Source organism: Euprymna scolopes, chromosome 20, assembly GCF_053919585.1.
Source record: "Euprymna scolopes isolate OS-2025 chromosome 20, ASM5391958v1, whole genome shotgun sequence".
Classification (NCBI taxonomy): Eukaryota; Metazoa; Mollusca; class Cephalopoda; order Sepiida; family Sepiolidae; genus Euprymna; species Euprymna scolopes.
Window position 1 is genome coordinate 91,629,611 of NC_136501.1, and position 266,840 is coordinate 91,896,450.

Genomic DNA, 266,840 nt, shown 5'->3' on the forward strand with positions numbered 1-266,840 from the left:
TTTAAATATAAATAAATCGGGTTTATATTACTGTACACATAGATTCGAAAAAGTTGTCAAAAAACAAATATATAACAAATAAATGTTATCAAAGGCAAGATAAGTTACTTTTCTACCAAACTGGATATATTTTTAGTGTTTTTATTCAATTTAACATGTTTATTCAGCTCGAAAAGCATACAGTGTTTAGCGATGTATTGGAAAATTCAAGATTGGCGGCCGATTCTCTCTTTAACACGGTAAGTTTGGAAAAAGGTGTAATAAATAATAAACTAGACAAAATACTGTTAGAAATTCGCTCAATATATGTTACCGTGACATAACTTGACATATATTCGGTGGTTTTTAATAGTATTTTGTCTAGTTTATTATTTATAACACCTTTTCCCGAACTTACCATGTTAAAGAGAGAATCGGCCGCCATCTTGAATTTTCCAATACATCGGTAAACACTGTATGCTTTTCGAGCTGAATAAACATGTTAAATTGAATAAAAACACGAAAATTATATCTAGTTTGGTAGAAAAGTAACTTATCTTGCCTTTGATAACATTTATTTGTCATATATTTGTTTTTTGACAACTTTTTCGAATCTATGTGTACAGTAATACAAACTCGTTTTTCGAGCTGAATAAATATGTTACATTGAATAAAAACACTAAAAATATATCCAGTTTGGTAGAAAAGTAACTTATCTTGCCTTTGATAACATTTATTTGTTATATATTTGTTTTTTGACAACTTTTTCGAATCTATGTGTACAGTAATACAAACCCAATAAATCATATCTTTTTAAATATCTAAAATGAGAGAGATAGATTCTGACCTAGAGAACAGTAATACTCCCTCCTTTATAAGAAATATCGGTCAATAAAATGTAATATAAGGACTACAGGACCAAATAATGGAAGCGAGAATCCAAGGTCATTTTCTACAGAGTATCGATAAAGTCCAGGTTGAGATAGTTAAAAACATCTTAATAGAAAACACTTTTATTCAAATCCTAAGTATATATATTATTCCTTAATTAGAATTCATTTTTTTTTTTTTTTTTTTTTGAGATGAGCATTATATGTTAATTTATTTTTATTTCGGACTATTAGTCTCATCTTTATTAGTTGTTTTTTTTTAAATCTTTTTATTGGTTTGTTTATTCACAACGTTTCGGCCAACTATTCCTCTGCCCTTCATCAGAAAAAAAAAACAACTAATAAAGATGAGACTAATAGTCCGAAATTCAAATCCTATATCGATAAATTATATTTTCAACATGAGTTTTTTGCATAATTCAGACAGTGTCATCATTCAATCAGCTGAAAATGAATATTAAATACTAAAAACAAAAAACGTTATGCTGGTATGGTCATGTTGGAACGTCTACGTTCCTGGATAAATTGTTTCAGAAGCATGGATGTTTTGAATCGCAGAAAGGTTGGTCAGCCAAGGAAAAACTTAAAAGCAAGGTTATTAGACAAAACCGTCCAACAGTGGTTTCAAACTACTGTGTTGCGGAATGATTACTGGTGTGCTGTGAAGAGATAATAGCTTGAAGCCATTCGATTTCATTTTGTTTAATAGATATTTAATTTCTTAATCATGATGACACCACTTAATATAAAATTGCTGAATTTCTGGAATCTAAACGCTTCACACATACTAATTGGTAAGTTTTTTTCATGGTTTATATTAGTGACAGAACGATTAATCGAAATATCACTAGTTTTTCAAAGCATTGAGAATTGGCATCGGAGCTGAATAATTCAGACCAAATTTCGATACCAAGATGATAACAGATATTTACTATAGGATAATTTTGGTTGATGTGAATAAAAATTATACTTATATATTTTTTTTAATTATTTTGCTGCAAATAGCTTGCACAATATTTATTTTTTTGTGATATGTGTCACGAAAATCAAAAATAAACTCAATAGTGAGCCACCATATAAAAAAGGTTGGGAACCCTGCTGTAAAGAGTGGATGTGGAGGGAGTTAACTTGTTAAACTGAAAGGACTTAAGATTGAGCTTGCAAAATATTAAAAAAAAAAAATGTCTGATCCTTGAATAAAGAAAAGTGAGATTAAATAGACAATAAATTTGAATCATATGACATAGAAAAGATTTGAAGTTGAACGATCAGTTGCTGCATCATTTTTAGTGAAGATAACAATATAAACTTCTGATAGATAGGGCTTTAGCCACTTATGAGGAATATGAAGTAAATAGTAAGTCCTAGTTAGGGAAATACAGATATGCATTTGGTTTAGATAAATAAGGTCTGTTTTTTTTTGTTAAATCTCTCTAGACAAGGCATGAAGCTACTTGATGTAAGAAGATAAAAAAGGTCAAGAACTATCTAATGTAAGTGTTAGATGGATAGATTTCAATCCCAGACAACAGCAATTCTTCTCTCTTTGTCAGAAAAATTGCTCATGGAATGTGAGGACAAAAGGACAAAATAAGGGAAAAGAGAGCCACGAGGCTGCCAAAACAAAACCCAAGGTCCACTATCTACTTTCCTTGTAGATACACATAGCAATATAAACTTCTGATAGATAGCTACTTTAGAACCTTATGGGGATAATCCAGTTAATAGCAACTCCCAGTTAAGGAAAGATATCCATTTAGTCAAGACTAGCAGGGAGACCCGATGTTGCCCGGTAATGAATGAGGATCAAGAAATGTTTCACCCTCCCATATTTTACTGTCATCAAAATCGTTAAAAAATCAACCATTTTTCAATCCTCCCCGCAGTCACTTAGTCCACAATAAATTGTAGTCTACATTGCACTGTAGAGAACCTACTGTTGATTTTTATAAAATTATTTTTATATAATGACTTGAATTAAAGTTTAAAATGCAAATATCTAGTATCATGGTTTTATTGTGTTCTAAACAGAAACATTCATTTTGAACATACCTTGTTGATTTTATATACTGGGCCTTTCTACTTGTGTAGTGATAATGGTTTGAATTTAAGTTTAAAATGCAAAACTCAAGTATCATGGTTCAATTGTGCTCTAAACAGAAACATTAATAATAAAACTCCTCAAATACACTTGTGATGTTAGGCTGTATAATGGGTTAACTTTAGTCAAAATCGCCTGTTTTTCTTTCATCGGATTTTTTTTTGATTATTGATACTTATCGAAAACATTCCAATACAAAACGTATCTAAAAACACTGCCAGGCACATAACGTACATTTGTGTGAAATTTCAAAGAAATTGGTCAAGCCGTTTCGGAGTCAATAGGAAACGAACACACACACAATCACAGACAAAGTTTTTTTTTTTTGTCTAATAAGACAATGGTATTCTGCATCTAGTCTGGTGCACTGCAGCATCTGCTATGGTTTTACAGTTTGAAGCTGAAATTGGTTCTCTGGATGCAGGTCTGGGTGAGTGATAAGGAGACCTAGGTTTAGCCCAGTTACCAGCGTCCCCTGCTCAGCGTTGCAGGCAAAGTCTGATGGAAAGGAAAGCCAGCGCAGCTCCAGGAACTGTCAAAAAGGTGTTAGAGTACTTCACCATTCACCTATAGAGACTAGATCGGATTTTTTTTTTATTGGGGTTTACCTAAGTGACCATATGTATTTGGCAAACCACATCTACACTTGACCTGAAAAATATAATACTGCTAAGTAAGATATAAGACAAGAGTGTTCCACGGATTGCATATTTTTCCTACAACATTTATGCTTACATTGAAATAGATAGCTCCAAGATTGCTATAAAATTTTATTGCCTAGTTTAACAGATTCTCTAAGCGATAAACTGGATAGATTTATCCATTGTATTAATTTGTTGTACAATTTTTGCAGATTTTTAATTTTTAATTTTTATCTTATAGATATTAATCTGTTTTCTAATTTTTGTTACTTTCCTTTCTTTTAATTTGAAAACATTAATCAACAAATTATAAAATCGAATGTTTATTAAAAATAAAATTAAAATTTATTATGAATTAAACATCATATTAATAGCATATCTAATCTAGAATACTGCCAAAGAAAGGAAAAGTGTTCTGCCATCCATACTTAGGATTAATTGTATGGTTAAGGAAAGGTAAGTTTTCTTTTGAAGAAACCAATAATAAAATCAAAATGGAAAAATTAATGCAAATATCAGACAACAAATAAATATGGTGTATTAATTTGACCTGCCACTGCTTGGAAAATAAGACAAATTTAGTCGCTAATACTTGGCAGCCATTTTGAAAGCTGAACGATTCATTATAACCACCTTTATATTAAAAATTAAAATGATTTTAGTAAATATTCCACCTATTCTAATCTGTTCATTTGTAGATGAATAAAATAGATAAGAATTAGGAAAAAGGTGTTTTTTTTCTGTTTCTTTATTTCCAGTTAATATTCCTGCCGCAGCGACTGGGGAATGGGCCAGTTGCTGAGGTAGAGTTTTTGCAAAATATAATCCATCACAGCTTCTGGTAGAAAACTTGTTGCATGCACAAGAATCTGAAAGAAAAGAAAGAAAAATAAGATGCAAAAAACAAAAATAACAGTTATTATTCTACCCCCACCCACTCAAAAAGAAAAGGAAGAGGTAGTGCCTGGGAGGATGGTCTTGACAGCAGAATGTTATTCTCTGGATGGATCAATGAACAATAGATTCATTTGACTTCTTCTATAAATATAAAAGCGAAAATGTATGTATGTATGTATGTGTGTGTGTTCGCTTTTTCTGTATGTCTACAAAAGGCTTCTTTCAGAGAAGCGGTCGGTCGCTTCACAACTTTTTAAAACTTTTTATATCACATATAAATCGTAATATCTCACAGTTAACAACGAAGCTTGCCTGTCTATTTAATTTGCTCGATTTCGGGAAGATAAATATTCAACATTTGTCGCTCGCCGCACGTGGGTTAGTCTTTTTCCTCTAACATCTTGGGAAAATAAAAATCCTGCAGTCAAACTTGACCTCATTAACTCATTAAAACGGGCACCTGCCAAATCCAAGTAATTAAATAAATTCAAACGTGTTTCCGTTAGCATCTCGCAGTGGGGCAATGGTTAACGTCGCACGTTTTTTTTTTTCACACTTTAATTTACAACTTTGCCTCAACGGTTTGGGTTCGATCCTCATACTTACTTTTTTTTTACCCCCCCCCCCACACACACACACCTCCAAACACCCGGACAACGCCGGGTACCCCTCACTAGTTGTATATAAGAGTAATAATATAATTTCGCTTCCAGGTATAAGATTAATAAGATAACATCAGCTTTGGATATAGGAGTAATAAAATAATTTCAGCTCCAATTATGGGAATATATAGGAGTAATAGTTTCAGCTTCAGTTATAGGAGTAATAATATAATTTTATCTTTCGATATAGGAGTGATAATATCATTTTGGCTTCAGTTATAGAAGTAATAATATAGTTTCAGCTTTGGATATAAGAGTAATAATATAGTTTTAGCTCCAGTTACGAGAGTAATAATAAAGATTCAGTTAAAAAAATTATTTATAAAAATGGCATAGTCATTAGAATTTAAAAGATGCTGCGTCTAATATATATATATATATTGGGTAAAAAGATTAATAATTGTAACTTATGAATCAGTTTCAAAAGGAAAAACAAACAAAATCAACTTGAGTGTATGATCATTTCAGAAACGACATTCATTTTAGTAAAATTGACAATAAGGTTTTGTCTTGGAATATAATCTCCTCATTAGCAAAAATTAGCGGGGAGGGGGGGGGGTGTTAAGACACCAAAATAAAACTAGCATTTTTGTAGTAAGTAAGGCGGATATTCCTGCAAATATTTAAAAACATAAGAACAAAGTTATTAATTTTATGTTGATAAAAAAGATAGAAAATTAGGAATAATAATAAAAAAAAAATACTTTATTGAGGTCCATTAAAAAATTTGTTTTAAGGTCAGTCAGTATATCTTTGGGCATGCTGCTGTATCTTGTCACTGAATTGATTTTGTTTGTTTTCCTTTTGAAACTGATTTATAATTTACAATTATTAATCTTTTTATACTCAATATAAATGTAGCTCTAGGATACATATACCTATTGAGCTTATTATATATCTACAGTACTGTTCTTTTAAAAGTATTAATACATTTATTAATACATTAAAATAAACTTGCTCTTTAGACTCCAGGTCTAATTCCTCTATAAAATATAAAACACACACACACACATTATATATATATATATATATATATATATATATATATATATATATATATATTTCATTACATTTTACCCCAAACAAGGCACATTGCCACTTTGGTGTAGGGGGCTACTATCAGGGGCAGCAACTACTGGGGTACTATGTTGGGATTTGGCCAGCAAGATGTCGGTTCACATTACACTTGAACTTCTGCATGTTAGTACTGTTGGGGAAGCAGGGACCTGGAATGGAATTCCAGAGTCTAGCGGTTCTGGGGAAGAAACTACTGGAGTAGAAAGATCTTTTATATCTAGGAATCTCTACTGTGTGGGGGTGTAATTTTTCTGCTTGTCGGGTTTGTAGAGGGTGTCTATGTTGTGGGGGCACAAGTGTCTGCAGTTCGTCGGAGCAGTCATCATTAAAATACTTGTAGAACAGGCAGAGGGATGCAACGTTTCGTCGATGGGACAGAGGCTGAAGCTTAGATGCCAGTTCAGGGCTTATCAGAATGGCGACTCTCTTTTGAACCTTGTCTAGGAGCAAGAGACTAGTAGCAGATGCACCAGTCCAAATGTGACAGCAATACTCCATACATGGCCAAATGGTGGCCTTATAGAGGTACAGGATACTTTCAGGTGTTAGTAGTTTTCTAGCACGGTAGAGAGAGCCTACCTTCTTCGCAGCGGCCCTGGCAATGTTTTCAATGTAATTGTTCCAACTCATGTTTTCTGTGAACGTTAGGCTAAGCAGTTTGAAAGATGTACTCTAAGATAGGGAGTCACTGGCCATTGATATTGGTGGCAGAGAAGGTTTCTTGTAATTATTGAAGGAAACCAGTTTAGTCTTGGCAGCATTGAATATGACCATCCATTTATGTCCCCATTCCACTACAGATTGGAGGTCATCCTCTAATGTTTTTGCCATTTCTTTAGATATGTGTTCATTTGTTTTCCTGTCATGCCTGTTATAGAGTGTGGTGTCATCAGTATATATACCCATCTCAGAGGCAGTTTTGTTGAGGAGGTTATTAATAAATATTAGGAACAATAGAGGTCCAAGGATAGATCCCTGAGGTACTCCCGCATTTATATCATATTGTTTCGATGTACGACAGTCGAGGACAACCTGGATTTTTCTCTTATCTAAGAAGGATTTAATTATGTTAATTATTCTACCAATGATACCGTATGATTTAGTTTTCCTGAGGAGACCCTCATGCCATACCCTGTCAAAAGCCTTAGATATATCTAGAGCTACCGCTCTGCCCTCCCCCGCTTTGTCCAGTGAATGGTATATACGTTCAGAGATTACAGTGAGGATGTCTGCAGTGGAACGGGCTTGTCTAAATCCATATTGTTTGTCAGTCAGAAGTTTAGCATTTGCAAGGTGACAGACTAGAGCATGGTTAATTATGGTCTCAAATATTTTGGCGAAAAGTGGGAGGAAGCTAATGGGGCGATAATTTGATGGGTCAGTTCTTTCGCCAGAATTCTTGAATACTGGTACCACAGAAGCAGTTTTCCAACAGCCCGGAAAGCATGATTCATTAAGGCATTTGTTGTAGAGTTTGGAGAGAACTGGAGCTACTTCGGCTGAGCACTTTTTTAATAGCACAGCTGGGATGAGATCAGGTCCACATGCTTTTGAAGTGTCAAGGTTTTTTATGATAGCATGCACCTGAGCAGGGGTGATTTTTAGATCGTCTAGCATGGCATCTGTCCGCAAAGGAAATTCAGGCAGGGGTTGGTTGGAAGGGTCCAGTGTGGAGTTTGAGGCAAACCGGCTGGCAAGCATATTAGCCTTGTCGGTTGCTGAGAAAACAACCTCGTGATTGTTGGTTAGTGGGGGAATTGTTGATTGCCCATTATTTACTACACTGTTGTAGATTTTCCAGAAGTCACGAGTTCCTAATTTTTGTGCTTCGATGTGTTTTTTAGTGGTTTCAGTAAATTCTCTCTTAGCTGTCACTATTACTTTCTTACTTCTAGCTTCTACATACTTCTGTCTGTTTGAACTGGACTTATGTCGGTTAAATCTGTGGTATGCATGCTGCCTTTGAGCAATGGCAGTTGTGCAAGTAGAAGTAAACCATTTCCGCATGGGAACATGTGCTTCAATTGCTGTTTTGAACCATTCAGTGGTCTCATTTGCACACTGTTCAGCAGGAAGAGAAAAATATTTCCCCATGGGGAATCTCTGATAAGATCTATGATGGCTTCCCAGTCAGCCTTTTTATAATCTTGTTGATTTGAGCAGTGGCTCTTCAGTTTTGGGTCTACAGTTTAGGACAATTTCAACCATTATCACTGCATGATCAGCGTTCCTGAGTAGGCTGTCAGCATTTGTTAGAAGTGATGCGTGTTGTTCTTGCTGGTCAGGGAAATGGGTTGGAAACGTAACCATTTGTGATAGGGAGTGAGATATAGCGAAGCTATGTGTTGTGCTGCCCGCTGCATCTGTGTGAGTAGAGAATCCAAGCCAGTTTTTGTGGTGAACATTAAAGTCACCAAAGGCATGTTAAAGTAGTTAGAGGAGATGGAGGAGTGTAGATTAGTCTCGCTTAGTGCTAAGATATCTGGGGTATTTGTTAGGAGAAATGCTTAAACATCAGCTAAATTAGTTCTAAGCCCACGGATGTTAGTGAATGCAAGCCTCAGGAGAGGAGGCAAGTTCGATTTGTTTGTCCCTAGGCCTGGTTTAAGCTTATTTTTTTTATTGTACAGTCATCATGTTTTTAAAGAGTTTCAGTTAGGTAAGGGGAGCTGAACAAGAGGTTATGCAGGGCATCAGACATGCAGCACAATAGAGCATATATATATATATATATATAGTAAGTTATAAAATATATATGGCGATTAAGCTACACTGAATATTCCGCAGTTGTCTGTCATTTTTATATACGCACCTTCTATTGAGATTTTAGTTAGCCAATCAGCTTTTGATTTGATCCCAAAACATTAAAAAATTTTACCTCTGCGATCTCTACCAACTTTTCTCTATGGTAGTTAAGGAAGCCTATTATATAGAAAGGCATTACCGTACATATGCATGCTTTTTAATACATACATATCCACATAAAGTTATTAACAGTACACAAGGCCCAAGCGAAGCCGGGCTGAACTGCTAGTAGTGACATATTTTGTTAAGTGTTTTTAGGAATGTAATGATAAAAATGTCAATGTTAGGAAACAGTCATTTTGCGTCAGTTTTCTTTTTTACCCTTCTGGTGCTTAAAAACATTGTACCACTCTTTGTCATTAAATTTGGACAGTAATCAGAACAAACATCAATCTCCCTAATTGTCAGGATATGAAATAAACTGATCCATCCATTTTTTTGTTGTCTTTAAAATAAGTTTTCGCATGATCTGTATCAATTTTTTTCTAAATATTTTTTTTATCCTAAGTTATAAATAAATTATTTTTATTATTATTTTATGTATTAAAATGATAATTCTGTGTTGATTTCTCTTTTGGTACCAGTGGTTCTTAATTAGCATCTCCCCCATAATTTCAAACACTAGCGCTACTCTTCAAATGGTTTACATTTGCTGAATGTAAACAATTTGAATAGTAGCACTAATAATTATAAGCTAATCAACAGCTGAAGCAGTTTGAAATCAGCAAGTTTTGTAAATTTTAAAAGAAAAAAATCTTTTGTTTAAAATTAATGTGATTTGTGATTCTCTTTTATAATAGTGGCTCCTTCAAAAAATATTGGTTTTCAAATACACTTAACTTTCAAACTTTAATTGTACTAATAAGTGACTTTCTAGCTGCCAATTAAAAAAAAAAATAAAATTCTACTTTTGTTAGACGATTATATGTGAATACCCTAAAAACTTAGTGAAAAAAAAATGACAACAAAAATAAATTAGTATTTAGAGTAGGAGGGGATCAGTTTTGCATATAAATTTAATGTATAATGATCCCCTATTTTCTGACCATTATTGCCTATTCCAAATTATTTTGATGTTTTTTCGATTGGAAAAGTTAGTAAGTATATATTAAAAACTTACACTACCACTAAATCTAGGTTTGAGTAACAATGTATGGTTAACCTTAAATCTGAGTGACAAGCCTCACCCCGAAAAATCTTCTTTAATCCTTCCACTAACCCTAAGTCCTAATGATACTCACTTCTAAAATAAAAAACGTTCCATAACCCTAAGGCCAAGTGGCAAACTTCCCATCATACAAACAGTTTTAAAATCAAACACAATCGCCCCCCCCCAAAAAAAAAACAAACAAACAAAATCTGCATTGGATTTGTCACTCATAGAAAAATGAATTAACTTCCCTGAAACTCTAGAATGACCTGGAAATTATAAATTATTTTAGATTAAATTTGTTGTGAAGGAACATAACTGGCTATACACCGGTTACAAACTGTATATATATATTGGACTGTTTGGCAGACAGCGGCAGACAAGCAGTCGCAGTAAGACGGATAGTCTTACATGTTGATTATCAGACTTTCTTCCCCATACTTGTTACTATGTACTTCTATTTACCTTAGGCGAGCAGCCTTACGTTTCTGTATTATAAATAAACCCCATTACACATACCACTCGGTGTAACTCACGTTTGTCTTTATTTCCTAAGTATTTAGGAATATAACAATGGCGACGAAAGGATGTTCTTTCTCTTAACAGAGATAAATTACCGTACCAAGGACTGTGTACAATGCAAGGATTTTTTGTTTTACGAAAAAAACAAACTACACAAGGATTTTTGACCACGTGCGTCAATGAATTTAAAAATTTTTCCTACCTAAAGTAGCGAAAAGTACGGATTTTTCTTCGTAAAGAACTCACAAGAAATTATAGAAACATGTTCAAGGTAAAGTGGAATTTATATTTATTTTGACAAGTAAAAAAAAAAAAAAAAAAAAATGGTCGCAAGTTGAATTCAAAACTACACTAAAGGATTACGAGTTTCGAAAGAAAAAATATAAATACAACGACTATTGTACCATTTTATGCCACGTGGGAACGGCAGCCATATATATTTTTTTTTTTGGAAAATTAATTGTTTGTTATTGCCTTTATATAAATAATTGGAACTATTTGTCGTGGGAAGTAAGAAATATTTTGTGTATGAACTTTCGTTGTTGAAAAAAAAAAAAAAAAAAAAAAAAAAAAGAATTATTTTACAAAGCCTGTTGAATTACTATGGATGAACTTTGTTGAAACGTGTTGTGTCTGCATATTGCTACTAATTTACGATATACGTAAATTTACGATTTTTCTTTGGAATTATTGTGTAGAATTCGAAAAGACATTTTTGTACTAGAAGCTAACATGGAACAATTAGCAGAGTTAACTAAGGCTCTAGCCCTTAGCATCCAGGAACAGACAAAAATGACTCAACAATTTTTAGCGCAACAACAACAACAACAACAAATTCAACAACAACAGCTACAGCAACAGCTGCAACAACAACAAGAAAGAACACAAAAAACTTTAGAGGCACAACAAGAACAAACAAACATACTACAACGACAAATGTCGACACAGCAAAAGAATTTAGAAAAGCTAATTCTAACGTCGACCGGGAAGAAGACTAATTTTTCTGCCGAGGGTATTTCAAATTCACTAACGGAATTTCGTTACTCCCCGGATACTGGTGTTACTTTCCCTGCATACTACAGAAGATACGAAACAATTTTTACGAAAAGATGTTTAGACTGGACCGATGAGGAAAAAGTTACCCTGCTACTACAAAAACTGGGTACTGATGAAAACACCAAGTATGCAAATCTAATTCTACCAAAAAAACCGGAGGAGGTTTCGTTCGAGGAAACAATTAGTACCTTGTCGAAAATATTTGATAAAAGGGATAGCCTATTTCACTCTAGATACAAATGTTTGAACATTCAGAAGGCAGAAGCTGAAGACTATCTAGAATATGCTTGCACTGTGAACTGTTTATGCGAATCATTTAAATTGAATGAAATTTCCGCAGACCAATTTAAATGTTTAATCTTTGTACAAGGTCTCACAGCACCAAGGGACAAAGATATACGTTCACGGATCCTAACAATTATGGAGGCGGATCCTAACATAACATTGCAAAAAGTCACTGAAGAGTGTCAACGTCTGATTAACATAAAGAAAGACAACACTCGCATTGAAGAGAAAAATATTTTTAAGGTGCAGCAAGTAAAAAGGCAAGGGACCACAAGAAAGTCCAGGTTCCAAGAACACAGGATCCTTAAAGGATACAAAGACCCAAAGCTAAAGTGTAAATGTTGTGGTAGTTTAAGACACAACAATAAGACCTGCTGGTTTAGGAACAAAATATGTTATGAATGTGGTCTCAGAGGTCACAAGGGAACATACTGTGCCCAGAAGAAAAGACAAGGGACCGATAATGTAAATACGCTTCGCATGAATAAAGAAAAAAGCTGCGAAAGACGGAAATATGTTGATGTTCGGATAAATGGACATCTGGTTACATTGCTTCTGGATAGCGGTGCAGATATTAGTATTATAAATGAAGATATATGGAAAAGGATAGGTCGACCTGAATTAACGAAAACCAGAAAGACGGCGAGAAGTGTGTGCGGCAAAAGATTAGAGTTCAAGGGAGAATTAAAATGCAAAGTGACACTCGCTAACCAGACTCATAAATCCAAAGTGTACGTCGTACCAGGAAAGAATACATGCCTGTTTGGGGTAGATTGGATTGTCCTGTTTAATTTATGGGAGAAACCCATAAATTCGTTTTGTAACGTTTTAACTGCAGAAAAAGCAAACCAAAGGGAAGACTTCCTGAAGGATTTGAAAACTGAATTTCCCAATGTTTTTGCCGAAGGACTAGGACTCTGTATTAAGACAGAGGCAAAATTTGAATTAAAGAAAAATGCCACTCCAGTATTCAAACCTAAAAGGAATGTGCCTTTTTCAGCGATGGACGCAATCGAAAAAGAGTTGGATAGACTTCAACAACTGGAAGTCATTGAAAAAGTTAACCACACAGATTGGGCAAGTCCAACCGTGTATGTAAAGAAAAAAAATAACAGAATAAGGGTCTGTGGAGATTTTTCAACGGGTTTAAATGACTGTCTATTGGACCATAATTATCCCCTTCCGTCCGCAGAAGATCTGTTCTCTAAGCTTAACGGAGGAAAAATTTTTTCTAAGATAGACCTCTCAGATGCTTACTTGCAAATTAAGATCAGCGATGAATGCTCCAAATACTTAGGCATAAATACTCATAAGGGCATTTTTAAGCTAAAGAGGCTTCCTTTTGGATTAAAGGTTGCTCCTGCTATTTTCCAGCAAATTATGGACACGATGCTGGCAGGGTTGGAATTTTCAATGGCCTACCTTGACGATATCCTAATTAAAAGTGAAAATTTGCAAGATCATAAGAAGCATGTAAAAGAAGTATTCAAAAGAATACAGGAATTTGGTTTTAAATTGAGCCCAGAAAAATGCGATTTTTTTATGAAAAAAATTAAATATCTAGGTCAAATAATCGACAAAAAGGGTCGAAGACCGGATCCACAAAGGACTGAAGCAATTGAAAAGATGCCTGCTCCAGATTCAGTGACAAAATTAAAATCGTTTTTGGGATTAGTTCAATACTATGCAATTTACATCCCTAACATACATAATTTAAGAGCTCCTCTTAACGAGTTACTGAAAAAGGGTGTTAAATGGAACTGGAATAAGGAATGTGAATCTGCTTTCCAAAATATCAAAAGATGTCTACTGTCAGACTTAGCATTGGCACATTTCAATCCAGAAAAGGAACTAATACTAGCAACGGACGCCAGTGATTACGGTGTTGGCGCTGTATTACTTCACAAGTATGAGGATGGTAGGACAAAAGCTATCGCCCATGCTTCAAGAACGTTGGTTGCAGCGGAGAAAAATTACAGCCAAATTGAAAAAGAGGCGCTGTCGATAATATTTGGAATTACAAAGTACAATCGATTTCTCCATGGACGATCTTTTATTTTGCAAACCGACCATAAACCCCTACTTACCATATTTGGATCAAAGAAAGGCATTCCCACACATACTGCGAATCGATTACAGCGATGGGCTGTAACCCTCTTAAACTATCAGTTTAAGATGGAACATGTATCCTCAAAAAAGTTAGGACACGCAGATGCATTATCACGGTTGATCCCTAAAAGAAGCGAAAGTTTCGAAGAAACGGTAATTGCTGCGCTTAAAGACGAAAGTGAATGTACAAGTTCAATGTGTAATATGATACGTGAACTTCCGGTAACTTTCGAAAAAATAAAAAAAGAGGCAGTAAATGACATTTTCATTAAGAAAATGAAAAATCAATTGGGATGGATAAAAAAAAATAAAAAGGTAGATCAAACAACGCCTTTTTCCATCTGTGAAGATGTGCTCATGTATGGTGAGAGGATCGTAATTCCACTAACGTTACAGAGGAAAATTCTGAAGGAATTTCATACAGGTCATCCGGGCATTTCGAGAATGAAATCCCTTATGAGAGGATATGTGTACTGGCCTGGTATGGACAAGGAAGTTGAAAAATGTGTCAAGACATGCAGAGGATGTCAATTAGCAGCTCGAGATCCTCCAGTAAAAACGACGCCATGGCCAATGACGGACCTACCCTGGTCACGTCTGCATATTGATTATGCGGGACCTATAAATGGTTATTTTTACTTGATTATTGTAGATTCTTTTTCAAAATGGCCAGAAATATTTAAGTTTAGACATCCAACAGCAAAAAACACTGTGAGTGCGCTTAATGAAATTTTTAGCCGTTTTGGAGTGCCAAAAACCTTAGTGAGCGATAATGGAACAGCATTTACTGCTCATGAATTCAAAGAATTCTGTGACTCACTAAATATTCTACATATGACAACACCTGTGTACCATCCACTATCGAATGGGTTGGCCGAAAAATTTGTAGATACGTTTAAAAGGGCACTTAAGAAAAATCTTACTACGGACACAGACGAACAATGTATTCAAACATTTTTAGCAATTTACAGGGTGACACCAAATCCTAATAATAATGTCAATTCTTCCCCGGCTGAGCTAATGTTTGCAAGAAAGATAAGATCTGTCTTCGATAGGCTGCTACCAGAGAAAAAGAAAGTTTTCAAAAAAGAAAACCTTAATACCAAGTGCTTCTCCCCAGGTGAAAATGTATATTTCAAAAATTTTCAAAATGGACGAAATCAGTGGGTTGAAGGTATTATCAAAAAAAGGATTGGGAGCATGGTCTATACCATCCAAGGATTAAGTTTTGTCTGCAAAAGACACAGAAATCAAATACGTCCCAGACTGTCTCCAAATGTGGAAGAGACACCAATGGAAACATTGTGCGATATTTTTGATATACCAAAACCAGCGTGTGTACCGCAAACAATGAATATTTCGCCTGAACCGACCATACGGGCTGGACAGAAACCTTTACCCCGGGTAACGCTGACCAGAAGGAAAAGCGCAAGAAAGAGAAAAGTTACCAGGAGATTAAGCCCTGACCCTAAAAGGAAGAGGTATTTAAGCTAAAATCAGGAAGATTTCAGCTTCAGGGGGAGGTGTTGTGAAGGAACATAACTGGCTATACACCGGTTACAAACTGTATATATATATTGGACTGTTTGGCAGACAGCGGCAGACAGCGGCAGACAAGCAGTCGCAGTAAGACGGATAGTCTTACGTGTTGATTATCAGACTTTCTTCCCCATACTTGTTACTATGTACTTCTATTTACCTTAGGCGAGCAGCCTTACGTTTCTGTATTATAAATAAACCCCATTACACATACCACTCGGTGTAACTCACGTTTGTCTTTATTTCCTAAGTATTTAGGAATATAACAAAATTTTTATCTGAAAATAATCTGCCGTTATAAAATAATTGTTTTTGTTTTTTTTCTTTTTCCCAAATTTTCAAGATGTTCAAATGTAATTGCCTCTAGCCCTACCACTAACCCGAAGTCAGAGTGGCAAGCCTTCTCCTCCTACAAAAACCCTCTAAAAAGCAAACATAATTGTCTTTAAAAAGAAGAAAAATTAAAAAGCATACAGGATTTATTTCCATAGAAAAAAACTGATTAACTGCCCTAAAACGCTAGAATAGCTCTAAAATCCAAGATTATTTTACATTAAATTTTTATATATATTTTTTAATTGAAATTTATAATTGAGATAAGCATTATTTATTAATTTATTTATTGCAGACAATTATCCTCATCTCTTTTAGTTGTTGTTTCATGACGTTTCGGCCAACTATTCCTCTGGCCTTCGTCAGGTGGTAACTCCAAATCGCCTAACTACATCCTCAGCAATTACTGCCTTCCATAGTTGTTGTCGTCTCAATACGCTTTGGTCAAGTAAGCCTCTGGCCGGCTTTGGGTAGGATTGAAACCACTATCTTCAGAGAATGTTTATCTGAAACCGTAGAGATTCAACGTCTCTATCCACTGTGCCACAGGGCCCATGGCGCAGGATAAAGATGTTGAATCTATACGGTTCTAGGTAAGCATCTTATGAAAATTTGCTTCAATTTTGTACCTTGTCTTATCTGACGGTTGCCTTATACCCCAAAATATACGGTATTCATTCTTAAACAGTCATAGTATTAGGTTTCCATTTTTTGTACATAAAATGCATTACAATTCAACTTTTAACTTTTTTTTTTTTTTTTTTTAATGGATACATGGAATTTTTATGGTATTTCAACATATTTATGTGCATTTACAGCAGATTATTTGGAAATCATATACTACTGGAGATTTTCAGTGACATTTTCAAATTCCTTGCACAAAAGTACATTTAAGTGGCAAATTTCATTGTTTTATCTTATGTTTTTAATAAAGATAAAGTATTTTTATCGAAAAAATAGTGTAAGAAAATGTGACAAAACTCATATGGTCTTAAAGAGGGTACATATCCAGACGTGCGAGGCCCAAATATGGTCATAACTTGCATTTTTGGTCAGATTTTAAAAAAAGGGCACTTGTGCAGTTTAATCAAGACATTAAAAAATGAAAATATTGAAAAAAAGGTTATATTGTACGTATCCATTTTGAACTAAAGATCTCCGAAAAAAAAAATTCACTTAATTTGATCGAGTAATTTTTTTTACAGCGGAAAAACATGTTTTTATGACAGCACGTTGAAGGTAGATATCTTTGAATTTTTGTTTGGATTTTTAGAACATGCCACGGGGAGTTAACTCAATTTAAAGCGCCGACACCCCCTCCCCATCTTTAATACTAGCTTTTCTTCCTAAAAATTGAACCTTTTGCTCGGTATCATAACAAATTGTTTTTACGCTGATAAAAAAAACAAAAAAAAAAACTACTTTATGAAATTACGTGAAATTTTTTTCAGAGAACTTTATTCCACAACAGATACATACAATTTAAACTATTTTCAATATTTCCATTTTTTAATGTCTTGATTAAACTGTACAAGTACCCCCAAAAGTTGCAATGTAATTTATTTTTGTTATATACGCATACAAAAATGACCACAAGGCATAACAATAAATTACATTGCTTAATATCCAGAAAACTACTTTTTTTGCTGCAAATTTAAATGCAATATTCGTTTTCAGCATACTCGACAACCTGTAAGAGTTAAGATAATCTTAAAGGTGATTGTTAAAGTGAAAAGCAAGTAAAAATTTACCAAAATTTAAAAATTCTTTCTAAAATTATCGAGCTCTTTCTATGCATGCCACTCTTGAAATATTTTAAATATTTTCAACTTTTTCATGTGTATTGCTAAATGATAAACATAAAATAATAATAATATCAATAAAAATAAAATAAATAATATTAATAATAAATAACTTGCGGGACCTGTGGAAATTCCACAGCAAACTCATTCATGTGTGATATATTGATGCTTGCATTCTGTAGATGTTCAGCGTAAATAGAGATGCTCTGCTATTATTGTAGCTCTTTTGTTAAAACTGCAAAAGTATTTATCTAAGCTAGCAGGGACACCCGGCATAGCCCGGTCGTAAAGTACGCTTAAATATGATATTTTAATTCTTGCAGATTTTGCATATATTATTATAGAGTTAATGTCCTATCGATTTTTATATATTATAAAGTTGCAATCACAAAAAATATACATCCATATGACTTGGGTGCATCAGCTTTAATTGAAAGCGAAACAAAAACTTCTGAAAATATATATATATATATATATATATAACTTGAGTGCCATCAGCTATAATCAAAGCCGAAACAAAAACTTATAAAGAATTGTTGATAAAATTATTTTTAAAATGTATAAATTACTGGAGTGCCATCAGCTATAATCAAAACCGAAACTTATGAAGAATTTTTGATAAAATTATTTGTTACAAGAGATGGAAGTCCATTACAATTAAAGGACTCAGATGCAAGCATGATACAGAAAATAACACACACTATCGTATTAATATATAGATAAAAATAATGAAAAATAAATGAATAAAATAAATAATTAAGAATAAATAATAAAAATAATCATAATAAATAATAATAATTAAAATTCCTTACAGTGTTGATATCAAAAAAATGGTATCCTCCTCCAATAAGGTAGCGATATTTTGGTGTTGAGCTCTGAATGGCATGATACATGGCTTCCACAACTGGACGGATGTTTGTGGAGCTGGTTTGTACTCCCTCCTTGACGAAATTACGCAGGTGATTTAGGTATTCCCTTCCATATGTCATACGGACGTCTTCAGATGCGGATTCCCACATTAGCTCTAAAGAATTTTGCAGAAAATTATTCTGAAAGGAAATAAAAAAAACAATCAAATGCACCAGAATTTATTAAATCTGCACGGATAGTCATGAAAATTCGATTTCAAATTAAAACATAACAAACCAACGAACAAGCATGTTGTAAAGTTTGAAGTTGACGAGGGCTGCACTGCTTACACTTTGACTTCAACGAGATCCCAGAGAGGAGACTCATGTAAAATAAAAAGAGTTTTAATACTAAATAAAGTTTGATGGAGAAATCTCAACATAATAGAATAAGTTTCAACTTCGTTAGCAGAAAATAGTGTTAGGCCAAAACAGCATCCGGATATAAAAATACTCCTTGCTACTTTCGGTTTTGGTTAAAAACAAGTGAAGCATGCATGGTCCCCGTGAGTGCACAGTGAACAAGGCATAAAAAAATGACTAAGTTCAGCATTTGCCCCCTTCCCCATTTAACCCCAAAAGTCCTCAGGGGACATCAAATCCTGGTGAAAATGAACAAACAGTGCAGTTTTAGGCTTTAACATTTGTAAATTTGAGTTCTGCACCATGAAAAAAAAACAAAGTCCATCATTTGACTCAAGCAACCACCCACCCATTTAGCCTCAAAAGTCCCCACAGCCTTAACATATTTAAATTTGAGTTCAGTACCATGCAAAACTGCTAATAAATAGACATACACAGAAAATTTTGGACAAATATAGTAAAATAGTTCCAAAAACGGAGTGTTTTTATTAGCCCTAAAAATGCCCCTGGGGCAACACCGATAACGAAAAAAAAAAAAAGAACATGGATTTTACTTGCAACACTTCAACAGTAATACACGAAGAATAATTTGAAAATTGAAAATATTAAGCAGAAAATAATTAAAACCAAAAACCCAGCATGCTTTTTATTAACATTTGCTTAAATGAATATACAGTATATGCCAATATATGTTTAATTTCATTATATATAACTGTCATGTAAACATCCCAAAGTTCTTTATTTACTGTACCAATTTGTTTACATAATATGTTTACTTGCTTTGATAAAATCAGTATCAAATAAAATCAGTATCAAATAAAATCAGTATACAAATGTTTCTATGTAAAGTATATCTATCTCTCTTCACCCTACAAATTTCATGATTTGCTGTATAAACATTTGTTGTCTTAACTTTCGCTTTGGTCATATGTTTAAATTTTATAGTGACTGAGTAATCTGTGTGGGAGAAGAGGTTTTATTTCAATATCAAATTGTATTGTCTCAGAAAATATTGTACATAGATTTATTGATAATTTAGTTATTCTTTGCTCAGGCATAAAACCAAACTGAATTTCTATGCTTATTCAACTTCTGATTTATGGCTCAATCATTTTCAGGATTTGATTCATCAATTAAAAGCCTCGGTAATTACCACTATCAAGTGCATTTGCTTAACCCTTGTAACAATTAAAAATTGTATGAGGAGTGTATGAAAATTTTCAAACATCAGAAAACTTAAAAGGGATAAGGGATTTTCGATAATTTATTTTTCAACATAGTCCTGCTCAAGGGCTGAACAACTTTGTTTTCCAGTTGATAGTGATGAACCAAGACAGCATCAAACAGTTCAAAATTGCTGAACACTGTTCCAATGATGCCGAAGCAATTTTAGGTACTAGTGCATTTTGTGAACTGGATGTATGTAAGCGTCTGCTTGGGTCTGCCCGGAACGTAATGAAAACAGCTGAAATATGGCGAGCGCTGGCCAAGTGCTGGTCAAATTGATAAACCAATTACAAAGAGACAATGAGAAGCCAAATAATTAGCAGACAACTTTTAATAAATTTTGGAAGAAAAAAACAAATAAAATTAGTTGTTAAATGTAAATCATGGAATATCACTCACACTGCAACAAATTTAATAATGCTGGACAAGCTGCAAAAAATTACTGATTGAAGGAACCCTAACTCTAAACCCTAAATCCTAACCCTATCCACCACAAGAAAAATTAATTTTTAATTATGCGATAAAAAAAAAAAATTTAATTTACGGTAGGTTGTAGTTATATTTTATTTTTTTATTTTTTTTATTGTAATTTGTATACAAAGAATGTTACTAATTTCTGTTTCATAGCATTCATAAGATTTTCTCGTTGATGCTCGCCATAATCCGGCAGTTTACATAAAGTTTTGGGCAAACCCAAGCGGATGCTTCCATACGTCTGATTCACAAAATGCACTAGAACCGCACTTTTGTTCCGGTGCAGGAGAACTCTTGTTTGGGACTCAAGAGACCCCTAAACTGCAGCTATGACATCATTATCACTGGCAAAATGGCAACTAGCCAAGCCTATTTTCATTTGGGAGAGAAGATGTAAGTTGGAGGGGGCCAAGTCTGGTAAATAAGGTGAATGGGGAACAAGTTTGAATGTACAATCATGAAATGTGAGCTGGTGCATTGTGTTGGTGAAAGAAGATTTCTTTTGTAAGCCTTTGGTCAAAGAAAAGCACATTTCACAATAAGGCCTAGTTTTCTAAGGAAAAGACCATTTCCAAATAATGCTTTTGTGTCCTAGTTCATCAAAATACAGCCCAATTCCCAATTAGACTTCACATTACATCTCAGTTTGTTTGAGAAAGTTCACTCTACCGAAAATGAGAGTTTATAGTTTGAGCAAATCAAATAATTACTTACTTGTGAATCAAGAATTTTGGTGGCACCCCCAAAGTGTCCAGGTTCAATGATGCATACTTTGACGCCAAAAGGTTGCAATTCTAGTCGCAGGATGTCTGAAAACGACTCAATGGCAAATTTTGAAGGGCAATAAGCAGTCCGATAGGGTATACTAACCCTCCCTTGCATACTAGTCACATTCACGATACGTCCTAGAAAAAAGATGCATTTGTAAAAAAAATGTAAAAAATACAAGTATTTTTTAAGTGCATTTGCCCAATCTGTGTAATTAGTAATAAAAATGTGTTTTAAATAAATTCAATAAATTTGACAATAAAAATTAAACAATAAAATAAATAAATTTTAATAATGACTGGAGTTCCTATTAGGTTGACAAGAGGGTTCTTGCGTAATTTTTAATTTGGATTTCAAATGAAGTAAATACATTATACCTTTAGTTTATATATCATTTTAAAAGAGCATTTTTTGCTCTATCTACTCAATTAAATTACAATCGTTTTAAAACAATTATGTCTTCTTTTCAGAATGTTGACTACAAGATGGAAAAAAACGCAAATTCACACAACTTTCTTATTTCACTTCAAGCTAGGCTGAAAAGCAGTTGAAACTGCTTGCGATATCAACGAAACATTTGGCCCAGGAACCACTACTGAACACACAGCACAATGGTGGTTTAAGAAATTTTGTGGCGGCAATGAAAGCCTTGAAGATGATAAGCATAGTAGTGAGCCTTAGTGGAAGCCAATTCACGCACAACTATTTGAGAACTTGCTTCGGAATTAGACGTATATAAGGCGATTTCTAACCACTTGAGAGAGATTGGAAAGACAAAAATCTTGATAAATGGGTGCCTCACGAACTGAACAACAACCAAAAGAATTGCCGCTATGAAGTGTCATCTTCTTTTGCACAAGAACAACCCGTTTCTGGACCAGATTGTGACTTGCTCAGCTCAGTGGTTAGATGCTGATGAAACTCCCAACACTTCCTGAAGTCAGAGTTGAAGCAAAAGAAGGTGATGCTGATTTTTTGGTGGTCTGCAACTGGTCTCATGCATTACAGCTTTTTGAAGAGAAAGTACTGTCAACAATTGGGTGAAATGCATCAGAAACTTCCACAACAATACCCAGAAAAGGCCGAATTCTCTGTCATGACAATGCCCGACTGCATGTTGTTAAGTTGCATCAGTTTGAGTCTATCTGTTACACCTTTTCATTGTTTTTGCCTTTCATAAACTTAAATTTCTTTTTATATACACACTGAACAATGCTTCAAAAGCAAACTACTTTAACCTATTATATGATTTTCTCATTTTAAAATAAAACTGATTAATCAATTTACATGATTTTTGGTGTGCAATATTTTCTTTCCCTAATGGATAAATATATGATACAGATTTTTCTTTACTTTTGTTTTTTCATGTGTGGTAGACAAATACCAAAAATTAATATTCATCCTACAAAATACTGTGACTTTTTGGGATAACGTATAATTTGGATTATCTAGATCACTGATCTCACCATGGATAATAGTCTGACAAAATTTCGGCCGATGTAACCTCCAATCTTTTTCTAGTGTGCCTTATTGAATTTCAAACCTTTTATTTAATTAACAGAGTTAAATTGCTCTCCTTCTGTTGACTATGACCAAGTAAAAGTCTTAATTTTTATTATTTTCTTGAACCAGTTGTGCTAAGTATAAATGCTCAAAATAACATTCTTTGAGAATTTGAAGATTCGATCACTGTAGGTGATACTAATGTAATGTTGTTGTTCTCACAAATGAACCCAAACGTAGTCTGTAGAGACAGTCACAAAGGAAATGAGAACTTTAACACAAACTTGCAAGAAAAAATTATTCTTGTTTACCACATCAGTCGCCGACATGTATTTAACACTAATATGCTCTCTTTTCGGCAGGTCAGCCGGTCAGCCGGCTCTCAATACATGACACTCAACACAGCTGACTATCAATAAACGACACCAAACATAGCTGGCTCCCAATACACAACACCAGACACAGAATTTATCGAGTTTTATCATATTTTTGATATGGAAGAGTAGTGCAACTAATTCAGTATGACAAACTGGTTCATCTCCCTTGATTTAAATTAAGAGCCTGCCATTTTTAAACACAAAATGTCAGAATATAATTGTGGATGATTTCTTTGTTAAAAATAAAGCTAGTACATCTTCTACTGGACTATTTTTTTTTTTTTTGCAATATTTGGAAATTATACTAATTTTGACATGACACATAAGTAAATAATGTTTTCACCTGAAATGTGTTAATTCAAATTATCAATTATCTACAAAGCTGAAAAGGGCAATTAGGAGGGGCGATCTGGAATTTTTGCCAGGCAACCATGCAAATTAGATCTGTGAAACGTGTGGCCGTGTTCTCCTTTCGAAGGCAGGGTATGTGAGTCACCTGAAGTCTCACAATAGCAGATCATCGTCATTCGATGTTCCACAGCGACCTCATAGCTCTACATCTGGACTGAGAAGGCACATGGTTGTGCTCAAAGACAGTATTCCTCATCCGGATCCAATCAACCCCGTTAAGACATTGACCTTGGTGTGTCATGTCTATCCTCATCCCTGTAAATCAGCTGCAGGCCTTCAAAGTCACCTGAGGACACATGAGAGGATACTTAATGCAGAATGAATCTTGAGACGGCAATCATCATATAAACGGATCTATTCAAGAGTCTATTTACTGTGTAAAACATGTTTGTTATATTATTGTGTGGATATATAACAAGGATAAAGGTTAATGAATGTTAGGTGGCAGTTTTATAATCATTAATGGTATAGATTGGGTAGAATTTAATTATAGGGACGGCTCAACAAGAACTTGGTTACACTGTACTTGAAGGCTACCACGTTGTATTAAACCGGGAAGCAGGCCAATGGAGCAGTGTTCCACATGCGGACAGTTCTAGGAAAGAAGTTTTGTTCATGGAATTTGTGTTTAGAATTAAGCACAGAGAGTGTGGGGAAAATTGTTGATAGTGGTTGTAGCTAGTCGAGTATTTTTTTGGGGGGGAAAGTTTGGTATGGGGATAACCACAGATTGGAGTTCAGATGAGCACTTGCCTTGAAAATAACAGTAGAACAGAGAAAGGCTTGCAATATCTCTTCTGTGGGAAACAGATTGCAAAGAAGAGAAAAGGGCATCACTTAGTAGGTTTTGAAGTTGGTTTTGAACTCTATCAAGGCAGCTTCCAAAGAATTTTGGTCACATTTTAGGTTATGTAGTTTAAATGTTAGAAGCTTGCATGGAAGGTCTGGAGAGATTGCTGAGTTTCTTAGGAGAAGATGTATTGACCTGCGTTGTGTTCAAGAAACTTGTTGGTGATATGAATCTGCTAAATTTGATTTGATTGTTTATCTTACCAGCATATCAACCCTTTTGGGTTATTTAATACTGAAGAGATTGTTTGGTTTAGTTTGTTTATTGCTTGGTAATGTTTTTTTAAAATGTTGGGGGGGGGACTTAGTGTGATTATTGCAATTTGATAGGTGTTAGTTGTATGCTATGTGTTTTGAGGGTGTTTTTTTTCCCCAATTATATTTTATTGTCGAGCTTTGTTATTTTCAAGAACTCTAAGAGGTGAATCTGCTAATAATTTTGGGAAAGAATGCAATGTACAAGTAATATTAGCTTGGAAATGCAAAAGGAACAGGTGGTGTTGGTATTTTTATTGCAGAGAGACTGGAATCTTAGGAAAGATTATTGGTCACATTTCAAGCTATGTAGTTTTTAAATGTTGGAAGCTTGGGAGGAAGGTTTGGTGAGATTGTTGAGTTTCTTAAGAGGAGATGTATTGGCCTGTGTTCTGTCCAAGAAATTCGGAGAGGTGAATCTGTTAGAATAATTTGGGGTGGTGTTGGTATTTTTACTGCAGAGATATGGTGAAAGTGATTGATCTTAACAATGGCCTTGGCTCTGTTGGTTTTGGTGCCAAGGGAATCCCCTGTTGTAGATGAAACATTCTCAAAATGAAAGAATGAGAGAAAAAAAATCTTACCTTTAGCCATTCTGATTAACGGTAGCAATTCTTTTGTTGTACGGACAATACCAAAATAATTAACGTCCATTACTTTTTCAAACATTTCCATCGTGGCAAATTCCACGCCTCCAAATCTGTCAATCCCAGCATTATTAACCAATGCCCAAAGACCTGATTAAATAATAAAAATAGAAATCCTAGTTTTTCTTTTAACTAATTACAAACAATAATATATATAAAATAATAAGGCACTTCTGCAATATACGGATGGGGGTAATGTTGGGGAGGGGGCGATAAATACAATTTCTTCTTGGTCAAATACTATGACAAATAAGTAATAAACAAGATTTTTTTTCTGAGTACAAAAATATTTGAAAACCAAAACATTTATTGTAAAAGAATGTATCAATATATAATTGTAAAAACATTTATTTAAAAGTCTGTGTAAGAAAATATAATTTTAATAAAACAATTTTGTAATTAAAGAAACATTGAATTTTTATAAAATAAAATTTTTTTTTTTCAAATAAATTAATAATTTAAATTAATCATGTTTTGAATTAAAACAATATTGGATTTTTTAAGATAAAATTCCCAGAAGAATTTTCCAAAAAGTAGGAGTTATCGTTCCCTGTTCTTTGACTAAGAAGCACCACCTGGCGACAGTTTAGTAAAATGCACCAAAAAATGTCCGTCATCCGTATATTGCAGAAGTTGTAAGACTAGGGTATAGGGAGCTCTGGTAGAGGTAGCAACTTTCGATTCCTAGCTGCTGCATCCAACAGGGCGGACAGGGGTCACTGGTCCTCACATATCTCCTAAATCTCTCACATGCTAGTTCCAAGAGCGATACCCTGGGTACTGGCCTCAGCAGGCTTGTCAAACCTTGTGAGGGGACGGTGCTGGTGCAGCACCATTGGGCGGAGTGTTTACCAGACTGGACTAACAGCCAGGACTGAACTCTGTTTAGAGTAACTTCTATGCATCCATGACCAGGTCGAACCACTAAGGAGGAGGACTTCAGCTGTGGACCTTGGAGTGGAGCCCCATAGGCGGTTGGCTGGCATACTCGTCTCCTTCCAGCAGCTCCTGCATCCCTACCTGGCCCCCAACTGTTTCGATCCTGTCTTGCCACTAGACCAGGCTGGTTTGGGACGAGAAAATAAGGCTGGCTCTGCGCAAATCAGCTTCATAGTAATTGTCTGTATTTTTGAGATGAGGTGTTTTCATTGATTGAGATTGTCAGACTGACTTCCTCATCTTCGTTGTTATCGTCACAGTGACATATCGCTGAGTGGTCCTAGACGTTGTATCAAAGTTTACAGTTACCCAAAGGTGTTGAGTTCAATCCTCAACGAAGGCAGTGAAAAGTAACATTCAAAACAGAGAATCAGCAACTATGTCCCAGAACCTAGCTGGAGTCCGAACACGGTATCCCCGTAATAATAATAAAGGGTTGGGTTTCGAGACTCCTAACAAATGGTTCCCCAGTTCGATACAAAACACCTGATGAAGGCCGGAGGGCAAAACGTTGTGACGATAACCACCAAGATGAGGAAGGCAGTCCGACAATCTCAAACCAGCTTCACTTTAAAAAACTCCCAGCACATGTCACCCCCTCCCCCACTTCCTTCAAGTCCTATGGCTTTTGGCGAGCCACAAAGTGAATAGTGTGGGCACACTGGAAGTCATAGCCGCAAACCTGAACACAGGCGGCTCAGGCTATAGGGTCGCTCTCCACTGAAGGGAGCAGAAATGGAGTTCGGCAGTTGTCTGAGTGTCTGAGTAGCCTTTTTTAGGACAGCACTGCTCACCGCCATGGCATGGGGAATGGGCTAGAAAAGGTGCCTCAAACATTGCCCACTCCACTATATCCTGGCTGGCTTACTGCGGTCAGTGGGAACCATAATAATGAGGTTGGAGTAAAGAAAAAAAATACCTATCAAGATTGCAACATGGAATATTCGTAGACTCTTGGACAAAAATAAACCAACAGACCACAAAGATGCACTGCACTCATTGCAGGTGAACACGCCAGGTACAATATTGACATTGCTGCTCTAAGTGAAACAAGACTGGCAGGTGAAGGTGAAATTAATGAAAGAGGTCAGGGCTACACCTTCTTTTGAAGTGGCAGAGGACCTGAGGAGAGGCATGAGGCAGGAGTTGGCTTTGCAGTGAAAAATGCACTTGTGAGTAAACTGGCTGGACCTCCAACAGGAGTTAATGACACTGAGACTCCCTCTCTCAAATGGAAAGAAATTTGCTCCTCTTGTCAGTGCATACGCTCAAACTATGATGACATCAAGGGCAAGTTTTAAGAAGACCTGAATAACATCATAGGTGCAATACCAAATCCAGACAAACTCATTACTTGGTGATTTTAATGCACGAATAGGATGTGACAGTGCTGCCTGGGAAGGTGTTATAGGAAAACATGGTACTGGAAAATGTAATTGCAATGGTCTTCTTCTCCTTCAAAGCTGCTCTGGACATGACCTGCTGATAACAAACACTGTGTTTCACCTCCCTATTCACAAAAGGACATTGTGGATGAACCCTTGCTCAAAGCACTGGCATCTAATTGATTATATCATTATCAGGAAACGGGACAGGCGGGATATACGTATCACTAGGGCCATGTGTGGAGCCGAGTGCTGGACAGACCACCGTCTCATAGTGGCTAAGCTCAATCTGTATATCCAACCAAAGAGAAGACGTCAAGGAAAGAGAGCTCCAGAACGATTTAATATCGACAAGTTGAAAATAAAAACTGTCCAGAAATCTTTCTCTGAAACTTTGTCAGAGTGTCTTGAACCTGCTAGAATAGACAACCGAGATGTGGAAACAACATGGAAGACAATCCGTGAGACGGTGTACAACACAGACATGGAGTGTCTAGGGCCAGTCTCCAGGAAACACAAGGACTGGTTTGATGATAACTGCCTGGAGATTACCCAGTTGCTAGAGGAGAAGCATTCTGCATACAAAACCCATATTGAAGATCCATCTTCCAAACTAAAGAAGGACATATGGAAGAGTTTGCGTAGCAATGTTCAATTGAAGCTCGGACACCTCCATGATTCTTGGCTAAGCAAGAAAGCAGATGAAATTAAAATTTATACAGATAGGAACGACATGAAGAATTTCTATGATGGTTTCAAGGAAATTTATGGTCTTACTCCAGCCAAATCATCACCTCTCCCCGGTACAGACGGATCCACTCTCCTCACTGACAAAGACGTGATCCTGAGAAGATGGGCGGAGCATTTTAAAAGTGTATTAAACTGTCCCTCTACCATCAGTGATGAGGCTATTGACCGCCTCCCCTAAATTACCGTAAATGAGGAATTGGATGAACTCCCAACCGCCTGCTGTCCACTGGGAAAGTGCCTGGTTCAGATTCTACCCCAATTGAGATATATAAAGAGGGTGGCAAGACCCTGACTGAAAAACTTCATCAGCTTTTCTACATAATCTTGCAGAAGGAGGTACTTCCCCAAGACTTCAAAGATGCCTCCATCATACATCTATACAAGCATAAAGGTAACCACCAGGCCTGCGACAACCACCGGGGAATATCCCTGCTATGCATTGCAGGCAAGGTACTGGCCAGAGTAATGCTGAGCAGGCTCATAGTTCATCTGGAAAAAGACCTCTTGCCGGAGAGCTAATGTGGATTCTGTAAGGATCGTGGTACTACTGATATGGTGTTTGCTACCAGGCAACTCCAAGAAAAGTGCCAAGAACAAAAGCCTTTGACAATGTAAGCAGAGAAGGTCTCTGGAGAATAATGGCAAAGTATGGGTGTCCTAGAAAATTCATTGCCATTATATGTCAGTTTCATGATGGCATGATGGCCAGAGTGCAAGATTGTGGGGAGACCTCTGACCCTTTTTAAGTTACACATAGAGTGTAACAGCCTCCTGTTTTCTGTGATGCTGACAGATGCCTTCAGAGACACTAATGCGGACATTGGAATCAGGTATAGATTTGACGGATCAATCTTCAACCTCAGGAGGCTACAAGCTAAATCTAGGGTTGCATCTGTTTGCTGATGACTGTGCCCTTAACGTTACCTCTGAGGCAGGCATGCAACACAGTGCTAACATATTCTCAGAGGCTTGTGAAAATTTTGGTCTCACAATCAGTACAAAGAAGACTGTGGTGATGCATCAGCCTGCTCCGGGAAAACCATATGCAGAACCCAACATTTCAGTCGGGGGACAAAGCACCAGTGCAGTTGACAAGTTGACCTACTTTGGCAGTACGCTCTCCCGCAATGTAGTCATTGATGATGAAATCAACACCAGACTCACTAAAGCAAGCGCTGCATTTGGCAGACTCCACAAGAATGTATGGGACAGAAGAGGCATCACCTCCATGACAAAGATCAAAGTCTATAAAGCTGTCATACTCACCACCTTACTCTATGGATATGAGTTGTGGACTGTCTACCAATGGCTCACTAGAAAATTAAATCACTTCCACATCACCAGACTGAGGAAACTGCTTGACATAGGCTGGTAGGAAAGGATACCAGACACAGAAGTCCTCACTCATACTGGACTCCCAAGCATCCTCACTATCCTGATGAAGGTTCAGCTTCGCTGGGTTGGTTATATAGCCTGCATGCCAGACTACAGACTACCCAAGAATCTTCTGTTTGCTGAGCTCCACCATGACAAGCGCTCCCATGGCAGCCAAAGAAAATGATTTAAAGACACTCTGAAGGCATCACTGAAGGCCTTCAACGTAGATCCGTCATCATGGGAGCAGACAGCTTTAGATAGAGCCAAGTGGCGGGCTGCTGTTCATGACGGCGCCTGCAAACATGAAAGCTACCGAAAGGTTACTACAGAGAAGCGCAAAAAGAACAATGTTTTGAATCCCTCAACATCTGCTATGATTCCCTGTTTCCACTGCAATAGAACTTTTCAAGCAAAGATTGGGCTTATCAGCCATAGCCGTACTCACTGATGATGACTCCCCCCACCCTACCCTATAGGATGATCAGATGGTCCTCGTTGTTTTTACGGACGAACACACACACAAGTTGTAAGACTACACACCACTGCCTAACAATATAAGGATGGGCCAAAATCTTATCTGGGCGTTACTTCTCTATATTGTATGCCGTATTCCCAGAGTTATGCCTTGGAAATGTTTATAACTCAAAAACTATTTATCTGATGAGACTGAAAATTTGCATGATGGTTATTGTTGTAACACAATAGGAAAAGAAGAAAATCAAGTTGAGGTTGGTTTAACAAACGAAGTATATTAACATCACAGGTACAACGGTAGGAATACGGGTATAACTGACTAGCGCTCAGCTAGGCAGTGGAGTACTGTCGCTCCTTCTCACCAGTATAGACATTACTGACACTATATATATAGTGGGAACCGGTGTAATTTCTTTTTTGCCGGTATAAAAGTTTTCAAAGACCATCAGATCTATATATCAAAATTTGAAAAATTTTAATTCAGTCCAAATTCAGTAAAAATTTTGATACTTGTACAGTTTAATTAAGACATTAAAAAATGAAAATATCGAAAAAAGATTATATTGTACATATCCGTTTTGGACTGAAGATCTCTGAAAATTTTTTTTATTTAATTTAATCAAATAGTTTTTATTTTACAGCAGAAAAACAGGTTTTTATGAGAGTGTGTTGAAGTCAGCCATTATGAAATTTGTTGAACACGCCACGGGGAGATAACTCCAGTTAAAGCGCCGAAACTCCCCCCCCTCCATCTTTATTACTAGCTTTTCTTCCTAAAAATCGAACCTTTTGCTCGATATCACAACAAATTGTTTTTTTCGCTGTAAAATAAAAACTACTTGATGAAATTAAGTGAAATTTTTTTCCGGAGAACTTTGTTCCATAACGAATATGTACAATATAACCTTTTTTCGATATTTTCATTTTTTAATGTGTTGATTAAACTATACAAGTACCAAAATTTTTACTGAATTTGGACTGAATTTAAATTTTTCAAATTTTGATATATAGATCTGATGGTCTTTGAAAACAGTACTAAAATTTTTTTAAATTTTAAATTCAATCCAAATTTGAAAAATTTTAAATTTAGTCAAAATTTGTCGATGATCCAACTTTTCAACAGATCCCACACTATCAACCAAGCTCCAGCCCCTGTCCTATCACTGCAATGTTGCATCCCTGTGCTCTTTTTACATTACAATATGGGCCAACTAGAAGCTCTCCATAATTAACAGAAATGAAGTTATCACCAAAAAGTGTGAGATTCACCTTACCCATGACTTCTGAGTTGTATAATGGAATGTGCTCTGATAACCTGATTACTTTTGTTTCCTCTTGAAGTACATAATTCAAACAAACCCATTTAGCAGCAAACTCCCACCCCTTCACTGTAGAAGTCCATAGATGCTGGAAAGCCTTTTACTCTTATAGGTTCTTCCTTCAGACAGCAAGATTGGAATTCCAGACAAGTACAGTTCTGAATTGTTATAAAGACAAAGGGGAATGTTTTAGATGAAGGCAATTACAAAAGCTTAAAATTGACGGATCATGTCATGAAAGTGATTGAGAAAATAGTTGACCAGTAAATAAGTCAGATAACATAGATGAAAACACTGGGATCATAGTTCAATCTATATATTAATACGATAGCGTGCGTGCTATTTTGTGTGTCATGTTTACATTTTTTTCTTCCAAGTGATTGCCGTTTAATTGTTATGACCTTCCATTTCTTGTAATAAATAATTTGACCAAGAATTCTTCATAAATTTTGGTTATCGCTGATGGCACTCAAGTCATCTATTTTTTTATAAATAATTTTACCAAGAATTCATAACTGAGAGTATCCTGTACCTCTACAAGGCCACCATTTGCCCATGCATGGAGTATTGTTGCCACATCTGGGCTGGTGCATCTCCCACTAGCCTCTCCTTCTTAGATAGAGTCCAAAAAAAGAGTTTTCAATCTAACAGGTCCAACTTTGTTAACTAAGCTCCAACCCCTGTCCCATCACCGCAATGTTGCATCTCTGTGTCTGTTTTACAAATATTTTAACGAAATGTGCTCTGATGAGCTTGTTGCACTCGGACTCCCTCAACGTACATATCCCCGACAAACCAGCTTAGCAACAAAATCTCACCTCTTCACAGTTGAGGTCACTAAATGGCAGAAAGCTTTCTACTCTAATAGTTTCTTTCCTCGAACAGCTAGACTTTAGAATTCCCTTCCTGCTACATGCTTACCTGACTGTACTGATATGCAGAAGTTTAAATGTAATGTAAACTAAAATTTTGTTAATCTTTCCTAGGCATGGTCCCAAATAGTTGCCCCTTACGTCCAAGTGGCGATATGTCTTGCCAGGGGTGGAAAAAAAAAATTAAACAAAAAATAAGAAGTGGATGGAATAAATTCAGGGAAGTTTTATGATTACTAACAAACAGAACATTTTTAATCTAATAAGAAGCAAAAAAAAAAAAAATGAATTCTTATATTTCGACATTCTCTTCAGTAACAAACACTTGATCCTCTACCCTCTCTAATTCACTCTTTTTATAATGTCTTTTTAATGCAGCTAATTCATTCATATGTAAATTAATGCATATCAAACCATACCCTCCCCCTCGTTCCTTAAAGATCATTTTATATACGAACACGTGCCCAGATCAGCACTTATATCTTTACACCACTAGACACAGCCAGCTATCACTCTAAACTGTTAGAAATAGCTGGTTATAACTCTACACCGCCAGACACAGCCGGCTGTAACTCTACACCGCCAGACACAGCCGGCTGTAACTCTACACCACCAGACACAGCCGGCTGTAACTCTACACCAATGATTATCACTCTACACTGCTAGACACAGCCGGCTATAACTCTACACCGCCGATTATCACTCTACACCGCCAGACACAGCAGGCTATAACTCTACACCGCCAATTATCACTCTACACCGCCAGACACAGCCGGCTATAACTCTACACCACCGATTATCACTCTACACTGCCAGACACAGCCGGCTATAACTCTACACCGCCGATTATCACTCTACACCGCCAGACACAGCAGGCTATAACTCTACACCGCCGATTATCACTCTACACCGCCAGACACAGCCGGCTATAACTCTACACCACCGATTATCACTCTACACTGCCAGACACAGCCGGCTATAACTCTACACCGTCGATTATCACTCTACACCGCCAGACACAGCAGGCTATAACTCTACACCGCCAATTATCACTCTACACCGCCAGACACAGCCGGCTATAACTCTACACCACCGATTATCACTCTACACTGCCAGACACAGCCGGCTATAACTCTACACCGCCGATTATCACTCTACACTGCCAGACACAGCCGGCTATAACTCTACACCGCCGATTATCACTCTACACCGCCAGACACAGCTGGCTATAACTCTACACCGCCGATTATCACTCTACACCGCCAGACACAGCCGGCTATAACTCTACACCACCGATTATCACTCTACACTGCCAGACACAGCCGGCTATAACTCTACACCGCCGATTATCACTCTACACCGCCAGACACAGCCGGCTATAACTCTACACCACCGATTATCACTCTACACTGCCAGACACAGCCGGCTATAACTCTACACCACCGATTATCACTCTACACTGCCAGACACAGCCGGCTATAACTCTACACCGCCGATTATCACTCTACACTGCCAGACACAGCAGGTTATAACTCTACACCACCGATTATCACTCTACACTGCCAGACACAGCTGGCTATAGCTCTACACCGCCGATTATCACTCTACACTGCCAGACACAGCTGGCTATAACTCTACACCGCCGATTTATCACTCTACGCCGCCAGACACAGCCGGCTATCACTCTACACAGCTGGTTATCACTCTACACCGCCAGACACAGCCAGTCAATTATAACTCTACACCATCAGACACAGCTAGCTATCACTATAAACTTATAACACAGTTAATTCATTCATATGTAAATTAATGCATATCAAACTACAGCACTAAGAAATGATATGAGAATGATGTATTTTTTCTTTTGTTGACCTCAGATAAAGTATAATGGCATTGTCACATAAGGAGCTACTGTGATTCAGGGGCCAGAATTTTAGGAGCACTCTTAGTGGGTAGTTGTGCAACAAGATGTTTGTTATGATAGATGTGTTCTGCAAGTTTTAAAGACAGGTTAGATCTGTTGAACTCAAAGAAATATTAACTTTTGACAGTATAGGAAGATGTGTGTTGAAAAGGAGACTGTGATGGTGTGGTCACATTGAAAGAATGGATGAGAGTCTTGGGTTCATAGATATAGAGGAAGCAGTGTCAGTTTACAAAGATAGACCGAGGAAAACTTAGGTGGAAGTGATAAGTTTGGACTTGAAAGAAAGAGTGATAAATAATAACCTGGTCAGAGATAGATTAGTCTGAAAATCAATTTCTACAGACCCTTCAGTCCATGCTAAGATGTAAAACGAATGTTAAACCAGATGATGATGTTTGATTTTTTAAATGTGATAAAAACAATTCTTTACCTTTTTCACAGCAAAATTCTCGTATAATACCAGCACATTGTCTGACAGATTCTTTGTCGCAGACATCAAGTTTGAGGACATGCAATTGTGAATGACGCGCGCAGTATTCAGGCAATTCCAGTGCTTTACTAGAATAAGGATCTAAGCACCCTGCAAATACTTGGTAGTTTTGCTCAAGGAGATACTTGGCAAGTTCAAAACCAAATCCTAAAACAATAAATGACAAAGTAATTTATTTTTATAACAATAAAATAGAAAATAAACAACATACAAAGTAATGTCATGAATAACCTCCCTTCACTGAAAACTCTCCAGTCTTTAGAAAAGCAACTTTCATAAGCACTTCAGAATTAAAAGCAGTAAATTTTACAATAACAAAATTTTGGGGGTTATACACAGAGATCCAAAAAAGTTGTCAAAAAACAAATATATAACAAACTAGCAGGGCTACCCGGCGTTGCTCGGGACCGTATAAACAATGAAAAAACAAAAGCAGATATTGAACATATGTTTTATTCTTAGGGGAGAGGAATCTTTCATCTCAAGTTTTAGCGTTACAAACAAACATTTGTCTTTTATATATATAGATAATGACAGGTTTTTTGGGGGCCCCCCTCGAAGATAACTGATCAGTTGACCAACTTCTAGTGGTCCGTTTGACGTGAAATTTCGATATTTGTCATCCGGGTGATGGGGCTTCGATATGATACCAAATTTGTCAAGTTTGGTTCCGTCTGTCAAAAGTTTTAGCGTTACAAACAAACATACATACATACACACAGACGTTTAGCTTTTATATATATAGAAGATGTTATCAAAAACAACAGAAGTTACTTTCCTACATAACGGGATAAGTTTTTAGTGTTTTTATTAAATTTAAGATGTTTATTTGGCTCGAAAAACATACAGTGTTTATCGATGTATTTGAAAAATACAAATAGCAGCGAACTCTCTGTTGAACACGGTAAGTTTGGGAAAAGGAGTTAAAACTAAACAACTATACAAAATGCTGTTAGAAACCCACCGAATATATGTCAGCCTATGTCACAATATCATATATTCAGTGAGTTACTGTGACATAGGCTGACATATATTCGGTGGGTTTCTAACAGCATTTTGTATAATTTTTTAGTTTGGACTCATTTTCTCAAACTTATTCACCAGCGAGCTCGCCGCCATTTGTCTTTTTCAAATACACCGATAAACACTGCATGCTTTTTTCGGACTGATTAAACATTTTACATTAAATAAAAATACTAAAAACTTATCCAGTTAGGTAGAAAAGTAACTTATCTTGCTTTGATAACATTTATTTGTTATATATTTGTTTTTAGACAACTTTTTTGAATTAATATGTAAAGTAAAACAAAACCATAATTTCAAAGTAGTGTCAAGCAGCATTTTTTCTTTTAGAATTTCTTTAAAAATAATTAACAAAAGATTAAAAATTATTTAATAAAAATAAAATAATTAAAAATGATTTAATGAAAATGAAAAGATTAAAAATCATTTAATTTTAATAAATATAAAGCAGCAGGACCTGTGAAAATTCCACAGCGGACTCTTTCATATGTAATATATTGATGTTGGCATTCTTTGGATGTTCAGTGTAAATAGAGACGTCCTGATATTATTGTAGCTCTTTTGTTAAAACTGCAAAAGTATTTATCTAAGCTAGCAGGGACGCCCGGCATAGCCCGGTCATAAAATATGCTTAAATATGATATTTTAATTTATGCAGATTTCCTATATATTATTATAGAGTCAATTTTCTATAGATTCTTATATATTATAAAGTTGGGATTTCAAAAATAAAAAAATATATCCATATGACTTGGGTTCATCAGCTTGAATCAAAACTGAAATCAAAACATATGAAGAAAAAAATATATATATATATATAACTTGAGTTCCTTACGCTATAATCAAAACTGAAACCAAAACTTATGAAGAATTTTTTGGTAATTACAAGAAATGGAAGGTCATAACAATTAAACGACAGTCACTTGGAAGCAAAAAGATGTAAGCATGACACACAAAATAACATGGTATCGCATTAATATATAGATAAAATATTATATATATCATATTAATTAATATGAATATATATCATATTAATATATAGATAAAATATTATTATATATATCATATATATATCATATTAATTAATATGAATATATATATTAATATATAGATAAAATATTATTATATATATCATATTAATTAATATGAATATATATCATATTAATATATAGATAAAATATAGCTAAAAAAGTAGATGAAAAAGATTAAGAATTATTAAATAATAAACAAATAAATAAAAGACAATGAAAATTAAAAAATTACAAGTTATGACGCTTACTTAGAATTACATTGGATTAAAAAAACAAAAATACAGAAAAAATATCTTTATGATATACATACTCAAAACTGCATAAATTGCTAAAGTATTTTGCATTTAATTAAGAGAATCAAATTTTATGATTTCTAATGATTAAAATTTTTTCATTATTTTGAATACAAACACAATCTCTGTAGTCAACTTGAATTGTAACCCTTGACTTTTGCCAAAATTCAAAACAATATGGCTGCTCCCTGCGTCGTCCTTGTTTCCTCATAAAGTTTGAGTTTTTAAATTAAAGAAAACAAAAAACTTCTCTCGATCAATTTATATGATTTTTTGGAGTATGACATCTTCATTCCATGATGAGTATGTACATCATAAAGATTTTTTTGTATTTCTATATTTTTAACTAAGCGTAATTTGAAATAAGCTAAAAAAATCTATATATCTATAAAAGTGAAAGTGTCTGTCTGTGTGTGTATGTGTTTGTGTATGTACATTTTCCTACCAAACTACTCTGTCAACTTTCGACCTACTGACTCAAGATTTGACATAAGGGGTATTGAGATTTGGGAAAATCTTTAATCGGTTTTTGGCCAGACATTTGGCTGTCAAGAGGTTAAAGTTCAACGATTTGACCATTGAAAACTCTACCAAACTCATCCACCAATTTTGGGTCGAAACACTTGAAATTTCAAATGTAGGTTACTTGGATATGGGTTAAACGTTTTAATTTGATTTGAGCCCAAAACAATAAATTTTAAGGGGTCAAAATTGCGATCAAATTTGAAAAACGTTTGACCTCTGCAGTCTCTACCAAATTACTTAGCCAATTTCTGGTCTAAACATTTGAAATTTTACATAAATGTATTCAGAGATAATGCAAGCTTTTGAATCGGTTTTTGGTTGAAAATTTGAGCTGCTAAAGAGTCAAAGTTCAAATTATTTGACCTTTGCGGTGTCTAGCAACCTACTCAGTCAATTTTTGGTCTAAACATTTGAAATTTTATATAACGGGTATTCAAAGATGCCGAAAGCATTTTAATCAGTTTTGGGGCGAAAATTTTGCTGCCAAAAGGTCAAAGTTGAAAGAGTTGACCTTTGCAGATTCTACCAAACTCTTCCGCCAATTTGGGGTCTGAACACTTTAAATTTGAGATATAGATAACTTGGACATGGGTCAAACTTTTTATTTTGATTTGAGACCAAAACAATAAATTTTAAGGGGTCAAAATTTGGGTCAAAGTAAAAAAAAAAAATTACCTCTGTGGTCGCTACCAAATTACTCAGACAATTTCTGATCAAAACATTTGACATTTTACATAAAGGGTAATCACACATAGGGCAAGTTATGAAAAGTAGATAGGGCCCGAGCAAAGCCAGGCTGAACTGCTAGTTATTTTATAAAAAAAAATAAATGAGCTAATGAAAATAAAAAAATTATTTAATAAAATATTTAAAAAAAATATTTAATGAAAATGAAAACATTAAAAAATTATTTAATAAAAAATATTTGGTTATAGTCAGCTAACGTACTTCGTAACTTCCAGTGTAGTGCAACTGGAAACGGACACAAAGCAAATCAATTCCTTCACTTTTATTGTACTTCAGTATTTCTATTGTAGAATGATTTATTGAATATAAATAAAATAGAATAAAAAGACGTTATTGAAAAGTGTACAATAAGAATTAACAAAATTATAAAAAGATAAAAATAACACAATTAGTCTTTTTTGATAGTCAGCTACAAGAATTCCTGTAGTGCAGAGAATCAAAGCCAACTATTTTGGGAATATTATGTATTGGATACGTTTTTTTATGATGCTTGAAATTTTGTTATCCTGAGTTCAATAATTTCATTTGTTATTTTGATTTCAATAATTTCATTTGTTATTTTAATTTCAATAACTTCATTTGTTATTTTAATTTCAATAACTTCATTTGTTATTTTGATTTCAATAATTTCATTTGTTATTTTGATTTTAATAATTTCATTTGTTATTTTGATTTTAATAATTTTATTTGTTATTTTGATTTTAATAATTTCATTTGTTATTTTGATTTTAATAATTTTATTTGTTATTTTGATTTCAATAATTTCATTTGTTATTTTGATTTCAATAATTTCATTTGTTATTTTGATTTCAATAATTTCATTTGTTATTTTGATTTCAATAATTTCATTTGTTATTTTGATTTCAATAATTTCATTTGCTATTTTGATTTCAATAATTTCATTTGCTATCTTGATTTCAATAATTTCATTTGTTATTTTGATTTCAATAATTTAATTTGTTATTTTGCTTTCAATAATTTCATTTGTTATTTTGCTTTCAATAATTTTATTTGTTATTTTGATTTCAATAATTTCATTTGCTATTTTGATTTCAATAATTTCATTTGATATTTTAATTTCAATAATTTTATTTGTTATTTTGATTTTAATAATTTCATTTGTTATCTTGATTTCAATAATTTCATTGGTTATTTTGATTTCAATAATTTCATTTGTTATTTTGATTTCAATAATTTCATTGGTTATTTTGATTTCAATAATTTCATTTGTTATTTTGATTTCAATAATTTCATTTGTTATTTTGATTTCAATAATTTCATTTGTTATTTTGATTTCAATAATTTCATTTGTTATTTTGATTTCAATAATTTCATTTGTTATTTTGATTTCAATAATTTCATTTGTTATTTTAATTTCAATAATTTCATTTGTTATTTTGATTTCAATAATTTCATTTATTATTTTGATTTCAATAATTTCATTTATTATCTTGATTTCAATAATTTTATTTGTTATTTTGATTTCAATAATTTCATTTGTTATTTTAATTTCAATAATTTCATTTGTTATTTTGATTTCAATAATTTCATTTGTTATTTTGATTTCAATAATTTTATTTGTTATTTTGATTTCAATAATTTCATTTGTTATTTTAATTTCAATAATTTCATTTATTATCTTGATTTCAATAATTTCATTTGTTATTTTGATTTCAATAATTTATTTTTATAATTTCATAATTGTATACTTTTCAATAATTTTATCTTATATTTTATTTCAATAAATCGCTTCACAATAGAAATACTGAAGAACAATAAAAGTGAAGAAACTGATTTGCTTTGTTATCGCTTCTATTTAGCTGACCATAACATACATATATATATATATATATATATATATATATATATATATATATATATATATATATATATATTAGTGATGGGACGCTTTCAATATTTTTCTTGATTCCAATATAATTACTACTTCCATATTAAATTCCATATTCTGATACAATTACTGATTCTGATTCTTTATAAATCTCTAAATATGTAACTATAAATTTGTTATTTTTCACGATTACCATAAAAATGTTAAATTTGCAAATATTTTCTCAAATGTAAAATACATGCGTAAGGAATCTATCGATTTTAGATTTTCATTATTTTATCATTACTATAAACAGTAGAAGATTTTGCTTTAAACAAAATCAAATAAAAAAACTAATTAACAGAATCGTTTTTAGCATCGGAAAATAGGCACAAAGTTTTCTGATTTTGATACGGATTCTGATACTCTCAGTAGTTCTGATTTTTACGATTACCGATTCCAATTAATCGTCCCAATACTAATATACACACACACACACATATATATATATATATATATATATATATATACACACATACAAAAAGCTGTTTGATGGTACAAAACTTATAGATTCTTTTTGAAGAAAATTGGCGGCAAAACCCAAGGGCCTTTTTCATCAGGAGTTAATCGTTGATCTATAGAAAAAAATAAATAAAATACCTTGCAAGAGCAGACTTAATTGAGTGTGCATGTAAATTTTTACAGAGGGTGAGAAAAAACAAAAAGGAAGGATGGGTGGGAATACAAATAAAATAAAATATTTACAATTATATAAAACATTGGGGACAAAGGGGAGAGTTAAAATATATTCCCAAATAAGTCTAATGACCTAACGAATTCTTAACAACTAGAGGAAATGCAGACTTTACACCAAAGACCAAACGTAGAACAACGGGCGGGAAGCAATTTGACACAGATTTAATGATTCATTTACCCAAACACTGACCGGTCTCCCCAATCCGAGGGACCTTTAAGTAGACAGGATACCTGGAGGAACCAAAGACCACAAGAGAATTGTATTTTTTAACTTTATTTTAAATAATAAATCTGTTTGGTCTTTGGTGTAAAGTCTGCATTTCCCCTAGTTGTTAAGAATGGTTTATCTTACATCACAAAAAGTAATGTAATTTACAAATTTAATTTTCAGTGCACTGTTGACTATGTGGGTCAAACCTTCTTAAATTTGCAGACTCGAATCAACCAACATGTTCCAGCAAACATAAGATTGGGCAAGCCTTGTTGCTCTTACTCCCTTGGAATTTGCCATTGGCCAACACCTCCATGAAAATCCAGCATGTGCCAATGTGTATAAAATTGAGTGTTTTAGAATTTTGCACCAGGCTGACTCTCAAAATCACTTGATTTTGGAGTCGGTCTCCATTGTCCTATGCAGACCTTCTCTCTGTCGACAGAAAGAATTCGTTAGGTCATTAAACTTATTTGAGGATATATTTTAACTCTCCCCTTTACCCCACTTGTAAATATATTTTATATAATTGTAAATATTTTATTTCATTCGTATTCCCACCCGTCCTTCCTTCTTTTTTTTTCTCTTCCTCGGTACAACTTTGCACGCACACCCCATTAAGTCTGCTCTTGCGAGATATTTTATTTATTTATTTTCTATGGATCAACGATTAACTCCTGATGAATCTGTTGATGAAGGGGGCCCCTCAGGTTTTGCCGGCTATTTTCTTCAAAACACACACACACACATATATATATATGAGCAAACAGTTAATAAAATATGTTAAAAAACACTTTGAAATGAGTTAAAAACATATTTAATCTGAAAAGGAAACACTAGATAAATGGATAGTCCTTAATCCGCGGAGTTTCAAAGAAATACTCTCCTTCTCATCAGAGGGTAGGAATTAGCAAAATGCGGGATCGGATTTTGCATGCAGAAGTATTTGATCAAACAACAAGTAAGTCAAAGATCTTACTTGAAAATAAAATAAGTTAAGCAGAGGGAATATGGTAAAGAAAAAGGTGATTACACATGAATGGATAGTCTGGAAGATAAAAAATCCAGTGACGGTAAAATCCAAATGTAAAACTTCAAGAAAGTTAAAAGAATTTCCATTTGTACAAGTAAAATCCAAGGAAATCCCGTAATTGGAAGAAGATGGTCCATAATAATCCAAAGGCAGAAATCCATGGAATAATTCACAAAAATGTGTACAAGGAAAAAAATAATATTAATAAAAGAAAAATAAGATATGCTTTTCACTCTACTTCCGAGACATAACTATAAATAAAAAAGATCTGGGAAGAGAAAGGAGAGAGAAAAAAAAAATGATAAAGTTAAATATAAAATAAAGGGAATATATATATATATGAATGGAAATGTATAAAAAAGAATACGAAAAGTATAAAAGCTTATAACTTTTCTTTATTTGTTTTCAATTGGTGACGTGCAGGAATACAAAATAATATTATGAAAAAAAATTAAAAAACTTTTTTTTACAGGTACATAATTTTCGACTGATCCTTCAGTCTTCATCGGTGTAGTGAAAATATGAGCATACACGGGGAAAAGGGGAATGGAAAAGGAAGGAGGAAGAACCAAATAAATAAATAAAAAACAACTTTACCCGAGTCACAGCCAGTTACGAACACAGCTTTTTCATTGACAGGAAGGATTTTTGAATTGAGCGAGACAATATTTCGATAGGCAATGTAGATTGTTACGAAACAAACGATTTGCAGAATAATGCCATTTTGATACAGGGTATAAATGAAACAGAAGGCAGCAGCGATAAAGAGAATTTCATACATCAGCACTGGAGTCTTGCGTTCCTCAGGCCTCGCCATCGTCAACGTCGTGGCTTTTGTTATTTATATGAACTGTAGAAAATAAAAAGTATATATAGAGGGTGATTTTTTTTCAGAGGCAGCGAACTTTAAATTGACAATTCTATTTTCTTTAATTGCAGATTTGGAAACCATCAGTTATTTTGAGTTAAGCTTAGTTTGGCAATTCATTATGAAGAGACTGACAGCTGAGCAGCATTTGCAAATTGTGCTAATTTATTTGGAAAATCATTTTGAAACATTTGATGAATGAATAATTTCACGAAATGTACCAGTCAACTGGACACCTGATTCATGCAATTTAACCGCATTTCTTTCGTTCATTTTCTTTGGGAATATGTGAAGTCCTATGTCTATACTGATAAACCAGACATAATAGACCACTTTCCACAGAACATTTGATGCATTACTGCCGAAACACAGCCTAATTTAATGCATGAAGTTGTGAAACTTAGGTCTCTAGATCACACCATATTTGCAACTACACTGGTCATATGCCCAGAATTGTATTTAAATCATTAAATGGCAAAAATTAATCTTTGGAATACAGATGCATATAATAAAAATATTTTTCTTTTAATTTAATTTTTATTTAAAGTTTGCTGCCTCAAAAAAAAAAAAATAAATAAATAAATAAATAAAAATACATGATATATATATATATATATATATATATATATATATATATATATATATATATATATATATATATTAATTTTATTTTTATTGAGGACTATTATTCTCATCTTTTCTTAGTTGAGGATAACAGTCCGCAATAAAAATAAAATTAATAAATAATACTCATCTCAATAAATTCCAATTAAATAATATACAGGGTGACCCCCCAAAAAACAAAAGCTAAATGGAGGCCATCTAGGACATATGCTGTAGAACGGAGAAAAAAAGGCCAACGACCCTTGTGTTTTGATGTGATGTTTTGAATATAATAAACTAGTTATAACCAAAGTTTCATTTCATTCGGACAAAACACTAAGAAACGGGGCCTAATTAGAGTTGGGGCCCGTTTTTTGGGGTCACCCTGTATATATATATATATATATATATATATATATATATATATATATATATATATATATATATATATTATTTGGATTAAAAAATAAATTAGTGAAATTTTTACTTTTTGTTGCTCTACTCTTCTGACTATAAATACATCTAAAACCAAGTATATAGTTAAATGCGACATTTAAGTGCAAGTCCAGAATTCCACCTACCGTATATTTCGGCATATAAGACAACTCTTAAAGTTAAAAATCACATTTAAAACCAATATTTCATAAGATACTGGGTGTTTCTATCTCTAACCTAGGCTAAACAAACATGGTTTCATGATCTAGCAGTCGTCTTATACAATCGATATATGATAAAGTTATTAAAATTTGCTTCAATTTTGTATCTTGTCTTATCTGATGGTCGCCTTATACACTGAAATATACGGTAATTAATAAAACAAAAATACAAAACATTCTTTAAGATGTATATACCCATCACAGAATGAAAATATCATATTCCAAAAATCACACAAATTGATCAAGTATTTTTTTATATAGAAAAACATGTTTTATGATTTTTAGCAATTTTAATACTAAATTGTAACCATTACAAGACTGATATTGATCTTGGTAGTTCAAATTGAATTGTCTTCCTTTATTTATTAAATATGACAAATCAAGACACAACGTTCTTGGTTCCTTATAAAATTTAATTTTCTTGGTTAAAAATAAAATTTATGTGATTTTTTGGAATCTGACATTTTCATTACATCATAAAGATTTTTCTTTATTTTTATTTTTTAATTATATTGAACAATTTTTTTTTTTGAAACACAATATTTAGTAATTCAAAAATTATATATGTTTTAAGCTTATGACATGCTGAATATTATTGGTATCAAAACATGTTAATAAAAAATAAAAAAACACTAATTATATGTAAGAAATTTTAGATAAGGATTAATTATTTGCATTATTTGGATTCTTCAGAAAAGTAGTTCTCACCTTGAGAGTTATTTTCACAATGTTTTGGTTGACGTAACCTTCAACCTTCTTCGGGTGTATCTTGTCGAATTCAGGAGTATTTCTGAAACAGCTCGGAGGTTAAATTGACTGAAACATCATGAAAATAACACTTAAGATGAGAACAGTAGTCCAAAGAATACAAATAATATGAATACTTGTAAATTAGTATATCAGCTAATTTCCAATATGGTGGTATGATCGATAAAAAAAAAGGAGAATGAAAACAAGGTGCAACAAAAAGAACAGCAAAAAGAAATAAAATCAGTGTTTGTCCATAAAAAAAAATGTATGGATGAAATATGACAATTCAAAATAAATTAACATAAAGTCTCTTTGATATACTTATTCATCAAGCAACAATAGGTATCTATACCAAAAATTAGAGAAAATTATCGAGTTATATCGAATTATTGAATTATCGATTTTAATCAAAAATATAAATCAGTTTTATTATATTTTTGATTGGGCATGTATTACAGGGTGACCCCCAAAAAACAGAGAACATTCAATTGTTTTTTGTTTTTTCGTTTTTTTTTACATAGGCATCACCACTTATCAAGGCAAAGAGGCCACTCAAGGATAAGGGTTAAAGAGTGTACAGTAGACAGTGGACAATATAGTAATCATTAGTAATGAAAATTTGGTAAATTTGATAACTCATATAGAGCGGCTCATCAAGAACTTATTTACGTTAGACTTGAACACAACCATATTGTAGTCAGCCGGAAAGCAGGAAAACGGAAGAAAATTCCACAGGCGTGCAGTTCTAAGAAAGAAGCTTTGTTCATGGAATCTACGTTTAGGTTTAGGCACAGATAAAGAGTGGGGGGAATTATTGATAGTGTTTACAGCTAGACGAGTGTTTCTTGTGAAAGTTTGGCGAGGGAGGACCATAGATTGAAGCTCAGTTGAACACCTTCCATGAAAACAACGATACATCAGAGACAAACTCGCAACATCTCTTCTGTGAGATAGAGGTTGCAAGGAAGAGAAAAGGACATCTCCTACGAGGCTACAAAGTCTATTTTGAACTCTATCAAGGCAGGACAAATCCTTTCTAGCAGCTCCTGCCCAGATGTGGCAACAATATTCCATCCTTGGACGTACCTAGCTCTTATATAGATAGAGAATAGCATCAGCAGTGAGATATTTACCGGATCGATAGAAAGATCCCACCATTTTTCCAGCAGCTGTGGCAACAGATTTGATGTACGTATTCCATTTAAGATCAGGAGTAAAGGTCAAGCCCAGAAGCCTGTCAAAACTTGAGGCCTCCCCAAGACGAGAGACATTCATTTTAATTGATGCCAGATGGGGATCAGAACGTTGATGATGTAAAGATAGAAGCTTGGTTTTAGATGCATTAAAAGTAATCAGCCACTCCTTTCCCCATTGTACAACATGATCAAGATCAGAGGAGAGAGAATCGGAGAGAACTTGGTCGTTTACTGTCTTAGATGTGCTACCATAGATGGTAGTGTCATCAGCAAAAATGTCTACGAATGATGTAAGGATGTGATTTGGAAGATCATTAATGTAGATCAGGAAAAGAGTTGGGCCCAGGATGGAATCCTGAGGGACTCCAGCATTTATACTGTGAGCTTCTGATTTTTGCCCATCAACTACTACTCTTATGAACCTATCAGAGAGAAATGATTTAATAATTGAGAAGATATTTCCAGCTATACCATAGCTGGAGATCTTGTGAAGTAAATCTTTATGCCATACCTTATCAAAGGCCTTTGATATGTCAAGAGCAATTGCCCTAGAAAGGTTGCCTCTGTCGAGAGATTCGCTAATCCTATGAGATATAACTGTAAGCACATCTGCTGTAGATCTAGCAGAACGGAAACCATATTGTGTGTCACTAAGAAGGTTATTTTTGCTGAGATGGTTGATTACTTCTCTATTTAACACAGATTCCAGCAACTTACTCATGACACACAGGAGACTTATTGGCCTGTACTGAGAGGGGGATGAACGATCACCTGAATTCTTAAATACAGGGCATACTGATGAGATTTTCCAGGGTGATGGGAAGCAATTCTCCTTAAGACAACGTTTAAACAGTTTTGTAAGTATGGGTGCTAGTTCTGGTTGAAGTTTTTTGAGTACTATAATTGGAATATCGTCATGGCCGGTTGCTTTACTGGAATCAAGGTTTTTGATTAGCTTGGCAACATCACATACAGATATTTGTATATCACATAGTGTGTTTTCTGATACAGGAGGAAATATTGGGGGTTGGCGGCCTTGGTCGCAAAGGGTAGAATTTGCTGCAAAGTTCTTGGCAAAGAGTTTGGCTTTGTCTGATGCTGACGAGATTAACTCAGGTCCATTGATGATAGTTGGGATGGAGCACACGCTTCTGTTCAAGATTCTGTTTGCAATTTGCCAAAACTGGTGGGAACCAAGCCGCTGCTCAGCTACTTTGGACTTGACGGACTGAGCATACAACTCTCTTGCGTTCTTTATTACTTTCTTACAATGGCTGCTGGCAGTCCTGAAAGCGGCTTTAGTTTCCATACATCTGGTAATGTTCTGGTAATATTTACCTTTCAATTTATTTTAATAAATATTACTCTAAATACTGCTTTTAATTTGTGGTCTTGTCTTTACGTTCTTACCTTTCGTTCAAGATTTCTTGGAATTTACCCCTTCCTCCCTCCAATAAACCTTTTTTTTTTTTTTTTTTTTTATTTTGCACCAACGCCGGTGGTGAGGAAGAGGGGATTCCAGTTACATGTGCCATATTTAGCCTTTTTTTGGCGTTTTTTCGTTATTGGAAAACAAGATGGGCGCCCGCCCGGCGCCACTAACAAATGATAGTGATTACGTTGGATACTGAATGTCTTCAAATACGGATGTGTGTTTGCGCAACAAATAAATGCGATATTCGTCCTCAGCGTACCCGAAAACCTTTATAAATCGACAAATTAAAGGTGAATGCCGAGGGGTCGGTAAAATAAAAATTTACCAAAAATATTTATGAACTGGCTTTGTAAACAAAGAAGTGCGACTCTTAACGAAAGCCTAATTGTCATGTCGCAGTTCCAAAAATTACGAAAAACGATACGGCTTGATGTGGTGGAGCAGCTCGACATCAAGAAAGCAACTGTTCGAACTATCAGACTTGCACGAACATAAGTAAAAAACAAAAAAAATCACACCATAAGAAGCAAGCACTAAGCAGTGCCTTCAGTAATATAGACAAAAAATAAATAAATAAGTCATATAATTACATAGTACTTACCGGGACAACACGAATCTTCCGAAATAAAACAAAGGGGGGTTGAAATGTCCGACGTGGAAGGTATCTAAATTTAAATAAATAAATAAAAACAGGTGGTTTTGACTTTCTTATTTTTATTCAGTCGGTGTTAATTCGCGTTAACAAATGGCTTCTAGGAAAAGAAAATGAAACTATCGACGACTTTTTTTAGTTTCGTTTCGGTTCATCCGGTATGATAAAAATAACGAAACTATACTTACGCCGACGAGAGGTAAAAATAATGTTAAAAATAAAACAAAAAAAAAAAACAAATAATAATTATGGGGTACTTATGCAGAGTACGACGGATCGTACTGAAATAAATAAAATAACAACAATGATAAATTGTTAGGTGGAAGCACAGAATACTTACAAAAAACACCCTTCCCTCCCCATGTTAAGAATGGCTTTCAAAATAATAACGTTATTATTTTAGCTCGGTGGCAAAAGTGCACAAGTACCTGAGTTTTAAAAACTAATCTGTACTTTCACCTAACAATTTAATAAATAAATGTTAACGTAAAAAATTAATTTAACTAAGCAATCCTTTTAAACAAGAAGAGAAAAAGAAAAATCGTGTCTACAGTTTATATTCTGCATAAGTATTGTAGATGCGGGATGTTATGGATTAAAAAGGGGATAAATTATCCACCCTGAAAAAAATCAGATTCTACTTTTGGGGGCGATTTTCGCGGAAAAAATTACTTTAAAACTTAGGGTGAAATGATCTCTACATTTAAAAGGATCCCTCATTTCTAGCGTATTTAAAGCAACTAACAGTTTTTACTTTCTTTTTTACTATGAGAGAAAAGTTTTTGGGAAAGGGCATGCTTTTAGGCAATTACATGTGGTTTTACGACCTCGCCAGTCAAACTCATGATTAGTGATAAAAAAATTGACTACATGAAATGATCCGACCAAGATCAAAGTGTAGAATCTGTTCTTCAGATGCTGCATTGTGCAATGCTGCACTTTCATTTCTTGTTCTCTTTCGGTGGAGGAGCATTGGAGCATCCTTCACGACTGAGACAATTTTTATTTTTGTACCTTTTCTCCACGTTAAAAAACGACCCTGGTGTCTGACTCTGTCCCTGTGGGGAGGCATTGTAAATAGGTACATGAAATGACCCGGAAATTGGGAGGGGAGGTCATTTATCTTAAATGTACATACGAAATTGGTCCCATCTCTAAATTATTAAATAATTGCTTTTATTTATTTACTTATTTATTTATTTATGTTTTCTTCTTTCTCCTTAATTTTTCTGTAAGTTCAGTGAACACTGTTCTTGCGTAATTGCTTGAAAAAGTAGAATCTAATTATTTGGAACTATGGGTGATTTCAGTGGAAGGTGTTATCTACAAAATTACGGAAACAGTATTTATGTTTATTATGTCAGAGTCATAAAGATCCAATAGTTACTAAATAAATGCAAAAAAAAAAAAAAAAAAGTGTGAAATGGCATTATATAACAACCGAAAACAAGACTGACCTGGAAAAAACAAACAAACATATAAACGTGACACGTGACAATTAACGACATCGTTAAATACTCACATGTTGGCTACGTACGAAAAGTACGGAAGGCCATCGACATCAACATCTGACGTTTTGTTTGTTGTATATTTCAATCAATAAACATGAAGTTTATCCAAGTTTATACGAAAAATCTGAGGATATTGCTAGCTTGTCGCCGTCCATACTCGATGTTATCAAAATGATGACGTCATCTGGTACTGGCTTACATCGGTGATCATTTAAACTGTACGAGCCTTTTTCAAGCCTCGCACAAAAACACACATTCACATTTCAAGCTATGTCATATACATACGCGCACACAAACATACGCGCCCACGTCCACACACACGTAAATTTATTCACATTCGCATACATACACTCACATTCACGTGTATATACACATGCGCTAACGCACACATATGTATTCACACACGCACACACGAGCGCACAAGGGACAACGTCACTTCCGCTTTCTAAGGAATTATACATATGCACAAATGACCACCGGAAACGAGTATAAAACAAAGAGACAAGCTGTTTCTAACCCTTTTAGGACCAACTCTCGACCAGAGAGGTTGGGCTAACCAGCCGCCTCCCTTTCGGGAGGCGCATGTTCGCGCGCATCAACACCCCTGCGACTATGTATGGGGCACGAGCTAACAGACCGTATGTACACATTCACACTCTTTCTCTCTCTATCTACTACTGGTCCCTGAGAGCACCTTCGTGTAGCTGACTACTAACTGACGTCAACTCTCATATCCTCTTTGTCTACACGCTGGACTATCATTCTCAATTTTCACTACAACACTTATTTCTCTTCCCACGCGCGAACAAACGATAGTAACCCGAACTTGAGATGAAAACACATTTCCTTTTCTTGCTACAACACCAGTCGTGCAACGAACATTGGTTACATACGCGCGGACATGAACACATGTTATAACTAAAACATTCATTCTTTCAACAGCAAATAAACGACGTTTATCTTATCCATCAATTGAGTCTTTGTTTCCTTCAGTTCCATTCGTTTCATTATTCTTTTGTAACGGGATTGGGGTATTTATATATCCTAGTCCCCTACAAAACCAATGCATTTCACGTGAAAACATACTTACGTACTTACGTGTCATGTCGTATTCTGTATAAATTCCAAAAATTACTAAAAATGATTCAGTAGAAAAATAATTACAAGTAAAAATAGGAGTTATCGAGTTTTATGATGTTTTAACGTGGAAGAATTTTGCGACCAATACAGCATGACAAACATGGGAGGTAACACTCGACTTAAATTCAATTAAGGTTCGCCAACTTACGACACGATCTGGGAACATAACTGTGGCAATTTTTTATTTAAAATACTTCTTACAAATTATCTACTGGATCATTTTTTGTAATTTTTGGAGTTTATACTAATTTCAGAAGTTGTAAATTAGTAATTTCTCCCTGACAAGTAAGTATGTAATAAAGTTTCCATTTAAAATGCGTTTGTTTAAAAAATCACTCACCAATATAAAACCAACATTCCTGACGAAGGTCGAAGGCTACACCAACCGAAATGTTGCACAGATAACACTCAAGATGAGAACTATATTCCGATGAAAACAAGTCATATAAACAATCAGCTTTAAATCTAAAAAATTCAGAACTGTAAAACTTATTAGCGTGTAATAATTCCAATTTTGGTATTTGGAATGAAAGCTATATATATATATATATATATATATATATATATATATATATATATATATATATATATATATATATATATATATACCACTAGTGGGAGTGCCTGGCATTGCTCGGGTGTTTAGGTGTTATAGTAAGGAACCCCGTGAGGGGGGAGATCAAAAGACCTGTAGCCATTGCCCAGGTGTGTATAGGTGGTGTAGTAAGGAACCTGGGGGGGATGGGATAAAAAAAGTGGTAGTAGGGGGAGGGGCGACGATCAAAACAACAGTAGGCAGAGGTGTTAACAAAAAATTGGTAGTAGGCAAGCAGGCTTGAACCTGTAACATGAAGGAGAGAAATGGTTAAAAAAAAAAACGTGATGTCTTAGTGGATGTCTCCATCCAGTGGCTTAGCAAGGGGGAGGTCAGGAGCTGGTCTGCCCCGGGTGGCAAGTGCCAGGGAGCAGCATATTAAGAGGGTAAAAAAAAATAAATAAAAATAAACGAAAACTAACAAAAAATCTGAAATTTTATGCTGAAAAGGTTGTAAAACATCAGGACTTTTAGAGGTATCGGAATCAGAAAAATGCATCCCTATTTTACGAGCAGCCCATGTCAGGGGGCGGCATTTTGAGAGGGTAAAAATAGAAAAAATAAATAAAATAAATAAAGCTAATTTTATACCGAAAAGTTTTTAAAAAATCAGAACTTTTGTGGGGTATTGGAATCGGAAAAGTGTGTCCCTATATTACGAGTGGCACATGTCAGGGGATGACATTTTGAGAGGGTAAAAATAAAAAATAGAAAAAATAAATAAAAATGAACAAAAAATCTGAATTTTTATACCGAAAAGATTGTAAAAAATCGGAACTTTTGGAGGTATCGGAATAGGAAAAATGTGTCCCTAATTTACAATTCCAAAAGTGATTGTTTAAAATTTTTAATTTAATTTTTCATTATTGGTACTTGGTATAAATATTTATTGCTTTTAAATTATCACTACAACTGAAATGATAATAACATCAAAATACGATGTAAATTTATTTTATTTGTAAAACAAAGTTTTAAAAAGAAGTTGCATAAATTCTCTAGGTAACCTTTCAAAGAAAGTAGTTGATTTACATGTTCCAAAAAATGTTGAAAAATTAAATAAAACATTTCTATCAAGAAAAATGCTTTCAAACATCACTGATAATTAAATGATACAACGGAAAATTAGAAACAGAAAATGACATAATTTTTGAATTGTAGAAACATTAAGTAAGTACGGAATAAAAATCGACTGTAAACAGATTTTATGATCGTTATACTTATATAGGGATATAATTTTTGATGTTATTTTTTTTCTTGCTAGACTGTACACTGAACAGTCGACTTTCTAATTTCGTTTTACTAAAATTTGCGTTTCATTCTATATTTTACATCTGTTCGTGGCCATCATCTTGCGTACATTGAGATTAATGATAGAATTTGCGCTATGCTTGTTCGGTAGGGATCTGCCGCTGTGCAGCACCTTGATCATGAATTCAAGGAAGTAGTCCAATCAGGAACAAAAACAAAAGGCGACATTAGAAAGCTAACTAAAAAATGGTTCTATCGGGAATTGTGCAATGGTGAGAAAACTTTGAAAACATGGATGGTGTATTCTCCTTCCAGAGAAGCCTTATTTATCTTCTGCTGCAGACTGTTTTCAACTGGAGTGTTGATTTTTCTTCTGATGTGGGTTTTACGAATTGGTGAAAATTAAACCCAAAAGTATATGAACATGAAGCTAGCACATCTCATGCTCAAGCGTTTCTCAACTGGAAGGATCTAGAGATCCGACTTGCTGAAGGAAAGGTAGTTGACAAAGTAAAAGTAGAGCAAGATCTTATTGAGAAGGAAACTAAGAAGTGGCGGGAAATTCTAACTAGATTGCTGGACATTATCAGGTTTCTTGCCAAGCAGGATCTGGCACTATGGTGTCACCAGGAAGACATCCATAATGATGAAAGAGATCAAGAAAACAAAAAGGGAATTTTATAGAATTGGTAAATTTATTGGCCAAGTATGACTCTGTGCTCTGTGAACATTTGGTAAAAGTTAACCTGGAAAAGAAAATCGCTATTTCTTATCTATAACCAGAAATTCAAAATGAATTTGTGAGCATTTTGGCAAAGCAGGTGAGAAAGAAAATCATCGATCAGATCAAAGAAAGCAAATATTTTTGTATAATTTTAGCACTCTGGATGTATCTCACAAGGACCAGATGAGTGAGGTGTTGCGCTACGTAAAAATTGATGAAAATAAAATGACAGTGGAGGAGTTGTTTCTCTGTTCCATCGAGACAAAAGTTTCTAAACTGATTTCGAGAGAACTGGAGAACAATAGGATTCAGATTGGTGACTATTGGCCAGACATTTGACAATGCTGCTTTTATGGCAGGCCACCGATCGAGTGTGCAGAAAAGAATCTCCGAAATCAACCCAAAAGCTCTATTTGTGCCATGCACTAACCATTCATTAAGTCTGGCTTGTGTACATGCCGCTTCTCTAGCAAGATGCATCTTTAATTCTCAACTCAGTATTGTCGTTTCTGTTTCTTTTATTTCTGAACCTTTGGAAAAAAAGATGCATCTGATCTTATGGTTGCATTTTCTCCTTCTTCTGTGAGCTGTTCCAGGGCAATGACGACTGCCAATAATTTTTTACCACTACTCGACTACTCCATCTAGTTTCCACAGTATGCTTGATACTTAGACCGGTTAACTGAATCAAGATATCCCAGCGATGTGTAGAAGCAGAAAACAACAGGAATAACAGGTTCAGTATGCTCAAAAATGTAACAGGGGTCCGCTTGAATTATAAAAAATGACAATAAAATATTAAATACAAAAAGTAACATCGTTTTTCATGCTTCGAAAACTCCTCATAACCTTTAAATCACTATATATATATATATATATATATATATATATATATATATATATATATATATTCACCATGGAGTTAGGTAAGATGTTTGTTCACATTACATTTACATTTCTGGATCATTCTTTTCTTTTAGTTAAAAAGAATCTGATTATATCAAATATTCGTTCAGTAATATAGCCAGAACACTTTGACATAAAAATAGGGGGTCAGTAAATTGCACTCATGAAAAGATTTCCGTGTCCCACATTAAAAAGGGTCTGAGTCGTGATTTGACCTTTATTGATTCGATCTGGAATGACCCACCTCGTTCCTTGAAAATTCAAGAATTATTTAGTTTCATTTTTTGCTGTTTAAACTTTGGATTCCACTTGTCTTCATCTCATGATAAGATAAAAGTAAATGCAAGTTCACTTTTGATAGCGAGAAAAAAAAAAAAAAAAGGTGCCTTTTGAAGAGAATGAACAGAAAAGATCGCAGTGCTTGTTTACATTGGTGATTTTTTTAAGTCAACACATTTCAGGTGAAAACATTATTACTTACTCACGTGTCATGGTGAAATTAGTATAAATTCAAAAAATTATGACAAATGGTCATGTAAAAAAATAATTGCAAATAAAAGCAGAATTTATTTTTTTATTTTTTTATTGCATTTTCACCCCAAACAAGGCACATTGCCACTTTGTTGTAGGGGGGCTACTATCAGATAGATAAGCATCAGGGCTACTTTGTAGGGAGTTGGGCAGCAAGATGTCGGTTCACGTTACACTTGAACTTCTGCATGTCAGTACAGTTGGGGAAGCAGGGACCTGGAATGGAATTCCAAAGTCTAGCGGTTCTGGGGAAGAAACTACTGGAGTAAAAGACTCTCTTACATCTAGGGATCTCTACCGTGAAGGGGTGTTGTGCAACCAATTCAGTATTATGACAAACAAGGGAAATAACCCTTGACTTAAGTTGACTTAGATCAAAGGTCAGCCATCTTTAAACACGATATCTGGGAATGTAATTGTGGATGATTTTTTTTATTTAAAATAGTACTATCACATCATTTAAGTATGTAATAATGTTTTCACCTGAAAGGCGTCACCAGTGTAAATAAGTGCTAAGATTGCTTTATTCATTTTTTTAATTGGCTTATAAAGTTGGAATTTTTTATATTTACTTCCTGGGAAGGTGCTGCTATGACAAAGTACAAGATGAATTGGAGTAAATGCATTGAGGACATTGCCAAGGCTGCTGCAAAGGAGATTAGCTCCCTTTACCATGCTAGAAAATTACTCCCACCAAAGAGTATCTTATTTCATTACAAAGCCACAATTCGCTCATGCATGGAGTATTGTTACATCTGGGTTGGTACATCAACATAAATAGTCTCAAATCTGATAGGTACCACACTATTTGCCAAGCTCCAACCTCTGTTCCATCATTGAAATGTTGCATACCTGTGTCTGTTTTACAAATACTTTAATGGAATGTGCTCTGATGTACATATTCTCGATGAATCCAAGAAGCAGCAAAATCCCACCCCTTCACTGTTGAAATACACAGATGATGAAAAGCCTTTTACTCTAATATTTTGTTCCTTCAGATTGTTAAACTATGGAATTCTCTCCTTGTTGCCTGCTTCTCTGACTGTGCTAGCATGCAGAAGGTTAAATGTAATTTGAACAAACATCTCGGTGCTCAACTCCCCACATTCCCCTGTCATACATAAAACAAATAAACCAAACACTTAAAACTTATGATTGAAAATATAAAAAGCTTGAAGAATAAAACCCTACAAAATAACTGGATGCAACATGAATACTATTTCCTGAATAATACCTGGATTCGGCATTAAATAACCCGAAAAGGGTTAATATGCCGTAAAACAAAACAACCAAACCATCTTTGCAGCAGTATAAACAATGTCCTCAATGTATCTATATATCTATACAAGTGAAATTGTCTGTCTGTATGTGTGTGTGTCTGTGTGTGTAAATTTCCCTACCAAACTACTCTGTCAATTTTCAGTCTACAGACTCGAGATTTGATTTAAGGGGTATTGAGAGTTGGAAAAATCTTTTTAATCGGTTTTCGGTCAGAAATTTGGCTGTTAAGGCGTCAAAGTTCAACGATTTGACCTTTGAAAACTCTACCAAACTTCCCCACCAATTTTGGGTCCAAACACTTGAAATTTTAGATGTAGGTTACTTGGACATGGATGAAACTTTTTAATTTGATTTCAGCCTGAAACAATAAATGTTAAGGGGTCAGAATTGGGATCAAAGTTAAGCAAAAATTGACCTCTGCAGTATTTACCAAGTTATTCAGCCAATTTTTTATTTAAACATTTGAAATTTTACATAAAGTGTATTCAGACATAGGGCAAACTTTTTAATCAGTTTTGGGGGTGAAAATTTGGCTGCCAAGAGGTTAAAGTTGAAAGAGTTGCCCTTGACTCTATCAAACTCCTCCGCCAATTTTGGATCTAAACACTTGAAATTTTAGATGTAGGTTACCTGGACATGAGTCAAACTTTTTAATATTTTAATTTTTTTCTTTTTATATATACATATGCACATAAAGTCATGTACAGTACATAGAGCCTGAGCAAAGCCTGGCTGAACTGCTAGTTTACTATAATTAGATATACACACGTCTATAATACATATGCAAATGAATGTATGAACATGGGGACAGTCATAATAAACATATGAACTCAATTTCTCCATATGCAGAGTGGAACGATAAAATTGTCGCCCTAGAAAAGACGACGTGATTCCATTTCTGTTTAATGAAACCTGGTTTCCTTTTTTGCTGCAGATCATCTACTAGTTGGCCAGTTGTGTACAAATTCCAAGAGTGATAAGAGCCTTCTATCATGTCTGACAGTGAAACGATGTTCACCGAGCAAGATCGGAGATGCGCCGCTGTACAACTCATGCTACGGGGCCTGGGCAACAAAGTTCAAGCAAAGACCATATGGGGGGCAACCCCACATATAAGACCATTGCTCTTGTAGAAATCAGTTATTGGTCACTGGAGGGGAAACCCTTCAAATCAATTGTCACTATCCAGCTCCCCTACACCCCAGGCAGCTGGTTCCCATTTCCCCGATCTCTCCACATCAAAAAATGGCCTTGTGCCTATTTTGCTCAGTGAGGAAGCAAATAAATACAAACTCGGCCAGGGAGTAGGAGGAGGCTCCCCATGCGACAACTGATGCTACCAGTCATGTTGACTAAATCCACCAGCTAAAGGATTCCAGCAGCAGGGACAGCAGCAATCAAACAGCCCTTATCAGGGCTAAACAATCAGCCCTTATCAGGGCTAATAAGTTTTTTCACAAATGCGACTCACTACTGCTTGCCTCCTGAGATCCACCAGCAGCGAACTTCACTTCTAGTCTCCAGTGAATTCCTGCTCACTCCTGCAGCCTTCCAGCCACTCCAGTGGCTTCCTGCTCCTTCCTGCAGCCTTTCCAGCCCTTGGTTCCTCCAGCTCACTCCCATGCCTTCCAGCTTTCCTGCAGCTTTCTGGCAACCTCGCCTACACCTCGCTCGTCCGACCTGCAACCTCACTCGCACCTTGCTCTTCCAGTCTGCAACCTTATTTGCACCTTGTTCCTCCAGTCTGCAACCTTGCTCGCACGTGGCTCTCTACTGACCACCCGCTCCTTAACACTAATCCTGCATTCTCAGTGTCGTCCGTTCCTTAGCACTGATCCTACGTTCTCAGTGTCATCTGTACCTTAACACTGATCCTCCGTTCTCAGTGTCGTCCGTTTCTTAACACTGACCCCCGCATTCTGAGTGTTATCTCTTCCTTAACACTGACCCCTATGTTCTCAGTGTCGTCCATTCTTTAACACTGACCCCTACATTCTCAGTGTCCTCCGTTCCTTAACACTGATTCTACACTCTCAGTGTCATCCATTTTTTAACACTGACGCTCGCGTTCTCAGCGTTCACCATCCGTTTTGGATCACCCTGACATCCAGCCGATCATTCCAGACCCAGCAAGCAACCCTGAACCACGCTACATCTAGAGTACCTGTTTCAGCCCTCTAGACCTTAGCCTCTGGTGACATGCGACCTTCTGGACAACCAGCATCCAGATAATATGATTTTTCCCTTCCTTTGCAAATAAAAGGCGAACACTCATCTTTCACCAAAAACCTGTGTCTGTCATTCTTCTTTGCCTTTTTGCTGTTTACTTTTTGCTGTTTACATTTTGCCTGTGTTTACCTTGTTAGTTGTTGGGTCGATTGTCCTCAAGATGACCGGCCCCGCAACAAGTGGTGACCCTGACGTGATTCTTGACCTAGGCAAACGGCTGGCAGAGAAGATGGCTGAAAATACAGATTAACCCGACATGATTCTAAGACACATGCAGAAAAGAGCAGTAGGCAAGGAAGATGACAATAAAGCCCACATCATCCTTCAATGCAAGTGGCAGCTGTTCGAAGATGACATTCCACCCAAACTTTACCAACCAACCACGATCAAACAGTTCAACCGACTCAGCACAAAACCAACACCGAGCTCTTGACTTCATAATGTAAAAAGTTAAGCTCTGCGAACATCAACAACACCCTTCAAGGCCTACCAACTCTCTCCGACCACTTAATTCATCAAACCCGAACCCTCATGGATTTTCACCACACGCACAAAGTCCGCAAACAGCAATGACAACTGACATTGAACTCACACCAGTTTGAGTTAGCTGCGACGCGCACATGGAAAAACTCAATGACTGGACATTAAGGAAGAAGTCACCAGTTTAAAACGAGTTAGTTGCTCCACGCACATTGAAGAACTCAACGACTGGTCTTCGTTGATTCAACCGACACATGGGTATCTGATCGATCAACACGAATGATGCACACCAACTTTGGTACAGACTCGCTTGTACTTGGCACTGCAGACTTGCTTGCAAGCCATCGTGCAACTGACTTTAACCATACTTCACTTAAACTCTGCAGACGCACTTGCATACTAAGAATGTGCAGACTCACTTGCACTCATACAGCACTTTCAACCACACCACAGACCCTGCAGATGCACTTGCAGACTGACGAACAATTCTGCAGACCCACTTACACTCACCAATCATTCTTAACCAATACTACTGAGGCACAAATCTATTATTAATTGATATTGATCAATTATCCAGGTAGAGGGCCTTGTTGCGATTTCAAAATCTATGCTTCCACTTTTCCTTCTTTCTCCATCCCTCGATGTGTCTTCGTCTGCCCTTCCCTTAAACAAAGGACACGCTAAACGTTGAACATATCCGGGTTCGCTGTCTACATTCACCTTCCCTTTCTTTTCATCATCGACTTCATTACGCACGTCGGAATTCAAATATATCAAACAAAACGCCAATATTTCAGGCAATTGACTTTTTATTTTTAGAAGAAATTAATTTAAATGGAATCAACAAACTCCCAAGCTACGTTTGATTGTATAAATTTCGTTCTGGAGTTAATTAGAGTCATTTGCTTGTCTTATTGGGAGTGACACCTTTAACATTGCGCTGGCCAAATAAATACAGCCAGCCTTTCCCAACCAAAGAGTTTTTGGCTGGGCGCCCAACTTGGCCGGGAAGTAGGAGGAGGCTCCTGAAGCGACGACTGATGCTACTAGTCACATCAACCGAATCCACCAGCCGAAGGATTCCAGTATCAGTGACAGCAACCATCTTAGCAGCAGTTCGAACAGCCCTTATCAGGGCTAATAAGTTTTTTCACTAATCCGATTCACTATTGCTTGCCACCTGAGACCCACTAGCCGCAAACTTCACTTTCAGTCACCAGCGACTTCCTGCTCACTCCTATAGCCTTCCAGCTCACTCCAGCAGCTTCCCGCTCCTTCCTGCAGCCTTTCCAGCCCTTGGTGCCTCCAGCTCACTCTTGCACCTTCCAGATCCTCTTGAAGCTTTCTGGTAACCTCGCCTGCACCTCGCTCGTCCGACCTGCAACCTCGCTCGCACCTTGCTCCTTACCAACCGTCCACTCCTTAACACTGACCCTACGTTCTCAGTGTCATCTGTTCCTTAATACTGACCCCTATGTTCTCAGTGTCCTCCGTTCCTTAACACTGACCCGATGTTCACAGTGTCATCCATTCCTTAACACTCACACCTGCTTTCTCAGCGTCCACTGTCCGTTCCGGGTCGCCCTGACATCCAGCCGATCGTTCCAGACCCAGCGAGCAACCCTGAACCACGCTACGTCTAGAGTACCTGTTCCAGCCCTCCAGACCTTTGCCTCCGGTGACGTGCGACCTTCCGGACAACCAGCATCCAGATCATACGATTTTTTGCTTCCTTTGCAAATAAAAGGCAAACCCTCATCTTTAATCAGACAACTTTGCCTTTTTGCTGTTTACTTTTTACCCGTGTCTACCTTGTTAGTTGTTGGGTCGATTGTCACCCGGATGATCAGCCCCACCACACTCTCACAATCTTCTAGAATAGTCTTCCAAACAGTCTCTTTCATTAGTTTTTTCTTGGAGAACATGTGCACTGATGTCTTCTTGTTGCAGAGGCTGACAAATTTAATTTCTGTTTCTTACGGAAAAATATCTCAAAAACCAAACGGTTCCTCCATTAATTCTTTGAGACTAATAATTTCCCAGTTGGTAAAACCTTGTTGCTTCTTAATTAACTGAAAATGAAATGGAAAACGTTTTCCCTTAAAGGAGAAAAATACAAAACATAATATTTAACGTCAAAAACTTTTTTCTTGATGGAGTTACGGCTCACTCATGTTGGCAAAACTTGAACTGAGGAAACAGGCAAAAGTCTTTGCTCCCTCACCCCCCCCCCAGCTCCTGACAGGGTAAGAGGAGGCGACTGCTGGGATAGCTGATGATGATGATGCCAGGTCAAGAATTGTAGGCATTCCACTTAACAAAGGCAAAAAAAGGGCCGAATCCCACCCTGCCCCCTGGCATCGCTTGATGGCTATTAGGATTAAAAAAATAAAATTCTGAAATTATATATTTTTTTTGTTATAGTCAGCGAACGTACTTCCTATGGAGTGGTGGCAAGACAAATCAGTTCCTTCACTGATGGAATGCCACACCATTTGAGAGACTTACTACCCATAGTGAGACCGGGCCCGCTAATGGCCTGCTCTAATATGACTTCGGAAAGTGGGAGAGATTTATAACCATCAATGAGACTCTGAGTGAGCGGACATTCAGTGTGGATGAAGATGATGGCTAATCTGATGACATTCCGGATGAAAACACAATAAGTGTGGGTACTATTCCTGATGAAAACATGATGATTGTGTTGCCACGAAGAAGCACATGGCGCAAAAGACCCCATCTCCACCTAAGTGTTCCATGTGCGATCATAGGATCAGGGGGGGAGTGTAGTAGTAATTTCTCTAACGCACTCACTTTGTAAAAGACAGAAGGTCTGCTCTGTCTGCTGTTGATATGTGAGGACTGGAAGAGAGAAGAAGCAGTAGTTGGCATAGTTGGTTTTATTGGGGAAAAAGAGGACTAACTGCAAGAAATCCTGAGACTTCAGAGGGATAAAAGACCAAACTCGGACGGATAGGCAGTTGTGCTTTTGCTCAAAACAGAAAACTGGTGATGGAAGAAAAATGTTTCTTCCAAAAGAGAGTTCTGGAGTGTGAGGCTGAAGGACCCAGCAGTTTTCACTAGCGAAAAGGAAAAACAATCTAGTATTTAATGATTTTTTGGTATTTCATGGGGAACGTGGACCCTGCGTAAACAATGCTTTTATTTAATGGCTGCCCCCTGAAAGCACATGCACAAAAGGTTTTCATTGGTCTATTTAATCATGAAAACTTTTTTTTTAAGGTACTATTTGAGGCCAAAAAGGGGAGGGGGTAAAAGCATTATTTGAATATGTATGAAAAATAATTTAACAAAAAAATAAAAATATTTAGTGGAGAAAATAATAAAAAATTTAAATAAAATAAAAACAAACACAAGATAAAAGCATGAATCAAATTTATTCAAAGAAATAAAAATCATTTTTTTAAATAAAATAAATACATGCTCGATTAAAAAAAATTGTATGCGATATATTGCGAGAACTTCTCTTACATTGGTTTTGCCTTTGGCAGAATGAAAGAAAACCAATAAGAAATTACAACAGGCTCACCTTTTAAACTTCAACGTAAATTCTATTAAAGCAAAAAGATCCAAGTTGCAAAAATGTGTCATCTTTAGCTATCTGCTGTTCTAGGCTGGTAACACCTAAAAGGGTAATAGTTCATCTTCGTGATATGCTGGATACAAAGCTCCGCTGACGAAGAACGCTGCAACAGGTTGAAGAGTTGAGCGATGCCTTCCAAGATGGATATTGCTAATCCGGTAACCTTGTGGAGTTCACTGTAGATAACTATTTAAATGGACTGTAGACCTTAATTTCGTCTCTGACATTATATTGTAATAGTAAAAGTCAGTTGATTCACAGAGCAAAACCGTGTGCAATAATATTATAATTCGCGCAACATAAGGGCATTGGTGTTTGCAAATGATAACATTTCGCCCCATTAAAACGTCTCAATGAGACAAAGTGATTTCGAGGCTACAAACTTCGAGTGAATTCTGAACGTTCATTTCAACCGGAGTCTGTGTCGAAACTGGTGATCTGAAAAGATAAATTTGACATCAGTACTGTCGGCAGTTAACAAGCAATCTGATAGGTTCAAACAAAATCGTGGGTGGACAAACCAACCAATGAGGAGTCTGCTTATTTCTGCAGAATTTCTTAAAATACATGAATAAAGTAAAAGAAAACCTTTTACACATTTCAGGGAGCAGCCATTAAATAAAAGTACCGTTTACGCAGGATCCACGTTCCCAATGAAGTATGGATTTTTTTTCCTAAAATTGCTAAATTTTAAATTGTTTTTCCTTAGAAAAAGTTATTAAATTTTGGATTGTCTTTCCTTTTCACTAGTATAATTCCCCCCCCCCCAAAAAAAAAACAAACTTCAGGCGATTAACAGCGCACAAATGCTGGAATTTCGAAATTAATATCACCAAATAAAAAAAAAAAAAAAAGGAAGGAAGAAAGAAAAGAAAAATGTAAAATTTATTAAAAAAAAACAAAAAACAATGCAATAATAGCAATCTAAATAAACTTTGGTACTTGGGTATCTATGTTACTGTGCTGAAATATGCGGAGGAGGGGAGGGCGTTTTGTAACTACTTTTACCTCACAATTTAAGAGACAAAAGTTATCGTAAAAATTCAATTTAACTTTAAAATGCTATTAAAAAAAATTAATAATAATAATAATAATAATAATAATAATAAAAAACAACGTGGAAACATAGATGCATAATAAAAAATCGGCCACTATTTTCCGAACATACTAATGGACTTTTAACCTGACCATTTTCAATATAAAAATAAAACTGTTTAAAGACTTATCTCCCTTTGATTTTAAATTCTCATGGATGACCCACCGGAGAAGCTCGTGAGGTAAAATTTTTTGTCACTCTTTTTTAAAAACAAAACATTCCAGGCATTTAATTACTATTATCGAGACTCCAAAGATGACAGTCTCATATCCACCATCGTATTGTCGTTTTAACTCAGCAACTTCCTATGCTTGAAATTGAAAAAAAAAAAAAAAAAAAAAACCCTTTAAAATAAATTAAAACATGTAAAACTTATTCCTGTAACTTACCTTGCCTTTGGTAACATTTATTATTTAAGTATTTGTTTCTTGGCTACTTTTTCGGTTTGTTGTCGGTTAAATGCCCATAATTCCGTTGCGATTAAAACAACTTTTATTGATTTCATTCAAAGTTTATACCGTTCTTTTGGGCGAACGAAAATCAGGTGCTTATTCGAATTGGCACTTATGGCGGCAATTTAGTTTTAAACAGTACAGAAATGTATGAAGTACGTACTCGTTACAGAACGAAAATGTCATATTCCAAAAATTACGTAAATCGATCAAGTATTTATTTTATTTTATTTTTTTTTTCAGTATAAAAACATTAAATCTAAAAAAAAGATTTAAGTAAAATGACAGTTCCTTTTTTTCTTAATAAATTATTTTTAACACATTGTTTTCAATAAAATATTAAAAAAAAATATATTTTATGCTTGTTTCTCAAAGTGTGTTAACATTTTGGTTTCAAACTTTCAATTTTGCCTCGTTGCATTTTTCGTTTCATATTGCGGCGATTCGCTTTTTAAATTATAGAATTGAGTTTTTTTTTTTATTATTATTTATTTTTATTTTTTTTTAGGGGCGTTTATGTCGACAGATCATTAAATCTAAGGGAGATAATCAGCAAAGACATTGCAAAAATTAAGCATATTTTACAAGATATAATTTGGGACGCCGAAATAATCAGTAGAACAATCAAAGAATGTTAAAAAAAAAAAAAAAAAAAAAAAAAAAAAGATTACACGAATACTATACCTGCAAGCGCCGGGTGAAGTTGAAGTTAGCCCCGGAAATTTCAAAATTTCAACAAAAAGAAAACAAGTTAATCAATGAACTTAAAATATAACAATGTAAGTAACAAAAGAAACATTAATTAACGTACACAAAACAAAAGTAAACTGTTACAATGTAACGATTTCAAGTCAATTAATCCACAACAAAAACTTAAATAAACTTGTTTGAAACGATAATAATTAATCAAAAGCAAAAATTAAATGGTAGGACCGTCTCACGGTCGTATATAACAAAATATTTTTTTTCTTTTTTTTTTTTTTTTGTAGATTTCGGTGTGCTAAAAACGAATCTGCAAACCGTTTCCGTCGCAAAAAAATAGTTTGTGATATGAAGAAATTACTTATTCGAACAGTGGGTGAATATAGCCATATGCGCGCGCTTGCGCGTACAAAATAGCCACCCGTGATAACATAGAATTACATGGTTTAATATTTAGAAAACTACTTGTTTTTCGTCTAATTTTAATTTTTTCCCAATGCTACACTGTGACAAGGCAGTTTGGTACGCGAGTGCACATTTAACAGCCTTCGTTTATGCTCGCGCGTAGCGTAAACGAAGGCTAGGCTGTGAAATGGAAAATAGCCCCAGAGTTCAGGTTAATACCATTGCGCGCGCTTGCGAGTACAAAAATGGCCAGCCATGATAACATAGAATTACATGGCTTCATATTTGGAAAATTACTCGTTTTTCGTCTAATTTTGTGACAAGGCAGTTTGGTACGCGAGTGCACATTTAACAGCCTTTTTTATGCTCGTGCGTAGCGTAAACGAAGGCTGGGCTGTGAAATGGAAAATAGTCCCAGAGTTAAGGGGTTAATACTACCGTCATTATACCGACGGAAACGGTTACCATATTCTTTTAAAGCACACCGAAAACTACAAAAAAACTTTTTTTCTATACGAATGTGAGACGGGTAATCTCCAAAAAATACCGTTAGGGCTTACAACATGGCCGCCAGAAGAGTCACGTGATCCGGTTGATCCAAAACATGAATCGCCGTATTACGAAACCGGAAAACGCAAATTTAAAGCAAACTTTGACAAACAAGCATAATAATTAAGTACAAAAACAGTTTTTCAATATCATAATAATAAATAATTTATTTAGAACGGTCATTTAATTTGTTTCTCAAAGTTTGCCTATTTTTATAACAACATTATATCAACAAAAAATTAAATACAAACAAATTGTGATTGTTTGTCAAAGTTTGCCTTCAAGGCTGCGTTTTCCATTTGCACGATTCATGTTTTGGATCAACCGGATCACGTGACTCTTCTGGCGGCCATGTTGTAAGCCCTAACGGTATTTTTGGAGATTACCGTGAGACGAGCCTTAGAGTAAAAATAATACCGATTTTTCTTTATTTTTTTAATTTCCTCGTTTCTTTATTGAAAGATGAAAACAGAAAAAGAAATCGAAAAAACCTTTTAGCCAATAAAAAACATGCCCCCTCTCTTTTTTTTTTTTTTTTTTTTTTTTTTTTTTTTTTTTTTTTTTGCGCCAACGCCGGTGATGGGGAAGAGGGGGATTCCAGTTACATGTAGCATATTTAGCCTTTTTTGGCGTTTTTTTGTTCTTGGAAAACAAGATGGCCGCCATTAAAAATGATAGAGATTACGTTGGATACTGAATGTCTTCAGATACGGATAACTGCGCGTTTGCGCAAAAAATAAATACTATATTCGTCCTCAGCCTACCCGAAAACCTATAAAAGTCGACAAATTAAAGGTGAATGCCGAGGGGTCGGTAAACTAAAAATTTACCGAAGTATTTAAACCGTCATTTTTAAAATTTCCTTTATTTTCGTTTAAAAAAAATTACATTGACAGTTTAAATACTTCAAAATATATTCAAAAATATTTTCTATTTTCGTTGTTTTGCGTACGTTAATTATTATACACCCCAAATTATACCTTGCAAACTGAAACTACAGAATAGTTAAAAAAAAAAAAGAAGTTAAATTAAACTTTAATCATAGCCAGAAATTGACGATTTAAATACTTCAAAATCTCCTTAAAAAAAGTTTTGTTATTTTCATTAATTAACAAGTTTATTGAATTTTTGTTGTGGATTAACAGCAGTTTACTTTTGTTTTGTGTACGACAGAACTCTTTTCCTGATCTACATTAATGATCTTCCAAATCACATCCTTACATCATTTGTAGACATTTTTGCTGATGACACTACCATCTATGGTAGCACATCTTAGACAGTAAACGACCAAGTTCTCTCCGATTCTCTCCTCTGATCTTAATCACATTGTACAATGGGAGTGGCTGGTTACTTTTAATGCATCTAAAACCAAGCTTCTATCTTTACATCATCAACGTTCTGATCCCCATCTGGCATCAAGTAAAATGAATGTCTCTTGTCTTGGGGAGGCCTCAAGTTTTGACAAACTTCTGGGCTTGACCTTTACTCCTAATCTTAAATGAACATTGTCTGAAGATAGCGGTTTCAATCCCACCCAAAGCGTGCCAGAGGTTTACTTGGCCAAAAATGTGGTGATACGACAACAACTACGGATGGCAGTGATGCCTGAGAATGCAGTTAGGAGATTCGAAGTTCCTATCCGTCGCAGTTACCACCTGACGAAGGCCAGAGGAATAGGTGGCCGAAACGTTGTGAATAAACAAACCAATAAAAAGATGAAAAACAACAACTAATAAAGATGAGAATAGTCCGAAATAAAAATAATGTACATCAAATCTGTTGCCAAGGCCGCTGGAAAAATGATTGGATCCTTCTATCGATCCAGTAGATATCTCACTGCTGATGCAATTCTCTATCTATATAAGAGCCAGGTACGTCCAAGGATGGAATACTGTTGCCACATCTGGGCAGGAGCTGCTAGAAAGAACTTATCTTGCCTTGATAGGGTTCAAAATAGACTTTGTGGCCTCGTGGGAGATGTCCTTTTCTCTTCGCTGCAACCTCTTTCTCACAGAGAATGCTTTATCGTTATTTTCATGGAAAGTGTTTGACTGAGCTTCAATCTATGATCCCTCCTCGCCAAACTTTCACAAGAAACCCTCATCTAGCTGAAAACACTATCAATAATTCCCCCCCACTCTATCTGTGCCTAAACTTAAATGAACAGCTTTCGAGGTTGGGGGGGGGGGGTTATTCCGAAAGCCGTTCTTAACATGGGGAGGTTGGGGTGTTTATAATACGATGGGGCACGTTTTAAAAAATTACCGGCGTTTTTGTAGTTTCTTTACTTTTAATTGTCACCAAAAGTGCTAATTTGAATAAGCACCAACATCACTTATACTTTTATTGAAAAAACAGATTGTTTTCAATCATAGTTGTTTAAAAAAAAACCCAGAAATCAAAAGAGAACATGATAAACTTTTTTCTTTTTTTTTTGTCGGTTATCTGTCAAGGATTTTTACACGATTAAAACTAATATTTTCTTTTCTTTTTTCACGTTAATGTCGTCGATTACAAAGTTAACTTTGAGGTTAAAAAAAAAAAAAGAAAAAAGTTGAAGACTGTTGCAATATTTTTATCTTTTAATGGGGTATATATTTATTTGCAATAAAAAATATACAAAATGTGCCACAAAGCTAAAAAGGGGGGTTGGGGGGGGTTAATGTTGACCTACTAACATCTTGTTAACTTGACTAGACTCTTTCACCAAAATAACAGACTCACTCTGGAAATCCTAACTAAAACCCGAAATAACTTATATATACATGATGTGAGGGTGTTGGGAATAAAAATCTTATTTACAGAAAACCAGAATGAATAATTATAATAAAAAATGGTTGTTAGTAAAAGAACCCCCTCACTAATAATTGTGGCAGATAGAAAGTTTTGTCAGTCGAAAAAATGTAGGTCCCCACAAAAACTTACTTTATTCAATAAACACCACAAAATGGGCCTACATTACTAACAAAACCGTCTATCTGTCACCTAAATGGGGTCGGGAGTGAGGATTATCGAACCAAAAGAGGGAGAGAAAAAAAACAAAAACAACGGGGATGGGACAAGGACAAACTAAAAAGGGGTTGGGATGATGGCAACGTACATACTCTAGCTAAGTTAAAAAAAATAAACAAATATGCCTACCTAGCCTATTCTAAATGGTCTGATGAAGTGTCTAATGTTTGTTCAGGATTGCCAAAATTCTTTATCCTAAGTCAATTCAAAAAGGTACTCAAGATTAGCTCCAATCACTCTACACAGTCGCGAAACTTTCACCCACCTGTCGTTGAAATTTGCCGGACTGAGTTTCACCTTCTCCAGCTTAATTCACATTCTCAATCGGTTTTTGAAAATGAGAACAAGCTGGGGAGCAGTGAAGGTCTCATCTCCGTAAACCTCTTTCTGTCACACCGACCAAATCATGCCTCTCATTCCTGCTAGCAAACACAGAAAAACATAGTGTTCTTTCTTCGTGGTTGGTGCCCAGTTGCAGCACTGGGAAACTGAATCCAGTACAAAAAAACGCCCGTTCAGCATGCGAACCGTGAAGCCTTCACCAACTCGCACAACGGTCTAATGATAATGCAACGGAAGAAAGCATGATCAAGGTCTTCCTCCCAATCTCCGCATCGGACACAACTAGATGTCTCAGTAAAACCCACTGCGTAAAGCCTTTTGCTAACCCAGAGGGCATTTCGAATTACCAGCCAGGTGAGTGATGCCTCGTAATTATTGAAGCGGCTTAACCCAGGCACCCAAGGTCATATCAAGCGGCGCTCCTCCTTCGTAAAACCAAACTCCTCAATCTTTTTGTTTCGAATAAATTACCTCACTAAAGCCCAATATAGTGCCTTGCGAGACAACAGCTGGGTGTCAGAGAGGCATTCTTTCACCCGTAGAAGAAACCTCAAGGCCTGTTGACACTCGCAATAGAAAGGGCACTCGTTTCAGAGCAACTTGTGTGCCTCCCTCTCGGGCAAATGCATACTCTCCAAAGCCTGAAAGGTTTTCTTAGTGTCTTTCATCCAGAAGACACCGTTTCCCTTACTAGGTGTACACATTCAGTCCAGATATATCAGCCTAAGAGTGTGTCTACGAATTTCCACACTAGGCATACCCAAACCACCTTCAGACGGATGCAGGTAACAGACCTCCCGGCTAACCATGGCTTGCTTTCCGTGCCATAAGAACGCGAAAAGAGCACGCACCAGATTGACTAGTAAGGTCTCCGGGAGTGGCAGTACTGATAGGCGGTATAGGATGAGGTGTGTAGATATGAGAATTACATACCTCCACCCGACCCTTCAATGACAGGTTTCTCAAGGACCACAAATGTGATGTGACCATGACTGCTTCCGATACTTCTGACTAATTTTTCTCCAGCTGGAGGTTGGGCCTAAACCAGACGTCGAGTAGCTTGCAGGGCCCATCAGTACAGCCAAAGGGGCATACCCCTCCAGCACCAATACGTAAGCCAATAGACTTAACAGTTAATTATGGCCTCTGTTACCTTTGTATACTGACTTGTTTCGATGTTGACGACTCTAATCTCGGCACTTCTCGTTACAAGCATGAGCACGTCGTCGGCATGGGCGGTATTCTTTCCCAGGGTAGAGCCACCTGGCAAAGTAATCCCACAAAGGACCGGATTCACCAGGAGCTTGCGCAAAAATGGCTTTAGCGCAAGCACATATAGCATGGGTGACAACGGACAACTTTGACGGATGGATCATGTTAGCTTCGATCGCACCCCATTCATTTCCACCGTAACACCAGGGTTAGCATGCAAGAGGCGAATCCAAGAGCAAAACTGGGGACCAAACCCAGCCGAGTGAAGAACAGCCTCTAGGTAACGGTGGGCTACTCTGTCGAATGCTTTGGACTGATCTAAATTGATTAGCGCAGCTTCTGTGTCGATTTTTTTTTTTTCTACGATCAAGCGTAACATGTGCAAATTAACTTGAATCGTCCGTCCCTTAACAGAACAGGTCTGTTCGAGACATTAGTTGGTGCAAGACAATCTGCAGACGATCTTGGCCAAAATCTTTACCTCTGTGTTTAACATCGTTAAGGGCCGGAAATTACCTATCCCATCCCCACCATTTTTATCCTTGTGTAGCAATTTGATAATCCCCCTGGTAAAATACTGAGTTATGCACCCGTTCCTAAACCAGGAGTTGAAAAGTATGGCCAGCAAAGGAATAAAAATGGGCGACAACCTCAAATACACCTCGTAGGGCAGACCATATATTTCAGGGGTCCTGTCTAGCCCGACCTGTTTCAGAGCCTCAAGGACTTCTTCCTCTTTTATGCCACCTTCACACCTAGCCACTTTGGTCATCTCGAGGTGAGAAAAGTCAACTAAATAAGCGTCAAACTGTTCAATAGTCAGACCGGGCTCCTTGGTGAAAAGCTCCTGAAAGTGAGCCCGAAAACCCTCCAGTATTCTGTCATTTGAAGTTACGGTTCGTCCGTCCAGCAAGGTGACACTGGCGATGTGTCGATCAGAACGTCGAAATTCCTCCACATGCAGTGATGCAACCATGTTTGTTGCCTTGTTCAGCACTCTCTTTAACCTAGCCCTAACTAGTAATCCCTGGTCCTCCCTGTTATCCAAGAAGTCCAGTTCAACCTTAACTATAGTATAGCTATCACTATCCCCCTCTTCCACTGCCCTTGCTAATCTATCTTCTAACGTCGCTTTCACTGCCCTAGAACTTAGGTTGAGCCAGTGACTAAAATCAGCAACGAAGGACCTAGTGACCTTTTTTAAGGTTTCCCCACCACTTATTCCCAATGGTCCCTGTCAATTCTCTCTTTATGATTAGTAAAAGCTGTTCCTGGAAGTTCTTCAGGTCGAACAATGACGTGTTGAACTTCCAGTAACTAGCCATCCTAGGTTTAATACTATCTAAGTTTACCCGAACACGGACAAGCCTATGATCCAAGTAAACTATATTATGAAAACTTGGACAGTTTAAAAGCCCTAGGTCGACTCTCCTAAGAACCAATCGATGTAACATGAAAGTTGCACTTGATCGGAGCCGCGTCTACCTGTCCAAGTCCATACTACATCCCCGGGCTTTTCGTTTCGAAATTTATCGAAGATCAAGCTTGTCAACAAAGTCTCAAAACACTTTAGCATCCCGGTTCTGGTTAGTAATGCTTAAGATATTAACGCAGCAATCTAACTCTGGATCCAAGACTGCTTTCCAGTCTCCTGCTGAAACTAAGCGCCGAGACAAATTCATGAAAGGCTCGATCCGCTGAAAAAAAGAAACTAGCTCAGTATGGTTATTGGGTGCATAAACCCCAATAAAACGAAATGCCACATCCTTTACAGTAACATCCAGCACGTGCAATCTTCCCTCTGGATCTGCATATACCGGATCACACGACACATCAAGAGTGCGCTTAACTAGCCAGGTAACCCCCCTTGCGTGGGCATCAAAATGTGCTGAATAGAGCTGAAAGTCTCTAAACAGCACACCCTGATAATCACTAGGAATAAAGTGAGTTCCCTGAATACAACAGATATCCCCACCGAGGCGTTAAAGGTTACGTGCAAGTTTACGAGAGGAGTCCCTCAATCCTCGGACATTCAAACTAGCTAATCTTAAGGCTACCTTGGTTCACTTAGAGCTGGGAATCTTGAACAAACATAGATGGTATCAAGACACCGACAGCAGTCCCCATAGAACCAGTGATCATCTCATTAGTGATAGACCCGTCTGGGGACAGGCCGCCGATGTCTAGAGGGAAAGTTAATTTTATGGCCCTATATAGAGATGGATGAAGTTTGATAGGGACCCGTCCAACACATTGATTTTTTATTTGAGTCAATGTCATTAAAGAAAGCTGGTGGAGGAAAAATGTTAAAAGCACTATTCGCCTCCTCCATACGCCATTTGCTTCCTCCCTATTCATTACTACAGTCAGAAGTCTTTTACTTTTGGGGAGTTCTCGGGATTGGTGATTTCTTTTTTTCCCTAAAGTTTTAAAGGAAAGGTGGGCCATGTATTCTTTCTTGGTGTGTGACTTCATTAACAGATTCTCTTTCGGGTGTAATCTTACACAAGTCTTTTTCGGTGTAAAAAAAGATTTCTTTTTATGTGTTTCCCTTTCAGTAGAGGGACTCCTTTGCCTTTTTTTTTTTTCTAAACTTAGGACAAGGGCAGGCGGTTGTAATGGTGGCGGCATGTTCGTTTTCATTGGGGAGGGAGGGGATGTATTTTGGAGCATATTACAGGGGGTAGTAAAAGGGGAGGGTTTAGGAGATATTTGCTTCTTTTTGGTTGGTGATCCTAATACTGTCATAGTTTTTCCTAAGTCTGGTGTTGGAGAATTGACAGGGGCTGGTGCTTTTACAGCTAAGGAGCGTTTCTTTTTAGGCGAGGAGGTAGGGAATAGCGAATCAGGAAACTGTGGCCTTTTCTCTTTTGTTCTTTCATTATCAAGTTTGTTTTTAAGGTTAATTAGTTCTTTAAATTTGCCCCCCCCCCCGGTCTTTACTTCAATTTTTTCTGCTTCAGTTAGGGATTTAGCGTTAGACTTTTTGGGAGTGTTCTTTTTGAGGGGATTTATTAGCTGTGTTAAAACTAGCTTCAAAATCGTCAGGAGTTAGCGTTTTTGCTGTTGTATCTTTTTTGGGGGGGTGGGTGAGGGGTCTGTGTCTTCTCTAATCACTTCTTTTATCTTGGAGTTTAAAGTGCTCCAGAATCCTATTTTGGGGGTTTTGGTTGAGCCGGCTTTCTAGTAGGGCAAGTAAATGTAAGGTGACCTACCCCCCACATATCGAACATGCCGGTCTTTGGCCTGCTACTACAGTGGGTAATTTCTCCAGACCTGCTTCCAGATAATGAGGTATTTTTAGAAAAGCGTCTTGTTTAGAAGTATATGAAAGGATCATACTCTGTTGAATTTATCTTCAGTCAAATTAGTGATGTCTCCATATTGTAAAAAAAAAAAAAAGAAAAAGGCACATACAAAACTCTACCGGTACAACACCGTGGACTTCAAATACTGAAACCGTGGTCCTCCTACAACCCATGTATTTCATTCTGAGAATAAAGTCTCTTGTAATAATTTCTTTCTTTGACAAAATGATGCAGTCTTCAGGTGTTTTGAAAAGGGCGCTTCAGGTGTTATACCTTTTGCATTTATTGATTCTCTCAGGTCTCTTCTTTACGGTTGCTATTAGATTTGTAACATGTTCCTTGGTAGATCTTATTAGTTTTTTTGTTTTTCAGTGGATGACAAACAGCAGGATTGTTTTTTCAGAGAATTTCTCAATTCTTGATTGATCGAGTATGATCCCCTTTTCCGTGGTAAATTTGGTGCATTCTTGAGCTTTCGCTATGAGTTCTTCTATGTTAATAGTGAAGGTGGGTGGCTTAGCCCATTCTGTCCTTTCCTTTGGTTGATCCATATTTTTCTTGGTGGTATCTTCCTCAGGTGTTGAACAACTGGCTGATGCCATTGTCGACGTGTGAAATATTCTGACTCCAATGGATGTAGAAATTTCAAGTCCAACAGCAATAACAACGGGGATTAACAAATATAATAAGTTTAACATAACAAAGCGCAAAGAACAAATCTACCTGACTAGAATGTCTTATAATGGGGTATGATTCCGCACAATCGGGAGATTCTATTTGTTACCAATGCTGCTAGGAACTGATGAATCAAATTAATTCACATTCTGCTACCAACCAATCAGAAACCACAATTGCTCCATATGTTACATGATAAGGGCTGTCCCCTTTTCATGTAAGTATAAAAATAGAGAGATTAGTTAAAATGAAAATGAAATAGCAATAGACGAAATTCGAACCTCGTAATTTATGTTTAGAAATAGATTACGTGTGAGAATCTAAAACAAACGATTGTTTAGAATAGAGATCAAATATTTCAAGAAAAGAATGTGCCCTGTCAAGTTTGTTATGAAATTTTAATTGAAAGAATGTAGCTATAAGATAATGTTTTTAACATATTGGAAAAATAGGTTACTGAGTATAGGTTAAAATTCCTTTTGTAGAAAAAGGAAAAGTTTTGGACACGCATGTCCAGAACATGTGAAAGAAGGCACATGTTTTAACATGTGTATGACGTCACGGAAAATAGAAAGTTCTAGTTATAGAGAAAAAACTTTAGAGTAAAAGAAGACGGTCAGTGAGAGCTAGTCAGTGAAAAACTCAGAGAGGGTCTGGGAATTCGAACGTCTAGGAAGCGAGACGATCACTTTGAAACTAAAATGTGAAGCTTTGAATTCTTGATGATGGAAACCACGGCCGGTCGTGACGAAATAAACCATCATGTGTTTTTTGTAAAACGTCGGCTTGTCTTATGATTCTTACAAAAAGGTCAAGTGAAATTGTATTATATATTTGTGTTATAAAATGTCATTACATACAGGTCTCGACATCTCATGTCTACACAATGTCTGAACAGTGAACACTATCTCATCATTCTAAGAGCTTTCTTCTTCTACACGTCTAAGGAATGAACATTTAAAATATAGGAATCTCTCATAACATGAACAATCTCTCAAAGTCTCTTACAACAACATCTCTTTATCTCTAAGACTCTCTTCTAATGAAACCACTATATATAACACATAAATATTAAACCATTCTGTCGCAACTTTGCATTTGTTTACTTCGTGTCAACACGGAAAGAATCTTTTGCTCTGTGGATTCCAACTCGAGAACTGTCTACTGAGAACCAGTCACCTCCAGGACTTGTGTAGAACAACTAACTATCGGAAACTGTTCTGAAACTAAACATGGCTTACACTTCTAGACTTACTAATATTTTTTATGACTTTTATCGCTGGGCATCAGTTTTCAATTATAATGTTCTACTAAATTTGAACACGTACTTCGTGACCATTCCAGAGAAAAATAATGTGACCGGTGTTAATTCCCGCCTAAAAATAAAAGGGGTTAGGAAGGGAACATTTTTGAACCCCCTCCTACCCTTCTCTCTCTCATCTATCTGATCTATTTCGGTATTTGTGGAGAAGCCGTGATGTTTTGGGGGGGTGTCATCAAAATGGAACGGAAATTGTAATTTCGTTCCGGTGCAGTAATTTTTTGTTCTACGCATGCGCGAAAGAAATCGATAAGCGAACAAAACCAACGAAAAACTTAATTTAATGAATGAAAATGTTTTTTAATTTTTTCTTTTCGTATAAGCAAGCATAGAAATCTCTCTCTGAATATTTATTTACTCGAATAAACCCTCCATCAGATCTAATATTAGGTGAGGGCGACAGGATGCTCCACCAGTGTTCATACTCGCTATTTATCTATTAATAAAACATTCAGTATATGGCTGCAAATTTTATTGACTGTTCTTATTTTGTACTCCTTAAGTAATCCAATTTACCAAATTTCCACTACTAACGATTACTACGATATTATCCCATTGACTACTGTACACCCATTAACACTTAACCTCGAATGTCCTCCGGGCCGTGATAAGTGGTGACTCGTATCTAAGAAAAAAAAAAAAAAAGTACTAATTTGTTTTCTGGGTTTTGCAAATTGTATTTTTGCTGATTATTTTGCTTTCAAAAAATGCCAGAGTAGCCCTGTTGACATTCTCTGATGGGAGCATCTCGGGCGATTAGCAATAAACTAATCCCATCTCAAAGCCTCTCTTGCTTTTTCTGGCAACTGAAAAAAAAAAAAAAAATCAAAATCGCTGACACATCGCTACACTAGCAGGGGGGCTCAACGTTGTCAGGGATTGAATGATGATCAATAAATGTTCCTCCCTCCCATACTTTTATTGTCATTGAAATCACTGAAATTCCCCATTTTTAATCAAATCGATTGATTGGCTGCTCTAGTTAGTGTACTGGGAGAAAGCTTCATATGTCTCCACACAGTGACTTAGTCTACAATACATTGTAGTCTACATTGCACTGTAGAGAATCTACAGTTGACTTTATAAAATTATCTGTAATAATAGCTTCACTTAAAGTTTTAAATGCAAAAAGTCAAGTATCATGGTTCAGTTGTGTTCTAAAAAGAAATTTTTATTTCGAACACACCTCTGTCTTATAAAAGAATCTACTGTTGATTTTAAAGGCAAGGCCTTTCTGCTTGTGCAGGGGTAAAACTTCTCAAACGCACTTGTGATGTTAGATTGTATAAAAGTGTTAACTTTGATCTAAATCGGACTTTCTTTAATCAGATTTTTTTTTAATAGATTTTCGATACTTATCAGATGCATTCCAATTTCAAACCTACATGAGAACATTCCCAGACACATCAAGTACCTTAGTGTGAAATTTCAAAGGAATTGGCCCAGTCGTTTCTGAGTCTCTACGGAATAAACTCGCACACACAAACACACAAAGTTCTTTTTTAATATAATAGAGATAATAATATGCTCAACCTGTACTCTTGTATGACTGCGAAACCTGATCCTTGAGAAAACGTCAAAATGGCACGATTCTTGCTGTAGTGAATTGGATGAGGAAAATTGCCACTGTATAGGCTTCGATGAGAAGGTATGTTACACAACGTCTTGTCTGGTATGACCATGTTGCCCACTGTCGGTCATCCAATACTCTAAGGTGTGTACAACATTGATGTTAATGGCCCAAAGTCACATAGACGTGGAAGGTTGATGGCAACCTGATGCTAGTGGGCAGCACAAACAAAATGGCAACAGACAGGAAAAGTTGCAAGGCATTCATAAAACGTCTAACCTCGGTATGAAATAAGATGAAAAATGAAAATTAAAAATATATAAATTGCCTTTTTCCATATTCAAAAACAACGCATAATTAAATTGTTTTCGCTTGTAGTCAGCTAACGTACTTCCTAACTTCAGGCGTAGCGCTACCAGGGCAAATCAGTTCCTTCACTTTTATTGTTCTTCAGTATTTCTATTGTGAAGCGATTTATTGAAATAAATAAGAAAAGGATGTTATTGAAAAGTATACAAAAAAAATAGCACAATTAATCTTTATTTGCACTTTTTAAATAGTTCATTACTTTAAAGTCTTTTCAATGAATCTTAAAAAAAAAAAAATGCAAAAAGTGTTTTCAATAATTCTTTAAAAAAAAAATTTTTTTTAAAAAGACTGAAAAAAAGCTTTTCAATAATTATTAAATAAAAAAGGTCAATGTGGCCTGGTTGTCCCACTGAAAACTTACCTGTAAAGACTTGCTTTTAAGGGGTATTGCATCCAACCTCCCCATGTTAAGAATGGTTTTCGGAATAAATGCCATTTGCAGGTAAGTCTTTAGTAGGACAACCAGGCTACATTGACTGAAAAAAATAAATATCAGAAAAACATAAAAACGAGTACATGCACAGGGGAGATATAGGCTTGCTAGAAAAAAAGTGAAAGAACTGATTTGCCTTGTCAACGCTTCCGGTAGCGCTATGCCGGAAGTTAGGAAGTACGCTAGCTGACCATAACCTCATTTTCTTTCTCAGCTTGCTGACCTTTTCATGTAATAAATGAATTGTACTTTATTATATTTATCTTCCTTTTAATTTTTCTCCAGATTGAGACATGAATTCCTGCATACCATTGTACGTTACAATGTAAGTATTTAGCCCTCTTCATCCTCCTCGTCTCTGGTGCTATCAGATTAGGCTGTTTGAAGATATTGGTTTCTTGACAACTGCACCAAATATTGAAGTTATTGTTTTCTGTTACAAAACAACCAAACTAAACATCATGAATAAATATATGAAGATACGAGCAGGCCGGCCAGTGTTGCCCACTCATTAGATAAGCTTAAATATGATTCATGCAAATTACGTATTCTTATATTATATTCTTTCAATTATTATATTGGACGTAATATATAGTAGCGAGTGTGTGTGTGTGTGTATATATATATATATATATATATATATATATATATATATATACACTAGTGGAGGTGCCCGATTGTTTAAAGGTGTGTGGGGGAAAAAAAAATAAATAAAAGTGGTAGTAGGCAAGCAGCTCAAATCCGTGACGGAAAAGCAGAAATGAACGTTTGCTGAAAGCCAGTTAAGCTTTCCGCTTTCTAACATTTTATTTACTTGTTTCCCAACAATGTTGGGGAAAACCAGCTCCCCACTAAAAGGGGAAGATTTGGCAGTGTCCAAATGAATAGCAATTGTCTGATATGAAGGGTTTCCCCCACATTGATCAAAGCTAATTGCCTTTCTGGATGTCCCAGCCAGAAGGCCGGTGAATCGACTTTGCTTCGATTAGTTTTGCTTTATTTATACGAAAAAGACAAATAACATGCAAAAGGATGGAATAGAGAGAATTTTTTAAAAGTCGATCAAAATAAATGTAGACACGACGTCCGTTTTCGAATCGTAGATATTATAATCTAGAAAGTATAAGGAAACTTCTAAATAAATGTAACCGATGTGGACATACAAAAATGCAAGCTGCCTTTTATATATATAGACTAGCTAGCCCAGGTGTTTGGGGGTGCATGTTGAACAAAAAAAAAAGTGGCTGTAGGGTGGCAGGCTCGAACCCGTACCACGAAGGAGGAAAAGAATGTGAAAAAAAAACGTGATGTTTTTGCTGTTGCGCCCATTGCCAAACCGAAAGTGACAAATATTTAAATTAAGTCTAGTCATTCAAAAAGAGGGGTGACTTTCGAAAATTTCAATTGAAAAAGCGACTCCTCCCTATAGAAAAGTGCCCAGTTGAGGGTGAAGGAATTAATGTTTTTAGCCAATTTTTCGATATTTGTTGTTCAAAACAATACCGATCTAGTGAAAAGCCATCACCTCTGTCGAAAGTTTTAGGCAGACATATATACATTTAAACAGATAGGTTAGATTTATATTATAGACTAGCGGGAGGGTACCCGGCGTTGCCCGGGTGTTTCGAGGTGTGAGTGCTCAGGCAGGGGGTGTTAATCAAAACATAAGAATAAGCGAAGTAAATATTAAAAAAAACTAACGTAAGACAAACGAACAATGTTAAATGTAAAAATGGGAAAAACAAAAAAAGAAAACGCAAAGCAGAGAAACGAACGTTAAAACTTTGAAAAATAACCCCCCCCAAAAAAAAAAATGTGAAAAATGGCTTAAATAACCCTGTTTCAATATTAAAATTTAAAAAAAAAAAAGATATCTCACACCACGATTTGAACCCAAAACCTTTAGATAATGAGCTAAAATGACGTTGATGAAATTGTGTCGGTTTTTCAAATATTTAAAGTAAATCATGTTCCGACGTCGTATGACGCATGTGTAGAAGCGAACTTGTCATGAGAGGATGGTTTTTGCTGACCCCTCCCTGTAGAAAACTGATGATTTTAGGGTGAAAAAAATAATATTTTTGGCCAATTTTTCGATATTTGTTGGGCAAAGGTTGGAACTTTAAAATGACCCATGTCAAAAGTTTTTGCGAGACATACATACATACATGCAAACACATTTTCGCTTTTATATATATAGATGACTTGGGTGCCATGAGCAAGAATAAAAACCAAAATATACAACTCTGCACTCTCTTTAGCCTCTGAGCCACACCCATATATATATATAATTTCACCTGTCATCACTTGTTTAAAAGATGGAATTGCCCAAACATCGAAGACAAGATTCAGGCAATGGTGGTTGCATGGTCCACAGAGTATTATAATTATATAAATAAACAACTTGAAGCATAAAATCTATTTTTAAAAATGACTTGATTAAGCATTAAATTAACGTGAGAAGGTTGATATGCCGTTTAGCAACCAAACCAAGGAAAATCATCATCATCATCATCATCCTCCTCCTCCTCCTCTTCCATTTTACATGTGTTGAATGACTTTTAGAAATTTTTTTTTTATTCCATTTTCACTCCCAAACAAGGCACATTGCCACTTTGATGTAGGTGGCTACTATCGGGGACATAAGTTGCAGGGATTCTATGTAGGGAGATGAACAGCAAGATGTCTGTTCACATTACATTTGAACTTCTGCATGTCAGTACAGTTGGGAAAGCAGAATCCCGGAAGGGAGTTCCAAAGTCTAGCAGTTCTGGGGAAGAAACTATTGAAGTAGGCCTTTTTACATCTAGGGATCTCTGTGTAGGGGTGGGATTTTACTGTTTGTTTGGTTTGTTGGGGGTATCTACGTCAAGGAGGGTACAAGTGCTTGTAGTTCGTCTGAGCATTCACCATTAAAATAATTGACTTCCAAACTAATCTATCTCTGATGCCCAGATCTTCAGCATTAATCCAAAGAGTTGATTTAATCTCGACAGCATAGGGAGATATGTGCAGAAGACTTTGATGGTAAAGTCTATTTCTGGGCAGGTCTTTATTTGTCCCTCTTTCTCTCAAGTCTATTATCACTTCCTTTCCCTGTGAACTGAATCTTTTACTTTAACTGTTCTACATCTTTTAACCCATTCTTCTAACGTGGCTCCTCCTCTTCTGCATAAATATTGTCCAGATCTAATTCTCCTCTGAGGTCATCAGATCTAAGCCAGTCATTAAACTCCGATTACAAATCCATTGTATCATCAACGTGATGAACATGTCCAAGAAAAGATTGGAAAGCATTGCTTTATGTCACTTACAGCAGGCACACCTCGTGTTGCCCAGGAGTGAATAAAGACACCTGTCTGCTTCCAACCCTGAAACCTATATAAACTCAAAAACTTTCATCCATTCTTTCATTGTGACTTTACCATCAAAGTCTTCTGTACATATATCCCTATGCTGTCCAGATTAAATCAACTCTTTGAATTAATGCTGAAGATCTGGGTGTCAACAATTAAGGATCACCAGATTGGTACTATCAGGTCCACAAGTAGTTGGGTGCTGGCATTGGAATCGAAAGTGGTTAGCCATTTTCTGTGACCTGGCATAGGATCATCGAAACTAGACTTAGATGGTTCAAGATGCAGTTCATGCTTAGGAGGAAGCTGACTCAATCTGACCAGGATAATAGCTACTATAAGAACAAGTACCCGTTAGTCCATCAAGTGTTAGAGAGTCTTTAAGACTCTCATTATACATCTGTTGTAGCATTTTTCCCCATGCAACACATGTCCTCAACTTTCACTGGCCAGATTTCACTTCCATATATCATTGCACTGCATGTAACATGGCCATTACACTTTTTTTTTTAATTTATTTTTTTTATTACCTTTTCCCCCCAAACAAGGCACAGTGCAACTTTGATGTAGGGGGCTACTATCAGAGACATAAGCATCAGGGGTACTGTGTAGGGAGTTGGGTAGCAAGATGTCGGTTCACGTTACACTTGAACTTCTGCATGTCAGTACAGTTGGGGAAGCAGGGACCCGGAAGGGAATTCCAAAGTCTAGCAGTTCTGGGGAAGAAACTACTGGAGTAGAAGACTCTTTTACATCTTGAGATCTTTACTGTGAAGGGGTGGGATTTAGCTGCTTGTCTGGTTGGTCGGGGGGTATTTATGTCGAGGGGGCACATGTGCTTGCAGTTCGTCAGAACATTCATCGTTAGAGCACTTGTAGAACAGGCAGAGGGATGCAACATTTCGTCGATGGGACAGAGGCTGAGGCTTAGATGATAGTTCAGGACCTATCAGATTGGCGACTCTCTTTTGAACCTTGTCTAAGAGCGAGAGACTAGTGGCAGATGCACCAGTCCAAATATGACAACAATACTCCATACATAGGCGAATGGTGGCCTTATAGATGTACGGGATACTTTCGGGCATTAATGCCGTAACTCTGCCGTTACATTTCAACCACTCGGACCCGCATATTGTCTGGTACTGTCGCAGGAACAAACAAACAAAAAGGAAAGAAATGAAAATTCGACACAGCATTTTTTTAAGTGCAAATAAAATGCATTTATTTGTGGTTCTTCCAAAATGACGCATATTATCTTTCAAAAGTCTTTTCACGCACACGTGTCTTTCAACACTCTGCCATATAACATGTGCTTTTTAAAAGTCTCTCTCCCTGCCACTTCACACGTTCATCTTCCCCGGTATGCAATTTGCTTCTTTTTTGCTCGACTATGAACTGTCCTTTCTTCTGCCTTTTTTTTTTCTCTTTCTTCCCATCGCATCTTATGCTTAATTTGCATATGTGCTAAGATGGCTACTGCTAATATTTTCACTAATCAGCTATCTTACAGCTCTGCTGATTTTCTCATACGCACCATGTGGACTGTTACATACGTACACATGTCTGATAAACTCTTCCCTTGAGTGACAGTGGTAATGCTATGCTGGTTAGTAATTACAGAAGTTCCCCTGGAATTACTTCATAATTCTTGCAATCACACGAGCACCTAAATAAAAAAAAAAATATCATTCTTATTATCACGCTCGGTTAATTATCTATTTTATGTGCTCTCATATGTTGGATGGCTTTTCTAGAAATTGACTTCCAAACTAGCCTATCACTTGTGGGGGACCCGTGTGCAGTTTAGTTACCGGTTGTACAGCTGGATCCTCCCTTTGTAGGCTGGGTGCATAAATCGGTACTGGAATATGCTGCGTATTCGATGTTGGATAGTTGGAGGTCATCGTTTGCAGATAATACAGCATAGAAAAAACCAACAATAAGGGCACCTGTTACGAGTACATTTAAGACATTGGAATGAAGCATGCTGGAACAGGATAATATATTTACATATGTACAAGGAATGTTTATTTATAAAGAAAGGTTACGAATGTTACAGAGTGTTTGTGTGTTTATAAACTAGCATGCATGTGGATAAATGTTCGTTGCGTGTATGCGAGCGTGAATGTATGCTAGAGTTCGTCAAAGCATACGTTGGAAGTTCATTGTGTGTGTAAGAGTTTGTTTATACAAGTTTCATTCTTATCTTGTCGAGCCGTGAACGTACTTTGCGTGGCACTCACACTTGAGGTTTGAATTGAAGGAAAACGCGTGTTGTCAACTCGATGGGAAGACAAAAAAGAGAGAGAAAACGGAAGAGGAAATGGAGAGCACCACCTGTTGGGCAAAGCGGAGGTTACCACAAGGGCGACAACCGATGCGTTGTTTCAAAGGTGCATGCATGGATGTGTGTGCGGTTTGTTTAAATGCATGTTAGATTAAAAGGCTGTTCCTATACTCTGGCCAGGTCAATATTTAAACTACATAAAGTGAAATGCAATCGATCTTCTTTTGAAGATATTTCCTTAGTTGAGGCAAGATTTGAGTAAAACTGACGCTCCATCCCATTCTTTTGCAAGATATTGGATATGTCCATTGATAGATAGTAATCCAAAGTATCTTTCCAAAAAGTAAAATAACAATAGATCTTTTGGTTGGTTCACTTATTTTATCCTTTAGTTCTCACATTCCAGGAGCGGTGTTTCTGAAAAAGAGGGAAGAATTGCTATTTTCTGGATCAGAATCTATTCCATCTAACACTTATCGTTGGCACGTTTTTGATCTTGAAGTAGTATTTTCTTTCTTTTTTTTATTTCTTTATTTTTTCTTTTTATTTCTTTCTTTATTTCTTTTTTTATTTATTTCTTTTTATTTTTTATTTCTTTTTTATTTCTTTTTTCTTTTTTTATTTATTTCTTTTTTGCTCCTTCTATCCAGTGTGTTCATAGCACTCCAAAATATCTTTCCAAAATATGAAACAGCAATAAATCTCTCTCTCTTTTTTTTTTTCTCTCCTTCAGTGAGAAGATATGTTTGGCTTTGATCATCCATTGGAAATTGTTTTTGCTAATACTTAACTCCATAACATGATTCGGTTCTTAATTTAACAACCTCTACTCAGTTAATGCATGCTCCTATACTCAAGTGTTGTATTGTGAAACAATTTATTGAAATAAAATATAAGAAAAGGACATTATTGGAAAATATACGGATAAAAATAAGTCTTTATTTGCACTTTTAATAACAAAAAAAAAAAAGTTTTATTTTATTCGAATTTATCTAGGAAATATATGTTTATGAAAGTATGAAAATAAAATTATTGAAATCAAAATAACAAATGAAATTATTGAAATCAAAATTATAAAATTTCATACATCATAAAAAAAAAAAACGTATCCAATACATAATATTCCCAAAATATTTGGCTTTCATTCAGACAGGAATTCTTGCAGATGACTATTTATTGTCTTGATTAAACTGTACAAGTACCCAGCTTTCTTTTGTGTACCTGTGTGAATAACTTCTTTTCCATTGTTCTGCTGATAAACTTATTTCTTTTTTTTTTTTTTTTTTTTTTTGTTATATTTGTTTTTATTTCCTAACATTTAGGCGAGGGGGAACGTTGATAGTATCATATCATCACCACAGTTATATAAGATTAAATGGAGAAAGGAATTAGCTTGAGGTGTTCAAATGTTTTTGAATGTTTGTACGCGCTTCAATTGATATGCTCACCTGGGTGAATATCAGTGTGGACACATTTCTGCAGAGCTTCGGCAGCAGCTGTACAATCATTGATGCCAGCTTTACTCTGTAAATCGCCTTCTATTAGAGCGCGGGTGTGTTTGATGTCTAAATCCAACTTGCTCTGTAATGCAAATAAATAACAGAAAAATAAATTGAAGAACGAGATATAGTTTGCTTGAAGCATTGCATGTAATGTGTATATAGAAAAGCCATAGAAAACTATCACAATGCAAAAAAATGTTGATGTTTAAAAGGGAGACAAAATAGTACAATTAGTCTTTATTGTCACTTCTGACAACAAAATTAAAAAGTTTTCTTTTATTTGAAATTTTATAAGAAATATGTTTATGAAATTATAAAAATAAAGAAAAATTTTTGTTTTAAAATTGTAATTTTTTGTTGAATATATATAATAAATGTTTTATAAAAGTATAAAAATAAAATTATTGAAATCAAAATAAGAAATAAAATTATTGCAATCAAAATAACAAAATTTCAAACACCATAAAAAAAATGTATCCAATACATAATATTCCCAAAATATTTGGCTTTGATTTTCTGCCGCCAAAGGAATTCTTGCAGATGACTATCAAAAAAACTAATTGTGTTATTTTTATCTTTTTATAATTTTATTAATTTTTATTGTATACTTTTCAATAATGTCTTTTTCTTCTATTTTATTTCAATAAATCGTTCCACAATAGAAATACTGAAGAACAATAAAAGTGAAAGAACTGATTTGCCTTGTCACTGCTTACGGTAACACTACGCCGGAAATTAGGAAGTACATTAGCTGACTATAACCTTGACTTGTCGTTCTGTCATTAGTTCTGTGGCTAAGTTGTCATGGAAAAATCCACTAACCTTTAGAATTGATATTATTGTTTATTGAGCGTCGTTTATGATGATGATTTTGTTGGCATTCGTTTCCCTGATGTCTTTCTATTTAGAATTCTTTCTAGAAGAATATTGGGTACTTAGAGGAGGGACGCTGTGAAGGTTGCCAACATCACTAAGTAAGTTTCTGTGAAATGAACTGGATTCAAACTTGATACACCCAGCTTGTCGGTCTGTGTCATTAACCACTGATCTACCATCACGTCCCCGGCCCTGTCGGAGGGGCATTAGAATACGCCGACTGCCCCCCCCTGCAGAGGGTAAAAGTCCCTCAATGGGGGTCCTGGATATGACCTTAAACTATATCCAGTGGTGAGGCCCCAGCTTGTTGGCTTTGGGGAGTGTGGAGCCACCCTTTAATTACCATTGCTCCCAGGTCCACTCTGACCCGGAATGGTAGTACCTGTTAGGGTCCCAACTATGGGTTAAATAGAAACCGACGTGAAAACAACAAATATTTTCTATTAAAAAAAAATTTTCTTCAAAATCTTTGGATTCGGCATTAAATAACCCGAAAAGGGTTGATATGCCGTAAAACAACCAACCAACCAACCATCACGTCCCTGGTGTTGTTGGTTGGTTGGCAACTTCTTTGTGGTTTGAGAGGATGTTGATCCTAGTGTCACGGCTAAATTTCGTTTGACTTATCTGATTCTATTAGTTTGTTTTGTTTGAATTGTAAAAGCCAAAATATCATTTTAATTCTTTATTAATTAATAATTTCTATTTGTTTTTCAGACTGTTAAACATTCAAAGCGTGCATCGTCTTTCGAATATTCTATCGCAAAAAAGAAGATAAAAACGCCGAAACCCAAAAAGACCAGGTGTAAAATGTTTTGTTCTGTATTCATCTTCATAATCAGCATACTTGTCTGCTTAATAATCCCATTGGCTTGGGAATCTTGCTACGACGTGCCCCAACTGAACCAAGAATCCATGACCACAGCACTTTCCTCAGTTGTCTTTGGACAAGAACTTGCCATACATATCGTCACGTTATCTCTGCAAACTCATCTGGAACGATTGAAAGCTAATATTCATCATCCGTTACTGTTATCCTTCCATGGCAGCAGTGGAGTCGGAAAAACGTTCATCTCCTCACAGATTTCACATTTGCTTCCTGCCAACACGAGAGTTGTCAAATATCATCCCTCGATACATTTGAAAGCGGGCAAAACTGCTAACGTCCATGAAATATCAGCCTGGATTAATGAGCAGACCTCTTTCTGTAGGTGGACGATAATTGTTGTCGATGACGCGCAGGATGTAAGCGACGAGATGCAAGCAGCGTTTAAGAAAGTGCTCAATAATATGCAAGCTTCGTGGTTGTATCGGAAGACGATTGTAATATTTGTCTCAAACATGTACAGTAATGAAATAAACGACGTCGTGTTCAACAAGGTGAAGCAAAAAGGTCCAAGTACTTTTTATGTATCCGATTTTGATCCCGTTTTTGAGCGTGGTCCATCTAGCTGGTTGATGGAACTGCATCGAGAAGGTTTACTGCACGCGTTTGTTCCATTTTTACCACTCGACAAAAATACCGTTCTTAAATGTATCGAGCAAGAGCTAAAGCAATATAACAAGATTCCTTTTCAGGAAATTGTTAATGAAATTTCTAACGAAATTGTATTTTATACACTTGAGGGTAAAGATTATCAATATTCGATTTCAGGGTGTAAAAAGGTTTCAGACAAAGTTGCCCTTTGGTTGAATTCTCTTTGATTTTACAACGAGCACACCTTCCTGTGTATTTAGAATTGCACTTATAACGAAAATTTTAAGTAAAGAAAATGCAGAAAAGACGTGATGATGTACATGCCCGTAACAGAACGAAAATTGCACATTCCAAAAATCATATCATTTGATCAAGTAGTTTTTATTTTTTTATTTTTGAATTTTATGAGTTGCTCAATGCAAGAGAAACTACTAGCGCCATATTTGATTGAATTCGAAATTCATCCCTGGTTACCTCCCCACCAAACATTTTCTGCATCAAAGGCTCATCAACGAAGATGACGTATTTCAAAAATCATGTAATTTGAAGTATTTTTGTATTATTATTTAAAAGATTAAATTTTATGAAGTATGTGATGAAAGAGAAACCGTCCACCATATTGGATTGAATTCAAGGATAGACATCTTATAAGGTGTGTGTCGAGGGGGGGGAGACAACTCAATTCGGCTATTTCTTTTAGTTTAGCCATAAAGTAAAAATACTTAATCAGTAAAAAACTGTAAAATTTCATTTTCTTAAATATAAAAAAAATACTTGATCAATTTTCATGATTTTTTTTCATGCTATCACAATTAAATACACCATCAAATTTTTTTCTTTATTTTTGTTTTCCTAAATAAGTACAAGTCTAAATAAGTAACCACCTTTTAAAATCAAGATTCTTCTCTTCTCGGATAACACAAAAGCCCACCCATTCTCCATGTTAAGAATGTCTTTCTAAATAATAACCTTCTTTGGAGGTTTCTTTACTTTGTTTTTTGTTTTTTTATTCTGAACTATTTTTTTAAAAGAAAATATATTTTTGTATGAAATATTATATTAAAAAATATCTGATTGGCAGAATAAAAAACAAATCTGGTTGATTATTTGTTAAGAAAATTTTTTATTTTCACAAGGGAGTCATCACATGTCTAGGCCTGGAGGTTATTCAAGTATAAGAATTAATAAGTGTACAGTGGCCACCAGGACAGCAGTGTAGTAATCATTTGTGGTTGAAATTGAGTATAGTTTGATTATTTAAAGGGTCTGTTCAACAAGGATTTGTTTACATTAGACTTGAAGATGACAATATGGTAGTCAGCTGGAAAGTCTATTATAACCTACTTTATTAAAAATAAATAAATTCTTATAAACAGATGAATTCGTTTAAGTATTTTATTTAAAAAAAATCATATTTTTCAATCATAAGAAAATTATTTATAAATTTTTTTATTATGCTAAAGATTTTGTACTAATCATTAATCAAAAGGCACCAGTAGGGCCAGGTGTATGTACTCTGCAGAAACTGGAAGTCAAAAAGAGTGATTTTTGTCTTCAGCGACCGCATGAACTAATGCCGAAATCTTGCCAATCATACGTAGATAAAATCATCTTGGGCTGTATATAAGTAAGCCATTTGAAGAACAGGAGTTCGTTTTTGAGGAAGGCGAGCTCTATACGCATACTACATTTATGCATTACATGTTGTTAGAAACTCAGAGAACACAGTGAAATTATAAGATGGTGCGAATTATGTTGTCAGCGAAAAAGGGGGAGGACAATCAATTTCTATTATTTTCACGCTCTTTCAGCGATGGAATACAAGACTTGATGTCCGACTAATTCCTGAGATTAACAGTGATGCGACTGATGTGCTGTAGTTGAGTGGATTGAAAATCATGAGCTTGTATGTCAGCTTTGCACTATGGATAATGTTGAGCGCATCACACGATTGCGAGGTTGAGCTCTGGCCATATACAGGCAACTAAGTAAGAAGCAGAAAGCAGACTCAGAACAGGTCAAGTAGGCTCTCATAACCGTTTATGCTATGTATGCATATGTGACCAATTCGTTGCTTGACAACTTTACCTAGATGAGACTGTGGACAAGTTTTTTGTCGTGTTGCAACACTTCGCCTGGTTGGTTAGGGGACCGTTGCCCAAATGTTGGCTAACATAACATGCATCTCTGGACATGTTAGATATCTACTATGTGCTTTTTCTGCGCTAGAAATAACGAGTGCAGAAAATCTGCTGATCTGAGTGTAAGCCATCATGACTGACAAGAAAGGTTCTGAACACCTCCAGAATCAAAGGGCATGATATGGTTAACAAATCTGCTGGCTGTAAGTATGGTAGTCTCAACTTACTGAACCATGTGGTGAAGGATTATTTACTGAGCCATCATGACTGACAAGAAAGGTTCTGAACACCTCCAGAATCAAAGGGGCATGATATGGTTAACAAATCTGCTGGCTGTAAGTATGGTAGTCTCAACTTACTGAACCATGTGGTGAAGGATTATTTACTGAGCCATCATGACTGACAAGAAAGGTTCTGAACACCTCCAGAATCAAAGGGGCATGATATGGTTAACAAATCTGCTGGCTGTAAGTATGGTAGTCTCAACTTACTGAACCATGTGGTGAAGGATTATTTACTGAGCCATCATGACTGACAAGAAAGGTTCTGAACACCTCCAGAATCAAAGGGGCATGATATGGTTAACAAATCTGCTGGCTGTAAGTATGGTGGTCTCAACTTACTGAACCATGTGGTGAAGGATTATTTACTGAGCCATCATGACTGACAAGAAAGGTTCTGAACACCTCCAGAATCAAAGGGGCATGATATGGTTAACAAATCTGCTGGCTGTAAGTATGGTGGTCTCAACTTACTGAACCATGTGGTGAAGGATTATTTACTGAGCCACCAGGAGAGGCCGGGTAATTGGTTGCATAAGATTCATCATAAGATCTGTTTCAAGTGCAATGATTTTGAACATGTAGCATGACAGTGCCTGGGAAACGCCAAAGAGGAGGTGATATCTGTGTCAGTCTCCTCCCCAAGCAACTGTAAAGGAAGAAACTCCTTTCCATAAAAGTACATGTAGATGAACAAAATTAGATAACTTTGATTAATTCTGCAGATTCCAGGTGCCCCAAGACTTTGACGAGTAAAGCAATGTATTGATTTTGGAAGCAGAAGGCAGTGGGAGTCCTAACAATTGATGGAAGAATGTTTAATTGTCAAGGATGCAGTAGAATAAAGTTGGAGGGTGGGCACATTCCGGCCGTTGATATTGAGGCCTTAATTCTGTTAAAACTTGTTATGTGTGTGTGTGTGTGTGTGTGTGTGTATAAAAATGCTCCAAGTTTATTATTTCTAGCAGGAATTTTATTTTTTATAACCTTAAGTTTTTCTTTTTTTCTTATCTTTTTTTTTTTTTTTTTTTTAATTCTTTAAATTTTGTCAAAACTTATTCATGTGTGTATAAAAATGTTCAAGTTTATTTGTCAAGAATTTTTTTTTTCTTTTTCAAACAAACTACAACATCCCTTTTTTTTTTTTTTTTTTTTTTTTAAATAATATTTTTAAGAAGTGTTCATCCTCATTCAAAAGTATTTAGTCAAACAAACATATTTACATAAAAAAAAACCCTGTAAACTAAAACTGTTTATTTACAAGTAGTTTTAAATATTTTGTATCAAGTTTTCAAAGTTCATTAGTTGGTAATTATGCAGAATACTGTTTCGAAATAATCTTATTATTTAGAAACTTATCAACTAAATTAATCCAACAGATTTTCGATAAGTTTGACTTGAAAAGAAATATTTCTGCATTAATAACTTTGTATTAAAACTGTTTCTCATTTTTAAAATTATTTATCATTCGATTTTAATTTGTTTAATTAATGTTAGTTTCCTAAATTCATAATTAAGTTTTTGATTTTCTCCTACTTCAAACATAATTTTATATACATAATTCTTGTTTTATTTTTTTTATTTGTATTGAATAAAGTTCAGTTTTAACATGAATAAAATCCTGTTTTCTTTTCTTTTTTAAATGCAATTTTTTAAGTAAATAATAAATTTTAGTCTTTTAAATCCATGAAACAACAAAATGTTTATCTACAGAACGTTTCGCAGACACAACACACAACTTTTCCCTTTTCACATTTTTTTTTTTTTTAATACATTTTTTAATAAATTCAGTTTCAATATAAATTGTGTTTCTTATTTCAGTGCAATTTTTAAAGTTTTCTAATCCTTTTGTAAAAAGCTCTCATTCATTATTGACAGTCTGACTTCATTAAATCTCGCATACTTTTACCTTAGGCCTCACATAATTTCAGTATGGTCTGTTTGTATTTACATTTTGAGTTGCCAATTTTTTAAAATATATTAAATATTAAAATATTAATGAAAACACGGGGAACCCATACATTGTATGCAGTCTACATTGCAAGGACAAGTAATAATTCACCTTTTTTTTTTTTTTTTTTTTGTAACAATGACATTTATTTCCTCATTCTTCGGCCACACATGACTACTTGATTAATTTATGGGATTTTTAGAATATGGCATTTTTTGTTCCTCCACAAAGATTTTTTTTTTTTTTTTTTTTTTTTTTTTTAGGTTGAACTCTGGACTTGCGTCGAGTTTATTGAAGAAAAAGTATGATTATAGAAAAGTAAATTCTAATTACTGTTTATATTTAAAAAAATTATTTTTTATTGTTATTTCACCCCAAACAAGGTACAGTGCCACTTTGATATAAGAGGCTTCTATTTAGGTTGACATTGACAAGGATGTTATGCAGGCAGGGAGTTGAGCAGTGAGATATCTGTTCACATTACACTTCAACTTCTGCATGTCAGTACAGTCAGGGAAGCAGGGACCCGGGAAGGAATTCCAAAGTCTAGCAGTTTGAGAGAAGAAACTATTTGAGTAGAAAGTTTTCTAGCATCTAGGTATCTCTACAGTATAGGGGTGGGATTTTGCTGCTTGTTGGGTCCATCAGGGGTATTATGTCAAAGGGATAGCAAGTGCTTTGAATTCAGATGAGCACTTACTATTAAAGTACTTGTAAAACAGGTGCAGGGATGCCACATTTCGGTGATGGGACAGAAGTTGGAGTTTGGTTGACAGTGCAGAACCTATTAGGCTGGCAAGTGTCTTTTGTACCCTGTCGAAGAGTAAGAAACTAGTGGCAGATGCACCAGCCCAGATGTGGTAAGAATACTCAATGCATGGGCGCATAGTTGCTTTGTAGCGGTACAGGATACTCGTAAGTGTGAGTAATCTTCTAGCACGGATAAGAGAGCCCACTTTCTTCAGGGCAGCCTTGTCAGTGTATTTGGTCCAATTCATGTTGCCTCTGATGGTTAAACAGAGGAATTTGAATGAAGTGTTCATGTTCATTTGTTTTCCTTTTGACTTTGTTACAGAGCATGGTGTCATCGGTGAATATACTAATCTCTGAGACAATTTTATCAGGGAGGTCATTTATGAATATCAGGAATAATAAAGGTCCAAGGATTGACCTCTGTAGCACACATGCATTTATATCATGTTGTTTTGACGTACGACCATCAAGGACATTCTGGATTTTTCTCTTATCTAAGAAGGATTTGATTATGTTAACTACTAGCAGTTCAGCCCAGCTTTGTTCGGGCCCTATGTACTGTTCATAACTTTATGTGCATATGTATATGTGTGTATGTGTGTGTGTATATATATATATATATATATATATAAAGTTTGACTCCTGTCCAGGTAACCTACATCTAAAATTTCAAGTGTTTAGACCCAAAATTGGCAGAGGAGTTTGGTTAGAGTCTGCAAAGGCCAACTCTTTCAACTTTGAGCTCTTGGTAACCAAATTTTCGCCTAAAAACTGATTAAAAAGCTTGCTGCATGTCTGAATACCCTTTATAAACAATTTCAAATGTTTAGATCCAAAATTTGCTGAATAGTTTTTGCTAGAGACCGCAAAGGGACAAATCTTTTTAACTTTGACTCCTTGGTAGCCAAAATTCCAGCCAAAAAACAATTCAAAAGCTTGCCCTATGTCTGAATACACTTTATGTAAAATTTCAAATGTTTAGACCAAAAATTGGCTGAGAAGTAAAATTGTTTTTAACTTTGACTCCAATTTTGCCCCTTTTAACATTTATTGTTTTGGGCTCAAATTAAATTTAAAAGTTTGCTCATGTCAAATGAAATTACATCTAAAATTTCAAGTGTTTAGACCCAAAATTGGTGGAGGACTTTGGTAGAGTTTTCAAAGGTCAAATCGTTGAACTTTGACCCTTTGACAACCAAATTTCTGGCCAAAACTGATTAAAAATTTTTTTCCCAAAACTCAACACCCCTTATGTCAAATCTTGAGTCAGTAGATTGAAAATGAACAGAGTAATTTGGTAGGGAAATGTACACACACAGACACACACATACAGAAAGACAATTTCACTTTTATAGATATACTAGCATGGGTGCCCAGCGTTGCCTGGGTGTTTGGAGGTGTGTGTTGAGCAAAAAAAAAAAAAAAGTGGTAGTAGGAAGGCAGGCTCAAACCCGTACTGTGAAGAAGGAAAAAATGTAAAAAAACATGACGCCTTTGCTGTTACGACCACCACCAAACCAGAAGTGACATAGATTTAAATTAAGGCTAGACAATAGAAAGAGGGGATGACTTTTGAAAATATTCACGAAAAAAGCAACTTCTCCCTGTAGAAAAGTGCCCAGTTGAGGGTGAAGAAATTAATGTTTTTAACCAATTTTTTGGTATTTGTTGTCTGAAGGGTCGAGCTTATAAACGATTCTGATCTTATGAAAATCTGTCGCCTCTGTCAAAAGTTTTAGGCAGACATGCAAACATACATACATACATACATTTATATATTTGTAGCTCAAATTTTTGACCCAAACCGATTAAAAAGCTTGCCCTATCTCTGAATACCCTTTATGTAAAATTTCAAATGTTTAGACCAGAAATTGTCTTTAGTAATTTGGTAGAGACCAAAGAGGTCAAATTCTTTTAAAATTTGACCCCATTTATGACCCCTGAACATTTATTGTTTTGGGCTCAAATCAAGTTATTAAGTTAGATCCATTTCCAAGGAACCTATATCTAAAATTTCAAGTGTTTATACCCAAAATTGTTGGAGGAGTTTGGTAGAGTTCTCAAAGGTCAAATCGGTAAACTTTAGCCCTTTAACAGCCAAATTTCTGGCCGAAAACGGATTACAAAGATTTTCCCAAATCTCAGTACCCTGTATATCAAATTTTTAGTTTTCAATCTCTATTAATTATAGGGTAAAAAGGTCAAAGAAATTATTTGTTTCAAGAAGACCAGCAGAAGAAACAGATTGATTTTCTTTTTTTTTTTTTTTTTTTGCATTTAGGATACAGAAGTTAAATTCGCTGACCAACCAGAGAAGATGAAGACAAGCAGGTTTTTGGCTGTCCTCATGTGACTCCAGTGACTGCAGGGAAAAGAAATTCCTTTTTTATTAAAGGAATTTCAAAGAGACAGATGGTTAAACTAACAATCTGCTGTCAAAACTTCCAACTCCAAAACTTGATACTCTGTTGTCAAAATTTTCAACTCTACCACCCGACACTTATTAAAACTTCAAACTCCAAAACTCAATACTTCTTCAAGTTGACTTGCACATAACTACATAGGTAGCACGCCTTCTTCCAACTCATCTCGCTGTTCACTTCACGTCCGTTTTTATTCATCTGCCTCATTTGCATAGAAATGATAAGTCTGCGTCACTCACGTTACTGTCAACCATAAAACGAACTGGGTGTTAACATTTTAGCTTTTCACACCCTGCTTTTTTTTTTGTTTTTAAATGATTGACCCTTTGAAGCACGCACACATGCTACCCAAGTAAGTTACGATTTTCCCTACAGTCTTAGAAGATAATTTAACCCTAAATAGTTTGAGAACGAATTCCCTTTGAAGTAAAAGGATTATTCATTTATTTATTTAGGTTTTATATTACTTTTGGGGCAAGAAGCCAATAATTTGTACCTTTAAAAATGCTATTTTTAAAAGAAAGAAGAGGATATTTTAAAGACATTTTGGTCCCCTGACAAAAGGAGAGGGGACTTATAAAGTCACCCTTGTCTGTTTGCACTTTTCTCAATAACTACACCTTGGAATTTTTTTTATATTTTGCACAAACATGATATGAGTAAAAAAAAATAACAGAATGGATTTTCTGGGAAGGCTCCGGTTGCCCCCTAGGGATGCCTTTTGGGTTAAAATAGCTAAAATTGACACTTTTGTGCTTATTAAAAAAATTGATGCCTTGGATTTTTATAAAACTTTCTGAAAAGCTGTAACTAACTGTTTTCTATATAATTTTGTCTATAAGTTTGTCTATACTTTGTGATAACTCTTGGATGTGTCCGAGGGACTCTTTTAGGACTAATAAAAACACTCCATTTTTGGGACTATTTTACCATATTTGTCGGAAATTTTCTGTGTATGTCTATTTAGCAGTTTTGCATGCTGCTGATCTCAAATTTAAATATGTTACGGCCTTGGAGACTTTTGGTGCTAAATAGGGGGGGGGGGCAAATGATGGACTTAGTCATTTCTTTTTTTGCATGGTGCAGAACTCAAATTTACATATGTTAAGGCCTAAAACTGCACCGTTTGTTCATTTTCACCAGGATTAGACGTCCCCTGGTGACTTTTGGGGCTAAATGAGGGAGGCAAATGCTGAACTTAGTCATTTTTCTTATACCTCGTTCAATGTGCACTCACGGGTGACCATGCCTGCTTTACTTGTTTATTTTGGGCAAGAAAGCCAATAATTTGTTCCTTTGAAAGTGCTATTTTTAAAAGAAAGAAGACGACATTTTAAAGACATTTTTCATTTTTTATATTTGCATGTTTCTTGCCTTTCAGGTTTTTATTTCAAGTAAGAATGTTCTTTTATTTTAAGTAGGAAAACGAGAACTGTTTTGTTTTTTTTTTTATATTTTTCTATATTTTGTTGCCATCGTTTGGATGATAAAATAAACTTTGTCACTCTAAATCAGTCATTCCCAACGTGGGCGCATGCCCCACCGGTGGGGCATGGCAATATTTTGGTAGGGCATGAGCAGGACGTGCACCCTTGGGCTTACTATACCAAAGACTATCGGGCAATTTGAGAATGAGTTATTTTTTCATTATTATTATTACTACTATTATTATTATTTTAATAACAAAAATTAAATATCACAAAGGGGAGGCATCAGGATTTTAGAAATGCCTAGGTGGAGCATGGTCCAAAATAGGTTGGGAACCACCGCTCTAAATGATAGAACTAATTTTTGAATTATCTCTCAATTAGAGATACTTTTCTTTGTGTATGTTTTTATTTTTATTTTTTCGTAATTCTTACTATAAGGTTAATTTTTTTTAACCATTACTTTGGGAATTGAAAGCAACTACATTTTTATTCCGTAAATAAAATTTGGACAAAATTAATATACTTTTCGAGTCTAGTTTTCATTTGCTCTTTTTTTTATTTGCTCCCCATTTTATTTCTACTGTAGTGATCAGCTAAATGAAGTCGCTTGTTACGTAAACAGAAAAATCTATATGACCGGAATTTATTCCTTTCAAGAACAATTTGATTTTCTCACCGGTCGCCTACACAAACTTGTATTATGTAAGAGACACGGCTGTAATACGTCATTTTGACACACAAATCCATAAGATTTTATTTTTATCTCTTTGCGTATAAAGACAGTAAACAGGTTGGAATGTTCTGAAAACTCGATATAAAAGTACAGTGCTTCTACATTATTGGGACAAGATTTTGTAGTCAATAAATGGAGTTTTTAGATAAAAAAAAAACAATGGTTTCAACAGAGTTTTTGTCAATTTTAATAAGTTACGATTGTAGCTTCCAAATTATGCAATCGGAATTATCTGAATATTACTGAATTATTTAAAAAAAAAAAAAACAATTTTAATTGTGGTAGCAGATGAAAGATTGCCGCCACCTTGTTTGAATCACAACGGAAAATTACCTCTCTTTTGAACCCTCCCGTGTCTTATGATCATTTTTATCAAATTCTATTTTTTATTTTCTTTAATAAATAATTTTGTACCCTTTCGATTTTCGTAATTTTTGGATATAATCATCTTAAAAATACCGGGAATACGTAGTATATACCATTGTTTTCATGTGAAATTCAGTATTACGATTTCCGAAATCTTGTCCCAATAGTATAGAAGCGCCAAAAGTACTAGCACGCCAAAATTAAAACAGTCCAGACAGCATTTCCACAAGTCATCATCACTGCTGCCAGTAGTTTTCACATATGCCATCTAATAAATGTAAAACAGCATCGACAAGAATACCAAAGTCTCAGCAACGATTCCATGATCTCAATTTCTCGCAGACTGAATAACTGCTGCTTGAAATTATTACCATGTGGACCTCAACTGCCTTCGTAAAGAAAAATGACACAAAAGTGTTACAAAAAAAACTGTAAACAGACGAAATACCCTATCTCTTACTAAAAAAGCTTAAGCAAGCAATAATGGATGAATATTCTATGCTCACAAGCTTTTTCTCCCTAGTATTTCGTATTCGTAAAATTTTCTTTGTAAAATTACGCTAACAGTAATAACTTCCTTAGTCTTGGAGGATTTCTTCAGTCTCTAAAAGCTTCCAACAATGCATTTACAAATATGCAATAATCTTTTTCCACTTCAATGATGTTTTTTTTGTTTTGTTTTTCTCTTGTAAAGGAAAAGAGTTTCGACCCATACTCTCGTCTTTGTCATGAATTCAGAGACCGGTCGATCCGTCTTCTGTCTAGACTACCTTGCCTTTTCCATTTTTTTTTTCTTACATTTATTGTTTCCCTGAAGAGGAAATTTGATGAACAAATCAAGTATTTTTGCAATATATATATATATATATATATATATATATATATATATATTTAAAGGAGATTAGAACAATAGTCTAAAGAGCTGAGTGTATTTTAATGTAACAGTGAAATTACTAGTTTAATTAAAATACAGGAAATAGAAAGTGCTCGTTGTAATTTAGATATATAATAAGCTCGATAGTTAAATGTCCTAGAGCTAATTCAATATTAAGTAATGTGATTGATAATTTAAAATTTAAAAATCAAATTTTAATTAAATTAAAAATCGGTTTCATAAGAAGGAACAACAAAATCAAAAAAATGATTTTGTTGTTGTTCCTTCTTATGAAACGGATTTTTAATTTAATTAAAATTTGATTTTTAAATTTTAAATTATCAATCACATTACTTTATATATATATATATATATATATATATATATTTCTGTAGAAATATATTTTCTTATAATATATATCAATCCTTATTTAAGAAGCTCAATGTAATTACAGAGCAATAGCAAGAATAAATGACAAAAAGTTACATTCCAAAATTCATGATGTTGACCATCTTATGGCGTAATAGAAAAATGAAAAGGTATTTGCAGCTTATCTTCCAATTTTCGGATTTTATTCATGTCAAATCACATTTCAATTCCTTTTGACGGATTGATTGTTGCTATTTCTTCTGATGAGTTAAGGGCGTAATAGATTCACTGATTGATATAAGAATTAAGTGATTGATTCTGCGCTACGAAACAGACACTGTCAAGAATTGTATAAGTCAACTGAATTAAAGGAATAAATTATAAGATGGTCAACATCATGAATTTTGGAATATAACTTTTTGTCATTTATTCTCTCTCTCTCTCTCTCTCTCTCTCTCTATATATATATATATATATATATATATATATATATACATACATTTTTTTGTTTTACAAAGGAGTCACCACTTATCAAGGCCCGGAGGTTACTTGAGGATAAAGGTTAACGAGTTTACAGTAGTCAATAGGACAAACTCATAACAATTATTAGTAGTGTAAATCTGGTAAATTGGATTACTTAAGGGGAACGGCTCATCAAGAACTTGTTTATGTTGGACTTGAAGACAACCATGTTGTAGTCAGTTGGAAAACAGAGAAACAGAAGAGAGTTTCACAGGTATGCAGTTCTAAAAAAGAAGCTTTATTCATGGAATCTATGCTTAGATTTAGGCACAGATAAAGAGTGGGGGAAATTATTGATAGTGTTTTCAGCTAGTTTTCAGATGACTGTTTTTTCGTGGAAGTTTGACAAGGGGGGGATCATAGATTGGAGCTCAGACGAGCACTTGCCATGAAAATAACGATAAAGCAGAGACAGGCTGGCAATGTCTCTTCTGAGGGAAGAGGTTCCAGGGAAGAGGAAAGGGCATCCTCCACTAGGTTACAAAGTCAAGGCAGGATAAGATCTTTCTAGCAGCTCCTGCCTAGATGTGGCAACAGTACTTCATCCTTGGACGTACTTGGCTCTTATACAAGTAGAGTATTGCATTAGCAGTGAGATATCTACTGGAGCAATAGAATGATCCCACCATTTTTCCAGTGACCTTGGCAACAGATTTGATGTATGTGTTCCATTTCAGATCAAAAGTAATGATCAAACCCAGAAGCTTGTCAAAACATCTCCCCAAGATAAGAGACATTCATTTCAGTTGATGCCAGATGAGGACCAGAGCCTTGATGATGTAAAGATAGAAGCTTGGTTTTAGATGCATTAAAATTAACCAGCCACCTCTTTCCCCATTGTACATATGCTCAAGATCAGAGGAGAGCAAATTCGAGAGAACTTGATCATTTAGGGCCTTTGAAGTGTTGCTATAGATGATAATATCGTCAACATAAATGTCTACAAATGATCTTAGGATACGATTTGGGAGATCATTGATGTAGATCAGGAAGAGAGTTGGGCCTAGGATGGACCCCTGAGGGAATCCAGCATTTATAGTGTGAACTTCTGATTTTTGCCCATCAACCACTACTCTCATGAACTTATCAGAGAGAAATGATTTAATAATTGAAAAGACATTTCCAGCTATACCAGAGCTGGTGATCTTGTGGAGTAGACCTTTATGCCTATCAACCCTATCAAAGGCCTTTGATATGTCAAGAGTAATTGCTCTGTCGAAAGATTCGCTAATCTTATGAGATATAACTGTTAGCACATCTGACGTAGATCTAGCACGCACACACACACACACACGCACACATATATTAGCTTTTTACATCAAGTGGTTACATGCCTTGTCTGGAGCGATTTTCATAAAAAGATCGTCATCATCATCGTCATCATCGTCACACAGTCCTTCATAGCTGAAAATAACTAATCAGGGTTTTGGGGCTTTATCCTACGGTGTTGTAGCATTCCAAGCTCAACGGGTAGTCACCAGGGTTTCATAATTTATTAATGTTAAGATTGAAGAAGAGACACAACTAATGCATAAATGAATTCTGCTAAATCGGTTAGTTTTCACTGACAGACAGCCTCGTTTTCAATTCCAAAATGGCTGAACCGGAATGGGTGTAGACTAAAAGGATCATTATATTTATCGTTTTCTTTTCGACGTACGTAAGTATATCAGTAAAACTATTTATATCTATCTTTATATACTTCATCTATGTGTGTATATTTTGTTTAGCTTATGAGAATACAGTGCTAATGTATAAATATCATTGATTCTTTTCTTTTTATATACATAAAAAAAAAAAAAGACTTAATTCCGAATCGGTTTTTTCCTTAATGTTTACAAAATAATGAAAATCCAGTTACAATTTTTACATGTTTTTTTTTTCTATCTTTGTTTCATAAAGTATTTATTCAATATTAATAATCTCGGCATTTATTATTATAGACAACACGCCGAAAAAGTGGTCACGAAACAAATATATAACAAATAAATTTTACCGAAGGTAAGATAATTCAGCTGGATAAGGTTATTTTTTGTGGGTTTAACTTATTTTAAAGCGCTTATTTATTTCGAAATGTAAGTAGTGCCGAGTGAGTCACAGTAGTGACATTTATTGGGTGGGTTTCTATGAATATTTGTTTAATTTTTTATTTTCAAGCGATTATCGAAACTAAAAATGATCATGTGTTCGCCATCTTTCTTGTTCTAACTTAGCAGTCGACACTTTTTACGTTTCAAAGTAAATAAACGCTTTAAAATAAGTTAAACAAGAACAACAAAACTTATCTATGTAGGTAAAAGGATAACGGGTTTGTATTACTGTACACATAGATTCGAAAAAGTTGTCAAAAAGCAAATATATAACAAATAAATGTTATCAAAGGCAAGATAAGTTACTTTTCTACCAAACTGGATATATTTTTCGTATTTTTATTCAATGTAACATGTTTATTCAGCTCGAAAAGCATACAGTGTTTACCGATGTATTGGAACATTAAAGATGGCGTCTGATTCTCTCTTTAACACGGTAAGTTTGGGAAAAGGTGTTATAAATAAAAAACCGGATAAAATACTGTTAAAAACTCCCTCAATATATGTTACCGAGACACAGGTTGACATATATTCGGCGGGTTTTTAATAGTATTTTGTATAGTTTTTTATTTATAACATCTTTTTCCAAACTTACCATGTTGAAGAGGGTGTGAGACGCCATCTTGAATTTTCGAATACATCGGTAAACACTGTATGTTTTTCGAGCTGAATAAATATGTTACATTAAATAAAAACACGAAAAATATATCCAGTTAGGTAGAAAAGTAACTTATCTTGCCTTTGATAACATATTTGTTTTTTGACAACTTTTTCGAATCTATGTGTACAGTAATACAAACCCAGGATAACTTATCCTGCCTTGGGTAACATTTATTTGCCATGTGTTTGTTTTTTGTTGTCTAGGCCCTCTTGCAATTTAGATAAACCAAAATATGAAGAAAATATTCCGTCATATTTGCGGATACACCGCCTGTAAGAATGTCATTTGATGTACTATTGAAATTGACGTAATTATTGTAACAGAATTAAAAAAAAAAATTATTGTTAAAGAATTTAATTTTGGTAAATTTTTACGACGTACCGGCCCAGCGTATTATAAACGCTCAACCTCCCCATGTTAAGAACAGCTTTCGAGGTTGGGGGAGTTTATTCCGGAAGCCATTCTTAACATGGGGGTGGTTACTGGTTGGGGGGTGTTTATACTATGTTGGGGCAGGTCGTAAAAAAATACCTTAATTTTTTTTTTTAATTATTAATTATTATTATAAAAAATATAATTATGTTTAGTCTCTACATTTGTTGAAATTTGTATGGCGAAGAAGGAAATGGAGTCGTGTATTTCCGCGTATCCGAGAACAACAATATCGTATTTATATTTATTTGTTTCTGTATTTAATAAAAAATAATGATGCTAATGCACTAGAGTGATCCGCGGTATTTTTTAAATCGTATTTCAAAGTTTTATGATATGTTTTTTCATTCAATTGTAAGGTTAAAGTACAGAAAACACCATCCCCTCCCCATGTTAAGAATGACTTTTTAAATAATAACGTTATTTCAGCACGGACCACTCTCTGCATAAGTACCAAAAAATTCTGACTCCAATGAAACTCATTTAATAAAAAATATTGTTTTCTAATTTTGTTTCATTTTAATTTTATTACGTCAATTTCAATATTGTTTCATTTTAATTTGAATATTCTGTTACTTGGCCTTTTGGTCAAGATCAAAGTGTAGTATCTGTTCCCTCAGTTACTAAACTTGACCCACCACCGGGCTTTCGGGCTAGGTTAAGGTGTTTTTTCTTACTAACTTTTGTTAGCAAGGACCGACCCCCTCCTTTGGGGAGTCAGGACCTAGAGGACCGACTCCACATTTGTGGGAGCTTGGACCCGGAAACCGATCCCCTCTTTTGGGAGACTGGAATCTCGGGACCAACACCACTATCGCTGGTAGTTGAGACCTTCTTTTTTCATTTGTTGTTTTTGCATGTGGTTTTTTCTTCGTTTCGGTCTCACTTCTCGAGACTGGGATGGTCTAATTTCTCAACACTTAATTGCCTGAGCAGCACTCTGACCTGCCAAGCCCAAACTTTGTCTATCTTCGCTGCTCTCCCAGTGGATCGAGCAGACAGGGTTCTCTTTCTCGCTTCCGTTGGGGTAAGTTAGTGGGTAGGGTGACGTGGGGTAGGGCGGGTGCTTCGTTTCTGCTCCCCTCTGTGGGCAGGGATGCCTATCCCCTCTCTCTCTTAATTGCGACGCGGCACTCTGACCCGCTAGCACCCACTGCGTCTTTCTTCTCTGCTCTCCCCCCTCGCGGGGGGATCTGAGCTGCTAACCCGACATCCCCGTGAGGGGAAGTCAAAAACTCTAATTTCTTCAAAGACCGCTCCTCCCCCTCCTCCCCCTCCATTCCCCTGGGTTTTCTTTTCCCCCACTACACTTTGGTCCGCGCCAGCGGCCAGTGCAACCGCCACGATGCCAGGCAGGAGGGGTACGTCACCCCAAATGCGCAGCATCTCAACTGCCAACGACTCCCTATGTGAGGGAGCTGATGCATCTCCCGGCGAGACGGCGCCAGAAAACAAGGTAGGGCCCCGGCGCGCTGCGACCTTGGAAGGAAGCGGGAGGGTAGGGCCGCAGCCCGCGGCGACCCCCCGAAAAGCACCTGCAACCGCTCCCCACGAGGGCAACCCAGCGGAAAAAGCTGCCGTTAAGTCACTAGCTGGGGAAAGTGCAGAACCCAGCCAACCAGCTGCACCCCAGGACGGCAGAACCAAGGGAGGAAGACCGGGGAACCCATCCCCTGCTCCCCCAAAGGGCGACTCCCCAACAGAAAAGGAGGAAAACAGCACCGCGGTCCAAACCGAGGCGCTGGACGAAGATATAATAGCCTCCATCTGCTCACTATTCGGCGGGGAAGACAGTGATTGGCCCCCCAACACTCCCCAAGAGGACCAAATACGGAAAAGGGGTGACTCTCCGGCCAGTGGTAACAAAAGCAAGCTGGAAGGAGAGACACCCTTGACAGTACCCACCAAGGCTCCAGCTGGGAACACGGCACCAGAAGGGGAGACACCTCCATCCCCCAAGGGGACAGCCACCCAGCAAAGGAAGAAAATAAGAAAAGGGAGCGGCCCGGAGAGCAAACCAAGCCAGGACGAAACAACGCCAAAGACACAATGGCCTACTTTGCCTGGTAACGGCCCAGTTCCGAAACCAAAAATGCCCATAACAAGAGAGAGCCCCACAACACCAGCTACGCCCCCCAACCCGAGTCCAGCTGACACCCACCAGGATGGAGGACCGGCATGGGGCCCCAAAGAGCAGCAAGGGAAGTTGACGCCCGAAGACTACAGAGCACTCTTCGACTCCACTTACAAGGAGTATACCCAGGGGAACAACATCCAACCCCTCCCGGGTCAAGTGGAAGTTCTGGAGAAAAGAGTGCTCTCGCTGATAACTTCAGACACCAAGACAAGGGGTCTGACGGGCGTCAACAAGGACACCATGATGAACGTGTTGCTGGAACAGAACATTCCCGCCAACTACATCTGTAGAAGGAGTTACGCACAGTGGGATGTTCTGCTCCCCACCTCCGAAGACGCAGTCAGGCTGTCCAGGACCTGCCATCAGAGCAGGAACATAAAGCTCCAACCCATCTATATGAACAAGAGGAGAGCAAATGTTTCTGCTCTAAACGTCCCCTTGACGGAGGCCAAACAACTGGGGGCTATCCTAAGCCAGTATGGAGACGTAGAGGAAGTCACCCCGGTCCGCGGATTAAGAAACATCATGACCGGGGACTACAAAGTACAGATGGTCCTGGACAAGGCTGGATTCTACGCCATCCCAGCCACACTCAAGTTCGGAGAGTGGACACTCTCCCTTATAGTGGAAGGGAGGAGGCCTCATTGCTGGCTGTGCACACAACAAGGGCATATGGCGAAGGACTGTCCAAGGAGGAATGGAGGGAAGAAGCCCACAAAAGCGGCGGGAACAAGCGTGACAACAAATCAAGCCGCTGCTCCCGCGCCGGCCGCAAATCCTCCAGAGGCACCGACAGGCTGGGTGACGGTCGTAAAGAAAGGCAAGATCAACAAACAGCCATCCTTGCAGACAGTCACCCAAGACCAAGAACAACCGAAGAGCGAGACGGAGAAAATGGACACACAGACACCCTCCTCCTCAAACAAGAGGAAACTATCAGAATCTGAGGAGGAGGCCGCGTCAGAGGCAGAGGAAGAGACAAAAACAGTCTCTATGGCCCTGAGCGCAACAGAGATCAGGAGGGCCAGGAGGAGGAAAAGCCGCAAGACACGCGCAAACCCTCCTACCCCCACTGAGACTGAGAAGGACTCCCTCGCAACAACAACACAGGATGAGCCCCCTGTGATCCCAACACCCCAGCAACCCGAACAACCTTCCCCCTCTCCTATAAAGGCCCCAAGAAACTCTTCCCGCCCCTCATCCCGTGACAGGAGCCAAAAAGAAGAAAACGAGCAGGCTACCCCCTCCCCAAGCGCTCAGCCTCCCCATCAACCAAAAGAGGTCCCCTCCCCCACTCCCAAAGTCCGCACTGAACGGACCAAAAAGCTCCCCTTCCTGCCAGGAAGCAGGATTTGTGAAACAGACCCTCTCCAACCGGCTCCGGACCTTAAAGGACAACAGAAGGTCCGGTACAATAAACTTAAAAACTTTGAAAAAGTCGGTGGAGACCTAGTAACAGACCCCACTAAATTCAAGGACGCTCCCTTGTTGACCACTTTCGTTAGGGTCGACAAGGACGCTAGGACTGGAGGAATGTGGGCAATGATTAAGGCAGCGAAGAATGCGATCCCAGGCCAGCAGCTGGTGGATAGGGACCATCCTTCACTGACCAACATTTTCTTTAAATGTGAGGGTAGAATCCCCATGTATGTACACCCATCGCTATACAGGGCACTCAAACTAACCTTCCCCCTGGATGTGGGGGGCGTGGCCAAGGATGGATCACCTTCATCGGATTTACTTACCGGCAGCCTTGGCCAGGCCTGCCATGTCCTCACTGCCCAGGATTTCAGACCCGTCTGTGACAGTGCTTGAGGTAAGTGATCATGTCTTTGAACTTGGCTACATTGAATGTGAGGGGCATCAGGTGTCGAAGCAAGGCCTCGCGCGTTGTGAGAGACTTGGTGTCCCTCAAGGTAGATATTGCCGCTATCCAGGAGACCCACTTTGTTTGTGACGGGGATTGTCAGGTGCTGGTAAACGATTACGATGTCTACTCAGCATATGGCAATACCTATAGTCGTGGAATCTCCTTGCTAGTGAGTCGCACCCTGTCAGCGTCGGTGAATGTTGTTCACGCAGGCGAGGACGGGCGGGCGCTTGTTGTTGATGTTGCTGTTAATTGTAGTGTTTTTCGGATTGTTGCTGTTTATGCTCCCAATGCTGCTGTAGAGAGGGCAACCTTTTTTCGACGGTTGGAGGGCTTCTTAGTGGATCCGGAACGGTTAGTTTTAATGGGGGATTGGAATGCAATCCTTGATCCCAAAATAGATAAGGTCGGGGGGACTAGCGGGTCGGCGTGGTGTGACAGCAGTCTGTCTGACCTGATGGCCTCGTGCGATCTCGTCGACAGATTTCGTCTGGATCATCCGGGGCGGGAGATGTGGACGTGGCATCCTGTAGTGCCTTCCCATCCAAGCACTTACTTGGATCGGATGTTAGTTAGAAGAGGCGATGTAGACTTCCTATCTTGCCCCACGTTCCACTTGCTAGGACACTCGGACCATAAACTTGTTATGGCCCGTTTGAGCTTAAGCGCTAGGCCTAAACTGGCCGGATACTGGAAGTTCAACAGCACCTTGTTGGAGCTGGAGGACTACCGGTTGAAGGTCACTGAGCTAATTCAGCGGGCTTTAGTGGGGGCGGTTACAGGGAGTAAGTGGTGGGTTAGTCTCAAGACCAAAATTAGGCGCTTCTCTGTCCAGTATAGCCAACGCCTCGCGATAGATAAGGCTAAGGCAAAGAAGCGTTTAGAGGATAAGCTGACCCGGGCGGTGGAGGGGGGGGGACCCCCTAGAGTTAGCACTAGCTAAACAAGATCTCAACCGCTTGGCTAGCGAGCGGTATGAAGGTCAAGTAGTTAGGGCTAGGTTAAACAAAGTTTCTAACGAGGCTGTGAATGTTGACGCTGTTGAGCGTAAGGCTGCTTTAAGGCGCGGTTCGGATGGGTACATTCGTAAAGTACATAACCTGGAAGGACAGCCCTTAGTATCGACTCGGGAGATCTGCGAGGGGTTTCGGGAGCATCTATCGGTGCGCTTCACCCAACTACCCGGACTCAGGGTTGATGAGTTTGGCAGCTATTTGGCTGACTCGCCCCGCCTCACGGCGGCTCGGACGGCTAGCTGTGATGGTCTTATTACTGAACATGAGGTCATTACTGCGTTGAAGCAGGTCGGCTATAACAAATCCCCGGGGCTTGATGGTTTACCCTACGAGTTTTACTTGAGGCTGTCGCCCATGTTGGTCCCTATTCTGAAGGATATGTTCAACCATTGGTTTGCCCAGGGTTCCATCCCTGGACAGGTGACCAAGGGTGTGATCACATTGCTGAGGAAAGGTCAACGGCATGGTGGGAGGGAAAACTTTGATGATTTTAGGCCCTTGACTCTGCTAAACACAGAGTTAAAGATTTTGGCAAAGATTCTTGCGAATCGCTTGCAGGTTGTCATCACTGACTTGATCGAACCGGACCAGACTTATGCTGTGAAGGGGAGATCGATTCAAGACAATTTGCACTTGATACGCTCGATCATAGAGGGGACAGAAGACGACGCCGAAGCCGCGCTGATCAGTCCAAGGCATTCGATAGGGTCGACCATCGGTTCCTAGGATCTGTGCTAGAGGCCGCCGGATTTAATCCGGACTTCCGCAAGTGGATCTTTGTTCTGTATGACAGGCCGACGGTAGCGGTGCAGATCAACGGTAAGCTGTCGGAGTCATTCGCTGTCTCTCGGTCGGTGCGACAGGGTTGTCCTCTGTCGCCTCTGTTGTACGTCCTGGCGTTGGAACCCCTCCTTCGCAAGTTAAGGGACGAGGCGGCTACACCAGCCCTGCGCGGAATAGCTCTCCCTGGAGGCACACGAGCCAGGGTTTCCGCGTTCGCCGATGACGTCACCGTGTTCGTGTCTTGCCTCACGGACGTTCAAGCGGTGGTTGAGGCGCTCGCTCGATACGAAGAAGTAACCGGCCATCTTCAACCGTAGCAAGTCTGTTGGCCTGTGGTTGGGGGCCTGGACCGGGGTAAACTCACTTCCAGGTATTTTCAGCTGGACCGATGGACCGGTCCGCATTCTCGGTGTCTGGTTTGGACCGGGACTTCAGCTGGAAAAGAATTGGTCGGAAGTACAGTCTAAGGTCAAATCGTCAGTAAAGACTTGGATTGGAAGGAAATTGTCCTTGAAGGGTCGGGCGGAGGCGTGTGCTACATACGTCTTTCCGCTCATCCTTTACCGTTTGTCTGTACTTCCTCTCCCTGCAGAACGACTAACCCGCTTACAAGGGCGCCTCGATTCACTTTTGTGGAACGAGGGTAAGCATTATGTCTGCAGAGAGGTCTGTGTTCAAAATCCGAGCGAGGGAGGCCTGGGTCAGCCCAGTCTCTTGTGTCATAGAAATGCCGAGAGATTGGCTTTCCTGGGTCGTTCGCTTGAAGGAGACGCTCCTTGGGTCCCTGTGGTTGAGAACTCGTTTCCCAATCTCAAACCCAACCCTTCGGTAGAAGGTCGTCGTAGACCGAAGGGGGAGTCCAAGTTCTTCTCCGAATGCCGAACCGCTCTTAGAGCTTTGCCGGGGACCAATGTCCTCGATCAGCCAAGGAAGAGACTGTATCGGGATTTAGTGGAGGGGACCGTGAAGGATCCACTTTGTAGGCGGATGGGATGGTCGATGGAGGTTGTCCGTTCTCAATGGCGTTGGGCGCCGGGACGGGAGATTCTGAATAACTCGGAATTCTCCCTGACTTGGCGACTGGTCCGAAATGCGCTGCCCCTCTTCGACGTACTTTTCCGGTATAAAGAACATACCAGTCGCTTCTGTCCGTGCTGTGACGAACGCGAGCCCGAAACAATCGAGCACGCGTTTTTTAGTTGCAGCCGGATACAGCCCCTATTAAAGTACGTCGAGGGGGTGACAGCTCGCATCGATGCCGAGTGTCTGCTCGATCTCGACGTAGGAACTTTTGTGTACAACATGGAGCCGCCGTTCCCCAGGGAGGAAAGTTTGGTTTTCCTGGCGATCCTAGCAGTAGCGCGCATGACCATTTGGATCGCGCGCCTCAAGTTGGTCCACGAAGGGACATCTGTTCCTGATCGGGATCTGATCGTTTACTTTAAACATTTGCTTAAAGTAAAGATCAGATGCGATTGGAAGAGGTTGCCTAGAGTGGAATTTGACAAGAGGTGGGTGCACAGCACTAGTTTGTGCATCCGTCGAGGAGCCAAGTTTCAATACGTGTTCCCTCCTTAGGCATGGCATGGGCGGTGCTGGGTCCTACGGAACCCATCCCGCCTAGGTTAGCATTATAAGTTCAGTAAAGTAACTCTTGACTGGTGGTACAAATGAGATCCTGTTCCTGATTTTATTTTTTGGTATTAGAGAACCTCTGAGTCTGCCCAACCCCCCTGCTCCTCATCTTTATTTTCTGATGCCCCCGGTCATCCCCCTACTCAGAGGTCACCTTCCTACCCCCTCCATCCGTTGCTTTATTTTCTCCCACCTCCATTAAGGCGACTTCCCCAAACCCCATTAGGGATGCTCTGCTTGTTTTCGGTTCCCCGGAAAACAGTGGGGGATCTAGCCACATAGAATAGTACAGGGGGGTCTTACTAACAACACATTAGTAGTTTTTTCCTTATTTTTGAAATGAACATTTTCATTAGTTTTTTCCCACTCCACGAACATTTTATGCCAATTAATTCAAGAACTCTTTCTAATGAAATCGAACTTTATTTTCTCACACATACACACACACACAAAAAAAAAAAAAAAAAAAATGCACACACAACATACAGAAATGAATATACAAATTGTACATAGTTAAATTTTACATTGAACGCTGGGGTTATTAGTTAGATTAGGATCCACAGAGTGATTGAGGTATTTTGGTAAATGTTGCCAGTCAAGAGTAAGACTTCAAAGTCTCATCTGTTACATAGTCAAAAAGACCCTGTACCCTCCCCCTCCCAATTTCTTGTAGGGCCTTGTGCCTAATTTTGTTGAATTGAATTTTTTGTACGTTTTTTATGTTCAATTTTTTCTTTCTCAATAAAATATATAAACAAGATCAAAGTGTAGTATCTGTTCTTCAGATGCTGCACTTCCATTTCTTGTTCTCTTTCGGTGGAGGATCAATCCTTCACGACTGAGACAATTTTTTATTTTTGTACTTCGTCTCCACGTTAAAAAACGACCCTGGTGTCTAACTCTGTCCCCTGGGGAGGCATAGTAAATAGGTACAATGAAATTATGTCGTCTTTTCAATAATCAATAAAATGACATTCTTCAGACTGTATACCCCCAAATATGTCCCAATATTTTCTTCATATTTTTGTTAATCTAAACTGCAAATTGTTAGGGTGTTTTTAAAAAAACACCCTAACAATCACTTTTTTTGTTTGTTGGAGAGGAGAGAATTAAATTTTGAACCTAAAATAACACGATAAATTGAATTTATTTTTGGTAAATATGGTCCAGTAGACCAACACACAACCTACCTTCAGAAACTTGTTTTCTTGGGTATTCGGGTGTGCTGAAAACGAATATCGCATTTGAAATTGAGGCCGGCAACTAGTTTTCACGATATTGCAAACATACTTTTCCGCATGTTATGTCGCCATGTGAAGTAGCGGCCATATTTGTTTATGCCGCATGCAGAAACTGGGGGGGGGGCGACGTAATGAAATAATAAGATGACGCGGAGCTAATCATTTTTTTTATTATTAAAAATAACTGACAAAAGACAATAATAAATAAATTAAATAAAACATTGATTTTTTTTTGTACGTGCAAGCGCGCATATTTTTTTTTAACCCTGTATAGGAGTGAGAGACTAGTAGCAGATGCACCAGCCTAGATGTGACAATAATACTTCATACATGGGCAAATGGTGGCTTTGTAGCGATACAGGATACTCTCAGGCATAAGTAGCTTTCTAGCATGGTAGAGAGAGCTTGATTTTCTTTGCAGCAGCCTTGGCAATGCTCTCAATGTATCTGTTCCATTCCTGTTCTCTATGAATGTTGTTGAGGAGTTTGAATGAAGTACTTTCAGGTAATGTATCTTTAGCCATATCTATTAGTGGTTGAGAAGGTTTCTTGTAATTATTAAAGGAAACGGGCGTAGTCTTGGAAGCATTGAACGTTACCATCCATTTTTGATCCAATTCCACTACAGACTGGAGATTATCCTCTAGGGTTTCTGCCATTGCTTTGGATATGTGTTCATTCGTTTCCCCCCCCCCCCCCCCCGTGTCTGTTATAGTGTGGTGTCATTAGCAGGTATACGCATATCAGACACTATTTTACCAGGGAGGTCATTTATGAACATCAAGAATAATAATAAAGGTCCAAGGATCGATCCCTGAAGTGCACCCACATTTATATCATATTGTTTAGATATACGACCATTGAGGATACTTTGGATTCTTCTCTTATTTAAGAAGGATTTAATTATGTTAAGTATTCATCCAGTAATACCATAGGATCTGATTTTCATGTGAAGACCATTGTGTCATACACCATCAAAAGCCCTAGATATATCTATGGCTACTGCCCTTTCCTCCCTTGCATTATTCAGAGATTACAGTTAGAATATCTGCAGTAGAACGGGCTTGCCTAAATCCATACTGTTGGTCAACTGTAAGGTGCTGGACTAGAGCTTGATTAATTATGGATTCAAATATTTTGGCGAAAAGAGGGACGGGGCTAATGGTAATTTAATGAGTCAGTTCTTTTCAGAATTCTTGTAAATTGGTACCACAAAAGCAGTTTTCTATTAGTCAAGAAAGCATGATTCATTAATGCATTTGTTGAAGAGTTTGGAGAGAAATGGAGCATATTTTAAATAGTACAGCCAGGATGAGATTGGAGTCCACATGCTTTTGAGATGTCTAGATATTTTATGATATCATGAACTTAAAAAGGGGTGATTTTCAGATAATCTCGTGGGGTTTCTATGTGGCAGGACTCCCGTGCTCAGGTCAAGCAACTGACCTCTGACTTCTTTCGGAAACTGTAGCTCGTGATGTTTAGTTGTCTGGGAGACCTCCACATTAATTCTTAACACCTCTGTGTAGAATTCTGCTGAAAAGCAAAAACAAGCTTGCACACACTGAAAAGAAAGACAGAAAATCAGTGTTTTCTATCTACTAAAAATTAATTTCACAAAAATTACGGATCTTTTTTACATATATACAACGTTCAGTTACACATTTTAAGTTCACAAATCTCTCTCTTCGTCACTGGATTACTCGTCAGGATGGCGGAGAGGCGGGGGAGGGGTCCAGGTGTCAGGAGCTGTTTCTTGTGAGATTTCGGCGCAAAATCTTCAATCTGGCCAAAATAAACTGGGCGCTTGTTTTTATATTCAGGGACGGGGTGGGTCGGACAATCCACCCAACCAATCAGCGATATGTTTCCCGGGGAATTCCTATATACATTTGCGTGTGTGCACTTCCCCAATAGTCTTGAGTTTTGCAATCTGAGACCAAAATGAAATCCTCCTCCCATGACCTGGGAGGTCAAAACCTATCATTCAGAAAGCCAGTCTGAACGAGTGTTTTTCCAGGTTAGCCAGTACAAATCTCGTTCAACAATAAAATATGCATCTGTTTTTAACAATAAAAGAAATATATATCTATATATTTTAAATTAAGTATTTTTGACATCTGCCGTTGTCCGGGATTCAATTAGACAATCTTAGCATATTTACCCGGTCTTTCTCAGGTCTCAGTGGGGTCTCAACCTCCCCAATGGGGAGTAAATTGCTCCCTCAAGTCGATCATGTTACATCTGTCCGCAAAGGAAAGTCAGGGAGGGAGTAGTTTTCTAGCTCCAAAGTAGAGTTTGAGGCAAACTGATGGGCGAGCATGTTAGCTTTCTCGGTTGCCATGTGTAGAGTTAAATGTAATGATCAAAGAAGCAAGCGCCCATGTGTGTGTGCAGCTACTATCCGGTTCGATGAACACATCAGGTTGGCAATGGAGATGAATGTGAAAGTAGTGAAAAAAATGATTGTTTTATGTTGTACATTTAAAAAACTTCAAGTCGTCATTCATGTATATCTATACAAACTGTGACCACCCGTTTATTGAAGAATCTATGAATCTACGGTGGAACCACAGAAACTTGTAGATGTGTTGAATTTGATAGATGATGAGATGTTATCTGTAATCACTCCGAAACTCCTTGGACAAAAATCGAACATGTACACAGTCACCAAACAATTAGCAGAATATTTGTTATGTAAGGAACGTTCCGATCTGCCGATAGCAATTGTCCATTGTTGGAGCAGCTTGGAAGGAACCTCTGTCCGGTTGGATTGATAATTTCAAGGGACCTGTGGATCCAACCTATTCCCCATGATAGTATAACTGCGGATCTTAACGCTGATGCCGATAGTTCCAGCGCTCTTTCTGAGAGCTCCAATGAAGATGAAGTAGTTGAGCCAATCTTCTTTTATAGGAGTGCCCGCAACAAACGACCACGTCCACAATGCCACATGTAATCTAGAGACCAGGGGGAAGTGTAGAGTTGAATGTAATAATAAAAGAAGCAAGCGCCCACGTGTGTGTGCATTGTGTGGCTATACAACTTAGCTTCAAGTGGGATGTGAGAGAGATTAAAAATGGCGGCTGTGACTTTATAAGCTGTGGTCTCGTGGAATTGCACGAGATCACATCACCCACCATAAATAATAAAATAAATAAAATAAAATGCCTGTAGGCAGAGGTGAGGGGGACAGACACATGCTGGAAGTTAAGAAAGTTCTGAGGAGGAAATACAGTGACGAATTCTATCCGTGAACTTTTGTGTTTTTTGCTGTTTCTTTTTTTTTTCTCCCAAAATATCAGCCCATTTAACTGCATCATGCAAGCAACCTCGTGATTGTTGGATAGTGGGGGGAATTGTCAATTGCCCATTATTTACTACACTGTCGTAGATTTTCCAGAAATCATGAGTTCCTAATTTCTGTGCTTCAACGCGTTTTCTGGTGGTTTCGCTGTATTCTCTATTAGCTATTGCTACATTTTTCTTACAATTCTAGTTCTATAAACTTTTGTCTGTTTGTATTGCACTTGTGTCGGATAAATCTGCGGTATGCATGTTGCCTTTGAGCAGTGGCAGCTATGCAAGTAGAAGTAAACCATTTGGGAGAGAGGGGTTTGCTATAGAACTTCCGTTTGAGAACGTGCTATAACTGCTGCCTTGAACCATTCAGCAGTCTTATTTGTGCACTATTCTGCAGAAAGAAAAGATATTTCCCCATGGGGCATTTCTGATGTAATCTCTAATGGCTTCTCAGTCAGCCTTATTGTCGTTTTAAGCAATAGCTCTTCAACTTGGGATCAAGAGTTTAGAGTGATATCTATCATTATCACAGCATGATCAGCATTCCCGAGTGGGCAATGGGCATTTGTTACACGATCCTCAGGAACTGTTGTCTGAAATAGATCCAGAAGTGAGGCTTGCTGGTCCTGATGATCTGGGAGACGAATCAGGAATATTACTCTCTGTGTCAAGGAATGGAATATAAAATAGTTATGGATGATGTTACCTGCTGTGTCTGTAGTTAGAGAATCCAAGCCAATTATTGTGGTGGTCGTTAAAGTCACCAAATACATGTATTTGGACGTTAGTGTCAAGGGAGAGTGCTACATCTATGCCGTCAGAGACATGATTGATTAGAATATAGTTCTAGGTTGAGGGAGAGCGATAAAGAAAAATGTGTTTGTCAGAATCCTTACGACAAAGTGGAAGATAACCAGACATGTTAAAGATGTTAGAGAAGATGGACGAGTGCAAGTTAGTTTCAATTAGTGCTAAGATATCCGGGGAGTTTGCTAGGAGAAATGATTCTACATCATCGAAGTTAGTGCTAAGTCCATGGATATTTGTAAATGCAAGCCTCAAAGGTGGAACTTGGCCTTCGGGACAAGATCAAAGTGTAGTATCTATTCTTCAGATGCTGCACTTCAATTTCTTGTTCTGTCAGTGGAGGAAAAATCCTTCACGACTGAGTCAATTTTTATTTTTGTTCCTTTTCTCCACATTAAAAAACGACCCTGGTGTCTAACTCTGTCCCGTGGGGAGACATTGTAAATAGGAAGCCTCAAAGGTGGCAGCAAATTGTTCAAGTGTGTGTTTGGTTTGATTATTATTTTGGATTGAGCTGTCATTTCATTTGATTTCGCAGTTTCAGTTTAGGGTGAGAAGTGCTAGACAAAGTGGATGTGCAAAGCCACCAGTATGCAACACAAGTAGACCATCAGCCAACTTCTCATCTGCAGGAATGTGGCCTCAGGAATGCTCATCAGAGATAAGTGCAGGGTCATCCTGATATTATACAATTGATGATAGAGCAGCTGCTATAAGCACTACCAAGAGTTAGGGCTACTGTACTGTCAGTCAGAAACAACTGTCAAACTGGTACCCTCAAACCTGTCAGACTAAAGTGTCCCAGTCCAATCATGTTAGCACACGTGGTAAACAAGCACCCCCAAAATGTCCAGGTTTGAGGGAAAGGAATGAGGCAGATGTTGGAGACGGCATTTATTGCCCTATTCAGGGAACAAGGCTAAGCACTGGACGTCTCTAATGAGTCCCTGTGATCGTACCTCTGCTCTTGGCTAATAAGCAAAGGAGGAGTATGCAAGCCAGGTGATAGGCAGAGCTATCTACTCCTTAAATAATTGAAGTTTGCAAACCAGTGATTTGATAGTCACCAGCTCTAGGGAGGTTGTCGACCAGGACTAAGGAAGCCTGCCTCCTCCATTTGGTGTCAAGATGTATTAGGTCAGTGCAACAAGTTTACATATCACAGTTTTCCTTCTCCTAGATGGATGACCTAACCAGATCTACTGGTTCATCAGCACCGAGAGGGTTATCAAAGCCAGGTATTTCTATGCCCCCCCCCCTGGGTAGTTAGGATTAATCAAGTTAGTATCAAAGATAATTAGTATCTGCTTTGAAGTTACACTTTTCAAAATAGGATTAATATTGGATTATTCACATGTTTTGAGTCAAGGTATGTATGAGTATAGATGTGTAGATTTAATGTTAATATATACTAAGGTTTCGCAAGGATTAAATATGGTTTGTGGGTTAATAAATACATTGGAAAAAACTATAATATAAAGAGTTAGGATACGATTTGAAATGTGCTTTAGGTGTTAGTTCACCAGCACTTTCATCCATCTAAGGGAAAGAAAGATAGTTGCTACTTAATATAGATCACTTGAAATCTAAGTACGAACTATAGCTAATAAGTATCTATTTTATAGATATGATATAGAATATAAATATAAGTTAAGCTAATGCATGCCTTAGTAATAGAAATCTGTAGATGCTTTTTTTTTTTTTTTTTTTGTTCTTATCCAGAGTGCCCCTTTTTTGGGAGTTGGATTCTCCCCACATTAAAAACTGACCTTGTGTATAACTCCCCCCTTCATGGGGAGGCAAGTAAATAGGAACACCAGGCATGAATTCAAGACTTTAGACCCATCAGGCACGGATGTAAGACTTTAGCAACATTGGATATAAATCACTTAAATCAGTCTTCCTTTATATCTGAGTGAGTCCATGGTAAGCTAGAAGAAAGTGCTGACAAAGACCAATGTTATTGTCGTAAAAAAGTTTAATTCATAGTTTTTTAAATTTTACAGGTCATCATGACAGCGATAAAGCACACACTTCAACGGGAAGTGTTCCTTCCAGCTGAAGAGAAATTAGTTGGCCTCGTCCATGTAACAAAAGCAGGAAAAAAGAAAAAAAGCAGTTTCCTCTGTGCGGCAGGTGAGTGTTTTTTCATCCTTCAAGGTTTGAACTTGATATGTACTTATGTACACCTGAATAGGAGTATATCGTCTATTTTTCTGCCCCGTTGTCCAACTTTAAAGCAGTTGTCCAGATATTTTTCTCATAGGTCGGCCGGTACATTCGTTAAGTCTATTGTGGTGATCACCATTTTGACTTGAAGCTGACCGCTGTGAAGAAGGGATGAGAGAGAATAACAATGCTCTCAAGCTGACCTAATAACTGGAGCAATCTGTCCTCATTGCAGAAGGATATGTGAGGATATCCTCTGCGACTACAAAGAACTGAAACATAACTGCCAATCCTACTGATGAAGGCCAGCCATCATCATCATCATCAGGATGAGCTCTTTGCTCGGACCAATGTGACTCTTCCTCTCCAGAGTTTCCTGTCTTCCATCAGCTGCCTCAGATCTTCAGGTTTACAGTTGGCATTGTGTGCTGTCTGCTTGATGTACGTGAATCTAGCTCATCCTTTGCTTGCGCATCCGTGTCGTGGAATCTATAGCAATACATGTTTGCTTCTCACACAGTGACCAGCAAATTGTAGGCATCTCTCCTTGATGGTATTAGATATGGCAGGTAAGTTGCTATAAAGTTACTGCTTCATGGGATGATTTTGCAAAGGTATATTTAATACAGTTCGTAGCATATGGGTGTATGTGCCGTCTAGTTTTCTTTCCAATCTTTTGGTGAGTATCCAGGCTGTAGCACCGTATACAAAGGCAAACTCTACAACTGCCCTGAAGAACTGCCTTTTCAGTTTGTCATTTAGCCTTTAAGTCCATACTGAATGTAGCCCATCCAATGCGGCCCATGCTTTTGAGATGCGAATTTCGATATCTCTCTCTGTGGAAACTATGTTGCTGTCAGATATGTAAACTCAGCGACTTCTTTCAGTGTTGTTTCAACCAGAGCCCTAATGAATGGAGAAAGTGTGACAAACAGATGGAGAACTATTTTTGTCTTTTATATATCTGATATATTAAGTTATCTTGTTAGATTTTAAAAGTTAAGCCTAAATAGCATCTAAGCTGACAGATATTTGTTTCTGCCAGGCCAATGTTTAATTTTTGTTGCTGTATCTTGTTTAACTTTAAAAATTCATTTAGGTTTCTTTAGAAAATTATTCCAACGAGTATATTCTTCACTAATGCTTTTGAAAGAAAATATTGTTTACATCATTAATAAAAACACATTTCACCATTTTCCTCTTTATTTTCTTAATCAGATAATTATATTTTTTTCTTACATAAATATTAGCACATTCATTTCTTAACATTTATGGTTTATTGCTTTTAAGCCTTCAAAATGCTCATTAGAACTCTGCATATCGTATATTTATTTAAATAAAAAAGCAAAAGCTGAGTAAATCAATGTTTGTTTCCTTAAAGTTTTTCTTTCCTATATACTTTAATATAAAAAAAAACATGTTAAAATATTCCTCAGTTTTTGTAATTTAAAAAAAAATCCTTTTTAATTGTTCTAATTAATTTTAATTTGCAAATTACTCAAGTCATGTACCTCTTACTAAGTTTCTGTCTATTACTCATCCTCTCTCGATAAATTTTGTTTGACCTCTCCCACTTTTATTTTATACAATGTTTATCACTTTCACTTCTGTAACTCTCTATTTATTAATAGTCAATAGTAATAAACCTAAGGTACTCGTGCAGAGAGTGATCCGTGCTGAAATAACAATGTTATTATTTAAAAAGCCATTCTTAACATGGGGAGGGTAGGGTGTTTTGTACTTATTCTGTACTTGAACCTTACAATTGAATAAAAAAACATCTCATAAAACTTTAATTAAACGTGGAAATATGATTTAAAAAATAGCACGGATCACTCTGCATTAGCACCAAACCTAATTGTAAAACAGAGGATGGGAATAGTCTATTACAAACATATTTTTTAGTCCATTAAAAACAGGCAAAAGTTATAGCCCATTGACTTAAAATTAATGCTTTGTGCCAAATTGCTTGTTAAATTTGGTTAAATTTGTGCTCATTTTTGCATTAAATATTAATCCCTAATGGATACCGTAATACGTAGTTTATTGAAACTTATAACAAAGGTTCATACACTATTTCAGCTGGATTGGCCCAGTACTTTCTGAGAGAAAACTTCTAGAGTAAATGTGGTATTGTGGTGATCAATAGCTATTAATCCCTAACTGTGTATCAAACAGATACCATAATACTTAGTTCGCTGCATCTTATCATAACAAAGGTTCGTAGAAAATTTCAGAATTTTTACTTTTGTCGTTTTATTACCTCGCCGGTTGTAAAATACGCTCAAATATATCCTAATTTATGAAAATTTTTACAGAGCCAATTTTCTGTTGAATATTATATTGTACTTAATAAATAGTACCGATTTCAAAAGATTAAAATAAAAATGACATGGGTGCCGTCAGCTAGAATCGAAATCAAAACATTTAGCACTCCAAATGCATTTCCTACCATTTGAGCTATCGACAGATAGGAAAGATTTAGAATTAAACCACTTCAAACTATGAATAAAATGCACATGTGCAAAAGTAATAGAAATATGTTGGCAAGTTGAAATGGACATTTTGCATTTCAACTTGCTGAAATATTTCTGTACGTGTTATTCATCCATTTAAACAAAGATTTTATTTAATTATTAGATTATAAACCATCCTTAGTCAATGATTACTATTTCCTGTTAATTTTAGTGTTATGTTACCAGATAGTTTAAGAGTTTATCGGTTAAATATTTACACACAGGTACACGCACATACATACATCTACTGTTTTATTTATATTGAAAAAGACTTAACTGGCATTATAAACTTATTCGTAGTTTAAACTAGTGAGGGGTACCTGGCGTTGCCTGGGTGTTTGGAGGTGTGTGTGTGGGGGGTGGGTAAAAAAAAGTATGTATGAGGATCGAACTCGAACCGTTGAGGCAAAGTTGTAAATTAAAGTGTGAAAAAAGAAAACGTGCAACGTTAACCATTGCCCCACCGCGAGATGCTAACAGAAACACGTTTGAATTTATTTAATTACTTGGATTTAGCAGGTGCCCATTTTAATGAGTTAATGAGGTCAAGTTTGACTGCGGGATAGTATTCATTTACTGCTGAACGTTTTTTTTTTTCCCCCCAAGATGTTATAGGAAAAAGACTAACCCACATGCGGCGAGCGACAAATATTGAATATTTATCTTCCCGAAATCAAGCAAATTAAATAGACAGGCGAGCTTCGTTGTTAACTGTGAGATATTACGATTTATATGTGATATAAAATGTTTTAAAATGTGAAGCGAGCAACCGCTTCTCTGAAAAAAGCCTTTTGTTGACATACAGAAAAAGCGAACACACATACATACATACATACATTTTCGCTTTTATATATATAGACAATCTAACCCAAGCTCAGTGGATGACGCAGCAAGTCACATTAGTATCTTAATAAATCTATAATTACAAAGTAAATGAGTCAACTAAAACCATCATTTCAGATAATCATCTTGTGTTCGCAGTAGTGATGGGATGATTCCGATATTTTTCCTGATTCTATTTCTAAATAGAATCCCAATTCCGATTTTTTTTTTAAATTTCTAAATACTAGTTTGTATTATTCCGTCGGTTATTGACACAACTGAGCTGGAGCTCCACTACACCCAGGCTGTCCACTTCATAGAGGTCCAGTCCACTAGACGATTGAGGTTGGGACTAGTGTAGCCTGGTGTTGGGGGCTGGTCAGGTATCTTTTCCAGCCAAATGTCAAGTTGTTTCTTGAAAGTGTTGGGGTACACTCTCCTTATATTTCTTAATACGGCTGGAATACAGTTGAATGTTTTTGTACCACTGTAGGTGAAGCTGCGGTGGATGAGGGACTGGATCCTCTGTGTAGTCCCAACTGTGTTTGTTTTAGCTAAACAGTTGCATTTTTTTTTTTTTTAAATTTAATAATTGATAAATTACTGTAAAAATCTGTATAATGTGTGTGCCTATATTTTTGCAAAAGTAAAAATGCATTTATATGGGGAGTGTATACGTTACACAAGTAGATCTTTTTATTTTTTTCTCAAATGTTAAGAAAACATTTGAGAAATGGTAATTAATTGAAAATACTGAGACAACTAAAGGTTTACTTCTCGATTAATTATTTTCATTTGTAGTTTTTCACTTGCATCTTTTTTTCTTATTTATCCACTTGTGTCATTTTTAATGGTGCTATTGTAATTTAAAATCAATAAATATTTATCATTTTCTCATTAGTGCAAACAATGAAAGTTTTAAGCAAAAAAAAAAAAAAAAATTGTTTCTGAATTTTTTTAGATGAGGATTGATAGTTTGAATTATTCGGACTACTGTTCTCATCTTGAGTGTGATTTTCAGAATGTTTCAACCAATGCAACCTCCAACCTTGTCAGACTCAAAAATCTTTCTTTCAAACTTATGAATCTATACAGAATTTGTCCACAAGGACTCGTTGCATAACGAATAAGGTACTAAATAAAATTCAGTCCCAAGTGACACTCTTCTGAAGGTTTAAGGTTCAATCCTCAGTGTAGTGAGCAGTACTAAAAATGCAATTATGAATTACTTGAGACTTCTACACGGTCATGGCTGATAGAATGAGAGCATGTTATTCCCGTGGGTTAAATGAAAGGTTCCATTTGAAATTCCATAGAGATTCCGGCGTTCAACAAGATACACCCAGTGCTTTACATTGCGAGTGAAACAGTTGCATTTGCGAGTGATCTTTTCAAGTGGCAACTAGAAATGATAAAACGTTTATCTTTTGGTGATTGTGTTTTTTTGTTTTTGACACCAACAATCTTCCAAAGTCAATTGCTGAGTGAAAAATGTTTTTTCAACCTTTTTTATTTTTTTTAAAACAAACAAATTATTTAAACAATAAAAGTTTATAATAGAACAAATACTCTTTTGTTTTTTTTAACGAAGGCTGTTTAAGAAAAACATCTGAAGAAATTTGAATGTAAATCTCAACATAAAATTTGGTGCGTATTTAGAATTACACATTTAAAAAAAAAAATACAGAAAAAATCTTTATGATGCACACACTAGTCATGGAACGAAGATGTCATATTCCAAAAATCATGTGGGTTTGGCTAGTAACTTTTCTATTTGGCTAATAAATGAAAATATTCAGTTGTCTGTAGAGCCTTGACACCTGAAAAGGTCAGAAGTTACATCGACCTAAACATTTAAGATAAGAACAATAGTTTAAAAAAAAAAAAAAAAATCATCTTTTGAATCTGAAATTTTTCATTATCCCCAAAATTTCTGACTACAATTTTGTTTTTAGTGACCATTGACAGTCCCGTCCAAGCTCACATCTATCAACTGAAGAAGACCGACAAAGGCGATTCCTACAAGAAAAAGCTTTCATGGCTTCTAAGAGAACTGAAACTGGTCGACGGCAAAGATATCAACAAGGTATGTTTAAAACATTTAAACTGGTTCATTTCTAATAAAATATTTCCATTTTAATATTGTTCACATAAATCATTTTTGCATTAATTTCTTGCTGACTACAGCATAATCAATATCAAGTCTAATGTTGACAAATACTTGTTTAACTATCCTCTTAACTAATGAAATCCTGCATCTTCCACTCATCATTTCCAATACTCTCGTAGTATTGTTCATCAATCCAATTGACGATCTTAACTTTTATCTCGACCTGGTGCTACCAGATTAGGCTGTCTGAAGATATTGGCTTCCTGACCTAAAATGCACTAAACATGGATATTTTTTTCCTTTCCCTATGCAAAACTCAAAATGCCCGGGTGTTTGTAGGTGTGTGTGTTTTTGGATAAATGAAAAGAAAGATCGTTGGTTGTTTTAGAAAAAAAAACGAAGCCTTAATGCGCAGTTGGAAAATAGTAAAGTGTGAAAAAAAAAAAAAAAACGTGCGACCTGGCAGGTGCTCATTTTTGACGAGTTATCGACTTGAACTTTGAGTGCGGGACAGTGTTTTATTTACCGCGAGTCTGTTGGCTTCTTTTTTTTATACGAAAAAGCTTAATGCACATGCAGCGATCGTAAGCAATAGCCATTCAGCAGTTAACATTTTCTGTGGGACAATTTTTGATGAGGTCAATAAACCGGTTTGTTTGTTTTTAACTAACTTTGGGGAAAACCAGCTCCCTGTTTATTAGGGGTAGTGTCTCGTCTTGAAATGAAAGCTACTGTTTAATATGACGAAGCCGACATTGACCAAATGTTACATAGCTTTCTAGAGGCCACTGGCCCTGGGCCAGTAATTCAAATCAAGTTTTGCTTTTTTTTATACCGAAAAACGAATGCAACACATGCCGATCTGAAAATGTCGAATAATTAACGTTTCAAAGGCAAATTAAATAGAGAGGCGACCACCATTGTTAAGTCATAGATATTATCATTTAAACGTGATATAAAAAGTTTTAAAAATGAGCGACGGCCTCGACAATCCACCGGAAAAAAAGCCTTTTGAAGACATACACAAAATGCAAACATACATACATACACACATTTTCGCTTTTATATATATAGATGAAGTGCTTTCAATAACTTTCTAGACTATTTTGTACAGGCATTTAAAATTGTCGTAGACTTTTGAAAATTCAGTATGTTATTGCTATGAGATGACTTTTTATGATTTCAGGTTCAAATGAACCGCTAAAGCAGGAATTGGAATACACCTTACTAAAGCTTGATTGTCACAGCGGGTGAATTTCAAAAATGCAATCTGGACGTGATGACACTTTAGAAGAACAATATTAAAATTTTATTTTAAACTTGGAAAAAAAAATGCCACAGAAATGTATGGAATGCTTCACACTGCTTCTGCACCATCTTGTATGAATTGAGCATCAGTTTTTAAATAGCATAAGAGATCCAAGGAAAGGTGTAGGATGTGTAGGGAAGTAAGAACACCAGAGTTGATTGGCTAAATAAAGAATTTTATGGATAAGGAACGTTGTGTGTCTATAGAGACAGTATGTACACAGTTTGATGTCAGTGTGGGAACTGTACACACAATTATTCGCGAAGAACTGAAAATGTGTAAGATTTTTGCAAAGTTTGTCTCAAGGGTGCTCAGAGAAGATCAGACTATTTGACTAAGATGAGCATTTCCTCACCCTCCCTATACTCCAGACCTTGCTCCCTGTGACTTGGTTTTTCCCAAAGCTCAAGGAAAACCTTGGAGGCTGTTGTTATGAGACAAATGAGATGAAAGAGGTTGTGACGAAGATCATTGACACGCTCACACAAGAGGACTTCCATGGGGCCTTCCAGAAGGTGTTGGAATGGTACAACAAGTGCATTGCAGCCGGAGAAGATTACTTCTAAGGGGAGTAGAGTTTCATGTATGTACTATCAAGAAAAGTGCTCATATGAAAAAAGTCTTGAAACTTATTGAAGGCACCTTGTATATTTTTTTATGACATTTTGATGTAAGGAGCTAGAAAAAAAAAATCCTTTCAAGGTCAAAAACTAGCGAAAGATAAGTTTTATATGGATAGATTTCGATCCAGGAAATAGCAAGTCTTCCCTCTTTGTCAGAAAATGATGGCATAATCTCACACAAACAAATGGTGATATGCCATATTTGCTTCTTTTTTATGGGAGTCGCTCCAGGCAAGGCATGAAGCCACTTAATGTGAGGAGCTAAAAATAGGATTTCACTTAAAGGTCAAAACCTTGGTGTTTAATGGAGAGATGCTGATCCAGAAAACAGCACTTCTTCCCTCTTTGCCAGAAACATCATTCATGGAATGAGAGTACTAAGGAACAAAATAAGGGAAGTGATAATTGTGAGGCGGACGAAAATAAACCTAAGGTCCTCTTTCTACTCTGCATCATGCCTGCTAAAATTGATTGGTAATGTGTGTTGCATGCTGGACTATAGATGATATCTCCGTCAAATCCTTTATGGTAAATTAACCATTTGAAGAAGATCTGTTAGAGGGAAGCATAAAAGATAGATCAGACCACATCAGTTCTAAACAAACTTTATGTTGTAAATGCTGGAAAACCTTACTGAAACGGGAAGACGAATTATGTGTATATGTTTGACATGTTAAATGTGCAAGGCAAATATCAGCAAAGCTACAATGAAATGATTTGTGGAGTTTGTGAACGATGGTGAGTATTGGTATCTTCAGACATTGGAGAACTCTTCAGTGAAGAGGAAATTTATTCCAGACATGGTCCCCTCCAACTAATTACAAGGAGTGATGTTATTGTCAAGTTTTGATGTACAACTATATTGATAATTTTTGTCAATTTCCTTTGTATAAGCGTGTGACTAACTTATATGAAGAGCTTCTCTACAATATTCTCATTGTTATTTTGAAAAACCGATATTGTATAGATTATTCGGTATTCTTCTTCTTTTTCTTTAGTTTAATGAAACTGGTGAGTTTGATCTTCATTTTGAGAAAGCTTACAAATGGGTCGCTAGCAGTATCACGGAGAAGTCCAGTTTTATATCCTGTCTTTGGAGGGTAAGTTTTTAGCAACTTTTGTTTTTTTTTGTAATGCTTTTTTTTATTTTCAGCAGGAATCTCATTTCAATTTTTCATAAAAAATAAACCAAATTCATATATATATATCTTTTATATTTTATAGAGGGCATTAGACCTGTAGTCTAAAGAGCAAAGTTTATTTTAATGTATTAATATTTAAAAAAACAAAAAAACAATGCTTATAGTAATGTAGATATATAATAAGCTCAATAGGTATATGTGTAATGCTATGACCCTTTAGGCTGTGATCATAGCATAGTATCTGTTAACTGTGGCAAGCGGGGTCAAGGGTCAAAACATTATTATTATTGTTATTGTATTCTTGTTAATTGATTTGAGCGACGGATGGTCGCTGGATCAATTATTATGATTAGAAGAATAAACAAATTGCGAAAGAAATGATTGACGTATGAATCGCAAAAAGAATGTGAAAAAAATATATGTAAACATTATTTTGGGGTTTTGAATAAACAAATAACTAGGTGGATTAGATTGGTATGAGACACGTAATTAGGTGACGTGGGAGAACACGTGATGTAGTTAGTTTTGGAGAGAGTCAGAGAGTTGAGGATTGACCACCAGAGCGGACAGACGTCTAGACAAGGGTGGACAAGCAGCTGGGAGCGAGCTGTATGAAGAGAAAATGTAGACTAACTGCAGATCCTGTGAAAACCATTTGAGGCAACTGTAATAAATTTATATTATAAAAATATAAAGAGTTGTTTTAATGGTTTCACAAATAAGAACAGTTGTCTCAATTATATGGTGCTGATCGCTTCATGGTTCGTCACGGAGCAGCAGGAAGTTAAAAGAACTCTTCAAGAAAAAGGTACGAAGCATATATTATTCTTCTTACATATGAACTGTAAAATTATCCCGTGCAATAAGTCTGATACAACATGACTCGGTTTACACGTCAATATCATGTCCCCTGGCTAAACAACATACATACGATTTATATGTTTATTATCTGTCTGTTAAAAGAACGATATCTTACATCGACTATATAACACATGACACATTTTAATATATCATCTCCTCCAATATAAACCAATATACAACATATGTATCCTAGAGCTATATTAATATTAAGTATAAAGATTGATAATTGTAAATTATGAATCCGTTTCAAAAGGATAAAACAAACAAAATCAAATAGAGTGTACGATCGTTTTGGAAATGATATTCATTTTATTAATTGACAATAAACATTGACAATAATTGACAAAGACTTTGTTTTCAAATATCATCTCCTCGTCAGCACAAAAGATGACACCAAAATAAACTAACATTTTTGTAGTAACAAATGCTATATGCGATGATGTTCAAAAACAGAGTCTTTGTCATTTATTGTCAATGTTTATCTTCAATTAATAAAATGAATATCGTTTTCGAAACGACCATACACTCGATTTGATTTTGTTTGTTTTTTCCTTTTGAAACTGATTCATAATTTAGAATTATTAATCTTTATACTTTATTTATAGGATGTCTCCATAAAAAAATGTACTGTAATGACATGGTTTATAATGTTATCAACGTTGTCTGGACAATAACAGTCATCAATTTGAACATTTGTGAAAATGATTCTTCAATTACATTTGTCTTCTGTATTCAAACTATTTTGTTTCAGTCCGTGTCTATAAGTAAAGGTTTTTATCATTCAAAGTGTGAGTACATGTTTTGAGATACCCTGGATGTGAGTGTGTATGTATGTGTATATATATATATATATATATTTCACTACACCAATGAAGACTGAAGAATCGGCCGAAAATTATGCACCTGTAAAAAAAGTTTTTTAATTTTTTTTCATAATATTGTATTCCTGCACGTCAATAATTAAAAATGAATAAAGAAAAGTGATAAACTTTTACACTTTTCGTATTCTTTTTTATACATTTCCATTCATATATATATATATATATATATATATACAGTGCCGGCAAAAAGAAAGTCTGCACTTGTAATTTTTTTCAAAAACTGCAAATTTGAACTAAATTTAATGTAAGTGTTTAAACAACCTATACCTCATTTGATTCACCTTTTATTCCTCTATAATTTTACATGTTCATATTTGATTTTTTAATTGAAATATTCTAGTGTTCACGTCAATTAAAAAAAATAACTTCTAATTGAGGAGGTAAAAAAAAAAAGTCAGCAATAACAAATTCGCTTAAAACAGCTTAAATTATCAGACTATATTTTCCCTCTTCAATTTGAAGTTATTTTTTTAAATTGACGTGAACACTAGAAGATTTCATTTAAAAGTCAAATATGAGCGGGTAAAATTATAGGAGAATAAAAGGCCAATCTAATGAGGTATAGTTTGTTTAAACAGTTAGGTTAAATTTAGCTTAAATTTGCAGTTTGGGAAAAAAATTACAAGTGCGGACTTTCTTTTGCCACCTGTGTAGATGATTTTTCAAGCAAGAACTATATATCTATATGATCTGAATATTCCAAGCCTGAGAATATACATAACTACAATTGGATGTTATGGATTTTACTCAAGTTTCAACTAAATTTGTTTGGATTTTATTACTGTCTAAATACATCTTCATACATGGACTTCAAGTTGAATATCCTTTGTTGTTCTGTATATATATATATATATATATATATATATATATATATATATATATATATATATACAGTATGTGGATGACTATAATGGTCCCTATCTTGGGTTGAGCATATTGGGAAGTGATATACAAATTGCCATTAGCGTATTAAGCAACACTCTTTGTGTAAGCAAATACAGCGGAGACATTTGGACGATGTTAAAACATTGTTAATTCATTACCCTCACAGCAGCAGCCGTATAGCGTAATGGTGAGAAGCCTTGACTCATTTGGGCAGTCAGAGTTCGATCCTGGCTTGAGGCAGTTGCTTGTCTAGCCGCACTGATGAACTGTGAAACAGCAAAACAGTACTGTATATGGATGACTATATAATCTTTAGAATATTACTTCTCTCATACTTTGAACTTTCAATTTTTGTGCTAACCAGGAAAATTATAGCGAGTCTATATAAAAGTTATTTTTCTAACTATTTTTCCTCCTGAGAAAACGCGCTATTCTTTGAAACCTCATAGAATAAAGAAAAAAAAAATCTTTATTTTGTATTCCTTGTTTGAATGATAAATGTTGTAAATTGCAAGATTTTAACTTTAATATATATATATATATACATATATATATATATATATATAAATTTAATAAATATTTCAAATTTATGTTTCTGAAATTTTTAAGATGAGGATTATTTGTATTCTTTGAACGACTGTTCTCATTTTGAGTGTTATTCCTCAAGTTTGACAAGCTATATCTGAAGAAGGTCAGAGGTTACATCGACCGAAACGTGATGAAAATAAAACTCTAGATGAAAACAATAGTCCGAAGAATTCAAATAATATGAATTTCAAAATTTACTAACTTGTATGAAATAATGATTTATTGATTTTCAGAGATGAACATGGTATAGACTAGTGAGATTCATTCCTAAACTAATTAACCAATCATTATGAATTTTGGAACACAGCTGCTAGGTGTAAGGGAAGGTGGTTATAGTCAGCTAATGTACTTCCTAACTTCTGGCATAGATCTCCAGGAAGCGGTGAGAAGGCAAATCAGTTCCTTCGCTTTTTTCTCTAATGCCTTTATCTCCCCTGTGCATGTATTTTTTTTTTTCTTATGTTTTTCCGATTGTTCTTTTTTATTTAATAATCATTGAAAAGTTTTTTCGGCCTTATTTTAATTAATAATTATTGAAATTATTTATTTATTTATTTTTTAAATTATTAAAAACACTTTTTAAAATCTTTTAAAACTATTTTGGAAATATTATGTATTGGATACATTTCTTTTTATAATGGTTGAAATTTTGTTATTTTGATTTCAATAATTTTATTTTATACTTTCATAAACATATTTATTATATAAATTCAAATAAAAAAACTTATTTTTTAAATTTAAAAAAACATTTTATCATCTATAATTATAAAATTTCAAATAAAATAAAACTTATTTTTTAAATTTTCTTATTAAAAGTGTAAATAAAGAATAATTGCGTTACTCTCATTTTTATAATTTTTAAAATTTTTTATTGTTTACTTTTAAATAATGTCTTTTTTATATTTAATTTCAATAAATCGGTTCACAATAGAAATACTGAAGAACAATAAAAGTGAAGGAACTGATTTGCCTTGTCACTGCTTTCGGTAGCACTACGCCGGAAGCTAGGAAGCTGACTATAACCAGTGCAGCATTATTTTTTGATTTTAATCTTTCAAATGAGACATAAGTGTTGCAAAACTTCTCTGTTTGGAGAATTTCATAAAAGAAAGAAGTCATCCACTAGGAATTAGAAACAATCTGCTTTGGATAATGTCGACAATGTTCAAGTATTTCGAATTATTTGGAAGTAAAAGCTGTTGATCACTTGTTAAGCTTAATGCAACAGATTTTTTTATAAGCTTCTTGTTTGATTAATTAAACATTTATTTTGTATTTGGAATATTTTTTTTCATTTTTATTAATTTTTCTTTTAGTTGAGCCAAAGATACAGAGTTCAGAAAGCTGAGTTTTCAAGCATTCCAAAATCTTTATTGGAAGGTAAAAAAGTAGATTTTTTTTTTTTTTAATATTTACTATTCATGTATTATTATGTCCTCATCTCCAACATTTGTTATGTATTTTACTTTTAAAATTTGGAAGAATCAAAAAAAACAATTCATTTAATCAACACGTTTAGCGATTATGATAAAATTAAAAATTTAAGCATGACAAATAAAAATGAAAATTCAAACTTAAGCGTGACAGATGAATAAAAATATTATTTCAAACTTAAGCATGAGAGATGAACGAAAATATTATTAGTCCCCCGACAAAGGAGGGATTGGACCTACTAATTCACTCTCGTTCATCCATTTGTTTGTTCGCATTTTTCTCAATAACCACGCCTTAGATTTAAAAAAAAATTTTGCTCAAACATTAGTCATGGTGAAAGTCAATTTTTGCCAGAGCGGATTTTCCATTATAACTCTAGGGAGCATTATAGGGGTAAAATTTCCCCCCAAATCGTTCATCCATTCATTTGTTTGTACTTTTCTCAATAACCATGCCTTGGAGTTTTGAAAAAATTTTGCACAAACATTAGGCATGGTGGAAGTAAATGTTTTACTCGTGGAGGGGGACCCTGCATGCTCAGCTTGTTTCAACTTTAAGCATGACAGATGAATTAAAATGTTATTTCAAACTTAAGTGCGATAGACAAATGAAAATCATATTTAAAATGTAAGCATGACAGACTACATGAAGGTTGCCAGCATCTATGAGTAAAAATTGTGCTCTGGAACAGAGTAGATTCAATCTTTATTCAGCTTAGTCATCAGTGTACGTTATCTCCTTCACCATGGCTGCCTCTCGACAGTAACAAAACAAAAAAATATTTGGTGCTTTTAAAAAATGTCGTTTTAAGCAATAAGAATATTATGTACTTAATTGTCATGTTGAAAATAGTAATATATCCAAAAATTATGAAAATTCATAAAGTAAAACAATTGCTATTGTGTTTTTAGTAACATAAAGTCTATCGCTATAGACAACAAATATTACAGCCATAAATAAGTAATCTAAAATATTTGTTTCAGAGTTATGTCCCCTGCATGTAGACTTACTGTCTACTTTATACGATCTAAGAAAAATGCGATTTTACCCAATTATTTTGTAAAAATTACTTTTAACTATGAATAACTTTCTAATCAGTGATTTTTTTTTTTTTTTTTTGTGTAATTTTTTAATATATTACTATTTTCAACATGACAGTTAAAAGTAATTTTTATGGAAAATTAGGCAAAATCGCATTTTTCTTGGACGTTATAACACACTGGGGACATATAATATGGTTTTTCATTAAAACAACATATTGAAAAAAATCGAAATATTGTTTCAAATTAAGGAACAATAACCGGTTGTGATGTTTCTAAATTTTTAAAATGAAAATTTATTATTCGAACTGTTGTTCTCATCTTGAGTGTTATTCGCACAACATTCCGGTCTTCAGACCTTCTTCAGGTGTGTCTTCCCCTGGAACTGACTGGTTGTTTCAAGGTTAAGCCGCATGGACCACGGCATCTGCATAGAAATACAGACAAACGATAAAAGTGAAAAGACTGATTTACCTTGTCATTGTTTTTGGTAGCATTATGCTGGAAATACGTTAGCTGAATATAACCAAATATTTAATATTCACCACCATTTCAGTTTTTTTTTTTAAATAAATCTTTCCCATGTTAAAAATTGATCTTGTGACAGAAAACTTTGGTTTTCTTATGATTGTTTACAGATGCCATGTCTGTGTGCAAAGCTCTACCAGTGCCAACTGGAAGCTGTTCCTTTTGTTTTGCTTATTTGGTGGGACCCTTAAAACCTAATTGATCCTCTCGATCTAGTTGTCAACATACACCAGTGCTTTTCAACCTTTTCGCTGGAGCGGAAACCCATGGAAACCTTCCACTGGCTAATGGAACCCCTATGCAATAATTTAGTTGTCTTATGCAAAAAAAAAAAAAACAGCGTTTAAATGATGAAATGAAATGAAAATATTCTCATAGTTTTTATTTCTTTTGGTGTTGACTATAATAAGAATATATAAAAACAAACCTAATAGTGGCAAGACAAATTAATTTTTCAAATGGAGCAAGGTTAATTATGTAAAATTTAGTGCATTTAAACAATAAATTTAAAAAATATAATAATGAAATAAATTTTTAAAATTGAATTTAACATTCTGTTTATGTGTTCTTTGTTCTAATTTAGAAATTGCTAAGTCCCTGGACTGTACTGGTAGAACCTTAAGGTTCCGCAGAACCCTGGTTGAAAAGCACTGATGTATATTGTAATTTCTCTACAAAAACATCGATATGGTTGACCTTAATCGCTCACACTCTCTTGACTGCCAAAATATTGGACATCTGAAACCCCTCTATCATTTTTCAGAAATATAAAATCAGCATGTGAATCAGTTCCAGGCATATTAACAAATGAAACGTATTCAATATAGCATTCTTGAAGTTGTTCCATTATAGGAATCTAAAAATTATGTGTTCATTTCATTTGCAGAAGTGTCACGGCCGACTGGACAAAGCCAGATTGTTCCTGGAATGGTTGATGAGGATTACCAAGCTCTATCGTCTAAAGAAGAGTCCGATCTTGACCTTCTCATGTCGGAATGCCAAATGGCTATCAGCAATGCAGAAGTTTTTGCTGAAAAATTATCAAAGCAATTGTCTGTTTTGGATGGAGTAAGTAATGGTGTTGGTTCTTTCTTTGAATGAATGTGAACTTTGTTTTTGTTTTTCTTTATCATCTGTATTACCATCAATATGTCTCAGTGTTCTTTAAATTGATAACATCTTTTTTTAAATATTGTATAAATAATAGATAGCAAAGACCGAAACATCTAATCTGTATTTGGTTCTTGTCCAGAATTTTTTTTTTTTTTTTTTTTTTTACATAGGCATCACCACATTATCAAGGCCCAGAGGCCACTCAAGGATAAGGGTTAAAGAGTGTACAGTAGAAATTGGACAATATAGTAATCATTAGTAATGAAAATTTGGTAAATTTGATAACTTATATGGAACGGCTCATCAAGAACTTATTTACCTTAGACTTGAAGACAACCATATTGTAGTTAGCCGGAAAGCAGGAAAATGGAAGACAATTCCACAGGCGTGCAGTTCTAAGAAAGAAGCTTTGTTCATGGAATCTACGTTTAGGTTTAGACACAGATAAAGAGTGGGGGGAATTATTGATAGTGTTTAGAATTCCCTCCATATTAAGAAACAAAAATAAAGAAAAATATGTATGACATATATACAGTGTAATTCACATTGACACACCGGTTCCCATCAGATCACCGAAATTAAACAATGTTGAGCCTAGTTAGTACTAAAATGGGTGACCATTTTGGAATCTCAGGTGCTGTATGTGCTCTCCGCTTATCCCGTCATTGTTTCCAGTTGTCTAGCACTTCTCCTTGCGACTGGACTCAAGCAGTGCCGATTTAGGAGAGGTGTGGTTGGGCCTTGCACAACCCTTGTCTCACAATTACACATGCAGCTACTCCCATAGGGGGGTATTCATTCTCTTGAGACATTGTATGTACCTGTAATGGAACAAAAATGTATTCCAAAATCACATAAATTGATCAAGTAAACTAAGGAAATCAAATTTTATGAGGAAATGATGTCTCGCTCCACCATCTTGAATAAACAAAGTTAGATTACTCAGTTTGAATTTTCAAGACTTTTTTGTTTGTTTTTAGACTTGTAATAGCTACGATTTACCATTAGTTACTTAAAATCATAAAAAAATGTAATTTTCCATCGAAATAAAAGAACGGACAACTTGATAAATTTATGTGATGTTTGGAGAATTATTTTTTTCGTTCTGTGATGCGTACATAAAGATTTTTTCAGTGCTTGTTAAGATACAGTCGATAGATTGATTTTTTAAAAAAAATATCTCGTTTTAAGCAAAGGCAATATTACTTACTTAATTGTCATGCTGAAAATAGTAATATATCCAAAAATTATGAAAATTTGCGTAGAAAGCTAGTTAAAAGTAATTTTTATGGAAAATTGGGCAAAATCGCATTTTTCTTGAACGTTATAACACACAGGGGACATAACTCCGAAACGAGACTTTTTTTTTTTTACTAAAAACACAATAGCAGTTGTTCTACTTGATAAATTTTCATAATTTTCAGATGTATTACTATTTTCAACATGACAATTAAGTATGTAATATTGTTATTGCTTAAAACGATATATTTAAAAAATTGATTTGTTGACTAGATCTTGACAAGCATCGATTTTTTTTAATTTTAATTTTTTTTTATTTATTTTATTTTTTTTGTAAATTTAAAAAAAAAAATTTTTTTTATAGGGGGAATTCTGGACAATCACCACATTTTTTAAAATAGTGTATATATAATAGAAAGCAAAGACTCAAATCTATAATTTGTATAACTATTTTTTAAACAATATATAATAAAGTAATGTTAGCTATTATTCATCTGTAATTGTCAAACATTTCTTTAAAGAGGTTTACTATCATTTGTGATTTCTGTTTAGGAAAATATTCATTCTATCATGGGGTCAGAGGATCAAGTTTTAAACTTGATGCGTTTGTTAGACAGAGGAATCCAACAAGCAACCGAAGTAGAGTCCAAGTTGAATGGCTATGATGCCATTCTTAAGGTAAAGTGCACATTATTTCTATTCATCATTTGCAGTTTAATTTGGTGTTCACACAGCTCTTGATTGTTATATAAAATAAAATTGGACATCAAACTAGATCTGGTGCTACTAGCTTTCTGACCTAAAATGCATCAAATATTAATGTTTTTTTTCCCCCTTTCTCTGTGCAAAACTCAATCATGACCTGCAAAGCCAAAACTAAAAACAATTTTTCTCTTCAAAACAACTAAACTTCATGGATAAATATGTATATATGCAAAGAACTTAAAACCTTAAAACCTTTTGCAAAATGACTGGATTCGGTATTAAATAAGCTAAAAAGGTAAAATATTAGATTAAAAATAATCTTTTTTTGTAATTTTTTTCTTTTCTTTTTTCTTTTTCTTTTTTTTTTTTTTTTTTTTTGCTGTATAGTTGTGACTAGTTGTTTTATTTTATTTGAAATAATACCACTAAAAAATTTTCCTTTATCAAAAAATTTAAAAAGAACCCTTTATACAACAGCTAGAGCAAGAGACAAAGGCTCCCTGAACCCATAGACACTCGGCATAAAATAACTCAAATGGTTGACATGCCGTAAAACCTAACAAAACAAATAAACACATATGTTTATTTTATTTCAAATAATACTACTGGAAATTGTTATAGTCAGCTAACATACTTCCTAACTTCTGGCGTGACTGCTACCGAAAGTGGTGACGAGGCAAATCAGTTCCTTCGCTTTTTTTCTCTCACACCTATATCTCCCCTGTGCATATACTTTTTTTTTTTTATTACGTTTTTCCAATTTTTCTTTTTTGATTTAATAATCATTGAAAAGTTTTTTTCAGTGTCATTTTAATCAAGAATTATTGAAATTAATTTTATATTTTGAAAACTTATTGAAAACACTTTTTTAAATCTTTTTAAGTAATGAACTATTTAACTAATTGTGTTAATTTTTATTTTTTTATAATTTTATTAATTTTTATTGTATACTTTTCAATGATGTCCTTTTCTTATATTTTAATTCAATAAATCCCTTCACAATAGAAATACTGAAGAACAATAAAAGTGAACGAACTGATTTGCCTTGTCACTGCTTCCGGTCACGCTATGCCAGGAATTAGGGAATACGTTAGCTGACTATACCCCTGGAAATATTTTAGGTGCTACAGAATGACGGTCCCAAATTGCCTAAATAGGAATCAGAAGTTGGGATGAATGACGACAAAGATTGCCTGAATAGAAAATTATCAGGAGTAGCTGTTGTGCCTGGCAGTATAAATAGTTAAACTGTGTTTAGTTCCTTTGAAATAATATTTCTAACCATCCAATCATTTCCTGACTACAATTAATGAACTTTGTTTATTTTCAGAATGTCAAAGATCAGATGGAAGTAATGAAAGATAAAGACACGCTGATCAGTCGGAGAAATACAAACCATCAAAAACTACTTGAAGAATTGGACAATTTAGTTGTATGTAGCTTTGTCTTTTTTTGTGTTAGTGGTTTGATTTTATGATGGAAATTTGAATGGAAAAATTTGCTGAAATCTATGTCTATAAAAATTAAAAAATCTGTTATTCCATGTATTCTTTTAGAGAAGTATTTTCAGGATTATATGGTGTAAAAAGCATAAAAATGTTGTTTTTAATTTATTAGATTTTATTTTGATATTTCTGGCAGTCTTCTGCTGCTTGTCAAAAAATGAAACAAAAGGAATAAGATTAGCAAAAAAAAAAAAAAAGAAAAAAATTGATTAATAATATAAAATATAATAATTAAAAAGCAACATTGTTTTTATGCTTCTTACACCCCCTATGATCCTAAAAATAAAATTTTAAAGGTTACATTTCCAAACATCATTAACAATAGTTTTAGATATCTGTCCAAGTTACTATCGTAAGGAGAAAAATAGGCAGATTTTGGATGATTGAACTTATCATCCCCTCCTCTTAATATTGTCCTTCGCTCTTTAATAAAGTGCAATGTATATTTATTTATATGTAAATTAGTTCTCGCGCGAAAGAGCACGACACAAAATGTTTTAAATAATAAGAAGAATAGAATAACAATAACAAAGACTTTTGCTGGTGAGGACTACTATTGACCATAACCAGTTATGCAATCCTTTTGAAATTTTCATCTCAATTTTTCTCGTTATGTACTGAATATTTGTTAATGAAACCTATATGAAATATGTTCCTTATTAAATTTTAAAGATTTCCTATTCTAAAAGAAGTTTAAAAAAATTTAATCTAAAAAAGTTATTTTAAAGTTTTTGTTAAAAAAAATCAGATTTTCTCATTATTCAGACCTGTATTACAAAGAGGGGGGTTGCAAAAAAATGAGTTGTGGTGTGAGGAGAAATACAAACTGAAATAGAGAGAAGGAGAGTTTTAAAATATAATCTTAAAAAGATACAAGTTAGAAAAGTATTTCATCCAAGGCATGAAAATTTTTAAACAGATTTTTTTACTATAGGCTTTAAAAATAAAGGTACAAGATTCAATTTGAAATTTATTTATCTTCAAAGTGCACTTTTATAAATTTTACAAAGTAAGGTATAAAAATTTAATTTAAATTGAATCAAAAAATTACCTTGGATTTATTTTATGTGATGTACATTTTGTTGCACTTAAAAACATTATCTTTCATCTAGCAATTAATGATATAAATATAAAATTTTCAATGATTTTTTTTTAAAGTGCAACAAAATGTACATTACATAAAATAAATCCAAGGTAATTTTTTGATTCAATTTAAATTAAATTTTTATACCTTACTTTGTAAAATTTATAAAAGTGCACTTTGAAGATAAATAAATTTCAATTTGAATCTTGTACCTTTATTTTTAAAGCCTATAGTAAAAACATTTTGTTTAACAATTTTCATGCCTTGGATGAAATGCTTTTCTAACTTGTATATATATATGGCACAATCACATTGACACACCAGTTCTCACAAAATAACCAAAGTTAGGCAACGATGGGTCTGGCCAGTACCAGATGGCTTATCTTGGCATTGTTTCCAGTTGAACTTATATATACTTGCAACTAGAATTAAAACAGTACTGATTCAGAGGAGGGTTGGTTGTAGATTTTGCAACTCTTACCACAATAATTTCACACACAGGCATCCTTCAGTGGATATCTATAGTCTGACAAGACTGAACGGAACCGTTTAAATATATATATATAACTAAAGATTTTAATCTACACATTTGCTATTATTATTATTAGTAGTAGTAGTAGTATTTCTGTATTATGTTTTTCTTTTTACTGTAAAACAAATCAATCTAATAACCGATCAAATAACATTCTTTGACAGAAGTCACAGAATAGTTCACCCCTTCCTCCAAATTCCCATGTTAAGAATGGTTTTCTATGAAATCATTTTAATAGGGAAAGAAGGATTTTATAAAGTATTCTCTTTTTACACTGCCTTCTTATTATGCATACAAATCAACTATTTTCCATTTATGAAAAAATTCAAATAACATTAAGAACGGACCTTGCAAACCAGCTTTGTTCATAAAGAAATATAAATCTTTGTGTTTCATAACTTTCAATCAATTACAAAGAAAACATTTGAGAAAAATATGTAGAGAGATTTACTTGTGCGATATACGCCCACCACCACCACCACCACCACCTACTCCAGTGTACATTTTACATTTTGCAAAAATAAATACGGACATTACACAGGGTTTTACAATAAAGAATTTTTCTTCAAGCAACAAATCTCTGAATATTGAGAAAGTTCCAAAGAATTGGAATCAGGAATTTAGAACAGAATCAGCAGTTGTATTGGAATCGGAAAAAATTTTGGAATCTTCCCATCACAAAACGTCATGAAACAACAAATAAGAAAGATGAGGATAATAGTCTGCAATAAATAAAATTAATGAATTATGGTAAATCAGTTCCTTCACTTTTATTGTTCTTTCAGTATTTCTATTGTGAAGTTATTTATTGAAATAAAATATAGAAGGACGTTATTGAAAAGTATACAATAAAAATTAACAAAATTATAAGAAGATAAAAATAACGCAATTAGTCTTTTGTGATAGTCATCTGTAAGAATTCCTTTGGCGGCAGAAAATCAACGCCAACTATTTTGGGAATATTATGTATTGGATACGTTTTATTTTATGATGTTTGAATTTTGTTATTTTGATTTCAATAATTTTATTTCTTATTTTGATTTCAATAATTTTATTATTTTGATTTCAATAATTTTATTTTTTATACTTTTATAAACATATATTTATATATATTCAACAAAAAATTACAATTTTAAAACAAAAAAAATTTTTATAATTTCATAAACATATTTCTTATGAAATTTCAAATAAAAGAAAAACTTATTTTTTAAATTTTGTTGTCAGATGTGAAAATAAAGACTAATTGTACTGTTTTGTCTCCCTTTTGAACATCAACATTTTTTTTGCATTGTGATAGTTTTCTATGGCTTCTCTATATACATATTACATGCAATGCTTCAAGCAAACTATATCTCGTTATTCAATTTATTTTTCTGTTATTTATTTGTGTTATAGAGCAAGTTGGATTTAGACATCAAACACACCCGCGCTCTAATAGAAGGCGATTTACAGAGTCAAGCTGGCATCAATGATTGTACAGCTGCTGCCGAAGCTCTGCAGAAATGTGTCCACACTGATATTCACCCAGGTGAGCATATCAATTGAAGCGTGTACAAACATGCAAAAACATTTGAACACCTCAAGCTAATTGCTTTCTCCATTTAATCTTATATAACTGTGGTGATGATGTGATACTATCAACGTTCCCCTCGCCTAAATGTTAGGAAATAAAAACAAATATAACAAAAAAAAGAAATAAGTTTAGCAGCAGAACAATGGAAAAGAAGTTATTCACACAGGTACATAAAAGAAAGCTGGGTACTTGTACAGTTTAATCAAGACAATAAAAAACGAAAATATCGAAAAAAAGGTTATATTGTACGTATCCGTTTTGAACTGAAGATCTCAGAAAAAAAAATTCACTTAATTTGATTGAGTAGTTTTTTTTAGTTTTTTTTACATCGGAAAAACATGTTTTTATGAGAGCGTGTTGAAAGCAGACATCTTGGATTTCTTTAAAAATTTTTGTTTGAATTTTAGAACACGCCATGGGGAGATAACTCAATTTAAAGCACCGACACTCCCTCCCCATCTTTAATACTAGCTTTTCTTCCTAAAAATCGAACCTTTTGCTTGGTATCATAACAAATTGCTTTTACGCTGTAAAACCAAAACTACTTGATGAAATTAAGTGAAATTTTTTTTCGGAGAACTTCATTCCATAACGGATACGTACAATTTAAACTTTTTTCTATATTTTCATTTTTTAATGTCTTGATTAAAGTACCGAAAACTGAACTAGAATTGTTAATCAAGGTGTGGCAGGGATGGACACAAAGGACAGAACAAAATGTCGGTCAATATATTTTAAGAGTTAGTTTTAGGTGTGGCAGTCTGGTTTTTGTGACAGTCTTGGGTTTGCCACAGTTGACAACAGTTACAGTTGTGGCAAGTTCTGAATTGGACACAATTAAAAGCAGTTTGTGGTTCAGAGCAGTTGCAGATATGAATTGATTGACAAACTGACAAGCATAGCCTCTGCAGACAACTATGATGTGGACATTAGTCTATCCCCCCCCCCAAACTCAACAACCGCCAATCTGAGAGACAACAACATGGTGAAAAGATAAGATGAAAGAAAAGAAATCCACAGCACCCAACATTGGGGTCGACGATGGTTGTGAAATAAGGGACCAAATGGTTTTATCACGATGGTTTAGTGGCTGGTAAAGAAGCAGGAGCACACAAACTAAGAATCCTTTAGATATAAGACTAATTGTACAAATTTAGGCGCTGTTGGGGTTTGAAGGTGGTGGAATAAAAGATTTTTTTGCTTGGGTTTTGAACGCAACCTCATTCACATGTGATTTTGTTGTTGAAGACTAAAGAAAGGACTGCGGATGCTTATGCGAAGAGTGAACGTCTTTGTTATGGGAGAAAAAAACAAAAAATCCATTTCAGTGTGTGTTTTCTTTTCAACTCAATATACATGACTGAAATAGAAATTAATTGCCTAAATATATCTTTCAGTTTTCAGTTGTAAATTATAAATAATTATTTGGTAATACATATCTTTCTCTCTCTCTCTCTCTCTCATATATATATATATATATATATATATATATATATATATATATAGAGAGAGAGAGAGAGAGAAAATTTGAATGCCTACTAGACACTATCCTTGAGTTTTGATTGAGTTGTAGACGTCAAATTGGTGGCCCTCCTGATGGACCACCAATTCGGTATTACCTCCACTTTTATTTGGGAGAAAGTAGTGTAGTATCTGTTTAAACATGTACTAGGTGGCATTTTAGTGTTGTACGTTGGTGGTGCATAAAAAAAAAAACTTGCTGCAGACAAGATGTTCGACCAAAAGAAGCAAGGGGAGAGAGGCACGGAAAAAATTGGAAATATCTTTGATCGTGAGTTAGGCTACCCAGAAATTTTGTTTGAAATAAGTACCTCATTAAATGGGTTCATGCCGAGAGCAACATACTTGAGAAAGCTAATGTTCATAGGTGGTCTACAGATAAGCCCTCTTGAGTGGACATTTTCTAGGTGTTATCTCTAGTGAACATTCGAGTGGTCCTTCTGGGTGGTCGAATGGAGATGACTGAGATCAAGACTGGATGTCTAGGATTTCTGGTCAAAGGTGCATATTCCAGATGGAAAGGAGAGTACAGTTGGGGCTAGCTTTCTGGCCATGGAACAGTCAGTTTTTCTGGAGGTTGAGAGTCAGTTGAATCTGTGCTTCTCCTCAGGGCTTTTAACTTAAAGATGATCTTCATTGGACTTATGTTTTGATTTGATTGAGCAAAGATCTTTCAGCAACAAGTCTGTTGTTCAGAAAATATGTAGCATTTGTAACCTCCCTGAAAATAAACCTCTGTTATTTTTTAAAGTTTAGAGTTGTGATTTTATTTTAAGGGAGAATTCATTTGCTGTACCACTGATCGAATCGAACAACAAATATGACCAGCACAACGATCGGAACGATCATGGTCTGTGCAGTGGACGCTTTCAGACTTGTTCATAGTTGTTCTGTGATCATAATACCATAATTAGGGATTATCTTCTTTTTTATGAGGGAGTGGTACTGATATACTACCAAAAAGATGTAACCTCTGATTGCATATTTTTGCTAGTGCATATAAGCATTCCACTATGTGCTCCCCGTTCGGTAATAATCGCTGACCCTAACACTGTTTCTATGGTCTTCTTCTCTTTCATCTTCTGTCCATGTCATTGTCTCTCACATTGGCAGTAGCTGAGGGGGCACACATGGGTTCACAAGTATAAAAATAAACGATGCAAGAGAAACGAAGGACTAACACAATCTGTACATATCGGTTGAACTTTGAATGTGTGTGTGACACTATTGTGAAAAGGACCATCTGAACGCTAAGGTCCACATCTATGGCTTTTATTGAGACCATGTTTGGTAGTTTCCATTGGCTCATCTCGATCTGCTATGAGCTACAACCTGTGTTCAACTTCCATAAACTGTAAATTGTCCTCAACTGTCGCAAGTTCAAAACTGTCCCTAAATTCACTGCCATTCCTAAAACTGTCCGTAAACTAACCCTAAACATATGACCTGTATGACTGAATCTTTTGTCCCAGTCACCTGCCACACCTTGATTAACAATTGTATTTCAACTTTGTTTGTATGCATTGGTAAACAACTTCCCACCATTGTTTTTTTTTTTTAAGCTCACTTCCTGTAATCTTTGTTTTGTTGATCAACTTTTTTTTGTCCCCCCCACCCCCACTCCCTAACACTTCGAGGTGGAGAAGACATTGATAGTATTACATAAGTAGATTATTTAAAAACTTCATTTTTCATTTGTGTGCTTCTGTTTCAGCTTTGCAGAAGATGGCGGCCGTTGAAGAACAGCAGAAACGTTTTGAAAAATACACAAATCAATTTGCAAAGAGACTTGCTCACCATTTAAACTGTTTATTTATACAGCAGGTCTGTTATTTCTTTCACATTCTTTCTTTTTGAACATTTCTAGAATTATCTTTCTAATATAGAGGGTGCTCACTAGAAATATGTGAAATTTGTCGAACAGTAATTTAATTTTTACAAATTAATAAATTTTATGAAGTATAGAAATTGAAAAAGTGAATAAACCAAATGCAATAAAATTTCAACAAAATAGAATTTACAACTTCAAATTTCACGCTTTTAGTAACATACATGAAAAAATTGAAATTGCTTAAAATATCTCAATGACATTTTTTATTTTAATTTAAATTTATTTTTTATTTGTTTTTATTTATTCATTTTTATTTATATTCTCATTTTTTAATTATACTTATTTTTTATCTATTTTTTATTTAAATTTTCATATTTTTAATTTTTATATTTTTTTAATTAAAAATTTTTAAAAATTTGTTTTTAATTTAATAGTTTTTTAATTTCATATTTTGTTCATTTATTTTTGTTTTAATGAAAAAAAATTATTTGTAATTTTTTTTAATTTAATATTTTTAATGTCAAATGTTTTTAGTTTTATATTTTTGTTCATTTTAATTTTTGTTTTAATTTAAAAATTCAAAAAAAAATTTTTTAATTTTTGTTTTTAATTAAAAAAATTCTTTAATTTTATTTTTTAAGTTTACATTTTATTATTTTTTTTTTAACTTATCAATAATGCAATCACTAATCATCATTTTGGTCTTTAGTAACTATTGAAACGTATTTGTGCAGTCAATTTTTCGTCAGCCAGAAAGCAAAACTCGTACACTCGTTTTTGCATAACAATATAAAACATTTATTTTCTGGTTCGTCATTATTGTGTCATAAATGCATGCGACTAACCAAGGATGGAGAGAAAGAGTGGAATGGGGTGTGTAGATTAGAGCCACACTTGTGCAGTGTTGATTTCTCAACTGATTGTGGCTTCTGTCTCTTTTTCCTTTTTCTCTGCTATATATGTGACTTACTTTATTTGTAGCCGCCTCACCTTTGATAAGTGAGTGCGTCAAGTAGTTGACCTTTCACCCTGGTAATCTCAATTTGACAACTTGATGTCATCCTTCAGTGTGTTTGCCACTGGCTGTCATGTGTGTGTTTGCGTGTGTGCACCTCAACCGCTACACATTCACTCCATAGCATTCATTCATGTCTTTAATTTAACAACTCTTTAAATCATCAGCATACAGCATCTCGTTGGTAACGTTTTCAAAACACAAATAAGAAACTAACGAAAATTAAAATTCATCGTTAGCAATGGAAAATCAAGTTTTTGTAATAGACCTTCAGTTCCGTCGCTCCATGATATGACCTTTATTAAATAACACTATATTATAACATAAAAATTTTTTATTTCTTACTTTAATAATTTGTATCATTTCTTTTTTTTTTTTTTTTTCATGTTTTGTTTCTTGTCTTGTTGTAGGGGAATGAGATGGGCGAGACTCTGAGCCGCTGTGCTAATGATTTGAGACTGCCCCAGCACCGTTCCAGCCACAGTGATTTGATGCCATATGCAGACCTCATGCTTTGGTTGAAAGGAGCAAATTATGAAAGTTTTCTTAAACTCTCTAAAGTAAGTGCAAATATATATATATTTTTTGTATTATGTATTTGTATTTCACTTTTTCTTGGAAACTACCGGGCCAATTTGGCTGAAACATTTGTGCCTATTTTTCGCTGCTAAAAACGATTCTTTTTATTGCTTTTATTTGTTTTTGTTTTGTTTAAAACTTAATTTTTCATTGCTTGCATTAATGATGGAATGATAAATACTCTTTGATTTTACACTACCAATAAAACTAAAATCTATAGATAGTGTATTTTTATGTTTTATGTGAAAGCTACTGTATATTTTAAAATTTAAAAAGAATTGGAATCTGAGTCATCAAAATCTGGAATTTAGGAAAGAACCAGTAATTGTATCCGTATCTCAAAAAATATTGGAATCGTCCCATCACATTAGATTCCAATATTTTTTTGATGCATGGGTTGAATTGAATTTTTTTTTTTTTTTTTTGAGGGGGGGGGGGGGGTCCTATAAACACTGCAATAATGAAGTGTTTTAATCTTTATGTTTCTGCTAACTTTAAACGCCTTTTTATCAACATTTTGTTTATGAGAGCCTTTTTGATTCCAAAGGGGGAAAAAAAAATCTTTCCATTTTCTAAGGAATATGTTTTTGTCTCTGAGGAGTTGTTTAGTGAGTTTCCAATATTAAATGAAACACTTGTAAGACATACTTCATAAAAAATCTGAATAAAATATTATAATTGATAGGTAAATACATCTGGTTTTGGAATGTTAACTAACAACATATATATATATATATATATATAATATTAAATAAAGCTAATAAAGACTATATCTATCCATTTTACCTTTTTTCGTTATTAATCTGATGATATAATAAAGGTATATGTAACTGTTATTCCTCATCTTTTATTTAATAGAATATATATATAGTTTATTCTAGCCATGCAGTTAGAGCTAGTTTATTCTTATACTTTGTCACTATGTGTGAGTTTGTTTTCTATGGACTCAGAAATGGCTGGGCTGATTTTGTTTTAAATTTCACGCAAATGTACCTTTTGGGTCCGAGTGTGTTCTTAGATAGGTTTTGTATAGGAATGCATCTGATAAGTACCGATTATTGAAAAAATCCAAAATAAAGAAGGAAGAGTTCGATTTTAAACAAAGTTAACACCCTTATAAAGCCTAACATCACAAGTGCATTTGAGAAGTTTTATCACCGCATTAGCTGAAGAGTTTGGGATATAAAATCAACAGTAGGTTTTTTGATAAGGCAGGTGTGCATTTGAAATGAATGTTTGTTGACAGCACAATTGAACCATGATGCTTGACTTTTGCATTTTAAGCTTTAATTCAAGACATTATAAAAATTTAATTTTATGCAATGAATAGTAGGTTGTTTACAGTGCAATGTAGACTACAATGCTACTGCGAAGAGACGTGTAGAGCTTCCTTCAGGTGCATGCCAACTGAAGCAGGTGAACCATCGATTTAATTGAAAAATGGCCAATTTCAACAATAAATGTGTGGTGTGAAACATTTGTTGATTCTCAGTCAATCCCGAGCAACGTTGGTCACCCTGTTAGTAGTGTGCATGTATATATATATATATATATATATATATATATATATATATATATATATATATATATATATATATATATATAGATGTACTAGGAATTTTGATAAGGAAACAGAGTTCATTGTTGCACTACACTCTTATCACAATATTATCGTTTTTTGTTTTTTTTTTGTGTTTTTTTTTTTAATTTTTTACATTTTATCTCTTTAGGTTTATACAGAATCACTTAGTAAATTATATAATAAAGAGATTCAAGATTTTCTCGAATGTGCTCGCCAGAGATTGATTGGGAAAGGAGACAAAGGAAAACTGAGTAAGTTTTGTTTATTATTTTAATTGTTTTATTTCTTAGGAATATTCTAACTTAGGAATAAAAATAAGTTTTTTTTTTATGAAAATTGCTCAACTATAATTGTAACATTAGCATGTGTGTGTGTGTGTGTATATATATATATATATATATATATATAAACGAAATTAATTTTAAAATATTTGTAGCTTATTTATTTAAAAACTATATGTTAATATTTCAAAGATGTACGATAGTTCCATTTATATGGATTGACCTTTTACCATTTAAAAGGCGGTTAAGAATCCATTCAAATTCTCAACGGCTCATGAAATTAAAACAAATCTAAAAATGAACTTCAAAATTACTCGCTACTAACCTCCATCCACTTAATGTCGGAAGAATGCATTTGGCAAAAATCATGTTGCCAAATGTATTTTTCCAGCATTTCAAAAACAACACCACAGGTAACAGCATGCGGACGTTTCATTACCTTTTTTCTTTTTTCTAACTTAACATCATGGCAAGGAAAAAATAAAATTCTAGTCGAGGAGTATAATTCCAAAATATATTGATTTTAAACAAGTAAATGTTTAAGAGGTGGATGTAGTTTGCTTGAAGCATTGTATAGTATGTAGTTAAATGAAATGTGTAGAAGGTAAGGAAAAGATACAAACTGAAATATGCAGAGGTAATGGAAAGATACAACCTGAAGCAGGAGTGGAAAATGAATTCACAAATACTATATATTGGAAAATATAGAATGAGTCATTTATTTAATAAGGGTATATATATACATTTAGTTTGGGGATATCATAATTTAGGTATTTAAATTTTATGATTTGAAAATGTTAAAATTTCAAATATAGAAAATTTTTATATGCAAAACACAGAATACAGTTTAATAAGTATATTTCCTTAACCCATGAGTTTTTGGTGTTTATTCATTTCCTCAGGAAAAATTTTAGCAAATATGAGGAGAGAAATAAACATCGAAAACTCATAGGTAAAAGAAATATTCTTATTAAACTGTATTCTTTGTTTTGCATATAATAAAAATTCTATATTTGAAATTTTAACTTTTTAAAATCATAAAATTTAAATTACTAAAATATTATTTAAATGCTCTATCTGGTATATTGAGCAATTTTATTTAGCTGGGATTGTATTATATAAAATATAACACCCAATAATAATTTGTAAGACCGATAATGACTGGATTTGCCATACCAGTGGATTTATTGCATTTCATTATTCTGAAGTGTGTATAATATATATATATATATATATATATATATATATAAGAGGTGGATGTAGTTTGCTTGAAGCATTGTATAGTATGTAGTTAAATGAAATATGTAGAAGGTAATGGAAAGATACAAACTGAGGCAGGTGAAAAAGTTTTATTAATACAAATTACAAATACATGTGTACACATTCATACATTTCATATACACATATTTATTTGCACTGTGATTACCTGGGTAAACCAGTCTGATGGGATATCTTTGTTATATGATATTTTGAGAAAGATCTCTTCGTCAGATATTTATTTGACTTTGGCTCAAATATCTGACGAAGACATCTTTCTCAAAATGTCTTTCCGTTACCTCTGCATTGTACCGCTTTCTACATATTTCATTTAAGTAAATGTTTGTTTATTTTGTGTTGTAATTCGGCTTTCAAACATATTTCATACACATTTCATTTTTAAAAAAATCACTAAGCGAGAAGGGATTGTCTCATGTCCCCATCTTGAAGAAATAAGTGTAGATAACGCAACAATGATTCAAACTTTGATGATCAGCCTTATAATGCCTACAATTTCTCATTAATTGCTTGAAATCGTTTAAAAATGATTTTCTTTATATTTGATTAGTTTATGTGATTTTTGAAGTATGATCTTTTAATTCGTCACAGATATGTATATCACATAGATTTTTCTGTATTTTGTTTTTTAATAATAGCAGGAATCCTGGACAATGACCCATTTTTCTTGTAAAATTCTTTCTCTTTCTAGCTCTCATTGAAAACTGAAAAAAAAAAATTATTAACAAATTATTACATAATAACATTTTAAAAAGTTGTTTGAAATTTCTATCCAATTTTGTTCCTGTTCATTTTCCAAAAAATGTATATTAAAATTGTTATATTTATTTCTAAATATGTATATATTTTTTTTAAAGGTACCCTTTTTTATTGTGGTTCCTACATATTGCCTATATTTTGTCTAAATTGATAAACTTTCACTTTTCTCTTTGTTTGAATTTTCAGATCAGAAGACATCTTCATCATCCAGTTTGACCAAAGTATCCGAACGAGGCCGGTCATCTTCCATCCAAAGTGTAGATTCAGCTTCCTTCTCTCATCACGGATCGGACATGGATCTTGCTTCACGGCAATTATTTGATCAAGTTGGTTATTTTTAAGATTATCTCCCTTTAATAAGCATTTTTCAGTGCTTATTAAGATAGTCGACTGATCAATTTTTTTAAATGTCATTTTAAGCAAAAACAATATTTTGTATGTGACTGTTGTGCCGAAAATAGTAATATACCAAAAATTACGAAAATTCATCAAGTAGATCAACTGCTATTCAGTTTTTATTAAAAAATGTCCCTTGCTATAAACAACAGATATTGCCGTCACAAACAAGTAATCTAAATATTCGTTCTAGGTTATGTTCCCTGTGTGTACTTATTTTACAATGCCTCCCCACGGGACAGAGTTAGACACCAGGGTCGTTTTTTAACGTGGAGAAAAGGTACAAAAATAAAAATTGTTTCAGTCATGAAGGATTTCTCCTCCACTGAAAGAGAACGAGAAATGGAAGTGCCGCATCTGAAGAACAGATACTACACTTTGATCTTGGCCAAAAGGCCAAGCCATGATATCCTAGTTCCCTGTGTGTAGACTTACAGTCTACTTTATAACATCTAAGAAAAATGCAATTTTACCCAATTTTCCTTAAAAATTACTTTTAACTATGAATAAATTTCTGCTCAATGAATTTTCATAATTTTTGGATATATTACTATTTTCAACATGACAAATAAGTACATGATATTGTTTTTGCTTAAAAACACATATTAAAAAAAATCGAACTGTCAAGCGCCCATTTTTCATCAATTAATGAAATTCTTTCGATGATATTTGTCTCTTTTCACCATGTTTTATAAATTCAAACAACAAGGCATATATCTATTAAAACATAAGGAGCTACTACGAATTTATAGGAGTGAGTTGTACAGCGAGATGTTTGTTCACATTACATTTAAATTTCTGCATGTTAGAATATACAAGAAAACAGGAAACATAGAGGAAATTTTCAAAGCAAGCTGTTTGAGAAAAGAATCTATTAGAGTAGAAAACTTTTCAGCATCTAAGAATCTCTATGGTGAAAGGGTGGGATTTTGTTGATTGGTTGGTCGGGGAGTATTTACACTGAGGTGGTACAAGTGTAGTGAGTTTTTCAGGTCACATTCCATTGAAGTACTTGTATAACAAGTATTGGGATACAACATTATGATGATGAGGCAGAGATTGGAGCTTGGTAGACGGTGTAGGACCTATTTGATTAAAGATTCTTTTTTTTTTCAACCCTGTCTAAAAGGAAGAGACTAATGATTGGTGCATTAGCTCATATGTGGCAACAATATTCCATTCATAGACGAATGGTGGATATATACGTTTATTTCAATAAATCCCTATTTGCTTGGTGATACATGCGTGCAAATGTAATGCTATAGTGAAACCTAAGTGCTAGGAAATAGGTGAGAAAAGAAAAAGATATATAACAAAAGAAAAGAAAGTAGGTCATCGGGTAGCAAAAGAAATAGGAAATAGAATTTATCCCTAGACAATAGATAAGAAGGTAGACAAAAGAAGATTTGACATGGGATGCTTGGTCAGGGTGACAGTGGACCTGAGATATATTTAGATTTGGTTTGCAGGAGATTGAGAATGAGTTTTGACTTTAGGGAGTGACTATGGGGTTCAATAGTCAATGAAATTTTTAAAATCAATATGAACGATTTACAAATGGATTTTCATGCCATATTTTTACAAAAATAAAATTTTGGAAAAAATAAATAACAATAAATTTTTAAAATATGCATGACTCTGTACAAAATGAGGATTAAATTTATTTGCATTTTTTAATACCGAAACATGAAAATGTGGAATGTTTTTAATATTTGCTATCTTTCTGACATATTTACTGAAATGTTTCTTTATGTCATTTTTAGATCTTGGATAAAGTTCTTTGTGAATTGGAACCAGTCTGTCTTGCTGAACAACACTTCACAGTTCGTTTCTTCCACCTTGCTGAGACACAAACTTCTAGCCAAACGGTTTGTTGCTTGTGTTTTTACCAATTCTATTAATTTTGTAATTTTCTTTTTGAAGTTAACAAAAGATACAAAGGTTTTACTTTATTCCTAAGTATGTATATCTCAAACTTGGAATAATAATTGATTTTGATTTTGTTTAAAATAGTATTGTAAAAAATTTTGTGCTTATTTTATAAAATTTTACATACTTACCTTCGTTTTGACATCAACCGGCTTAATCTATATACATAAAAGGCAAAATGTGTGTGACCATTTCGTGTATGTCTTCAAAAGGCTTTTCTCGCACACGGTTCCGGGGTCATTACGATCGCTTACAACTGTTTATATGGGTCCTAAATAATAATATGTACGATTTGGGAAAGCGCGTCGCATCTAGATTTATTTACGCCGACTTTTAAAAAATTATTGCTATTTTGGCTTCTCGCGTGTTGATGAGGCTTTTTCGTATAAAAAGTGAAACTAATTCAAGGTTAACAAGTCCCCGGCATTACGCTGGGAAATGTCCAGAAGCAATCAGCTTTGATCAATGTTGTACATCAGACAATTGCTATTCAATCTGGACAATTGGGAGCTGGTTTCCCTCTCCCAAACATCTATTGGGGAAAAAAACAGTCAAATTTGAGTAAACAACTGCATGACTTCTATTTGACCTTCTTAATTAGGTCAAATGGAAGCAGCAGAGTTAACTTTTATTGCACACGCCTGTTTTTATAGTTCAATAAATAAATTCAAGCCTGTGTTGTATGTATGTTGCGGTGGCCTAATGGGTAACATCGCCCGTTTTTTTTTTTTTTCACACATTAATTTCCAACTCAAGGGTACAGGTTCGATTCTCATACTCACCTACCAAAACACTTTTTTTATTATTATTTAACCCCCCCCCCCATGCCAAAAACGATTCTTTCAATTGTCTTTTTTATTTGATTTTGTTTAAAACAAAATTTAACACCGCTGGTATTAATGTTAAAATAATAAATATTTATTTATTTTAAGTTACTAGTAAAACTAAAATCTATAGATCATCTTCCACAAGTGTATTTTTACATTTGAGAAAATATCTGCACAGCTAACATGTTTTTTTTTTTATGGTAATCAAGAAAAAATAGTAACTCTATAGTTAATTATTTAGAGATTGATAAAGAATCAGAATCGCTAATTGTATTTGAATCGGGAATTTAGTATGGAATCAGTAATTATATCAGAACTTGGAAAAATATTGGAATCGTCCCATCACTAGAATATATGTCTATTTAATCTGCCTGTTTAATGAAAATATAACTTAATTGTGACACCGTAATAAATATGCTATTTAAAATTGAAGGCATGACAAACCAGTGTTATATTATACCTTGTTGGTGACTATATGATATACTCTGTGTCACTGGTATAGTTGTTGTATTACCATCATCATTACGATCAGTCATCACTCACTGAGAACTCCAGCTGCCTTTTAATTGCTGACAAACACCATGTCGCTTTTTTTTTCTTTTTTTTTTAGAAAAGATTTTCCAAATAGGCAGAAATTTGCATATGTGTGAGAGAGGCCAATAGACAGATATAAAAATAAGTTGTTTTTTTTTAAAATTCTAAAAATAAGTTTTCATTTGAATTTGGAAATTAGGAAGTACATTAGTTGACTTTAACCAAAATATCAGATTATAAAAATCACATAAATTGTTCAAGTAGTTTTATTTTTAAATAAGAAAACAAAATTTTATGAGTAACCAAAGAGAGACTGTCTTGCCCATAATTATCAAAGTCAAAAAGCAAATAATTCCAGCTTGTGAGACTTTTGTTGTAAAGCCCATAAATTCCCATTAATTGCTTAAAAATGATTTTATTTATAAAAATAAAATTACTTGATCAATTTATGAGATTTTTAGAATGTGATATTTTCATTTTGTCACTGATATGTACAGATTTTTTTATTTTTTAACATTGGTTAAAGTCTAAACAAAAACCCATTTTTTTATAGACTTTTTTTTTTATTATTTAATAGATATTTTTTTAGTTATTTAGTAGTTATTTTTTAAAATTATTTAATAGATATTTTTTAAATGGTTTAATAGATATTTTTTAGTTATTGCATAGAAATTTTCAAAAATTATTCACTACATATTTTTTTATTATTCAATAGATATTTTAAAAATGTTTTAATAGATATTTTTTAATTATTTAATAGATATTTTAAAAATTATTTAATAGATATTTAATGGTTTAATATTTATTTTTATAATTATTTAATAAGTATTTTTAAAATAATTTAGAATGTATATTTTAAATTATATAATAGATGTTTTAAATTATTTAATGGATATTTTTTTTTAATCAGGATCAGTCTCATCACGAAGGAGAAGATGGTGAATCATGGCAAACTAAGAAGATCAGCAATGAGTAAGTTCAACTCTAATTATCATTTCTCTACTTGACACCTTATCTATTGTCCTTGTGCCATACAAGAGTCAGAATGCAACTTTTCTTCTTCACTAAATTCACGATTTGCACGGATGAAATTGTCTCCTATTTTTCTCAACTGCAAACGTGGTTACACATCAAACCTGTCTGTTCACTTTTGATTGAATGTCGACTTTTTTATTTGTTTTTGTGTTAATGCTATTTTTTATAATTATAGGATTTGTGTATAAAACAAAGTTCATGCTTTTGTATAATGTATAAATGTCACATCAAATGTGTTAGACCATCTTGTTTTATTTGTAATTTGTATTATGTATAAATGTCACACTTAATGTGTTATATCATTTTCATGTTTTATATTGATTGTATGTAATGTCCTTCAGCATATTTCATATATATCATCTATTATATAAAGGGCAGTTGTCTGTGTGTTTGTACGTCCGGCTAAAAATCAAAAACTACAAAACAAACACTCACAGGGTTGGTATATTCTTGATTGGTGTTTCCCTGGATAAATAAGGTCTAAAATTTTAGAAAAAAAAAAAATAATTCATTCTCTTGGGGGTTGATTGAGCTAGATTTTTTCAGGGTGGGGATGGAGTAAGTTTTTTAGTGTTACTATGCACTAATATGGAAAGAAAATGCTAAATACTTACTTGGGGAATCTATTGTATTAGAGTTGTATGTGCGTATGTCCAGTTAGAGAGGAATGGGTTGGGCTGGGTAGAAAGAGGCAGGGGAAAAAAGATAAAGAGATGGAGAGAGAGGTGTAGGGAGATAGAAATTTTAATAGAAATATGTAACACTTTTACCCCTGGGCAATGCCGTGTAGTCCTGCTAGTCTATTATAGAAAGTGCAGTTGTCTATGTATTTGTATGTCCAGCTAAAACTTTAAAAATACACAATGAACTCCTACAAAGTTGGTATTTATTTTTTTTTTAATCAGCATAAATCCAGAAAAATAATGTGTAAAATTAAAATAAAAAATTTTTTCAGGGTCAAATGACTATTTATATCATTGATTGTTATGAAGACTTTAACATGATTTTTTAATGTTATCGTGTTTTAAAATAGAAACTAAATCCGCATGTTTTTTTATTATTATTATTTTTTTTTATTATTATTGAAAAACGCTAACTCTGGATTAAATTTATCATTTCTTAACTATTTTCATTTCTCTATAAAGAAAAAGGAGGAAACTTAGTTTTTGTAGTGCTTTAGAAGCATGCTTAATTTTATTTGGTGCTTTTGGTAGTGCTCTGAAGGCTTCCTAAGTTTTATTTTTTAACTCCTCTTATAAAAGATAATTTCTCTTTTAGGTGTGATGTGAGAAACTTAACGCCATCTACTTAGTTTTTTATGGTCCTGCTATATATTTCTTTTATCTGTAATATATTAGATATTTATTTATCTTATTATTTTCAGTGCTTATTTTTTGTTGTTGTGATACACGCAAAAGAATGGAAGTTCAAAGTGATATAGCAGGAAAACTTATGCATATCTATCGGTGAAAAATATTAGTCTACACCAAAAATTATGAAAAATAAAATAGAATTAAAAAGAAAATTCCTATTCAAAATAAACGAACTCCAAACCACAAGGTCCTGGATATGACCTTAAACTATATCCAGTGATGAGGCCCCAGCTTGCGGGCTTTGGGAAGTGTGGAGCCACCCTTTAATTACTATTGCTCCCAGGTCCACTCTGACCCGGAGTGGTAGTACCTGTTAGGGTCCCAACTATGGGTTAAATAGAAACTGATTTGAAAACAACAAATATATTCTATTAAAAAATTTTTCTTCAAAATCTTTGGATTCGGCATTACATAACCTGAAAAGGGTTGATATGCCGTAAAACAAAAACAACCAAACCAAACCAAACCACAAGACTACAAAGTGTCATTATATTAGAAGGGAGATAATTTTCTACAATACATGGATGGGTCTTTGTTATTGTAGCGAAATTTGAAAATCAAAATATTATATTGACTTTCAAGTGAAACCAATGGTATCTACTGAATTGTCATGTCATAGTAATAAACATATCCAAAAATTACAAAAAACCATGAGGTAGAAAATTAATTATTAATGAAAATAATGTTCAAAGACAATAAGTGAAAATTGAGTTTTGCAAAAAAAAAAAAAAAAAAATGGAGTTCAACGTGTAACACAAGGGAGGTAAATCTTTTGTGAAAACTGAAAATCTTTGGCCAATTCAGCAAAACTCAATTTTCGCTAATTGTCTTTGAAAACTGTTTTCATTAATTATAAATTTCTTCATTATCATTTTTCGTAATTTTTGAATGTGCGCACTTCATTACTGCAGTCATGACAATTCAATAGATACCATTGGTTATACTTGAAATTCAATGTCTCAGTTTTCAAATTTCACTATAATATCGAAGAAGAACCGCATTAACTTGTTGCAAATGTTATTTAAAGTTTTTTGACTGAATGGTAAAATAATTTTTTATTAAAATCTCACTCAATAATTTTCCAGAATTTTTGGTGTACATGAATATCTTTACACTGGAAATGAGTGTTTCTAATGATGGAGGTCTGAACAGAGCTGAAAAGGAAAAACACAGACCAAATATCAAGGTCTCATGCATGATATGAAAAGAAACTGGAATCTTAGAGAGATATCAATCATACCAGTTATTATAGGTGCCAGAAGGCATATGAAGAAGAACCTGAAGTCCTACTTAACTAATATTCCTGGTGAACCAAGTGCAAAAGAGATTCAGACAATTGCACTTAAGGGAACAACGAAGATACTAAAAAGCGCTCTCTGTTGGTTTCAATAAAAAGCAGGGCAATGTTGGCAGCTGGTTTGGTTGCCCCATAACCAACATTACAATCTTCAAAGAAAGAAAATTAACAAAAAAAGAAAATAAGTACATCATTAAGGTTTCCTGTTATTTTGAATTGCCATATTTTGCATGTATCTCAATAAAAAGCACTTTATTTTCTTAGGCCATCGCAGATTCAGTATCAGTTGAACATCAAATTTTATGTCTTTTATCATTCTATATATTTTTCTCATTTTTGTTTAATTTTGTACCTATTCATTTATTTTCCTATCTTATATATGTGTGCATTTCATTTATCATACCTATGTTACCATCCATTCAGTTATCTCTTTTCACTGTTATTCAGATCTTTCGAAATATTATAGTAGAGAACACAGCTGTTTGTATGTTTAATCAGTGTAACTATTTTGTTTAATTAGTTCATAATAAACTAATGTTTAATATTATTCATTTGTAATTTTATTGTTCTATTTTCTCATAAAATTGTTTTGTTGATATTAAGAGTAAGTTAAAGTGATTTAATAAAAAATTACTAAAACCTTATAAACATTTTATTAAGTTCATTAATTTATATGATATGTACAAAACTTATTTAAGAACACTCTCAGACACAGAGTACATTGTTTTCTATTTTATTATGTAAATCATCACATATACAAAACCTCATTCCGTTAATCTATATAATAATATGACAACACATTTCATTACATATATCTTTTCGCCCTTAAAACATCCAGTGATGAAGCCCCACTTCGGGGTTTTGAGGAATGTGGAGTTGTCCCTAAGTTACCATTGCTCCCAGGTTCACTTTGGTGCTCGGAATAATAATATTAGGTTTGTGTAAACATAATGTCGTTTTTTGACACACACACACACACAGGTTTGAGATGTTCAAAAGTCGGGACTTATGAATACAACGAGGTTGTTAGATAATGCCCAATAACAAGAGCAAAATATTTTTTAGTTGAGGATAAAGTTGCATATGTTCGCTACAAACAGCTGTTTCAGTCAATGAGACTTTCTCAGGCGACCCTGAACCCATCGACGCCACAAAGAAAAAGGGGAAAAAAAGGAGGGGGAAAGAGAGCTTGCAACTTGTTATATTTTTTTTGAAGAGCTCCCATATATAACTGTTTACCCTAAAATAAAATATATATATATATATATCTGATAAAAAACGACATTATTTTTGCACAAACCTAATACCTGTTAGGGGTTAGGGATTGGCTTCCTGACTAAAAATGCAGCAAACATTGATGCTAGTTTTTTTTTTTTTTTTTTTTTTTTTCTTTGCAAAACTCAATCATGGTCTTTTGTTTTTTTTTTTGTTTTTTTTTACAAACAAATCAAATCAATCACCATGAATAAATATTTGAAGATATAAAGAAATTGAAAAATATCAAGTTTTTTCAAAATTATTGGATTCGGCACTAAAAGAGGTTGATATGCGATAAACAACCAAACCAACCATAAGCCTTTATTAACAAAATGTTGAATGTGATATTTTCTTTATCTATATAATAAAGTGGATTATGTACGTGCGTCTGTTTGCCCATTTATAGATAGACAGTTTAGAGAGTGTAGCTAAAGTATAGCAGTTTATATACATGTAGAGTTTTCCTAGAAACTTGATGGAAGTGTTCCTGATACTCTAAGCACACAAGGAATCTATGGGCTCTTTTTTAACATCTTGCACCTGAAAATTGAAATTTATGAGTGTTATTTGAAAAGATGGCTTAACTTGTCTGAATTGCTTGATTGGGAATGAATTAGACTAACAACATCAGTTGTGTAGTTTCAATTCTGCCCTCTAATTTGTTTTTTTTTTAATAAAATTAAATCAGAATATACTTTTTTTTTATTATTCAATACAATAAAATGTAAGTGAAAAAATTTTGGTATATTTAGTATGTTAGACATTTTTGTATCTCTAGCTGTTTCATCTCTCTCTCTAGATATCTCTCGCTCGTATATATTTTACAATAAATATTAACAATTATTTTTCTACCTACATACACAAGTGTTTCATGCTTATTCAATAATCATTTTAAGAAGTGATAATTACTTCTAATAGTGAGATTCAATCCGAGTCAACAAAACCACTTCTGACTTTGTATGTTAGTGGCTTTCCTCCAGCTCACCAGCAATTCACGCATGAACGGAAGGAAATTAAGTACCTATGAATATCATATATATATAAGAGTTGGGTGTAGTTTGCTTGAAGCATTGTATAGTATGTAGTTAAATGAAATATGTAGAAGGCGGTACAATGCAGGAGTAACGGAAAGACACAAGCTGAAGCAGGTGAGAAATTTATTAATACAACTTATAAATCAGACTAAGGGATAAGAGGTGGGTGTAGCATGTTTGTCAAAGTCAAGTAAATATCTGACGAAGAGATCTTTCTCGAAATATTATATTACACGGACATACCACCAGACCGACTTTCCCAGGTGACTGCGTATATGAAATATGAATATGTACACATGTATTTATAAGTTGTATTAATAAATTTATCACCTGCTTCAGCTTGTGTCTTTCCGTTACTCCTGCATTGTACCGCCTTCTACAATTCTATTATATATATATATATATATATATATATATATATAATGAACGAGTGTGTGTGTTTCTATTTCTTAATATGAAGACAAAATTGAAGCGTAAATGTATTCATACATATAATTTACCTACAAACATAATGGAAATAACTCTTAGTTTTTAGTTATCCCCTTAAGGGAGTTAATGGCTTTTCCAACGTTTAATTAAGTAATTCATTTACAAGGGTCATTCCAGAAGTAATGTATCCTATTTTTTTTTTTAACTTGAAAAAAAAAACAACAAAAGTTGAAGAGCTACAAAGAAAGGAGTGATACCATTAAAACGAGTGACCTATTGTGTTTCAGAATTTATATTTCTACAGTCACCACCATTCTCGGTGCTCTTTTGCCAGTGATGAGATGGTGGCTGTGCATGGGCGCTTTGTTACTCACATCTTTGTCGCCACTCTGAAATTGATGAACCCATCTTCTAACTATGCTGACATCAACTGCATCGGCGTTGCAAACGTTTTCAACAAGCACCAGTAGAAGGGTGATTGTTTCAATTTTTTTTTGCATAAAGAAATTTGATGACGCATCTGTTTCCTACACATATCCAGGTTGTTTTCTTAGAATCTCACACCGTCAATATCTGCAACAGAGAGATGAAACTTTCAGTTCCAAAATGCATAAGTTCAGTCATCATAACGATTAAATTTGCAATCCCCTCTGATCCATTTCGTCAGAATAAAAAAAAATAGGAGGCATTAATGCCGGGAACACTCCTCGTATATAAATCTAATCTATAAATATAAACATTGATTTTAAAGTAAACTCTTCTGACTATACCGCTGCATACGATGCAAACCCGTACGACATAAAGTATCCCTGCTAGTAAGTAATCAGGGTTTATTACCGACTTAAAAAATTCTTGAATTTTGTTGTTTCTTGTTTCTATCATTATCTTGAAAAATCCTTGAAAATATGGAAAATGTCTTGAAAAGGCCTTGAAAATCGTATTCTTTATGTCCAGTAAAAATTTGTCGATATATATAAAAGTGAAAATGTGTGTATGTATGTTCGCTTTTTGTGTATGTCCAAGAAAGGCTTTTTTCAGAGAAGCGCTTGGTCGGCTCACAACTTCTTAAAACTTTTTATATCACGTATTATAAATCATAATATCTCTGAGTTAACAACGGAGCTCGCCTGTCTATTTAATTTGCTCGACTTCGGGAAGATAAATATTCAACAGTTTTCGCTCGCTACTTGTGGATTAGGCTTTTTCCTATAATAAAAGAGACACTAATTCTGGCAGTATTTTCCTGGTCGCCATCGCCGGAAATGTCCGAAAGCAATCAGCTTTGATCAATGTGGAAATATTTTCCTTATATCAAACAATTGCTATTCAATTTGGACAAGGGAAGCTGTTCCCCCCCTTCCCCAGCATCTTGGGAAAATAAAAATAAAAAACCCGCAGTCAAAGTTGACCTCATTAAGTCACGTGCACCTGCAAATTCTAAGTAATTAAATAAATTCAAACATGTTTCCGTTAGTATGTCGTGGTGGCCCAATGGTTAACATCGCACGTTTTTTTTTTTTTCAAACTTTAATTTCCAACTTTTCCTCAAGGGTTCGGGTTCGATCCTTATACTCACCTTTTAATTTTAACCCCAATGGAGTTTTGATTTACCTCCAAACACCCGGGCAACACCGGGTATCCCCCGCTAGTTAAAAATAAAGCCGAAATAAATACTATTAAATTATTTATTAAGTATTAATAAAAATATTTTTAAAATATTGAAAATAAAATCTAAATACATTATTGTGAAATGGCATCATATTATTGTGGATACCAGAGTTACATTCCTTTATCAGGAAACTACCTGGTGTTTCCCGTATAGGTAGTTTTGTGCTACAGGAACGTAATACTTGTATTCACAATACTGGAAATTCAAAATTTAAAGTAAAACAACTACAACAAATGTAAATATGATTGTTGTGTATGTCAAAATGGGTGAAAGTGTCTTCAAATCACACATGGTTGGCACTGAACACAAAACGAATGAAAGCTGTAAATAGGTGATCAGTTTTGTTGCGTGTTAGAACTTCATATAAATAAGTGTGATGTTTGAAACTATTTTATGAAATAAAAAGATAAATGAAAATAACTTTTCCTGTTGTTAATTAGGTTTTTTGGTTTATTATATCGTTGTTTATATATCAAATTTTGTTTGGAAAACTTGAATTTTGTCTGGAGAAGGCTTGGAAAAACTTTGAAAAGTCCTTGAAAATGGATATTCAAAATCTGTACGAACTGGACAAATATAAAACGGGTTTATTTTAATAATTTATCTTATTTTTATTCATTTAATTTTTTTCTTTTCAGAGGATAAAAAAAATAAGTCCACTTTTGAATTTATTGTTTCTGAAATGTTCTACAAGAAAGAAATTGGAATTCTTCTTGTCATTTTTTTTTTCTTAATAACATGTGTTTCCTCATATTTTTATCACAACTGTTAACCATATTTTTTTTTATTAATCTTTTCTTTCTTCGGAATCTTTTTTCTTTCAATCTCAATCTTTTGAATGACTACCCCCCCATCTTTTCCCAACTTTAAAAATTCTTTTTCTTTCTTGCCCAATTCACATTTAACCACTTAAATGTTGTCGTATTGCCATATTCCCCACTTCATAAATAAACACGCATCAAAAGATGATTCTTGAGCACAGTCAGCAGAGGTGGCGAGTCAACTGACCAAAATCATCTGACTCCCAAACCAGAACAGGTACTTCTTAAAGTGCACATTATCAATTTGCACATTTGGTCATGAAAACTCTATTTGAAAGTTGTTTGTGACAAGCCAACAGAGCCTTTTATATTGAAATATGTTTATCTACCTAAAAATGTTAGTGAAATTTATGTTTAACAGACAAATGAAAATGGTATTTCAAACTTAAGCATGACAAACGAACGAAAATGGTATTTCAAACATAAGCGTGGCAGATGAACGAAAATGTTATTTCAAATTTAAGCATGACAGACAAATTAAAATGGTATTTCAAACTTAGGTGTAAACAACTGTACAAACATTGTGACTGATAGGAGAAGCTGTTTTTAAAACTTTGATTCCAACCATCTCGCTCTGATGTTCCCCTGCTTCTAAAGGTAAGTATTTTAGTATTGTTACTGCTGTATATAATATATATTTCACTGCCCCTCCACTCTTTCCTGCACCATGAACTTATCACCTGATTCATTTTAGGGATTACTTTGTGGAAAACTTAGGTGAAGGCTTATATCAAAAGCGAACGACGGTTCAAGTGTAAGTAGAAAGTGGACGGCAAGTGGTTAATGTTGTCGTCATCATCATCGTCTTGTTGATCTTCATTGTTGTTTTTCTGGCTGACCGCGGATGGCTGGATGCTGCCATTTCTATGCTGCTGCCACTCCCTCTTGTCCCCGTGCCAACAGATCAGTTATCAGTTTGCAGTGGTCTCATGTTAAGCATTATCACCCCCTTAATTGACTCCTCATGTCTCTTAAAACTATTTTTTTTTAAAATTTTCTGCCTCTAAATTTTATTTTTTTGTTAATTTGAGGTAACCATTTAAAAATATTAAATACTAAATGTATTCATTCTTTTAACAAAAAAAATTTTTTTTCTTGTTTTTTTTTTTAATTATTTATAATTTTTCTTAGTAACTGATAAGAAAAATTATAAATAATTGAGGAAAAAAAATTTTTTTGTTAAAAGAATGAATACAATATTTACACGCTTTTTAGATGCTATGCAACAAACTTCTGTCCATTAAATACATTTTAATTGAATGCAAAAACTTTGAAATAAGATCCTGGTTCTTCCAAGTAAACAACCTAGAAAAACTATTCAGCACTGCATAAATAAAAGATATAATAAATTTCCTAAAAACAATTAGACTGTCCTGGAAAATCTAAAACTAGAATAATACCCACCTCTGTTCTTCAAACCAGAAAGGTTACATTAACCAGAAACGTATCTGCAAGCTTAAAATGATTCCATAAACTAAAACACTTCAATAAAAATCCATCATTTGGCCCTAGAGTAACCCTTTAGAACTTGTTTACATTGGATTTGAAGATTACCATGTTATATTCAACTGGGGAGCAGGCCAGTGGAACAGTATTCCCAGAACTACCCATCTGTGGAACATTGTTCTGCTGGCCTGCTTCCCAGCTGAATACAACATAGTAGCCTTCAAGTTCAATGTAAACAAATTCTTGTTTAGCTGTCCTCATAAATAATCAAATTCTACCCATCTACACCATTAACGATTACTAAACTACTACCTTACATTCATTAACCCTTATCCTCGAATGGCCTTCGGGCCTTGATAAGTGATGACTAGGGATATGACAAGAGAATATTATTTTCATTATTTTGTTTCTCGAGTATATATCAATTAATATCTTTTGTTTAATAGAGTGATGTGGTTCTCGATCGATTAACTGTGTCGGATATATACTCGAGAGTCAAAACAATGATAAGAACATTCTGTTGTCATAGCCCTATTGATGATTCCCAATTTAAAAAAAGAAAAAAAGATAGGGTGGTGAGCACAAATAAACAAACAATAAGGGTCATAGTCGGCTAACATACTTCCTAACTTCTGGTGTGTCTGCTACCAGAAGCGGTAACGAGGCAAATCAGTTCCTCCGCTTTTATTGTTCTTCAGTATTTCTATTAAGTGATTTAATGAAATACAATATAAGAGAAGGACATTATTGAAAAATATACAATAAAAATTAACAAAGAGTGCAAAAATGTTTTCAGTATTTAAAAAAACAGACTAATTTCAATTATTCTTAATTAAAATAAGACCGCAAAAACTTTTCAATGATTATTAAATAAAAAAAAGGACGATCAGAAGAACGTAATAAAAAAAAAAGAAAGTATATGCACAGGGGATATATAAATGTCAGAAAAAAAAGCAAAGGAACTGATTTGCCTTGTTACTATTATATATAGTTTTTTAAAACTTTGTATCCGTATAATAGAGAGCAAAGATCCAAACGCTGCCTAATTTACATAATTGTCTTGCTAAAACTTTTTATCTATACTTTATTCTGCTTGTACCTTCCTTAGTTAATTCATACGTTACGCTTTGAAAAAGGCCAAATACAATTTTTGGATGCCAAACTGCTTAAAAAAAAAGGTCAAAATCACAAAATTTGGGTTTAAAAAAAAACTCCAATCTTGCAATCCTGGACAAGCGTGACCTCCCGTTTATTTAGCCTCATTTTTGAATACCATTATCACAATATATGATATTTGAAAATGAATATCTTTATACTATATATATATATGAATGTTTATATCTTTTCTGTATTTATTTCCTGTGTGTTGACGTGTAGGAATACAAAAAGTCTTTTGAAAAAAACAAGAATGTTTCCTTCAAAAGCACATAATTTTCGACCGATCCTTCGATCTTCCTCAGTGTGAATGATAGAAAACATGAGTGAGCGGGCAGAGTTAGCAGCGGGGGGAGGGGCACGGGTATAGCCATTAAGGTAAAGATCTATCTGAATATGACTCTTCCAGCATTTTCGACTTGGAATGGTCAGCAACTTGTGTGGCCTCTATTCAAAACCAAGTCCTTCCACGCCACCCCACGAACACACTCGTATATGTGAACATACATGTATATACACTCGCGCACTACCACAAATGCTTTTTCACGTACATATACATACACAAGATACGCGCACTCACGTTTATGGACGTGTTCACATATACAGCTGGAGATTGATGAGTAGATGTAGATGATAAGCAAAGTGGGTGTGAATTAGAATGTCTTTCCCAAGAGTTTGGACTTATGTATTTATTGTGGGTCTAGATTGTCTGGATTTGTCTGTACGTACGCACCCACCCACCCACACACACACACACGTTTATTTACTTTTTTTTGAAACGCTACTGTAGATTTCGTTAATTGATATATACAAACATATAATGTTGGAAAAAATAAATAAAATGTATATATGTATATATTTATATCTATAAAACTAATTTTTCTGCTGTCCAGAAAAACATCAGCTTTATCAAAACATATTTGTTGATTAAATCTATTTTTCATTCCGTGGAATTTCCACAGGTCTTACTAGTAATGAAGATAAATTATAAAAATCTTTCTTGAAATATTATGCCCATTAATTTTCAAGGGAGATAATCTAAACTGTTTCCAAATTTCAATTAATTTATGTTAAAGATATGCAATGCAGGTTATCACATTTAAAGCGAATACTTTGAACTAGATTAATAGCTGCCGAATGGCGGAGAGTTTTGTATGTAAAATATACTCTGCCAACCCCCCTCCCCAACATCTGACTATTATCGTTTTAATTTTAAATAAAAGGATAATAAGGTGAAACAGATTCATCTTGGTGAAATTTTACGTTCTTGTCCAGAATCCTCCTTTATATTAAAAAAAAAAAAAAAAAAAAAAAATCTGTATGACGTACATACTTGTGACAAAACAAAAACATCATGTTCAAAAATCACGTAAATTGATCAAGTAGTTTTATTTTTTTTTTTTTATAAAGAAAATGATTTTTAAGTGATTAATGGGAATTCGTAGGCATTACAATATAAATCTCAATTATGAATTATGGCTTAGTTATCTCCCTTTGTTTTTTATTTTCTTTCTGTTAGATTTTTTAAAAGGTAGACAAGATGGCCACTCTTCACTTTAAAAATAAAACTACTGGAACAATGTATGTGATTTTTAGAATGATATTTTTGTTTTGCAATTGCTATATCATACAGCTTTTTCTTCATTTTTACAGGTAATTTTGGAGAAGAACCAAATTTTATGTATGTTGAAATTGCTCATTTGAATTCCCTTCAGAAAAGATGGCATGTTAGGAGCATGTCAATAAGCAGTGTCCCATCTCAGTAAAAAATAAAAATATAGAAAATAAAGTTCTCGTTGATCACAGCTATTTGCTTATCCTTGAAATGGGTTACAATAGACCAGTGATAGTAGAATAAAGTAAGTTTTATTGCAATAGAGAGTACAATAATGGATAGACAGGTGTTAATAAAACATTACTAATCTCCAAAGCAAGATAGCAGTGAATGTAGTGCTCACTTTCTATAGTCCTCTATAGTAGTAAGTTCATATAGGAGATTCTATTACATACAACAAGAACTATTATGGAAATTAGTTTATTGCTAAAAATGAATTTGCATAAAAAATATTTGATTTTTATTTGTCATCTGATAACATTATTGACTGACAAAAATGAATTATTTTTTTAGAATTTCAAGTCGTAATTGTATTTGACTATCTTCTATGAATGCTTTCACTTAGTATAAATACTTTCACTACACTAAAGCCCTTCATGCTATATAAAATCATGTATTCACTTTTTTATTGCGGACTTGCACATATTGTTCATCACTCACAGTAAATCACTTGATTTTTAATCAATAAGATATACATATATAACAAATAAATGACAAAAGTTTATATTCCAAATTTCATGAAATTGACCATCTTACAATTTATTCCTTTAATTCCATTGACACAGTTCTTGAAAGTAACTGTTTCATAACAAATTATTCATTTCATTATTATATCAATCACTGAATCTATTTTGCCCTTCTCATATAATAAATTATATATAGATATATATTGTATTACCTGTCGATATCTATACCTATCCAGCTTATTATATATCTAAAGTACAATGACCATTGTTTTCTTTTAAATAGTATTAATACATTTACTAGTACATTAAAATAAACTCTGCCCTTTAGACTCTAAGTCTAATTCCCTCAAAAAAAAAAAAAAAATATATATATATTAGTCTAAAGAAGCTTTGAGCATTTTATGTGAAAAATAAAAACAAAATTTAAAAATGCAGTTTAAATTTCTAGGGATACTAAGTTTGATGTATCGCAAACTTGCATAAGCTGACTTACTGCTAGAAAATTCACAATTATAAAAGTGAATTCAATGGTAAAACAAACAAGAGACCTTAAATTAAATTGTTGTAAAGAGAACAGATCATCAGTTGTTCACTAAGAACTTGACTTTTGTAAAAGCAGTATCGCCTGATGTCTCTAGTTAGTTATAACTAGTTGACTGAAACATACTCATGAATGTGTAGTGATACCTAAATGTTTATGCGAAAATAAATAAAAAGTATATATATACTTTTTATTTATTTTATATATATATATATATATATATATATATATATATGAGAAAGAAAATTAAATTGCAGTTTCACTTAATGCTATAACCAGCAAATTCTAGCATTGCTTCAAATATAATTTGCTTTCTTTCTGTCCTCTGTTAAGACGAATAGCAAGAATAGCATTCTTTGAAACTCCGTGGAATAAGGACTTTGTAAATTGTTTGGAGTATTCCGTCAAACAATAAATTTTGCTTGTAAATTTCAACTTACAGTTTTAATTTTCTTTCTCTTATAATGAGCTCTACTCTCTATTGCATATTGAGCCGTTTTTATTTGGTTGGAATTAAATTATCTATATATAAATACTTGGTATTTATATTAGATTGAAGTTTACCATTGCGTATATCTAGTAAACGCTACATCCTTTTTTACATCATTGCTACACATTCATGAGTGTATATATATATATATAGAGAGAGAGAGGTATAAAGTGGCATACACACACACAGATACGCACATATATACAGAAAAAAAAAACGGATACGTTTCCGTTTTTTTTTTTCCTGTGTATTCTGTCCTTATATTTATCCTTATTAACGTGGTATTTTGAAAGAAAAATATTTATACCTCTGGTATTACACTATTGAGCTATCTAAATGAGAACTTTGTTATTCATTTATAGGTAATCACGACCCCAAGTATAATTACATATAAACATTTCTGAATTTTTAAGATGATGATGATCATTCCTATTATTTGGATTCATCGGACTACAGTTCTCATCTTGAGTGTCATTTTCACAAGATCTATTTTGTTATGCAGAAACAATCGATTATTATTATGTCAATACCAGCTCTTTTTGTGCATGTACTCCTCAGAAAAATTAGAAATTCTTTGTTTAAAATGAATTTAAAATATATATATATATATATATATATATATATATATATATATATATATATTTATAAGCTAGGTTAGCTTGTTGGATGACATTGTCCAAAGGAGTATAAAATTCCTACTTGTGAGACATCGGCTTGGCTTATAGCTTAGTTGGATGACCACGTCCCTTGTTTGAGACAAAGTAGATCCGTTCCACGGTTGAATTTCAATGCGGTTTGCTTGATCTGTGTTAGTTGATTTGTGTGTGTGGTGGGTTTGCTCAGGTAGCAGAGCACTTGCCTTACATGCAAGATATGCTCGGGTTTTGAATCCTAAGTTTTGGATCAAGTGAGGATGAAACTTGAGTCTTGGATGTCCAGTTTGTTGGCTGTCATGGCTCTTGTGAGCTGCGATGTTGTTTGGCTGTGGAGATAGTTATGTATATATATCTATATGTATATTACACTCCGTTCCACTCCCCCCATCTTTCACACACCGTGGATGCTGTTCACTAAATCACTGAGTAGCCATTATGATGAAGAATATTCATGTCTGTTTGTTTCTTGTGGTTTGAATTTTTCTTCAAAGTTTTTCAGAAATAGGAATGAAATTGCACAAAGTTTTTTGTCTCCTTTGAGGAAATTAAAATAAGAGAAATCTTATTTCTGCTCAGTGATACTTTTTATTTTCTTATTTTCGCTTGTAAAATATATACAGTTCTAACTTAGGTGTTATATTGCATAAGACTGTGGAATGCAATGATTTTACAAATAATGAAGAGTAATATGACTTGAAGCTGATTATGAAAATAATGAAGAAAAAAAAATGTTGATAACTCAGGACTTGAAAGTGACTACAATATTGTTACACAGTCTAACATTCTTACAGTAATTTAACATGGGCGTCATGACTGGTTGGTCATAATCAATTCTATGTTACATCGGTGATGGGCAACACTGGGGAAAATGTCAGATCTATTGTATACACAAAAATGAAGGATCTAGGCAAAGCCAGATGTTAAATCTGATTGTTGACGTAATTCAATTACAAGTCAGAGACAACTAGCAGTTAGTGTGATGACATGTCTACCATCACCTCGCACAGACTCACCACCAACCAAACACATTCCATTGCTCTCTCTCTCTCTCTTGTCGTAAGCCATCAGTTGGTAAATGTAAAGAAACTTGTATTGTTGACTTAACAAGTTCGTCTGCTTTTATTTCAAAAACCACGGAATAAGAGTGTGTATATAATTTTGCACGCATTTGATAAAAGTGTAACCAATAAATTATATAGCCCCGAATATATAACATATAGTCATAAGTCGGCAATGATCTGTAGATGTAAATTTCGTTAAAATGAAGATCCATTTATCATTAAAATGATTGATCCATTTATGGACTTGTTTTAGTGACCTGATTAATGATATTTTCCATTTTTTTTTTTCCTTTCTCATAAAATTGCTTTCCGTTACAAGTTGGATGTTTCATATAGGATGAAATAATAGTTATTTTCTGTTTGAATGTCTTTAGAAGCAGTGAAAGACAGCCAAGGCAAAACATTTTCTAGCACAGTCAGAAGATTGGACGTGACAAAATATGATAATTAGATATGGTAAAGTGGACAACAAAGCCATTCTTAACATTAGGGGGGAAAAAAAAAAGAGGGGCTTTTATGTTATCTGAGAGGAAGATAATCATTAATCACAATGGACCATATCTTGCTTGTCACTGCTGTCCCAACAGTCAGTGGAGCAGAAACTAGAAGTAAAAAAAAAAAAAAAAAGAACAGATAATCTTCACTTTGTGTATTCATTCTTTTTGATGACTGTTACCCTTGTCTTCATAATTGTTGTTGTCCATCCACGTTTCGGACAACTCATTCTCTGGCCTTTTTCAAGGCCCATGACACACTGGATAATGGTGTTAAATCTTTATAGTTCCAGGTGATAATTACCGCGAGGTAAAATACCAGGTTGAGAAACTGGCGCGGTCTATCCTTCTCTCGAGGGTGGATGGGCCTCTCTTAAGCCGTGATAGGCAACCCATCTAGAGATGGCGTCACAATAAAAAATACCCTTGATAACTCTAGCAAAGCATCAAGTATTCAGGTACAGACAAGATTTGAATTACACTACAAACTTGTGTAGTGAGTTCAATCTCAGCTGTGGCCGCATGTTTGTGTAATGGTTTCAATCCTATTCAAGCAAGTCAGAGGATTAGTTGATCAAGACGTGGTTAGACAACAACTATGGAAGGCAGTAATTGCTGGGGATAAGTTACAAAACTTAACATTCCTATCCCATCATGGTTAATCACCTGAAGAAGGCCAAAGGATGAGTTGGCCGAAATGTGGTGAAACAATAACTATGAAGATGAGGATAAGTCTACAAAAAAAAAAATGAATACACAAATTATGAAAATTTATCTCAAAGGATTAAAAAAATAAATAAAAATCTTGACTTTAGCTAAAAATTATTTTGTTGTGCAATTTTCCTTTTAGAACCACTTTAACTCTTTCAAAAAAAAATCACTACTTGAGTTATATCTATCAGTATTTCTTGTTCCCGGGAAAGGTAATTGCCATAGCTACAACAATAGTGAGACCACTACATTCTTTTTAACTACTCTCTCCTTCCTCAGTTACTGCTTTGTTTTTCGATACTACTACTATTACTACTACTACTGTTACTACTACTCCTCTAATGAATCTTTTTTTTTTTTTTTTTTTTTTTTGAGCTTCCTTCTTTTGCTAGTGACTCTGCCTTCCTTGGATACCTGACATTGTTCTGCACATGACACACCTTATCTCCTCCACTCACCCCCCGCCCCTTTAAAAAAAAAAAAAAAAAAAAAAACAAGAAATCCTCCCACCTTCTCTTCAATCCTGCACACCTCCATCTTTTTTTTTCAAATAGTTATAGCACCAATATCATCCTCCAGCCTTGTTGTATGATATGTAATGATGATATTCCTGTCTATACTGAAACCTCTTTATTACACATACATATGCACATATCACTTCACACCTGAAAATGAGGGAGGGGGATCATCAACCATGTGATATAAACAATGACCTGGAAAATCCTATTGTGCAAAATTGGCTTTTAAATGAATGAATAAGTACGAACGTTTTGTCCATCTAGTCAAAGTATATTAACATCAAAATATGTTAATTCAATGACACAACGTGATATTTTGAAATACCATATATCTATAATAATTCAATTAGATCAATTGCATATCTATTTCTAAAACAGTTTTTTATAAATTATTATTCCCTGTTATTTATTTTTAATTTTATTGTCCTATTTTCTTATATCTATGCAATAGATTTGTTGATTGTAATATTATTGATTGAAGCCATTTAATGGATAACTTAAAAAATTTTTTTATTAGATTTTCATGAATATTCAAGGGAGGTAACCGTAATTTTTATTATCCAATTTCTTATATAGATATATCCCCTATACAAGATCCCCTAACATGCCTATTGCCAATCGTCGCATCCATATCTTGTATCTAGCACCTTCCCTCCTCTTCTGATGAGAAGTATTAGATTTCGCAATGCCTGGCATAAAGAGCTCTCATAATAATCCTACACAATGTATTGTATTCCTTTGTTTCAAATTAATCAATAAATCTATGTACATTAGTGTATATTTTCTATTGTCAATATATTTTCTTCTTATATATAAGCTCTACCTGCAAGCTAAGCTTTTTATTATCCTGAAAATTCTCCATTTAGAGAATCCTTGTATACTTTGATCCCCTTATATATATATAACAATAAACAAGTATATATATATATATATATATATATATATATATATATATACTTGTTTGTTATATAAACATGTTTACATCCCGCTGCTACAAACAGCAATTTGTTTCAATCAAACAACAGATATCATCAGGCAGCGACTTGACTATTCAAATGTTCAATGAATAATCTTCATTGAACATTTGAATAGTCAAGTCGCTGCCTGATGATATCTGTTGTTTGATTGAAACAAATTGCTGTTTGTAGCAGCGGGATGTAAACATGTTTATATAACAATAAACAAGTATTATTAGCTCTTTTTATTGAGCACTATCTAACAACCTCGTTGAATTCACTAGTCTATTACTTTTGAATAAAAAAAAAACCCCGAGTGTATAAAGTGTATTGATTAATGTTAAATTCTGTAGATTAAAATATATATATATATATATATATATATATATATTCAAGTTAAGAATTTATTGTTTGAAACAAGGAATATATGGAGAAGAATTATATTTATTTTCTTAATCCATGGATTTTCAATAATGGCTCATATCATCAGAGGGAATGAAATGCAATTGGCAAAATGTTCAGCTATGAATAAAATAAATATTTTGCTTATCAGCACATATATTGAAAATTTTATTTAAAAGTTATTTAAATGGTGCTTAAAAGTCATAGAAAAAGGATATCATACAGTTTTATATATATATATATATATATATATATATATATATATATATATATAATATAATTATCCACTGACACGTGGATAATTATATTTTAAAAATAATATATATACCGTTCCCCATGTGGGGGTACCAAATTGGTTAAAGGGAAAATTATTTCCAACTCGCATTTAGGTAAAAATGCACTTTCGTAAATAATTGAATAAAACCAAAAAAGCACAACAACATATATATATATATATATATATATATATATATATATATGCACACAATTATGTTATGAAAGAATATATCTTTAAGAAAACCAAACTTTTCAAGATAAGAAAAGCTCAACATGATTAAGAGGAACAAACAAATATACTAAATGAAAGCTGAGGAATATAAGTTATATATAACTTGATTATATCACCAGAACAATAAGGAAAATGAAGAGGAAAATTACGAAAAATACAGATAAAGAGGAGTTATAGATGCTCTTTATGTCATGGTATTTTGAAACTTAAGGCTTGTCATAGATATACAGTAGTTTTGATATTATTATAAAACCATTATAAAAAAGAAACTTTGAAAGTAAAGACTATAGTGGAAAATTTTCCTAGTAATGTATACACATATATATGAATATGTTCATTCAATTTTACTTTGTTCAGTTACAGAGTTTTTTCTGAATGAATACGTTTTCTTTTTTTCTTGGAATTCATTCACCTGACGAAGGTCTAAATTGTACTAAAACATCACAGTAATTGAACGAATCCAATTTTGCATAAAAAGATTGTCCACTCATTATTTGTATCATCTATTTCCATGCAAAGTTTAGTTCTTCCAGACTATTCCTTCAACAGATTTAAAGTTGCATGCACAGCTTTTATGTGTTCATCTCCATGGTGACAATAGTGACAATATCTGTGTGTTTATTGTTATTTGAAAAAATAAATAAATAAATAAATAAAATGTGTTGTTTTTAGATATTGTTTGAACTGGCAAGTTTTAACAGTGTAGATTAAAAAAAAAAAAAAAAAAAAAAGAAAAGAAAAGATTTTTTAATGCTGAATATTGTATTACTTATATCTGTTTTTGTTTTTATCTATATATTTACATATGCATTAATAATAATCACAATCCATAATGATGTATGCCATATGTATATAAATTCTTATTTGTTTCTAAACCAGCTAAGATTTACAAATACACTTGCAGACACGGACGCATGGTGATCATCCAGCATTAATATAACCTGCATTCCCGAATGCTTGATCAACCATAAAAATATAACAATCCTTGGTATTTGTCTGGATTGGTGATTTTTTTTTTTTTAAACCAACACATTTCAGGTGAAAACATTATTACATACTAATATGTTGTGTCAAAATTAGTAAAAATTCCAAAAATTTAGAAAAATGATCCAGTAGAAAATGTACTAGACATAGTTTAACAAAACAAAAAAAAAAATAAAAATTCATCTGCAATTATGTTTTGTTTAAAATTTAATTTAAGTCAAGGGATATAAGTCAGTTATGCAAAATTGGTCGCACAACTCTTCCACTTTAAAATATACAATAAAATTGAATAATTCGATAACTTCTGTTTTTAATTGTAATTATTTCTCTACTGGATTATTTTTTTGTAATTCATACTAATTTTGACATGCCATGTAAGTATGTAATAATATTTTAACCTGAAATGTGTTCGTTTAAAAGATCACCAATCTACAGAGTGCCCAGCCCTTGAATTGATTTGTTAATTCTTTCTTCCATCTTGAGCTAATGGCTTGAGTAATTTGCATTTTGTTCAGATTTGCTGCATACAGATGTATCATGTGCATGTGTATATATATATATATATATATATATATATATATATATATATATATATATATATATATATATATATGAAATAATATGAAGATACAAATATTTTCTATTATATCCTATATTGAAAAAAAAAGGTCAATATTTTAGATAGAGCATTAATATAAAAAAAAAAAATTAAATGATGAAGAATAAAAAATCTGTATTATTTTACTCTGATGGTTATGTTACCTCTGAAGAGAAAAGTATGAATTTTTGAAACTCTATGGAATAAGGAAAAGAAAGCTTTTATTATATTCCCTATGTTTAAGCTACTGTGAACAAAGGACCAGACCTACAGCGACATCCTAAGTGATGATGGCTTGTGCAGTGAGATGTACATGTTACATTTAAATTTCTGCATATTGGTACAGTTAGGAAAAGAGGAAATGGAGAGGGAATTCTAAAGGATAGCAGTTCAAAAGAGGAGCTATCAGAGTAGTATGGAAGGACCACAGTGAGGAGGTGGAATTTTCTTGATTGTTTGGTTGATCGGGGATATTTACATCTAAGGTGCATCAGTGTCACAAGTTCAGCTGATCTCAAAAAAAAAATATATATATATATATATATATATATATATATAGTAAGCAAAATCTATAATATAAATCTCACCTGTTTGTTTAAATGTAGGTATGTCTGCCTAAAACTTTTGACAGAGGCGACGGATTTTCACAAGATCAGTATTGTTTTGAAGTTCGGCCCTTCAGACAACAAATATCGAAAAATTAGCTAAAAACCTTAATTCCTTCACCCTCAACTGGGCACTTTTCTACAAGGAGGGGGTCGCTTTTTTGCTGATATTTTCGAAAGTCATCCCTGGTTTGGTGATGTCACATTTTTTCACGTTTTTTTTTTCTCCTTCATGGTATGGATTTGAGCCTGCCTACCTACTACCACTTTTTTCTTTGCTCTATACACACCTTCAAACACTCGGGAAATTTTGGACACCCAGGCTAGTGATAAGATAGAGGTTGAAACTTGATAGTGTAGGACCTATTAAGTTATTTTTATTTATTTTTTTTTTTTGTCTAAGAGAGAGAAACTAGTGGTTGTTTATGTACCAGCTCAGATGTGAACAACGTTTGATGCATTTTCAAAACAAAACATTAACATTTAAAATATGTGGGGTGATCATTCCTTTAACCTTAAATAAGCTAGGCTCATATATTATATACATGACAGTTCTGTGTTTGTGTGTTTAGCTGAAAGTAAAAAAAAAAATTTTTTAATTATGAAACAAACAGCCACAAAGTTAGTATTTTCTTAATCAGCATTGCCCTTATGAGTAATATCTAAAATTTATTAAAAAGTATTCTTTGGAGGTCAACTGACCCAGTCTTTTTTTGTGTATGTGTCTGTGAAGAGGTCATTAATTTTATTTGGCCATTTTATTTTTTAGATGCACGTGTATGTTCAATTATAGAGAAATGAGCTGGTGGATAGAAGAGAGATAAGGAGCGGGAGGGAGAAAGATAGAGATAGGTAGAGAAATAGTCTTAATAGAAATATATTAAACTTTTGCTCCAAGTACCACCAGGTAGCCCTGCTAGTTTAAAACAACTCAGCACTCGCTATAAGCTCTAATATAATTAAACAATGTTACGATTATAGAATAATAAACCAACAACGTGTAAATTTAGATCAAGACTATTTTTAGATGACATTCCCAAGAAAACTTTGTACATAACATCGATCCTGGGCTTTTTGGATAGGAGTAAAGTGTAGTGTCTGTTCTGATACTACACTTCATCTTTCTGTCCTCGATTAATGAAGGAGAAATCGTTCTAAATTGAGAAAATTAAAATTTTTGTTCCAATCCAGTGTGCCTCTTTTTGGGGAGCTAGACTTTTCCCACATTAAAAATCGAACTAGTATCTAAGTTTGGCTTTGTTGGAAGGCAAGTAACTAGAAACATAGATACCAAAGAAAAAAAACAGACAAAAAAGCATTCTTGACAAGCTTCTGGGCTTGACCTTTACTCCTGATCTGAAATGGAACACATACATCAAATCTATTGCCAAGGCCGCTGGAAAAATGGTGGGATCCTTCTATCGATCCAGTAGATATCTCACTGCTGATGCAATTCTCTATGTATATAAGAGCCAGGTATGTCCAAGGATGGAGTACTGTTGCCACATCTGGGCAGGAGTTGCTGGAAAGGACTTATCCTGCCTTGATAGAGTTCAAAATAGACTTTGTAGCCTAGTAGGGGATGTCCTTTTCTCTTCCCTGCAACCTCTTTCTCACAGAAGAGATGTTGCGAATTGTCTCTGCTTTATCGTTATTTTCATGACAAGTGCTCGACTGAGCTCCAATCTATGCCCCCCCTCCCCGCGTTGCCAAACTTTCACAAGAAACACTCGTCTAGTTGAAAACACTATCAATAATTCCCCTCTTTAACTGTGCCTAAACCCAAATGTAGATTCCATGAACAAAGCTTCTTTCTTAGAACTGCACGCCTGTGGAACTCTCTACCATTTTCCTGCTTTCCAGCTGACTACAATATGGTTGTCTTCAAGTCCAACGTAAACAAGTTCTTGATAAGCTGTTCTACTTTAGTTAACAAATTTACCGAATTTCCATTACTAACGATTACTATATTGTCCAATTTTACTACTGTACACGCTTTAACCCTTATCCTCGAGTGGCCTCTGGGCCTTGATAAGTGGTGATGCCTATGTAAAAAAAAAAAAAAAAAAAAATGCCACTTCGCAGACACTCCATACATTTGGAATTTTAACGTCTATGCTCTTAACAATGGCAACAACAAAAAAATAAAAATATTCTATGCATGTCATAGACATATCACATATTTCTTTGCTTCAGATTAGTCATCTTGAGAAAGTTGAGCAATAACGATGAAACATCAAGGAACAGATAAACAATTTTTCCCTTTTCTATAAATGCTCCCTATCTTGGCTTGAGCATATTGGAGAGGGAAATAAGAAACTGCCGCTAGCGTATAAAGCAATTCTCTTTGCGTAAACAAATAGAGCTTACGCGTTTGAACAATGTTTGATCATTGTAATTTCACATACACACCTTAGTAGCAGCCAAATAGCATACCGATTAGAACCTCCGACTATCGCCTAGGTGGTCTAACCTCAATCCTGGCTTGAGGTAGTTGCTAGTCTAGCCACATTGAAGAGCTGTGATACAACGAAACTGTGGATGACACACACACACACACACATATATATATATATCATAGTAAATACAAAGTTGTAAAATAGAAGTTTACAATTAGTTTTTATTATTCGGCAAAATACTCCAAAAGGTAATTAGGTAATCCTTAATCTGCAGAGTTTCAAAGAATGCTAATTCTTCTCATCAAAGGAAAAACTGTTAGCAAAATAATCAGATAGGAATGCTATTAGCATTTCTATGCATTTGCTGGTTATTGCATAAGATAAAACTAAAAATTTTATGAGTTTTAGTCATAAAATATAAAAATATAAGTAGAGAAACAATTCATGCAAACAGTTCTTTTAGAAATATTTTGAGGAAAAATTTGAGGAAATATTTTGTGTATGTATGTGTGTGTGTGTGTATATATATATATACACACACACTTCAGAATAAAATTCAAAATACAGATTGGATCACTTCACCCACTGTTATCAAAGACATTCACTTTGGGTTTTACCATGCAATTTGGATGTGAATTTTTATATCCTTTTCATTAACTTCCCTTACTCTATGATATTTAAATACTTAAAAAAAAAACTTTTAATTGTGATTTTCCATGTCTCACTGACTTTAGCAAATAAGGTGTAAACCATAATAATTATTTGCTAATATTTTCTCCTCTAAAGAGATGGTAGACATCGACATCCTATGGGATGAGGAGTTATAATATTTCAAACGTATTCTTTGTCTTACATAGAATAATTAAAATCTTTTGATTTGAAATTTAACCATTTCATGTCATAAATTTTTTAATTTATTGAATCACTAAAATTTGAGATATATATGATTTGTAAACAATTCAAATATCACAAGTATATTTAAATAACATTTGTATCATTTTATTTGATAGATGGTATGTCTTACATATGTACAATTATGTTATCAAGGAATATATATCTTTAACAAAGCAAAACTTATCGAGATAAGAAAAGCTCAAAACTATTAGGAGGAGCAAGCAATAATATTAAATGGAAGATGAATAAAAGTTATATATAACTTTATTATATCATCATATATTTGCATTTTGTATGATTCTAGTCCTTCTCTTCAGATGAGAAGTGTTTAGCTTCAGAATGCTCTGGCCTAAAGAGGTTTCTTTTCTTTCTTAATTTTCCTTATTGTTGTGATGATATAGAATCATATAGAACTTTTATTGCTCATCTTTCATTTATTGATATCTTTCTCTCTCTCTCTCTCTCTCTCTCTATATATATATATATATATATATATATATATATATATATAAAGAGCAAACAGCTAATAAAACATGTTAAAAAACACTTTGAAAAAGAGTTAAAAACATTTAATCTGAAAAGGAAACACTTGATAAGTGGATAGTCCTTAATCCACGGAGTTTCGAAGAAATACTTTCCTTCTCATCAGAGGGTAGGAATTAGGAAAATGCGGAATCGGATTTTGCATACAAAAGTATTTGATGAAACTACAAGTCATAGATCTTACTTGATAACAAAAAGTGAAGCAGAGGGAATATGGTGAAGAAAAATGTGCTTACACGTGAATGGATAGTCTGGTGAAAGGTAAATAATCCAATGACGGTAAAATTCAAAAATATAACTCCAAGAAAGTTAATTGAGTTTCCATTTGCATTATTATTAGCTCTATCTCCTATTTGGTTTTATCGAGCTTTTACATCTGGTTGAGATGACTTTATGAATATTAATTCTTTAATATTTATAATATACTTTAGTTTTACCATCTTGGATCATTTTGGTAATTTTATTTCTAATTTTTATTTTATATATATATATATATAGAGAGAGAGAAATAGGAAAAATTGATGATGAACAATAAAAACTGAATAAATTACAATATTTATTGATCCATCAAAAATTCAAACAAAGAATTATAATAATTAAAAATACTTAACCCATGGATTTTCAAGGATAAGGACATTTCATCAATTTTATTTTTCATCATTTTTTCCTATTTTTTCAATTGCTTTATCTATATTGAGCATTTTATTATCTTGATAAGTTCTAATTTTAAAATATATAGAATTATGAAATTAAATATACATATTAGTTGAGACAGTTAATGGGAATTGGAAAAGTGGAACTTTTTAGGGTATCAGAATCTGAAAAATTTGTGCTTATTTTTTTATGCCAAAAATGATTGCTTTAATTGTTCATTTTTGTTTGTTTTTATTACAAAACTTAATCTTCCCTTGCTGGTACTAATGATAAAATGATGAATATTTGATTTTGAATTATCAGTAAAACTAAACACACATCTACAAGTGTGTTTTTACTTTTGCAAAAATACAGGGTGGAACGATAAAATGGTCGCTCCAGAAAAGTAGACATGATTCCATTTCTGTTTGATGAAAACCAGATTTCTTTTTTTGTTGTTGCAGGCCATTTACTAGTTGGCCAGTTGTGTATAAATTGCAAGAGCAATAGGAGCCTTCTATCATGTCTGAAAGTGACACACTGTTCAATGAATGAGATCGGAGATGCACCGCTGTACAACTCATGCTTTCTACTGATCCAAGTCATGACAACAGGACCATTGCCAGCACCCTCAAAATGCAAATCTAGATGGTTCAATGCTTAAAGGCACAGCTCAACAAAGTTTCCGACCTATGGTTATGGTCTTTGGGTGTGATTTCAAGTGATGGCCACATCATGCCACCTCACATTTTTGATGTTGGCTTGAAAGTCAACATCAAAATGTACCTGGATGTGCTGAAGAGTTTGGTGATCCCCTGGTGCAATCAGGTGGCCGCTGGCAGACCATGGGTGTGGCAGCAGGACTTTGGGGCTACGACTTTGTACCCTTCTCTCACTGCCCTCCTCTCCTGACCTGAGCCTGTCGGACTACTTCGTTTGGTCAAGCACTGAGAACATCACCAACAGAACCCCACCAAACCCTAAAACCAGCCTGATCACTGCCATCCGCTGAGTATACGTCAAGCTCCCACCAGCGCTTATGGAAAAGGCATGCTCCCAGTTCCAGACCCGTATTGAGGTGGCGATTGAGGCTGAAGGCGGCTACATTGAATAGATGTCAGATCTACTACATAATCAAGTTACCTGAATTGATTTTTTTTCACTAAAAGTTTTAAAATCTGTATTGTTTTCTTTAGGGTGACAAATTTATCGTTCCATCCTGTATATTTATGTATTACATGGACTTTTATAGTAATCCCCCCCCCCCCCAAAAAAAAATCTCCATGGCTAAAAATATAGAGATTTCAAAAGAATCAGAATAAAAAATTTGGAATGGAATTAGTAATTCTATTGGAATCGTCTTACCACTAATATATATTTTGTTTATATAAATATGTCTATTACAAATTCCAAGATTTTGTTCATCTTCTGTTTATTTTTTTCAGTATGTTAAAACGTTCAATTCTTAAACTTCATAAATAAAAGGATTGGTATAAATCAAATGAGAAATATCATTGATATAATATAATTGAATAAGCATATTTTTCCCATAAACACACACACACACGCATATATATATATATATATATATATATATATATATATATATATATATATATATATATATATAGTATTGATGGGCTAATTTTGATACAATTACCAATTTAAATTTTTTTTTTTAATTTCTAAATATAGAGTGGGTGTTAGAATTAAAACCGATGTAATATATGCATATATTTTTACAAATGTATAAATATGCTTGTGGAGGTGGGTCTATAGGTTTTTGTTTTACTGGTAGTCTTAAATCAACCAATAATTATTATTTCATCATTACTACAAAAATGAAGTTTTTTTGGTTTTTTTTTTTTTTGCATCAGAAAATGAGCACACATTTTTCCAATTCCAATACCCCAAAATGTTCTGATTTTTCAGATTCCCGATTCCGATTAATTATCCCGACACTAATATATATATATATATATATATATATATATATATATATATATATATATATATATATATACACACACACACACACACACACACACACACATTTTTCTAATGGTTTTCTTGCCAGTTTTTTATCTATTAATTTTCTCTGTTTTAAACAAAAACAAATCAAACCAGTTAAAAAGGATCGTTTTTTGGCATTGGAAAATGAGCACACATATTTCTGATTGTGATACTTCAAAAGGTTTCAATTTTCCCGATTCCGATTAATCATCCCAATACTAATACACACGCACACACATTTATTTTTCTAATTGTTTTCCTGTCAGTTTTATCTATTAATTTTCTTTGTAAAATTCTGCCGACCTAGAGAATACATCAATTTCTCAAGAAGATTAAAGAGTGCTTCAGCTCTATTTCCTTGTCGGCTTGTCTTAATTTTTTTTTTTTTTTTTTTTTTTTTACGTATAATGTTTAAACATGAAATCGTTTCTTGTTTCAGGGTATAGCCATAACGTTTCTTCTTTTCATGAATGTATTTTTGATTTTAGCACCGTATCCAAATCAACAGAACTACACAAAATTGTTTTTCTTTCAATGTGAATCTAATCTAAAAATTATGTATCTGACACTGACTTCTTTACGAAGAGACTGATGAAAATTGTAATCTCTTGCATGAATTATCCATTTTTTTTTTATTTCCTCAAGGGGAGTAACTTTGTTTTTATCAAGGAGTTATTTCCCTTATGGCGACTCATTCCTTCAAGAATCGACATAAAGAAGGCTTGTCTATGTATGTGCATGTATGTCTAGCTTGAGAGGAATGGGCTGGGTAAAGGAGAAAAGGAGGATGTGGAGAAAATGGGGAAGGAGAAAGAATGAAAGATAAAGGTAGAAGTTTTGATAGAAATATGTTAAATATTTGCCCCTGAGTAATACCGGGTAGCCCTGCTCGTTTAAAATAAATCTTGTGGAAGACTTCTAATCAGCATTCATTATAAACTCTGATACCATTAATGTAACGACTTCTACAATCCATTTTCTTTTGATGGAACTGTTTTCTAACTATATAAAAGGTAAATGCTTGCGTGTTAGAATAATCGATACTTGTGCAGAATTTGAACCAGCCATAACTAACTGAGCTTATGACGTCAACCACCGGCTTTTGTCGCGCGTCACCAATTTGCAAGGCATAACAATGTTACTCAAGGAAAATATGGAAGAAAACCTGTAAATATAATAAAATCACCAGAAAAAAATAACAAAAATAAAAAATAACAACGACCTACAGTAACAATTTCTGTTTTATTCTTGTAACGATTTTTTTCAGTGAAAAAAAGTTTTTTGTTTTTTTTTCAAACATTTTTTTTGTCAAACAAAATAAGCTAGTCAAATTTTTTGTGTGTGTGTTTTTGATATTTTTTTAACAAAAAAAACACTTTGTCATGTCAAATTTTTTGTGTGTGTGTTTTTGATATTTTTTTAACAAAAAAAAACACTTTGTCATCTATTATTTTTTTTGTATTTTTTCTTGGTTTTTGTAACTAATGTAAAGTAAACTTTTTTTTTTGTAACTAATGTAGAGTAAACTTTTTTTTTTGTGTTTTCTTTTCATGTACATTTTTTTCCCTGTAGGGTGGGACTGAGCAACCCTTTTTTTTTTCTCTTTTAATTAATTTAAATTAAGACAACCGGGATATTCCCTTAATATTTTGTCTTGATACACCACTTAATTTATTGATTTCTTTTTTCAAATATTTTTCCCCCAAAATCGTCTGCTCCTTTGGCTGATTGGCATCTCACATTAGATTACAATCAAACCCGTGCGCATGACGTCATGTTCTGAGCAAAGCCAGGCAGACAGTTATGTCTGATTCAAATTCTGCACAAGTACCGAATAATTAATATGTTAACAGAATAAGAATGTTAATTAATCTCATGATTTATTAATTAATCTCATAATTTATTATCTCATGATTTATTAATTAATCTTATGATTTATCAAGATAAAGAAATATAAAATCCTATCAAAATGATTTATTTCTGTTTTTATCAAATAGAAATTTTAAGAAATAACAAATAACAACACATAATCTATATATTAATACTGTAGTAGCTTTAATGTATGTACATATGCAACACAGTTTCCAGATTATAAATTATTCAAATGATAGAAGGTGATACCATACTACAAACATTAAATTAATATATAGATATGCTAATTTAATGTTCATAGCATGTTATCACCTTCTATCCTCCTTTTTAATAAATAGGATCTCCCAACCACCGAAGATGTAAAAAAAAAAACTAAAATATACCTTCTTGGTCTTTTGGCTAGGATCCGAGGGTAGTTCTGTTCTGTGGGATTTCCGTTCGCATCGGGCGTCTATACAATGGAAATATGTCACAGACTCCTATGAGGACTTTAGAGATTAACTGTAATAACCAGATATATTCTTACACTACATTAACCAGATTACTTAAATATTTTTCCAGTTTTTACAAAAGGGTTACAATAATATTGTGGAGTCTCCATTCATGCCGAACGTCCACAGAATGCCCAGCAGTGATATATAACCTATGAAAGATGCAGCTGTGGAATTTCTACAGGATCCGCTAATATTTAATTAATAAAATATCCTGTCTCTGAATTTTTTGAGATGAGAATTGATAATTTAGATTATTTGTATTATTCAGCCGACTGTTCTCATCTTGAGTGTTATTTTCAAAATGTTTCGATCAATCTAACCTTCAACCTTCTTCAGAAGTATCATGTCAAATTCAGAAATCTGTGTGGAATTTTGAACAGTAGAGATAACTGTTAGGGATTCTTATGTTGTTTGGTGTGATTTTTTGTTTGATTTTTTTTTTTTTTTACAGAACACTGCAAAATGTCAATTTTTTTATTTTTTAATATTATTTATGCTGTTTAAAACTATTGACCTTTCACATAAAATTAATTTGATAATATTTTCAACTACTACGAATATAAATTTAAAGCTTTTTTTTAGATTTTGTGGAAGTGTTTTGTTGTTTTTGTGTTTATAAATTAGGATATTTCTGTTCTATTACTTTTCTAAGCTGAAAATATAGCCTCACGTCTTGTGACTATTTACTTGCTATTCCTGGAATTACTGAGCAGATGAACTTGTATGAATAGCTATTAAAAAATATGTGGGTAGAAATAAACAATGTTGGATAATTTTGCAGTATAGTTAAGAAGAAAAAACAAAACAATAGACAACAGATTATGCTTGTTAAGATAGAATTGATGTATCAATTTTCTTAAATATTTGGTTTTAAGCAAAAACAACGGTACTTGTCATGTCGAAAATAGTAATATATCCAAAAATTACGAAAATTCATCAAGTAGAAAATTATAAATAAATTATATGGAAAATTATTTATAATAGTAGAAAATTAGAAAATTATTCATAATAAATTATACGGAAAATGTGAACACCTTGAAGATTACAAATACATGGGACATACTTATCTCCCTTTTCGCCATTTTAAAGGTAGACATATTGTTTTAGACAAAGACCTTTTCTTTCTTTTTCTTTTTTTTTTTTACTAAAAACCGATAGCAGTTGTTCAACTCAAATTTTCATAATTTTTTTGATAGATTACTATTTTCGACATAAGTAAGTACTGCTGTTTTTGCTTAAAACCATATATTTAAAAAATCGATGTCAACTCTATCTTAACAAGCACCCAACAAATAACTGTTACCAAATGTAAGAAACTGTACTTTTCTACTTAACTGTATAATTTTAATGTGTGTTTACTGATTGCAAGCATACGTATCATAGTGAGGCTCTGGAGAATGTCGTCAGTGATGTCTCTGCATGGATCACGAGAGAGTTTTATGTCTTTCAACATCGTACTCTCTTCATTTATAACGTCTGGACCCTGCACAAACTATCCTGATTTGCTCTTAATCGTGATTATCTGTAAATTTGTTATTGTCTATTAACCAAACTTGCATATTTTCTTACATAGCTGCCAATCGCCTCAAAATATTAAATATGTTGGGAGCTACATAAGCTTGGCTAAGTAAAAGTGACAATAACAAATGCATAAATTATAATTCTTACAATTGGCAAATTATACAGTTAAGTACACAAGTTATTTGTTATCCAGTAGGAGTTTTTGTTTTTTTTACCATCACTTTTTATCTTGTTATAACAATACTGTATAACCGTTCAATATTTTATTACCGTCATTATTAGGGCTATGACAAGAGAATACTCTTTTCATTATTTTGACTCTCGAGTATATATCAGTTAATATCTTATGTTTTTTTTTTTTTATATATAGAGTGATGTGGTTTTTGATTAACTGTGTCGGATATATACTCGAGTCAAAACAAAAGAATATGCTTTTGTCATAGCCCTAGTCATTATACAACTCTTATGTTGCCCTCTGTCAAGGACAGATAACCCAATCTTACTAAATACGTTATTTCCTTTAGTCCATAACATCTAAAACATTATCATTCAAAAAACAAGTTAAAAAAAATAATCAGCGATACTAAATAAGAAATATAGGTGCTTGCGTAGATTAGTGATATTCTAAACCAATGCATTTCAGGTTCAGGGACATTTAATTCAATAAATTGTAATACCGTACTTACGTATCATGTCTAAATTGGTACACATTTAAAAATTACAAAAAATGACCCAGTAGCAAAATAATAATAAAGTATTTATCAAATTATTTTATGCTTTATTTTATGTTTTAATGTACAAGTGCAACCAATTGAGTATGACAGACTGACTTCCTTGATTCAAATTAAGGGTTCACTATTTTTAAACACAAAATGTCAGAACATATTTACGATTATGAATGACTTTTTTTTTGTTAAAAATACATCTGGCACATCTTTTACTGGATTATTTTTCATAATTTTTAAAATTTATACTAATTTCGACAGGGCATGTATTATGTACATAATGTTTTCACCTGAAATGTGTTGGTTTAAAACATCACTAATCTACACAAGCAGTGGAATATATTTTGAACTAAAAACTAATTAAACCAGATTTACTTTAAGCAAATGTGTTTTTTTTTTTCATAAAATTAAAGTATGATTATTTCTAAACTTAAGTATAATTATTTATGTAAATATCTAATCTTTTATTTATTCTTTTGTAGATTATTTTATTTTTTTATTTATTTTTTTTGCTTTTATTTTTTGACCCCCATTATTTGATCCAAGCTTTTTGTTATTGCTGTTCTTGTTCCATTTTTGACAAAATTTCACCTCATGCCTGTTGCCGCTTTGTTTTCTTTTTTGTTCAATTTTTTTTTATTTGAAAAGTGAAAAAAAATAATTGAGTTCCCCAGTTTATTTTAATATTTTTGTTTATAACCAATTCTGTCTTGTCAGAATTACATAAAAAAAAAAAAAAATTTGACACTATTCAAAAACGCATGCAAAAATATTTAATTGATCTTGATCTGAGCTCATCCAATTTATTAAAAATCAAAACAATCCAACATTTTCCATCAAAAATTACGTTCATATTAACAAACCTAAAATTGAGTTTCAGTTTGAAATCTTTTTTTTTCCTCTTTTCATTCTTTTGTTTTTATTTATTTACTTGTTACAAAGGAGTAACCACATATCAAGGTTCCAAGGCCACTCGAGGATAAGGGTTAATGAATGTATGGTGGTCACTGTGACAACAGTGTAGTAATCATTAGTGATATTAGGTTGAGAAGAAAGTTCTTGTGGAATTTTTAATTTTGATTTCAATGATGTATTTTCAAATAAGTTTTTGTCATAATGCCTTTACCATATGTATATCTAATCGTTTAAATTACAATCGTTTTAAAACAATTATGTCTTCTTTTCAAAACATTGAATATAAGATGAAAAAAAAAGCAAATTCACACAATTTTCTTATTTTAATTCAAGCTAGAAAAAAAAGCTGCTGAAACAGATTGCGATATCAATGAAGCGTTTGACCCAGGAACCACTACTGAATGCACAGAACAATGGTGGTTTAAGAAATTTCATGGTGGTAATGAGCCTTGTAGATGATGAGCATAGTGGTCAGCCATTGGATGTTGACAACGATCAATTAAGAGCCTTAGTCGAAGCCATGCGCAAGTGTTCGAGAACTTGCTTCTGAATTAGACGTAACGTATACAACGATTTCCAAATACTTGAGATTGGAAAGACATAAAAATATGATAAATTGGTGCCTTACAAATTGAATGACAACCAAAAAAATGCTGTTATGAAGTGTCATTTTCCCGTCTTTTACACAACAAAAACGACCCGTTTCTTGACTGGGTTGTGACTTGCGATGGAAAGTGGGTTCTTTACAACAACCGATGACTCTCAGCTCAGTAATTAGATGCTGATGAAGCTCCACGACACTTCCCAAAACCAGAGTTGTACCAAAAAAAGTTCATAACTGTTTGGTGGTCTGCGACTGGCCTCATCCGTTTCAGTTTTTTGAATGTAGGTGAAACCCTACGGCAGTGAAGTACTGTCAATAAATGGATGAAATGCATTAGAAACTTTAACAACACTCAGCATTAGTGAACAGAAAAGGCCCAATTCTCCTCCATGACACTGTCCGACTACACATTGCTAAACAGAAGTTGAACGAATTTGGCTATGAAACTCTGCCGTATCTACCATACTCTCCAGACCTCTCACCTACCAACTACCACTTTTTCAAACATCTTAATAACTTTTTGTGTGAGAAATGCTTCAAAAACCTAAGTGATATCAAAAATGCTTTCAGTGATTTTTTATCACCACCAGAATGCAATATTTTTATGTTGCTGGCATAAATAGACTTGTTCTGTGTTGGTAAAAATATGTCGATTCTGATGGCGCTTATTTCGATCAATAAACTTTTGTTTGAGCTGAGCTATGTGCATCTAAATTTAAAAGTTAAAAACCGCTAGAACTTTTTTGTAAATCTGATAGAAATTATTTATATGTTAGTATGACTCTTACAACCTATTACTCCCTACTTGCAATTATAGATTCACCCAAATTCAAAGAAAAATTTAAGTTAATATTTATCAGATGTCACAAAATTTACGAAAAAAATAAAATAAAATAAAAACAGCAGCAAAAAAAAAAAATGTATATTTTTACACTAGTGACTGTTTTAAATTACTTTTAAGTCTTAATTTATCTGGAAACTGTTTTAGTTTGAAATTTTAAGTTATTTTGAAAACTATTTTTAAAAAAGTGTTTGTTAAAATAAAAAAAAAAATCATTTAATTCGATGAATTGTAATTAATGTTTTCTATTGTGTTTGTATTTATTTTGATTTTCCAAGAACATTCAAAGGTCTGTAAATTTTGTGATGGTCTCCTCTTGTTTTGATTCAAACTCTTCCAAAAAAATGAAAACAAAATGAAAGCTCAAATGCAGAAGCGACATTTTTTTTTTTTTTTCTTTATTTTCAAACTTAATTTTTCGGGAAGTTAATGCCTATTTTTTATTTCATTTTAAAAGTTGTAACATAAAATACACTAAATTATACCTTGAAAAATTAAATATTAAGAGTAAAATATAGCTACATTCATAGCAAGCAAAGATATTAACAACAACAGCAAAATCAATAACTCAGACACAAATTTATATTATGATTTTCTCAAATTGAACTTTTGGTGCTTCTTTATTATTAGTGTAAAAATCGAAATATTGAATTTCAAGTAAAACTAATGGTTTCTATTTAATTACCATGTCGCAATAATGAAAATATTCCAAATTTACGAAAAATGATAGGTAGAAAATTATTTATTAATGAAAACAGTTTTCAAAAACAATTAGCTAAAATCGAAAATTGGTAGAAAAACCCACCTAATAAATGTTACCAATTGTGTGAAAATTAACTTTATTTTGTTAATAAAAAATCCTTGGTTCTGTAGATAAAAAAGTTTAATATTGTTGAAAAATGGGTGCAGCTACACTAGAATAGCAAAATTCGGAAAACAGAAAAAAATCAATTAAAAAAAACAAAAACAATATCTAATGCTTTTGTTATATGGTTTAATTGAACTATTATTCTCATCTTGGGTGTTATTAGCACAATGTTTTAGCTGCTGCAACCTGCTACCTTCTTCAAGTGTTGAAAACGTGCTTCTTCTTCTTCTTCTTCTCTACTAAGGAAACGAGGGTGAACCATGGGGTTGAGGGTGGGTCTGTAGATCATAATCCGTAATCAACTTAACAATTGTTCACATCTCATCTCAAAAATTCAGAATTGCAATAGTATCTAATGACTTTTTTGTGTCAGTTTCAATTAAAAGCAATGGTTTTTACTTAATTAGCATGTCAAAAGTACTTAATATTACCGCATTATTTATTTAGTTTTCGATTTTTTTATCATTAAAAACTTTGCCATATTTCTTTGGGAATATGTGACAAAATAACAAAGGAAATGAACTCTTAATAATTTTTAATGCAGAATTTATTTAAAAATTGGGGATAGTTACACTTTATTTACCTCTCCTTGGAACTCTCCAATGTTTTTTTAGTCAAACATTTTATTTTTGCTAATTTTCATCAAAATTGTTTTCTTTAATAATCTTTTTTATACCTTATTGTTTTTCATAATTTTTGGATAGATTCATTACTGTAACGTGGCAACTAAGTAGAGACCATTGATTTGCATTGAAACTCAATATGAAACATTTTTAATGTCACTATTATGATGTAGTTGCACTGAAAAGTGTTTCTTAGAAAATACAAGCATAAAATCGATCTAACTTATTTCTCCTTGCAGGAACTTGAGCAGTGCCATACTAAGAATGGCCTGTATTAATATCAACTTGATCATGGTTGATGGAATGACGAATCCTTCTTAATATATGTACAAATGTACATCGGAGTAAAAATTGTTGAACACAATATTTAATCAAACTCCAATTCTCATAGCTTTGTCTCATTGTTCACCAGACAAACTCATTAACTTTTATCCTTGAGTGGCTTTTAGGATTTGATAAGAGGTGACATGTTAGTACATAAAACAAAAATATATATATGTACAAACCAAGAGAAAAAAATATTAATTCAGACTCTGGCTCAGATTCATTTTATCTCATTTATTTGTGATGTGTTCTCCAAATTAATTTCATTTTTCTTACATTATTAAATTTTATTCAATTTTATTTTATTACTTTATTATTTTATGATTTATTTATTATTTATTTATAAAATTATATATATAAAAATTTGATAAAAATATTCAACAAACAAAAAGCTTTTCTAAAAGATGATATACTATTTGATGCATTTGATCTTGTATGAAATTTTTGAACTTGTTGTTTTATAAAAACAAACTCAAAAAAACTTTGCAACGCATAAAGAAATACATTGAAGTGTCTGGTGCAATTGGTTGTCTAGCAAAACTTAGGATTGTAGGATTTAGTTTTGTATAGCATTTAATCTTTCCAAAAGACATCGTTCATTGTTTTTATTTTTTCTGTGGCTTATTAATTCACTTGGATTTAGGGTCATAAAATACCGACATTGATTCCTACTATATTTTTTTACAAGTTTTCCAAAAACAAAATTTATCACTTTTTAAAGATGTCTGCAGAAAATGAAAGACATCATAATTTTCAACGTTTCATAATTTTAATAAAAATTATTCAGAAAAAAAAGAGACGATATCTGACAACATGAATGAAAAAAATATTTTTGTAAAATTCTTATGAAATTTCAGTAAAATTTATGCCTTCTCCAGATATATAAAATCTTGTATAATAAAACAACTTATTAATGAATAAGAACTTGATATAATTTGCTTGAAGCATTGTGTGTGTTTTGTGTGTGTGTGTGTGTGTAATATATATATATATATATATTATATGGCAATAACAAAGCTATTGTTTCGGCATAATCATGTTGACACGTCGGTTCCTGCTGGATCACCGAAGTTAAGCAATGTTGAACCTGGTCAGTACTAAGTGTGTGATCATTTGGGACTTTCAGGTGCTGAATGGCTCTCCACTTATTTCGGCATTGTTGCCAGTCGTCCTGGTCTTCTTGCCACTGGACTCGAACAGTGCCGATTCAGGAGAGGTATGGTTGGAAATTGCACAACACTTGCCTCACAATTACACGTGCTACTGCCCCTAAGGGGTATCCTTTTTCTTTCAAGACTGAACAGAAGCATGGGGGTTTCGGTCAAACACAATGATCTTCATCAGATAACCTTTTCTCTATTTATTTCTTTTTTATTAACGTTTAGGAATATAAAATGTCTTTAAAATAAAGACTCCTAGAAAAAAGAATGTTCAACTGTTCATTCGGTCTTCCTCAGTGCATATATATGATGTCAAAGAATTATCCTTAAGCTCTCTTTTCTTCTGTGGAACGAATATCAATTTTTTTTTTTTTTTTTTTACCATTGCTTATTAGAAACGATTCATAAAGTTGATCCAAGTGAGATTTTAATTTTATATTATTTGCTATTTTTATATATACATTCCATTTTAAAATCATGATATTCAAAGTTGAATATTTTTTGATTGCAAAGCGTTTTTTTTATTTTGTTTGTATCAATTAAAAAAATTTTTTTTTTTCTTCTCAAACAACTTATTTCATAAAAAATAATAAATAATGGAATCATTTCTCTGTAAGAATTTCTTTGACAAAGGCAATTTTGAAAATTTTAAATATTAACATAATTTTATTAAAACCATCTAAAAAGTATTTCTCGATTTTTAATGGATATTTTTTTAATTTGCATAAATTTATTAAAATGTTTTTATTTTTCTTTTATTAAAAAGCTATCATCCCTGAATTAAATTTTTAATTTAAGTTTTGAAGTTTCAAGAAATTTATTTTCTTCAAATGTTTAAAGAAATATACAATAATTATTATTTATTTTTTTGAAAGTTGTACATGTCTCATTTTGTATTTGTTAAAAATATTAATTTCTTCTTTTTTCTTTCCTTCCTTCACCAGGAGACAGATGAACGAAGAAATGAGGTGAGATTAATTTGACATAAGTTCTTGTTCAATCCTTACATCTCAGTTGCAATATGCATATGCTTTTATGGGGTAATAAAAGTTAAAAACAAAATATTAAAAGTTTAAAAAACAACAATAAAGAAATGCTCAAGTTGGTGCCATTTCTCGCACTAATGCTCAAGTCAAAACACAATATCAAGTTAATTCGACTTTACACAAACACGCCATGTTTTTAATATAATAAAAGGATAGATTTAAAACTCAAGAATCCATCTGTTTCTCTATTGTTATTTTCTTGGAAGGTATTCGACTGAACTCCAAAACTCGTCATATAGTAACAAAAAAACTTTCCTTTCTTCCTCCATATGCTTAGCATTAAACAGAATTGCCTATTTTGTCGGTGAAGCCACAAATTTGTCAATTGTAACTCCATGCAGAAGAAGAAAAACAACTCCCTTTGCAGAAATACCTGTTTTTCCAATTATTTCCAATTATTAATTTTGTCTAAGAATTAAACTTTTTGGTCCACTGACAAAGGAGTAATTCACTCTCGTTCGTCTGTTTGCACTTTTCTCAATAACCACACCTTGGATTTTTTAAAAATTTTGCACAACCATTAGTCATGATGAAAGTAAATATTTGCCAAAACGGATTTTTCGGGATAACTTTGGTTGTCCCCCCCCCCTCCCTCCAGGGGGCATTGTAGGGGTAAAATTGTCCCCAAATCATTTGTTTGCACTTTTCTCAATAACCACGCCGTGAATTAAAAAAAAAAAAAATTTGCACAAACATTAGTCATGGTGAAAGTAAATTTTGGCTAGAACATATTTTCTGAAATAACTCTGGTTGCTCCCCTAGGGGGCATTATAGGGGTAAAATTGCCGACAAATCAATCATCTATTCATTTGTTCGCACTTATCTCAATAACCATGCCTTGGATTTTTAAAAAAATTTGCACAAACATTAGTCATGGTAAAAGTAAATTTTTGCCAGAATGGATTTTCCGGGATATCTTTGGTTGCCCCCTAGTAGCTGTTATAGGGGTAAAATTGCCCCCAAATTGTTCGTCCATTCGCACTTTTCTCAATAACCACTCCTTGAATTTTTTTGAAATTTTGTGCAAACATTAGTCATGATGAAAGTAAATTTTTCACTTGTGGAGTGGAATCTCGCATGCTCGGCTTGTTTCCCAATTATTTTCAATTGTTGATTTCATCTGAGAATCGATTTTTCTTCCAATCAGGATGACATTACATGCTGAATTATATATTTCTCTTGTTTATAAAGAATTATTTTGACATTTTTTTTTTTTTTTTCAGTTTAGTATTTCAGTGTGATTTTCTGAAAACATCAAAATCGCCATTGCATTAATAATTTTCTTTCTATTTCTTGTCCCCAATCCACATTATCCTTTCTAATATCCATAAGAGTAGTGTATTCACAAAAATATCAAATGATCATCCTACCTACAGAGTTATATTCCACGTGCTAATTTAGCATCAAATAAACCGAAGATGGTTGATATGCTAGAAACCAAACAGAATTATCACAAATGGTTTCTTTTCAAGAACTTTCCATCTGTGAATCACATTATCACAGGAATGCTTCATTGCAGATTACATAACCGTCCTCAAGTCCAATGTGAACAAATTCTTGTCATAAACTACCCTTCTCAATAATCAAGTTTTGTTCATTCTATTAATGGTCATTAAATTATTAATTGAATCAAATTAAAAAAAAGAAAAACCATAATTAATTTTATTAATGTTATTTTAATTTCTATTTTATAAAATTAATGCATCAAGGTTCTGAATGTACCAATTTTACTTCCACCTGGTAATGTCACCGACTTCGGCCGTTCCTGGGTTCTGGGTGGTCACTTGGTACCTGCTTGCAAAAAGGTTGCTGTTCTAATGAAGACTGCAGATGTTAAAGGGTTCCATTTTGTCAGATTATCACTCGCACCACGTTGTCAAAATCATGAAGGCAATCATCCATTGTTGGTCATCCATCTTCTGTTCGAATATTTTATGCTATTTGAATCTCACACTAGACAAATGTTTTGCTTTTTTGCTATAGCATTTCAATTACCAAAATATTAATCATGATCATAAAGATGATTAAGTAATTTTTCTTTTAAATAAAAAAAAATGGACAAAAAATCTTCTATATAAAAGGCTACATGTCTGTCTGTCTGTCTGGATATTTTCAAACTCCATCTCCTCCGAAACGAAAAGTCGCAGAGCAGCACTAAGGGGCCCCAAATGATTGGATTTTTTACAGACCGTTCTTTTATGGGTCTTTAGCCGGTTAAAATAGTTTTTAAGAGATTAAAAATGAGTCAAATCTGAGAAAAAAAAAATCGTTATACATTTTTTACATTCATCTTAGCTTATTTTTAATTTTTAATTGGTTCATATGCGTGTCACGTTGGTACAGTGATAATGTCACCAGCTTTGAAAGCTACAGTTTCAGTTTCGATTCTAGCTGATGGCACCCAAATTACTTCTTTTTTTTTTTATTTTTGAAATCACGACTCTATAATAATATATGCAAAATCTGGACAAATGAAAATATCACATTTAAGTGTATTTTATGGCCAGGCAAAGCTGGCCACTCCCCACCTCCACTGCTAGCCTTTAATAGATGGATATAATGTTGACTATAAAATTTAAGAAAAGTTAAGCCCTGTATAAACTAGTTAAGAGAAAACTGGTTTTAATTAAAAATGGATAATATTTGATACACGTTTATTAATTTATTTCTTCATCTAATAAGAATTTTTATTTTATATTTGTTTTTGTTTCTTTATTTAATTTAGATGATCAAACTATATTAGATGTATGCAGAGATGCAAAAGTACTCATTCTGAACTCATGTAAATAAATTAAAAAGAAAATTCTTTTGTTAAATTGGTTGTGTTGAAGTTCAAGTGTTCATCTTGGTTTCAATATTTTATATTTCCATAGATTCGAATCTCAGACCAGACAAATGTTTCTTTTTTTTTTCTGTAGCATTCCATTTATTTTCTAGCCAGTTTCAATCATCATCATAAAAACGGATTTTTTTTTAATGTAAAAATAAAAAGGATAAAAATAAGATTAATTCTTTTTTATTTTGTATCTTTACACCAAACTCATCAACACAGTTTAATTAAAAGGCAAAATATGAATCTCATATTAAACAATTGTTTGGAGTTTATTTTGTTATAATATTCCAGTTATTTCCTCGTCTATATCAAGCATCATCATAAACCTGAAAATATTTACTTTTTATTAAAGATGGATGAAAAATATTTAAAAGATGTTAATTTCTAATCTTGGTTATAAAATTCAATTAGTTTAATATGTGATCATTACGATAATATTTTTTTTACCAGTATCAAAATGAAAATATTATGTTTTTTTTTGTTTTTTTCTGGAGATATATTCCAGTTGTAAAAATCAGAAAAAATTCTATTTTTTGATAGAAATAGAATGTGAAATTTTAAAAGTTGTGTTAAGTGATGGTGAAAGTCATTCAAGTAATATGTTGACTGCCTTGATTGGTGACAGCACGGCTGTGATCAGCCATGCTTTTTTTTTTTTTTTTTTTTTTTTGGTACTTGTACAGTTTAGTCAAGACATTAAAAAATGAAAATATCGAAAAGTTTAAATTGTATGTATCTGTTATAGAACGAAGTTCACCAAAAAAAAATTCACTTAATTCCATCAAGTAGTTTTTTTTTTACAGTGGAAAAAACACATTTTTATGAGAGCACGTTGAAGGCGGCCATATTGGATTTAAAAAAAAAACTTGTTTGAATTTTAGAAATGCCAAAGGGAGATAACTCCAGTTAAAGCGCTGACACCCCTCCCCATCTCTAAATACCAGCTTTTCTTCCTAAAAATCGAACATTTTGCTCGGTATCATAACAATTGTTTTTTCGCTGTAAAAAAAAAAAATTACTTGATGAAATTAAGCAAAATTTTTTTCAGAGAACTTCGTCCCAAGACGGATACATACAATTTAAACTTTTTTTTTTTTTTTTTTAAATAAAAAGATGGATGAAAAATATTTGATAGATGTTCTTATAATCTTGTCTCTAAAATTCAAGAAAAATTGAGAAACCCCATATAAATGGATACTTCAACTAGTTTTATTAATGTGCCTAATTCATACCGGAGGACTTTTTAATAATAATTATGATTTCCCTTTATTTAATTTATTTTCTTTTTTGTTCTTTAGACGTATGATGACTGAACTGTTCCCTACTTTGGAAACAGAGTTAGAAACATTCATTACTTTTGCAGACAAGCTGGATGGATGGTAAGCTTCTCTTTTTTATTTTTATTTTTATTTATCTTACAATGTTTCACTTTGTTTGGTAGATATCTTTTTCCTAAATATTTTCTTAATTTTATTTTGAAGGTATAAAAACATATTTTACAGTTATTGAAGTAGTCTGCTTGTCCAAAGACAGGACTGCAATTTGAGAAGGAAGATAGTATATATGATTCTTCTAGAAAATCTCTGGATAACGAACAGGAAAACCTCAGCACCACTTTTTTATTGAATAATGGAGGAATAAAAAGAAATTTAAAAGAAAAAAATTGATGTACAAAAAACAAAAAATCTTTTTCTCTGAAACAAAGACTATTTTTTCATAAAACCTGGATATTTTCCCAGCTTTGGTGTGGGCATTTTCAAACGGTAATGTTTTCAAGGAGCAATGTATTTAAGAATATAAATATCCTTCCTATAAAATTATATCTGACAACTTTTACAGCATTAAATAATCTATTGATGGTTGGTATACCACCGTGCCACTTATTGGGTGGATTTTTATCAGTATTTTTATTGAGTTTTGAGCCATAAACAACACTCCAAAGCAGCATGTTTTTGTCGGCCATCTTGTCAGCGGTTTAACTTAGCAACTCAGCACTGCTTGTTTTTCGAATCGAATAAACTGTTTAAAATATGTTAAAACACACAAAACAGGTAGGTAGAAGAGTAACTTGTCTTGTCTTTGGTAACATTTATTTGTTATATCTTTGAATTTTTGACTTTCTTTTTTGTTTTTGTTGGCTTCTCTGCTAAATCTCCTTAAAACAAATTGAACCACCATCATCATATTCTGTTTAAAGGAGACAAAACCAGACATATTCTAAGTGAAACTGGCATAAGGCCGACCACTTCCCTAGATGAGTTCATAATTAAGGGATACTCTAACTTAACATCTAAATCTGACCCCCAAAATCGCCATGGGAATGGAATATGTGCCTATATTAAAGATGGCTTTCCATGTGGTAGGGATATCTCCAGAGAAGACCCTAATTTACCTTATATGTGCTTCCGGGTTGCACTAGCTTACACCACTGCATTTATATTTGCCCTCTATCGCCCCCACAACAGTGGGGTTAATATCTTTAAGAGTATATCTGAGAAAATTGACCACATCCTGTCTGCTCATCTTTTGGCTAACATTCATATTTGCAGTGACTTCAATATCTATAATGTGGAATGGCTGACACACTCAAATAAGACAGATGATGAGGGGAAGTTCTGTCATGATTTTGCCATTGCCTATGACCTCACTCAGATTGTTCACAAACCCACCTTTGTGCCCGATACTATGTCAGTATGCAAGCCTTCTAGATCTTTTTCTCACAACTTCCCCATAGCTATGTTCATCTTCCGTTCTATCTCCTCTGGGATCCTCCGACCACTCCGTTGTATCAGTTAAGATTAAAATGAAATGTAATAAGTCCTCAGACGTACCTCTCCACTGTACTGTATATCGATACTCTATGGCTGACTGGGATAGCTTCCGTACATTCATATCTGATCTACCTCTGCATTCCATATTTAAAAACGATGTGTCCTCTATAGTATCAGACCTGACGGAATGGTTAATTGTAGGTATAGATCGTTTCATACCCTCGAAAAAGTTCCAGCAAAAACCTAACAGCCAGCCATGGTTCTCTCCAGAATGTGCTGCTGCCATTGCGCACAGAAATCACTTTTTCCACTGCTTCCAACGTAATAGATGACTGAGACTAAAGCTGCCTTCAGGACTGCCAGCAACCACTGTAAAAGAGTAATAAAAAATGCAAGAGAGCTATATGCTCAGTCTGTTAAATCCAAAGTAGCTGATCAGCAGCTTGGTTCCCACCAGTTTTGGCAAATAGCAAACAGAATCCTGAACAGAAGCGTGTGTTCTATCCCAACGATCATCAATGGACCTGAAGTCATCTCGTCAGCCAAGGCCAAACTATTTGCCAAGAACTTTACAGCTAATTCTACCCTATGCGACGAAGGCCATCAACTCTCAGTATTTCCTCCTATAACAGAAAACATGCTATGCAACATACAAATATTTGTGCGTGAGGTCGCCAAACTAATCAAGAACCTTGATTCCAGTAAAGCAACTGGCCCTGACGGCATTCCAGTTATAGTGCTGAAAAAGCTCCAACCAGAACTTGGCCCCCATACTTATAAAACTGTTTAAGCGTTGCCTTAAGGAGAAGTGCTTTTCAACACCCTGGAAAACCTCATCAGTATGCTCTGTATTTAAGAATTCAGGCGAAAAGTCATCTCCCTCTCAGTACAGACCAATAAGTCTCCTGTGTGTCATGAGTAAGTTGTTGGAATGCATATTAAATAAAGTAGTCAGCCACCTCAACAGAAACAACCTTCTTAGTGACATGCAATATGGTTTCCGCTCCGCAAAATCTACAGCAGATGTGCTAACAGTTATATCTCATATGATTAGTGAATCTTTTGACAAAGGCTTCCTTTCCAGGGTAATTGTTCTTGACATATCGAAGGCCTTCGATAAGGTATGGCATAAGGGCATACTTCACAAGATTTCCAGCTACGTTATCACTGGAAATGTTTTCTCAATTATTAAATCATTTCTCTCTGATAGGTTCATAAGAGTAGTGGTTGATGGGCAGAAATCAGAGGCCCACAGTATTAATGCTGGAGTCCCTCAGGGGTCCATCCTGAGTCCATCCTGGGCCCAACTCTCTTCCTGATCTACATCAATGATCTCCCAAAACACATACTTAAATCATTCGTTGACATCTATGCTAATGACACGACCATCTATGGCAACACATCAAAGGCCGTAAATGACAGTTCTCTGATTCTCTCTCCTCTGATCTTGAGCGCTGATTACTTTTAATGCATCTAAAACCAAACTCCTATCTTTACATCATCAACGCTCTGATCCCCATCTGGTAACAATTGAAATGGATGGCTCTCGTCTTGGGGAGGCTTCATGTTTTGACAAGCTTCTGGGCTTAACCTTTACTCTGAAATGGAACACGTACATCAGGTCTGTTGCCAAGGACGCTGGGAAAATGGTAGGATCCTTCTACCGCTCAAGAAGATATCTTACTTCTGATGTAATTCTCTATCTGTATAAAAGTACTGCTGCCACATCTGGGCAGAAGCTGCTAAAACTAGCCTATCCTGCTTTGACAGAGTACAAAATAGACTTAGTGGGGGATGTCCTTTTCTCTTCCCTGCAACCTCTCTGCCACAGAAGAGACGTTGCGAGCCTGTCTTTGTTTTATCTTTATTTCCATGTCTGAGCTCCAATCTCTGGTCCCCCCTCGCCAATGTTTCATGAAAAACACCCGTCTAGCTGAAACTACTTTCATTAATTTTCCCCACTCTTTATCTGTGCCTAAATCCAAACGTAGATTCCATGAGCTGAGCTTCTTTCTTAGAAGTGCACGACTGTGGAACTCTCTTCCGTTTGCCTGTTTCCCACCTGACTACAACTTGGATGTCTTCAAGTCTAACATAAACAAATTCCTGACAAACTGCCCCCCTTAAGTAAGACACTCTATCAAATCTCCAATACTAATGATTACTACGATACTATCCCATTGATTACTGTTCACACAATAACCCTTATCTCCGAGTAGCTTCTGGGCCTTGATAAGCGGTGACCTCCATGTAAAAAAAAAAAAAAATGTCCGTCTCACATACTGGCATGTGTTGAAAAGCATTTAGAAATTAACCTTCAAATTAAACTGTCTTTGATTAGGTTGAACCGTCTTCAGATATAGACTTCCTAACCTAAAATGCACCAAACATTGATGTTATTTTTTTCTGTTCCCTTTACAAAATTCAATCATGTTCTGCAAAGTCAAAAAAAACGCCTGAGGCGCTCTTACTGAGAAATCCTGACAGAGTTCCTCTCCTTGGGGGTTGCTGACTTCTTAATCCCACTTTCTGATCTGGTGTCTAAGTTCTTGCAGTGGGAGAGAACTAAAAATTCTTCCTAACTTCCAGCATATCACTACTGAAATCGGTGACAAAGCAAATCAGCTCCTTTGCTTTTTATCTCTCATGCCTACTTCTTCCCTGCACCATATACATTTTTTTTATTACATTTTTTCCTATATTTTTATACTTTCATTAACTTATATTTATTATATAAATTCAAATAAAAACTTATATTTTTAAAATTTAAAAATACAAATTAGTTTTATAATTTTTATAAAATTTCAAATAAAATAAAAACTTATAGAATTTTATTAAAAGTGCAAATAAAGACTAATTGTGTTTATTTTTTATCTTTTTATAAAGTTGTTAATTTTTATTGTTTAATTTTCAATAATGTCCTTTTTTTTATTTTAATAAATCGCTTCACAGTAGAAATACTGAAGAACAATAGAAGTGAATGAACTGATTTGCCTTGTCACTGCTTTTTATAGCACTATGCCTGAAATTAGGAAGTACATTAGCTGACTATTCAAACGTGCATTAAACTTCACAAGATTTCCAGCTACGGTATAACTGGAAATGTTTTCTCAATAATTAAATCATTTCTCTCTGATAGGTTCATAAGAGTAGTGGTTGATGGGCAGAAATCAGAGGCCCACAGTATTAATGCTGGAGTTCCCCAGGGGGTCCATCCTGGGCCCAACTCTCTTCCTGATCTACATCAATGATCTCCCAAAACACATACTTAAATCATTCGTTGACATCTATGCTGATGACACGACCATCTACGGCAACACATCAAAGGCCATAAATGACAAAGCTCTCTCTGATTCCCTCTCCTCTGATCTTGAGCACGTCGTTCAGTGGGGGAAGAGATGGCTGGTTACTTTTAATGCATCTAAAACCAAGCTCCTATCTTTACATCATCAACGCTCAGTTCCTCATCTAGCATCAATTGAAATGGATGGCTCTCGTCTTGGGGAGGCTTGATGTTTTGACAAGCTCCTGGGTTTAACCTTTACTCCTGATCTGAAATGGAACACGTATATAAAGTCTGTTGCCCGGGCCGCTGGGAAAATGGTAGGATCCTTCTACTGCTCCAGAAGATATCTCACTACTGATGCAATTCTCTATCTCTATAAAAGCCAAGTACGTCCAAAGATGGAGTACTGCTGCCACATCTGGGCTGGAGCTTCAAAAAACAGCCCATCCTGCCTTGACAAAGTACAGAATAGACTTTGTGGCTTAGTGGGGGATGCTCTCTTCTCTTTCCTGCAACCTCTCTGCCACAGAAGAGACGTTGTAAGCCTTTGTTTTATCGTTATTTCCATGGCAAGTGCTCGTCTGAGCTCCAATCTCTGGTCCCCCCATGCCAATCCTTCATGATAAACACCCATCTTGCTAAAATCACTGTCAGTAATTTCCCCCCACTCTTTATCTGTGCCTAAATCAAAACGTAGATTCCATGAACATAGCTTTTTTCTTAGAAGTGCACGCCTGTGGAATTCTCTTCCGTTTGCCTGTTTCCCACCTGACTACAACTTGGACGTTTTCAAGTCCAACATAAACAAATTCCTGATTAATCGCCCCCTTAAGTAAGACGCTTTATCAACTCTCCAATACCAACTATTACTACGATATTATTCCATTGATTATTGTACACAAAATAACCCTTATCTCCGAGTGGTTTGATAAGTGCTGATCCCCCCCCCCAAAAAAAAATTAAAAATGTGTATTTGAAAACATAAAAAAAAAGAAAACAGGACATGAAATTAGTGCATAGTAAACGTGGTGATTAGCAATGAGTTTTCTACTAATAACAGTTATGCTGTTGCTGCTTTTGTCTTTGGTAAGTTAAATCTCTTTTAAGTGATGTAATGAACAGGCATACATCCGGGTTCCTTCACACAAGAATATGATTGGCTGATGTAATCAATAAATACAAATGGCTATAGCAGCCTGGGAGAGACGTTGAAAGATATGCCGAAAGCTTCAAGCTTAAGCAAACAGCCGTTCATTAAGGCGGTTTACAAGATTGTATTACTCACTTATTGTAGTCAAGACCACTAAGCTACTTCAAACAAATAAATCCTTTTTTATTTTTCTATATCAGCAAGAAATAGAGGATGAAAATGAAATGCAAAATCTTTTCCTCTTCTGAAGATAATATCACAATATACAACAAATTAGTTAGAAAAAAAGGAAGATTAGCTGATTATAACCATATTTTCCTAATATCCTTTGATCTAAGGGATACTATTTTATTTGTAAGCATGGTTGAACTCGTAAAAATTTTGTAGTCATTTTGATTATTGTTATTATTCCAAGTGTTAATGAAGATATGTTGATGTGTGTTTGTTTTTTTTTTTCTTTCAGCAATTCCATGTACATGTTAGTGCGTATGAGTCAACATGTGATAAACACCCAAGATACGGGGTCCTTCCTCAGTATGACGTTTGCAAATTGTTTGGTGAAAATCAAACGAAATTTTGATAAATTTATTGTAAGTGGAACAAACATTTTTTTATTTCTGACAAATTGAATTTGGAAATCTTAAACTGAATCTTTCAAACTATACACGAATCATATAGTAGGCAATCTTCTATCTCTGGAGAAAATGACATGTACCTTGGTGTTTCAGCAGATTGTCTTTGGACATCTTTGAGCATGGCTCTGGAGTCCTATTCGGGATGATAATCTCTGCCACATGGTCACAGGAAGGAAGATGGTGTGCTGGGGTCTGAAGGAACTTAGTGTGTGTGTTTATTTCCTGTGGGTTTGGAAACGACTGAGTTCATTTATTTTTTAAATTTCACATGAAGGTACTTGATGTATCTCGGAGTGTTCTTATGTAGTTTTTGTATCGAAATATGTCTGATAAGTATAAAAAAAATCGATAATCGAAAAAATCAGATCAAAGAAAGACGTCAGATTTTGACCAAGTTAACACCTTTGTATAACCTAACATTACATGAGCATTTGAAAAGTTTTATCACCACACAAGCAGAAAGGCCCAGCCTATAAAATAAGCTGTAGATTCTTTTATAAGACAGAGGCACATTCAAAATTAATCTTTCTTTTTAGAGTACAATTGAGCCATGATACTTGACTTTTGCACGTTTAACTTTAATTCAAGTGATTATGTAAACATAATTTCATAAAATCAACCGTTAGCTTTTTTTTTTTATAAGACGGGCATGATCAGAATGAACGTTTCTGTTTAGAACACAATTGAACCATGATACTTGACTTTTGCATTTTGAACTTTAAGTGAAACCATTATTTACAGATAATTTTATAAAATCAACAGATTCTCTACAGTGCAATGTAGACTACAATATATTGTGGACTAAGTCATTTCGGGAAGGCATGTGAAGTTTTCTCATAGTACACTACAGTGTGTTGGGGAGGGGGGCTAACTAGAGCAGGTAATCGATTGATTTGATATAAAAAAAAATGGGTTTCGATCATAGTAAACTATGTAAGGGTGGAACATTTGTTAATCTTCATTCAGTCCCGGACAACGTCGGGTACCCCTGCTTTACCAAATTTTTATGGTTTGTACCATTTTTCTACTGGGCAACACCAATACATAGATTCTGCTAATTATATATATTATATATGTTAGTGATATGCCGATTGCAATATTTTTCCTGATTCCATTACAATTACTGATTCCGATTCTTTATAAATCTTTAAATATTTAACTATATAGTCACATTTTTCTCTGATTGCAGTAAAAACACACATTAAATGTGCAAATATTTTCCTAAACGTAAAAACATACTTGTGGGGGACAATCTATTGATTTTAGCTTCACAGGTTGTTTAAAACCAATAAATATCTATTATTCTATCTTTATTACCAACAATGGAAGATTTAGCTTTAAACAAAATAAATGAAAAAGTACAATGAAAAGAATCGTTTTGGCATCAGCAGATCGGTACAATTTTTCTGATTCCAATACTGATTCCGATACCCTGAAATATTCCAATTTTTCCGATTCCGATTAATTGTCCCAACACTAATATATATATTATATTTCTATTAGTCAGTTTGTCTGTCTGTCTATTCCACTTTTCCTTGGAAACTACTGAGCTGATCTAGGTGAAATTTTGTATGGATCTTGTTATGACAGGTGCAGGGAACTAATTATTATGGTATCTGTTTGATCCACAGAGATTAATAGGGATTAGTATTTAATGCAAAAATTTAACCATAATTCAGCCATCAATTTGGAATAAAGCACTCACTCTAATTCAATGGTCTATAACTTTTTCCTGCTTTTAATGGGTTAAAACATCTAGTTATGCATAAACTAAGAAGAGTTTTGTTTTTAAATGTAAAAATTTTTTCTCTTAAAAAAGTTATGCATTGCTGTTCTTCTGCAAGACATGTTTGTTGTTTATTCATAATTAAGTCTATTTTAAAAAACTAAATTGCAGAAAAACCTTTATCATGTATGTATCTATCACGGAACAAAGATGTCATATTCCAAAAATTATGTAAATTCATCATTAGTGTTTTTTTTTTTTTTTTTTTTTATAGAATTTTTAAGAATAATTTTTAGCAATTTTTACAGGAAAGTCTAGTTCGAAGTGAGTTATCTCTCCCTTAACTATAAAACATGGCAGATCAAAACGTGATGTCTCATTTTACTATAAATATAAAATTCAAATTTTTAAGTAACAAAAAAAAATACTTGATCAATTTATGTGATTTTTGGAATATGACATTTTCGTTCCATGACAGGTATGTATATCGTAAAGTTATAAGAGTTTTCTGTCTTTTTGTTTAGAAAATAGGTTTTATTCTACGTAGGCACCCATTTATTTATTTATAATTTCTATCGTTTTTCTAATTTTCAGCAAAACCAAATCACAGCGATTAAGGAAAGCAAAATATCGAAAAAGAACAAATGCGGCATCATCAGTTTTGTTCACCATTTTGAGGTAAAAAAAAAAAAATCCTCATTTCATTTTTTTTTTATTCATTGATTTGATTTCTCCATTTAAGCACATTAGGTGTGAAATTTTGTTGGTGGCCAATCAAAATAGGTTGAAATTTTGTATGGACCTTTAAGATAAGGTGCAATGAACCAAGTATTATGGTATCCGTTCAATGCTCAGTTAAGGATTAATAAGGATTGATGACCATGATATCATGTTTACTCTAGAAGTTTTCTCGGAAACTGCTAGACTAGTCTGGTTAAAATTTTGTATGAAGCCATTTTATTTATAATAAGACTAGCAGAAACCCCCCCCAAAAAAACAGCGAACGAACGTGAAAAAAGAAAAAAAAAAATGAACGTGTGGGGGGGGGGGACATCGAAAAAGCAGAAAAAAATGGCATAAATAAGCCTGTTTCAATATTGAAAAAAAAAGTTATCTGATACCTCGGATCGAACCTGCAATCTGATTACTGTGTGTTTGGAGGTGTGTTTGTGTACCCGGGGGGGGGGGGGATAAACTAAAGAATAAGTGAAGTAATAACCCTGTTTAAATATTATAAGAAAAAAAAAAAAAATGTTGCTTAGGTGTTTGGAAGTGTAGTGGAGTCGGAAAAGGTGAAAGTTGGAACACAACGACTTGGTGAGAATAAGAAGTACATTTATATCAAGCAAGGGTTAGTGATACAGAAAAGGTTAGTAAGTCCGTGGGGAGTCATCTCTGTACGACATCCGGATAGTCCTCTTTGAGCAGTCTCACTTGCTGATTATATGCTGATTATATGCCTAATGGACAAGTCCATCTTAGCGATTATAAGGGTGTGTATTTCCCCACAACAAAAAGAAAAAAAAAAGTTTTGATAGAGAGTTGGCTCGAACCCAAAGCCTCAAGGCTATGGCAGAAAAAACAGTCTGACACGTTACCCCAATGCCAAAGAGACAGAGAAGTGACGAATGCTACATTAATGAAACAAAAGTCTTCTACCTTTCCCTACCCATGAATAGTTTGAAGTATGGCAAGATTAAATACGTAAGCATAATTCTGAAACTATTATCTATGTTATGTAAGTCGATTTATAAATGTCAAAATATTCTTTTGTCAGTGTTGCTCAGCCATATCTCTGCTTCCAGTGGTCATAGAAATAGAAATCAAATTTTGATACAACGAACTGGAAAAGTTTAAATAGCCTGTGAAATTTCAGCAATAGTCAACTAAATTTAACCCTGCATGTCTTAATTGTAATTATGATATTATGAAGGTGACCTATGGTCACTAAATACTGAGAGGAGGGGGGACAATAGACAAAGAGATAGGAAATGGCTTAGAATAAACAAAGAAAGAGGAAATAGCAAATAATGAATCTGTAGCTATTTTTAGATTGAGCCTTCAGATTTGACAATGACAATAGAAACCTACAGAACAGATAATAAAGAGAATCAACAACATTTGACAGGGGGGGGGATCAATGAGATGGGTAGCCGGGGTGTGGAGACTTGAGATTGCAACACCAGATAATCAGTAGTGAGTTAGCAGCAGGTAACAGTTGACAGCAGGTGGACAGTAGGAGTTTGAATGCCACCGAAAGGGATCATGGTTTGGACCACACAAATAGTCCTTGAACAACCAGAGATGAAATAGTTAAACCGGTAAAAAATTTAAACAAAAGTGGAATTCTGATTTTTCTGAATGGTAAAATATAGGGGAGCTGATGAACAGCTCATACGTACATCAAATCTGTTGCCAAGGTCGCTGGAAAAATGATGGGATCCTTCTATCGATCCAGTAGATATCTACTTGCTGATGCAATTCTCTACCTATATAAGAGCCAGGTACGTCCAAGGCTGGAGTATTGCTGTCACATCTGGACAGGAGCTGCTAGGAAAAACTTATCCTGCCGTGACAGAGTTCAGAATAAACTTCATAGCCTAGTAGGGGATGTCCTTTTCTCTTCCCTGCAACCTCTTTCTTACAGAAGAGACATTGCGAGCCTATCTCTGTTTTATCGTTATTTTCATGGCAAGTGCTCGTCTGAGCTCCAATCTGTTCCCCCTCACCAAACATTCATGAGCTACACTCATTTGGCTGAAAGCACTATGAATAATTTCCCCCTCTTTATCTGTGCCTAAACCTAAACATAGATTCCATGAACAAAGCTTCTTTCTAAGAACTGCACACCTGTGAAACTCTCTTCAGTTTACTTGCTTTCCAGCTAACTACAATATGACCGTATTCAAGTCCAATGTAAACAAGTTCTTGCTGAGCCATTCTCCTTAAGTAATCCAATATACCAAATTTACACTTCTAACGGTTACTATGATATTGTCCTTTTGACCACTGTACACTCTTTAATCCTTATCTTCGAGTGGCCTCTGGGTGATTCCTTTGTAAAAAAAAAATAAATAAAAATAATGAAAAGCGTTTCAGATACAAATCATGAAAGTGTTGAGATTATACCTTCCAACCACTTGTGATATGAACATGGTGAATGAAGCACCGGTATGATAAATAACTGTACACGTCTCTGTCGAGAGTGAGTGAGGAAAAGCTAATCGAAGGAGAAAATGTGGTGTGAAGGTTGTTGTCGGTGACTTGACTGAACCCCAGCAGAACTATGCTATGAAAGGGGGATCGATTCAAAACAACTTGCACCTGATCCGTACGATCTTAGCGTGAGGGATAGAAGACAACATGGAAGCCATGTTGATCAGTTCAAACAAAGCTTTCGATGGGGGTTGACCATCACTTTCTGGCATCTGTTTTAGAGACCGCCGGATTTAAACTGGACTTCCAAAAATGGATCTCCATGCTGTATCGCATGCTGACGGCAGTAGTACAGGTGAACAGAAAGCACTCAAAATCTTTTGCCATCTCTCCGTCAGTATTTCAGGGCTGTCCACTGTCGCCCCTGCTTTACATCCTTGCGTTGGAGCCACTACTTTGCAAGCTAAGGTGTGGTGAGACAAGGCCATGTGTGCACAGGATTGCTTTGCATGGGTCTTCGCGTTTGCCGAGGACATCACCGTCTTTGTGCTGTGCTTCTGAGACATCAAGGCAGTGACAGGCACTCACATAGTACGAAAAAAAATACAGGGCCCAAAATCAATCGCAGCTAGTTGGTTGATTTGCGGTTGGGGACTTGACGGGGAGGGCGCTGCTACCATTCTGGCTGCTTTCAGCTGAACAAATGGCCCAGTTTGGATTCTTAGGATGTGGTTCAGACCAGGTCTTCAGCTCGGTATGGTCAAAGGTCAAACCGTGAGTTCAAAGGAAATTTTCATTAAAGGGTACAGCAGAGGCGTGCACCACATAGTCTTTCCTCTCATCCTCTACCAACTGGGCATACTTCTTCTGCCTGCAAATTACATAAAATCCCTGCAGTGCCTACTGTCCTTGCTTCTGTGGGACAAGGGTAGGCACTGAGTTCACAGACAGGCCTGTGTTCAATTTTTGTGAGGGTTAGGGTAAGGGACACTTGAGACTGCCTGATTAGAGGTGTCATCGAGATGCCAAAAGGCTTGCATTCCTAAGTCGAACCTTGACAGAGGGTCTGCATGAAATCCTGCTGTCGAGGGCACATTTCCTGACCTCATCCTCGACCACTCTGTCAAGGCTCATCATGGGGCGACACTCAGTTCATCAGGGAGTGTAGAGCTGTTCACAGGAAGCTACCATAGTCCAGCAACCTTTCACAGCTTTGAAGAAAAGAATTGTATAAGGAATTAGTGAGGTGGGAGCCATCGACGACCTGCTCATCGAGTGTTGAGGGTTTCGATGGGGGAGATCTGTTCCAGGTGGAACTGGTCACCAGGTTCAAGTCATCTGAACAACTTTTTTCCTTGATCTGGCGATTGGCCCGAAATGTGTTACCCGGAAACGCCATGCAATACAGTGCCGGACTAGTAAGGTCACCTAGGTGTTCCTGTTGCAAGACCCCAGCAGAGGAAATGCCAGAACATAGTTCTTCGAATGCAGTGAACACCGATGGTACTGAGCATATATCAATGAGGTGACGGTTCGTATCATTCCTAAGCATTCCTTTTGATAAAGAGGTCTTACCTTGAAATATATGATGGAACATGGTTACACACATTAGATCATTGTCTAGAAGTTGTGACTAAATAAAGTAAGATTTACAAAAAAAAAAATCACTTTGTTTTGTCTTCCTTCTCAACATCGATATGTTTCCTCTTCTTACATTGTTCTGTGACTCCTCTGTATTTTTATTTTGTTAGATGTTGTGCATTGTTCCATATTTTTTTCATTGTGTTTTTGTCAGCAATGTAGAGATGCCTACAGAGGCATAAATTAACGAAACGAAATACGATGCTGAAAAGTTTCTCTCATTGTTTCAGGATTTTGCCAATCAAGCTGAAAACATCTTCAAAGGTTCTGATCGCCGTGCAGATTTGGAGAAAGCTTATTGTCGTCTTGTACGCAACATCTCCACTGAAATTGTCCGTGTAGCTAAGGAGCATCAGAAGACACCTGAACATGTTATCTATATGGGTGAGCATTTCTTGTTTTTTTTTTTTAATGAATTTGTTGGAGAAAGAAAAGTGAATTGACAGTAATAAAGTCGATAATAATGCAGACTAACAATCTAGACATGCCAACTTCAATTTCTGTTGGTATAACGTTTTCGTTGATGAAATAAATTAGTTTTTTCTGTGTGCTTTTTGCGGTCTCTTCTTTTACGGCGCTTTCGCATTTAATTCATTTTACTATTTTTTTCAATACTTAGTTATAGATACACAAATAATAAACTTACCACTTGATAAATACGTACACACACACACACACATATATTAAGAGGTGTATGTGGTAAGATAAAATAAGAAGGATAAAAAGTGCTCAATACGTTAGTAGAGCTAAATATGTTTTTGATTATTACAATCTCATTCAAATTGTTTCAATAGAAATGATAAAAATTATCTGTCTATATCGTCAGAACTTGAATCATCTGACGATATGGACAGATAATTTTATCCTGTCTATTGGAACAATTTATAATGAATTAAGTTAATATCCTTGAGGTTGTAATAAGTAAAAAAAACTATAGACTTTTTAACGACCGTATAAACTTTCAAACAATAATTTACACATGTATGCATAAATTAAAAAAAAAATGATTTACAATCTACACACATTTTCTTAATGATCATATAACTTTAAATCAAGAAGTTACAATTTACACATTTTTTTTATGATCAAATAATGTGTTAAACGATAATTTACAGTTTACATGTTCCTTCTCATATATATATATATATATATATATATATATATATATATATTTTATGTAAATAATTTACCTGAAAATCATTGACATCACGCATAAATTTTAGTTTTTTATTACTTGTTAAATATTTGGTGTGGTAATTACAGCCAGAAAATTTTTTTTTTTTTAAAGTAGAAAGTATGATAAGTTAATGATTTTAAATGAGGATGAAGAAACTATGTGAAGAAACCAATTTGTTGCACCGTCATGCCAACAGTTTTTTCAATTTTTTTTTTTTTTTACTGAGTTGACTCCCACACACATATTCAACAGGATCGCCTCTGACTAATAACATCACATGGCTCAAGATAGTCAATTAACTTAACCGTCATTCTTTATAAGAAAAAGTATGCACAAGTAGCAGTTTTCACTCTAGGTATGGCAGCATTCAGTTGGGCCACTCACCGAGGAAGTCTGCTAATCAGGTCTGAAACTTCCACCAATGTGGTTTTCAGGGTACATTTGCTGATGACACCACTCTCTATAGCAGGCACGAGGGGAAAACAAATGAACATATATCTAAGGAAATTGCAGAAACACTAAAGGATGACCTCCGATTTGTAGTGGAATGGGGACAAAACTGGAGGGTCATATTCAATGCTGGCAAGACTAAGCTTGTTTCCTTCAATAATTACAGGAAACCTACTATACCACCAATAGCAATGGCCAAGAACAGATTACCCGAAAATACTTCCTTTAAATTCCTCGGCCTAACGTTTACAAGAAACATGAACTGGAATAGATACAGAATAGAGAGTATTGCCAAGGCTGCTGCAAAGAAGGTGAGCTCTCTCTACCGTGCTAGAAAACTACTTATGCCTAAAAGTATCCTGTACCTCTATAAGGTCACCATTCACCCATGTATGGAGTACTGTTATCACATTTGGGCTGGTACATCTGCTACTTGTCTCTCACTTCTTGACAGGGTTCAAAAGAGAGTCGTCAATCTGATTGATCCTGAACTATCATCTGGGCTTCAGCCTCTGCCCCATCGACGAAATGTTGCATCCCTCTGCCTGTTCTACAAGTACTCTAATGGTGACTGCTTTGACGAATTACAAGTACTTCTACCCTCTGGACGTAAATACCCCTGATAAACCCGACAAGCAGCTAAATCCCACCCCTTCACAGTAGAGATCCCTAGGTGTAAGAAAGCCTTCTACTCCAATAGTTTCTTCCCCAGAACTGCTAAACTTTGGAACTCACTTCTGGGATTCTGCTTTTCCAACTGTACTGACATGCAGAAGTTCAAGTGTAATATGAACAGACATCTTGCCACTCATTTCCCTTCATAATACCCCTACAATTTATGTCCTCAATAGTAGCCCCCTACTTCAAAGTGGCACTGTGCCTTGTTTGGGGTGAAAATTGAATTTAAAAAAAATACTTGGAGGTTGGCACCAGTAGGTGTAATGTAATCAATAAAATGAGAATTAGTTTTTTCCTTTTTTCTTCATTATATACTGACTTTGTCGTTTCTCTTCATCACCATTTTTTTGAGTATCCATTTCATCTAGTAGTTATCTTTTTAACTATGATGAATAAAACTTTTTATGCATAAAGAACGGTACAAGAAGTTTGAGTTTCTTAAAGGTTTTATCGGAGAAAATAGATTTAGGAGAGAGAAACTAAATAATTATTTACTTAATTTACAAAATGAGCAATGCAGACAGACATTGTAGTAACATTCGGCGTAGATTATTCTAAATTCTTGGGTCATATCTCGTCGGCATGGTTTCCACTGAGAGACTGATCTGAAAATCTCTCTCGCTCGCAAATGTGACTCATCGTATCCTTATATCGTTCAACTGTTTTGTCCATAACGTTTGACCTCTACCTCCTTGCCATGTCACTCATCTTTCATTCAACCCTAAAACCGGTTTTGTTTTACAGATCTGAGTTATCCTGGCATGCACTAAGAGTGACTCTTATTAAAATTCATACTAGCTGACTTAATCACTACTAAGTGGTGTAGGGGCCCCAATATATAACATCAGTTCTAGTGACCTACTTTCACTTATTTTATTTACTTCTGCAGGAGGTTTGGCACAAGCTCAGTTGTGGTTTTGAAAAGCCAGCACACTAGAATTAGCACACTTTGGCCTAAAAAAAATGCCTGAGCAACCTTATCTTTATTTCCCAGTTTAGTGATTAGCAATAAACTAAACCTTTCTCAAAGAAAAGGTAAAGCACAGGAGAGGAGGTTTCATAAACCTGAACAGAACCATACCTTAATTTGTCGGACTGATTGTCGAGGACATGCCCCTGACTGGTACGGGCACCAAATAAGTTTATTGGATATGGTCCCTTCTATGAGATGCCTCAGTTCAATCTCAGGAGATAATGGATACCTCCTGCACATTTAATTGTTGGGCAAGACGTGCACAATCCTGAGCCACACCTCTCTTTCATCAACGATGCTTGAGTCCAGTGGCAAGGAGAGGTCCAAGATGACTGGAAACAATTTTGAGCCATGTAGAGAGCATATACAACATCTGAAAGTCTCAAATGGTCATCCATTTAGTACTGACCAGGCTTAATGATGCATAAGTTCAGTGACCTAATGAGAACCTGTGTGTCAGCATGATTATGTTGTATATAAGCACCTGATTATAGAAAGAATCAGCGAAAATCAATACTATCAACAGAATCAAACTTAAAAAAAAATCGTTCTTTGCTCATTCCTATGATTTTTTTTATGAATTTGTTTCAAAATGGTTAACTACTTTGATATGTCAGTAGCATTTTTTTTTTGTGAATTTGTTTCAAAATGGTTAACTACTTTGATATGTCAGTAGCATTTTTTTTTTTATGAATTTGTTTCAAAATGGTTAACTACTTTGATATGTCAGTAGCATTTTTTTTTTTTTGTGAATTTGTTTCAAAATGGTTAACTACTTTGATATGTCAGTAGCATTTTTTTTTATGAATTTGTTTCAAAATGGTTAACTACTTTGATATGTCAGTAGCATTTTTTTTTTATGAATTTGTTTCAAAATGGTTAACTACTTTGATATGTCAGTAGCATTTTTTTTTGTGAATTTGTTTCAAAATGGTTAACTACTTTGATATGTCAGTAGCATTTTTTTTAATGAATTTGTTTCAAAATGATTAACTACTTTGATATGTCAGTAGCATTTTTTTTTTATGAATTTGTTTCAAAATGGTTAACTACTTTGATGTGTCAGTAGCATTTTTTTTTATGAATTTGTTTCAAAATGGTTAACTACTTTGATATGTCAGTAGCATTTTTTTTCCATTCATAAATTCAGTACTTCTGGTGTTTGTAACGTTTGTGAAGGAAAGAATGAAGCTACGAATATGGAAACAGCAAATATAAAAATCTTTAAATAGCATAATCATCGTTATAGCTTTTGAAGTCAAAACTAGAGGATTCGTTGCAAGGAGGGAGGGGCAGTGTTCGTGCTAATTTCTGGGATAAATTGAAATCAAATAGTATAATAATATAATAATAAATTAAAAAAAAAATTGTTCTATCATCAGTTTGAATAGAATTTGAGGAAGGCCACTTTCTCAATCAGGATCCCTGGACATTGAAATTGATTTCAGATGTAATAAATGTGCCAAAGCAAAATTTGACGTGTGCTGAGTAACTGTCAGTTTCTGCATAAATTTCTACTCTTCCTTCCCCTATATGACCACTGTAGTACGCTTGTTTTATTTATTGTTTTATTTATTGAATTGATTGAAAAGTGTAAAATGCTTCACAAAAAGAACAAAAAATGTGGATATGGAAAAAAAAAAGTCCCATGGAGCAATTCCAAGTAACGAACATTGGGTGCCTATATTCTCATCTGCTAGCGAACGTATGTGACAAAGATAATATTCTCATAAAAAGCACAAGTGTTTTTTTCTTTATTAAAATTACATTTCACTGTTATTCCTTTGGACTAATATGAAGGGGCCACTCATTAGTGAGGTGGGAGGGGAAGGAAGCAATATGTAAATAAAACCATTGAGAAGAAGCACTGAAACCGTGAACATTCACTCCTGATGACCCCTAAAATTTAGTGCATGATATGTTTAGTCAATTAAGTAAATTAGGTAAAAACACAAGACATGTTTCAGTTTTTATGTACAGAAAGTGAGGGGGGGGTTATAAATTTACACAGAAGTTTTCATGTTTTAAATTTGAGTTAATTTTCTTTTCTTTTTTAAAATTTGTTCAGAAAAAATACTGGATATATATAGATTTAAAAAAAAAATTATTTTAAAAAATCATCCTAAAATGAAATCTTTTTTTTTTTTTTTTTTTTTTTTTTGTACTTTGAAATCACAGGCAAATTAGTTTTATTAACATTTTTGATTTTTAAAGTTTGGCTTAATGTTTTTTTTTTGTTTTTAATTATTCTCAAATTGATCTTTTTTAACTCTATTTTTTTTTAATGCATTTTTGTAATATTGTAAATTTTTTTGTTTTTTTAGAAAACTTCCATCGGATGCACTGTACGTATTCACTTTTTGACAATATTTCTTTCAAACGCATCCTATAAATAAATGTACATATAAACATGTAAACCAATCACCAATCAGAAAAATCAATCCATTCAGTAATACTTGATGTGGCATATGCTCTAAGCATCTGGTTTCTATCCAAAAGAGGAAGTTTCTAGGGAATATCAAATTCACATAGGTTTCCCAGTTGTGTGTATATCCCAGTAAAGGGAGGTCACATACAACTTTTAGTATTCTCCAATTGGTCACCCATCTAGTCTGATCAGACTCACTGTTGCTTAACTTTGTATAAATATTCTCTAAGTAAGTGCATATTTGAATGTGATATGGACCAAGAACTTTTGTAATTTCTTTTTGTAAATTTTTAAGCATAATCTCTATATGTTTATTGTTCAAACAAAATAATTTTTTTTTTTTTTTTTTTTTTTTTTTTTTTTTTTACAAAGGCATCACCACATTATCAAGGCCCAGAGGCCACTCAAGGATAAGGGTTAAAGAGTGTGCAGTAGAAGTTGGTCAATATAGTAATCATTAGTAATGAAAATTTGGTAAATTTAATAACTTATATGGAACGGCTCATCAAGAACTTATTTACTTTAGACTTGAACAAAACCATATTGTAGTCAGCCGGAAAGCAGGAAAACGGAAGACAATTCCACAGGCGTGCAGTTCTAAGAAAGAAGCTTTGTTCATGGAATCTACGTTTAGGTTTAGGCACAGATAAAGAGTGGGGGAAATTATTGATAGTGTTTACAGCTAGACGAGTGTTTCTTGTGAAAGTTTGGCGAGGGGGGACCATAGATTGAAGCTCAGTTGAACACTTTCCATGAAAATAACGATACATCAGAGACAAACTCGCAACATCTCTTCTGTGAGATAGAGGTTGCAAGGAGGAGAAAAGGACATCTCCTACGAGGCTACGAAGTCTATTTTGAACTCTATCAAGGCAGGACAAGTTCTTTCTAGCAGCTCCTGCCCAGATGTGGCAACAGTATTCCATCCTTGGACGTACCTGGCTCTTATATAGATAGAGAATAGCATCAGCAGTGAGATATCTACTGGATCGATAGAAAGATCCCACCATTTTTCCAGCGGCCTTGGCAACAGATTTGATATACGTGTTCCATTTAAGATCAGGAGTAATGGTCAAGCCCAGAAGCTTGTCAAAACTTGAGGCCTCCTGAAGACGAGAGCCATTCATTTCAATTGATGACAAATGTGGATTAGAATGTTGATGATGTAAAGAGAGAAGCTTGGTTTTAGATGCATTAAAAGTAACCAGCCACTCCTTTCCCCATTGTACTACGTGCTCAAGATCAGAGGAGAGAGAATTGGAGAGAACTTGCTCGTTTACTGTCTTAGATGTGGTACCATAAATGGTAGTGTCGTCAGCATAAATGTCTACAAATGATGTAAGGATATGATTTGGAAGATCATTAATGTAGATCAGGAAAAGAGTTGGGCCCAGGATGGATCCCTGAGGGACACCGGCATTAATATTGTGAGCTTCTGATTTTTGCCCCTCAACTACCACTCTTATGAATCTATCAGAAAGAAATGATTTAATAATTGAGAAGACTTTTCCAGCTATACCATAGCTAGCGATCTTATGAAGTAAACCTTTATGCCATACCCTATCAAAGGCTTTAGATATGTCAAGAGCAATTGCCCTAGAAAGATTGCCACCGTCGAGAGATTTGCTAATCCTATGCGATATAACTGTAAGGACATCTGCTGTAGATCTAGCAGAACGGAAACCATATTGAGTGTCACTAAGAAGGTTATTTTTGTTGAGATGTTTGATTACTTCTGTATTTAATACAGATTCTAGCAACTTACTCATGACGCACAGGAGACTTATTGGCCTGTACTGAGAGGGGGATGAGCGATCACCTGAATTCTTAAATACAGGGCATACTGATGAGATTTTCCAGGGAGATGGGAAACTATTCTCCTTAAGACAACGTTTAAACAGTTTTGTAAGTATGGGCGCTAGTTCAGGTTGAAGTTTTTTGAGTACTATAATTGGAATACCATCAGGGCCAGTTGCTTTACTGGAATCAAGGTTTTTGATTAGCTTGGCAACATCACGTACAGATATACGTATATCACATAGCGTGTTTTCTGATACAAGAGGAAATATTGGGGGTTGGCGGTCTTGGTCGCAAAGGGTAGAATTAGCTGCAAAGTTCTTGACAAAGAGTTTGGCTTTGTCTGATGCTGACGAGATTACCTCAGATCCATTGATAATAGTTGGGATGGAGCACACGCTTCTGTTCAGAATTCTGTTTGCTATTTGCCAAAACTGGTGGGAACCAAGCCGCTGCTCAGCTACTTTGGACTTAACAGATTGAGCATACAACTCTCTTGCGTTCCTTATTACTTTCTTACAATGGTTGCTGGCAGTCCTGAAAACGGCTTTAGTTTCCATACATCTATTACGTTTGAAGCAGTGGAAAAAGTGATTTCTGTGCGCAATGGCAGCAGCACATTCTGGAGAGAACCAAGGCTGGCTGTTAGGTTTTTGCTGAAACTTTTTAGAGGGTATGAAATGGTCAATACCTACAATTAACCATTCAGTTAGGTCTAATACTATAGAGGACACATCCTTTTTAAACATGGAATGCAGAGGTAGATCAGATATAAATGTACGGAAGCTATCCCAGTCAGCCTTAGTGTATCGATATACTGTACGATGAAGAGGTACGTCTGGGGACTTATTACATTTCATTTTTATCTTAATTGATACAACAGAGTGGTCGGAAGATCCAAGAGGCGACAGAACAGAAACTGAACATAGTTCAGGGCAAGTTGTGAGAAAAAGGTCTAGTCTTTTTGAATATTTTTTTAAGATGAGAATTGATAATTTGTATTAGGATTTTTTGGACTACTGTTCATGTCTTGAGTGTTATTCTCACAAGGGTCCATGTTGTAACATATAAAGTACAAAGTAAAATTCAGTTCTACAGAGCTTTACGTTCGGAGTGAAACAGTCTCATTTGCAAATGATTGTACCAAGTGGTGACTAGAAATAATAAAATGTTTATCGTTTTGTGATTGTGTTTTTCACCGTCAATCTTCCAAAGCTTATTAATGAGTAAAAAATGTCTTTTCAATCTTTTTTTTTTTTTTTTAATAAATGGCTGCTAGAGATAAAGGACCCAAATGTGGGTTACATTTAGTTTAATTTAGTTTTCTGCAAAGATGTGGGGTGAAAATTCTGATATTTGTTAAAATTGTAATAAATATTTCACAAATTTCAGTTTCTTTGGAGTATTTTTAAGGGTCTTGAGGCGGCAACCTTCCATTTGAAAATTCAAATATTTCAAAATTGTATTGAATTTCATCTATAGTCATTAAGACATAATTTGAGTCAGATTCCCTGAATTTTAGTTTCCTCTTAAGACCTCTTAAACTTAGGCCTTAAGTTTTTGACATTTTTAAAATTCTAAATCATGTAATGGATATTGATCAAATTTAGAATAAGAATTTTTGACATAATATATAGTATCATTGTATGTTGGTATTAAGCTTTGTAAGTGTTGCAAAATTTTCCTGCTCAGAGAAGTAATTTACCCGTCCTGGGATGGGTAGTCTATAATTATTGGTTTCTATATTATATTCAATTCTGTACAAGGTTTACTTAGAAAGCCAGTGTTGTACAGGTTCTTGAGTTCAAACATTGTGGCTATAACCACCAAGATGAGAAAAGAATGGCTTTAAAAGGTGCAATGGCAGGAGGGGGGACTAATTTTGGCATGCAACATCATTTATGGGAACTTACTTTTTTAGAAATTTTTCACCTTAACGCCTAAACATAGTCTTTACTGTAATCTGCAGAAAATGTATCATTGTCTTTTTTGTTTCAACAAAAAAAATAAAAGGCAGCATTCTTTGCTCGTATTTTTTGCTCCCTGAAACAGCCTGCCAGATGAGGCCGTGATTATGCCTATTATGTCCAGGTTTAAAGTCGTCTTGGACAAACATTCAAACAGTATATAGATGCAATATCTTCTGTCTTTCTACATAGCTTGTTGCATGTTATCATTTTTGCCAATAAAATTGATTGAAATTATCAATCCTCATTACAAAAAATTCCAAAATTAGTTCCGATTTATTTTATGCTTTTTTTTTTTTTTTTTTTTTTTTTTTTACTTTCGGACAAATTTTTATTCTGCCATTTTTAATTTTCAGCCATTTTGTCCCAAATGAAGATTTCCTGTTTGGAGGCTGAACGCAAAGAATTCAAGCAAAGATACCAAGACAGCCTTCATGCATACACCACCATGTTGTTGGGACGACCACTTGATAAATTGCATGTGAGTTTAATCATGAAAACATGCAGTTCTTTGAATTTGATTGTTGATCTTTTTTCTTTTTTTTTTTCTCTCAAAATCATAACTTAACTCAGATTTTTTCTTCTCTTTTTCTGCTTCTCTTTTTCTTTTCTTCTTTTCTTTTCTTTTCTTCTCCTTTTCTTTTCTTTTCTTCTCCTTTTCTTTTTCTTCTTTCTTCTCCTTTTCTTTTTCTTCTTTCTTCTCCTTTTCCTTTTCTTCTTTCTTCTCCTTTTCCTTTTCTTCTTTCTTCTCCTTTTCCTTTTCTTCTTTCTTCTCCTTTTCCTTTTCTTCTTCTTTTCTTTTTCTTCTTTCTTATCTTTTCTTTTTTCTTTTTCTCTATCCCTTTTTCTCCTTTTCTTTTTTCTCCTGTTTTCTTTTCCTTTTCTTTTTCTTTTCATTTTATAATATTCCTTTTTCTTATCTTTTTTCTTTTTCTTCTACTTTGTTTAACATTTCTCTCTCACTATAGCCATGATAAACTGTGGTTACTTTTTCTTTAAAAATCAATCATTTGCATTGGTGGCATTTCTTGAGGTCATCCTTGAACGAGTCATTCCACGTCTTCCTCGATTTTTCTCTCTTACCCTCAATTGATATGTGTGTACAAAGATTTATTCAATATGTCCATACTGTCATACTTGATTGTAACGCAGAACTGATTTTAGTTTGGACACCTTTAACTTCAATAGCAGAGAGTTGGAAGTAATTCTGTCATCAAGGCACACACTGCAAAGCCATCAAACTGTACTCCTACTCCTTGTGACATCACCAATTATTCACGTTGTACCTGCTCACAAAACAGTTGCTTCTCTAATGAAGACCATATTGAAGGGTCCAGATCTATCAAATTACAACTCCACGTTGTATAAAATCAAGGAGGCAATCGTCTGGTGTTGAACATCAAAGTTGTACTGCCGAGGAACGAAGATCACTTGTATATAACACTAGCCTGGGTGCCTGATGTTGCCCGGGTGTTTGGAGGTGTGTGTTGAGAAAAAAAAAAGTGGTAGTAGGTTTTTTTTTTTTTTTTTTTTTTTTTACATAGGCATCACCACATTATCAAGGCCCAGAGGCCACTCAAGGATAAGGGTTAAAGAGTGTACAGTAGAAATTGGTCAATATAGTAATCATTAGTAATGAAAATTTGGTAAATTTAATAACTTATATGGAACGGCTCATCAAGAACTTATTTACTTTAGACTTGAACACATCCATATTGTAGTCAGCCGGAAAGCAGGAAAACGGAAGACAATTCCACAGGCGTGCAGTTCTAAGAAAGAAGCTTTGTTCATGGAATCTACGTTTAGGTTTAGGCACAGATAAAGAGTGGGGGAAATTATTGATAGTGTTTACAGCTAGACGAGTGTTTCTTGTGAAAGTTTGGCGAGGGGGGACCATAGATTGAAGCTCAGTTGAACACTTTCCATGAAAATAACGATACATCAGAGACAAACTCGCAACATCTCTTCTGTGAGATAGAGGTTGCAAGGAGGAGAAAAGGACATCTCCTACGAGGCTACGAAGTCTATTTTGAACTCTATCAAGGCAGGACAAGTCCTTTCTAGCAGCTCCTGCCCAGATGTGGCAACAGTATTCCATCCTTGGACGTACCTGGCTCTTATATAGGTAGAGAATAGCATCAGCAGTGAGATATCTACTGGATCGATAGAAAGATCCCACCATTTTTCCAGCGGCCTTGGCAACAGATTTGATATACGTGTTCCATTTAAGATCAGGAGTAATCGTCAAGCCCAGAAGCTTGTCAAAACTTGAGGCCTCCTGAAGACGAGAGCCATTCATTTCAATTGATGACAAATGTGGATTAGAATGTTGATGATGTAAAGAGAGAAGCTTGGTTTTAGATGCATTAAAAGTAACCAGCCACTCCTTTCCCCATTGTACTACGTGCTCAAGATCAGAGGAGAGAGAATTGGAGAGAACTTGGTCGTTTACTGTCTTAGAGGTAAGCAGGCTTGAAACTATACCGTGATGGAGAAAAAGAATGTGAAAAAAAAAAGTGACGTCTTTGATGTTGCGCTCATCGCCAAATCAAAAGTGACGTAGATTTAAATTAAGGCTAGACAATCGAAAAGAGGGGATGACTTTGGAAAATATTGGCAAAAAAGGCGACCCCTCTCTGTAGAAAAGTGCCCAGTTAGGGATGAGGGAATTCATGTTTTGGGCCAATTTTTTTTTTATTTGTCATCCGAAGGGTCCAGCTTCAAGCTTCAAAACGATACTGATCTTGTGAAAATCCGTCGTCCCTGTCAGAAGTTTTAGGCAGATATACAAACATACATACATACATTTAAACAGACAGGTAAGATTTATTATATAACATGACACTATGAACATTTATACTGTTGTAAACTCTATCCTTGAAACTATAAGAAAACTAAATATTTCTCTAAATTTTTGAACTTTATTATTTCCTGACTTTAAATCATCTTTGGGATAGAAATTGTAAACTTATTGTAACATAGTCACGTCAGTATTTGGGGGTGTGGTGTGAGTGTGACATCACTGACTCAAATACATATATAAGGATTAAGTTTGGAAGAAAAGGAAGAAGAAAGAAGAACAAAGGAAACAATGGTGGCAATTGGTAAGTTTGGTGAATGCATCAATCTTTTCTCTCTTGCTGCTTCTTTCAAAGAGTCACTTTGTAAAAAATGTTGTCGTGCCAGTGAGGTTTTTCTGGTGCAGTGTATTGACAGACAGGCCACTGTTTTGGGTGTTTGAAATGAACAAAATACATTTTTTCTTCACTAACAAAAGTTGTTAAAGTTCTCATTTTCCTTTACGACTGTCTCTACATATGCTTTGGGTCTATTAGCAAGAATGACAGCGTTACATTATGCATAATGTGTGATATGGAAAACATAAATGAAAGATCTTTTTAAAATCATTTATATTCAATTACAACCTTTCTTAACATATAAAAACAAATCAGATTTTTATTACCATTACTATTATCATCATTATTATCGATATTGCTCTAGACAAGGCATGAAGCCACTTAATGTAATGAGCTAAAATAAAAAAAGGAAAATATTTCAAGGCTAAAACTAATCAATTAGTATAAGAGGCCATTTTGACTCCAAAAATAGCAATTCTTCCCCCTTTGTCAGAAACATTGCCCACGCAGTGTGAAAACTAAAGGACAAAATAAAAAAAGTGAGAGTTAAGAAGCCGCTGGAAGAAAACCCAAGATCCACTTTCTACTTTCAGCTCAGATAGTCGTCTTTTGTAAAGATTCCACCTTCTATAGAAATGGTCACTGCTAAACAATGGAGATTATAAGACTAAATCACTTAGTGTTTTTGTTTTTTTTTCTTTTTCTGATTTCGGTATAAATTTTCTTTGTAGATCTTTTTTGAGGGTGTTGAGAGTCGAGTGGCAGCCGGAGTGAAAATGGAAGAAGTTGGATATCAATTGGCTTTCAGTAAACAGGAATTACGGAAAGTGATTAAAGAATATCCAGGAAAAGAGGTGACGTGCCATTTTATTTTTCTGTATTTTAATTTCAAACATTTTCACCATTTTATGTCATATTCCAAAAATATTGTAAATTGGTCAAGTTTTAATTAAGAAAATCAGAATTTAAGTAAGTAAGCAAAATGGGACTATTTTGTATCACCATCTTGAATAAACAAAGGCAGATAACTACGCAATAATTCAAACTTGCGAAATCAGCCTTGTAATGCCTATGATTTCTCATTAATCGCTTAAAATCGTTTAAAAATTGTTTTCTTAAAAAATAAAAGTGTATGATTATTGGAATATGATCTTTCCATTCTATCATGGTTATAAAGATTTTTTTGTACTTTTGTTTTTTAATATAGGGAGAATTCTAGATAACCACCAAATTTTCTTTGTTCATGGATTAAATTTTTCTTCTTCTTTAGGTGAAGAAAGGATTGGATCATTTATATCGGAAAGTTGAAAAGCAGCTGTGTGATGAAGAGAATTTGCTTCAGGTAAATCGTATGAATTTTTGAGATGAGGATTGATTATTCATATTTAGATTCTTTGCACTACTGTTCTCATCTTGAGTCTTATTTGCACAACGTTTTGCTCAATGAACCCTCTGATCTTCTTCAGATATATTTTGTCAAACTCGGAGATCTTTCTATCAAGTCCAGGAATCTGCACAGAATTTCAAACAGAACCGTTTATTTAATCTACGAGGGTACGTCAGCCGTATATGGGTAGAAGTTGTAGGTCATTTGGAATTGTATTTTTGCATGTCGCTTGCATTGAGGATTGAATCTTCAAGCACCAAAAGTGTAACTTGACAACTGAACTTTGCCAAGTACTTTGTCCACTAAGCCACGAATCCGCAATTCTGTGCAGATTCTGGAGTTTGACAAGATACATCTGAAGAAGGTCAGAGGTTACATTGGCCAAAACATTCTTAAACAACACTCAAGTAGTAAAATGCCATAGTCCAAAGAATACAAATATTAAATTTTCCTTTTTTTTTTTTTGTTTTTCTTTTTTTTTTTCTGTTCAAATTCCAGTTTAAAGAAATAATATTGATGAGTACAAAGTTAAAATCTTTTTCTCATTAGTTTTTGATGCTTTGGTCGAGCAAGGAAAAAATATATACATAGTGTGATGATGTGACACTATGTTCGACTGAGGTTGTTGAGTGCTGGTGAGGGGTTGTAGGAAATGACAAAGGGTGAGTTACAAATGAAATAGCATTTTTTTAAATAATTGACGGTGAGTCAGACAAAGGAGTCAGGGATGAAGTTTAAATTCAGGGTCTGATCAGCCACTTTTTACTCGACATATTGCTCAAGGTCTGAGGAGAGAAACTCCAAGAGTTGTTGTTGTTGGTCTTTGAAGTGTTGCCATAGATCGTAGAGTCATCTGCGTATATGTCGATAAATGAACTTAGAATGCGATTTAGGAAATCATTGATGAAGATAAGAGAGTTGAACCGATCAACATTCCCTGGCACCTGTTGAACATTTATGAAAGTGATGCAGTTGATGTCAGCACAGTTAGGAGATGGGTTTATTGATTTTAGAGTGGTGACAAAGATGTGAGGAACAAAGTGTGCTCCGGATGCCCATTTACAGCCACCACATTATTGTTAAGAGTGCGTTCAGAATGGCGTTGACTTCATAGAAAAATAAGTTCTGGAGCACGAATGGTTGCTTGTTTTTATGGTACCACTCTCATCTTCATAGCACTTCAACTTTTTTTTTTTCTTAGATAAAAAATAGGATGCATAATTTTTGGAATGACCCTTGTATTTTCATAGATTGAACATTTTTTTATTTAGATTATTAATAACTTCAATGAAAGTTAAGTTGGAATTGAAAAGAACTGGGTATGCCCAGCAGAAGGGTCAGCAACCTTTTGGAGCATGAGGGCCAGAAAGCTGGGATGATTATAGGAGGAGAGCCAAACAGTTTGGGTTGCATTGTCATCGAGGACATGGAGATGTTATTAAATGTGAGAATTAATTTTCTGTGCACTTGAATAAAACAAGTATGAATTATAATATGACTAGCGGGGGTTAGGTTATTATATTTAAACAATAGTTTTTATTTTGTTACAGGAATATTAAAAAAAAAAGGAAAAAATTACAAATATATTTCACAAAATAAATATCTTTTTCTAGAAACTGGTTCAATATAACAAAAAGTAAAGACAAATCTGTTTCACCTAATCTTAGTTTTGTTTTTCAAACAACTTCTAGTAAGGATGAAAGTAGTTTCTTTTGAAATATTCCCTAGTATTAATTTGGTCCCAGATCAACAGCGAAGATGACGAGGTGGCACTCACCCTAGACAAGTTGAACGGATTTCCTCCAAAGGAAGAAGTTTCTAGGGGATATCAGATTTACAAACAGTCTCCAATTGTATGCATATCCTGATCAGGGGAATTGATGATAATTTTTTTGCAGTCAATAATCTCTTACATGCAACGCTCAGTAATCTCAAATAGTTACCTATCTGATACTGATCAGACTCAACATTGTTTAACTTTGATGATTTAATGAAAACCATCGTGTTGCTGTGATTATCATCATCCCATGTGAATGAATATCACAATATTTTTTTTTTTTTTTTTGCCATAACCACATTCAAAGTTACAGTGAATTTGATGATATAAGACTTTTTTTGTTTCTTGTGTAGCTTCTGATTTTTAGCTGGACACAAACATACATAAGATTTTATGGTACTTCTGCAGTTTAAATTTCGTTTTTCTGTGAGTCTCACTCAGCAGCACCCAGTGGACGAAGAAAAATGGCCCGGAAAATACCGAGTGATCTGAGAAACTGAGTTGCAAAAAGAGACATGAGCAGATGGCACCAAATTGGAAGAAAAAAAAAAAAAGGAAAGGAAAGAGTTTCATTGTGCTTCAAACAACAAGTCCTTATTCTTATGACAAAGAAGGAAAATGAAATGCTTTTCTTCAACCAACAGAAACTAATATCCCTAAGGAAATAGCCTATTCTCAGGAAACCACAAGATGCCTCACCTATAAAGTGTCACCCTAACCCCAACTTCCCACAATAAATATAAAATATATATATTAGGAAAAAAAAAAAAAAAAAAGTATTTTCAAAAAGTATTTTTTGCAGAAAATGCAAAAAAAAAAATCTTTGGGGGGGGGGGGAGAAAAATTGTTAAAAAATACACCTTATCTTTGAAAACAAAAGTTTTATGAAAAATATATATATATATCTCAAAAAAAAAAAGTTTGTCGTTCCTTAAAACAAAACAAATACTTTTTCATTAATTCAAAGAAAAATAACTTTTCATAGAAAAAAAAAATTGTTCACTAATTTAAAAAAACAAAACTTTTATTACAAAAAAAAAAATTGTTCGCTAATTTAAAAAACAAAATTTTTTATTACCAAAACCTGTTGACAATAATAAAAAAATAAAATAGTAAATTTTATAGAATTTATTACAGTAGTTAATTTTACTTTTTTAAACTTTTTTTTGTTTTTGTATTGACTTCCGTTCACTCAGCATAATTCGGCGGTTTTCGTCGGGCGTTGCAGAGTGAGACTCATGGAAAAACAGGATTTAAACCGCAAAAGTACCAACTTTAATAGACTAAATCTAAACTTTATCTCCATATAAAAGCTAAAAAAAAAAATGGTGAATGACTTGTGTATACATTTAAAAACATAATTAAATTTGATTTGTGTTTTGTGAAATTTAAATAAATATTAAGGTTATGTTTTGGAAATTTTTTTATGGGGATTGATAATTTGGATTACTCTGGACTTCTGTTCTCATCTTGAATTTTATTCTCCTGTTTCGGCCAACGTACCCTCTAACCTTCTTTAGGTATGCCTTGTTGAATTTAAGAATCTTTGTGAAGGATTCCATTTAAAAATTCTGTACAGATTCTCAAGTTCAGCAAGATTCACCTGAAGAAGGCTCAAGGTTAAATCAGCTGAAATGTTGTGAAAATTAAATTCAACATAAGACGAGTAGTCAGAATAATTCATTTTTTTTTTTTTTTTTTTTTCAATTAAAAATTTTTTATTAAATTTTTATTTTTAGTCCCCCGTGCGTCCGTTAGTTTGGACGATTGCTAGGTAACCATCCATTAGTTTTTCCTGAAATTTTGCCACAAATTGTATTTTATTTTATTAAATAGATGTGCACAGTAAAAATATATATATATATTTTTTGCGAAAATTCCCGTTGTGTTCCTAGAGGCTCAAAAGAGGTCAAAAATAACCCAAAATGGCCAAAAATGACACATTTTGCCCCATAACTTTTGATCCATCCATTAGATTTTTCTGAAACTTGGCCAAAATGTGGAGCCCATTGTTAATATAAACGCAGTATGGGTGATCCTGGCAAAATTCTGGTTCACATCCCCGTGGAACGTTCAGGCAACATTGGCCCTTCACACTTCTCACATTCATCATTTCTTCACTATTTTTTGTGGCGTCATCTCACATGCAGCACCAGAGGGGGACCACGCACGTGTGGCTTGTTAATTAAAAAGTTAAAATTATACACCTTAAAAAGTAAATATTAAACAAAATTATCAAAATGAAGAAACGTAGAATATCAATAGCATTTCAAGAATGTAACAACAAATATTAAATAATTTATTATGTAAAAGTTTAATGGTATATGCTCTGAACTACAAGCCCTTATACTCCTGACAAACCCAACAAGTAGCAAACTCCCACCCCTACATAGTCGAGATCCCCAGATGCCAAAAAGTCTTCTACTCTAATAGTTTCTTCTCTAGGACTACTAGACTTTGAAATTCCCTCCCCGGTTCCTGCTTCTCTGACTGAACTGACATGCAGAAATTCAAGTGTAATGTAAACACATCTTTCTGCTCAACTCCCTACATATTACCCAGATAGTAGCCCCTATATCAAAGTGGCACCAAGCCTTGTTTGGGATGAAAAGGCAATAAAAATAAAGAAGAAATAAAGGCAAAATGTGCGTTAATGTGTGTTTGGATATCTACTAAAAATATTCAAAAATTGGCCTAAAACATTAATTCTTTGACTGTCAATGAGACTATTTTTTGCAAGGAGGGGTCACATTTTGCATCAACATTTTTGCTAGTAGTGAACTACTAGCGATCTCAACGGACATTTAAAAGATGTTATTTCGAAGGCTGTGATGTTACAAGTGCCCCGTGGGTGAGATGGCTAATGAGTTTTTTTTTTTTTTTTTTTTTTTTACCTCCTTTTCCTATTTTGCATTACAGATTCAAGCCTGGCTATTGCGGCTAATTTTTTTTTTTTTTCACTTGCACGGGCACTCGCTGCTATTTTGATTGGAACATTTTTTTAGGGCTGGGTTGCTCAATAGCCTTAGTATACCACTTTTCTCCACCCGGGCAACGCCGAGTACTCCCGCTAGGAGTTAAAGAAATAAAGAAAAATGGAGTGGGTGGGGAATAATAATAAAATGATACTTCTTGAAACCAATATTCAAGCATCAGGAAGTTTCATTCTATGTCCAGGTAATTTTTCTGGCTGAGAGAAGACGTTTCCATGAATAGAGGCGATGGAGAGGCACTTATAAAGCCAAGCCGATTCATGTTGTCCCTTTTTTGCCTCGTCATTAACAGTTTCACACTTTTGAAGTTGTGAAGTTGTGAGGCCTATTGCTCCACGCATTTCCATGGTGATTGATTGCAAAACAAATCTGTATATTTTGATTGATTGCGGTTCTTTGCAGCTGCAGTTTTCCAGTTTAAGCGAAAAAAAAAAAAAAAAAAAAATTGAATTTTATGTAAAATAAATGGTATCTGCATAATTGTCAGGTCTTAAATAGTAACATATCCAAAAATTATGAAAAATTCGAAGTTAGAAAATAATTATTCATGAAAAACAGTTCCTATAAAGTTAAAAACAGTTTGGTAAAGTTACATGCTGGGTTGGACATATTGGGTCACGTGATGTAAGCAAAAGGGGAAGCAACTTAGTTGAAAATATTTGTATTGGACAGAATTTATTCAGAAAACAAAAATATATATGACAATTGAATAATTTGTGAATTTTTTCAAAATAACTTCTTCTTTTTTAACTGTTTTCAAAACTTATCAAAATTACTTTTCTAAAATTGGTATAAGATTTCTGAGAAATTGAAAACTGAATTACCTCCCCTGTTCACTCTCCAATTCGAATCAGTAGATTTTGGAACCAAATCGTTAGATTTTAGAAATGTCGTTTTTCATAAAATAATTAATTTTCTACCTTACCGTTTTTTTGTAATTTTTGGATATATTACTATTTTAGACCTGACAATTATGTAGGTACCATTTATTTTACTTGAAATTCAATATTTTTCTGTTATTATAATATAGAAACACTATTTGTTCCAAGCATTTCCAATAAAAATGTTTAATTTTCTACTGATATGAATACCTGTTGAAATGTTCAAGAAATATTTTTTTTCATTTTTCTTTTTCTTTCTAGGTTGTCTGGCATACAATGCAGGATGATTTCATCCGAGCCTACAAACATTACGATGACCTCATCAACAACTGCTACCCCGATTCAATGATTTCCCTTGAATTCAGCATGAATGATGTCCTTGAGTATTTCTCCAACATTGCTCAGTCCCATTAAAAATAGGACAACGTGTTTGTATCACATGCAAAGTGAAAAAGAGAACAAAAACCATCTTTTGGGACATATTCACCAATTTCCTTTTTTTTTTTTTCGCACAACTCGACACAAAAATATCCATGCTTTACCCCAACATAAAAAAGGCGCCTTAATTTTTTAAATGGTTCTTGTCCAGAATTCGCCCTATACTAAAAAATGAAAATAAAGACAAGTTTATATGATGTACATAGCACTGACAAAACGAAAATATCATATTCCAAAAATCATGTAAATTGATCAAGTAGTTTTATTTTTATATAAGAAAATCAAATTTTATGGGTATGCAGCAAGTGACTGTTTCACCTGCTATTTTGAAAAAGATCTCAAAAAAAACAAGGGAAATAACTCAACAATATTGTTGTAATTAATCACTTAAAAATGATTTTCTTAATAAAACTACTTGATCAGTTTATGTGATTTTTGGAATATGATATTTTTTGTTTCTTCATGGGTACGTACATTATACAGATATTTTTTATTTTTTAATGTTGAGGTGGATTCTGAATAAGAACCATTTTTTCTTTTAACTCCAATTTTTGGTCCAAGTACTCAAAATACTTTTAAACTGTTAAAATTTTGGTGTGTTTTGATAAGAATCAAGTTATTTTAATTCCAAGGTTTTCTTATTGCAAATATCACCATTAAATTATGAAAGAGGAAAGACCAAAAACTCAAAAAAAGCATCTTAACATTTCACCCTAATGTTTAAAATGCTTTTTCAAGAGTGATAAGAAAAGTGGAAAAAAAAGTAACGACTGATAACAAGATTTACTGCATATTATTTAATTAATTGGAATTCTGTAATTTGTATATTTATTTTACTCTATTGGAGTATCTGTGCCAAGAATTGGACAATTTTTAAAAATAATCAGATGTCTTTTTCATGCTGAGGTGATTCTAAAAATCTACATAAATTTCTTTGATTTTTGCTTGAAATTTGGCATGGTGGCATTTTTATTTGAAAAGAAAAAAAAAAATTTGTGATAAATAATTAATTAGAACTTTGCTTACTATCAGAATACACCAACTTTTTATAAATAACTTGTAACGGCTATCGCCCAGGTTGGTTTAAGCCGGCTTCCTTTCAAGCAAGTCCAGTGTTTCTGACCATCGTAGCCGTTGATCTTGAGGAAACTCACATGGTATGGCTAACTAATTCCGGTTCCATAGTCAAAGACCAACTACTTGTGGATCTGATAGTCATCTTTGATTGTCATCATCGCACAGATCTTCAACAGCTCTCCAGCTTGTTTGATCTCGCCAGTAGGACAGACAGCAAGATTTGGTGATTCGGTCGTTGACAGAAAACTTCAGTTGGTGATAATTTTTTTTTTTTGTCTTGTATTGTTTGTATTATTCGGACTATTGTTTTCATCTTGGATGTTATGCTCACAGCGTTTTTTTTTTTTTGTTTTTTTTTTTTTAACAAGAGCCACTACTTATCAAGGTCTGAAGGCCACTCCAGGATAATAGTTAATGAATTTAAGGTGATAGTGTAGTAACTGTTAATGATGTAGACTGAATAGAATTTAGTTATTTATTTAAAGCGGGGCAGGTTATCTCAATATTCCATAAGAATCTTTCACTTAGTGATGCACACACCAACATTGGCACAAATGACGTTCAAAAAATACATTTTAAGAAAAGAATGTTAGCCATCAGAAAATTCATGATGGCTGCCAGTTTTCAAGATGGCTGCAGAAGCAAACCTGACAAATTTCAATTTTGGTGCTTGTATCACCAAGTGAAAGATTGTTTTAGCAATCTGCCCCACTATTACATTATACTTGAAGGCTACCTTATTGTAATGGGCCGGGAAGCAGACCAGTGGAACAGTGTTCCACAAGTGCGCAGTTCTAGGAAAGAAGATTTGTTCATGGGATTTGCGTTTAATTTTAGGCACAGATAAAGAGTGAAAGAAATTATTGATAGTAGCTGTTGTAAGTTGGGTGTTTTTTTATGAAAGCTTGGCAAGGGGGGGGGCATAGATTGGAGCTCAGACAAGCACTTGCCATGAAAATAATGATAGAGCAAAAACAAGCTCGCAACGTCTTTAGATATGTCTTGTTCAACTCTGTATAGAATTTAAGATTGGATCCTTTATTTAATCAACAGAAAATAGATTGTTAGATAATACAAATGATCAATTTCTTTTTATGTAAAGATTGTTTTTTATTTTTGTTTTTGTTTTTTTTTATTCAATTTTCACCCCAAACAAGGCACAGCGCCACTTTGAAGCAGGGGGCTACTATCAGGGACTTAATTAGCGGGGTCATTATGAAGGGAGATGAGTAGAAAGATGTTTAACATTACACTTGAACTTCTACATATCATTGCAGTTGGGAAAGCAGAATCCCGGAAGGGAGTTCCAAAGACCCGCAGTTCTGGGGAAGAAACTATTGGAGTAAAAGGCTTTCTTGCACCTAGGGATCTCTACTGTAAAGGGATGAGACTTAGTAGCTTGTTGGGTTTGTCGGGGGTAGTTACGTCGGGGAGGTACAAGTGTTTGCAATTCGTCAGGGCATTCACCATTAAAGTATTTGTAGAACAGGCAGAGGGATGCAACATCTCGTCGATGGGACAGAGGCTGAAGCCTAGATGACAGTTCAGGACCTATCAGGTTGGCGACTCTCTTTTGAACCCTGTCCAGGAGCAAGAGACAAGCAGCAGATGCACCAGCCCAGATGTGACAACAGTACTCCATACATGGGCGAATGGTTGCCATATAGAGGTATAGGATACTGTCAGGCGTAAGTAGTTTTCTAGCACGGTAGAGGGAGCCAACCTTCCTTGCAGCAGCCTTGGCAATGCTCTCAATGTATCTATTCCAGTTCATATTCCCTGTAAACGTTAGGCCGAGGAGTTTAAAGGAAGTACTTTCAGACAATGTGTTCTTGGCCATTGCTATTGGTGGTAGAGAAGGTTTTGTATTATTGGGGTTATTGTTCTTGGGTGTTGTTCTTATATTTTGGATATGCAGTGCAACAGATAAAGTTTTAAGTAATCATCAGCTCTAAGTTACAGTTTTTAGGAGATAAACGGTTCAATTCTCAGTACAAACGATATTAAGAATATAATAAAAATCATATATTTAACACTTCTATCTGGTCATGGCTGAGAGAATGAGAACAATGTATTCCCATGGATTAATTGAAGGATTTGGTTCAAAAGTCAGTTTAAATACCTGAATTTGACAAGATGTGTGAAAAAGAGCGATTGTTATATCGATTTTCAAATGTTGTGAAAATAGCATCCAGGATGTAAACAATAGTTGGAACAATCAAACAATAAAACAATTTTATTTCGATTACTCCGTAGTCGTAGTTGAATTATAAACTTTAATTTTCATGCTTGCATGCACGAGAGAAAACAAAAATCTCAAAACAGCCATCAAATATCATGTCTTTCATCATCTAAGTGTAATTAAAAAAAAAAAAAAATGAGCGCTTTCAAATAAAGTGGAGGATTATAGTCATCAAAGTACAATAAATCTTCTGCTGTAACTAAAATTAAAAAAAAAAACATGGTGCTTGTGCAGTATAAGATTTTTTTTAAAAATTCATTTTAGCTAAAAACACAATTACATATTTGTGTCATATCAAAGTTAGTAAAAATTCCAAAAGTTACAAAAAAGTATCAAGTATAAAATCTGGTAGAACTACTTTTTACAAAAAAAGCCATAGATATTAGCCGTCTGCCATTTTCTCTTTTGAAATGATGGATTTGTGAAAATCATATTGCAGTTACTTCCCTTGGATTTTAAGAACTCTTCAGCATTAAACAATATGATAGGACTATAATTCGATTAAATTTTATTTTTATTTGTGATTATTTTTTTAATTGATCATTTTTTGTAATTTTTGGAATCTTGACTAATTTTGACATGACATGTATGTATGCAATCGTGTTTTTACTTAAAATAAATTTTTCTGAAATTCCATTATACTCTACAAGCACCAAAAATATTTAATTTTTTATTTATTATTAAAATTCTTTTTTTTATTTTTGCTCTCCATATTTTTATTGTATATTCAAAATAATATCAACATAAAAGCGATTATTGTAATGCTAACATTGAAAGCCATTCCGAACATCCCCGGGCCAATTCCCAGTGACCATTATGGTTGTCTTGTCATCATAACGAGATTGACCAAATGAGACCACAAAGGATTTTGACCAAATCAGTCAATGTGAGGAAAATATGCAAATCAGTATTGCAAGTGTATTTATTTTATTACTTTTTTTTTTTTTTTTTTTGTAAATGCTTTGTACAAAATGGCAATCAGTTTTTTTTTTTTTTTTTTTTTTTTGCATTCTTTTTTTTTTCTGCTTTTGTGTTTTCTACACAATTTCTTGATCATGTAACTATTGCTTTCCGCATTTATCCCAATGAATAAAAAAGTCTCATGACTTTGTAAATAAACAAATTTTTTGATATCTCATATTTTTATTTTCATATTATGTATGTCGGTTTCATTCTTTCTCAGAAACTACTGGGCCAATCTGGTTGAAATTTTGTATGGACCTTTGTCATGATAAGGTGCAGCAAACTAAGTATTATGGTATCCGTTTGATGCACAGTGAGGGATCAATACGGATTAATATTTTAGTTCTACTTTTTCCCAGAAACTACTGAGCCGACTTGGCTAAAATTTTGTATGGGCCTTTCTTTTGTTAAGGTGCAGTGAACTATGTATTATGGTATCCATTTGATGCACATTTATGGATTAATAGAGAATAGTTAGCACAATACCACATTTATTTTAGAAGTTTTTTTGGAAATTATTGAACCGATCGGACTGAAATTTTGTATAAACCTTTGTTATGAAAAGGTTCGACGAATTAAGTATTATGGTATCCATTCGATGCACAGTTAATAATAATTAATACGGAATAGTATTTGATACAAAAATGAGCACAGATTAAACCACATTCAACCATCAATTTAGCATAAAATCAGTGGGCTTTGCCTGTTTTTAAATGGATAAAAAGTCGTATATTTATAATTTATATGACTGAAAAATGTATTGAAGTAATGAATTCCTATTTCAGTTGTGTAAATTATTTCGAATTTAAAGAATATGCACCTGTGCCGGATTTTTTCAGTTCCCTTCACTAACGATGAAGACGTTCGCTCTTTGCATAAGCAGCAACTGTCTTTCTTTTGTCTTTTTTCACCAACAGCAAAACACACATGAACAACTTGGCATCCAAAAACAAGTTTGCCAAGCAAATTATCGGTATCTGTTTATTCAGCCATTTTGGACTCCCAGCTGAAGCTAAAGTTGCATAATCACCATCACTTCAGTGGGGGATCCCTACAATATAACCCGACACAATGGAGTGTGTAAATATCTCCACTGGACGATCTGTAAAAAGTTGACTATCGAATGCAGCAGCAAATCCTGGGAACATTTACCAGAGAAAACAGTCGGAAATAAGTCATGCACCATTCTCTATGACTATCCAATTCCTACAGAGAAAACAGAGCCATAGTGATAAAGGAGAAAGAAGCAACCTTAGTAGAAGTTAGTGTCCCCAATCATGTTGAGTTAAAAGGGAAAATATAACAAAATACCAATGTCTTATGTATGGCATGAAAAGGAACTGGAATCCTAAGATCCCTATCATTCCAGTTATTATAGGAGCAACTGGACTCATGAAAAAGAATTTTAAAAAAATACATGGTAAATATACCCTGTGAACCAAGTACAAGAGAGATTCAAACTATTGCACGTAAAGGGATGGTCAGAATCTTAAAAAGATCTCTCGGTTGGAATATCTGAGTTAGCGAATGAATGTTTGACATCCAGGAGGATGTTCTATCCCCAGCTAAAGCAAATTGATAAGAAAATTAAAAAACTTAAATGGTTCTAGGTTTGCGTAACACACTATTTCCTTACAGCGAGCACATGCGAACCATGGCCGTTTATGTCTGCTGTAAATTATATGTTTCTCGCTGAAGTAACCATCAGCGCAGAATTTCTCAAATCTTTCTATTTTGCATCAAATGAATATTTTTATTTTAACTTTCAAATTGCAATGAAATAATTAAAAAATATATTACCTAGGTTTATGATGATGATTAATATATTTTTCTCTTCCAAATTATACTAGTCAAAATACCTATAAACACCGGGTTCCTCAAACTTTTCTCGTCTGCATATCAATTCAAATTAAAAAAAAAAAAATTTATTTAATTTAAATCACAAAATAAATAAACTAAAAATAAGTTGGTTATTTAAATTTATGATAATAATTGCATCAGCTAAGAAATATACTTAAATGCTTTATAGCAAAAAAAAAAAAAAAAATTGTATGAGATTTGAAGACTGAAAGATGGCATCAAATATTGGATATCATATCTTTGGCATCATTAAAGAGGATGACCACAAATATTTGGACGATTATATTTGTAATCAAGGTTGATGAGAGAACAACCCAATCAGAAGTCAGAAATGCTTTATAAAAATCTCTTCATGTTTTAGGCATTGATTTCCGTCCTGATATGTGAAATGGACTACATTCTGCTGATCCTGACTGGATTAATTCTTTATCTGAGAAAGCTTCTCTGATTGGATTTATGCCGTCATTTTTTTTTTTTTTCTTTAACATACTATTCTGTACTTCTGTGAATACAAACTCTGTGATATTGTGTTATTATTGACCTTCAAGGCCACAACTAATACAAAATTCACATCTAACTCTAGTAAGAATAAAATGCACTGTTAAAAATATTAAAAAATACAAATATATTGCATTAATAAGAGGTGAATCTACATAGACAATGTTTCAAGCAACAAGCTAATGTGTATATAAAATAAACTTGTAGAAAGCAATATGCTTGGATTATGCATAAACTGACAGATCCGTTTCGTTACAACAGTTAATAGATCAGCTGTTGAACAAGAATCACAAAAGCCATACAGAACATCACTAAAGAGGCCCAGGCTTTTCAGAAAATAAACAAGCCTGCCAAAATGTGTAAATGTATATAGTAAGAATCTAGTAAAAAAAAAAAAAACTAAACAGCTGGGCAGTATCATTAGTAAGATATTTGAGAAAAAACTTTGGTATCTAACGACCATCCACAATGCACTACATCCGAAAGGTGATACTGACCGACTCTATGTTAAAATGAGAAAAGAAAGGAATTCTGGTAAGTATAGAAGACTGTGTGGATGATGAAAAAAAGAGAAGAGATTAATGTAGTTTGCTTAAAGCATTATTTAGTATGTATATAAAAGAAATTTGTAGAAGACATTACGATGCAGAGGTGTGACAGACAGACACAAGCAAATTAAGACAATATGCATAGTGTGCATGTGTTAAGTGTTGAGACATTATGTTAAACAAAGATAGCGGCACTAAATCAAATTGGTGAAGAATCAAATGCAGTTTCGATCTTGCGTGTTAAGTAATTCTTAGTAACAAAGATGGCGGCGAAGAATCAAATGCAGGTTCGTGACAGAGACGACGGCGAACTGATTGAATCCAAAATTCGACATTTTTTTATAGTAACTTTTGGAGTTTCTGATTGGTTGGTTATTATAACGGTGGTTATAAAAACGATTGTCAAAATCATTGGTGTCATACCCTCATTAGTAGTTAAAAACATTTTAACAGCTTGTTTGAACTAAAATCAAACATATCTGACGAAAGGAATTTTCCCGAAATATACAACATAGAACTTCCATCTGACTATGCAGACATAAGAACACAATGCAACAATAAAATGTTAGGAAAAAAATAAATAATAGCTTAATTTACTTGATTTTGTATCTATCCACTACACTTCTGCATTGTATTGCCTTCTATAAATTTTCTTTACAGTAGAACCCCAGGATATGACATTAAAAATTAGTAATAAAATACAGTACAGTATATAATAACATCTATATAATAAAATAACATAAATAATACTGTAAGACTAACAAATACCGTAATCAGGGTTCGGAAAAACATTGTATTCCACATTGTAACCTGAAAAAAGCGTATCCTGGAGTTCTACTGTATACATGCTAGACAATGCTTCAAGCAAACTAAATTAACCTCTTATGTTTTTGTTGAGAACACACCCCTATTACTGGGAATAATGAACTATTTCATGACATCACTTCCGGGCACGAGAAGTGGTTTACGAGAGAGTCGGTGAGAGACACTGGGAGCGGATGGTCGTTCACAACTAGTCCTGCCATGAGCACAGATATTGCTCAGTTACCTTTTTTATGTATTTTTGTTAATATTTATTTGATTGTTAATGTGACTTTTTTGTCATTTATTCAACCACAACAGTTTTGTAACGAGATGCCTTCCAGACTTTTTTCATGTGAGCACTTTTATTGATAATACACACATGAAACTCTAGTTCCTTTCAAAGTAATCTCCTCCAGCTGCAACGCACTTGTTGTACCGTTATAACAATTCTGGAAAGTCACATGGCCGTCCTCTTGTGTGAGCATGCCAATGACCCTCATCACAGCCTCTTTCATTTCCTCAATTGTCTCATAACAAAGGTTTTTCTTGAGCTTGGGGAATTACTAAAAGTCACAGGGAGCAAGGTCTAGTATATAGGGAGGGTGAGGAACTGTCTTGGTGCCCATAACAACATTTTTCTTTCTGCTCTTCATTGAGAATCCTTGGCACAAAACTTTCTATCTAATATATAAAAAGCAAAATGTTTGTATGTCTCACAAAAACTTCTGACAGATGCATCAGAACATGTCAAAATCGGACGACAAATATAAAAAAAATTGGTCAAAAACATTAATTCCTTCACTCTCAACTTGGCAGTTTTCTACAAGGTCGGTTTTTTCATCAACATTTTCGCAAGTCATCGTCTCCATTGGATTGACTACCCTTAATTCGAACGCTTGTGACTTCCAGTTTTGTGACAGACGCATCAGCCAAAACGTTAGGTTTTTTTTTTCACCTTCTTTTCCTCCTTCGTTGTATGGGTTCGAGCCTGCCTGCCTACTACCACTTTTATTTTTATTTTATTAACAAACCCCTCTCTCCATCCGGGCTGTCTACTGGTGTTTTGATCCCCTCCCCCTGCTGCTTTTTTAACACCTCTCTCTACCCAGGCTGCCTACCGGGGGTTCTTTACTATACACCACTGCTCCACCCCCGGGCAACGCCAGGTACCCCCACTAGTTAATAATAAAAGGTTTATTTGCATAACTTATTCCACTGTTGTGTTTTGATTTGCTTCAGTTTGTGTCGATCCGTCACACCTATGCATTGCATTGCCTTATCGAAATTGCCTTTATATACACACTAGACAATGCCTTAAGCATTAACCTCTTGAAATAGTTTGTTTTCCCTTAATATTATTCTACTGAAGTGCCTACCAATGCCGAGTTTCTCGAATTTTCTTATTATATATTATTCTTATTATAAATTATATACATATATATATATATATATAATAATACTAATTATATATATATAACTATATATAATTATATAAAATAATAATTATATATATAACTATATATATGATATAATTATATATATAATAATAATGATATATATAACTATATATATATATGATATAATTATATATAATTATATATATAATAATAATGATATATATAACTATATATATATATGATATAATTATATATATAACTATATATATATATATGCTTATTTTCTTGAATTACATATATATAATAATAATTATATATAAAACTATATATATAACTATATATATACCTATGCCGAGTTTCTCGAATTTTCTTGAATTATATATATAATAATTATATATATATATATATATATATATATAGCTCGAATTTTATTATAATTTTATAGTCGAGATTAAAAATTAAGAATATCTCTTAAATGTTCTTTTACATACATTTTATTTTTGTTAAAAAAACAAAAATTATTCAGATTTATGATTTTCTTTTTTAATGGAAATCAAACAATGCATGAAGTCTAGTTTTTACTTTAATTTTGGATGAATCTGTATGAATAAAACAGTAGATGTATGTATGTGTGTGAAAATATTTAACCGATAAACACTTAAACTACTGGTCACATAACACTTAAATTAACAGAAAATAGTAATCATACACCAAATATGGTTTATGACGAGTAAAATCTTTGTTTGGATGGATGCGTAACAAGTACAGACATATGTTGGCAAGTTCAAATGCAAAATGTTCATTTTAACTTGCCCATATATTTCTATTACTTTTGCACATATGCAAATTCATTTAGAGCTTGAAGTGGTTTAATTTGAAATATTTCTTACCTATCTCTTGATAGCTCAAACAGTAGAGAACGTGACTGGAGCGCCAAATGATTTTTTTTTTATTCTAGCTGTTGGTACCCAAGTCAATTTTTTTTTTTAATTTTGAAATCAGTACTATATATATATATTAATGAAAAAAAAAAGGATGTAGGGTTTACCTGATATACGCAATGGTAAACTTCAAACTAATATAAATAACAGTATTTATATATAGATAATTTAATCCCAAGCGAATTAAAAAAGCTCAATATGCAATAGAGAGTAGAGCTTATTATAAGAGAAAGAAAATTAAAACTGTAATTTGAACTTTACAATCAAAATTGCTACAAATATAATTTGCTGACTTCTTTATGTCTTCTGATGAGAAGAATAACAAGATTCTTTGAAACTCCACAGAATAAGGACTTTGTAATTTGTTTTTTGGAGTATTCAGTCGAACAATAAATTTTGATTGTAAAGTTCAAATTACAGTTTTAATTTTCTCTTTATATATAATATTCAATAGAGAATTGGCTCTGTAATAAAAAATATGAAATCTACATGAATTAAAATGTATTTAACCGTATTTTTATGACCAGCCAAGGCCAAGCACCTCTTGTTAGTGAGTTTTAAAAAAATGTTCAAGAACTTTTGATATCAATAAAAACATTGGATGGCAAGTGCTTATTCTTATTATATATATTGGGACCCTATGCTGGTAGGTAGAGATTATGTCAACTAGTATTAATTTTGAGAATGTTTCAGCAAGTACATATCAAGATAAACGAGTGGAGATGGACCTAGTACGTCAGGGAAGCCAAGAGACAAGACATATCCACACAATGTGGGGATGTAAGTGAATCTTCTCAAGAACTGTCCATTCGTCAACTAATTTTAAGAAAATTAAGTAAGAAGAAATTAATTTTAATCTATCTTTTATATTTTTGGTCTCTCCCCTTGTGAACGAATATCTTTCTGCAATAAAACCTTTAAAACTGACAACAAGGTTCCTTGTGTTCCCACGCATGAGTTTCATTTGTCTTGAGTTAAACAGCTGATCACAGCTACTAGATTATGCAAGAATCAGCTACATGGAACACGTGACGATCAAGAATGAGGACCAGACCACACATGTATGTAAGACAGAGAATTTTATGCCTTATTTAGATCGTTCAGACTAACATCCAAGATGAGAACAGTAGTCTGAACAATCTAAATGATACAAATTATCAATCCTCATCTCAAAAATTCAAAAAATATCATATCAAATTAGTACAGACTTGAATTTATGCAAAAAATGGGAATGGCTGGACGCACTTTCCGTTTCATAAAAACGTCAAATTTGAATTCTAGCTATTGTTTCTTGATCGTTCATCATCATACACTTGCTGTTTCACACATGTATTTCCCTTCGTTTAACTGTTTTGTTATGAAAACGTTAGTTTAGTTCTTATTAGGTTGGTGCAAAAATAATATCATTTTTTGGACGTTCAACTATATATATAAAAACGACATTATTTTTGCACTAAACTAATAGATAAATTGTTAAACAGTCATGCTGTAACACACAACCAAACAGCATTGCTTTATATATATAAATATATATATATATTTGTAGTCATCAACATACAGTCCTGTTTCGTTGTATCATAACTCATCAGTACCGCTAGACTAGCATCTCTCCCAAGCCAAGGATTGAACCTAGAACCGACATGTTGACAGTCGGCAGTTCTCCCACTCGACCCCATATATATATATAAAGCAATGCTGTTTATGAATGCTTTATTGAAAGACCACAAACCGGATTTCAGTAATAAGCACAGTATTAGACTAATTGCACCATGTGCATCTGACATAGATAATATCAGTAAAAAGATACTAGACAGAATTATACCAACCTTAAAATCCAAAATAAAACATAACCTCTGGATTTCTTTGGATGAAGTAATTAAGTGGTTTGATAGGTTCCCAAAAATCAAAAAGGTAAATTTATTATGTTTGACATAGATGCATATTACCCTTCAATTTCCCCCATACTATTCGAGAAAGCACTTAAATTAGCTGAAGAGGAAACGGACGTTACCAAGTTGAAAATTGAAATTATAAAAATAGCTAGAAAAACCTTAATCAGATACAACGAGGAGCTGTGGACAAGAAAAGATAGAGAGGGACATTTTGACATCACGATGAATGCCCCGGATTCTGAGTAGGTTACCGACTTGGTAGGCTTGTACTTATTAAGGGAGACAAACAGAAAAATACCAGGTTTAAATGGGGGTCTATATAGGGATGATGCACTCTTTATAGTTAATTCCAGCAATTGTATTACGGAAAAATCGAGGAAAAATATCAGAAGTTTTCTTTAGCGAAATGGGATTAGAAATAACAATAGAAGAAGAAGAAAAGCTTCCTCCAATAAAACTAAATGTAAATGAAAGTATTAAACTAAACGTATGAATTATAAAAGTCAATTGATCATCCTTAAGTCATACTCCCTTCAAATCCCAGGGTAACCAGATGTTTACCACTTCTAGGCAATCTCCAGATTGTAGTGATAGGAGTCAAAACTGCCGTTTACTAAATGTTGGCACTGTATATAAAAAATGTTTATGCGATCGAGTGAACATATCGTTGGAAAACAAAAACTAGGTGAAAACCTAAATTTATCTAAAAGATCTTTGTCACACTAGCTGTAGCAACCTGGCATTGCCCAGGAGTGAGGACACAAAAACAGGATGTGTAATCAGTAATATTACCTTATCAGTGAAACCAGATGTCTGCTATAAAGGTATAGTGGAAGGACAGACGAATATCATAAAGTGTTAATTACCTGTAATAATATATTTCTCGAATAAATTAAAATATATTCATTTTCAAAAGTACATTAGCAAATGTCATCTTTGAAAATATGGTGAGAGGACAGACAAATGTAAGAAAAAAAAAAGAAAAAAAAGATACATTTCTTAAATAATTTAGAATTATCTTCTGTATAACAATAGCAATTACAAAAAAGTAAACTTTTTAGACATTACTTATTAGTCTAAGTGATAACACATGTGAACAAAACTAACCAAAAAATATTCTATATTGATTATCTCCAACATTTCTAAAAGAGTATCTGAGGTATCTAAGAATGAAAGTCTTTTTGATAAGAACAAAGAATATTACAATGAAGCTCTTCTTAAATCGGGATACCATGGTAAAATAGAATACAAGAGGAGTGCAAACAGTAAGAGTAGCAAACCTAACGGCACAATATCGTACAACATGGCAATGAGAGCAAGAAAGAAACCGAAGATTAATAAAGGTTAGATTAATAAGGATCAAAGGAATGAAAACACTGAGAGTAATATTAGCAGTGAAACAGGTAATGATGAGGCGGGTACTATGAATATGAGAAATAGACACAAGGAACAAGTTTGGTTTAATCCGCCATTTAGCGTGCATATCCAAAACGATATACCTAGGGAATTTTACAGAATAATTAATAAAAATTTCCACCGGAAAATAGATTAAGCAAAATAATTAACAGGAACTCGGTAAAACTATCTTTCTCCACCTTAGCTAACTTAGCTAACACAATAATAAGCTTTAATAATAGAAAAATAAGCAAAATAAGGAATAATAACAAGTCAGCATTGGATGGACGTGTCTTAGAGAGAAAATGTAACTGCAGAGTACCTGGCGATTGTCCATTGGGTGGCAAATGCTTAACCTCAGAAATAGTGTACGAATGTGAGATTAAGACCGATAACATTAAGAAGGTATATCTTGGGGCCACTGGGTGCGTTTAAGGAAAGATACAGAAACCACATTGAAATGAACCGGAGATGGAAACTAATAGAGAGGGTGTTAATGATAGAAGGTGGGGTAGTACAAGAATCAGCATTAGAAATAAAAAGAGGAACACAACTGCATTAAGTGATTGGGTCAGAGAACTTCATAGAAACAAAAAAGATTTCGAATTGAAATGGTCAATAGTAGCGAGAAAAAAGTTAGCAAAATGTAAGTATAGATAAGTATCTATTTTTGCTAGTTAACTCAATTTTTGAAAACATTTGAGAAAGAATATTAAAAGAAAAGTATAAGTTTATAGAAAAAGTGAAAGGGAATACCCAGCAAAGTTCAATATGTATGGTTATAAATATCCAGTGATGTCTAAAAGTTTGCAATGGGTGAGGAGGAGCAACATAAATAAATCCCAATAAAACTCAAGTAATATCGGACTAAGACTGATAGGTGTAATTTGTATCATTCTATGTGTTGTCTCTTTGTAAATAAAATGTGAATATCCTCATTTCTTCAACTACTGTCTGTCATTCATGTGCTACACACATATTCATCTTCAGGCATAACCCTCTGTAAGACATTAATAGTTATATGTCAGCACCCCCAGTCATAATAGTAGATATCTCAGAAAAAAACAAACCTTATTGAAACCAATTTTTTAAAAACATCACACCCTCAAAATTCCTCGACAAAATTGAAATTTTGAGATGTGTCTAATATCTATGTAATAGTTAAAGTTGAAAACGTGCACAAATTAAAAAAAAACAAAACAAATGAAGCATGCATGGTTCCCCCACGAGTGCACAGTGAATGAGGCATAAAAAAATGACTATGTTCAGCATTTGCCCCCGCCCCCTCCCCATTTAGCCCTAAAAGTCCCCAGGGGACGTCAAATCCTGGTGAAAATGAACAACCGGTGCAGCTTTAGGCTTTTCAATATATAACTTTGAGTTCTACACCATGCAAAAAAAGAAATAACTAAGTCCATCATTTGTCCCCCCACCATTTAGCCCCCAAAGTCCCCAAAACCTTAATATTAAAATTTGAATTCAGCACCATGCAAAACTGCTAAATAGAGATACACAGAAAATTTTAGACAAATATGGTAAAATAGTCCAAAAACGGAGTGTTTTTATTAGCCCTAAAAGAGCCCCTGGAGCACACCCAAGAGTTATTGTGAAGTATAGACAAACAAAATTATATAGAAATCAGTTAATTAAAACTTTTCAGAAATTTTTATAAAAATCCAAGGCATCAATTTTTTTAAAATAAAACCCGAAAGTGTAAATTTTAGCTATTTTAACCCGAAAGGCACCCCTGGAGGTTGGTGGGGGGGGGGGGGGCAACCGGACTTTTCCCGGAAAATCCGTTCTGTTACTTTTGTACTCTTATTATGTTTAATGTTTGTGCAAAACTTTCCAAAAAATTCCATAGTTATTGAGAAAAGTACGGACAGACGAACGGATGAACGGACAAGGGTGAATTTACAGGTTCACCCTTCTTTTGTCCGGGGGGGGGGGGCAAAAATGAAAAGTATGACTTGAATTGTATTAACAATTCTTCAAAACGTACAAATCTCATGAATGAGATAATTTGACACAAACGACGCAAACTCAATCTTTTTCCAACTCATTAAGTCAACTTTACCATTTGCCCTGGGGTAAGAGGGCGGGTGAGTGTTCCTAATCTTTTTATCTCAACAAGAATTCGTCCATGCAAAACAGTGCTCATTTGCATAATTGAACTCTTGTCATCACGCAAAAACAACAACATTACGATTTTGTTCTTTGAATTCAACCCCCAAAAAGATCCTTAAAGCTCGAAAAACATGCACAGAACGTAGATTTAGCCTTTTGGAATTCTGTGATAAGTGTGATGTCATAAGCTTTGTTTGCGAGAATGATATGGTTGCGGACCAGGATATAAATACCCTAACTTGCGACAAGAAAAAGTAATGAAACAAATTGAATGAAGAAAACAAAGAACTCAAATGCTGGAATAAAATAAACATGTCGTTTATTTTCTGTTGAGAAATGAAAGTCTTGGGTGTACACATGTTCATTCGGCCGTTGATGACTACGCGCGTGGAAGGAAAGGAAACGGGAATGCAATAGAGAAACGCGAAGTGGCAAGCCGGCCTGTAGAAAGGGAGGGTTAAACTTAGTAGAGAGTCGCGCACATGTCTGTGTTGATGGACCAAAGCCGAAGGGGAAATAGAGTGAGAAAGTCAATCCAGTTCATGGAGAGAGAAAGCGTATAAAGTGTACATGCGCTTATCCCGCATTACAGTAGCAGGGAAAGTGACGTTAGGGCGGTCGGTCGGTTCGTCAACTTAACAGGTCGAACGCTGGTCTGGACGAAAAAGGGAAGTTGACAGGTTTTGTTGACTTTTATACTGGAGTTAGTGTTCTGAGTGCGCATGTCTGGTTTTCACTTAAAAGGACGTGACGTCACAGCTCGGGTGTGTGTATGCGCATGAATGTGAGTGTGTGTATGAGGCTGTGTATATGTGTGCGTGTGTGTGTGCGTACGTGCATGCGTACATGTGGGTGTGTATATGTGAGGGAAAACATGATCAACAAGACTCCCCCTCCTGGGGAGAAAAAAAATATATATATATACAATATATATACAGTTGTGCCCGATATTATTCATACCCCCCTTGAAAATTGAGTTTATTAGGTGTAACTTTTGTAAGAATTTATTGTTTACGTCCATATTGATACATATTCTTAATAAACCTCTTCTGATCATTTTCGTCATTTTAAAATCTCGGGATACTTGTAATAAAAGAAATATACAGCTATTTATAAAATCTGCAATGTTCAAAAATAATCATACCCCCTTATTTTTTCAGTATTAATCGAGTTTCTGACTGTTTGTTTTCTGTTTGATTCTTATTTTGAATGCTTTTATACAACCTTTGATTAATTTCATTTCGTTTTTTGCATTTTTCAGAAATTAAAATGATATCAACTGAAAACCAATAAAAGAATAAAAATTATTAGAATGGGGAAGAAAAAAGAGCTTAGTAATGATCTTAGGACTAAAATTGTGAATTCACATAATGATGGTTTAGGTTACAAGTCAATTTTCAAGAAATTTGAGGTCCCTACAGCAACAGTACAGAGCATCATCAAAAAATTCCAGAGCCACCACACAACAAACAACTTGATTGGTAGAGGAAGAAAAAGGAAACTGTCTGCTAGAGCCACCAGGAATATTGTAAGAAGTGTTAATGCAAATCCAACCACCACTAATAAGGACATTTTAGAAAATCTGGAGTCTTCTGGCATAAAAATATCAAGGCAAACATTGCAAAGGACTCTGCATGAAAATGGTCTGAAAGGAAGAAGACCAAGAAGGACTCCATTGCACACCGGAAAACACCTTGCAGCACGTCTAAAGTTTGCTAGGACCCATGTGAATTCTCCAGAGTCCGTTTTCTCAAGTATTTTGTGGACTGACGAAACAAAAATTGAATTGTTTGGCCATATGGATGCTTCTTACGTTTGAAGGAAGAAAGGAGAAGCTTACAACCCAAAGAACACCATACCCACGGTGAAACATGGTGGTGGTAGCCTAATGTTTTGGGGCTCCTTTTCGGCTAGTGGTCCAGGTAGTTTGGTCAAGATAGATGGAACCATGAAGAAGGAGCAATATTTGGAGATACTCAAGAAAAACATTAGACAGGATGCGGAGAAGCTCCATTTAGGACCAAACTGGGTCCTTCAACAGGATAATGATCCAAAACATACTGCCAAAATAGTCAAGAAATGGTTTGAGGATAATCAAATTAATGTTTTGAAATGGCCTAGCCAGAGTCCCGACCTGAACCCTATCGAAAACCTCTGGCACATATTGAAAACTGAGGTTAAAAAGCGGAAACCTAGAAATTTGAGGGATTTGGAGAACTACTGCATTGAAGAATGGTCAAAAATCAGTGTTGATGCTTGTAAAAACCTTGTTGATAAATATCCCAAACGGTTACAGGCAGTTATTAAGAATAAAGGGCATGCTATTGACTATTAGTAAGAGAGGTATGAATAATTTTGAACTAGTGCCATTATTGTTTTTCTTTGTATAATGTTTCAAACTTGCATAATTTATTTATTTGTTGAGTTTAAATTAAATGCTTATGCTTGATTTATTGTTTGAAATCCCTTTAATATTGTCTACCTTCTGGTTTGAGCAATATTCTTATAGAAATCTCAAAGATCCGAGGGGTATGAATAATATCGGGCACAAGTGTATATACAATATATATATATTTCGTTTTTGTTTTTTATGTATATTTTTTTCTTTTTTTTTTAATAAGTTATATATTGTTTGAAATGTTTTGGCCAATGAACTTTTCGACTGGTTTTTGTTGTTGTTTGTGGTGTGTTGTTTTTTGTAATTTCTTTGTCCGTTTCTGAGTGTGTATGTTCTTCTATTGGAGTAGGAGAAATGTGTCATTGTTCGTCTATAAATGCAGGTTTAAGTCTGTCTATTCCAATAGTGTGTTTTTTTCTCTTTTTAAAATGGTAAAATACTTTTTACTCCTGTCGAGAACTAAATAAGGTCTGGAATAATTTGGACATAGTGGCTTTTTTACTGCGTCGTTCCTGACGGAAACGTATTTACATGTGTGAATATCGCTTGGGACGAAAATGTTTGTGTCTGACTTTTTAGTTGGAGTAAATTTTAATTGTGACATTTTGTGTTTTAAGTCCGTCACAAAAGTTGTCGTTGGGGAAATGTCTGTGTTATTTTCGCAGAATTGTCCTGGTAAAATCAGTGCTGATCGAAAAACTAATTTTGCAGGTGTGCTCTGCAAATCTTCCTTCACAGTTGTGCGAATTGCTCGGAGAATGAGTGGCAAATTGTCTGACCAGTCCGATTTGTTTCCGTTCATAGCCAAAGATGCTTTTAATTGTCTATGAAATCGTTCCACCATACCGTTTGCGCAAGGATGATAGGCAGTAGTCTTAATGTGCTTTATTCCCAACAAATGATTGAATTCAGTGAAAAGAGTTGATTGGAACTGTGAGCCCCTGTCCATTGTTATTACGGAAGACACTCCTAAAATCGCTATCCAATCTTGTAAAATTGCTCTGGCTATTGTTGCGGCTGATATGTCTTTCACTGGTATTGCTGTCGGCCATCTGCTGAATCTATTGACTATAGTAAGGATGTGGGTATGTCCTTTTGAAGTGGACAAGGATCCAACCAAGTCGATATGCACATGAGTAAACCTAGCGTCTGATACACTGAAAGTTCCTGAAGGTGATTTTGTGTGCCTGTGAACTTTGTTTTTTTGGCAAGGAATACAAGTTTTGGTCCAACTACGGATGTCCAAATTCATATTTGGCCAAAAAAAACGTTCCGGTATTAATTACACGGTGGCACGTTTTCCTGGGTGGGACAAATTGTGGAAGTGCTGGAAAACTTGTTGTCTGAGGCTGGGTGAAATATAAGGGCGAGGATGTTTTTGTGAAACATCGCAATAGAAATTTGTTGTTCCGAATGGTATCGGCATTTCTTTCAGCTTCAGTGAAGTTTTGTCCATTATAGCTGGGAGTGTGGTATCGGTTAATTGCTCTTGTGCTATTAATTCCATACTTAGTAGAGTGGAATTTACAGAAGCAATTGTTGCGCGAGATAAAGCGTCAGCTACAACGTTTTCTTGTCCTTTTACGTACCATATATCGGTAGAATATTGGGCTATAAAGTCCAGGTGGCAAATTTCTCGTGGACCATATTTGTCAACATGTGTGTGTAGAGCAAATGTTAGAGGTTTATGATCCGTATAAATGGAAAATTTTCTGCCTTCGAGAAGATGTTTAAAGTGCTTAATTGCAAGGTAAATTGCAAGTAACTCTCTCGAGAATGTACTATATTTAGTCTGCGCTTTGTTTAACTTGGCAGAGAAGAATGAAATAGGGGTCATTTTGTTGTCAGAAATTTGGTGAATGACAGCTCCTACTGCTATTTCCGATGCGTCTGTCGTAAGCATAAGTTCTGTTGTATCACCATCTTGGATATATGTAAGTTTGGTGAAGTTTGCCAAAGCAGTTTTTGATTGTTCGAAGGCCTGTAGTGCAGGTCCTTCCAAAACTAACTGTTGGTTTTTGGTTCGGTTTTTTAACAAGTCCGTTAAAGGTGCAAGTAACGTGGAACAGTTAGGCAAAAAACGTTGGTAATAGTTAATTATGCCTACAAAACGGCGTACTTGTCTGACAGATGTCGGTAGAGGGAAATTTGAAATAGTACTTACTTTTTCAGGCAAAGGGGAGATTCCATCCTTGTCAATTAAATGACCCAGAAATTGAACTTCCTGTGGCCAAAAACACATTTATCGGTGTTTAGTTTAAGACCAAAATGTGACAGTCTTTCAAAAGTTTGTTCCAGGTGTAGCCGGTGTTCTTCGAGGTTTCTGCTGGCGATTAAAACGTCGTCCACATAAGCGAATATGAACGCTAGACCTCTGAAAACTTCATCAATCAAACGCTGGAAAGTTTGACAGGCGTTTCTCAGCCCGAAAGGCATCCTTAGGAACTCGTAAAGGCCAAATGGTGTGGTTAGTGCGGTTTTATGAATGTTTTCTTCCGCGACTGGAATTGGAAAATATGCCTTAACAAGGTCCAGTTTGGAAAAAATTGTGGCGCCTTGGAGTCCATTGGCGAAGTCATGGATATGGGGAATAGGATATCTATCTGGAACAGTTTTCGCGTTTAAGCATCTAAAATCTCCGCATGGTTGCCATGTGGTGTTGTCAGCTTTCTGTACCATGTGGAGTGGTGATGACCAAGCACTTTTTGAGGGCCGTATTATGCCCATGTGGAGTAGGTTTTGAAATTCGGATTTTTCCAATTTGTATTTATCCGGTTTCAAGCGTCTGGGGGTTGAATAGACAGGCGATCCTGTTGTCTTAATATAGTGCTTAGCGCTGTGTTTGATGGGGTCCATGTTTTTAAACGGCTGGGAAAGTTGAGGAAATTTTTGGAGTAACCAGCGGACGTGTAAATCTTCGGGTAAGGCAGTGCTGATTCCGGTGGTTAAAAATTTCGAGGTAGTTCCTCTCACCAAAATCTTTGTTTCGTTGTCTGTCAATGTGTGATGAGTCATGTCGACAGACAGGTTGAAATGGGCTAAAAAGTCTGCCCCCAAAATTGAAGTGGTCACGCTGGCTATAGTGAAATTCCATAAAAAATTCCTCCACATTCCAAGGTTTAAATTTAAAGTTTTTTCGCCAAAAGTGGGTATTTTTGTACTGTTGGCAGCTTGTAAATTGAAAAATTGGGTCCCTGTTGGGTGGCCATGCGGTGTCGGTATGACGCTGATTTCCGCTCCGGTGTCTATTAAAAAGTTATATCCGTGAATTTTGTCACGGATATAAAACAGACAACCTTTTTTTTGTGCTCCAGCCACAGTCATCGTCGTTACTGGCTGGAAGGTTCATTTCCCTGTGCCGGTGTTTTGAACGCGCAGGGTTTAGTGCATCTTCTCGCATCGACGCTGAATCTCTTGTGGTAGAAACAAACATTTTGTTTATCTCGTGATGTGGACCAGTTCCTGCTTGAACTTCTTCGCCTGTAATTTCGCCATGTGTTATTGTTGTTTACGGGATAATGTAGACGCATTTGAAGTACGTCGGCTAGCTGTTTTGAAAGCTTTTCAACGGCAGACTTTAATTCTGCTAATTCCTCATCTCGGTTTTGGTCAGGTTGCAGTTGGTGGGCGTATACTTGTCAGCTCCGGGAACTTTCGTGAATTCTGTCGGCTATGTCGGCAAGCTTTTCTGTTGCCGTCTCCTCCGGCATCAGAGCGAGGATTTGTTTGGTAGTTGGGGGTAATTTACCCAACCATAGACTCTTCATAACGCTGTTCGACATTTTGTTGTCTCCCAGCAAGGCTTTCATGTGGCGAAGTAGTTGAGAAGGCGTACGGTCTCTTAACTCAACTTGTGTGAACAAGTTACGAAGCATGGCTTTGTTAGAAACACTGGTTCGTTGCAGGATTGCTTGCTTCAGTGTGTCGTACGGTCTTTCCTTTGGTACATTTTCGAGAAAATCTGTGACTTCCTCTACCACCTCCAACGGCAGTTTTTCCACTAGATAACCGTAATGTGCTCGTTGTGACGTTACTCGTTTAGCGTCAAATATGGCTTGTAATTGGATGAACCATATTTTTGTATTTGTCGGGTTGAAAGGTGGAATATTTAATGCCATGGTTTCATTGTAGGAGTCCGTCTGTTGAAGTTCCATTTTGTTTTGTGTTGAAATTTTTATATTTCAATTTCTTGTGCGCGGTTTGAAAATGTTCCTCCTCGTGGTCGGCAAGGTTGTTTGTTTGTTAGAGAAAAATTATTTTTTGTGCATGCCGTGAATTTGTGTGGGCGAGTTTAGCTTACACCGAGTGTTTCGTTCAAACTCATTCATTTAATTTTAAATAAAGGGGTCACCATTTCATGTTGCGGACCAGGATATAAATACCCTAACTCGCTACAAGAAAAAATAATAAAACTAATTGAATGAAGGAAACAAAGAACTCAAATACTGGAATAAAATAAACATGTCGTTTATTTTCTGTTGAGAAATGAAAGTCTTGGGTGTACATGTGTTCATTTGGCCGTTGACGACTACGTGCGTGGAAGGAAAGGGGAATGCAATAGAGAAACACGAAGTGGCAAGCCAACCTGTAGAAAGAGGGGGTTAAGCTCAGTAGAGAGTCACGCACATGTCTGTGTTGATGGACCAAAGCCGAAGGGGAGATAGAGTGAGAAAGTCAATTCAGTTCATGGAGAGAAAAAGCGTATAAAGTGTACATGCGCTCATCCCACATTACAGTAGCAGGGAAAGTTACATTAGGGCGCGCGGTTGGTTCGCCGATTCAACAGGTCGAACGCTGGTCCGGACGAAAAAGGGAAGTTGAAAGGTTTTGTTGACTTTTATACTGGAGTTAGTGTTCTGGGTGTGCATGTCTGGTTTTCACTTAAAAGGACGTGACGTCACAGCTCGGGTGTGTGTATGCGCATGAATGTGAGTGTGTGTATGAGGCTGTGTATATGTGTGCGTGTGTGTGTGTGCGTACAAGTGTGCGTACATGTGGTAGTGTATATGTGAGGGAAAACACGTTCGAACAGATGGGAGAAGTGTTGGAAATTTCTTCAAGAATAATTCCATCAAGCATTAAATGCGTATCAACTGTGCAAGAAAAAATAAAATAAATCCTCATTACAAATTGTTATGGGTATATAAATTGGTGTTGTCTGTGGCATAATCACATAAAAATTGGTATTGTCTGGGAAATAACAACGTAAAACTTGGTGCTGTCTGTAAAATAACTACGTAAAAATTGGTGTTGTCTATCTAATAACTACATACAAATTGATGTTGTCTGTAAAATAACAATGTAAAAATTGATGTTGTCTGTAAAATAACAATGTAAAAATTGGTGTTGTCTGTAAAATAACCACGTAAAAATTGGTGTTGTCTGTAAAATACCCTCGTAAAAATTGATGTTGTCTGTAAAATAACCACATAAAAATTGGTGTTGTCTGTAAAATACCCACTTAAAATTGGTGTCGTCTGTAAAATAACCATGTAAACATTGGTGTTGTCTGTTAAATAACCATGTAAACATTAGTGTTGTCTGTGAGAAACATGATGAACATCACCAATGGTGTGCTGCGATTCTTGTGACAGCTGGTACCATTTTAACTGCGTTGGAGTTAATCACCAAGATACCTTGGGGTAGTGGTTTTGTTCTAACTGTAAGGATGAGGCTCCTCAGGTCGGTCCATATAGTGGAAATTTGCTAATGTCTGGATGCATAAAAGTTGAAGTTTATACTGAAGAGTGGCACACATATCAAAATTAAATTTTTTTTATTGAATTAAAGTTGTAATTAACTTGTATTGTGCAAAAGTAATGATTATCCATTACTTTTTCCTCTCCTCCTTGGCAGTGTAATATGAAAAAGTTAACTGAATTAAAATTATAATTTTGAATCTCAATTTGAATTTTAAAAAATAATCATATTAGGTTAATAAATTTAACTGAATAAAAAAATATTATAATTATAAAATTGTCTAAGGTAAGACTTATGTTTATTGTTATTACTTGTTATTCGTTGTTTATCCACCTGTTTTATTAATTAACTTGTATTGGGAAAAAAAGGAATGGTTTTCCATTACTTTTTCCTCTCCTCCTTGGCAGTGTGTGAGAAATTCCATAACGAACGCCAATTTGTTTGCACGCCTAACATGATTTGCTAGACGGTCTTTGATTGGTTCAATTTGAATGCGCCAATTTGTATTACATGTGCGTTATTTTTTCAGTCTGAACAGTGAATACGGAGCAGTAAAGACTCAAACAGCGGTGCTCCATTATAGAGTGCCAGGATTTTACCTTCATTGGACACCATGCAGGGGTGGACGAAGGACATTTATCTAAATACAGAGACAACATGATTGCTGAACTTATTTTACCCAATGAGGATATTCTACAGTGTTCGGCTTGATATATTAGATTATGGGGAATTATTCCTATTTCTTCCAGAGACCACAGGGTCCTAAAATATGCATTATTGGGCGACAACATTCCCGCCGCATTCAACCATGTACGACATGGATCCTTCTAAAAGGAAACCTGAACAAACATTCCCACAGAGGAATATAACTAAAGGCTCCATTGCGTATGGATAACAAATTCAGCAACTGTTTTGCAAGGGCTTACCGTGACAAAAGAACTTTAATTTCAAATACATCTTGAATAAAATTTGAGTTAAAGGTATGGCTTTGTTTGTGGAGTTTCATTTGCTATCTGCAGGGAGGAAATTGGGTGTGTAGGGAAGAAATTTCTTACATGTCTGTAAAATAACCACGTAAAGTGTCGGGTCGAAACACAAAAAAATTGGTGTTGTCTGTAAAATAACCATGTAAAAATTGGTGTTGTCTGTAAAATAACCCCGTAAAAATTGGTGTTGTCCGCAAAATAACCACATAAAAATTGGTGTTGTCTGTAAAATAACCACATAAAAATTGGTGTTGTCTGTAAAATAACAACGTAAAGTGTCGGGTCGAAACACAAAAAAAATTGGTGTTGTCTGTAAAATAACGATGTAAAAATTGGTGTTGCCTGCAAAATAACCACATAAAAATTGGTGTTGTCTGTAAAATAACCACGTAAAATGTCGGGTCGAAACACAAAAAAAATTGGTGTTGTCTGTAAAATAACTACGTAAAAATTGGTGCTGTCTGCAAAATAACCACATAAAAATTGGTGTTGTCTGTAAAATAACTACGTAAAAATTGGTGTTGTCTGTCAAATAACCACGTAAAATGTCGGGTCGAAACACAAAAAAAATTGATGTTGTCGGTAAAATAACCACGTAAAAATTGGTGTTGTCTGTAAAATAACCCCGTAAAAATTGGTGTTGTCTGCAAAATAACCACATAAATATTGGTGTTGTCTGTAAAATAACCACGTAAAAATTGGTGTTGTCTGTTAAATAACCATGTAAAAATTGGTGTTGTCTGTAAAATAACCACATAAAAATTAATGTTGTCTGTAAAATAACCACGTAAACATTGGTGTTGTCTGTAAAATAACCACGTAAAAATTGGTGTTGTCTGTAAAATAACCACGTAAATATGTGTGTTGTCTGTAAAATACCCTCGTAAAAATTGATGTTGCCTGTAAAATAACAAATTAAAAATTGATGTCTGTAAAATAACCACTTAAAATTGGTGTTGTCTGTAAAATAACACCGTAAAAATTGGTGTTGTCTGTAAAATAACCACGTAAAATGTCGGGTCGAAACACAATAAAAATTGGTGTCGTCTGTAAAATAACCACGTAAAGTGTCGGGTCGAAACACAAAAGAAAATTGGTGTTGTCTGTAAAATAACCATGTAAAAATTGGTGTTGCCTGCAAAATAACCACATAAAAATTGGTGTTGTCTGTAAAATAACCATGTAAAAATTGGTGTTGTCTGTAAAATAACCACGTAAAATGTCGGGTCGAAACACAAAAAAAATTGGTGTTGTCTGTAAAATAACCCCGTAAAAATTGGTGTTGTCTGCAAAATACCCACATAAAAATTGGTGTTGTCTGTAAAATAACCATGTAAAAATTGGTGCTGTCTGTAAAAAAAACCACGTAAAATGTCGGGTCGAAACACAAAAAAAATTGGTGTTGTCTGTAAAATAACCACGTAAAAATTGGTGTTGTCTGTAAAATAACCCCGTAAAAATTGGTGTTGTCTGCAAAATAACCACATAAAAATTGGTGTTGTCTGTAAAATAACCACGTAAAAATTGGTGTTGTCTGTAAAATAACCATGTAAAAATTGGTGTTGTCTGTAAAATAACCACATAAAAATTAGTGTTGTCTGTAAAATAACCACGTAAACATTGGTGTTGTCTGTAAAATAACCAGGTAAAAATTGGTGTTGTCTGTAAAATAACCACGTAAAAATTGGTGTTGTCTGTAAAATACCCACGTAAATATGTGTGTTGTCTGTAAAATACCCTCGTAAAAATTGATGTTGTCTGTAAAATAACCACATAAAAATTTATGTTGTCTGCAAATAACCACTTAAAATTGGTGTTGTCTTTAAAATAACCCCGTAAAATTTGGTGTTGTCTGCAAGATAACCACATAAAAATTGGTGTTGTCTGTAAAATAACCACGTAAAAATTGGTGTTGTCTGTAAAATAACCATGTAAAAATTGGTGTTATCTGTAAAATAACCACATAAAAATTAGTGTTGTCTGTAAAATAACCACGTAAAAATTGGTGTTGTCTGCAAAATAACCACATAAAAATTGGTGTTGTCTGTAAAATAACCACGTAAAAATTTGTGTTGTCTGTAAAATAAACATGTAAAAATTGGTGTTGTCTATAAAATAAACACATAAACATTAGTGTTGTCTTTAAAATAACCACGTAAACATTGGTGTTGTCTGTAAAATAATCACGTAAAAATTGGTTTTGTCCGTAAAATAACAATGTAAAAATTGGTGTTGTCTGTAAAATACCCACGTAAATATGTGTGTTGTCTGTAAAATACCCTCGTAAAAATTGATGTTGTCTGTAAAATAACCACATAAAAATTTATGTTGTCTGTAAAATAACTACATAAAAATTTATGTTGTCTGCAAATAACCACTTAAAATTGGTGTTGTCTTTAAAATAACCCCGTAAAATTTGGTGTTGTCTGCAAGATAACCACATAAAAATTGGTGTTGTCTGTAAAATAACCACGTAAAAATTGGTGTTGTCTGTAAAATAACCATGTCAAAATTGGTGTTATCTGTAAAATAACCACATAAAAATTAGTGTTGTCTGTAAAATAACCACGTAAACATTGGTGTTGTCTGTAAAATAACCATGTAAAAATTGGTGTTGTCTGCAAAATAACCACATAAAAATTGGTGTTGTCTGTAAAATAACCACGTAAAAATTGGTGTTGTCTGTAAAATAAACATGTAAAAATTGGTGTTGTCTGTAAAATAAACACATAAACATTAGTGTTGTCTTTAAAATAACCACGTAAACATTGGTGTTGTCTGTAAAATAATCACGTAAAAATTGGTTTTGTCCGTAAAATAACAATGTAAAAATTGGTGTTGTCTGTAAAATACCCACGTAAATATGTGTGTTGTCTGTAAAATACCCTCGTAAAAATTGATGTTGTCTGTAAAATAACCACTTAAAATTGGTGTCGTCTGTAAAATAACCACGTAAATATTGGTGTTGTCTGTTAAATAACCATGTAAACATTAGTGTTGTCTGTGAGAAACATGATGAACATCACCAATGGTGTGCTGCGATTCTTGTGACAGCTGGTACCATTTTAACTGCGTTGGAGTTAATCACCAAGATACCTTGGGGTAGTGGTTTTGTTCTAACTGTAAGGATGAGGCTCCTCAGGTCGGTCCATATAGTGGAAATTTGTTAATATCTGGATGCATGAAAAGTTGAAGTTTATACTGAAGAGTGGCACACATATCAAAATTAAATTTTTTTTATTGAATTAAAGTTGTAATTAACTTGTATTGTGCAAAAGTAATGATTATCCATTACTTTTTCCTCTCCTCCTTGGCAGTGTAATATGAAAAAGTTAACTGAATTAAAATTATAATTTTGAATCTCAATTTGAATTTTAAAAAATAATCATATTAGGTTAATAAATTTAACTGAATAAAAAAATATTATAATTATAAAATTGTCTAAGGTAAGACTTATGTTTATTGTTATTACTTGTTATTCGTTGTTTATCCACCTGTTTTATTAATTAACTTGTATTGGGAAAAAAAGGAATGGTTTTCCATTACTTTTTCCTCTCCTCCTTGGCAGTGTGTGAGAAATTCCATAACGAACGCCAATTTGTTTGCACGCCTAACATGATTTGCTAGACGGTCTTTGATTGGTTCAATTTGAATGCGCCAATTTGTATTACATGTGCGTTATTTTTTCAGTCTGAACAGTGAATACGGAGCAGTAAAGACTCAAACAGCGGTGCTCCATTATAGAGTGCCAGGATTTTACCTTCATTGGACACCATGCAGGGGTGGACGAAGGACATTTATCTAAATACAGAGACAACATGATTGCTGAACTTATTTTACCCAATGAGGATATTCTACAGTGTTCGGCTTGATATATTAGATTATGGGGAATTATTCCTATTTCTTCCAGAGACCACAGGGTCCTAAAATATGCATTATTGGGCGACAACATTCCCGCCGCATTCAACCATGTACGACATGGATCCTTCTAAAAGGAAACCTGAACAAACATTCCCACAGAGGATTATAACTAAAGGCTCCATTGCGCATGGATAACAAATTCAGCAACTGTTTTTGCAAGGACGTACCGTGACCAAAGAACTTTAATTTCAAATACATCTTGAATAAAATTTGAGTTAAAGGTATGGCTTTGTTTGTGGAGTTTCATTTGCTATCTGCAGGGAGGAAATTGGGTGTGTAGGGAAGACATTTCTTACATGTCTGCAAAATAACCACGTAAAGTGTCGGGTCGAAACACAAAAAGAATTGGTGTTGTCTGTAAAATAACCATGTAAAAATTGGTGTTGTCTGTAAAATAACCCCGTAAAAATTGGTGTTGTCTGCAAAATAATCACATAAAAATTGGTGTTGTTTGTAAAATAACCACGTAAAAATTGGTGTTGTCTGTAAAATAACCATGTAAAAATTGGTGTTGTCTGTAAAATAACCACATAAAAATTGGTGTTGTCTGTAAAATAACCACGTTAATATTGGTTTTGTCTGTAAAATAACCACGTAAAAATTGGTTTTGTTGGTAAAATAACCACGTAAAAATTGGTTTTGTCTGTAAAATAACCACATAAAAATGGTGTCGTCTGTAAAATAACTACGTAAACATTGGTTTTGTGTGTAAAATAACTACATAAACATTGGTGTTGTCTGTAAAATAATCACGTAAACATTGGTGTTGTCTGTAAAATAACCACGTAAAAATTGGTGTTGTCTGTAAAATAACTACGTAAAAATTGGTTTTGTCTTTAAAATAACCATGTAAAAATTGGTGTTGTCTGTAAAATAACCACGTAAAAATTGGTGTTGTCTGTAAAATAACCACATAAAAATTGGTGTCATCTGTAAAATAACCCCGTAAAAATTGGTGTTGTCTGTAAAATAACTACGTAAAAATTGGTGTTGTCTGTAAAATAACCATGTAAAAATTGGTGTTGTCTGTAAAATAACTACGTAAAAATTGGTGTTGTCTGTAAAATAACCATGTAAATATTGGCGTTGTCTGTAAAATAACCACGTAAATATTGGTGTTGTCTGTAAAATAACCACGTAAAAACTGGTGTTGTCTGTAAAATAACCATGTAAAAATTGGTGTTGTCTGCAAAATAATCATGTAAAAATTGGTGTTGTCTGTAAAATATCCACATTAAAATGATACGAGAACAAAGTAAAACGTTCATCAGATTTAGTTGACAAGTTACGATCGACATATTTATAATTTTAATCACTGGATGTCCGATAATGATAAAGTTCTCTTATTTTAGAGCTTTGTGTGTGCATTTCAATGTGTCATGGCCGACTCCACTCCACTTACTACCATATCCAAAAGCAATCACTCACTTGTCAGTCCAAGGGAAGTAACTATTTTCTTAGGTTTATCTTAACAGGATGAAACCTGGATCCATCATTCAGTTGAGTGGACGGCAGCAGGTGAAAGCCGTCCAAAGCAACAAAAGATGCAAACAATAGCAGACAAGATATAACGGTACTCAAAGTAGTCAATAACATAGACAGACAACCAAGACGTACCTAGTTCGAATCCAGACCATTCCACAGGAAAAACTTTCACTTTGGGACATCGACAACCTTCATGTGACTCTTCCCATAAGTACCCGATGTCCTTCTAGAAAGAATTCTGACTAGAAAAAATATCAGGGAAACCAATGCCAACAATTCAGGGTGGTCTTGGCCTTTGGATCACGATCACAGTGTAGTGTCTGTTCTGACGCTACACTTAACTTTTTCCGTTCTCGGTCAGTGGAGGAGAAATTCTTCATGACTGAGACAATTTTTCACTTTTGTTCCTATCCAGAGTGCCCCTTTTTGGGGAGCTTGATCACCCTCCCCTCATTAAAAACCGACCTTGTGTCTAATTTTGCCTTCGTGGGGAGGCAAGTTGTTACAATATTTTTGATAAATAATGGCGTATGATCTCACACAGTCGGGCGATTCTATTTATAAATGATGCTGCTAGGAACTAACGAATCGAATTACTTCACGTTCTCCTACCAACCAAGCAGAAACCAGAATTGTTCCATAGATATTAAATCTTTCTGTAGCAATTTTGCATATGTCTTTTCCGTCTCGACACGGTAAGAATCTTTTGCTCTGTGGATTCCAACTCGAGAACTGTCTACTGCAAACCAGTCACCTCCCAGGACTTGTGCAGAACAACGAACCATCAGAAACTGTTCTGTCTACTGCAAACCAGTCACCTCTCAGGACTTGTGTAGAACAATGAACCATCGGAAACTGTTCTGAAACTAAACATGGCTTACACTTTTAGACAAGTAAATAGAAATGATCATCTGATTCATACGAAATGAATGAATGATGCTGCTCCTGCTCAACAACAGCAGCAGCGACAGCAGCAGTCTACCTCAGGATGCATTTGGCACATAAATATGTAGAGGACTGCATCATCAAGAGTGAGATACTTTCTGCAGAATTATCCAACTATTTTTCAGAAACCTTAACAAGCAACAGATTCGATGTAAGTTTTCCATTTCAGTTCTGGAGTGAAGGTCAGTCCTAAAATTATGCCAAAGCAGGGTGCTTCCTCAAGTAAAGAGCCATGCGATTAAACTTGAGTAAATTGAGGATCCAAGTAACAGCTATGAAAGAATTGAAGCTTGACTTTAGATTGTACTAGCCTGGGTGGGTGTAAGGGTGTTGAGTGACCCTCAAAAAATGTAGTATGCAGACTCGAACCCATCACACTCTAGAGGAAAAGGAGGGGAAAAAGCAAATGGTCTTATTGATGCACTTTTGATGTTATGGACGGTCGAAATAATGTCTTTTATGCAACATCGTTGACGCAAAGTTTGCACGACATGCAAAAATGTCAATGAAAAATATAACCCCTCCTTGTAAAAAATGGCTCAGTTGACGGTAAAATAATTGATGTTTTGGGCCAATTTTTCGATACTTGTTGTCCGAGAAACTGAGCTTTGAAATGATACCAATTTTATCATGGTCCGACGTGTCTGTCAAAAGTTTTTGGCAGACATACAAACACGCACACACATACAAGCACACACACACACACACACACACACACACGCACACACACACATACAAACACACACACATACGAACACACACACATACAAACACACACATACAAAAGCACACATACAAATACACACACACATACAAATACACACACACACATACAAACACACACAAAAAAGATGGGAATCAACATTTGCCTGGGTGGAGGATATTGACACAAAGACGTAATAAAAAAATAAAAAAAAAGATAGAGAGAGAGGTGAGATCGAACTCGAAAACGTAGGGTAATTAGTCTTCCTCGCTAACCATTAGGCCAAAGAGGACAGTGAATTCAATGAGTTGGTAATTAACTTAAGAATCATAGGAGTGCAGAAATGAAAGTTGCTTTTAAACCTGGCCGAGGGCCAGTTAAGCTTTTCGCTTTCTGTCTTGGTATTTATTTGCTTCTCCACGAAAGCAAATTAGACACAAGGTTGTTTATAATGTGAGGGAAAACCAGCTCCCCTAAAAAGGGGTCACTCTGGCAGTTTTCAAATAAATAGTAATTGTCTCAGTATGAAGGGCTTCCCCTACATTGACCAAGGACCAATTACAGAACAGGTACTACCTGGCTCGAAGTCCAGGCATTTGCATTTGCTTCGATTAATTTTGCTTTATTTATACAAAAAAGACAAACAAACACTCAAAATGAGGGAATTTTTTAAAACGCGATCAAAAAAAAAAAAAAATAGAGACAATGTCCGTTTGCAAATCTGAGATATTAGGATCTAGGAAGTATAAGAAAACTTTTCCCATAATTTAACCGACGCGAAAACCCTGATGTAAAAAACCTTCTGTGGACATACACAAATGCTCGTGCCCATTTTGCCTTTTATATATTAAACTAGTAGAAGTACCCAGCATTGTCCGGGGTGTTTGGAGGTGTAAAAGAAAAAATAGTTTTGATAGGTAGATAGGCTCGAACTCGAGCCATTGAGGTCAATAGCCTGATAACTTACTGCCACGTTACGCGGGCAGAGAACTGAGAATGAGTGAAATTAAATGATTAAAAAGTTAAACGATTAAAAAGTTTAACGATTAAAAAGTTAAGTGACAGGTGCATAAATTTAATGAGGTCAAACATCACGCCATAGAGGAATGAAATGTACTTAACTTTGGCTGCAAGCCAGTTTCTGCGTATGTTGGGAAAAACCAGCTCCCCATAAAAAAGGGAATGTCCAAATGAATAGCAATTGTCTGGTATAAGGGGTTTCCCCCGCATTGATCAAACCTCATTGCTTTTCTGGACGTCTCACCACGAAAGGCTGAGAACACTCCTTCGCTTTTACAGTTTTGCTTTTTTATACGAGAAAGCCAAAGAAACATGCGGAGAGTAAAAAATATTATGAAAATAGCATGTAAAAGTCGCCCAAATTAAAGATACATGCGACCTCGTTTCGTAAATCGTAGATATTATAATCTAGGTAGCATATAAAAGCTTTTGCTGGACATACACAAAAAATGCACGCACACACACACACACCCACACTAACACACATTTTGCCTTTTATATATATAGATTAAAACTAACCATCCACCCTATTCCCTGTTGCATGGCATGTTCATAGTCAAAATAAAGATAATCAGAAATATCTTGATCATTAATGCTCTTATAAATGTTGCCATAGATGGTTGTGGCATCTGCATACATGTCGACCAGTGGTTATAACTAGTGATGGGACGATTCTGATATTTTTCCCGATTCTGATACAAGTACTAATTCCGTTCTAAATTACCGATTCTGATTTTGATTTTTATAAATTACTAAATATTTAACTATGAAATGGTTATGTTGTCCCAGTCACTGTAAAAACACATCGTTCTCAAATGTAAAAAACACATTTGTGAGGAAGTGAACTATAGATTCTAGTTTTACTGGAAGCTGAAATCAATAAATATATTATTTCATTATTACTACAAGCAGTGGAAATTTTTTTTTAAACAGAATCAAATATAAAAAGATAATTAGAGTGATTGGTTTTTGGCATCGGAAAATAGCCTCACATTTTTCTGATTCCAATATCGATACCCAAAAGAGTTCCGATTAATCACCCCAACACTAGTTTGTAACTCAATAGAGCCCGACTATATCATTCTTGTTGTTATTGCAACATAGATCAAGTAAGTTGGAGTTATTTCCTAATCTTTGTCTTGGTCTAATTTGTGACTGAAACTGCACACAATGTGTGTTGGTTTGCAGATGTTACAGAAGATTCTTTGGCGCTGCATCGACCAGACCTTTTTCACAAACAAAGGTAAAAATGAAGAGAATAAAGAAGATAAAGAAAGTTACCACAAAACCGTACGATCACAAAGGAAGGAGACAAGAACTAACCAAACTGAGAGAGAAAACTTGAAAAAAAAAAAAAAAGAAAAAAAGAACTGTAAGCTGTAAGTAGACATTTATGCAAATGAAACTAGAATCTATGGCAACATTTCAAAGGCTAGCAATGACCTTTCTGATTCTCTCTCTTCTGAACTTGAGAACATGGTGCAATGGGGAAAAAGGTGGCTGGGCAATTTTAATGCATCGAAAACTAAGCTTCTCGCCTTTCATCATAATCACTTTGACCACCATCATGCCCCAATTGAAATGAATGGCTCTTGTTTTGGGGAAGTTCTGTCTTGACAAGTTTCTGGGACTGACTTTCATTCCTAATCTGAAATGGACCACATACATCAAATCTGCTGCCAAGATCGCAGGAAAAATTGTTGGATCACTCTACTGCTCCAGTAGGTATCTCACTGCCGATGTAATTTATCATCTGTATAAGAGTCAGGTACACCCTAAAATGAAGTGCTGTTGCCACATCTGGGCAGGAGCTGCTCAGCACGCCTTTCCTGCCTTGATAGAGTTCAAAACCAACTTCAAAATCTAGTAGGTGATGCCCTTTTCTCTTCCGCCCAACCTCTTTCCCACAGAAGAGACGTTGCGAGCCTGTCTCTACTCTATCGTTATTTTCATGGCAAGTGCTCGACTGAGCTCAAATCTATGGTTCTCCCTTGCCAAACTTTCATAAAAAAACACTCAAGTAACTACAACCACTATATGCGATTTCCCCCATTTTCTATCTGTGCCTAAATCTAAATACAGATTCCATGAAAAAAGTGTATTTCCCAAAACTGTCCGCCTGCGGAACACAGATGAGTGTAGCAGCCTAGGAGAGATGCTGAAAGATAAGCCTAAAACTTAAGCAAATCACCAACTATGACTATGAATAACCGTTTATCACTTACTAGATTGTATTACTCGATTTCTGTAGCCAGGACCACTCAGCTTCTAATAACAAATATATCACTTTCCAGTGTAACACGATAGGCCGTGAACATCAAGGGTCCAATAAAGCTGACTTGGGTGTTGGTTTGAGTGTTGGCTACATCTGCTGGTGGGTCTCGTCTCTGATCTTTTTGGTCGGCGTCATAACAAACAATTTTATCGTTGTTGATGGCAGAGACCACTTGCTGAAATTGAACGCTTGTACAAAACAGTGAGCAAAGACGTTTTAATAAAAATATGAAATTATTTATTTTACATTTAAGGAGCATTTTAAGTTCAGTGATTGTAGACTCATGTCCGTCACCTGTAACCAGACCAAAACTGCTATGAGTGTCACTGGCATGCGACCGTGTTGTTCGATATCCCCGGCTTCAACTGTTCATTATAAATCTTCTCTCTTTAAAAGGGAGAGATAGAGAGTGATAAGAAAGAGAGAAAAATGAAAGAAAGAGAAAGATAGAGATAGATAGATAGATAGATAGAGAGAGAGAGAGAGAGAGAGAGAGAGAGAGAGAGCATGCATCCATTAAAAAAAAACAAAAGTACTAAAATATTGCCATCATTTAAAAACCTGACCTTTTCGGCGCCTGAGGTTTTGAATGATTTTAACTCAACCAAGTTTCGTAAACAACTGTCAAGCAAATCTAACCCTAACCTGCCTCTGCCTTTATCTGCATATCTCTCCCATGCACGAGTACAGGACAAGTTTGCTACAAGGTTTAATTATGTAGAAGCCCCCAGCCCCTCCAAATGGGAGCTTCTTCATTGTGCCACACTGGAACATACCAGAAATGTATCAATCAAGCAGAAATAAAAGGAAGAGATACTCCACAAGATTTTGAAGTTGATTATGTCAAGACATGAAAGGTCCCCTGAGTGGCACCTTCTCTGATATAACAGAAGCAGTCTATCTTAGGATGTATGTGACATATATTCAGGTAACAGATTGGGTCAGGAATGAGATACTCTCTGAAGCAGTAGAACTATCTCTATCACTATCTCTACTATTATATAAAAGGAACTTTGTGTGTGTATGTGTGTTAGTTCCTATGGACTCGAAAACGACTGGGCCGATTTTTATGAAATTTCATACAAAGGTACTTTATGTGCCTGGTAGTGTTCTTAGATAGCCTTTGTATCGAAATGTCTTCAATAAGCATTGATAATCAATAATCGAAATAATCTGATGAAAGGAGGAACAGGCGATTTTGACCTTACAAAGCCTAACATCACGAGTGTATTTGAGAAGCCTTATTACCACACAAGCCGAAAGGCTCAACATATAAAATCAACAGTAGGTTCTTTGATATGACAGGAATGAATATTTCTGGTTAAAACACAATTTCACCGTGTTACTTGACTTTTTCATTTTAAACTTAAATTCAAGCCATTATCACAGCACGAGCAGGCATATAAAATCAACACTATGTTCTTTGATATGATAGGGGCGCGTTTAACATGAATGTTTCTGTTTAGAGCACAATTGAAGCATAATGCTTGACTTTTGCATTTTAAACTTTCAGGTCTGGGGTGAAGGTCAGTCTTCGAAGCATATCAAAGCAGGACGGTTCCTTAAGTAAAAAGCCATGCAATTCAATTTAATGGTG

At 34.4% G+C, this 266,840-nt stretch overlaps 4 protein-coding genes and 2 pseudogenes across 13 annotated transcripts; 3 read left to right on the forward strand and 3 right to left on the reverse strand.

The window, feature by feature from the left end:
- Positions 1-3,124: 3,124 nt before the first annotated feature.
- Positions 3,125-50,646, reverse strand: LOC145241544 (D-beta-hydroxybutyrate dehydrogenase, mitochondrial-like). Of its 5 annotated transcripts, none has more exons than XM_080104608.1 (9): positions 50,293-50,646; positions 48,720-48,783; positions 45,446-45,553; positions 43,208-43,460; positions 35,104-35,310; positions 25,568-25,720; positions 21,535-21,725; positions 18,661-18,897; positions 3,125-4,480 (listed from the first exon to the last, which is right to left on the reverse strand). In XM_080104608.1, the coding sequence occupies exons 4-9, from the start codon at positions 43,425-43,427 to the stop codon at positions 4,370-4,372; spliced, it is 1,119 nt and encodes a 372-aa protein (XP_079960734.1). In that variant the 5' UTR covers positions 43,428-43,460; positions 45,446-45,553; positions 48,720-48,783; positions 50,293-50,646; the 3' UTR covers positions 3,125-4,369. The 5 variants fall into 5 exon arrangements, with proteins under 5 accessions (XP_079960734.1, XP_079960735.1, XP_079960737.1 ...); XM_080104609.1 differs by lacking the exon at positions 50,293-50,646 and adding an exon at positions 50,228-50,268; XM_080104611.1 differs by lacking the exon at positions 45,446-45,553 and having other exon boundaries at positions 50,293-50,535.
- Positions 50,647-62,966: 12,320 nt separating this feature from the next.
- On the reverse strand, positions 62,967-101,315 carry LOC145241547 (exocyst complex component 1-like). Its single transcript, XM_080104615.1, has 3 exons — positions 101,141-101,315; positions 85,557-85,689; positions 62,967-63,457 (listed from the first exon to the last, which is right to left on the reverse strand). The coding sequence occupies exons 1-3, from the start codon at positions 101,159-101,161 to the stop codon at positions 63,423-63,425; spliced, it is 189 nt and encodes a 62-aa protein (XP_079960741.1). The 5' UTR covers positions 101,162-101,315; the 3' UTR covers positions 62,967-63,422.
- Positions 64,204-88,326, forward strand: LOC145241546 (torsin-2A-like). 2 transcript variants are annotated; one of them, XM_080104613.1, is made up of 3 exons: positions 64,204-64,296; positions 78,751-78,790; positions 87,204-88,326. In XM_080104613.1, exons 1-3 carry the CDS (start codon positions 64,268-64,270, stop codon positions 88,188-88,190), a joined length of 1,056 nt encoding a protein of 351 aa, XP_079960739.1. In that variant the 5' UTR covers positions 64,204-64,267; the 3' UTR covers positions 88,191-88,326. The 2 variants fall into 2 exon arrangements, with proteins under 2 accessions (XP_079960739.1, XP_079960740.1); XM_080104614.1 differs by lacking the exon at positions 64,204-64,296 and adding an exon at positions 65,237-65,346.
- Positions 101,316-101,339: 24 nt separating the features above from the next.
- On the forward strand, positions 101,340-230,156 carry LOC145241543 (exocyst complex component 1-like). Of its 5 annotated transcripts, XM_080104605.1 has the most exons (27): positions 101,440-101,462; positions 101,750-101,807; positions 117,788-117,917; positions 123,244-123,374; positions 126,329-126,430; positions 131,004-131,067; positions 133,576-133,757; positions 135,594-135,719; positions 137,077-137,178; positions 140,263-140,395; positions 143,676-143,785; positions 145,218-145,367; positions 147,117-147,219; positions 149,470-149,609; positions 151,443-151,547; positions 153,880-153,941; positions 162,579-162,638; positions 192,684-192,707; positions 196,917-196,997; positions 203,289-203,415; positions 205,781-205,864; positions 210,214-210,367; positions 215,586-215,606; positions 219,810-219,934; positions 223,322-223,444; positions 223,861-223,932; positions 229,890-230,156. In XM_080104605.1, the coding sequence occupies exons 3-27, from the start codon at positions 117,794-117,796 to the stop codon at positions 230,040-230,042; spliced, it is 2,658 nt and encodes an 885-aa protein (XP_079960731.1). In that variant the 5' UTR covers positions 101,440-101,462; positions 101,750-101,807; positions 117,788-117,793; the 3' UTR covers positions 230,043-230,156. The 5 variants fall into 5 exon arrangements, with proteins under 5 accessions (XP_079960730.1, XP_079960733.1, XP_079960732.1 ...); XM_080104604.1 differs by lacking the exon at positions 101,750-101,807 and having other exon boundaries at positions 101,340-101,462; XM_080104603.1 differs by lacking the exon at positions 101,750-101,807 and having other exon boundaries at positions 101,376-101,466.
- On the forward strand, positions 134,330-134,448 carry LOC145241914 (5S ribosomal RNA; annotated as a pseudogene).
- On the reverse strand, positions 149,955-150,087 carry LOC145241872 (U2 spliceosomal RNA; annotated as a pseudogene).
- Positions 230,157-266,840: the final 36,684 nt, after the last annotated feature.

Bases quoted from the DNA above. Each gene is read 5' to 3' on its own strand.
- LOC145241544 (XM_080104608.1), bottom strand. From the start codon at position 43,427: ATGGCGAGGCCTGAGGAACGCAAGACTCCAGTGCTGATGTATGAAATT. The intron at 21,726-25,567 runs GTAAGATTTTTT...TCTTTTTTCTAG, and splicing joins GTTAATCAGAATGGCTAAAG to GACGTATCGTGAATGTGACT. The intron at 18,898-21,534 runs GTAAGTAATTAT...ATTTCCTTTCAG, and splicing joins CCAAAATTCTTGATTCACAA to AATAATTTTCTGCAAAATTC.
- LOC145241546 (XM_080104613.1), top strand. From the start codon at position 64,268: ATGGATGACCCACCGGAGAAGCTCGTGAG. The intron at 64,297-78,750 runs GTAAAATTTTTT...ATTTTTCTCCAG, and splicing joins CCACCGGAGAAGCTCGTGAG to ATTGAGACATGAATTCCTGC. The intron at 78,791-87,203 runs GTAAGTATTTAG...TTTGTTTTTCAG, and splicing joins ATACCATTGTACGTTACAAT to ACTGTTAAACATTCAAAGCG.
- LOC145241547 (XM_080104615.1), bottom strand. From the start codon at position 101,161: ATGAAAATCGCTCCAGACAAG. The intron at 85,690-101,140 runs GCATGTAACCAC...TTTGCATTACAG, and splicing joins TGAAAATCGCTCCAGACAAG to AGCAAGTTGGATTTAGACAT. The intron at 63,458-85,556 runs GTGAGCATATCA...TTATCTTTTCAG, and splicing joins CCACACTGATATTCACCCAG to ATCACCAGTTTCGACACAGA.
- LOC145241543 (XM_080104604.1), top strand. From the start codon at position 117,794: ATGACAGCGATAAAGCACACACTTCAACGGGAAGTGTTCCTTCCAGCT. The intron at 133,758-135,593 runs GTAAGTAATGGT...ATTTCTGTTTAG, and splicing joins AATTGTCTGTTTTGGATGGA to GAAAATATTCATTCTATCAT. The intron at 147,220-149,469 runs GTAAGTTTTGTT...TTGAATTTTCAG, and splicing joins AGGAGACAAAGGAAAACTGA to ATCAGAAGACATCTTCATCA.